General features: G+C 36.9%; 20 protein-coding genes across 37 annotated transcripts; 10 read left to right on the top strand and 10 right to left on the bottom strand.

Moving 5' to 3' along the window:
- The first annotated feature begins 7,680 nt into the window (after window positions 1–7,680).
- On the top strand, window positions 7,681–11,743 carry slc35g2a (solute carrier family 35 member G2a). The gene is made up of 2 exons (XM_052547664.1): window positions 7,681–7,906; window positions 9,330–11,743. Exon 2 carries the CDS (start codon window positions 9,360–9,362, stop codon window positions 10,602–10,604), a length of 1,245 nt encoding a protein of 414 aa, XP_052403624.1. The 5' UTR covers window positions 7,681–7,906; window positions 9,330–9,359; the 3' UTR covers window positions 10,605–11,743.
- A 4,845-nt stretch (window positions 11,744–16,588) lies between these two features.
- nck1a (NCK adaptor protein 1a) lies at window positions 16,589–23,802 on the top strand. Its single transcript, XM_052549722.1, has 3 exons — window positions 16,589–16,696; window positions 21,429–22,138; window positions 22,980–23,802. The coding sequence occupies exons 1-3, from the start codon at window positions 16,663–16,665 to the stop codon at window positions 23,172–23,174; spliced, it is 939 nt and encodes a 312-aa protein (XP_052405682.1). The 5' UTR covers window positions 16,589–16,662; the 3' UTR covers window positions 23,175–23,802.
- Window positions 23,803–25,046: 1,244 nt separating this feature from the next.
- Window positions 25,047–34,889, top strand: hltf (helicase-like transcription factor). Its single transcript, XM_052548220.1, has 25 exons — window positions 25,047–25,219; window positions 25,425–25,558; window positions 25,713–25,867; window positions 26,076–26,242; window positions 26,344–26,477; window positions 26,551–26,633; window positions 27,001–27,072; window positions 27,161–27,352; window positions 27,436–27,510; window positions 27,898–27,940; window positions 28,068–28,172; window positions 28,607–28,654; window positions 28,765–28,860; window positions 28,944–29,035; window positions 29,146–29,289; window positions 30,518–30,656; window positions 30,756–30,891; window positions 30,975–31,154; window positions 31,229–31,341; window positions 31,500–31,681; window positions 31,771–31,890; window positions 32,714–32,826; window positions 32,913–33,093; window positions 33,232–33,312; window positions 34,663–34,889. Exons 2-25 carry the CDS (start codon window positions 25,471–25,473, stop codon window positions 34,807–34,809), a joined length of 2,886 nt encoding a protein of 961 aa, XP_052404180.1. The 5' UTR covers window positions 25,047–25,219; window positions 25,425–25,470; the 3' UTR covers window positions 34,810–34,889.
- Window positions 34,890–35,027: 138 nt separating this feature from the next.
- gyg1a (glycogenin 1a) lies at window positions 35,028–42,486 on the bottom strand. The gene is made up of 7 exons (XM_052548221.1): window positions 42,349–42,486; window positions 40,732–40,867; window positions 40,425–40,599; window positions 40,179–40,341; window positions 37,385–37,511; window positions 36,531–36,750; window positions 35,028–35,922 (listed from the first exon to the last, which is right to left on the bottom strand). Exons 1-7 carry the CDS (start codon window positions 42,353–42,355, stop codon window positions 35,755–35,757), a joined length of 996 nt encoding a protein of 331 aa, XP_052404181.1. The 5' UTR covers window positions 42,356–42,486; the 3' UTR covers window positions 35,028–35,754.
- Window positions 42,487–42,762: 276 nt separating this feature from the next.
- agtr1a (angiotensin II receptor, type 1a) lies at window positions 42,763–47,371 on the bottom strand. Its single transcript, XM_052547723.1, has 2 exons — window positions 47,252–47,371; window positions 42,763–44,790 (listed from the first exon to the last, which is right to left on the bottom strand). The coding sequence occupies exon 2, from the start codon at window positions 44,731–44,733 to the stop codon at window positions 43,660–43,662; it is 1,074 nt and encodes a 357-aa protein (XP_052403683.1). The 5' UTR covers window positions 44,734–44,790; window positions 47,252–47,371; the 3' UTR covers window positions 42,763–43,659.
- Window positions 47,372–54,285: 6,914 nt separating this feature from the next.
- Window positions 54,286–58,733, bottom strand: rab3aa (RAB3A, member RAS oncogene family, a). Of its 3 annotated transcripts, none has more exons than XM_052547383.1 (5): window positions 58,572–58,733; window positions 57,044–57,271; window positions 56,822–56,940; window positions 56,325–56,449; window positions 54,286–56,244 (listed from the first exon to the last, which is right to left on the bottom strand). In XM_052547383.1, exons 2-5 carry the CDS (start codon window positions 57,269–57,271, stop codon window positions 56,054–56,056), a joined length of 663 nt encoding a protein of 220 aa, XP_052403343.1. In that variant the 5' UTR covers window positions 58,572–58,733; the 3' UTR covers window positions 54,286–56,053. The 3 variants fall into 3 exon arrangements, with proteins under 3 accessions (XP_052403343.1, XP_052403345.1, XP_052403344.1); XM_052547385.1 differs by having other exon boundaries at window positions 57,491–58,574; XM_052547384.1 differs by lacking the exon at window positions 58,572–58,733 and adding an exon at window positions 58,458–58,557.
- Window positions 58,734–59,218: 485 nt separating this feature from the next.
- On the bottom strand, window positions 59,219–99,410 carry pde4ca (phosphodiesterase 4C, cAMP-specific a). Of its 6 annotated transcripts, XM_052549224.1 has the most exons (17): window positions 97,371–97,547; window positions 97,051–97,272; window positions 71,028–71,219; window positions 69,350–69,391; window positions 68,698–68,734; window positions 67,607–67,680; window positions 67,476–67,525; window positions 67,252–67,364; window positions 64,535–64,628; window positions 63,913–64,085; window positions 63,709–63,807; window positions 63,455–63,619; window positions 63,270–63,369; window positions 63,027–63,181; window positions 62,790–62,912; window positions 62,497–62,679; window positions 59,219–61,639 (listed from the first exon to the last, which is right to left on the bottom strand). In XM_052549224.1, the coding sequence occupies exons 2-17, from the start codon at window positions 97,251–97,253 to the stop codon at window positions 61,157–61,159; spliced, it is 2,286 nt and encodes a 761-aa protein (XP_052405184.1). In that variant the 5' UTR covers window positions 97,254–97,272; window positions 97,371–97,547; the 3' UTR covers window positions 59,219–61,156. The 6 variants fall into 6 exon arrangements, with proteins under 6 accessions (XP_052405184.1, XP_052405182.1, XP_052405185.1 ...); XM_052549222.1 differs by lacking the exons at window positions 97,051–97,272; window positions 97,371–97,547 and adding an exon at window positions 99,103–99,410; XM_052549225.1 differs by lacking the exon at window positions 69,350–69,391 and having other exon boundaries at window positions 97,371–97,545.
- Window positions 99,411–100,397: 987 nt separating this feature from the next.
- LOC127951176 (mpv17-like protein 2) lies at window positions 100,398–105,262 on the bottom strand. The gene is made up of 5 exons (XM_052548903.1): window positions 104,706–105,262; window positions 104,353–104,514; window positions 103,686–103,762; window positions 103,467–103,593; window positions 100,398–100,995 (listed from the first exon to the last, which is right to left on the bottom strand). Exons 1-5 carry the CDS (start codon window positions 104,893–104,895, stop codon window positions 100,961–100,963), a joined length of 591 nt encoding a protein of 196 aa, XP_052404863.1. The 5' UTR covers window positions 104,896–105,262; the 3' UTR covers window positions 100,398–100,960.
- Window positions 105,263–105,524: 262 nt separating this feature from the next.
- Window positions 105,525–107,569, bottom strand: ifi30a (IFI30 lysosomal thiol reductase a). Its single transcript, XM_052548902.1, has 7 exons — window positions 107,368–107,569; window positions 106,852–107,019; window positions 106,505–106,579; window positions 106,310–106,399; window positions 106,082–106,234; window positions 105,919–105,987; window positions 105,525–105,831 (listed from the first exon to the last, which is right to left on the bottom strand). The coding sequence occupies exons 1-7, from the start codon at window positions 107,500–107,502 to the stop codon at window positions 105,766–105,768; spliced, it is 756 nt and encodes a 251-aa protein (XP_052404862.1). The 5' UTR covers window positions 107,503–107,569; the 3' UTR covers window positions 105,525–105,765.
- Window positions 107,570–112,635: 5,066 nt separating this feature from the next.
- Window positions 112,636–143,283, bottom strand: pik3r2 (phosphoinositide-3-kinase, regulatory subunit 2 (beta)). Of its 2 annotated transcripts, none has more exons than XM_052548085.1 (16): window positions 143,004–143,283; window positions 138,035–138,741; window positions 123,333–123,425; window positions 122,714–122,779; window positions 121,518–121,658; window positions 121,179–121,377; window positions 120,987–121,072; window positions 119,561–119,666; window positions 119,363–119,461; window positions 119,019–119,199; window positions 117,692–117,817; window positions 117,462–117,604; window positions 117,172–117,348; window positions 116,417–116,488; window positions 114,780–114,953; window positions 112,636–113,100 (listed from the first exon to the last, which is right to left on the bottom strand). In XM_052548085.1, the coding sequence occupies exons 2-16, from the start codon at window positions 138,357–138,359 to the stop codon at window positions 112,911–112,913; spliced, it is 2,178 nt and encodes a 725-aa protein (XP_052404045.1). In that variant the 5' UTR covers window positions 138,360–138,741; window positions 143,004–143,283; the 3' UTR covers window positions 112,636–112,910. The 2 variants fall into 2 exon arrangements, with proteins under 2 accessions (XP_052404045.1, XP_052404046.1); XM_052548086.1 differs by lacking the exon at window positions 143,004–143,283 and adding an exon at window positions 139,616–139,939.
- An 855-nt stretch (window positions 143,284–144,138) lies between these two features.
- Window positions 144,139–174,861, bottom strand: mast3a (microtubule associated serine/threonine kinase 3a). 3 transcript variants are annotated; one of them, XM_052548084.1, is made up of 27 exons: window positions 174,717–174,861; window positions 169,888–169,919; window positions 166,967–167,043; window positions 166,642–166,711; window positions 164,823–164,898; window positions 163,437–163,591; window positions 162,579–162,654; window positions 162,184–162,393; window positions 157,079–157,180; window positions 156,164–156,296; window positions 155,976–156,037; window positions 154,955–155,040; window positions 154,379–154,587; window positions 154,106–154,244; window positions 153,882–154,014; window positions 153,088–153,253; window positions 152,714–152,815; window positions 152,351–152,473; window positions 152,158–152,261; window positions 151,886–152,061; window positions 149,758–149,882; window positions 149,445–149,642; window positions 148,940–149,166; window positions 148,353–148,475; window positions 148,128–148,264; window positions 147,861–148,039; window positions 144,139–146,740 (listed from the first exon to the last, which is right to left on the bottom strand). In XM_052548084.1, exons 1-27 carry the CDS (start codon window positions 174,753–174,755, stop codon window positions 146,004–146,006), a joined length of 3,996 nt encoding a protein of 1,331 aa, XP_052404044.1. In that variant the 5' UTR covers window positions 174,756–174,861; the 3' UTR covers window positions 144,139–146,003. The 3 variants fall into 3 exon arrangements, with proteins under 3 accessions (XP_052404044.1, XP_052404042.1, XP_052404043.1); XM_052548082.1 differs by lacking the exons at window positions 169,888–169,919; window positions 174,717–174,861 and adding an exon at window positions 168,554–169,085; XM_052548083.1 differs by lacking the exons at window positions 169,888–169,919; window positions 174,717–174,861 and adding an exon at window positions 168,554–169,057 and having other exon boundaries at window positions 149,445–149,639.
- Window positions 174,862–178,016: 3,155 nt separating this feature from the next.
- LOC127951496 (bone morphogenetic protein 4) lies at window positions 178,017–181,716 on the top strand. The gene is made up of 2 exons (XM_052549387.1): window positions 178,017–178,477; window positions 179,130–181,716. Exons 1-2 carry the CDS (start codon window positions 178,159–178,161, stop codon window positions 179,879–179,881), a joined length of 1,071 nt encoding a protein of 356 aa, XP_052405347.1. The 5' UTR covers window positions 178,017–178,158; the 3' UTR covers window positions 179,882–181,716.
- A 13,687-nt stretch (window positions 181,717–195,403) lies between these two features.
- On the top strand, window positions 195,404–212,904 carry crtc1a (CREB regulated transcription coactivator 1a). Of its 6 annotated transcripts, XM_052549001.1 has the most exons (15): window positions 195,404–195,567; window positions 196,655–196,771; window positions 196,859–196,998; window positions 197,130–197,189; window positions 197,436–197,530; window positions 197,665–197,750; window positions 197,829–197,872; window positions 198,153–198,364; window positions 200,285–200,433; window positions 200,550–200,726; window positions 204,797–204,901; window positions 206,430–206,516; window positions 207,677–207,857; window positions 207,995–208,208; window positions 209,487–212,904. In XM_052549001.1, exons 1-14 carry the CDS (start codon window positions 195,442–195,444, stop codon window positions 208,198–208,200), a joined length of 1,785 nt encoding a protein of 594 aa, XP_052404961.1. In that variant the 5' UTR covers window positions 195,404–195,441; the 3' UTR covers window positions 208,201–208,208; window positions 209,487–212,904. The 6 variants fall into 6 exon arrangements, with proteins under 6 accessions (XP_052404961.1, XP_052404963.1, XP_052404960.1 ...); XM_052549003.1 differs by having other exon boundaries at window positions 208,049–212,904; XM_052549000.1 differs by having other exon boundaries at window positions 207,995–212,904.
- Window positions 212,905–213,525: 621 nt separating this feature from the next.
- Window positions 213,526–219,973, top strand: LOC127951435 (mediator of RNA polymerase II transcription subunit 26). The gene is made up of 3 exons (XM_052549325.1): window positions 213,526–213,892; window positions 217,436–217,510; window positions 217,962–219,973. Exons 1-3 carry the CDS (start codon window positions 213,821–213,823, stop codon window positions 219,588–219,590), a joined length of 1,776 nt encoding a protein of 591 aa, XP_052405285.1. The 5' UTR covers window positions 213,526–213,820; the 3' UTR covers window positions 219,591–219,973.
- Window positions 219,974–224,422: 4,449 nt separating this feature from the next.
- Window positions 224,423–228,831, top strand: LOC127951690 (calponin-2-like). Of its 2 annotated transcripts, XM_052549714.1 has the most exons (7): window positions 224,423–224,629; window positions 225,284–225,405; window positions 225,511–225,577; window positions 225,795–225,932; window positions 226,023–226,139; window positions 226,289–226,435; window positions 227,283–228,831. In XM_052549714.1, exons 1-7 carry the CDS (start codon window positions 224,573–224,575, stop codon window positions 227,550–227,552), a joined length of 918 nt encoding a protein of 305 aa, XP_052405674.1. In that variant the 5' UTR covers window positions 224,423–224,572; the 3' UTR covers window positions 227,553–228,831. The 2 variants fall into 2 exon arrangements, with proteins under 2 accessions (XP_052405674.1, XP_052405673.1); XM_052549713.1 differs by having other exon boundaries at window positions 224,447–224,629; window positions 225,795–226,139.
- Window positions 228,832–231,197: 2,366 nt separating this feature from the next.
- LOC127951402 (angiopoietin-related protein 4-like) lies at window positions 231,198–236,595 on the bottom strand. The gene is made up of 7 exons (XM_052549277.1): window positions 235,992–236,595; window positions 235,244–235,354; window positions 235,060–235,147; window positions 233,233–233,346; window positions 232,959–233,054; window positions 232,405–232,683; window positions 231,198–232,316 (listed from the first exon to the last, which is right to left on the bottom strand). Exons 1-7 carry the CDS (start codon window positions 236,496–236,498, stop codon window positions 232,132–232,134), a joined length of 1,380 nt encoding a protein of 459 aa, XP_052405237.1. The 5' UTR covers window positions 236,499–236,595; the 3' UTR covers window positions 231,198–232,131.
- A 10,144-nt stretch (window positions 236,596–246,739) lies between these two features.
- On the bottom strand, window positions 246,740–248,221 carry LOC127950417 (40S ribosomal protein S28). 2 transcript variants are annotated; one of them, XM_052547458.1, is made up of 4 exons: window positions 248,107–248,221; window positions 247,783–247,830; window positions 247,232–247,354; window positions 246,740–246,863 (listed from the first exon to the last, which is right to left on the bottom strand). In XM_052547458.1, the coding sequence occupies exons 1-3, from the start codon at window positions 248,143–248,145 to the stop codon at window positions 247,232–247,234; spliced, it is 210 nt and encodes a 69-aa protein (XP_052403418.1). In that variant the 5' UTR covers window positions 248,146–248,221; the 3' UTR covers window positions 246,740–246,863. The 2 variants fall into 2 exon arrangements, with proteins under 2 accessions (XP_052403418.1, XP_052403417.1); XM_052547457.1 differs by having other exon boundaries at window positions 246,740–246,860.
- A 1,170-nt stretch (window positions 248,222–249,391) lies between these two features.
- Window positions 249,392–254,010, top strand: LOC127951474 (potassium voltage-gated channel subfamily V member 2-like). The gene is made up of 2 exons (XM_052549353.1): window positions 249,392–250,941; window positions 252,174–254,010. The coding sequence occupies exons 1-2, from the start codon at window positions 249,622–249,624 to the stop codon at window positions 252,510–252,512; spliced, it is 1,659 nt and encodes a 552-aa protein (XP_052405313.1). The 5' UTR covers window positions 249,392–249,621; the 3' UTR covers window positions 252,513–254,010.
- A 1,382-nt stretch (window positions 254,011–255,392) lies between these two features.
- Window positions 255,393–256,449, top strand: LOC127951699 (relaxin-3-like). The gene is made up of 2 exons (XM_052549738.1): window positions 255,393–255,653; window positions 255,737–256,449. Exons 1-2 carry the CDS (start codon window positions 255,404–255,406, stop codon window positions 255,961–255,963), a joined length of 477 nt encoding a protein of 158 aa, XP_052405698.1. The 5' UTR covers window positions 255,393–255,403; the 3' UTR covers window positions 255,964–256,449.
- Window positions 256,450–265,004: 8,555 nt separating this feature from the next.
- LOC127950533 (small conductance calcium-activated potassium channel protein 2) lies at window positions 265,005–287,985 on the top strand. The gene is made up of 4 exons (XM_052547655.1): window positions 265,005–266,192; window positions 273,584–274,033; window positions 281,614–281,709; window positions 282,204–287,985. Exons 1-4 carry the CDS (start codon window positions 265,284–265,286, stop codon window positions 282,852–282,854), a joined length of 2,106 nt encoding a protein of 701 aa, XP_052403615.1. The 5' UTR covers window positions 265,005–265,283; the 3' UTR covers window positions 282,855–287,985.
- Window positions 287,986–288,358: the final 373 nt, after the last annotated feature.

The raw sequence follows: 288,358 nt of genomic DNA, 5'->3' as shown, positions 1-288,358 counted from the left end.
GTGAGCGTAGCAGTTTCTCTCAAGAGCTGTTAAAGGCTGCAGCAGAGTCACAAGCTCTGTGGGGATGGATCCTATCTAAGAGATAAATCCCACAATGCAGACCTCACACTGCAGTGATACCCGATACCGGGCTAAAGCTGCGAACAACCAGCCCACTGTTTGTCGATTTGCTGTTTCACCCTATTTACACTGCAGATGAAAAGGACTACCTGGAGACAAAACAATATTGGACATGATATGAGCTGCAGAACACATCATTTGTGAGATCAGGCCAGCTTATTATTCTCCTCACAAACATGCCAGATCAACGAAAGCACTTTTTACCCATCTACACGTGCGTATTCTTTGCTGTTGCATTTCCTGTTCCCTACCCAACTTTCATCAGATTAGATCCAGTGTCATTTCTGTATACTAGAATCTTCCCCAGCGGTGGCTTTTGTCAGTTTGCTGATGGATTCGAGACACTCTAACCCAATTAGGCGACTCTAGATTTATGAGCAGGACAAAAGAGAATTTACCAGGCCTCATTCTTCTCCCAAGAGAAAAATTATGGAACTGGAAATGGCTGGAAGGAGTGAGTCACTAATGGAAACAGGCCTGGTGGCACACATGGCTTCTGTCACTAAACACACACGTCTGAAAGACCATTACATACAATCTAAAGGTCTTATAATCCATTGTCTATTTCGAATGTGTTTTGCTTACAACACTATATCTATTCAACAAGTCATGGACTAAAAGTCAAAATTCTTATTTTGACGTAAAGTCGTCTTGAAAGATGATATAGTGGCATTTTTTTCTCTCATTGTATGTCATGATTTGAAGCGTAACAAACATTTTACTGCTGTATGTAAATTATTCTAGTGTGCCATGTCATCGTACAGTATTAAATCGCCAATTTTCACAACAAATGAATTATTTCTCAGTCACAATCACATGTCGCAGTAAGTTCAAACAAAGCCATCAGCCACAGTAAATGTTTGCACTGATTGCTGCTCTCCTCTTTGTCTCCATAGCAACTTGACATAAGGGATGTAATTACCCTGGCCCAAAGTACTTGAAGATGGCTTATCCCCTGCTTCCGTTCCTCTGGGACACAATCGGTGGGAGGGAGAAACCGTAGGTGGAAAGGAATATAGCAATTTTACCTGACTCACAGGTCAATGATGAGACATACTGTCATAAGTGAGTCATACTGTCCATGCATATACTCAAATGTAGCACATGCCTATTTAATACTGAAAGAGAACTTTCTGAGACTTCAAATGTTTCTGTATAAATTCTGGGTACATATGGTGTACATACAATATAACATTATATCTTTTTATTAAAAAATATACATATAAAAGTAACAAGTGTCATCATAATTAATTGGTGATTAAAAAGAGATTTCTTATATATATATATATATATATATATATATATATATATATATATATATGTGTGTGTGTGTGTGTGTGTGTGTGTGTGTGTGTGTGTGTGTGTGTGTGTGTGTGTGTGTGTGTGTGTGTGTAACTTTTTACTTTTTTTAATTCCATTTATCATGGAAATTTTAATCACCAATTGGATTCCATACTTTCCTGTACACCTCAGCACAAGCTTTTGTCGTGAGTATCTGCCAGATTGCTCAATCAGTTTTAATGCTTTTTAATGGTTAATCATGGATTGTTTCTGCCATCTCAAGCAGGCAGATCAGGAAATGTTTACTAAGACAGAATGATCAGAAAGCCCTTAACAGAGTGTTTGATAGGTTTTAGATGTCTACAGGTCACATAGCGTTTACTCTGATCAATTTTTAAAGCTTTGTCTCTGAAAAGAGTTGAAGAGCTACAGATTTCTGTCACACCCCTGTGGATGGTTGATTGTGGTTTTTCCCTCTGTATCCATATTTGGTGGTTCCTGTTCTCATTATTAATTAATCATCTCATTGTGCTCACCTGACTGCCCCCCTTATCTATTTTACCTTTCTTAGCTATATGGATTAAAATATATCATGCTTTGCTATGTCTATATAGAACATTCATTTGTACAATTTTCATATATAATGTAGGCCACTGCCTCATAAGTGTTTATCACAAACGATTTATTGCATTAGCTGTCCAGAAATGTACATTTGTGATTACAGTTCAATTTTGCAGGCCCATCATCAAAAAGCTAGAACATGCAAAAACAACACAGCATGACGTTGTCAACAGTGTCTCTCCCTCAGCCTTAATCACATAGGTCCAGCAAATGTCTTTGAAGCAAGGACAGCTAAAAGCAATCATGTCCAGCAGCTTGGCTCTATTTTTACAGCACAGTAACCTTGCTGTGAGCGTTCACAGCAGCTCTTTTATTCCCTCTCATTGATGTCTGCGTTCTGTTGCACCAATAAAAAATGGATGAGATTGATAACACACCATATACACTCACAGTCATGATCGGCCAATCACTGGCTGGTCAAACCGAGCCCACACGCTCCGTCCCTCATCCTTTAGTCTTTCAGAAGCATGTTGTCAAGGAGTACTTCCCATTAATTGCTTGGGAATTGATGCTGGGGATTGCTTGAGACTTATATGACATATTTTCTCGAGAAAGGTGAAAATAGGGCCCTCAGAGACTCGAAGACAGAACCATACTGCGGTAAAATGTGGGACTACAGGGGTTCCTGGAGCTTTTGGTGGAGCTACAATGTTTCCACTTGAGGGCCCCCAAAAATTTGACCAAGGGGGACCAATACAATTTACTATGCAGGCAGCCAAAGTACACACCAATGGTTTCCACACCAGCACAGGATCACATTCTGTTTATTAGAAGCATCTGCTGCATCAATTCAAATGATTAACCCTTCAGGTCCCACTTTATATTAGGTGTCTTTAAATACTGTGCACTTAATTATAATAAACTGTTAGATACAATTTACCTAGTGTGTTCATGTTGAATTGCAAAACACTTTTGTTGGATATGGTTAAGGTTAGGGACGGTGTAATTATAACAACTGCACGATTACACTACAGTGTCATGTAACTACAGAAATTAATTACAGGACAGTATTTTCAAATATAAGTAAAAGATTGATTTAAATGTAAGTAAATAGTAGACAAAAACACTTACTATAAAGGGTAACACTTAATTTTAAGGGGTCCTTGTAACACGTTACATGCTTACAATACTATTATAATAACAATAAAATATGCATAATTATATGCAAGTGACCCTAAGCCAAACCATATAGTAAGTGTGTGTTAGTTAATATTATGTAAATGTATAATTAAACTGTAACAAGGACAACTTGAAATAAAGTGTAACTGTACAGTATACAGTTTATTGATTAAGATAACACTATTTTAATTACCAGAAATGTAATGTTCACTCCATCTGGGTCTGTTTTACAAATGCCAAGCAGTCTGAGACAGCAAGCCCGCTGCTTCTTGAGAGCATCAGGGAAATTCACATGCAAACTGTAGCCTACAGTAAAATCACATGCAAACTACCCAAGCAGTTAGGTAAGTTAGTTTGCACTAAACATGCAGCTGGTTCAGTGGGTTGCAATGTGTTCTTATTTAGGTAAGTACAGGAAGCTTTTGCTCCAGTAAACTTATGGGACTATGGGTTAAGTATGTATAGGGCCTAATGTAATGAAAAAACAATTTGGGCTAATTTCTATTTAAAATGTTTCGATCAACAACAAGGGGTATAAAACACAACCCATTAAACAGGATACATCAATCCATCACTCTGATGTTCTCAGCTCAGAGAAGAGTGAACTGATGTGTTTAATGCTTTCAAAATAACAGGGAGAAGATGCAGTCTATTCATTATAATCAGCTCATGAAGACAGCAGGACTATTAACCAGTGCAAACAAACAGTGAGGGATTGTGAAGCAACACTGGTTATTGCACTTATTGCACTGTCTGTTGTCAAATAGGCCTATTTATAGAACCGATATAACAAATCAATCAAAATGTTGCGAAAGCGTGACTTTTATACAATACATTACGCATTATGTCTTCACTGTAGAAAATATAAAACAACAAATAAAAATGTGGCAACACAAGTCGAGTTTTATGAACATAACACAGTTACTGTTCGTTATTTTTTTTTTATGTTTTAAATCACATTACAATTTATTTGTTCATATATTTAAAGTGTTTTGGTTCACTAATACGATAAAATAAATTCATAAAATTGTTTGGGAATTTCACTTTGTTCATACGGCAAAAAGAGCCGGTTCATGTGAGACGTTTGTTCGGGAATCGGAGCAAACAGGCTTTGTAGGCTATAACTAAAATTCATTCATTTTTGTTTTTCAGTTGTTAACAAGCACCTGTCAGTACTGAAGCCACTTTTTCAGAACTCTTCTTCACACATTCTTCATGCGGGCCAAACTGAATACTTTTTCATTGCTTTCACAAAATGCATTCAATGACCACATTTCTAAAAACTGATAAAAGAACATTCAAATCAGAACGATGGCAAACGGTCAATTTCTGCAAGAATTATACTGAAATATAAAATTCAAATTGAGCAGAATATTTTCTATGAAATTGAAAAATTATTATTTCAAACACAGCTAACTGCAATTTCATCTGAAAGCCAAGCCAAATGTCCTTTTTTTTCCCTCTGTGATCTTTTAATAAACAAAAGTGGCTTTAGAATGATTTTATTTGGAAACATGGATCAAGGAAGACACATTAGTGGGGAAAAAAAGGAGTGGCAGAGAGGGAAGACTAGAACTCAGTACTGTACATTCATCCATCCATCTAATAGCACTATAGGGTTCTTCATGATCTGCGTTAACCAGGTTCAGCTCTGTAGTGCAACAACTCTGGGTTCCAGAGTCCAAGTCCATTTTTTACACAAAGAATGTTCTGAGCAAGGTTCAGTCTGGACTTCATTGCATGTCATATATTATAGGGCCGACCAAATCTGTCTCTGAAATTCTAATGTGATAGATTAATGGCTGGTGCAAAATATATTGAAGCCTCTCACATAAACAATATTATATGTATGACATTTTGTTACATTAAGCCTTAAAATTCTGAGATTTGTTTATTACTAATATTGTGTTTTTGCTTGTTAATACAATTCACCTTTTGATTATTTTGCGTGTGTTGTTAGTAATTATGCTACGTATAAACAAACAAAAGCCCAGCCTGTTGGGACCCATTGCTGGGTTGCTAAAATTACCCATATTGTTTTGATTTTAACCATGCAGCATTTTTTTAGACTACTTCTTTTTATATAATCTTTTTCTCTGATGCCTTGTCCAATCTCTGACTCGCAGAGCTGTTGTCACTTTGAGACTTTGTTATTATGTCTCTTTCTTCATATGCCCACAATTCCAGGGATACGACAAGGATTTATGTTTTTACACTGATGTCAAAACCAAAAATTTGCATAGATAAAGTGAGAACTAACTTATGCCAGAATCTGTAAATGAATAAAAGATATTGAATCATTCATTTCCATCATATATAATCACCCAATATAAGTACTGGGCACAGGCTTCCTATAATTATTATTATATTACATTTTTTACTATAACAGTAATTCCCAAACAGGGATCAACATACCCCAGGAGGCACCTATGAGCAGGTTCCAATATGCTTTAAAAGTTAAATTACTATAGAAAACCTGTTGAAAACTTTACTTTTTATGTGCTATCAAAAAAAGGAAATAATGGTTTTGTTTGTTTTTTAATTGACAGAGTAAAACACTGAGTTTAAAGAAAGGAATACGAAATAATATGTATTAGTGTTATCATTTAATACTGTGTCTTCAAAGGGCACTAAAGTGTGCTGCAGGGAAAACAGCATGTGGAATGAGTTTCATCCATCATTCTCCACAGCAGCACACTGGGGAAAAGAGCTCAGAGGTGTTTCTGGTTTATACACTCACTGAACTCTGACAACATCAGTAAAACAGACACTGACAGACAGAGCATTCAGATATCTCACATTAAATCAGTGTTCTTTATGCACTTTTAATTCATTAGAGGTAGAAGTCGACACTAAGGCAGAGCTGTCCTGGTTCACCCCCATAATCTGTGAAATCAATGGAACCGAACTCTAATGAGTAAAGTGCGTGTGTGATAGCTTCCTGTCTGACTCAAGGAAACCTCATTAACCCGGTGTGAGTGTGAGTCTCCATGAGTATAGTGTTGATAGCATGTAGAAAACTGCCCATCTGTTGTTTATTCAGGGAGTTTCACAGACAGCCTATTAAAAACATGAAAAATAAACACTTTAAGATAAATGGTTGGTCCTTTGAGCTGAACTGCATGTTCTGATGAACTCTCTGGTGTAGTTACTATGGAAACAGGGTCTTGCTATTTTCACACACCCTTGGTTATTATAAATATTAAAGACTATCTGTGAGTAATTACAAATGGATGAGCAAAACAAACTCACTCAAGACATGATAGACAAGATTCATTTTTTTTTTTTTTTCATTTTTTATACCTTCGTCAAAAAGACAAGCAGAAATCCAGCCAGCAAGACAAAGAGATTCTAGAAAAATGATGTTACACAGTGTGTCAGATAATCAGTCAGCATATGGGAGGTCAAAACATGCTGAGATCTCCCCTCATTATAGTAACAGAAGTCACAGGGGTCATATCATATCATGAAATATGAATAATGCAGTTCTTTGCTCCTGATCACATTTAAAGCATCTTTTAAATGTTTGAAAAGACAAGCGTGGTTCTCGTTTTCTAGACGGAACAAGTGCACTCAAAAAAGATTCTATCACCTTTCATGTACTTTCAAACTGTATGTAGGACATACTTTCTTCAGTGGATTTTTTTGTAAGTGAATATTATGAACTGTCAGTCGCAATTAATATTCTGTGAATCTGCTGTTGTCCATTTTCCATATGATCAAAGTAAATGGGGACTGAGGCTTCTCATCATGCATGCTACAGAATTTTTTGCTCTACAAATTTATGTAGCCCACACTCTTAAAAATAAAGGTACTTCACGACGCCATTGAAGTACTTTTTATGTCTAAAGGTTCTATAAAGAACCTTTCTGTAACATCTGATGGACCTTTCTGTTTCAAAAAAGGTTTGTGATGAGAGAAAGTTCTTCAGATTATAAAAAGGTAAGAAAGCGATAGTTCTTTAAAGAACCTTTGACTGAATGGTTCTTTGTGGAACCAAAAATGGTTTTCAGTGGCATCGCTGTGAAGAAACTTTTAAGCACCTTTATTTTTAAGTGTGTATATAGAAAGATTATGTTTCACACAAATTAATTATTTTTTATAAACAGCATTAAGCTATAGCCATATTATTGTTTTGTCATTAATAATACACTTGTAAAAACTCTTCTACAAAGAACATTCATTTAATGCTTGTTGCGTTTTTTAAGAAATCCACTTATATAATTGGCTCATGGCCTGTTTAACATGATATATATGAAGTATAAGAATGTATAAAGCCATAGTTTTCATCCTTATTGATAAATGAACTATTTAGACGAGCCAGTCATGCTGTACTCACCTTGCACTGAAAGAGCTTATGGAACTTTAATACAATATCTCTATTAATTAATTTCTCTTCATGTATAAATTATATTCACGCCATGAAGAGTGACGGAGTGATTCAAATGTTGTTAGGTGAACTTCTACTGCGTCAATGACACGCTCCTCCTGAACGATGACGCACGCGTAGAGCAAATGCTTCTCGTTATAGTGCATGCATGCAGCTCGACTGAGATCTCACAATCCAGAAACAACGTCCCTTCAGTTCAGCATCCTGCGGGGAAAGCCTCTGTGAGACCTGCTATTATTTATTTAGACAAATCCAGAAGCGTTTCCATACAGGAAGAAAGACATGGGAAGACTAAACATATTGGCTCACAATGACAGCTGGATTTGATAGATTCATTCGCGGATCTTCAGTGGCCAGAGGCGTCTGAGAGGACAGGTGAGACTTCTGCGTTTTTGTTGGTCATTGTGCAGGTGGTCTTAGATAGAGATATCCGAGTTAACTTCTAATAAATGGCCATATTGTTTCATATATATGCATATATAGATAGCCTTTTAAAGCTAAATGATCATGTATGTTAGACATTAATCACAGGAGGGGCGTGAGTACATTCAGTGCTGTAGTAGGCTAGTAGACAACAGCGTGCAGGTTCATTCATAAAATGAGTATCTGTGAAATCAGTTCATCTCTGCTAAATGTCACTCATATATGACAGCTTCATCCTCTGCTTTCTGCGTCAAGCAGGCGTCATTACTGACCATGTTCTCAAAATAGCTTGTAGGAGACAGCGGGGCTAGTTGCTTTTTTCCCTTAACATTTTTTTTTTAATTAATTGTATACATTTAAGACACAAGAAACAACTTGCTTCAGCCTGAAATTGATGAAAAATAGCCTCGTCCTTGAAGGGTATGTAATTAACAAAAATATCATAATTAAATATAATTATATATATGAACTAACTTTTCTGCTTTTTTTTCCTTAATGCTTTTATTCAGCAAAGACTTGATTCAGTTTAGTGTTGGCATCACAGGAATAAATTACATTTGAAAATATAAATTATTACAGACTTTATTTATTACATTATTTGAAAATGTAATAATATATCACTATATTACAGTTCTTATACCTGCATGTAAAATTAAAAAGCATTTGTGACCCTGGACCACAAACCCAGTCGCTGGGGTATATTTGTAGCAATAGCCAAAAAAAATAATAAAAATAAAATAAAAAACATTGTATGGGTCAAAATTATCGATTTTTCCTTTATGCCAATAATCATTAGTCAATTAAGTAAAAATCATGTTCCATGAATATATTTTGTAATTTTCCTATCATAAATACATCAAAACTTAATTTTTGATTAGTAATATGCATTGCTAAGAATATGCATTGCTTAATTTGGACAACTTGAACAAAGATTTTTTGCACCCTCAGATTCCAGATTTTCAAATAATATAATATAATATAATAAATAATATCCTAATAAACCATACATCAAAAAAATAAATAAATATATATATATATATAAAATTTATTCAGCTTTCATATGATTTATAGATCAGTTTCGAGAAACTGACCCTTATGGCTGGTTCAGTGGTCCATGGTCACATATAATATAAACAAATTAAATTTTTTGTAAAGAAAGAGTTTGCCTTAGGTTTTATGCTGTTATAAACTCAGAGTAATGGTCATCGATCCAGATCCAAAAATACTTCCAGAACACCAGGATGCTTATATGTCATAGCTTTTGCTTGAGAAGTCTCTCTCTGTAAAATTTCAATGTCATTTTAAAAGCATTGCTTGATTTCATTTTAAGATTGAAGTATTTCATTTGTGAACAATTCTTTCTCTTTACATTCAGGAGCTACTCGACAGCTGGTATTATAAGAAAATGGAGGATTCACCATCAAAGCATCTTCTTGGTTCCAAGAAGAGAGTCAAAATCCACCCGAACACAGTGACAGTCAAATACGCCACTCACTTTCCCCAGCCTGGAGACGAGGGCTATGATGACGCTCCATCTTTTGAAGACTTTGGCTCATTTGTCGAAGAGACCTCAGACAGGAAGCACCTCACTGACAGAAAGTCAGGCAGGACTTTCTTCGGTGCACTTGACAGTCGGTCCAAACTTCCTGGGGACCAAAAGGAGAAAGGGGTCGGAGGTCAGCTGCAGAGCTTCGGGGAGGCCTCTGTGTTCGCCTCACGCATGACATGGGCCGCTCTGTTCGGGGCGGCTCTGGCACACGGCTGTGTGGCTCTCATCACACGCCTGGCTGCTGACTCTAGGGTGCCGTCGCTGGAGCTTCTCTTTATCCGCTCCGTCATCCAAGTGTTGTCCATCGCTGTGGTGTTTTATTACAAGGAGCCTCCCTTCGGGCCTCAAGGCTACAGATTGCGTCTTTTCTTTTATGGCGTGTGCAATGTAATCTCAATCACATGTGCATATACCTCCTTTGCCATCGTCCCACCCAGCAATGGCACCATCATGTGGAGAGCCACCACGACGGTCTTCAGCGCCGTACTGGCGTTTTTACTCATCGATGAGCGACTGGGCATGACAGACGTGGTGACAGTTGTCAGTAGCGTCTTTGGCCTCTGCTTGGTCATGATTCCCAACATCGTAGGCGAGCACCGATCACTTGGTTTCTGGAAGGAGGCCTTTGGCTACACCATGACGGTGATGGCAGGCTTAATGGCGGCCCTGTCCATGATCATATACCGCGCCATCAAAGAGAGGGTGAGCATGTGGACTGCGCTCTTCACCTTTGGCTGGACTGGAACGGTGTGGGGGGTTTCCACCATGTTCATCCTGCAGGAGCCCATCATTCCACTGGACGGAGAGACGTGGGGGTATCTTATCGGCATCTGCGTCTGCTCCACTGTGGCATTCCTGGGGGTCTATTACGCCCTCAACAAGTTCCACCCCGCACTGGTCAGCACCGTTCAGCATATGGAGATTGTTGTGGCTATGCTTCTGCAGCTAATTGTGCTCCACATGGTGCCCTCGGTGTACGACATCATCGGGGGTCTCATCATCATCACCAGTGTTGTCGTGCTGACAGCTGTAAAGCTTTACTGGGTGGGCAAGAGCAAAAGACAGGAGTATGAAGAGATCCTTGACTCGCCAATAAAGTGAACAAAGTTATTGCTTTAGAAATTGTTTTATGAATGGTACCCACACTCTTAAAAACAAAGGATCACTGGCATCTGTGGTTCCATGAAGAACCTTTATCATCCATGGAACCTTTTAATTGCATTAAAGGTTCTTTAGATTTTTAAAATGTTCTTCACAGCAAGAAAAAAAAACAGTTCTTTTAAGAAAGGTTTTTTGGAGAACGAAACATGGTTCTTCTATGACATCTCTGCAAAAATCCCATTTAGAAACTTTATTTTTAAGAGTGTTATTGTGAATGTTTGAGAAAAAGATCTATGTAAAGGTTATGTAAAGTTTATTCATTGATGACGTGCCATTGTGAAGTTGTCACTGACTGTTGTATTATGTGAAGCTCAAAGAGGTAATTGTTACTTATCACACATTATGAAGTAATTATCCATGTTTAGCTGTGTCAAATCATGTTTCATTAGGCAGTACATCCAAATAAATGTCTTTGCAGATGAGCTTCAATGACAACATATGAATATTTGTAGAAATATGCACTATTTTCCAAATTGACATGGTCAAGTGTGCCCCCTGTTGGTATTTAGTGACTATTTAGCCCTGAGAAGCTGTTGGAGCAAGCGTTGTGGCACAGCCTGATTATCCTGAGTGAATCAAATCTGTTTTGGCAACAGTGCTTCAGGCTGGTGTCTTACAGAGCTTTTCTGTTGGTTATATGATTTCATGATTTCCAGTTTATTGAGAAATATTGAGGGCTGTTGGAGTCATATTCACTCCAGAGTTTTACTTGGAAATGAAAGATTTAACAATTGTACTGAAATAATATATTTTGGCAAGGTATTCTAATATTTGAGGTTTTATAGCCAGTGCAGAAAATTCTAATTATTTGACAAAGTATGTAACATTGCATTGTGGCATTGTGTCCGGGTTGAAAACATTCATTTTATGGGAATAGAAAAAAACGCCAATGCATGATACATGCAAACATGGGATTGTTCATATAATATAAGTCACATTTTTTTTCCAGAAACAGGAATGAAGTGACTTCACTTAAGTCTTAGAATGTCCATGTGGTGTCTTTAAAAAAACAACAAATGTGTACTGTTTCAAACTGAAATATTTTCAAAGATTTGTTTTCTCTTTAATAAAAGCATGTATTCATTTGACTGTGCATTTTTATGAGAATTTAACACTTTTTGTTAAGCTAAAAGAAAACAAATTATTCAAGCACAATAGTTTGTCCTTGTTTTGAAAGTTTAGGACTTTTCCACAGTGTCTGCAAGGGATGAACCAAATAGTTAGGTTAAAATGTTATAATAATGTTAATTTTATAATAATATATATATATATATATACATATATATATATATATATATATATATATATATATATATATATACATATATATATATATATATATATATATATATATATATATATATATATATGTATATATATATATATATATATATATATATATATATATATATATATATATATATGTATATATATATATATATATATATATATATATATATATATATATATATATATATATATATATATATATAAATTAAAATATTCAAAAAAAGATTACCAATAAGCTACACTAGTGGCAGTTCAAAGTATATAAAAAATCTTATACATTTCATTTTACATCTGAAATGTATGACTTATCTCGGCGTGAATCCATTTTATTATAAAAAAATAAAAACTCGTTCATGTCAGCATATAGAAATTTGTAGGCTTAGTTCTAATCAATTATGAGTTAAAAAATTATAATTCCAATATAGTGAACAAAGTCATTATCATGAGATATAAAACAAAATTATGACATAGAGTCAAAATTATCAATTAATGAAACGTTATTGTATTAGACTAATTAAAATTACTGAGAGAAAATAAAGTGGAAGCGATATTCATTTATGAGATCAAAAGTAAATATTAAAACACAATTATAAAAAGACATGTCATAATCAGTACTTTTTAGCTCATAATATTAACTTTTTATGTAAACATTTTCGACTTTTTATATAATAATTACCACTTTTTATGTTATACTGTAATTATTACAAAAGCATGGACTTTTTCTTTTGTGGTAAAAAAAAGTGTTTCAAAATATGATATCATCAGCTCGAGCCTGAATTCATCGTAAACATCATTTGCAAGCATTTATTGCCTCTCTTGAGAAATAAACAAGTCTGGATCAAGGACCTGTGACAGTCAGTGTTTTTTGCGCTGCTTCAAAGAATGGCAGTCTGTGCTGGAGTTCAGCTCTCTGACTGTAGAGAAGCCATTGCTCAGAGGCCTCATAAGTTGCAGATGTGGTCTCTTTTTTTTTCTTTGGTGGACTTCTTCTCACAATATCACTCACAGATGGACCTTGAAGTTGCCTGATTCAAAAAATACACATCGCTTGAAAACATTTGATCATCAGAAAAATAGCAACATTCTTAAAGGGTCCTCTGAGGTGTTTGAACGTATAGCACAAGAATGATCATTAGCAATGCATGTACTATCTCACACTGTTCAACAAAAATAATTATATAAAATAAAATAATAAAATAAAAAAAGTAGCTTTGGAAGACAGATATTTATTTTATTTTATTTTATTTTATCAAGGTATGCCAGATGCTTTGTGGGTCTCCTGAAAAAGAATCAGATAATGCAATTTTATGATCCACAGAGAACTGAAGGGGGAACTGAAACAGGATGTGTAAGCCTGAAGTGAGAGGGGTTTTCTGTGAAGTGTCATAAAAAGCAGCATTGCCTTTATAGCTTTGGATATACCCAAGTTCTCATGTTTCTCATTTTGGTCTGTTTTGTCCCGTAAACCCATGTCTCTGTGGATGTCAGCCACTCTCTTCCCGTCCCCACTGTGTGAGACATGTTTAACACTGCTTCTCAAAGCAGAAGTTCAGTGTTGTGAGGAAGGAGGCCTTAGTGTTTGAGTCAGAGCACACATGGTTTAGTTTATACTTGGCCTACCACATCGATCGGATGTTCCAGGGGTTTTTTTTCTTCTTTTTTTCTAGTAGTTTGTAATTTAGAAACTTTACACTCTTAAGATTACTCTGCTTCATCAGTGACAGTGCAGTGGTCCAGCAGTTAAGTGGTGGAGCCTAAAGATATATATCAGACTGTACAGCAGAACTGACTTCATGCACATAATTCATAAATTATGTTCATTTATCATTTCTACACAAATTCCTTCTCATTTCATAAATTCTTTCTGGACAGCTGATAACAGATTGACACTGGAAAGTGTTTTCTTATTTATTTATTTTTTACACTGGTCTATTGCTTATTGCTATATCAGCATTATCATTCTGGTCTGGCAGATCAGTTCTTGGCTAGAATAAGATACAGACTGGACCAGACTTGCATATGCTGATCATCGAAAGTCTGGTTATGTAAGACTAGTTTGCAATTAGGGCTAGATTTATGGTTAAGTTTATGGTTTAAATAGGATCAGGATCAAACATAAAGGTCATGCTTCCTGCGACTTAGCCTGTGTTTTTGGAAATGCAAATGGTAATGCAAATGTCTCTGAATATATATATATATATATATATATATATATATATATATATATATATATATATATATATACACACATATATAGAAACAAATTTCTTGGAATGCTTGGCGGTTTATTTGTTATTCCATTATTTATTTGCCTGAAATCCACCCAAGCCCAGCATGTTGGCCCTTGTTTCCAGTGCAAGGTAGCTGCAGGCGTTTCCTGTAGTAAACAGCTGCCATGCATTTGTAGGTTCTGGATAGGCCACAAACGCTGAAGTCTTTGTGCTTTTATTTGGGGCTCTATTATTCTTCCTTTCAAGCAGCTACATGAAAATAAAGTGTAAGTGAAGCTGATTTTCAGGTGCTGTGATTGTTCAAGGTGTCTCATTGTTGAATAATCAGACCTGACAGGTGAAGTGAATGCTGTCAAAATTAAGAGACACTAAACATAATTATGAGATAAAAGTCAAAATGATAAGAAACTAAACCAATAATAGATAATTTAAAAAAAACTAAATTATGACAAACAGAATCAGATAAAGTCATGATTTTGAGATTAACATTTTAAATTATGAGATACTAAATCATAGTTATGTAATAAAAAGTCAAAATTGACATACTAAGAAAATTATCAGAGAACTGATAAATGATAAAAAACCAGAAGTATGAGATACTCAATTCTAATTATGAAGTAACACAAAATTATGAGATACTAATCAATTATGAGTTAACAAATCATAATTGTGACATAAAAAAATCATAATTCCAATATAGTGAACATAGTCATTATCATGAGATATAAAACAAAATTATGACATAGAGTCAAAATTATCAATTAATGAAACGTTATTGTATTAGACCAATTAAAATTACTGAGAGAAAATAAAGTGGAAGCGATATTCATCAAAAGTAAATATTAAAACATAATTATAAAAAGACATGTCATAATCAGTACTTTTTAGCTCTTAACATTAACTTTTTATGTAAACATTTTCGACTTTTTATATAATAATTACCACTTTTTATGTTATACTTTAATTATTACAAAAGCATGTACTTTTTTTTTTGTGGTAAAAAAAAAGAAAGGGTTTCAAAAGGGATTTAGAGATCTTAATCAGAGTTATCTTGCCTCTTTCTCTCTTCCTTTTTCATATATAGCATGAATGCCTTGCCTCTCCCTCTTCTCAGTCTTTGAACATTCTCACAGCTCTCAGGAAGCAATTCGGCTCCCTTTAACTGTGACCTCATTCCTTTAAATTACAGCTCTGTCCACTGGACCAGGTGCTCCAGAGGTGCATTTGACAGCCTCTCTTTCACAATAGCTCTGCAGGTTTGTAAAAAGATGACAGCTGGGAGAGCTGGGAGAACTTGCTCATGTTCAGTGTAGTTTGCTCACATTACACACAATATTGATCCACTGGGGGACCAACTATTAAATGACCCATGAAATGCCACATTTGATCAATAAAACTGCAGTACACTACATTCTATAGTCCTATAGATTCACTCTCTAATTTCTAGATCAGTGGTACTCATCTGGTTTTGCGTCATGACCCAGACACAACATTAGACCCAACACAATATCACAACTGTTCATTACATAAAATATCAATACAATGTAATAATATTATCATAAGCTGCATAGCTTCATTATAACAAATTCTTAACATGACATAAGTTGAATAGGAAAATGTGAAACTTTGTAAACAGGGAGCTGAATGTTGTTCAAATTCAGGGTTTCGCTGAGACTAGCAGTTCCTCTCAAGGCTTCTTCCTAATCTGTTCAATTTGGATGGATTTTTTTTCTTTTTCTAGTTTCTGTAAGGCTGTTTTGGAATAAAGTGTATTGTTAAAAGTGTTTATTTAACAGTCATTCACGGTTCTCAAATCTGAATGGTTGAGCATCATTACAAATATGCTGATTTAGGACTTCAACTTACATTGTGACCTATTTTTAGGGCCACCAGCTGAGAAGCCCACATTTACCTTTAATATTTATCATTATGAAATATAAGTCCTATAACTCTAACTGCTCCTGCATCTGAACTACCAGCGACACCAAGTTCATTACCTTGACATTCATGTACTGACAGAAAACTATACCTTGAATGCAGAAGTCAATATAAAAATATAGAATATACATTAATGTTCATTGCATTTTTACTGTTTACACACACTTTTATCCAAAGAGCCTTAATTCATCAAAAAGTCAACATTAATATGTTGAATAGAAAGCTAGACTAGAGGTGAAATGCAAAGAAAATAAACTAGAATATGGCTCACCAGAGCATGCACTCTGTCTGTTAACTTCTAATAGTGATATACATAGTTGGCTTGAGTTTCCACAGAAGACCCTGTAGATGATTGAGTCTATAGAAAGAACCCCTTGGCTGCCATTGGCTGAGGACAGTCATGTGTGTGGGGTGGAGAGTTGCTCTGTCAATAACTCTGGACTTTCAGGAAGTTCTCATGGAATAACTGCTGCTCTGTTACAGAGAGAGAAAGAGAGAGTGGTAGTGTGTTAGAGAGGGGGCTGCTCGCAGAGCTGGGAATGGATATGGCCAACCTTTTCAAACACTTCTTTCGTGAGTACATGTTTATCATCTTTTCCACTGACAGATTCAAATAACACGTTTGCTTACAACAGTTGTTGCCTTTACTCTGTGTTCATGTACTTCTGACATACTAACTTAAATCTCTGAAGAAAGAGTTAAGTTATTCTTGTGTTGTGAGCCCATTGTAATGGCTGCTGGGGTTATTTTGCCATCTACAATCAGCTGAAAGTGGGCAGAATAAAGACTCTATGTGCACAATTCCTGTCTTTTTCAGTTTGGTATTATTCAGTATATGTTATATAAAAAGAGTTATTAAGAGTTTAAGTGCATAATGATATGTTTTTGGTGACTTATGTCGTAAACCTGGATGAGTCTCCTATAATCTAATACGCAAACCACGAGTCCAGTGACATACATTTTACAGGGCACTTAGGCAAGGTACTTAAAATACTTTCTTTTTTCTATAAAACTGGCCATAAGGGAGGGAGGAAATAGCTCCAAGCCCTTTAGGGTAGCTTGGACACTCTTAAAAAACAAAAATCAAAGCAGAAACCCATACAGGCCCCCTTCAACGTCCTCCTCTACTGTCAACTGGAGCTGCTCTGTGAAGGCGGCCGGAAGCTCTCTAACTCAACGCAGATTTCTAGCGGAGGAAAACAGAAGGATGTGAGGCAATGAATAATTGAGGCCTTTGACTCAGGGGTTTCTTTCTCTCTCATTACGCTCTTCTTCTTCCCTATTTGTACGCATGCAGCATTTCAAAGTGTTTTATTCCCCATATTACAGTGGACAAGACAGTGGGGTGTCGTGACTTGGCAGAGTGAAGCAGCGGATCTTGGAGGACAAAAGAACAGTAGCAACGGGACAGAACCCTTCAACAAATGAGACTCCTTATTTGAGTTCGCCGGTTTTGTTTGCTCACTTTTGAATAGCCAAACTTGAAAATTCAAGAGAAGAGGGGAAAAATTTTGCTGGCTTGCTCCGATGGCTTCCTGCCAACTCTCCATGTCTGCCTTTCTTTCTCTCTCTGTGCATTAGTATGCCGTGGAAGTTCAGAGAGGCTATTGTATACCAAACGGAGGCGTGACAGATTCCAGCACAAAGGCAAAAAAATGTCTCAAGTTTTTATTTGTGTCTTTTTACATTCGAAAGCACGCTGCAGAAAATTAGCCCCAAAAACAAATATTGTTGGTTGAAATGAGACACAAATTTAAAAAAAGGAAAGAGCAGCGGTGAGGTCAAAAGTGAATAGAAACACATGCTGAGGTTTATTAGGGTTTGTATTCATGTGGCTGTGTGTGTTGCGTCACTCGGAGAATTAACGGCGCTACCTTTGCTGACAGTTCTTGGACGCTACATCTGTTTGTGAAGAGGCTATTTGTCTTATGATGTCATTGGTGGAGTGAGCTCAGCCCGAACTGAAATAAAGGCGGGGTGATTTGGCTGCGTTCGCTCGGTTCCTGTCGTGGATATGAAAATGCAGCTTGCCACGGGTCACATTACATTGATAATCACACTCAGCTTTTTCAAAACCCGGGCTGAGCGAGAGATCTCATTCAATACTGAGGGCAGATGGCAACAAAATTAGGCCGATTCAAAATTTTTGAGATATGTTTCTTTGAAAAAATATCAAAATTGGAAAAAAGCCACATGCAAACTTGGTAAGGCGTATGCAAACTTGGTTAGAAACCTTATTCCTTGCATCTCTGGTCAGCTTTTGAGCTGAAGTACATTCCAAGACTTGATGACCATCCCAATGCAGTCCCCGTCCTCTTTCCGTAAAGAACTTTGTGTTGCCAAGGTTTTTACTTTAGGATGTATTGTGCCTTATCTCTGCTTTTGAATGTTTTCCCGCATGTGGAAAACTGGGAAATTGACTGGAAAGCTGAGCTGCCATTATTCTGGCTGTCAGAGGAAATGAAACAAAAGCAGACAGGACACAGTGCCTCGAGCTTCGTCCTTGAGTCACGTCATGAAGACAGTTAAGATCTGTGTGGATCCTGCTTTCAGGACCGTTGCCTGGAGTTTCCATTCAAATAAAAATTTTGACTTCATTGGCTTTTCCACACGTCCTCATGATGGTTTTACCTCTCGGATTGGTTGCGTCACAGATGACCATGATAGTGATTTATCACTGACAACTTGTTTCCCTCCAGTTTTATGCTTGTGACTTTTATGTTTCCATGGTCTCTTGGAGCACATTGGCTTGTGTGGATGAGTTTGGAAAGTATAATTTTAATGGAGCAGATGAGCTCTGGAATTCCACACGTATGAATGAGTTAACTGGACGACGAGGCTCTTATACATTTCAACACTTTGTCCCACTTTTTGGTGTTTATTTTACAGGAAGCTTCTCTATCACTCTTCTGCTTTTTCTTCCTGTTGATGTTCACAGATGGGCAAAAATTAGATTTCCTTTTCATTTGGATAGGGCGTTTCCTTTTTTTAACATTTCTTGGAAATTCTTATGACTTTACTCTGTTTTATAGACAGTATAAACAACTCTGTTTGAAGGCAGTGATGAATAAGTTGATGAAAAAGGGTTTAGATGCGGTATACCAATAAAGCACTGTGTTATTTACATACACCAACAATACATCAGCAGAAAGAATATTCAAAAGTTTGTAATCACTGTAAGAATTTTTAATAAAAAGTAAAAAAAAAGGAGGGGGTGGGTGCCTACTTTACATGTACAAGCAGTTTATGTCTTTTCAACTATTCAACAAGTTATGACAATATTAAAAGTAATATTTAACAAATAATAATCATGCATCTGTTAACCAAAATGCTATTGATTTAACTGGCCATTTTTTTCACTGTTTGAGTATTATATTTTATAAATTCTTTACATAAATGTCAAAGTTCAGTTTAATTTTTTAAACATAAAATATAATTTAAAATGTATACATGTATAAATTCCTGTATAATGTATAAATGTATTAATTCTATTTTAATTGTGAAAATGATGGCAACACTTAAGTATAGGGACAAATTCTCACTATTAATAGTTGCTAATTATCGTGCATACTAGCATATTGACATATTCTGTACATGATCTGATTTTACATTCTAATCCTACCCAATACCTAAATTTACCAATTACATTACCAACTATTAATAAGCATCACATTTGGAGTTTATTGAGGCAAAACTCATAGTTAATGGTTTATTAACAGTAAGAATTGGACCTTATAAAATAAAGTGCGACCAAAATGATCAAATAGAATTTAAAATGCATACATATTAAATATTAATTTTAAAATACCTAAAAAGTAATATTTTATTATTCTGGTCTGGCACCTTTCTCAAGATTAGCAAAGTTGAAAATGATTGTGCTACGATTAAGTGTGTAAAACATAATTTATTTAGTTGCTTAAGTATTATGTGCACTCACATTTCTGAAAAATAATTCAACATAGGCCAAAAAGAAACGTTTTTGAAGAAACTCATCAGCCTATTGTTCTTCTGAAGACTTTTCCGTGACCTGCTCTCTTGAAAGAACAGAACAAACTGGATCTAACCAGCACAGAGAGAAGTGGACGGCCCTGCTGCACAACAACAAAATGAGGAGTACATCAGGGTCTCTAGTTTGAAAACAGCCCCCTCACTGGTGCGCAGCTGGCTGCTTTGTTGAAAACGACATGTCAAATATCAGTTTCATCAGCAGCAGTGAGGAGAAGACTCTGGGAAGCTGCTGGCCTTTAGGCAGAGTTTCACAAATAAAGTTTAATCTAAAACTTAAATAAGCAAACAAGAAGCTGTCCTGTTGTGGAAACTGTTCGATAATGAGGCCAGTGAGAAATGCCCTTAAAGCCTATGACACCTGTGGGAAGTGCTGCAGAAAGCATGAGATGAAACTTCACCTGAATTTGTTCATTTAATTTGATGCGTCCTTGCCGAACAAATTTTTTCACATTTTTGAATGGGAGTGTACATATTTTTAGAGTACATACAGTATGTATGCAGAGACATTTATGTTGAGGTTTGATAGATACCTAATAGTTGCAAATTATTATAAAACAGCTTCTTCATCTTTACATCTTCATTTTGATCCACTATATTCCTAAAGTAGAATGAGATGTTGACAGGAATGGGTGTATGTTTTATCGTTTGTGTAGACACAGACTCATCCAGTGGATTCAGGCCCAGAAATTATTGTTTTCAACTGATCAGAAATGGTGTTTCATCACCAAATCACTCAATTGGAATTTCAGGGTGTGTTTTTCCTGACTTGATTTAGTAGTCATGTAAAACAATTTATGCAAGAAAGTAAACCCGTCAAACATGGATGGCATGTCAATTTGTCAGTGTTTACTGGAAAGTCTTGAAGACACAGGATGATAGTTGGTCTAAATGATTTGCAGATTTGAGGTCTGTAGCACATAAATGATTAGGGGTTTGGCTGTCTGTCAGCTGGTCTGTGTTTGTGTAACCGAAGCACTGTTATTGAAGCAGTTTACCAAAAGTGAGAGAAAAAGTAAGGATTCTATATATTTGGATGATTTTTCTTTTTTCTTTCAGGAGCTTCGGGATCATTTTCAATGGAAAATATGTCAGGATTTGTCTTGTTTGGAGATTAATTGTGGTATCATATGAATATAAAAGTGTAACAATGACAATTTCACATTATAAAGATAAATTATGTTTGTAATGGTAAAGTAAGAATATGCTAGCTTGTGAGTATTAGTGTTTCTTAATTGCACATTTGCTCTATTAGAAAAATCATTGTCCAAATGCTTATATTACATAACACTTTTTGCAGGGATCGGGAAGGTGAAGCAGAAAAGCTGTATGCGAGATTTGCCCTCCAGCGCAGAGAAATACGACTGCGATGAGCGACTGTATGACCTCAATCTGCCTGCACTGGTGAAGTTTAACTACACCGCAGAGCGGGACGATGAACTGTCTTTGGTGAAGGGCACAAGGGTCCTCGTCATGGAGAAGTGCAGCGACGGTTGGTGGCGAGGAACCTATAATGGTCATTCTGGATGGTTTCCCTCCAATTATGTCACAGAGGATTTGAGTGGGACAATGAGGGCCGACTCCATGAGTTCTCTTACAGATAAACTGGCCTCTGTGGGGCACAATAACAACGGATCTCAGGTTCTGCACACTGTACAGGCACTTTATCATTTTAGCTCCGGCAATGCTGAGGAGCTGAATTTCGACAAGGATGAACTTATGGATGTGTTGGAGAAACCTGAGAACGATCCTGAATGGTGGAAGTGTAGAAAGGAAAATAGGCAAGTGGGTTTAGTGCCCAAGAACTATGTTACAGTTGTGCAGAAAACACACAGAGAACTGGGGATTTCAGGACCACCTACTACAAACTATGACATCAAGCCTTCTGTGGACGGGATGTTTGGGGGAAAACCATGGTACTATGGCAAACTGACACGACATCAGGCTGAGATGGTGTTGAACCAGAGGGGAGTGGATGGTGACTTCCTCATCAGAGATAGCGAGTCTACGGTAATTCAATTTAATTGAAACTAATGAAACACCTTTAAGACTTCCAAAATGTAGATGAGTTTGTTTGTTCATCAGATTTGTGTAAGCATTACATCACATTTTCACCAATAGATTGTCTGTGAATGGGTGCCGTCAGAATAAGTCCAAAAATCTGCTAAAAGCATCATAATAATCCACAACCTAACCCCAGTCTTATCATTTAACGTCTAGTGAAAAGCTGCATGTTTATAACAGACAAAATATCTAAAATTAGTCCTCTGTCCATAATATTTCTTTTAATAATATTTATTTGCTTTCTCCTGTTAATAATTATCTCGTCTGAATAAGGAGAGGAATATGCACAGATCAAGCACCATTTACAAGAGAAAATAGTGCTGTTCTAAACAAATAAGTTTTGATTTTGATGCACGAGGATAAAAGGGTATGGAATTTTTCACCGAAGGAAGCATTCTTAGGGATTATGCACTTTTTTTTTTTTTTTACAGAAATAACATTTTAAAGTTAAAACACATTAATGATGGATTTATTCATTACAAACGTGCAACTTTTCACTTCAAGAGATGCTGTTTGTACTCTCGATTCTGACGGCACCCATTCACAGAGGATCCATTGAGCAAGCGATGTAATGTCAAATGTCTCTAAATCTTTCCCAATGAAGAACCAAACTCATCTACATCTTGGATGGCCTGAGGGTGAATAATTTTCAGTAAACTTTCATTTCTGAGTAAACTATCCCTTTAAGTATTAAGTATTTAAGTACTATTCCTAACTGTGCAGAAAGTCACAAACATTTTCATTTGTGCTATTTGGTGAACACAACTTTTCATTTTTTACTTTCCAGCCAAATGACTTCTCTATCTCTCTGAAGGCGGTGTACAAGAACAAGCATTTCAAGGTGCAGCTAAAAGATGGCCTCTACTGCATTGGTCAGCGCAAGTTCGGCTCAATAGAGGATTTGGTGGACCATTACAAAAAGGCTCCCATATTTACCAGTGAACGTGGAGATAAACTGTACCTGATTAAAGCATTAATCTGAGCCTATTAAGAGCTACAGACTCTGCAACATTTAACCCTATCTGCAACAACCTGAAACTAAGTTGACTGTGCATTGGGATAGTGTGAAAACTCCTTTGATTAAATGTTTAAATATAAATGATAGTGTTTTTACAATTACATACAGTGCTTCAGCGTTGCTCCAATTTAGGATATTCAGCAAAATGCAAACTCTAGTATATATCAGGATGATAAGCTATTTTCTCTAATTGTACAGCTGTTCCAGTACAGCAGTCCAAAACTCACTTTCTTACTAGCCCTTTGCATGTACTTTATGTTCATACTGTAGGCTTATTCTGATTATTCAGTTTTGAAGTGGTAAAAGTGTTAAGAATGCATCATTCTAAATGAAATATCACCACAGTTTTGACCTTTCATGACTTTTCTTGCTATGTTGTTATTTTGTAAGTGCCAAACCGTTACTTATATTTTAGGGAGACTATACTGTCAGAGCTGAAACTTTGTTAATTTTCTTGCTTAACTGCTAATTTCCAATTGTAACAACTTATATACTGTGAATGTTATTTCCTTCCACTATGAACTTAGTTTTCTTTTACTTTAACATTTCTTGATAAATGTAACTTTTAATAATAAATGAAGTATTATACATACTAGTTTGTCTTTTTATTAAATGTGTTTACTGTAGAGATACTCTGTATCACACATTTTTAATGAATATATATCTATAAGATATAATCACAAAACATCTAAAGAAAAAGTTTTATTGTTTCTGGCTGCCTCGTTAATTTTTATTTAAAAAAGTGACGTGACATTCAGCCAAGTATGGTGACCCATACTCAGACTTCATGCTCTGCATTTAACCCATCCAAAGTGTACACACACAGAGCAGTAAACACACACACACACACACACACACACAGAGCAGTGAACACACACACACACACACACACAGAGCAGTGGGCAGCCATTTTTACTGCAGCACCCGGGGAGCAGTTGGGGGTTTGATGGGGGTAAGTCATGGTATTACTGGCCCGAGATTCGAACCCACAACCCTAGGTTTAGGAGTCAAACTCTCTAGCCACTAGGCCACGACTTCCCCCAAGTCAAGATATAAGAGGAATTGAATGGTAGAAAGAAAGAAAATGAAGTACAATTAAAACTATTTAATTCAAGCATTTAATAAGATCTGTAGCCCACTTCCAATTTAGACATAATTCCTTACTGAATCTTTAATGTTTCCAACATCATTGATTTCTTCATTAAAAAGGGTTGTGTTTATGAACCTAGACAAAAGTGGGTACTGCAACACCTCAGCACCCCAATACTTCCTGCACCCTTGACATCAAACAAATCAAAATATTATACATAACCAACCAAAAAAATAAAATGTTACACACATTTTTTAGAAAAAAAAAAAAAGTACAGTTACAGTACCAACACACTATCTGCAGGCCCTAGACCTACATAACCAAAACAATGCATGCTATTCAATATGCATTGCACATAATGTAACACTGGCACCAGGCCTGAGTAGGGAATTATAAATCACACAAGAGGAGTCGTATTTTAGCAGAAAGCAATGCTTTGAAGTAGAAAAAGAAAATGTTTGTAGTAAATGTGTTTACTACAAACACACAACCTTTCAATTCACAAGATGGAGTTATGGATTTTTGGGTGTGACGTTGATTTAATTCGTTGTTGGCTCTGTGTGTTGTTGAGGGAAACGGAGCTGATTTAAAAAATGTAGCTTCAAAATAATTTTCGATAATGTTTGTCATGGATTTTTATAATAATAACCCACTTTTTCATGTGTGTGTGGTAAAGGGTAAAATTCTGGTCCACACTCCAACACAGTAGGTGGCGGTAGTGCAACTTACTGTTGACACCACCCGTCAAAAACTGAGGAGGAAGAAATAAGCCTTGGCCTCAAAACACTCGCGCCATTCACAGACGTTACCGATACTTTGATGTAGTCCGTGATTATCCCATATGGCACTGTACTATTAATCGCTCATGTAGCCTTTGCCGCACACTTTTATCGTAGGCTATATTCAGTCTATTCGGGAGGTGAGTGTGGCCTGCAGCTAAACAGTTTAATTTATCCGCCTTCGCTTGTTATGACCAGAGTTCACTCCAACGTTAGTTGAATTAAGCGTTGTACTGTTAACGCTTAACTTACTGTTTATGTAACAGTTATTTGACATTTTACATAAGTGAACGTCTTTACTCTGTTTTATTATACATTCGAACGGAGTTTTGTTTTTCTGGTTAGGACAAAGGGGCACAGTGCAGTTCGTGTTTGTGGTTTAATCGCAGCCATGCAGTCATCAAACAAATCATCAAACATCAATCCCCGCACCGCTGCTTCTCCTCACGGCCCCTCCACCAGCGCCTCGCCACGATACGGTAAAAACAACAGCTATCAAATTCATTTGTGAAATTAATATAATTATTGACATTCCCTAATAAACGCTGTTACACTCTAGTACTCTACTCCATAATGTGTTGAATTGATGCCACCTCTAAAACGACTTCTAATTCCTGCCGTCATCTTCATCAGCCTTCATAGATTTCCTGGATGTAGGCGGCACAATGACCATATCCCAAGAAATAGCAAATTTAACAGAGGATTCGGTTCAGGACCTGGCTGAGGAGAATGTTCAGATTGGATTAATTCAAGGCACAGTTGTTGGTCTGCGATACTACACTGGAACGGTAGGAGTCACACACACAGATATACAAAAAAACTGAACTGATTTTACTCATCAGAAGAAAATAAGCATTTTCCACACAGTGACCTCTTGGATCAGGTTTGTTAAATGAAAATTGAAAAAATTTACAAGACTGCAGTATTATGTATTGCAGATCAACATGTATATTGTATATATCATACAGAATATTGTTTGACCTTGACGTGTTGTAGGTCAATAGAGGAGAGATGGTGTCCTTGGTGAGGGAGCCGCAGAATCCCTATGACCGAAACGCAGTGATGGTGGCCAATGTGTATGGACGTCAGGTGGGGCACATCAAGAAAGAGCTGGCAGCCCCGATGGCCTACATCATGGACAACAATTTGGCCAGGGTGGAAGGGTACAGTAGTTTCTCAGTCTTTTCTACAGATTTCTTAGGTGTGTTGTTTTTATTCCACATTCACTGCAGCAGCTTACTTTTGTGATTGATCTCCCTAATAGGGTTGTGCCCTATGGACAGACAAATAAATTCTCAATGGCCGTAAACCTCACCTTTTGGGGCAAAGAGGAGAACCGAGACGCTGTGCATAATCAGATGAGACACCATGGTTTTAAACTTGGCACTGAGTTCAAAGGTTCACTCATTTGTTTATTTGCTGCTTAATGTTCCTTGGTGAACACATCCAAATTGATATTTTATTATCTTAGGGTACACAACACACACATCTTTGAGTAGAAGTCTGCTTGGATTGTCTTCAAAAATGTCTGCCATTCCTTTGACTGAAGAAGAGGTACATTTCATGATGTGACCAATATTAGTTATGTCAAGATAAATTATCGTACTTTGTATGGTAAAATCTAGATCAGAGGTTGTCAGCAAAACATTTTTTTTTTGTCTACCCTGGACCCGACATAAACAAGCATGCACATTTTTGTATAATATTTTACATAGTAGTATCATATTTTCTTTTTCCTTGCTTAATTTTTGTTTTATTGGATAACATAATTAGTTGCATTAAGGATTGTTTTTCCTTGCCGTTTATGACCAAACAGAGCTGCAACACACGAGTTGAAGGCACCAGTCTTTGTTTATGAAGCTTTTTGCTTTAATTTTATTGAACTGACTAATAAAACAGAATTTTTGTTACATCAAATCAGCTGAAGAATGCCTTTGACAAGCTTTTTGATGATTTAATGGAGGATAAAACCAGAGAAATGGAGCCAGCAGAGGTCAGAGCACAGAAAGAAGCAGGTTTTTTTTTACCATCAGTCTCATTCATCAGTCAGTTACAGTCTCTGTAAATGTGTGTCCGTACAGGCGGTGTACACTTCCCTGCTTCCACATCAAAAGCAGGCGCTCTCGTGGATGACCTCTCGTGAGAACAGCAACGATCTGCCCCCATTCTGGGAGGAGAAGAGTGGCCTCTACTTTAACGTTCTCACTAACTTTGCTGTAAAGGAGAGGCCAGAGAAAGTGCTTGGTGGGATTTTGGCTGATGACATGGGGCTGGTGAGATGAACTTAGACAGGATGTTGTTCTTTGAGTGCTCTGTAATCCCTACTAGTGCTCAGAACATTTCTGCTGTGTTTCAGGGCAAAACCCTCACCACCATTGCCTTGATAGTCTCAAATTTCCACAATGGGAAACCTCTGCCACTGGAACAAAGTGTAAGATCTAGAAATATTTCTTAAACAAATAAAGCATGAAATTGAAAATGACAAGACATACAGCCAAGTATGGTGACCCATACTCAGAATTTGTGCTCTGCATTTAACCCATCCAAAGTGCACACACACAGCAGTGAACACACACCCAGAGCAGTGGGCAGCCATTTATGCTGCGGCGCCCAGTGCCTTCCTCAAGGGCACCTAAGTCATGGTATTGCCGGACCGAGACTCGAACCCACTATCCTAGGGTTAGGAGTCAAACTCTCTAATCACTAGGCCACAACTTCCCCACAAGAATTCAAGTTTTGTAATAATGGATTATTAGGACCTTGAGTATCCTGAAGCGAGAGTTTAATTATTAAGATATCAAAAATATCTACTTTTCAGGAAGGATCATCTTCCACTTGCAAAATGAAATCGACCACAAAAGGTAAAAAATTTTAATCTATAGAACTATACAGTCCATTCTGAAGTAAAAACATGAAAATATATGTTTTATTTTATTTAATGTTGTAGAACACTAACCCATACAATGGTTCTATTATTAATTTGTGTAGACCATGAAGAATCTAATGAAGCAGTGAGCTCGTCCCATTTAAAAAGACTGCATGCTGATGGTGTCTGTGCTGACACCACTGAGGAAGATGTACCTCTGAAGAAAGGTCTGTTTGAATTTTTGGGCTTGGCAAGATTTGTAAAATATTTTTAGAAGAAGTCTGTTACAAAAAAGCTGCATTCATTTAATCAAAATACAATACAAGTAGTATTGTAAAAAATGATTGCAATTTAAAATAACTAACTATTTTCTTATGTAATGTATTGTATAATGTAATTAATTCATCTGATGGAAAAGCTGAATTTTCAGCAGAAATCATTCTGTTGATTTAGTTCTCAAGAAACAGTTTTTATTATTATCTATGTTGAAAACAGTTGCTCCTTAATTTTATTTATTAATCATGATCATTTTATTCCAGGATCCGTTTTTGAAAAGTAAAAAAAATAAAAAAACTGATCTCAAACTTTTATACAGTATTGTTGCGTTACATAAAAATGCTAAATCTGATGTTTGTATAATGCTTCCTTGTGTCTCTTACAGCAAAAACCACAAAGAAAACTGTTAAAAAGTCTGCCAACACCAAGAAAGGTACCCTTACTTCCTGTCTTTTAACATCTCAGGTAAACTGAAAGGCAGACTTTCCTTACTGTAAGATATACTTTCAGTCACAGCTAACATTCTCGTTCTCTCCTTCCCAGGAGTGGTTTTGCTGGACGATGTGGACTTTGCTGCTGCTCTGGAGTGCAGTTCCTCACAGGTTGGGCCTGCAAAAAAGAGTGCAAAGAAGGGTTCTGGTTGGTGTAACTTTGACCATTTCTTCAGTTTGTTCATTACCGCATGAAAGAGTTTGACAGGAATGTATCTCTGTGGATTGCAGGCACTGGTAAAGTCTCATCTGGAGGCAGTGTGGGCTCAGGGGCCAGAGCCACTTTGATTGTGTGCCCTCTGTCTGTCCTTAGCAACTGGCTGGTGAGTGTACAAAACCTGCTCATAAAACACTTTCTTGAAGCATTAAAAAAAAAAAAAAAAAAAAAAGGCGTAACACGCATTGCTCTCGTTCATACTTTATATCCATCCAGGATCAGTTTGAGCAACATATCCGAGCTGATGTCACATTAAAGGTGTACCTGTACTATGGTGCAGAGCGCAAACGATCTGTCAAACTTCTGTCTGAGCAAGATGTTGTTCTCACAACATACAATGTGCTTTCATCGGATTTTGGGGTGAGTGGATTTAAAACAGTCTTGTGCTGTTTTTGCTGCTAGGGAAAAGGAAGAAGATTTGGATTGGCAAAAAGTTGGATTCGAGCTTGAATCAGTTGTGTTAAATGCCAAATCCACTGTCTGTACTCTTCACAACACTGTCCCAGTTACTGGCTTCATTTCTTAACCTGTTAAATGTCACCCCGGGACGCCTACTTTGACTATACTATATTACAATCAAATCTAATCTAATATTGACAAACTATATATCGTTGGAAAGGTCTAAGACTCCCAAATATATATTTTACCAATATTTTTTGTTAAACATTACGTAGGAAAAGTAATAGATGAATTTATGACAAGAGTGCACCCTCAGAAATCTACATTACAAAAGGAGCTTTGACCTTTGTTTAAAAAAAAGACTTCCTCGTTGCCTTTTTCTCTATCACATTTGAGAAATCATCAGAAGTTATATATCACTTGAAAACATAAAATCTCAAAATTCATCCTTCAAAACCCATTTTAAAATCAGACATTGCATTACCATGTAAATGGTACATCAATATCATGTTACAAAATGTTTTCAGTCACGAATTATAAAAATTGAGGTTTGTATCATGCACATTCATGTCTATCTTCAAAAACGTGAGTGACAGTTAACAGGTTGAGTAATTTTTGGTAAAACTAGACAATGGTTGGTGGAGTTTGTGTAAATAGGTTTCTCCAAAAAGACTCATTTTAATGTCAATAGACACTTTGCTAAAGGGATAATGCACCCCAAAATGAAATTGTCATTAATCACTTACCCCTTGTCGTTCCAAACCCGTAAAAACTTTGTTCGATTCTGGAAAACAATTTAAGATATTGACTGCCAAGTAAATTACACTGTCAATGTTAGAAAAGTATGAAAAGTATCGTCAGAATAATTCAACAGTAACGTTATGAAGTGACGAGAATACTGTTTGCAAATGAATAAAACAAAAATGACAAATTTATTCAACAATTCCTTTGTCAACAGTCTCCTGTGTCTCTCCACATTAATCAAACTGCCTACGGTCTTCTTTGTCAGCCACGCCACAAGGATGCGCTGTTTCTACGTTTATTTATGCTTTGATTTGAAAGAAAACAGTGCATCGTGGCGCAGACACAGAATGACAAATGATGGCAAAATTTTCATTTTGGGGTTGAGTATCCCTTTATAGCTTTGGCTAGATTGTGAAATAAAAAAAGCAACTTTAACCCACTGTAGAACAAAGCCACCAGTCCTCTGCACAAAGTGCACTGGCTGAGAGTAGTGCTGGACGAGGGCCACGTCGTCAGAAACCCTAACGCTCTTCAGAGCAAAGCTGTACTGGAGCTGCAGTCAGAGCGCAGGTGGATCCTGTCTGGTACGTTCACATTAAAGCTTACTTGATTACTGTGACCGTCTTTATCTGAAAACCCATAAAGTTCATCTTGATGCCATTCATGTTCATTTTTACCTCCAGGAACCCCAATTCAGAATTCCCTGAAGGATCTCTACATGCTGCTGTCCTTCTTGAAGCTGAAGCCTTTCGATGTGAAGGAGTGGTGGAGCAGAATCATTCAGAGACCTGTGAACATGGGCGACAGAGTTGGACTCAAGTATGTTAACAACAGCTCTGTCCCAAATCACATCCTTTCAATGCATTCGATTTTCCAACCGTATACTGTAAATGTGTTTTCAGGAACTTGCAGGTGCTGGTAAAGGGCATCACATTGAGGCGCACTAAGAACAGTAAAGTGGCTGGGCGCATGCTGGTGCAGTTACCTGAACGGAGAGTGTTTGTGCAGCATGTGACTCTCTCTGAGGAAGAGAGGGAGGAGTATGAACAGGTCAGGAAGGAGGGCAGGAAGATCGTTGGCAGGTGGGCTCACGTTTGCTTACTTTGAAGAGCATCAGTATTACATAAAGGACCAAAAACAAACAATTTATTTACAGGTATTTCGAAGAGGGAACCATCATGACAAACTACGCTGATGTGCTGGCCATCCTGGTTCGTCTGAGGCAGTACTGCTGTCACCCCGGTCTTGTGGGCAAATACACAGGGGCAGGTGTAAATCAGAGATTAAGCAGTTGCTGATTAAATTAATATAATTCAATTACATGATTAAATACAGATACATTCTGTGCTTTAACCACTGCGGCAGCAGCTCCTCAATCAGTTGTATTGTGTGTCTTTGGGGAAACAAATGTTTTGGATGCATGTTAGATGATCCTGGTACCCCTAGTGAGCTGCGGGAGCGTCTCATCAATAAGATCACACTGGTGCTGAACTCTGGCTCAGACGAGGAATGCGCCATCTGTCTTGACTCCCTTCGTCAGCCCGTCATCACCTACTGCGCTCATGTGTACTGCAGGCCCTGCATCTGTGAGGTCATCCAATCAGAGAAGGTCAGGATTGTTTCAGTATCTCAAGAGTTTGCTTGAAGACTCCTGATATGTATTGTCTTTTCTGGATATTATTTGTTCCTGTCTCACAGGAGCATGCAAGATGTCCCCTGTGTCGTGCTTCGATCAAGACCAAAGAGCTGGTGGAGTATCCTGGAGAAGAAGCGCAGGCTGGAGCAGCCACTGGGGAGAGCTGGCGATCAAGTTCCAAAGTAACTTCAACATTTACAGATATTATGCATGTTTTTTTTCCACCATGTGACTGTTAGGGGTGGGTCATTCTGGGATCGGATAAAACTCAAAGACATTAATATTGCAGAAGATTTCTATTTAAAATAAACGTTCACAAAAAAATTTATCACGTTCTCCACAAAACTATTCATCAGAACAATTGTTTGCAACATTGATAAGAAATGTAGTACTTGAGCACCAAATCAGCATGGTTTCTGAAATTGAATGAAAGTTACTTTTAAAAGTAATGCATGACAATATTGTGTTTCTCCCAAAAAAGGTTACCAATTATGTTACTTTTTATGGAAAGTAATGCATTAGCAGTAATGCAAGTTATTTTATTTTTTTAAATCTGGGCAGGGCTTGCTTGATTTTAATCTAAAAAAAAAAATAACTTAAAAATTATTCTGTTACAAATGTAAAATCCCTTTCACAACCAAAGTGAAATGAATATGCTTAAGGAAATTTAAATTCACTTCTGTACAGTAGAAGGCGCTGTTACTTATTTGAAAAAGTAACTCTGATATTTCCGTATAAATTAAAAAGTAATGCATTACTTCACTAGTTACTTAAAAAAAAGTAATCTGATTATATAACTTGTGTTTCTTTTAATGCATTACCCCCAACACTGTATATAAACAAACAAAACTGGGGGAAATGATTTCAGTGCAATCCAAAAAAAAAAAAAAGGATGACATGGGTGTAAACTGACACTTTTTTTTTTTTGTTTCTTGAGGCTAAAGACATTTTAGTTTTGGTGATTATGGGTAGCTACATTTCAGTAATTTTCTTTTCTTTATGCAGGTGGATGCTTTGATGAGCAACCTGTTGAGGCTCCGCAATGAAGACCCCACTGTGAAGAGTCTTGTGGTTTCTCAGTTTACCAGGTTCATGGATCTTATAGAGGTTCCCTTGAGGTAGATTTCATTACTGAGGCTACTATAAACTACAGACTGAAGTAGGCATTAGTGGTCCAGTGTGCTGACGCTGCTGCTGTCTGCAGGGAATATGGATTCTCTTTCACACGACTGGATGGCACTATGGCTCAGAAGAACAGAGCAAAGGCCATTCAGGATTTTCAAGACTCCTCTCCAGGAAGTCCCACCATCATGTTATTGTCACTCAAAGCTGGAGGGGTTGGGCTTAATCTGACCGCAGCGTCCCGGGTCTTCATGATGGATCCCGTGAGTTAAATTCTCCCAGTTTAGTGTCTGCCACTAGGTGGTGGTAATGTCATTGAATGTGTGTGTGCATTCACCTATAATAGGGAATGAATTGACTCTTTGTAATAGATTTTGTATTTTTGTCTACTATTTGTTCAGGCCTGGAATCCTGCAGCAGAGGATCAGTGTGTTGACAGATGTCATAGACTGGGCCAGAGCAGAGATGTGGTGATCACTAAGGTACAGTATTTGATTTATGCCATGGCAGGCGTGCAGAGGAATGATAGCGGCTGATCCCAGCGGCTATTGTTACACGCTTTGCATTTTTCTCTTTGGTAAAAGACAGCGCCGACAAATGTAGCAGAACATTATATTAATGACTTCTTTATTAATTAATGACTATAACTCTTAACATAACTGAGGACGCGAGATTGACTACAAATATAAAACATTTTGGCAACAGATGAACACCAAACTAGAACAACAGAAAGTCTAGTTGTCAAAAATTGTACAGTTGAGGAAAATTGTTACATCTTTAGAGAGTGTGATGTTTCTGGCACTGGTATACTGGACACTCATGTTGTTCCAAATCTGTGTGACTTTTGTGTTCATACAGGTTTGGAACAACATGTTAGTGAGTAATTGAATACAGTTTTCATATTCGGAGTGAATCTTACCCTTAGGAACTAGTTAAAAAATTGTAGTAAAGGGACCGTTTAGTGGTGGTTTACTTCTGGTTTTGGTAACCATTAACTATACGGTCAAAAGAGACATTTCTCAAAATATCTTTGGTGTTCTGAAGTGATGAAATGAATTTTTTTTTTTTTTTGAGTCAACTATCCATTTAAGCATTTCTCAATTATATACGATTCAAAATGAACCAAGAACCATTAATAACATCTGTGACACCTCAGGTGTAACTGTCATTAAACCAAGAAGTGAATTAAATTCCTTATTGTTTTCATCTAAAGTTGTAAGTTTAACCCGTGTGGAAAATTTGAATGTCAGATAAAAAAAAGTTGTCAGATAAAAAAAGTTGCCAGTAAAGCACTGTTTTCATCCTGTGTTCAAACAAAATCACCACAAGATACTAATAGTTTTAATAAAATATTAGTACAAGGTACATTCACAACACACCTGTTGTAAATAAATGTTATAAAAACTCATTTTGTATATTGAAGCCCAACTAAAATAATTTTAAAACTGCCACTCAGTTTTAGCTTATCATACAGAAATATTCAGTCACTTTATTTTGTCATTCTCGCTATTAACTATAACTTTTGTCTCAAAATCCTAATTTGTTTGAGTTTAGGTATTGGCTGGGATAAGGCATGTAGAATATGTACTTTAAGTACTAATAAACAGCCAATATGTTAACAATAGGCATGCTAATAAGCAATAGTTTTGAGGATTGGTTCATATACTAGTGTTACTCGAATATTCTCACAAAAGAGTGAAATTTACTTTGGCACGTTACAATTTTTAGACTGACAGCATCAAGTGAAGTACTGTATTGTTTGATTATAGCGGTTAGCCTTTCAAGAAAGGAAGTTTGCAATTGATGACTCTTTCCTCTGTGGCTGCATTTAGTTTATTGTGAAAGACTCCGTGGAGGAGAACATGGTGAAGATTCAGAAGAAGAAGCAGGAGCTTGTGGACAAAGCTTTCGGAGTGAAAAAGTCACAGGACCCCAAACAGACTCGGATGGAGGAGATCCGAGCACTCATGGAGATTTAGATTTAAGCCAACTTTACTGCTGTCCGTTCGTTTCAGATTTATTGCTTTATTAAAGAGATCACTTTTTACTTTATTGCAAATTCAGTACTTTTTTTTTCAACTCTTATACACAGTTTCAGTTTAATCTCAAATGGTTGTTCGGATTATTTTATAATAAACACTACATGGTCTGTTTGTTCATGCAATATTAAACTGGTTCCAAAACAGTAAATTAGGACTCGTATTACTAGTTCTTTATTTTAGATGTTGCAGGTGAGGGTAAGGTTACAGAGCGGTTACAAACTAGTTCTGAACAGCTACAGCATTAACAGTACCAGCAGGTGGTGTAACCAGATGTAGCAAAACCCCTGTGGTTTATTTCTGGTACAGCAGGCAAGAGCAGAGGGACCTTGGTACACACACACTAAGAGTGGCTGATGTGTATCAGAGCCAGTATTAACAATGTAAGCAAGTTGGCAGCACACAGTGTCTTGTAAACACAATATCATTGCTAAGGCGGTCATTAGATGATTAATATTGAATGTGGAGTGGTGTACAGTATAGCTGATATTTACAAGGTTTGGTATTGTTTTGTTTGCTGTATGTTTCTCCATTAAATTCAAACATTTCTGATCTTCACAAACACACAAAAGGCAAATAAGGACCAGAACATTTACATTATGGTATTTTAAATATAAATATAACAGTAGTGTTTAGTTTCGTGAGATCAGAAACGATGCCCAATTGGTTTGGTGTCACAACTCCTCTGGAAATGAGGCAAGTGACATATTGTGTCATTCTAATAACTCTTGCAATCACAGTGTGTAAGAGGTTGAGCTGCATAGATGATCTGGACTGGTATAAAAATTAGAGGATGTATTTTTATATTTTTATTTTTTTTTGTGATTTCATGGCCTACAAGTACCCTTGTACAAAACTAGACCCGACGATCTGTTCCTACAAGACTCACTTCAGGAAGGAATCTAGCTTTTTCTCTATGTTCTCAAAAGAGTCCATTCCCATGTAGTCAGCTTGGCCCTGTTCCCACTTCTGTTTACGCTCCTGAGACGACATCGGAGGTGAGGGGGGATGATGGGATATGTGCATCTGAGCCACATCAACGTTGAGATCACTCTAAGGGGAAAAAAAAGGATATAATTTTTACATTTACATTGTTTTAATAGTATAGTACAGTACGTGTCATCCGATAGAAAGTCATTCCATGAGTCTAAAAAGACTTGTACTAAACTCATTTCAAACATTAGTCTCTGTAGGCATAATACACTATCAGCTTGTTTTAAAATGAGAATTAAAAACAGCCAATAATTCAGAAATCAGATTACTTCAATATTTAAGTAAACTTAAAGAATTCAGTGTTAGGCCCATCTAATGCGCATTCTTGGTCTTAATCAAAAAGGTACATTGTTCACCAAATTTCCATGAAAAAAAAAAAAAAAAAAAAGTCCAGTTATTTCAAGAGAAATCAAATTTTGCACACAAATTGTGTTGAAGTCAGGCAGATTCGCTGCGTTGACCAAAACAAAACTGCTTGGTTTGAGCACCAACTTAATACAATGCAATTAATTCCCAAAGGATGAAAATTAACAATAATCTTTCCTATTACTGGTCCAATCTGAGTAATATTGATAAATTCTAACAGCAATACCAGAAACAAAACACTGGCTAAATGATCATTGTGCCACTCTGGGCAGTAGAGCAGAACCAGTGAAACCGTTGCTTACCTCGGTGCATCCGGAATGGAAGGGCTGGTCACCATATTCCTCCTTCATGAGAGCCAACACTGAAGAGGAGAAAATCTCCCACCATTGCAGCAAGTAGTTTGGAAGCATGTCCGATGCATCTTGTGACTGGCCCTTTAATGTTTTGCTTGTGGTGTCATAACTGTAATCCCACGGTTTGAGTTTGCCAAGGAAATGAACTACCTTGGCATCACGGCCGTATCTAAGAGAGAAAGGAATGATCAGACCCCTGCCGCCAAAATAAGGTTTCAGAAAATCCCAAACACTTGCCAACCGGAAGTGCCAAAATGTGACCAGACAACTATACTCTAGTCGTTTACAACACAGTTCAACACACTTTCAACACTGATAAAATCTGCATCCTATGAACGTCTCATTTTATTAAAGCTGAGTTAGAAGTATTCAGGATATTTGTCAGTTTATGGCATACGGATTCAAATGGCACATAAATTAGATCTAATGAGAGCTTGACTAACCAGAGAACTGAGTGTTGCTCATGGAAAGAGATCATGTAACATACTAGTCAAAATGACATTTAGTCTCTGTGTAAAGACCCTAAAATAGCCCCACTATTTTTGGAGGGCAGTATGTATTTGAAGGAAGTTGATGTGCAAGGGCAAGAACAGAAAGGATTTCTGGTGCTGGATTTCTCTCGTTACAATGTTGCAATGTGACTGGGCTTTCACTTGACCTTGGCAACATTCACACAAACTACAAATACATAAAATGCAAGAAAATCTAACATTCATACAAAAACAAAGCGATACCACTTCAAAGCAAGGAACACCAACTTCCAAAATGAAGTTGTGAAATCTAGCGTGTTAATTCTGACTCACTGCTTGAATGCTGGGAGATAGGTGTAGATGGCAATGCTGCTGAGGTTGTAAATAAAAGGAAGGTGTTTTGAAATGTCTGCCGTTGCCCAATCGCTGAAGAAGGTGTTGAGAACGCCCTGATCCCCACCTAAATGAAAACAAGACAAACAAACTGAATGAGAAATAGCACAGTCCTCGAGTCAAGATTAGGTTTCAGGAGCTTCACTGTGATTTGAAAAAGGTTTACAGAAGGTTGTAATATTCCTTAAACAGATGAAGCAATGAGGAGTGAAGCAAACGGAGGCTTTGAAGAGGGGAGTCACACGTGTAAGATTGCTTCAGGAGTCACTTGGTCAGCTGTTTGCTTAACTTTGACCCTTGCTTTCACAAAGAGAACACAAGCAAAGAAAGCTGACCTCAGTCTAGCTGACCTCAGATTATCAGCGAACATTGGAGTCATGTTAAATATGAAAAGCACATGGTGTCCTATACATGACAAGGGATAATTCAATCAAATTGAAGCATTTTTAGCATTAAAATCCAAAATCTATTTGTAATGAAACTTGAGCTTTTAATGAATCCATATTAAATCAGGCAGTTCAATTCCAAGCCATTCTGACACTTTATATGATGAACAGATTTCATTTAGGCTTAACACTGCAGCAGGAATTGCTTGTCAGTTCAGTGCTGAACCAGGTAAGGATCTGTCTCGGCATGTTTAAGAGAAGCCAGACCAAAAGTGCACTAAACTGTGATGGAGCCTCTTCTCAGCAGAAGAAAAAAAACAATCATCAAAAGGCTAGGCTCAGCATGTTGTCTGGAGAGAGGAGCTGGTCCAAAATTCACTTTCGTGATGAGCAGGTTTTGATTTATTTGGGTCAAACTGGGAACATTTTGTTTGGCATCAAACTGGGGAAAGACTGAAGCTCAAGTGCATAAAGTCATCAGTGAAAGGTGGAGAAGGAAGGGTCATGGTTTGGGGGTGGGGTTCTACAGCATCAGTTTGGCCTCTTATACATCTACATGGCAGAGTGTCTATCAGAACCTCCCGCAGAAACATGCAGTTCCTTCCCTGCAAGCTTCTCCAAATCAGCCTGTAATTTTAATTTCAGACAATTTTCCCCATCACACTGCAAAATGGGAAGGTTTGAGAGGGAGAGTAGACTTGCACGATTCGGAACAAATTGAGAAATCACTATTATTCAAGTGTTACATTAATTTGAATGAATTAAATATTTTAAAATACTGGATATGCGTTTGAAATGAATCCTTTTTTTTTTTTTATATTAAATTTTGAAAAAAAGTTGTCTGAATGAATGATTCAATGACTTCCTCATGACCATTTCATTCCTGGATGAATCAGTGTTTTTAAACAAATTTCTTGAATGAATGATTCAATGGTGAAACAATGCAATCTACACAAACGTATTTGAAGAGCCAATTACTTTTGCTCTACCATAGACTTCAATGTTTAGATCCAAACTATAAACAAGATGAACAAATTCCTATGGGTTTGAAACAAGGAGTAAATGACCATTTTCATTTCTGGGTGAACATCTCCCTAGAAGAAGCCAGGTATTATCAGACATTCAGAGATGGGCTATAGGCTGTGTGACATGGTGACTGGGACTAATCAAATCACACTACAAGAACCCTCTGTATGTTGTGCTATATATAAACCGAAAGATAAAACAAGGCGTTTTTTTTTTTTTAAACGGCGCGATACGAAGATGAAAAAGAAATACAACTCCCTCCAAGACCTCCAAAACAAGAGGCCTACTGATAACTTCTGAGGCTCAATCCTTCGTTTAAAGATTAGTTCCCCAACTAAAAATTTGGATGAGACCAAGCACAGGAATACTGCAGTACCAAAAACAATATCACTTAAAACATAAGTCAGTGGTCTCAAACTTAATTCCTGGAGGGCCACAGCTCTGCAGAGTTTAGCTCCAACCAGCTCCAAATCACACCTGCTTGGAAGTTTCTAGTAACCCTGAAGACCTTGATTAGCTGGATCAGGTGTGTTTGATTAGGGTTGGAGAAAAACTGTGCAGAGCTGTGGCCCTCCAGGAATTGAGTTTGAGACCAATGACATAAGTGGTCATAGACAAGGATTGAATTCATATGTATTCAAGTAAAATTAACTTAAATGAGATATCCTGTACAGAAGCGGTCCCCAACCCCTAGGCCGCGGACCGGAACCAGTCTGTGCGTCATTTGGTACCGGGCCAAACAAGAAAGAATAAATAACTTACATTAAAAGTTGCAAAACAAATAACAGGTAGAAGTGCACTCAGCCATAACAATCTTTTATTTTGTTGTATTTATCCATCACACCTTAAAGCCCGGTCTGTGAAAAAATGTTCTGACATTAAACTGGTCCTTAGTGCTAAAAAGGTTGGGGACTGCTGCTGTACAGTACAAGCAAAGCAATTTCACAAGGGTCTAGCAGGAGTCTCTCATTTGAGATGCTATGTTTACTTCATCCCACACAGAGCCCAGGAATAACTCTCAGGTGGCGTGGTGCACACCCCCCCCCCCCCCCCCAAAATAAAAGAGAAAATCACAGAGCCACCTTGTGTTCGGCTTACATGCCTGATAAAGAACTCACTCATGGCAATGTTGAACTCTAGCAAGTTTACACAACTCTCACAACCCAGGGTTAAAATATATTCTAAATGGCTGAAGGACAGGAACCCTTTTTTTATGAATTCCAAAGTATGTTTAAACTTACTTTCCAAACCATTATTCAATGCAGTTATGAAATGCTAAGCAGCTTACAGCTTCCCAAACAAGACTAAAGAGCATCACTTGCCATCAAAGCTGCCACTCTCGGAGCAGGTGGTGAGAAGCTTCTCATAGGTCTCGTTGGAGGGACGGAAGACGAACACACCAGAGTTAAAGCAGTCAGGCCAGCCAGGATCTGGTGCGGCAGAGAGCTCCTCTCGATCAAATAACTCATCTATGTTAGACAAAACCTAGAGGCAAGAGGGAAGAACAATGAAAACCTCTCAAAGACACCATAAAAACATCATGGCTAACATCATAAGACGGCACTCACTAGAGTATCTGCATCCATAAACACACATTTGGAGTATTCTGTAAGAGTCCAGCAGTGGAGTTTGGTGAAGGTGACGCCCAGGTCAGGTCTCTTCATCATGGCCAAGTGTGCAGCATCCCCACTGTCCAGCACATCCACCAGCCTGACGTCATCATAGACCTTACGAAGCACTGCTCTGTAATGTAGTACAAAGAGCACACAGGGAGACTGATTGATCTATAGGTCACACTTCTGCAGTGTGGACAACAACAAATACCCTGTGTGACAGAACACAAAGCATTGCTACAAAACACAGCAAGCACTCTACCTGGAGGGTTCAGAGACATGGGGGCCAATCAGGGCCACAAGTTTCCTTGATGTGTTGTGGTTCCTCAAGGACTTGCCAAGTACCATTGCTCCTTTGGCATAATTATCAGTTGTGGCAAGGGTGACAAAAGCCTGGTCTACATTATAAAAATAAAAAAAACATCACTTACTGTATACATTTAATTTACGTAATATTTTGCATGTGCATTATGACAATTTCCCATCTTAATTTTAAACCTAAGAGTGGGTGTAATTTTTTTTTTTGGAAGTGCCTGACACTAGACACCCCACACATTCATTTATATCAGCTGTACATAAAAAGTTTGTTATCATGCTCGATATTGCAAACTGGTGTTTGTCATTTATTGTCATCATAAATCACAGGCATGCCCGTTTATGTTGTTAACATTTTTGTTGTTAAATGCACTGTTATTTCTTGTTTGATAATTCAGCTATGGAATGAGTAGTATTCGTTCACAGGAAATTCCCTGTATAAATACTCAAATATGACTAGCCAAGCAGCTTTTCAAAAGGACTTCTGGTTAATATAACAGTACTGGGACTTGCATACTACTCCCAGACCATGCTACTGAGAAACCAGAAATCCCAGAGTGGAGACTAGCCGAATTATTTCAGAACGTTTTAGGTGAAGTAGATGAACCACTGGCGCATACAGACCGGGTTTCCATCTGTGTGTTACTTAGCGACACCTATGATGATGCTTCGGCATCTTGGAGAACTTTTTGTTGTTAATGAAGAAATATACAACTGGTCAATTTCTGGAACAAAATTTACTCTTAAAATTGATTTACTTTTAAAATGACAACGAGACAACATTGGAAAAAACGCAATACAAAAATATGAATTATATAACACGAAAACAATGGGTGTGTGTTTTTTTTTTTTTACACTAAACGTGTAAAATAACGTTCATAACTCATTCATTTAACAATGATACACTAGCACATGTTGTAGGAACTGATTACAATCCATCCGTGCTACAGAAAACGCTCTTTAAATACTGCATTGGCTGTAATAGACTGATACCATAGACCAGTAGTTCACAACCCTAGTCCTGGAGGCACACAAACGCTCAACATTTTACACGTTTCCTTTCTCTGACACACCAATTTGAGGTCTTGGAGTCTCTAATGAGCAGATGACACGAATCAGGTGTTTGATTAAGGAGACATGCAAAACGTGCAGCGTTGGGGTGCCTCCAGGAAAAGGTTTGGGAACTAATGCCATAGGCTGATAAAACTCTGCACTGAACTCGAGCGAGATCGACGTGACAAAACTAACGGCTCTTCTCTTCCTGCTTGACAGGCTAGTGAATGTAACCGTTAACACTGCGCACCAAACAACTGCGTATGAGACGCGACTAGGCCCTTTGCGCAATAGACCAAACGCCAAACGGTGTTTATTGTCAAATATTAAAAAGGACAACACAGTATAGACAACGCCGAAATTAAATTTCATCTCTGATATCCAGCGAGATCTGCTACTTCCGACGCAGCGCGTGCTGCAGGCTGTATTCATGCTACTGGCGCAAACACAACTGGCATTCGCTTCATTTTACAAGCACAGGCGATATGTGACGGTTCATAACGTTGCCTACCTGCCATGGCTCATGTAACAGCCAGACCGAACCGGATACAAGGCCTCCGTGAGAAACTCTGGAGAGGAGCAGTGCGTCGTCTGACAGAGGATTTATACTAGTGACATGACTTTCATGGTCACGTGACCCCTGACAACAGACACGCCCCCTCACTCACCGCTATCCACTTTAGAAGATTAGACATTAAAAATATGAGCTGAGATAGAGTCAACTAGTTATCCATACGTTTAAAAATGTAATTCAAAGTCATAAATGTTTTCAGTTCATGTCCAAATGCATTTGGAAATTCCTCTTTTGTCTCATAACAATATGAGTTATATTGATGAGGAATATCAAGTGAATTATGTCATTTACCTTTTCATTGAATGCCATCTTGTAATAATAATGATAAAAATAATTGCATGAGTCATTACGTTGAAGATACTCTAATATATTTATTTTATGTTTTCCTGTTAAAAGATACCACTTAACATTTTCAGACTTGGGTACATTATATAGAACAGCATGTTGCAAAATACAGTTTTACCAACTAACCATTACAAGTGGTGTAAGAAAAATAAAACATTTATCAGATGATAATTCATATCAAGATTAAACAGTGATGAACATGATAGCACAGCATACACAATGTGAAAACTACCATGTCTTGTTAGACTGCGTGCCATAGTCTAATTCAGGGAGCCACAAGTGGAGATTTTTTTTAAATAAATAAAATGACAGAACTTGATACTATTGGTGTTTCATTTTTCCTTCTAAAGACTGATCAGAAATCATGAGACTGTCATAGTGAATCAATAATAAAATAAGAAACCCATTCTGTCAATTATATAAATAACGTGTTTAGAAAAAAAATGCAGTTTATAAAAACTTGTTAATGTTAATGTATAAAAATTGTATATATAAATTATATAGGAGATCATCATATTTGGGGGTATGTGCCATAAAAAAATAAAAAAATGTTTGTAAACTCCTGGTCTGATCAGTGGAGCTATGAGACAATCCATTTCAGATTTAAAACGTGTAGAATTATGAAGATTTCATTCATCACATTGATGGAAAATACAGCATTTAAATTGCACAAATGGAACTTTAACAGCTGAGATGGGTAAAATATAAGAAATATTATACAACACATATTTAGTATTTTCAGCATGATTTTGTCCTTTGGTGAGGAAGGTGAAAAAGTTAACTTTATAATGTTGTTGGATCAAATTTACACATACATACACAATAACCAAGAGTCATCTCCTGAATTGAATCAGTGAGTTTAAAAAGATGATTCCTCTGAGATTCATTCTCTTCCTGTTTTCCTCATGTGGCTTGAGGTATTGAGGACATTTTATTGACGGAGAGGTGTAATGTCTCCGAGGTTTGATATGAGAGAGAGCTCATCTTTGTACTGAGGGAGGGGTGAGACACCACAGAAGTCGAGGAACGCTTCAAGAGCTTCAGCAAGTTCCTGCGAAAGTTCTTCCCGACAAAACCGTACAGGATTGGGTTCATACAGCTGTTGAAAAAGGCAATGCAAATGGTGAACGGCATTACGGTGTCAATGATCTCAATGACATCGCAGTTGGTGATCACTTTCAGCAGACCAAGCATATTCAAGAAGTTGAAGATCTGATGTGGTGTCCAGCAAAGGAAAAACGACAGCACGGCGGCGGCCAGCATGCACAACACCTCGTCCCCGTTCCATCTGGAATTCCTCTGAATGTCCCGTGATTTGAGCAGAGACCGGCCAATCAGGCAGTAGCACGTGAGGATGATGGTGATGGGCAGAAGGAACCCAAGAACACTCTTCATCAGACTGAGGGCTGCCAGCACATTGCCAAGATCTCCATCTAGGATGCCACATACAGTGACATTGTTATACTGGATAAAATGGGTCTCACGGATAACGGCTGTGGGAAGGCTTAAAAGAAAAGCCACAACCCAAACCAAGATGCAGGTCACACGGGCGTACACCACAGTACGGCACCTGCGGGACTTGACAGGATGAACGATGGCCAGATAGCGGTCAATGCTGAGAGCAGTGAGGAGAAAAATACTTGTATATAGACTAAGGAGGGCCATACCAGAAATGGCCTTACATAGGAAGTCTCCAAATACCCATTTGTAGCCTGTTGCAGTGTTTACGGCCCAAATGGGCAGGGTGAGGAGGAAGGTCAAGTCCGACAACGCCAAGTTCAAAACAAATATGTTTGCAACATTCTTTAGCTTTAAACAGAAGTAGATGACAGCGACTACCAGGCTGTTGCCTACTATTCCGATGATAAAGTTGCAGCTGTAGACTATTGGGATGAACGTGAAGATTAAATCATGGTGCCCGGTCATGTTACACCTGAGCTTGACTCCCACATTAGCTTTGGCAGTGATGTTGTCCATTCTGGAGATCTGTCAAACACTCCCTCAGTTTCAGTTTCAGCTGTCGTTAAAGGAGCCCTATAAGAACAGGATACAGATGGTTAATATGGCAAAAAGTTTCATGTAATTTCTAATAAGGTGTTCCTATGGCTCAGTGGTAGCGCATTGCATTAGCAGTGCAAAAGGGTGTGGGTTTGTATCCCAGGGAACACACGTGCTGGTAAAAAAAAAAAAAATTTTATATGGATAAAAGTGTCTGCTAAATGAAATAAGTTTTTGTTTTATTATTATTATTATTTGAAAGATGCATTGCTTACAACAAACACTAGATGTCTCTCTGCTCATATTATCTAGGAGCTGGTTGAGTTTTGATAACAGTAACTGGATTGACTGTAGGCCTACTTCCACAGCTCCTTCCAGTTATATTGAAAATGAGCTAAATCTGGTACAATTCATTAAATGGAACTATTGTGATAAATATTTTACATAGTCTCTAAATAAATAAATAAAATACATTGGAGACATTTTACATTAGGTATCAAAAACTAACAGTGGACCATACTTTCACTGAAATTATTATCTTCTACAGAATTTATCTTAGTTAATGTTAATTTATATTTATCCTATAATTTGTTATAATTGTTAACTCAATAAAGCTTTAACATGAAATGTTAAAATACAAATGCAGAAATCAAATAATAACAGATTTAATAGTTACTGTAAAATAATTTGTATTGTTAGTTTATGATAACTAATGCAAAAAGTAATGTTTATACTTACTATGAATATTACTATAAAATACTATTATTACTATTTATGAGCTGTTTAACACTTCTGTATTTTTTATTCAGTAAAAAGTGCCTAACTATATAAAATCTAGAACATAAATAAACAACAGATAGATAGATAGATAGATAGATATTTCATATTTTTCATATTTTAATATACATATAGATATTTAAATAAACATAAATAATGTGTATTAAACATGATATATGCACTGTGAGAATTAAGTTTGGTCATCCTCTCAAACTCCAAAACTGTACCATAATAGAAACACATCAGGCAGCTTCTCATGGGTGTAAAGGTCAAACAAGGTCAAGCTCCCAGAGAGTTACATATTTCTAGGCAAGAATTTGTTTACACAATGGAAAAGGCTTCAGATTAACTACTTATTGATATACTGAATGTAGTACAGTGTGTCTATATTATATGCTGTATCTAATTTATCATAAATAACTGGTTGAAAAAAGGTAACTGTAGTATTATTTATGGATATCTACGTAACTGTAAACTGTAACTTGGCAAGTAAAACTGAACGCAGATTCTGTATTTATAAATAATTATAATTGCCCTGTTCAAGCTGTTTCTTCACTGGTTTCCTGATAGTAAAATGGGTAATATATTTTAAATACATTTAGTTCATACCAAGTATACTTAAAATCTGTTAACATATTTACTGATATATCACTGGAGACTTACAGACATAAAAATTATAATGAAACTTTATTTGGAGTACTCCTTATAGAAATAGTAGCAGTAATACTGCTACTATTTCTTAATTTATGCCTAAAATGTGTTTTAATGTCACTATTGATGAGGATTGTATGATCTTTGAATAACATCGGTCTTTAAATACAAGATATTTAAAGTGTACCTAAAGTATATTTACAATAGTTCCGCATCAAATGTATATTTTAGTTGGACTACTTCCACACAATTAAAGTCGTTTCAATTTAGCAGACTTTAAATACCAAAAGTACAACTGCAGGGTATTTTTATTAAGCACATAAATATGTAAATGTATTTGTAGTATACTTAAAATGCAATAAATGGATTTTAAACACATTTGAGTATATTTATTTTTCACTAGGGAAGACAAGCACATATTATGTAAGCAGATACAGGCGTGTTGCCAAGGGAGTCAAAAACCAACAACAGACGACATTGCATTCCAAGGTTCACGGCTTTTGTATATCACTCAATCTATTTTAATATGCTTATCAGACATCCGCTATTGCTCAGGAAGTGGTGGCTGATCAGAATAACACAATTTGTCTTTCTGATAAGAGATTTATGTTTTTGTTTGCATTTATTTTTATTTGGGTGGTGTAATAAAATTTATGTACTCCCTGCAATGATGGATGTGACCAGTCCTGAGCAGAGAAAAGTTCATGCATTTAAACTGTGACAGAGTAACAACAGCATAAAATCATCAATGGAGGGTTAAGTAGCTGGAGAGACACTGACAGACAACACACACACACACACACACACACATACTTGTAAATATTAAATGCTGCTTTACGGTTAAAAAAAAAAAAAAAAAAAAACCTTGCATGACACATTAAGTGTGTTTTTTAAGGTTATGTTTCAGTTTGATGAATTTACAAACAAATCATGTTTCATCTGAAACGTGTTCTTTGTTGACTCACAAGCTTACTTATCTCTTTGGGCTATGATTAGGGGTCTAATTTAAGAATAAACAAGTAAATACATTTAAATAATAGAAAATATACATATAAAAATGTATTTTTACCTTTAGTGAAGGTGATATCCAAGCTGCTCCATCAGGTCCAAAACTGGCTTTAAGAGATCCGTCCTGACTCTCGGTCATAACAGAGTGCCTGGTGCTTTTCCTCTACACCCCTCTTATACCTCTCTGCTAGTCCTATAACTGAGACCCACAGTGGGGGCTGCACTGGAGGGGCCGGATATGTCCATGGTCATGGGAGCAAAAAGTGGGGGTAAGAGAAGGGCAGAAAGAGACCCTTGAGGGCAGAGACAGATTTTCCCATCATTTATTTGGTCACCTTTTTCTCTTAAACATGAAAAACATGTTTGGTCCGTCTTTTTCCACATGCTTGTAAACAACATTTCTTCAATGGATTGTTCTGTAAAAAGCCTGCACATTAGCATAAAACACGTTACATGATTATCCCGGCTTCGAGCACATAACAAAAAAAGGAACAGGCTGGTAGTGCGACAGCATGGACATTTCCATGATTTATTCTGACGGCTCTATATTAATGCATATCATCAGGGCGAGCCTGGTTATAAACCTGTGAAACGAAGAGCAAGAGACAAACAAATGACCTTCTGTGAATATTAAAGCAAGCTCACGGTCAATAGTCTAATATTGCATTCAGCCACTTTCCTAAAGCAGCAAGGAAATATATTGGGCATTATGTTGATGTCCATGGTGAAGGATACAAAGCAGGAGAAGAGTGATTTACTGATGTCACGTGCTGCAGACAAAAATAAATTACCTTTCGATGTATTTGTATAGTGCTTTTCATTATACTGTTCCAAAGCACTCATAAAGCCATGCACATTTTTTCAGAAAGTTTCCAAGAGTTTAATTAAATTATTTTTTAAACTAACTGCTATTAGTCTATCCCTCAATTTTTGAGGCTTCTGGGAACAGTAGTCCCTGGTGCCTGTTTAACTTAACAGGTCAAAGACAGTATATTGTTAAGAACATATAATATAGAATTTGATTTTGTCTGCAAAAAGACACTAATATGGTCAGTTTTTCCACAAACGGACTGGCCAGAGACAGAGAGTGTGGCGCATAAGTCTTAAAGTAAACGGATTATGTGTTGCTGCATCAATAGGAAGCTAATTGAATACAACCATGTGCTCAAAAGTTAATGTTGCCTTCAGGGAGCAATGTGGATGCTGATGTCTGCAGTCCCCCTGCCCTTATTAATGGTATTTGTTCCACCTGTTTGTTTGGGTAAATGTTAAAGAGCACATACATATTTTAAGTCAAAATTCTATTAATATCAAATATTGGACTAAATGTACAATTATCTTGCTTATTACACAACACCTCCCCAAATAAATTGGCAAGAAACATTGAATCTTATATATTTTCCTAACGTTTCAGCTAAGAAAACATTACAAAAAAGTACAAAACACAAAGTCATAATTCAAATGATGACTGAGATGCACACAACCTGATTGCATCACAGAAAATTGAACCCAGTGTGTTTCTTGTTTTGTAAATCGTAATAAACAGAAATACAGGGGGGAAGATATCCAAGATATGAAAGTATTCATGTAGCCTACCATAATGTAGCTTTCCAGAGCCGAGTAATAATGCCAAACAGGCTTGATTTGGTAATTTTGCATGAAGTATTTAAAGTACTGTAAGTGTTAAGTAAGCTAAGAATGAATGCAAGAGAACACGGTGGTTTTGAGTTTTTCATTATGATGTACAATAGTCCTGATCTCACAGCTCTGGTTCCCATGCAGCTGTATTCCAGAGAGTGCTATAATTTGCCCACACCTAATTCAACATGGCCATCTTAATGCCAAGCAAAAACCAAACACCAGAAAACCCCTCAGGGACTTTTAAAATTTGTGTGCATAGATATTTGAGATTTCCCTTTTGTCTCCCAAAACACATTTGTCCTCCTGATGGTGCCAATAAACAAATATGTACAATATTTTACATGGTACATACTGTATGTATGTTACATTTTGAAGCTAAACTCCTGTAAGGCAGTGGAATGACAATTAGATGTCAATCCAACCAGAGGCAAAAATTGTTTAGTTTTAATTAAATTAAAATGCTTCATTTATTTTTTCTTCTATTTAAAATATAGAAACTACTTAAGTTTACCTCATTGCCGGAAAAATCTATGTGGGTATTACATGCCCTGGACATTTATAACATGAGTCAGTCTGGGAGTCCTAACCTTTGCCCTCCGCTGAAACTACTGATGTGAGTCACATACATGAGAAAAACATCTTATAATACCACAGTGTAGAATTCACATCATTTTAGAACTGTCACTGTGGAACAGGGACAATGTGGTTCTCAAGGGTGCACAATATAAAAGTCTAATGCTTGACTTGCCTACACTGCATTATCTAGGCCTGCTTATTGTTTTGACATGTATTCCCATCATGCAGTCTCACAATCCTATCTCCTGCAATCACTCACTGAGGGCATGAGAGAATATTACACACACATATAGTCTTAAATACATCATATAGTCATGATGATACTTGCAAACACATAAATATCCACCACTAATGGTTTTAGGTGTCTTAATAGAACGTATCACTGAAACGTTGCTCTTTTATAGTTTGTGGATGAAGGTCTGTTGTATAATTATGTTTCACTTAATATCATCTTAATAAATACATTAATGTACAGAACACTGAAAAGCAGATGCTAACAGGATTAGCTTTTTTTCATGTATTCTTTGTAACATTATCCTTTGGTGTTTATATTTTGCTATTTTCCAGTCACTACTTTCTTGTCCAAACAACATCTATGTGAAAACACAAAGAAGGGAATCACCAAGAAAGTCTATTTTTATAAGTCTCATGAGGCCCAATGATTGTGAATGATCTTAGAGCTCATTCTGAGAAAATGAGAAAAACCCCAGAGCCAGGGAGGCCTTCATGCTGATTTATTTTTGGGGGTGAGAGCACAACGAGCTGACCAGTGTTGAACCAAATGAGACGTGCAGAATGTTTGATGCTCTATTTATTTTTTGTTGCCCAAGACCGGTTATGCTGAACAGAAGACCACATGAATTTACTAGACGGAAGAGTTGTTTGTTTATTTAGTTATTTTAAGTCAGGTTTATAATATCTCCCACTGAGCAGCTGGCTATCACTTCAGGCAAGTCAAAATCTACTGTACTACAACCGATATGATGTTGATCAGATGTTATGATTTACACTCCTGCCAGACCTGCCAGTCCTCTTGACCACGTAGACTCATCAGTCATCATGGAGAAACCGCAGCAGCCCTTCATGATACTGTTACTGTAACCAAATCAAGCTCACTATAATGGGGAAGAGGGCCTGAGGCTTCAAACAGTGCTTCATTTACTTCTGCACAGGTTACTTACAGCTTTTGATCATTATCACGGCTGTCAGGTTTGTCACCGCACAGACGCACTTTTGGCAGCAGACTACGTAATTGTTCAAATTTACATTGTTACAATGTTATAATGTACATAATGATACATGGGCTGCTTTTCAAAAGAATAATAATAATAAAAATATACTTTTTTACCATTTCCAAACTGTTATTGCACCTAAAGTTTTTTCTTTAAGCACTATAAAATTACTTTTAATTCATAATTTGATAATTATCACTGATGATATTAAAAAAGGGCAAAATGCCTCTAGTGACATATTCATTACCTGTGATCATCTCTACTTCAGCTAGGATTGATGAATGTCTCACCTCTGCCTCCGTGTGGCTCCCTGTATGTCCACAGGTTTACTTCTCAAGATCCTAACAAACTTTTCCCTAACTTTTTAACGATAGCCTAATATAGTGAGGCACTCTGCATTTATGATGTACAGGACAGGGTGTAATTTTAGGGGCTATTTTAATCAAGATACACTCAAGGGAAAACACCACTCGATCAAGTATGAGAAGGACATATGAATATTATTAGAGCATCTGAAGGCTGGAAATGAGAGACGCAGGTATTGCTGACAGCTGCACATTAAGATGACAGGTAGCTGTGATAGTTTGGTCCAGTGGGAGAAGCCTTCAGATGAGAATCACTGGGGATCACTCGGAAAAATAATCTTCATTATGTTGATATACTCCTTCTATAGCAGCTGCACTTAAGGTGCCCTTTATGAATACAGTCCGTTTAAACTAAACGTGTGAAATCACACTAAATTAAAATAAAATACATATTTAATTTAATATTTGATATTATTGAACCCTGATACTTACTGGAAAACTTCACAAAATCTATTTAAAGAGATAAATGAATAAAGGTGACTTGGCTTGAATTCTTGTATTTTCCCGCACAGGAAATTAATTGAAATTTAAAGGGATAGTTCACCCAATAATTAAAATGCTGTTATTATTTCCTTACCCTCAAGATCTGAATAATTGTATTTATTTATTTTTCTCCGCTTAACACACAGTCCATACAGTTGCTGGTAGCCATATAGCGCACATAGTATTTTTAATTAATTAATTATTTTTTCTACAATGTAATTCAGCGGGAACTATAAACTATTTGGTTACCCACGTTCATCAAAATATCTTCTGTGAACAGAAAAAAAAAGAAAGTCATAGAGGTTTGAAACAATTTGAGGGTGAGTAAATGATGATGGAATTTTCTTTTTTGGGTGAACTATCCATTTCAATTCAGTTTCAGTCAAATGTAAAGTCTATAGTCATTATTTATTTATTAGTGGCCTAACTTTAACCCTCGGATGGATTAGCTGTGATTAGCGCCAGTCTGCTCAGTCTGTTCTAATGAATGCAATTACTGTTCAGAGACATCAGATCAGTGTGTGGAGGATTTATTCTGTCTAGAGGAAGAGAACACAAAGTTTTTTCCAGAATCATCCAGAAGAGGGCACATTAACATTTCAAAATCTACAACTTCCCCTTTGCTGTGCCATTAACAATGCTCTTAAGTTTGTTGCTGATTAAAACAAATGTTCTGAATGAAACTGAAATGTGCAGTGTTTAATGTTTTATTACACTTCAGTCGATCACTTTACAAGGGAACAACAAAACTGAGATGATTTTGTATTAAAACATTCTTAGTGTTTAGAGTTTAAGCTACATTTATAACATTTATATACTTAATGTCTATATGTGTCTGTATATTACATCATGCTGTAACTCTCTGACATACAATTTACAATATCTACTAACATACAAATAGCTTTTAGTCATCAAAAATGACATGTATTGATATATTATTTATCCTCCACAGACCAGAAATGGAAAACTTATCAAATAGTGTTTACTTGGATTTATTTTAAATAATGTTATTAATATACTGCTGTGTAATGAATTACTCCTCCATAGTTTTTCTTGTGTAAATTATTAAATTATACACCTGTTATAATTATGTATCAGAGTTGTGGAGCTCCTTTCTCACATGTTGATTCTTCTGATTTAATTTCTAACCAGAATGAACATGAAAAATAGGCTAACTGCTAAATTTTACACTAGAGCACATCTTAAAATATCATTTGAAAAAGGCTTAGATCTTTATAGCTGCTGTCATAATTGTAATTCTGAGTAGGCTCCGTGACTGGCAGGTGGACCTGCATTGATGAAGAAGAGAGATAGAACTTAATTTACATGAAGTATATCATTCACTTATTAAATCACAAAGTGCATTAAGAAAAGTAGATTTCGTAATGAATAGGAAATGTAAAAGCACTTAAAAATTTGTAAAGTATAGAATGCAGGTCTGTATATTACTATTTGAGCTGTTTATTTAAATTCAAATTTACCTTTGCATGTTTTCTGAGGGAGCTGGCGTGAGAATATGATTTATTGCAGTGCATGCAAATATATTGCTTCTCGGGTGCGTGGACACGTATGTGCTTTTGTTTATCACTGCTGTTTGCAAAACGCCTTTCACAGGCCTGGAAAGGGCATCTGAAAGGTTTCTCACCTGTAACAACAACAACAAAAAAAAGAAAAGAAAATTAAACCTAATCCCTTCATGCAACATTAACAAAAAGAAAAAAACAATTGAAGTGTTACCTGTATGTGTCCTTTCATGAATTTTCAGGTTTTCTGCCCGTGCAAATGCTCTTCCACACCCAAAGGAGCACTGAAAGGGCTTTTCTCCCGTGTGCACTCTTAGGTGATTGATCAGTTTGTACTTGGCCTTGAATGGATTCCTTTGACGAGAACAGTCTTCCCACAAACAAACGTAGCTGGATTGTCCTGACAGATTAACATGCTCCACTGTCAGATGAGAGATGAGCTCCTTCATTGTGCAGAAGGTTTTCTTACAGCACTGTGGAGCACCTGCGGATCGCTCCAGCCACTGGCAGGTAAACTGCGACCGGTTTGTGTTCAGACTGGATCTATCCATGTCCGAACTGTTGAACATAAACCTTTCTCCTTGTATTTGTTCATTCTGTGCGCTGTGAAACTCTTCTGTTGGACTCAAGTGTGTATAACCATTCACATTCCAAACTTCCTGCTGTTGTCGATCTACGACAGAAGAATACCCCTCTGTACAGACTGAAGAGTCATTCTGTCCACAAGAAACTTCAACCAAACTCCTGTTAAACTGCAAAAAATCCATAGTCGAGGAAACCATGACCCCTCCATCACAAATGCCATAGACATCAGCAGGATTATCCAGAAACATCTGAAAGCAAGAGCCAAACGCAGACATATTTTATAAATTACAGTTGTAAAGTAATTTCTGTAGGTCTGTAGTTGGAATTTCTGTAGGTCTTCACTGCATCGTCCATCCATAAATCTGTGCGGATCTTGATTTCCTTGAGAAAATGTTTAAAGAAGGTAATTTATGCAGTACGTTTAACATGTGGATGCTCTCAATTCCCCAGACTCTCTTTATTTAGCATCTGTACTTGTCAATTAGCCGCCATCAAATAATTAATAAATAATCTGAAGATGCAGAGTGTGCATCAAACTCTTCATTGTTTCTTACCACACAATAAACCTTCAATATAAACTAGCAAACCAAGCATTACATCCAGTTTTGCAGCTCATTATAGGCCTTTTTGGGCCCCTCTTTATCAAAACAATGTAAAAGGTCAACAATGACCGTAATAAGTCACAAAAGATTTCAAACATAGCTTTTTATTGAACTCAGTAAGTGGAATAAACAAGTGGTCACTTGATTCTCATAAAACTCTTGACAGTAAGTGTCCTGCATATATCACTTGCTAACAGTGGTTTATTCTTACCATTATCTCCCAGAGTGAAACACAGTATAATGCATATAAACTAAAAACTGATTTGGAATTTGGAACTGAGGGACTACTGTCTTTCTAAACAAAAAAAAAAAAAAAAGAAAAACTCAAAATGCCAACTAATGCACAAAAAAAAAGTATCAAAACCAAACCTCTGTTTTATGGCTTCTACTTTAAAAGTGATTACTCTGCATATAAAGCAAACAAATGTGTTCTCTGTATGAATAAGAAGATCCCAGTGGTTTGACATTTGTTGGACTGTAAAAAAAGGTTTTAAATGAAGGAAAAAAATCTTAATTTGCCTTACAGACAATATCCCTGCATATCCAGTGACTATTTGGTATAAAAAAGCTTCTGAATTGCATAGGGGGAAATCAACACATATTTCTACAAACATGATTGTGTTTAAAACTGATTTATAAAATGTGATTTATAAAAGCGAGACATTTCAGATGTCCAAGCCTGTCATAAGTATAGCAGTAGCCCTCTTAATCTAATGCAGAATACATACATCAACAAAAACGCATGTACATAAATAAGCAATAAATGATGCAGTAAATCAACATACTTAATTACAACTAAATCAACATTATTGTGTGCATTAACATATGTTAATTCTCTAGTGATCAATCAGTGGTGCATAAAGCATCTGTTTTCTAATGCCTAAATGGGAACTTCAAGCGAATCACAATGCATTTTGTTTTAATGTAAGTCTTTTCAAAATACAGTCTTATTAGCTGCTATTCTTTGATTTAGGTTCTCTTCTCATTAAAGCTTTTATTGTGTTTTCAGCCCATGGATCTATGCTTGGAAACATCTAGAAAATACTAGGATGACATACTAACATGCACACACACTCACACACTTCCTTTATGGTAAAACGAGGAGTTTGAGACCACCTGTATGTAGGAACCAGAGTAAAAGCAGAACATGTAACTGAAAATACACTTAACTTCATTAATTCCTTCATATTACAAAACTAGAAGCAATTAAGCACATCATAATTATTTTTTTCCTAATTACATCTATTATTACACATATACCGTTTTTGCTTATATAATATATGTTTTACAAAACACACCTGCAGTTATTTAAAAAAAAAATAAATAGGGAGCAAATTAATTAGTGCGCATTTCGTTTTCACTCTATCATTTTAAAATGAAGAGCGAAACGGTGCTGAATTCAAGCTTAGGATTCCTTCAAACGTTCTATCTTGGGATGAGCCTTTATGCTGGTCCCAAATGTATATTTTTCTGTTTAGGAAATAATCTCCTGGCGATGTATTGAGGATATTTGTGTTGATCATTTGAACTTGATGAATCCAAAAACTTACCTAGGAAATGCTCATGAACAGTGTAACAAAACAAAATGTGATTCACCGTAATGTCACGTTGGAATTAATTTGACCCTGAAGTCAAAAAGATATGAAATTATTCAAATTCTTAGGGGTTTGAGGAGCATTGGTTAACGATATCAATATAAGAGAAACAAAAATGCACTGATGTCAATCTGACAAAAGGGACAGAGAGTGGACAGGTTCTCAGCGGCATCCCATCAGCTCTTCTCGTACCAAAGCCTTCTTTCCTAGAGCGTCCATTGTTCAGTCTGCTGGGAACGGTGGAGAGGCTGTGAGCGACCCTCAGCAGGCACAGTCTGTGTGAGAGCGCTGCGGCTGCTCACTGAGCTGAGGGCCCTGCCGGTTTCCTGTAGTGGACGGGTCCGCCGACTCCGGATTCTCGGCCATCCTCTCACAGATTATGTCCACCAGTCGATCAAAGGCCTGCTTCACGTTAATGTTGTCCTTGGCACTGGCCTCAAAGAACTCAAAGCCTGCGACAGTCAAAAGAAGTAAAATGCACTATTATATTCAAATAGAGAATACATGATGGAAATTCCAGTGGAAAACCCACCCAGCTGTTCAGACAGCTGTCTTCCTCTCTCGGAAGCAACCACTCTCTCGTCTTCCATGTCACACTTATTTCCCGCCAGCAGCACTTGAGCATTGTCCCACGAATACGTCTTAATCTGTGTGGACCTGAGAGCAGTAAACAAGTCATGAAGAAAAAGCATGTGAACTGCCTGAATGCTAGTGCAATTAAAATTGCATAATATATATACCAGACATGTTAACTAAGTCCCTAACTTGGAGTCTGAGTCGAGTCTTGAGTCAATTAATGGCTCGCTAAAAAAATTCCATTCCGAATTCATGTATTGAAGTCTTTCTACTTTAATTTAGTGCCGACTTTTGACCGATGTGAGTCATGTTATGTAGCAATTTCATGTTTATAGTGGATAAATCACTTGTTACTGGAATCATATCACACCTGGTTGTTGGAGAATATAGCGCATGTTCTCAGGACTGTGTGTGTTTACACAGAAACTAGGACAAAAACAAGCTCTATCGTACCAGTCCTGAACGGCATTGAAGGAATCCTCGTTGGTGATGTCATACATCAGAATGAAGCCCATCGCTCCACGATAGTATGCTGTGGTGATGGTCCTGTACCTCTCCTGCCCAGCAGTGTCCTGAAATACACAGAAGTTAAAGTGAAAATGTCTTGCTGGTCCTTTCAGTAAAACACTCCTTTCTCGAACCCTAAACTCAAGACTCTAGCAGAGAACTCCTCACCCATATTTGGAGCTTTATCCTCTTGTCGTTCCGGTAGATGGTCTTCACTTTGAAGTCAATGCCGACAGTGCTGACGAAAGCAGGGGTGAACGAGTCATCAGCATAGCGGAACAGGAAACTGGTTTTGCCGACACTGCTGTTACCAATGATCAGGATCTTAAACATGTAGTCAAAGTTCTGATCCGCAGACTCTTTTTGTCCATATCGAGCATCATTTGCTGAGGCCATCTGTAACAATAAAACAAAGAAGGTGATTTATAGAATTGTGAAATATCTTTTCTTCCATATTGTGATGTACATTTAAGTGTAATGGATGGATAACAACATGGGAGATTTACATAATTGTATTCAGACTCATATTCATACAGTTCTACAGTAGAACATACTTTTTTAACAGTGGTGAAGCAATTGTCAAACTCAAGCTTTGGTTTAATTACAGTGGCTTACTTTGGGATGATTATCTCTGGTATCGCAGGACTAGTAGATATTTGGGCAAAAGCCTTAGTTATTCATGTGGATAGAGAAATGAGCATATGTAGGCTAACAAACAATTAATAAAAATAGATTTTAGACAGCTGCTATATATAAATAAAATAAAATAAAATAAAAAAAATGGTGGTTTTGAAATGCCAGATAATTTAATAAAATAAGTAATTTTAGTGAACAGAGAGACCAATAACAGCATATAACAATAACATTATTACCCCTTCTCGTTGAAATTGCTACCTGATTGACTAATCCTAACACCTCCCCCACACCTAACCCTAAACCTACCAATACTAGGGGGGAAGTAATCAGTCACAACACTGGCTAAACCCTGTGCCCAGCTCAGGACCTTAGCACACCATCAATATCAGGGGAAGATTAGTCTAATATTCCCATTTTATCATGGAAGACCAGTGTGGTTCTTTGTTTCCCGTATGGAGACAAACCAAATGCCTGAATGTTTATTCCTGCTCTGTTTAGTCTCTTATTTGTCAGGCCACCTGAGCAGCCAGGCACACATCGAGGCTGAACTCAAACATATTGCTCAGGCTTGGCGAACATGATTAGAGCAAGAAACCTTCGCGTATGAGAAATGCAGCTACGTTTGAGTTAACTGTCCAATCGAGACGTTTAAAATAAATGTCCGCCTGTGAGAGCTGACAGCGGTTAAGTCCGTTGAGCTCCGGTTAGCATCTATCCGCTTAACACACACGAACTGATTTCCTTTTTTTATTCGGGTCAGTGAGTGACTAACATCCCATCGACCAAACACACAGTAACAAATCCGTCGTAACTGCCTGCGACAATGTGCGGAGTGTCAAAAGCCAGTTGGCATTTTAGTTTGTAGCATACAGCGATGGATTACACAGCAGAGGCTGTCTGTTTATGATCCATCCCTGTTAGCGATGTCAAATGAAGGTTAACCTACGCTGTTTTTAAATCTAAACCATTTATTTCCTGACGTTTCTATGCGCCTTCTTTTTCATTTCGAAATAAATGCAAGGCGGGGAGGCAAGATGTTGCCAGAGAAAGCTCAGCTTACCTTAGAAGGAGGTTTATCTAGTGTGGTTTGGATGCAGTTCCCAGCCTGTGCACCTGCGCTCTCCTGCTTGCGTCACTCGACGGGAGGCAGCTGGGGGCGGGGTAAACAATGACTGACATGTGGATTAGCCAATTACACGTCCGCTCTGTCACCTTTGCGATTTAGCGGTCTGATGCTTGAAGCATGAGCATTTGCTAGTTTTTGAAATGCTTTAAATTTATAATGTGGATTCCCATTTCAATATTTTCAAGTCAATTCCAATGAAATCATAACAGTCAATTACAAAAAAATTACTAGGCATAATAATTATTACATATTACACAAAACGTATATCAAAATAATGACATACTAATTTATGATTATGACAAAATCAAAATAATGACAATCCAAATAAAATATGAAATAGAAATGTCATAACTTCGTAACTTTTGTCTTAAATATCAAATGTCATTTTTGTTTACTTTTAATGTTTTAATTATTATTTTTGTCATAGTTTTGGCTTTTTGTGCCATCATTTGTCATTATTTGTATATGATCAATTCAACTTTGTCATAATTATAATATAATGTCATTACTTTTTGCCCAATTGCAATCTTATAATTTACCAAAGCATTTATTGTTTTAATATTAACACAAATGAGTCAAGCTTACTAATAGTTCTTCATTTATTGGCATTATTTGGGAACAGGAAAACGATCACAGCAATATTAGTAACAGCATTGTAGTGGTCAACAGTACTGTTGGGATTGTCAGATCTGTGGAAGAATAAAAAAAAAGACCGAACAGAGGTGTGCTGTATGGATACAGTCAGTTGAACTTTGCATGGCCGCTCAGCATCTCTTTCACCACATGAAACATTGCTAAAGAGCACAGACTGACATTAAGGTGAACATAAAGCCAATAATTAAAAGCCCCGCTTACTGTAATCCACTTACATACAAAGATTCACTGTATCCAATATTAAAATTCATACCATGGTATAAAAAGGACACAAATAATCTGACTTAACAATGAGCACACTGCGTCAGAAAGACTTATAAATCATGAAAACTCTTAAATAAAAATTCAGCTTGACAAATCGACAGTTTTGAATAACAAAAGAAAAGAAAAGTAAATGCTCAAATCAGTATGTTGCTGACAGTAGTTGATGTCATTGATGGAAAATAGCCAGTGGCAACATGGAAATTACAGTACAGCATATGGATCATGCGTGCTTGGCACTTGTACTGTGATTGGCTATGTCCCTGCGAAGAGCAGAGCACTGATCAATCACCAAAAACCAAAGAACACAAAAGGTCTGGCCCAGAAAACCAACTTTGGCTTAATGTGTTATCTTGTAGCGCACCGCTCTCATTTTAGAACATTTGTTTAGACATCATACATTTGTAAAGATGTTAAGATACCTCATATTTTTAAGTGTGACCAGCACAGAAATAGAGAGAAAGTACACATGTGATTTGAGGACACCGATCACTTCCTTTACAGCTAATGTGGGTTTCCAAGCTAGCCCAGCCTTCCAGAGACCAACTTACATACAGGGTGCGTACACAAGCTGGTTACCCTGCAGATCACCGCAAATCCTAGTCTTCTGTACGTTAAGAATGACTCCAGATATCTTCTAAAGTGCTACCTAGAATATCAGAAGCAAGCCGTTTTAAAACTGTGACGTAGAGTGTAATAATTCTTACGCTCATGCTTTGGATGAAGCGGAATAGAAAAATAAATCAGAAGCATATGTAAACCATGTGAATGCCTTAAATTAAAGCACCCTATCTACAGATAAAGGTTTGAAGGGGTTTTAAGTTAAAACGGTCAGATCATGAGTATAATCTGTGCAAAGGAATAACAATACAGAGCCACTGTGTTCGGCTGGAGTGGGAAATCCTATAAACGTGGCTCCAGTTCCACTATTAAGCACTAGGTGGCGTCACATACTAATAGAAAAGATCACAATCATGGCTCGACTTCAGCCTAGAGATTTGATAGTGATCCAAGGAAGACGGCGGTCACTTTGTGGGTACCCTCAAGCTGTTTGCTACATGAAAGCAATCGTTTCTTTGAATCCTGAGATGTTCTGTTGTGTAAATGTTAGGTTGTTCTGTTCAGCTATTAATAAACCAGCTTTAAGTCAACAGTGTGTCTTTTTAAAAACATTTTAGTGCACATACGTCTCACATAAAAAGTGTCCTGTTTATGGATCAATATGTTCGGACGGCTCCACTTGTTGGTTAACCTTAAAGCTGGGATGTCTCAGGAAGACACTTGAGGACGTTTCCTCTCAGTCCATCACACACAGGCAGTTTCACGCTTGACGGTGAGGCCGAATGGCATCCTGAAGTCACGAGACCGAGAACGTTTTAAGAAAGCTTCACGCTTGGACAGTCCGTAGAGTTGGAGCTTTCTCCAGTGCAAGGTGACTACAGTATAAAAACGTCCTGTGGAAGCTTTCCTACCTCTCCTTTGCTCTCCTGCACTGCATCGCCTCCACCGGAGGAAGCTAAGAATGGGACGGAGAGGGATAGGGAGGTGGTGAGGAAGAGGTACGAAAGAAGAAAAAAGAATGCAATGTAAAAAGTGCACTAGTGTTATGTTCCCAGGCGCAGGCAAGACACGCTTTTCCCTTCTTGGTCAAGTTCTCTCTCCTCATCTTCACTGTCTGGCGGCTCGCCCATCTTAAAAGACATTGTCCTGCAGCCAGGGGAGCGAGGGGTCAGGTGTGTGCGGGGAGCTGAAGACGGATGTTTGTCTTCTGGATCTGTCTTGGAGGAATCTTGTGTGGTGGAAGTGAAATCTTCGTCCACAGGACTCTCGATGTCAGACTCCCCTTCTTCCTCTAAGGTCAGTTCAAACTGGAATTTCTCCCCCGCTGAGGCGGTGCCTCCACCTATCGCTCCCATCTCGACCACAATGCCCTTGTCCTCAGGGGTGGAAGTGGGACTGTGGGGGATCATGCTCTGGTACCACTCTCGATTGTCCTCCAGCGTGTCGAGAATATCCTGGGCATCAGGATGAACCAGGTCCGCCCAGGTCTCCCAGAGCGGGTGCACGATGTAGTCAATAAAGCCCACCTGATGGATGGGGAACGAGCAGGTAATATGAGTTTGTATGGTCATTATACAAAAGTGGATTTAAACAAAACTGTGCACAAGTGTTACTTATGTAAGCCTGTTAATATAGTTCAAATAATTACAAAGTCTGTGTACATAGATGACTTAAAATTATAACATAATTATTAATTATTATTATTGTTGTTGTATTTGATAATAATAATAATTATAATAATAATATAATTATTGTATTTGTATAATACAAATTTTACATTATTATATAATAATCAATATCTATCATGTTTATTTCATTTTATCTGTATAATGGTTATTATTAGAAATGATTAGAAATAGAAATGATTAATATATGTAGGTATATACAGAATTTACATATTCACATACAATTTTGTAAAATGTTTTATCACTATATAATATTCGTCTATTTGTGTTGTTATTTTATTATTAATTATATACTGTTATATGTATTATCGTTTAGAATTATCTTTTTAGTTTTAGTTTTAGATGTAGGAATTTTGTTATGCTTTTGTCATTTTATTTTATTTTTTTACATTTGCTTGAATGTATTGTTATTTCAGTTTTAATTTTAAATAATATATATTATATAGAATATATAATTTCAATCACTTTAAAATAACTTTTAACTTCAAACTGATTTAGTTAGTTGCCAGCTTTTGTAATTGATGTTTAGATTTTTTACTTAAATTGTTTTAATCTAATATGATTTAATATCATCTAATTTTATTTAAGCTTTAATTTAATGATGTTTTTATTTTATTTTATTTTATTTTTGATGGAATGAGGCCCAAAGTCCTCAAGGCCAGTTTGTGGTATATTATTTGGTATTTTCCCTCACTCACCTGTGTTTTCTCAATGGAAGCATTGTGTTTGTCACACATGGGGCTGATCTCCATTCCCTTATCTCTCTCTCGGTCGCCCTGAGTGAAAAACTCCACCATGATGCGATCCGTCCACTGACGGTACAGCTCCAGAGGCTTTGTTGGGTTGCTCAGGTCAGCACAATGCACCATGTTCTGAAGAACCTACACATTTGATAAACCACACATTTTAACTATAAACTTTCTACTTAAGAAGCAAAAAAGATTTTCTGACAATATAAAACGGCTTTGCTCCACAGAAGCTCAAACAATACCTGAATGCGATCAGAGTAGTTGTCTAACAGCAGCACGCCCAGACTTGTCACCTTCTTGGTCTCTACCATGGTCTTGAGATCCGCTAACAGGTTCATATGCTTTGACATGTCAGTGGCTAGAACCTGCAAAGAGTCAAATACACAGTAAATAAATAAAACCACGTGCTGGTTGTAGTTCTCAGACTTGGATCTCTTCATCATTGGCCCACAGATTTGTCTCTGCCTCCATTTCCTCACCATGTCAATGACCATTTTGCGCAGCGACTGCCTCTGTTTCTTGGTCAGGTTCTGGAAAATGTCACAGTTTTCTTCCTGCAGCAGTTTGAAGCCAACAGCCAGGTGGTGGTTCTCCAGAACAGAGGAATCGTTGTACATGAGAGCCAACTCCGAGTCTGGAGAAAAGTATTACGTTCTTATTAGTCAACAACACAGCGTGCAACCGCAATGACAAGCTTCTGCTGCTCTGCCGCGGCCACTCACTTGTGTTGATGAGGAACTGGTTGGACACTCCAGGGTGGTCCACGTCATGTATTGCACTGGCAAACATTGCGGCCAAGATCTCAAGGTCGGTGAATACAGCCTTGCAAAACAGAATAGCAAATATGAAACATTTTGCTTTAGAGACTAATGAGCAGATGATGAAAAGGAAGCTGGTTGAGACGAACCTCCAGGGCAGGGGTGGACAGCAGGACATTGGTGGACTGGACCACGTCAGCGGCGTGGATGCTGTTATGGTACGCTACATCCGAGTGGTAGTTCTCCTCCAGTGCCATCATGTAGGTAATAAATGTGTCTACAGGGATTTTGAAGGATTTCAACAGGTCTCTTTCCTGTGGAATAGAGGTTCAAGACATTTGTTGTTGTACTGCTTTAACCGAAACTACATGAGAAAAGTTTTTTTTAATTCCACATTTTATACCTGAAAGATTGTGTACATCGCTACCGTTAGGGGTCGCTTGCCAGAATACTCCGATATCTTGAAAATATCCACGCCCCATTTGTCAAAGTCCTCTAACTCCTGCAAAAGGGAGTTGGATGCAGTTTAAAACTGCAGTTAAAGTCCATGTTTACCATGGTGATTTTAGTTTGCTGATAGTGTGTTTTACTGGCCGTGAGAGCTCACCTTGGCCAGCAGATCTTCCTGGTCAGTGCTGATGCCAAAGCGTGGGATGCTGGAAGCTGCGACACTGGAGCTGTGTGAGGGTTTCTTCACTCCACTGATCTGAGACATGGGCCGCTTTTTCTTCTCCTTCTCCTTGGTTGGGGGGGACATAATCTCCATATCATGTTGCTTCTCTGCAACACAAGTTCATTTTTATATCTACAAGCAATGACAGACGGCTCATTAGATGCACTTTGAAAGAGTGGCAGGAAATGAAATAAAATACAAATACACAATTATTCGGGAAACTTAAAAAAAATGTGAGCAATTAGCAACTAACTGAAATAAACTGAAGTACTAAAATAACTAAAACTAAAATCAATTAATGCTGAGTAGTTCACAAAAAACAATTTCATTAAATATAAAAAAATACCACAAATGACTAAAGCCCTGAAACTGAAAATATAAAAATGCAAGCTGATTCAATATATTAATAAATACTATAATAATATATAAATAATACTAAAATAACACTAATAATATATATTTTTTTTCATAAATAATATTTTGTACTTCTCATAATCTAATCTGAAATGAAAACATTTGCATTAAATTTGAGAAAGAACAAAATAGTTGGTTTTACCTAAGAAGGTGCTGGAGATGAACTCTGAGACCTGGTTTCCTGACTTGCTCGTCTCTGACAGCTGGGTTAGTTCTCGATTCAGCATCCTTTTGAACTGCAGAACAGGACACAAGAACCAAACACATGCGCTTTGAGAATCAACATCTCCAATCCACTGCATTTCCTTTTAATTAGAGCCTTCCCATACAACACCTAACTAAGCTTTTTAAAATCAAAAAATGTAATTCTACAAATGTGTGCTGCAAAACATCACATGACATACTCATATCAGAATATAACTGCTTCAAAGAGTGGTAGCAGGCCTTCATTCAGCTGCCACAGTCACCCAAGATGAGGGGCTGGACCAAGCAGGGGGAGTGCCTTTCATCTGTGTAGTGTTATTATGTAATCATACACGAGGTTTCAGAATGAAACACTTCAGACTGAGGCAGTAATATGTACAGTAGTACTGTAGAAGCCACACACACACTGACATCAGAAACACCCCAACACACCCAAACTGACATCCACACGGCAACTCACTGCACCATCTGTGATTTATAGTGTCAACGAGAGCATCCCTCTCAACTTCAGATAAAAACAATGCAACAGCTTCTCCCAAGAGCAGAATCACAGCGCGAGTCTTACCTGAACATACATCCACGACACAGAGAGCAGGTAACTGATGTCTGGCATCTCAGCACCAAATGAAGACTTAACAAAACAGAAGCACCGTCTGGTCGGTGCACATGCTATAGACACGTTCCAGATCGCCTGCTTCAACAGCAGTCTAGTGGTCCAAACCGAATGTGGTGGCACTGCAGAGCTCAGCCCAGCACCAGGAGCTCCAGCTGCCATGGGCTGCACCTGTGGCAGGCTGAGAGCGTGTGCAGCTGGCTGGAGCGAGTCTGCATCGCTGCCGCATGCTCTGCTCTCCTACTCTGCCCGATTCATGTGTAAACAGAGAGATCAGGCTCCTCCCAGCAGCCCCCTCTCTCTCTGGCAGGTAGCTCCCCACTCGCTGCCGCATGCTGGCCAATCGGATGGGTTTTGTCACAGAGGCTGGGTCAGGGGGAGGTGTGCGATTGGCTCACGGCTCTAGGGCACATGCAGGGGCTGGATGGGGTGGATACAGGGGGCCGGGGCTGTACCATGTGCACTTGGTTTGAAGCTGAAAGCTTCAGGAGCCGCTTCATGTTTTGCGCGCATGTGTGTGGATGTGTTTTCCATTGTAATGAGCGAGGGAAATAAATAGATGCTCACTCTGACACAGAGCAGGGAAACCAAGCAAGTGTGAGGTGTTTTTATTAATTCTGAATGTTTATATCACACTAATGCATCATCGATATCAATTTTTTTTAGATTTAGTTTTTGATTTGTAGGTTAAAAAAACATTGCTGTAGTATCATGTTTTTGTGTTAAACTGCAGGAGTGTTTTCAACATTGTTAACAATAAGAAATGTTTCTTGATCACCAAATCAAGCTGTTCATTAGAATGATTTCTGAAGGATCATGTGACACTGAAGACTGGAGTAATGGCTGCTGAAAATTCATTCTATTTTAAAATATATTAAAATAGAAAACAGTTACTTTAAATTGTAATAATATTTCATGATTTTACCTTTATGTACTGTATTTTTAATCAAACAAATACAGCCTGGTTAGCATAAGAGACATCTTTTAAAAACATTAGGAAATCTATTTTACAGCAAATGTTTGAAAGGAAGTACATTTCGATTGTCCTAATTATTTATTATAACATTAACTTATCAGGACAAAATGTACATAGAAAAATGTATTATTTTACATTAATAAAAAAAAATGGCTCAAGTGGTAGAGCATTGCGTTAGCAGCGCAAGGTTGTGGGTTCGATTCCCAGGGAACGAATGTTAGGTAAAAAACAATTTTTTCAGTGAAAGCACTGTGAGTAGCTTTGGATAAAAGCATCTGCTAAATGCATAAATTTAATATATATATATGTGACATAATTAGCATAAATCTTTTTCTTTCCCCTGTTTAAAATGTTTCCATTTATTTTCATTTAATAATGTTCTGGATGATGCAAAAGTTGTCTCTAATTATGTAGCTATTAACTTGTTTCAAGAACTGTCCCATCTTACCCTTACTCGTATGAAAATATGGCACTGTAAATTTGACAATGTCAAGAAAATTCAGTGCTTTTATTTTAACGGCAATACTCTAAAATGTTTTGCATGCTCACTTTTTATATTTTCTTCACCTCGACCAGTGCAGGGTGATTCCTGAACGTACTGCAGATACATCAGTGATGTTAACCAGAATGAAAACACTCAAACATGTGTTCATATGTGCGCATGTGTGTGAGAGTATGTATCCGTGATGCACGAGGTCGCTGTGTGGGTGGGCTAATCACGCGTCACACAGTCTATGAAATCCCCAGCTGGAATGAGGGGAGATAGACGAGGTTGGGGAAGCAGATTCATCCATGACTCCACTCTCTCTTTCCCATTTTTCAGCACACGATGTGGACGGGGGTTGGGAGCGATTCAGAGCATGCATGAATCCTATTCCCATCTAAAATAGACATCTGACGCATGTGTAATTCATAGAGAGGCATGTTGAGTATTTGGGTGCTGTTATCAGCAAGCGTTGATGTATTGTGTTAGATGGTTATTAGCACTAAGGGCAAGTCCCTGGGTGACAGTCGAGATATTTGATCCCTGTCAGTAATGAATCATCTTTTATTTTGGTAGATCTACCTTGTTAGATGCCATCTCACTGACTGAGTGACGTGTCTTGAGAGTCTCGAGCTGTTCGAGACACCAGTCCAGCTCATCCAGAGTCTCCACTGCCAACTTGTGAAACGGCTCCTCTGCAAAATACAGCAAAGCATGTTATATCCATGACTATAGTGTTCATCATCATGTGTATTAAAAATAAACTTTGTACTGTTATCCTTTTCTACAAGAGGTTGTTGTCTAACCTGGAAGGCTTGTCTTGCACATGGATGGTGGGTTGCTTCCAGTGGACCTCCTGTGGAGATTTGTGTCAGTGGAGATCAAGCATGACTTTAAAAGCATTTGAACAGACATTACACTGTTTACTGGGCCTTACTTGGTCGGGACACGGTCTTGCTGATGGGTCAAAACAGCAAAGTTGCTCCGCACAGTCCTCAAGCTGGCAAGGACCTAAGAGAAGAACAATAATGTAGGTCTGTGCCAAGAACACATACTTAGTCCTTTCTTTCTTTTTGAAGCAACTTCAACTCACTTTCTGTATTCAGAAATCAGTGTTTCTGATTGTATTATTATTGTCCAGGAAAATATCAAAAAAATATTAAGTTAAAGCAAAACTGTATAAGATATTTTCAGAGTACTTTTTTAAAGTATGTTGTCTTTTTTGCATTTTTATTGTATTATAGAATTAAATATAGAATATTTAGTAAATAATTTATAATATATATATATATACACTGTATATATACACACACATATAAAATCTTCTGAATAGAAACCTAAAGTTCACACAGTTATGTCTTACAGTAAACTTAAAATCAAGAAACAATTTGAAATTCTTAACATATTATCCCATTTTGCTTCTCAATTTCATTCATGTTATTTTTTTTTCAATGTTTAGGTATTATTACTTGAAAACACGATGAAACACAGGGTTATTAAAATGATTTTTGCAGTGAGCGAGAGAGAATAATTGTTACATAGAGAGGTGACCTACAAAAAGAAAGATTTGCGTAAAACGTCTGGCTTGTCTGAAATTGTGCAGCTCTTTTGGAGTTTCAAAAGGACATGAAGGGTATCTGATTTCCAAAGCCATGCAGATTTCTCATCTGTCAGCATCCATATCGACAAACCCGGTATTGGATTCCTAGCCTGTTTTGTAAACCGAGTACAGTGGTGACGCAAATCCCACGTAAAGCAAGCTGCATAAGAGCGGAAGGGCTGTTCCCGCCAATGCCAAAGGCAGCACACTCCACTTACACACAAAAAAGGCACTTCTAAATATCAGGAGATATATCTCTATTTAAAATATAGAGAGAATATTTAAAGGGAGAGCTATTTAAAGGGAGAGCAAAGTCAAACTACCATGTTCCTCAACAGAGAAACCACATGATGCAAAGGCCATGAATGCCCATTAATGTCAGATCAACTACGTAAGCTTTCATTTTCAAGGCCTACTCTAATACTAACCTGTGCAAACGGTGTAACTATCATGTCTTCTCCATGTCTGTAAGAGAAAAACACATTAACAAATCACAAATCAAACACAAAAATTACATATTGGAAAAGACAGCTCTTTAATCTCCCAATAATAAAAGGAGCCACATAAAATTACTTAAGGATCAGTGGACAGGAATGACTAAGAGTTTAAGTGTGGAGCCTTAAGGATGTGGTCGGCTTCAGGTTACAGAGCACCATCATTCAAAAGAGCAAGCGGCCGGTAATACGCTTTTGATTAACATGCAGTCTGGATGGAAATAACAAAATACAGCTCAGCATAAGGAAGGTACCTCAGATTCTCTAATGGGATATTAGATATCCAACATTAAAAGCTTATGGAAACACGTAATAAGAACACAGATGGGCTCGGATAGGGTGTGTCATGCACGTGTATTTTAGGAGCAGTGAGAGAGAAGCTGAACTATAGGGAACATGCTTGGAATTGCGTCTTTATTCATATATTCCAAAGCCTCTTTGGTGGCATTAGTAATGCTTATGGTGGCAAGGAGTAAACAGGGGAAGCTCTGAGGTTAGACTGGTCTAGGAGAGAGAACCGGCATGGATTGTGTAATGGGGGACAGCCCTTTTAAGGGCAGGTTAATATTGTTCTATATCTTCTCACCGATTTAGCCAGTTGACCTCCCAGTGCTTCAAACTCTCTTCCCTTTGAAAAGACAAGCAAGAGCTGGTGACCTACGATTAAGCACACTAGTTCATGTAAACGCAACAAACAGCAGTTGTAGGTGGTTGCATTCACCCTGCTGATGTTGTTTATTGGGGTGGTGTAAACCAGCCTTAAAGGGGTCATCGGATGCCAATTTTCCACAAGTTGATATGATTCTTTAGGGTCTTAATGAAAAGTCGGTAACATAGTTTGGTTAACATTTCTCAATGGTAGTGTAAAAAAAACATTTTTTTTTACCCTGACAAAAACAGCTCTTCTCAGAGCAAGCCGTTTTGTATCATTTTTCTTTAAATGTTAATGAGCTCTGGTGACCCCGCCCCTCTCTTCTGAGCCACTCTCAGAAAAACTCTCGCATCATCGAGAAACTTGCTAATTAGCACATTATTAGGAAAGGCGATTTGAAAATATTAATTAAAAAACACAGACAGGCATCTAAGATCGGCTCGATTTGAGAAAGGGGAAATTATTTAAAGAGATTTAAAAAAAAAAAAAACACTGGGTGGATTTTTATCATTGTATGGTGGTTGTGTACACAGACTGCCAAAACACATTCAGTTCAAACAACTTGTAAAAGTGCATGTAGCATCCGATTACCCCTTTAAGGTGTTTCGATTTGAACGACTTAGCTTTGACGCAGGCTGGAAAAATAAACTGCAGGAAAAAAAAAAACCAAGAATGTGGTGCCCTTTTTTTCAGACTCAAAATCCTGGCAAACCAGAGCTGACATGCAAGCGTGCTCAGATGGAAAGAACAGCTGGAAGTGGTAACAATAAGGAGTTTTTAACCAGCGCCTTGGATTTTCCAAAATGACTGAGCATTATGATTTGATGTTATATACTATTAAAAAAGTGTGTCTTGGGAGAACCGTGTTTCAGACATAGTCAACCAGCTGGAGTAAACCACATCTGTTATGAGGCAAACGCTTACAGTCCTAATTAACAGAACTCTTCCAGCCACAAAAACACTGTAGCTCAAGAACACATTTGTGCAGCTTGTAACACGTGAAGCTTGCAGTGAATCAAACAACATGCACATAATTATTTTTTTTTCCTGCTGACCATTCAAAAATTTGGGGTCGGTAGGATGTTGCTTTTTTTATTTATTATTTTTTTGGCCTCTTCATGCTCAGCCAGTCTGCGTTTGTTTGATCAAAAAAACAGTAAAAACTATTATAATGTGAAATATTATTTCACATTAATTTTAAAAATGTAATTTATTCCTGTGATGGCAAAGCTGAATTTTCAGCAGCCATTACTCCACTCTTCAGTGTCACATGATCTTTCAGAAATCGTTCTAATATAATAATAAAAAATTAAAATCTGAATACTTTGATGAAGTTCAAAAGAACACCATTTATTTTAAATGTTATCATTTTTTATTATTATTTTGTAACATTATAAATGGCTTTACTGGCACTTTTTATCAATGTAATGCATCCTTGTTGAATAAAAGCATATAAAAATCTATTTTAAAAAATCATACAACAACAAAACAACAAAAAATAACTTTCAAGTTATTTAGAAAGTGAAATTTGTTAAAAGCCATCATAAATACATTTAGTATTGTAGACATTCCTGAGCTATATTAGGGGATAAATGAGACAAGTGATACTCACAGCTCACTGGCCGTGGATGAGTTTCGGGACATGGCCTTGGGTGAAAGGTCAAAGTCAGAATCGGAGCGATACAGGAAGGACTCCCGCCGCTGACTGTGAGGGAAATTGGCCTGCAGCACGAGGCCAGAGCCTGGACTGGCCTGGGACTCCAGAGGACTGCGGCCCACCGACGGCCCATTCTCAACATCAAAACTGAGGAAAGAAAAACAGAAAGAAAGGGTTCACACGATTCACCCAGGAGACTTTATTATGGATGTTTTGCCGCATTAGGATAATTTTCCACCCCTGTGAGATAAACTGTCTCTATACTCTTAGTACACAGCCTGTGTCAATGACCTGACCTGAACTAGTGCAGAAGGTCACTGAGACCTTGATGAAAACGGTTTCACACAAATGTGCAGCAAGACACTCTCTTCCTGCGTCAATCTAGATGTAAGCACTAGCCTTGTGGGTTTATATGACACAGCTAGACATGCATTATATCACATCTCCATCACTCTAAACTCAGGATACATTTCAGTGCCTCACTAATACCAAACCAGCAGCTCTGACACTACATCACTCAAGAAACAGAGACACATTTACATACAGTGGGGTCCAAAAGTATGAGACTACTAGTGAACAAAACCTATTTTGTAAATATATATTACACTACATTCTAATATACCAGCATAACAAGTTAAGTGCACTCAAACTGCATGAACTCAACAAATTTGTACAAAACCTGACGCTCATGTTATCCAAGAGGAATATATCAGTCTAAAAATGTTGGATTATACTGATAAACTAAAATAAACTCACATTATAGCCGATAACCAATAAATAGCCAGTGTTGAAAAACACAACTACCTTGTATAAAAAAAAAAATAAAAAAAAAAAATACAATACAACACAAAAATGTATGAAGTCAAAAATATTTTAGAGAGTTAGTTAACCCCCAAATTAAAAGTCATTAATTACTCACCGTTATGTCGTTCCAAACCCATAAGGCTGATGATACACGGTGCAACTTTTTGAGCAATGTTCCTGGGCAACCAGGAGAGACACGGGGCCCACGATCGATCTAAAGTATCCAAATATAATTTTGTTTCCCATTCTCAGGGGGAAAGTGTCCAAGCAGCATTTCTTAAAAAAAGCTGCCCGGCAAAGTTGCTCAAAAAGTTGCCCTTTTTATCATAAGCATGAGATCTTTATTCATCTTTGAAAAACAAATTAAGATATTTTTGATGAAATCCGAGAGCTCTCAGACCCTCCATAGACAGCAACACAACTGAAATGTTCACAGGTCCAGAAACATAGCAAGGACATTGGTAAAACAGTCATCCATGTGACATCGGGGGTTCAACTGTAATTATACGAAGCTACGATAATACTTTTTGTGCACAAAGAAAACAAAAATAATGACTATTCAAAAATGGGAAAATATCCTAATTTGTGTTCTGAAGATGAACGAAGGTTTTATGTGTTTGGTACGACATATGGATGAGTAAATAATGACAGGTTTTTTTGCACTCTTAAAAACTGCTCTTGAAGAGGTGTTCAGTTGTTGTTTTAATATATCACTATCCCTTTAAATGAACACTCATTGATGATATAAACCCTAAAAACATCTGACCATTTGTGTTAAAAGTCATAAATATATTTATTGAGTATATGGACCTAGAAATCAAGCAGAATATTAATTATTCTTAGTTATTTCACTTCACTTTTCAATTTTTTTTCAAAAATGTATTTTTTATATATTTTATTTTAAAATAAAAACACACATTTTTGTTTTTTTAATTCAATGTGTTTAATCCAATATTCTGGATGAATGCAAATTCTCTCATCATTTATTCACTCTCATATCATTCCAAACCGCTATATGACGGATTCTCCTGTGATACAAAAGATAAATATTTTAAAGAATGTTGGTAATATTGGTAGTACTCTTTTTATTTATTTACCATACAATGGAAGTCAATGGGGACCAAAACTGTTTGGTTACCAGAATTCTTCAAATATCTTCTTTTGTGTTCCGCAGAACAAAGGGTGAGTATATAATAACAGAATTGAACATTTTAGGTGGAGTAACCCTTTAAAGGCCAGGGTATACAGCAACACTGGCATGTGACCTCATTCCACACACACAGATCTAGTAAGTCTGTCATGGTGACAGAGAACGAAAGAAATGCATTTGAGATTTCTTCCTCCTCTAAGCCAGTCTGAGTGCGGTCAGCCTGTCTATCTCAGTGACAGATTCAGGTTTTGTGGAGAGGCCGGGTAAGACCTCCTGAGACACAGAGGCAGCAAAGCTCTGAATGAGCCGTGTTCTTCAAGGTCAATGTGATTCAGGAATGCAAAGCTAAAAATAGCCCCCATTCATTGACGTGGAAGCATGTGAAAGGCCTAAAAATAACCTCCTCAGGTAAAGTCTACTCCCAATCAAACTGGCACAGAATTGAAACCCACCATATATGGTGATTTCATTAATCAATGGTCCTGCCTGTGATGTGTCGTCTGTTTGATAATGATCCACTGCTAATGTATTCATCTACAGTGTGTTATTAGATTAATGTGAAGGAGTGGAACAACACTGCAAGCCAATAACCTATTTTTTTTTCTATATTTGGGAGATTAGGAAATGCATTGCATTAATGAATAACAATAACACCATAAAGGAAACAACACTATTAATAGCCTCTGTTTTCCAGTTCAACATGTAAAACTGCGTTTATGCTGCTCAAGTTCAATAATCAGCTTTTACAACAAAAAAGAAAAGTGTTATGTATTGTGCTTTATTAACCTAGATCGTCACAACTGGGCATATTAAATATTTCTAAAAGGTGCTTTGAACATATTATTTGGTCATCTAGAAAATGGATTTAATACATATTGAAATAATATAATAAATAGAAAATATATTAAAATTATAATATAATTAATATATAGTGATATAATAGTATATATTCATAATTATAATAATAATCATTAAAAATAAATACTATATGTTTACCATTTATTAGTGTCTATTAAAATATAACATGAATTACAATTATAATAAATGTATATATTTGCCAAATTTAATATATATATATATAAATACATTTCACCCCGCACACATGTGTACTTGTTATTTTTCATAATTAAAAAAAATACAATGTTTATCAGAATTATAATTTAATATAATTAATATATTGTAATATAATAGTATATAACAATAATAATTATTATTATTAAAAACGAAATACTATATATTTATAATTGCAATAATTTATTTTCAGTAACAACAATGTTATTTAAAATTATTTTAAAATGTAATAATAATATTAATTATTAATAATAACATTTATTTTTACACTATGTTTTTTCTCTGATCTAAAACACGAGTTAAAAAGGTATAGTGCTCGTCCATCTCTATCGCATGTCCTCATTCGCATCTTTCACTGATGTTGCATGAGGACAAGACGGATGTCTCTAACACGGTCTTACATAAACAACCCAGTGCACCCTATTCATGTGACCACATACAGGAGCGAGAGACATGTACACAGAGAGAGAGAGAGAGAGAGAGAGAGAGAGAGAGCAGCATTCTTCTGAATGGATGAAAACACACATACACAACAGCGCATCTATTTAAGTCACACTACTGTATGTTCTGGCATGAGGGGACACCGTATCCATCTCTAAAAATACCTGTGCTTGGGGCAGAGGCTGTCGCTTCCACTTGGTTTCTGCTTCCGTCCCTCATCTTTAATGCTGTGTCTCCTATGGGTCCCTGTGCACACTCAGAGCGAGGTGCTTCTGCAGAGCTGCTGCTATAAATAGCCCGTCTCTGTTCGAGGGATCCGAGCAGAAGCGCTATATTTAGACCTGCAGGTAGCCTCAGATTCTTCCCCCCATTCATGAATATTTATGGAGATTTCTGCTGTGCTATTTTTAGCCCACGCATCTATCCACCCACACATTTCCATGTTGCCATTTTAAGACATCCTCCGTCAAAAGGGAATCTGGGAATTTCATCACTCAGTGGAGCTGTGTTTTTGATGCTGTTTTTGTACTGCATGTGGAAACTACGTCTACTAGTGCATATAGGAGTATCAGCCAATTTATTTCTAAGTTTATATATCTCCAAATTTCAAATGTTTGAATTCTCTTATTATTTTTGAGTTAATATCGTGCTTATGCATTGAGCATTACTGAAATGATGCACAACGCATTGGAAATTGAAATGATAAATCAGTATTACCCTCACATCTAAATTTAGGTACATCAATTATAATTAGCATCACAGTATTGTCTGTATTTAAAAATAATATAATAATTATAATATTATAATGATAAAATAATAATTTCTTGGAGAACAGTCATGTTCACATGCCATTTGCATTGTTTCTAGTTCTGTTGGTTTCAATATGCGAATCTGATGTGAAACATACAGATACTTCTCTGCACAATAATAAAAAAGAAAAGCTTATTATATAAATCTGAAAGTATAGGGTTACATTTTTATTTTCAACTATTCCTTTGACAGTCTTTACACTATTATGACAACTGTATGCATCACTGAATAGCGGTCAGTCGCACCAATGAGATGAACCGGTCGGTGTGAGCAGTCTTTGTGTTTGTAGTGCTCTGGAGAAAAAGGGGCTCTTTTTCTGGGAATAGGGTGCCTCCTGTGGCTCATGATAGAATACGCTTGTGTGAAGCCAGCCTTTTTCAGTCAAAGCATGACAGTATACAGTTACAGAGTACAAAGAGCATGTTGTAACTCATCTTCATAAAATATATATAAAATAAAAATAAATAAATAACATGGTGACTTTAGCCAAATCAACTTGATGATGATAAAACAAATAAATAAATAAATAAATAACATGGTGACTTTAGCCAACTCATCTTGATGATGATAAAATAAATAAATAAATAACATAGTGACTTAAGCCAAATCAACTTGATGATGATGAAATATATAAATACCAAGGTGACTAAACCAACTCAACTTGAGGATGATAATAATAATAGTAATAAAAATCAATCAATCAAACAAACAAACAAACATACAAATACATAAAACCAGAGTTGGTTATAGGTACACTTTTCCTTAAGTATTTTATTTGTACTCTGTTCTTTTGCAATGGAATAATAATAATTGTTATTATAATTATTATTGAGTGGTTTATAAAAAAAATAACCAAATCAAACAAACATTAAATAAATAAATAATTTAAAAAGATATGAAAAAATGCTGTACAAGTGAACAGCCTGTAAACACAAATACTGAAGTGACAAATGACTATAAAATGCATTGCTGCTGAATTGAAGTGCAAGAAATTTTGTAAATTTTTGGGTTTCAGGATGAGTTTTTCAAACAAAACATTGAGGATCAAACTGGATTTGCACAGTTTGAGCTTTAGCTCTACTATAATCGATTTCATAAGCTACGAAAAACATTTTTCTTTTGACTTTCATAATAAGTACCATGGGAACTTTTCTTTTCTTCAACTTAAGTCTGAAACAGTATCCGCACAGTAACTCAAATGTCATTTTACACCCCTGACTTCAGCTCAGCTTATCCTTGCCTTCAGGAACAGGTTGGAATTCATTCCAAGTGGAGACCAACTGGCTACAAAGGCTTCGAGCAGAAACATCTCAAGAACACCTCCAGCGTGAGGAGCAAAAGAGCTGACACTAAATCCCCTGCAGCCTGTCGACTGTCAGTATCTTAACACTTGACACCTAGCATGCGTCACGAGACACTGGTGCTACGTCAGTCCTAACCCGGGCACATTACAGCACTGCACCAGCCAGGCCGGTCCCACCCGGGTCCACGCTATAGCCTAACCTACACTTAGGAAAAGGCCGAGCGCCGGCCCCACATTCAGGCATATTTGTTTATGCAGCATTTCATGTAAAGAAAAAAACAGAGGCGGAGCCACAAGTTCATATGAATCTCACGTAGTCATTTAGTCTCACAGTTGAATAACCAGTCCACTGGGACGCAGCCCGAAGGCTGTTCATCCTGTTCCTCTCTCCATTGTTTCTAATCAACAAGAAAAAAATGACATTTAAGAGAGACACGACGACACATGACGTCAATGAACACCCAGAGGCCCGGACATACATGAACATACCACTGGAGATTTGGAAGACAGCTGTTGCCTTACAAATGCTTATTGTGTTGCACCACAGCAAAACTTGGCCGAAGGGGTTTTAAAGCACAGTTAACCACAAGTGAACATGCATTTGAGTTTTAAAAAGACCCTTTTTGGTGCTTCATGTTGAGATTGATGTCTCACAGATGCACAGCGGGAGACGTCACCGGTCTGATGAGGCTGCTAATTACAGGGTCATCCAGCAGACCACATACTCATGCGTAGACACTGCGGGCAGAGGATGTGTCCTCGATTGTTTAATCACCGTTTCTGTGCATGCTGCCTCTTCTTAATTGTGCACATAAAATGTGGAGCACATCCATACCGGTAAGAGCTGCAGAGATTGTGTAAAGGTTTCAGAGGCACAATAGGGTGCACAGAGAAAGAGAAAGGGAAAGAGAGGAGGAAAGGAAGGGGGGCAGTGCTGTGATCTCAGCTTTCCACTGAACATTTATGGTCAAGATTAAAAATAAGCTCGGTTTGTCTCTGATTTAGGCTGACATTCTAAAGCATGAGTGGGGGTTAGCCAGAATTAAGTCATAGACGTTTGAAGGCGCATTACACTGATATTTCCACATACATTTTCTTGCTAAACAGCAACCTGGTGGTGACTTTAATGTATGCTTAGATTACAGAGAAGAGCACTTCCCATCATCTATTTTTGCAGTCGCATTTACAGGAATGAATGGCCATTTCATTTTGAACTAAGACACACAGTGTACTTTTGAAAACTACCCTTATTACAGTCGATGTAAACAAACGTCATGTGGGCACATTCAGCCCTGTTCATTACTTGTTACTGCAATAGAATTAGCTGTTTGTACTGTAAAAGTATATTTATTGTGATTAAAACCTTATTATTTACTTTAATCTGTAAATTTATGCTCACCAAGGCAAAAATACAGTAAAATCAGTTTTATTTTGAAATACCATTAAAAAGTAATTAACTGTTTTATATTGTACTCTATTTTACATGATCCTTCAGAAACCATTCTAACATGCTTTGAAGAAACAGTTTCTATCATTATCAATGTTGAAAACAGTCCTGCTCAACATTGATATATAACTTTTTTAAGGATACTTTCCCAAATAGAAAGCTCTAAAAAATAGCAGTTAGTTTCAATATTTATTTTCCCACATGAGGCACAATTTTGTGTGTACCACTTTGCATTAAAAATAAACACTACATCTGTAAATGAACACTATTGAAATTAAACTCATGTACCAAAATGTGGCTTAATTTATTTTATTTTCTGTACTTCTGTATATATACTGTATCTATATATAAAAATAAATAATATATATTAAATAAATTATATATATATATATATATATATATATATATATATATATATATATATATATATATATAAATAAATATATATATATAATTAAAAATTTAAATTAAATTTATGCATTTAGCAGACGCTTTTATGAAAAGCGACTTACAGTGAATATATATAATAAGGACTGGGAATTTTTATATGAGATCTTAAAATATCCTTAAAATAAAAAACACAGAGGCAAATATACATGTCGGCTCATGCATCGTGCCAGACCATCGCTGCAAACAGAGTTAACGAAGTGCATCAGATTTTCCACGCAGTGTCTGTGACTGAGCACTTCTGTGAACACAGCAGAGGGTCTCTCAGGGGACACGGACAGAGCTCAGTCGGCTATCCTGCCATCATTTTGGGACCATACAACGAATCAGCAAAACAAACATTAGGAAAGTAAACTAAAGTGATGGGAAAGCTAACCAAAATTAGTCATGCTATGAAGAAAAGAGATCTGACAGCTTTGGAGATGGACTCAGAGATATCTGCAGGTATTGTGAACTACATACAAACACTAAGAGCTAAGAGCCCATGCGTTTTAGGCAACACTCGCATCATTTTAGAATAGGGCAAATAAAACTGAAAATAGCTGTAGCTCTTGGGGGTAAAAGTAATCCCATGTGACACATTTCCCTTTGAAAAAAGAAGAAGAATGAGCTACAGATGTTAAGACGATTGTAATCTTACACTGCCAAGACATTGGCCAAGAGCGAGACAAATGGATATTCTCAAGGAATTCTTTCGAATAAACCTCTCGACTAAAGATTAAGAAAACACTAACACCGTTCAACATATTTATCACAGAACAATATTCTGTCAGGTCACACAATTTAGCAGCACAAGGCCAAGTGCTTAGATAATAACCTTAAGTTGCTCCAAACAGACCGTTTTTTGTTTAGAAGTGTTGCCTTAACCTTGCCGCTTACATTTAACAGCAGAAGACGTGGCACGTCCCATAAATCATTTTTCTGGACATGAGGCTCTAGAAAATATGTTGAGCAGTTGACAAATGGTTTAAAGATCCCGACAATCTCACAAGAAGATGTCTTTACATGCTTATTCTCATGACTTAGTTGAACTATGATATTTTAATGATTCTAATGATTAGTTATACAAACTAATGTATGTAATGTCATGAAAAGGCAAAACTGATGTCCAGTGTGTTTCATAAGGCTTGACATGTTTAGTACTATGTTCATTCAAAATCTTGTACATATAAAAGCTTGGTAAAAAAAAAAAAAAAAAGTATTTGTGAGATTGTTTTAAATAATAAAGTAACAATTGTGCAATATGAAGATGCACATTTTTTTAAAAAAATTAAAGTCTCACTTTGGAAAAGTTTCACTCAGTTGTGAAATTTTAAGTCACATTATGGGACATAAATTATAATTATATAATTAATTATAATTATACATAAATTATATATATATATATATATATATATATATACATTATATATCGTTATATATAATAAAGTCACATTGCGAGATCAAGTATAATTGATATAAAAGTTGCAATTGTGACACAAAGTTGAATTCATAAAAATTCTTTTTAGGTAAACATGGTTCGTGGATCAAAATGACTCCTCATTGCCTTGGCAAGTTATTGCATGAAGGAAAACAACAAAAGGCAAAGCATGATATCCACTGTTCTCTTCAGCTCTCACCTCCTCTGTGACACTTCTGTGTGTGAACAGAGATGTGAGCTTGAGTGATGGGCCTCGTCCAAACCCATGCTTCACTCTGCAAGCATATGTGCAACTTTAAGAGATGCTCCAGCAACATTTACACATGGATCTTCTGCTCCAGTCGAACTCCAGTCGAACTTCTCATCTAAGATGATCCTGTGAGGGAAGGTACCTCAGGCTTGAATTCATAAAAAATCTGTCAGACTTATGAAAAACAGTTGTGAAACTGGGAGATATAAAACATATTTGGTATATATAAAAATCGCAAACGTGAGATTTAGACACTGTGCAATATAAAGTCACACCTGTGCAACATAAAGCCAAAGTATTTTGTAATTGAATAGCTGCAGACTGAGCAAGCTTGTGTTCCCTAAAACCTGACAACACTAGCTACAACACTAGCCTATGCATGCTTCAATATACAGCACCACAGTAATATTCTCCCTAAAGTTTTCATTAAAATAATCGTTTGTAATAAAAGTTTATTTTTTTTTCCAAGTGTCTTAATCCCAAATGTCCTGTAATTTATTCCATAAAGCAAGATACGGACTAAGAAAATAGATGGTGGAAAGAAATGGAAACACATGTTTTTTTTTATCTGTAATCCCGCTGTCAATGCTGACATTGATGGCTATTCGAGTGGGAAACACATGTGTGTGTGTCCAAAAGGAGTGTACGGTCTCTAGCCTTGCTGATTTTGTGGGAGGACAGAGGCTTCATGGTTCTCTTTAAATCAAAAACCACTCTGACTAAAGCAGATTTCCTCTGTATTTAATAAATCCCATACTTGCCTATAAAATAACTACTCTACTAAGACACGGCACATTGGGTTTCATAAGAAAATGAAATGAAAGATTTTTCTATAGATGGCCATAAAAGCAAACAAACAATGGTTAGCCTTCTAAGAAAATGCTCCTGACAAACATTCACAGCAACCTTTATTTCTTCACTTTGGGCTTTATCTAAAAAAAATAAGTTTTATGTGAATAACAAAAACTGGTGTGCAATTGAGCAAACCTACATGCAAGCACCACTCACTGTCACCGCTTTAAAGTTAAAGTGTGCCATTTTAATTTATGTTCAAATCTTTTCCTGGGACAATATGAAAAAGCAATTTATAAAGTAAGCCGTTTCCATGAAAAGTGTCCACACTCTCTGCTACCAAAACATTGATCTATTTGTTTGGGCATCTCTTCACAGTAACATTGGCTTATACAATGGTGTGCGTTCAGGGATGTTTAGTTTGTCTGATCAATGGCAAACAAGGCAGCGTTCAGGAAACCTGTGTGAAAACAGTCCTTATTTTTTCAAATCCCTTTAGGTACCGCTAATGCTGTAGGTAACATGCTTCAGCTTCATTTTCTGTAACAACAGAAATGTACAGTCCTGGGCCGATACTTTTACAGATTAAAAAAATAAATAAAAATGTAATTTCTTTGTTTTTTTTTCTTCCACTTATTTACAAGGTAGGCAAGTAATTTTTTTTATCATTGCATATTTACTTTTGTATTTCTTAATGCTATTGGTTTTTAAATAATATACGTAAAAACATTTTTAACATGCCATCCTCATGATTTCAGGTTTTCAGTGAAACAGTAAGCAGGGTAGTTTGGTATTTGGTGGAACAGTTACAGATGAACTGGTTTCCAGACTATGATACAATAAATGCAAAAGCAGAAAATACTCATGATCACTGATTGCACACAGAGAGTAACGCAAAACCCTGGCGGAATAACTGCTCGTTTATCATAGTGCTTTACTGCCATTAGACAGCAGAGAACCACTAGATCTTGTCAGAGGCTGTCTGAAAAGAGTTTCCATGGGTCAGAGCATATCAACAGGTTATTCCATGGACATAGTGGAAGATTTATACAGCCAAACCACATAACAATCTGTCTCTGTCTGTACACCAGGTGTAAAGAAACAACAACAACATCCAGTTATCAATACAACAGCCTTAGATTGAAGTGAAATACATAGTGAGGTCTAAAAGTCCCCATTAAACTTCTGGCATTCAAAATTGAATTAAAATTTCGAAATACAGAAATGTTGTATTTTATTAAATCAATAAAAAAAATGCAAACACTATGAAATATTTAAATATTATAGCTATTTATTAAAATAAAATAAGACTTAAAAAATATTTTAATCATATAAGTCACTTGTGTCATTAATAATGTAACTCTGTACAGACAGTAAGCTGATCTACTTTCACTGAAGCTAAAGATGCTCTTTGGATCTATGGAAAAAAAAAAAAAATTCATGCAGCTCGACTACCGTTAAAAGCAAAAGAGAGACATTTTAAAGTGAAATCTTGAAATTCATCTTTTACTCAAATAGTTATGTCGCTGAAATAGCATAAAAGGAAACAAGTTAAATTTATATGAGCCTTTCCACAAATTGTCTGAGACTTTTGGTTCATGATATATTCGTCAGTACCACTGCCCAGCAGAATAAATCATCAAAGCTTATTACCGCCTGCGTTTCTGCACAATGTCGATGGGTCTGTTGACGGCACATGGAGATCCATATAAATTCCAGTTGCGTGGCTTCAGTGCCCGATCAGCTGAGAAAGAGAATCCACAGTTTGCTGGCACACTCATCTTGCCGGCACACTCATCCGGTGATGTCTCTCGTGGAATTCCTTCACACAGATCACGCAAAAACACTTCTTTTCACTCTTTTTAGGTAAACATGGTTCGTGGATCAAAATGACTCCTCATTGCCTTGGTAAGTTATTGCATGAAGGAAAACAACAAAAGGCAAAGCATGATATCCACTGTTCTCTTCAGCTCTCACCTCCTCTGTGACACTTCTGTGTGTGAACAGAGATGTGAGCTTGAGTGATGGGCCTCGTCCAAACCCATGCTTCACTTTGCAAGCATATGTGCAACTTTAAGAGATGCTCCAGCAACATTTACACATGGATCTTCTGCTCCAGTCGAACTCCAGTCGAACTTCTCATCTAAGATGATCCTGTGAGGGAAGGTACCTCAGGCTTCTGTCTTACTCTGCTTCTGTGTGGTAGCTGGACTCATGTAGGAGTCTGTGCCATATTTTAGCTAGACTCTTTGGCCCACCGCAGCCAGATGGCTGGAGCTCGCCTTACTGTGAGATCACGCTCAAGAAAGAGGGTGGGACCAAAGAAAGCACAGTTCCTGCCTCCTTGAGCCGTAACCCTTTCCTGCTCGGTCTGCAGCTGGTTAAAGCTGAGTGCTGAGTAAAATATAAAAGGTAACACTTAGGGACCAATTCTTTCTATTAACTAGTTGCCTATTATTAACACATTGGCTGTTTATTAGTACTGTAGTTATAAAACACTCTGCATGACCATATTCCACATCCCTAATCCAAACGCAATACCTACACTTAACAACTACCTAAATATTAATAAGCAGTAAATTAGGAGTTTAGTGAGGCAAAAGTCATAGTTAATGTTTTGGTAATTGTGAGAATTTTACCTTAAAATTTAAAAATATTAAAAAAAAAACTATTTAAAATTTTAAAAGATTCAATACAATTTCATTGCAAAGATACAGTCTCTTATTTGTGACCCTGGACAAAAAAAAACTGTTTTAAGCGTCAATTTTTCACAATTGGAATTTATACAGCTGAGAATTGAATAAATAAGCTTTCCATAGATGTCTGGTTTATTAGGATCTGACAATATTTGGTAAAGATACAACTATTTGAAAATCTGGAATCTAAGGGTGCAAAGAAATCTAAATATTGAGAAAATCGCCTTTAAAATTGTCCAAATTAATTATTAGCAATGCATATTACTAATCAAAAATCACGTCTTGATATATTTACGGTAGGAAATTTACAAAATATCTTAAAGGAACATGATCTTTACTTAATATCCTAATGTTTTTTGGCATAAAAGGAAAATCGATAATTTTAACTATTTGACTGTTTTTTTGTTTGTTTGTTTTTGGCCATTGCTAAAAATATACCCCAGCACCTTAAGATTGGTTTTGTTGTCCAGGGTCACATCTGAAAGCTTTATTCAGCACCTTGTCTATTTTAATTGCAGACGCAGCAAAAAAGTTCATATCTAAACACTGGTGCACACTTGAAAACAAAGGTTCCAATGGGTGTTTTCACAGTGATGTCATCGAAGAATCATTTTCGGTTCCACAAAGAACCTTTCAGTAATCAGTTCTTCAAAGAACACATTCTTTTCTTGAGGCTGAAATACTTTACGCAATTTTTGCCCTGATTTACAGTCTGAACATGTAAAGTGAATGTAAATAACCTTTTGTGGAATGGAAAAGTAGAGAGTATCTGCTCAGCACTGAGATAATACAAACAAAACAGAAACATCACACAGCTGTTAATCTGAATATGAGAGGGACTTTTATAAACTTTCTTATGCCTAGACACAAATGTGAACCAAAAACTTTGTGACAAGGAAAAAAGTCAGATCTATTCCTTCCCCTCAAGAGAGGATCTACTGTAAACCAAAGATAACAACAGAAAATCTGCTGGTACTGCCAAGAATCGAAAGAGACACACATATAACTTCCTGACCTGATCTTTAAGTCCTTAATCTTCATATTCACTCTTGATGAATTACAAGTTTAGTTTGAGATCTCAGGGAACTTTAAGGGGATCAACTTACTTGAGACCAGCATTTGAGAACTGAATTGTTGCTATGATTGCTACCTCAAACAAAGTGGTTTAGCTGGTTTCTCTGAGGTGAACACGGCATAAACAAGTGGTACAGAAATCATATTCATGGTCTCTTACAGCCCTTTTCCCAGAAACACTAATTCTCTCATAATAATAATAATAATAAAAAGTTTGCAATGTTTTCATTAGACAATGCATTTATTATTAAATGTATAAGTTATAGTTTCAAATTCAAATGGTGGTTCTTTCTCTCTTGAATTATCTAAACATTATTTGGGAACAAATGTTCAATAAAACAAAAAATCCACCAAATCCCTTGCTTCAGGTAAAAGTGCCAGGATGTAGCTGTTTCTGTGTGTTAATGGTTTGGACATCATGAGGGCTTGATAAAGATCTATGGCTAAAGCAAAAACCTTGTTTGGACTGTCTACATGTTTCAGTCATAACAGCTTTTTAGGATGTCGTAATCATGATCCAAAAGATAATGATAAGCAATTCTTGGAAAGATTTGAATATTCATGCAAACTGGAGCATGCGTGTTTTACCACTCAAATACTGAAAATAACACAAGGCCATAGATCTTCCACAGAACTGGTAATCTTGGGTCATTTTGTTAGAAAGTGCAGCCAGTGGACAGGTTTGTACTGATTTAATATAACGTTTTAACAAAGAGGTTTTTACGGAGCCCCGCACATGACATGCAAGAAAAAATAAATAAATTGTGTGCACAATTTACTAATTCCTTCCCTCAATTTACTAAAACGTGCACATGATTACTACAGCGTTCCCTCGATTTACTATTGCGTTCACTTGATTTGCTAAATCGTGCGCATGATTTAGCAAACCGAGCGAACGCAATAGTAAATTGAGGCAATGAATTAGTAAATCGTGCACATGATTTAGCCTTATATTTTTTGCTGCGTGTCATGTGCGGGGCTCCGTAGTTTTTCAAGAGGTTTTGAATCTGCTTTTAATTTTCTTAAAAGCTCAAAACTATCCAGTTTAATAAACCTGACAAAGAGATGCATGACATTGATACTTTAGTTCTTTAAATTAAATGTTAAAACTCAAACAAAACTGAATGATCAGGTGCTGTATGTTGATAATGTCAGTATGACAACCTACTGTATGTAGTTATGATTTTCCAGGAATTAATAATAAAATAAATTCCACAGTGCAATGAATAACCAATTACTGTGACGGATTAGAACCCAGCGTAAAAATGAAATTTTCTTAACAGATTACTGTATGAGGAATGAAAGTCCCGAGGTCAAGATGATGATTATTATTCTTGGCTCTGCAGCATACTGAAAAATTCTCTTTTGCTCATCTCAGTGCTCATTTTTTATTATTATTCAATGTCCTGGAAATCTATCAGCTCCAGATAGCAAACAGACTTCAGTGTTTATACCTGGCAAATGTCTCTGTGCATACTGGTACAGACTCTCAGCCCAGTCTTTTCTCTTCATATGCATAGGAAAAAATATATATATATATATATATATATATTCAAAATTTTGGCATTAGTGAGATTTTTTTTTTAAAGAAATTAATTTATACAGCAACGATGCAATGAATTGATCAAAAAGTAATAATACATTTTAAATTGGCAAACGTTTTCATTAATTCAAATAAATCCTGTTCTTTTGAACTTTCTATTCAAATAATGCTTAAAAACAAAATGTTTTATGATTTCAACTGTTTCTTGAGCACTTCTGTAAGATCATGTGACACGGAAGTCTGGAGTAATTGCTGCTGAAAATGCCACCACATAAATAAATAAAAATTGTAAATGTATTAAAATGGAAAACAATTGTTTTAAAATGTAATACTATTTTGCAATATTACTGTTTTAGTTTGTCATTGTCTGCACACCTGAAATGACTGAATAACTGAGCTCATCTGCCAGTTTAACAGCACTATCCGTGGGCAAGCAAATGGCTTTTGTCAGAACTGACACTCAAAGGATGCATGAATCTCCAGCCAGACGCCACAGCATGCATAAAGCATCACTGTGCTGATGTCACAGGCTTGTCACACTGTGATGCTTGGCTGGCTAGCAGCTGACACCAACTTCCCGTGATAAATTTTGCTAGGAATCAGGGAAAGCATTGGATAAAAGTGAATACTCCACAAAATGCAATACAATGCTAAGCAGGACTCATAGTTGATGAAGATGACTCATAGTTGATGAAGATGCCTTTTGCAACAAAGAAGCACATGTTTAACTGGTCTTGTGCTAAGAAATTAATAAACTGCAAAGTAGATTTGCTATTAGTACTACAACTTACAACAAGTTGTAAACGATTTGGTAACAGGTAGATGTGTAAATTGATCTTCATTCATTTATAATGTGATGCATTTATATTAAACCATTGCATCACCTGCTGGTGAGACATGTACTACAAATACCCATCTTGAAGATCACAGAAACTAAACCCCGAATACCCAATCACGAGCTCAGCCCAACTTCCCCTTCTCTTAAATGGGTTACAGTACTGCCATGTGGTTGTGCCAAATGGCAATACCATTATGTTCACAAGCAAATTAATATTTCAATTAATCTATATAATTTTGCAGCAACATAATTTCACCAGTAGATGTCACCAACCTATAATCTAAGAGCACAGAAAACGGAACAGCCGGGTAAAAAAAACCCTGCAATGACAGCTTCTATTAGATAGCTGGTTTCTAATGGAGAAAGGGCAGATGGGTTGGCAGTGAAAGAGACTGACAGATCAATGAGCGGTGGGAGTCATTGGGGAAAGCAGCCATGCTTAAAATATGGAGCAAAACAGTGACGCACAGCGACTCCAGTCCCAGCATCAGCGCTTATCGACTGTTCTGAGCGCTGAGGTTTTATTTTTGGGTCTGCTGGTTACTGACACTGTTGTCCTGTGATTGGTTCACCTCACTTGACTTTCTCCATCTTTCTTTATAGTTTCATTTATGGGCTTTTTATGCCTTTATTGGGAGAGCTGACAGGAAAGCATTGGGTGAAGAGAGAGGAGTGGGATCAGCGAAGGACAAGTACTGCTCACTGCAGAACCAAATGGCCCCCAGCTCCTGCTCTCCGGTAAGGGGTAGTGTTAGGGTATGGTTAAGTGTCCATCTCCACCCATTACCTCCAGCTCCTCTGCAACGAACACCCTCTTGCAAAGGACCTCAGGTCGCCATGAGCGCAGTTGCACTATATGTCGACGCACAAACCACAATGCTATGGGTGCCGACTTGATTTTCTCTTTTGACATCTCAGGGTCTAAGATGCAATGCAAAACAGACCCAATATTACATCATTCTGAGGTTTAGCTCAGTTTAGCATTCTCAGACATTTCTTGCTGCTTTTCTAATGCTTTTTCATTCTGGCTACATGACATTCTAAAAACTTCAAAGAAGTTTAACTTAAAACAAACAAACAAAGCGTGTCACTAAACCTTGCATTTTTTCACCTAAAACAGTTTTTAAACATAGAAATATGTGTAAATAGTACTTGTACCAAGTTCACGCTGCATGATTTTCAAAGTCATCGGATCGCCATTGTTTTTACACTACACGACTATCTGGGGTACCACTTAGTTGCTGTATCGGTGACAGTGGGTTACATACTGCAAGACTTTACAATATGAAGAATCGCTGACAAATCAGTCTGGTCGCAAGACGCAATAACTCAAGTTATTATAATGGTAGCCCACAAGAAGTTCCCAATGCAAATGGCCAAGGATTTTAATGCAGATTTTAAGTCCCATTTGCATCACCGCACGATCGTTGGTTTGATATTTATGACTCTTGATCCGGCTGCCTCTGACGTGATACCCGTGTCACTTACCGGATCTGGATGTTGTGTGCTTCTATAGATTAAACTTGGCAAAAAAAGAAAAAAACAGTAGTCATCAACAATATTCTTTTTGTACTTTGTTTTTCAGAATGCACACCGGGAGAGCCAAGCTGAGAATGTTGATTGTCCTCTATTTATTTTTGCACATTCAAAGGATTATACAGCTAAAAATCAGTCAACACTGTTTTTTACAATTAATGTTTACGATGACAATACAGAGATTTGGGGCCTAAAAACTAACTTTTGAAAAAAAGGTTTCAGTGCCAGTTTTTTAAAACTATACCATTATTGTCTCCATGTAAACTACAGAAACCTTACATTTAAAAAAAAAAGTGACATCCTGTGCATGCTTATTACATTTTTCATACAGATTCATGTAAACTGAGATTGTTTGTGCAAGAAACTTTTCAAAAAAGCAAAACCTTTTCCATTTTTAGTACAATCCTTGTCGTGAAAATGTACCCTAAGTCTTGTAGCAGCAAGGCTCAGGTACAGTCGACCCTTAAACAAAAATATCTTACAATTAGTCACAGTGAGAAATTGTGGTACAAACAACGTTCATGAGTGAATAAGTGTTTTGCATAATCATTTGGAAGAATGATTCAATAACTCACTCAAACTACTGGCATAACATAACAAAAGCTGTAGAAAGGGTCACTGTAAAGTTAACTTAACTGGAACAAATTGATGTATGAGAGCAAATAATTGAATGCAACGCAAATGACCAGATGGATGTATCTAGCTCTCAGCTGGGGGGAAGCTCTGAATCACTTGAACCAATTTACTCCGCAAAATTTGACACTGCACCAAACTAGTGACATCTATTGGTCACGGTGTAAATGCTACTACACAGACCATTAAATACAATTAATTATAGAGTGTCTGTATAATTTGTGTAGTTTTATTAATTTGTAGTGCTAGTTTTATGTATTTTTATGACCTAATAGAAATAATTACGTCTCACTCTCCTATCTAAATTTACACACATTTATTAAAATTCATTACATTTATTAAAAATGTATTTCGCATTGATTACCAATATTATAATCACAGTTTTACTACAAATACCATGTTTAAACTATGGTATACAGCAAAGCCATGGTTAATTACAACTATAGCACCCATGGTTTTTTTGGTTTCATTTGTAGTAAGACCAAGGTTATTTTTCATAAGGGAAGTTTCGCAACAGTATGATGTAACAAAGCTGAGTTTCCTGAAACGACATGACTTGACAATTCTGATACATTCTCTACACGGCAGACCACTAATCTGAAACAAAACATTGACGAGGAAGCCTCATGAAGCAATGTTTTGAAAGCGCTCATCACTAGATGGCGCTCTACACGTGATCCAAATGTGATAAATGATGAGGTCGATTTTAATGCTGATACTCTACAACACTGCTTGCTCTGCTTTAAATGGCTATTGTGGAGATATGCTTCTAGGAAACAAGTCACAGCTTTGTCTGAGTCATGTGGAGAGTAATGAAAAGCCTCTCTTGTAAACAGTGTAACTCTGTGATAAGCTGTGCAGAGTTGTGACAGGTCCTTTAGAGAGCAATAGATTGAAGAGTGGCAGCGTTTCAAAGAGGCTCAAACCAATCTACTCTACAAGAGAGAAAACATCACTGTTATCTTCAACTAAATGACATCTGATATCGGTATCAGTCGATAAATAGGACTTTTTAATGTTATCACCATCAGTCTGATTAGTAAAATAAGCAAATAACATTAAAGCCTGTAGATTATTTTTCTTAAGCATTTTCTACTGTGCATGTGTGTTTGAATGTGATCATTTTAAACAGCATGCTCCCCACAAAGGTACAAGAGCGTAACTCACTCATAATTTAGGTGGGGTAATTCCAGTCATGCTGGATAGTACAGAGTTACTGTGAGTGTAAAGTCACAGTGTGTCCGGCTACAGGCGAACATCAACAGACACTGGCTGAACCATCGATTCTCTACCTCTACAAGCCTCAGGCTCTCCAGGCCACAGATAGCAGCTACACAACACATCACATAATAGCTGGCGCTGCTCTCTGCCTGCTTAAACACTGTCATACTATGCAAAACAGTGTTTGCAGAGCAAGAGGGAGGTTTTAACAACTCCAGAGCAGCTCTCTCCACTAGAAAGTGCACCTATCATTTCAGAGCTTATGTTAGTGATGTCAGAAATCCAGTCGACTGGTTTGCTTCAAGACTTTGTTATACAAGAAACACCTGCCAGGACTGAGCACTTGACTCACACAGAGTGTAAATCTCATTCTGTAGTTATTTCCAATTGTCCAAGTGCTCATCAACACAGCAAAAATTACATTTATTACATGGGATAATGACATGGTGCAACACACACACTGTTTTTTTTCTGAAAACCTGGCAAAGATCCACCAAGGTCATTATACAATCAGTAAAAAAAATTTTTTTTTGAAGCTTTAAAACACATTTTAGCGATGAGCAATTAAATTTAAGGCGAACACCCGTAAATGTTGCTTATACATACCCTATGCACGAGTGTCGGCGTGTTGAAAAGCTCATCTGCATTGTCTTCCTGGGGAATCGAAGGTCTTTACTCATTGCGACAGAGGATTACGTGAACTTTTGAATACTATAGTTCAAATTCGGAAAGTGTGTCAGATTTTGGACAGCAAGAACTGAAGACAGAAGTACAAGCAACACCACAGAAGATTTCTTGTCTTGATCTCATGTCCGTTATACACCCAGTGTTTCCATCCACTGAAAAACACAATGCTGAGACAATCTTGAGGAACAAAAATCTAAGTGAGCAAAAATAATAGTAACACTGATGGCAGTTCATCGGAGCACTCAAACCTGATATCAACTTAAAAAATCCACTATATCACCAGCACAAAGGGCCACCATAGCCTCTACATTGCAGCAAGTCCTCTTAAGTTTGCCTCAATCCCACAACATCCTTAAATGAACAGCATAACGGGGAAAAAATTAGCCTAACAAGAAAGTATGCTCCCATCAAAAGTATTTGCTGATATTTTATTAGTTGCATAAAAGTCTGAGAAGCGGGGGAAAGCTCCAAAAGGGAGTTGAGAGGCTCATAATCCCATCAGATGCTCCACAGAGTGTGCCGTCCCATCCAGCCTCCCGATGCCATTCTCTGAATCCAAAGCCCTGAAACTAAACTCTGGCCTGAAACAACCAGCCTTTGATAGAGAGAGAGAGAGAGAGAAAGAGAGAGAGAGAGAGAGAGAGAGAGAGAGACAGGCAGACAGAAAGATAGATGGTGGAGGGAAGGGGAGAGAGGGACACAGAGAGAGATACTCTGTTGCACTGTTGCATGTGTATATAAGGTATTTTTCAGGGGCTGGTTGTGTGTTCTGAGATGAGGCTCGACATCTGCAGCTTGCTACTTTACCGTCTTTAAGTGCTCTAAAAGTAATAACCTGAGTCCTGCACATCACTGGCCTGTTTCCAAAGGCAACACTAACTGGACCTTCCCTGCAGCTAAATAATGACACTGTGTGTGGCTAAATCCAATACATAAAGCAAGGTAGTGAGCACACACAGCAGTTCAATATCCTAAACTCAACTTTTTGTACTTTGCAAAAAAAAAAAAAAAAAAAAAATTATATATATATGTTTATTGTGTGTGTGTGTGTGTTTGTGTGTTAAGAATTATGACAGGAAAAATGTTTCCAGCATAAATGATGTAGAATATAAAACGTTGTTTGTAGTCTTTACATTAACTGTGATAACAGTGGTTTGGATGGTCTATATTAAAAGAAAACAAATGATATTAGAAAATATTGTGCAAAGTCATAAGTACAAAATGACAAAAATGTCATGTGAGGGGAAAGATCAGGAAGCCTCTCGGCTTTACCCTATAGTGGACACAAAATATATTTTACCACATACAGTACAAAAGAAGCTCCTACTGAGCCGTTAACTTGACATTTTACTGCCACTTTGCTTTTATTTATTTTTATTTTTATCTTATATATTGTCCATAAACATATTTTAGTTTTTTAGCAATTCAGGTGAATATGGAAACAGTACTGCAGTCTGACCATCCTCATTGTCGACTGTAAATACATATTAGCCTAAAAAATATAAATTAAAAATCTATACTGTGCTATACTATTTTCTTTAAATTATACATTTCTCTTGTATTTTGTCCATAAACTGAATTTATCTATTTTTAGTAATTTAGATGAATGTGGAAATAGTCCTGCAGAAAACTATCCTTATTATGAACTGCAAATACATTTTACCCGAGAATATAAATTCAGAATCTATACTATACTATTTCCATTGTTTATTTATCCAATCTTGCATGCCTCCACATGGAATCATAATAGAATAAGAAAAATTGAATAAGAATCATTAGCATTCATTAAAAAAGCTGACCTAAAATGCCTGCAGTATGACATACTTTTTATTCTCTAAAACAGTTTTAAGTGGCATTTTCTATAAAATAACATTAAGTTTAATATACTGTAATAATGGCCTAACATGCTGGGATAAGCTCCACCACCCCATTATCCTACACAGGACAAGCAGTTTGGATACTCAGGGGTTCAAGCACGTAGTGCTGAAACCTTATTGTAATTGTTAGAAAGGCCAAGGATCAGCAATCTCTATGGTAAAACTGTTTGGGCACTGTATAAACTGTATGATGTAGAGACTCGAAACTAGGAGGGATGATAGTACTCTCACCACCTACAACATCACCAAAACTCACCCCAATCAGCCTGATGGGGCGCTACTGCGATTAAAAGTACAAGTGTCTTATGTCGTTGGAATCCTTGACTCACACTGAACAAAATGCATGCCTCGGATCTGTGTGTCAGCTTGGTGAAATTTTCATGTATTTAAATGTTTTGAAAAACCTACTTTTGCGAACTAGTTCGAGGTTTTTCCCCCGATTGGAACCCAACCAGTCAAGATTCTCTGGAGAGTGAATATCAATAATTATCCAAAAAACGCAAAGGGATGCCAGAATGTTTGAAAGGGACAGGGCTGCCTTTACTAAAATGGCTAGCCTTTGAACGGAATGAGATATCTTCGCCAAACTCACAACATGTACGTAAGGCCTGATTCTGAGGTCACATGAAAAAAAGTTGTGGAGCTAGGCCACTTTTGTTGGCCTAGCTCCACAAAAAAAAAAAAAAAAACAGAAAATCGGCCATAACTAAGAGTGCACGGTCTTGGTCCAAAGTGCCACAAGAGGCTACAAGGACATTTGCGTTTCTCAAAAAAGATAGCCACCATTGGCCGATGAATTTTGAGCACCTATTAGATAAGGTAAACAGAGGTGGATTGAAATTAATATCAGTCGACCTGTTTGACTCTCTGCCCTAAAAATCTGTTGAGAAATTTTCAAGAATTCAGCTTCTGGTGGGCGATATCAAATTTACAAGTGTATGAACAATTGCATTGTGCGGTTTTTCCACATATACACACTATATTCATATCATAAGACAGAACTCCTCATTACGAACAACTTCGCCTCTAGAATGGCGCTGCCAATCAAAACGTTATGACTTTTGCGAACTAGTCCTAGGTTTTTTGCTCTAACTGGAAAAAAAACACTTTAGTAAAATTCACTGAAGTCTCTAGATCAATAATTATCTAAATTTATCATGGCAAGCTTTAACAGGGTTGTTTACAAATGGGGCCTGTCCTAGTATACTCAAAAGCCTATAAAGCCTAAACGAAAACTCAAGACTTGACGAAACCTGCTAAGGACAAGTGACAGGTGATTCTAAACACAAGCATGCAAAGTTTTAGGTAGACTGGACTACAGCTGATACTATAACAGTTATAAATGTAAAAAAACATATATTTCTGTGGTACATTACCTGGATTTGCTAACAATGTTTTTATAAATCATTGATTTAGGTGGTTACAGGCTTAATAAGTAATATGTAATGTCTTTTTTTATATGTGCTTTAATGCCTTTTAAAGCACTTAAACCCAAGTAATTGCTGTTTGCAGCTATATTTTTTTTGCATTACATTTTATCCCAAAAACGCAAAGTTGTTATTTGTTGACTACACTATAACAAAAGAACCTCGTCTTTATATGTTTGCAGAAATACATGCAGATGATTTGGCAGCCTGTAAGTGACAAGAGGAGAGAGGAGACAAAGTTTTAGTTGATCTGTTTATGGGTGAGGCGAGGATGAGGGAGGTGAAGGCTGCTGCAGGCGCTTGAACTCAGATTGTTGATATTAGCCAAATATTCTTGAGAGGCAGATCAGCACATGACAGCATAATGCTTAAGAAGAACGTCAAGAGCAGCGTGAGCCTTACAAACAAGTTCTGAATGCAAAACATATCTAGCAGCAAAAGACACACCCTTTGAATTCTGGTTGTCAAAAACCTTTAGTAAATAAACAAGGTGCAGAGAATCCGGAGACGTTACATTTCCCACAGTTCAGATTATTTTACTTCATTGAACTCACATGCTTTTTAAGTGCAGCGTAGCACAGAATCAGCTTACTAAATATTGAGGGATTTATGGGTCAAAATATTTGCCACGGTGAGATGCGTTAATCTCTATAGCGGATTCTTGAAATAAGAACCAGAAAAGCTTCTGGAGACACATTGTCATTCTGTGGAAGGACTTCTTGGAGCAAACAGATCTCTTGTTATTGTAACCCTGTAACATTCTGTTAAAAACACTTTAAAGTTCCTGACACTAATGTTAAATAAAGTCGATTTGCTTCATCTCTTGCGGACAGTGTTCTTGACAGAGATATGGCTTGTTTAATCGTTCCAGTTCCTTCACCATCCTGCCATAATTCTCCAACAGCCTGTTTCTTTCTTTCTCCCAAAACCTTGACATACACAAGAAAGATCTTTTCAGCTTTAAACGTCACATTTGACCTGTGTGGACTTCCACTGTTCACCGAGCCAAGAGCGTCCATTAGACAGATGACGGATTGACTCTTTCCACTTACATCACACAAACCAGCTGACATGAACACGGTGACCTGTGTTAAAACATTTCAGCCCAAACGGTTCTCTTGCTGAATTATTCTCTGCTAAACAACTTCTGAGTTCACTGGTCACCTCTCGGCGAAATACTTGATAACCGTAATCAGTTAATAAATATTTGAAGTAATGTCTATTTCACAGTTTTCAAGTATAACACCTCCACTGAGCTCTGGTAATGATTTCTCAACATTTACTGCATGTGCGTGTATGGCTGGGGACATTTACAGCGCTGCGGGCTCTGACTTCCTCAAATCTTAGAGGTTTAACAGACACAGAAACAGCTCAAAACAGAGGCTGTAACATGTCAAAAGCACAGGCGTTAAAGATGAGTTTTGGCACTGGATTCAAAAGGGCCAGTTTTAAGGTTTTTAACTGGTTTTGTTGATGGCGATCTTCAAAACCCAGCCATTATATAACATTCACATTGTTTGGATCATGTGATTCTCCAATTTAAGGATGTTTTGAAGGTCAAAGAACGAAAGAGAGAAAGAAAGATCTTCTTTGCTGGAAACATTTTTATATATTAAAATAGAAAGCACTTATTTGAATTTGTAATAATACAAAAAAGTCTTATTTTTACCAAATAAATCCAAATAAATTCTTGAAACTTGAAACTTCTTTTGCTCACCAAACATTTGACATCTAAACATTTGACATCTAACTCACCTTAAAGGTTTGAACGATAGAGTCAAAAAGAAAGAAAGAAACTGTCAGACCTGAAAGGCAACAAATTACAGAACTTGCAAACCACAGTGACAACCTAACAAGAGTTATCTGAAATGCTGACTCGGGTCTATCAATGTCCAATAACTGCAAGGTAAATATCTTTTGGCAGACAACTGAAAATATAACATTCAACAAAATAACATAACATTAAAAAAATTATTTCACTATAAAATGATGATCACTATTTTTGCCTCCAGCAGTGCAGTCTAAGGGAATGTATACATGCACTTATATCCATATATCCAAAAAAGCAAGAAATACACATAATGCAGAACAAAGCCTGCTCTCTCTGGAAGTTAAGAGCTAAATTTACTACCAGATTGGACTTTACCTGGCTAAAGAGAACGAACCAGTACAACAACTTTCAAAAAAACAGTTCATTTGATCACTGTTGAGATAGGCTGACAATAACTACCTCAGGTCAAGACATCCTCCCAAACAAAGACATCTTTTTATGCTTCCACACAGCAGACAAACCATCTCCTTGATTATTATAGTGATTATTGTTGTAGCTAGAAGTGTTAGCATCAATACAAATTCTGGACGAGGGGGGCGAATGTCTGAAGCGGCCACAAAATTCGCCTTGTGATGTGCTGTTACGTAGACGCCTGTGCCACAAGACTCCTGTGTGTGTTTTTGAAGCCAAGCCTCCCGGTAAGAGGCTAAATGAACGATTCAGAGCGATTCGTATCCTACCTGGGAGTGTGAGCCAACGTGAAGCGTCTCTGCAAAGCAATACTGCGGTTCATCATCAGCCTGCGGAAGAGTAGAGGCGAGTTGCGGGGCGAACTCCGAGGAGACATTCTGGGGGAGCCGGTGGGAGAGTTCCCCTTCAGCTTGAGATGCGAGGACCTCTGAGGTCTCTCCTCTGCTGAGCTCTCTGACAGCATGTCGCTCATGACAGCAGAGTTCCTGTGTCTTCACAAATGGCAAAACAAGTGTCTACTTGTGGCATGGGTGGGTCGCTCGCTCTCACAGCTTTCTCAACACAAAAAACCACAGTCTACATCTCTTACCCTTCAGTAGAGCTGAGAAATCCAGTCTTGCTTCAGAGAACACAGGCGCATTAATGGAGCCAGCCATCATAGCGATGGAATATCTCCCCTCGTGAACTCACTTTGTTTACATAACTTGGAAGACTTCCCTCCAACAGACTAAATATGGTAGTGTGATTTACAATGAGTTGACTCCTAGATAGAGCTCACTAAGTGGCCCCACCTCCACATTATGACTATTAGTGAGCGAGGACCAGTGTTTTCTGGTCTGTAATGACTTCCTGTTCCAGTCACCCTAGTACACAGAAAAGCCAACGGAGCAGCAGCGCAACATAGAGCGGATCACAGTGTTTAGATTTCCTCCGAGAAATGCCTATGCCTTTCACATGCTCTAGATTTAGCAGGAGAAGGTACATGAAAGCTCTGACTATAAAAAGCAAAGTCAGATAAAGTCAGACAGAGAGCATGCCTCATGTCACGATGGCCCTCTATCACGGGCCCCGTGGGCTTTGATTATCAGAGGGGAAAAGGTTCCCTGTGATCCTTTGACTGCTGGATGAGTTGTGTACGCAAAAACAATATGCATGCGGTGGCCCCAGAAAAGGTTTTTTGAATACTTTAGAGACACTTACTTAATTATTTCTGTTGCAGTATCAAAACATAACATTAAACGCTTTAATTATTTGCAATAAAAATTACAACTCTTAATTTTAATTTTGTTCAGGTTTCCATTTTGTAAAACAATATAGCCTACACTTTATTTGTGGTCAATGAAAAAATAATTTTCTAAATGAGAAATTAATGCTTCTAGTGAGGATGGATTAAATTGATCAAAAAACATTTGTAATGTTACAAAGGTTTAAATTTCAAAAACATTTTTTACTTTTTTTTTTTTTTTTTTTTGAATCCTGAATCCTGAAAAACATTGTGAAACTAAATAAATTGCTGATTTTTTTTATTTTAATATTTCACAATATTACTGTTTTCTAACCTTGGTGAGCATTAGAGACTTATTTATAAAAAAAATTAAAAATAAATAAATAAAAACACTTAACCACATTTAACTGTGTCATGACATTCAAACATTTTATGTGTGACATTTTAAATACTTTTGAGAGCCACTGTGGGGAAAATGCATCAAGTTTAACCCTTAGTATTCTTTAAGGTTTTATGGCAGTAGAAACAAAACTGAATTTTTATTTATTTATTAAATAACAAATCATGAACAGAAATTAATCTGGTGAATAACGAATGTGCTGACTATCCTTTTCACTATCCTAGTTCATAATAACTGCAAATATACTAATTCTGTTCATGACTTCTAGTCCGTTTTCTTGTCAGAAGCATTTTTCTGGTCTTTAGAGAACAATGGCTCCCTCTTCTGTCTCCATGCAAAACAATTTTCTGTCTCTGGACACGAAATCCATTATTGAAAAACTGAATTATATATAGGCATGTAAGAACAATTATTAAAGTTAATGATGTAGCTCACTTCACATTTAGTGAAAAAAGAAATGTTATACCTTATAGCCTATTAGAAACAACACATGCAATAGTAAGGGTTCCCGCTCTGTCTAAAATTGCTGACGTGAATTAAGCCACTATTTTGAAAACAGGTACATGACGAATTTTCCGTATTCATCGGAAACTGTGCAAAGCACGACGTCACTACCCACAATTAAAACCTTTTAAAAAATCACTGGTTAAAATTAAGTCATACAACGTGGCGTTAGAAGACAAATGAGCAGCTTACCATGACCTTTGACAAGAGTCGGCCTCGAGGCAGAAAGTGGCCCTGCGGGAGTTGTTCTCTGCCTCTCCCTGAGCCGAGAGCCGCCGGGACAGACGGGGAAGCTGGAGGACCCCTGAAAATGTCCTCTTGACTGTACGGTGACTGGGCACGGGTTTGGATCCGGGCAGGCCCTGCTGGTTCAATGTGTCCCATTCCCTCTGAATTAAAAAGAGAAGGTAGCCTAAATAATCTGCACCAAGACATAATCTCTGTCTAGAACAGCACAGAGGACAAGTGAATGCTAATACTAACATAATTACTATTAAAGAAACATACATCAATAATAATATATGATGTTAAATAGCCAAATAGAGATATTTCCTTTTAAAAATATCTTATTATATCCAAATGATGAGGTGCACTTTGATGAAAAATTGGTTATTTGCATAGTAACAGTGACTCTATTGAGAATCCAGCCAGACAGGATGACTGTGAGCACTGATGAACTGATATAACCCACCTCTGATGTCCAGAAAGACTTCAAAGAAGAGCTTCTCCTCATATTGTTGAAATCGGAGGCAACTCTAAAAATACAGTTCACGATAAACAATACAACCATTCAAAAACTAGAAACACTTTCTACAGGATTATAAAGTTAAACGACAAAGACAAGAAACACTAAGCTCCTGAAATCAATGAATAGGCCAATGAATAATGCTCAAAACAACTAGTTTAATAATGAACAGTTAAAATGCTCTGGTGATAACACTTACCACTAAAACAGAGAAGATCTGGCAAGATGTATTGAAGTCATTTCAGAAATATATAATTTTAACCACATCTTCAATCCAAGAGAGCTGCACATTTTGGTCTCTTCCAAAAAAACAAAACAAAAAAAACAGAAAAGAAAAAGAAAAGTTTGTTTTCCTAACTTGTGGCAAGTAACCTTTGTAGCTCAAAAGCAAATGGTTTGTGAGAAAATCCTGGCAGAACACCTGTTTTAATCAGTTTGGGAGCCCGTATGAAGGCGAGCAGTGTCCTGTCCCTCTCACTCAGCAGGTTTGTCAGTGCTGACTGCATAGCAGCTCACGTGCCATCAATAACTCAGAGTCATACACCACTGAGAGATGGACGCCTTGATAGATGAACAAAAGTGCACTTATGTATTTGGATTCAACCTCACAATTCAAGTTCTAATGTATAAAAAGTTCTAATTTACGGTAATATTCAACACATCCACAAATAATTTTATTTTCTTCCATTAAATAATCATAAATTCAAGCGGTTTCACATAATGACGAAGCAGAGATCAGAAGTTCTATCCAACACATACAATTTATAATCTCACACACACACAAAAAAATTAATAAGGCAAACATTTACATGTAAAGGCCATTTATGAACTTAATAGTAAGAATCAATAGTGACGTTACTGCCTATGCAGCATCTGTTACAGTATTTCTCCAATGTATATGAAACTATTATTAGCACACTATTGTTATTATAAACATGTTTGACCAAACTTAAAATATTACTTCTTACAGTAAAGCAACCCTAAAAACTGTATACCATTATAAGAATATAATGTAAACCGTGTGATTTTACAAACTGCCCTTCACATGTCAAAAATACACCGATTTTGGAAAAATACAATACATTTGTTTACAGTGACTTAATTTTTCAATAATATTTAAATTATTCAAAAACAATAAAAACAAAACTCCAGTGGCAAAATGTGCAATGTACCTGACATTACTGGAGATAATTCTATTATGTGATTGAAAACAGAAGTCTTTAAAAAAAGATTTTATTCTTTTTTTTTTCATGATTGAAGCTGTGGCTTTAAATCTTCCTTTTCCCTTAGACATCTTCAGGCAGCTCACTCAGCTTCTGTTGTGGCCTCTACTTTGTCTCCTGGAAAAACACAAACGTCATTCATCACATGTTACAAGTAGGGATGTCAACGATTAATCGATGATCGATTAATTGTCGATAAGAGATGCAATCGATTAAGGCTGTCGATGGTCGGTTAACCCATTCAATGTTGGGCTGCGTGCGGCTCGTGCGCACTCAACACGTGCGAGCGGCTGTGAGTGACGGTGACGATATATAAAAGCATCATCATTCATTCACAATGTACAAATTAAGCTTTTAATGTGATTTAAACTTTAAAGTACATTAAAATAGAAACAACATAAAAGTTCTTCAACATTAAAAGCAATAGAAATGTAGTTACTAATCATTTCATCAGATAACTGTTTTATATCGTGCGCTTTGCAGGGCTGCGGGACAGTGACAGGACAGGTAGTCTATTCATTCCTACAACTTGTTAATTCATTCCTACGAATTATTAATGTGGCAATTGTCCATGTTTCATTAATTTTGTTCCCTAAATAACCCATGATTTAAGTGAAATAAGGGAACAAATTAATAAATCGAACGAATTCTTAATTCATGAGATCTTTAATTTCCCTTCCCATGTTTACCACAGTAAGAGATGCGAAAACAGTTATTAAAAGCGAAAGATAATAAAATAAACCTGGGAAATTAGAGGGTTAGACTATGAAGATTTAGGAAAATAACAATGCCTAAATATAGCTACTGAATTTGTGGAAATTCGTGACCAACCGGCAAACCAGAACAAAGCCGCGTAAATGAAGACTATGGGGTCCAAAAGCATGGTTGCGATCTAACATTTTCCAGTTAACCTATTATTCCTCTAATAAACAAAGCTTTTATACCACACTTGTCATAATCAGATCTTATCATTTCTAAATAAATAATTGCTGGATTCAAAACAGCGATTAATAGGCGCTGTGACCGACACATTCCTGGAGCATTCACTGCTGTCACTAAACGGTGACGCCGAGTTTCTGCATGGACCTGACTAGGGCACAGGTTCTAAGCCCTGGGACAAAATGGGATGCTTTAAGGAAAATTTATAGCCTACTAAGTAATAGGCCCAACATAAAAATAGCAATTTGTTTTCATGTTTTTTTTTTTTTTTGTTTTTTTTTAAATAGGCTATGCGAAATATATCCGACTTAAATAATTAAGATTAACGGATTTAAAACAGAAGTGTGGGCGCTCCATAAGTTCACAAAAAAAAAAAAAAAAAAAAAAAAGGATGACAACGCATTCTGTTTGTTTGCTTTATTTTACAGGAGCACAAATCTTCTGTTTTTATTGTGAGTGTGCACAAATGAAAGTAAACACTTTTGCGGAAAATATATATTTTTTTTAATGTCTCAGCTGTTTCAATCGCGCCGGAGCCTGCTGCACACGTATATTCTAGCGATTCAAACTTACATCGCAGTCTGTTCATTATCAAAATAAAATAGTCAACTAAACATTAAAAGGTTACATTGGTCAGTTTAAATAGACCGTGGTATACCGGTCCACTCTGCTGTTATGCCAAGGACGTTTTTGCTCATATGAAGAGGATAATCCTTTCCTTCTATATGCGAATGCGTGTTAAGTACAAGCCTAGTTTACATTATAAATAATAGTTTAACATTCAAATACATTGCGAATATGGAAACATTTCGATTTGTGCCGAATGAGACATGAGCAATAACCTCCAAATAAATCTAGCCAAAGCCGCGCTCGCTCATCCTCGTCTGCACGCATGCACTGTCACGATCTAATGCGCTGTATGCCGGATTTTTAAAAATCTGACATTTTCTAGGACAGAATCCAGCAGGATCAAATTAATGTGAGCAACTGTGTTTTGGTGCAGCAGCGCCGATGTAGTTCACTTAATGTGCAGCGCAGTCACACGCGCTCCACATTTCGGATAATTTTATTTTAAATACAATAATGTCAGTTGAAAACATTGCAATTGTGCTTTAAAATACAACAACGAGAACCACAAAACCGTTTAAAGAGGCGCGTTCAGCGTTCTCCGTGCGGGATTGGAAACTGTCAATAAAGTAAAATGACCTCAAAAGTATGGCGCGCTCTCTTCATTTTATCAAATGATCATAATCGCATCTATTCATTTTATAATCCTGCTACTAGCATTTTATTCAGACTAAAACCTCTTTAATTCAAGTGAGAAAGCGTTTTGTGTGTGTGTGTGGCTTTTGCACATCCTGTCATACCGCTGACTGCGTGCCTGCAATAGACGCATTTTGCAGTATTATGGTTAACGATTAATCGATTAATTGATCGTTAATTTAAACGACGATCGATCATGGAAATAATCGAAATTTGACATCCCTAGTTACAAGGATGCTTACACCTCGGCGAAGAGACTGTCACATTATTTTTGATCTTGTCAGGAGTTAAATAAACCTTTACCACTAAGACTGTATTATTAATTGCAAATCCTTCTTAAGTCATTCTCAAAAATGTATTATTTTGCCATGTGCAAACTTTCTTACTGTGTTTGAGGTAGGAGAGATAAGTGTCCCATCCCAGGGTGATCATATTGACATAAAGGACACGAAACTTGGGTGGCAAGAAGTAGAAGTTTATCATCTGAGCTGCAGGCCAAACACACCAATCTGCCTAAAAAGAAGCAGGTTACGAAACTGTGTCAGCAGAGAACTTCTGGTTAACCAGGGTTGAACTAAGGACAGATGCTTATCATTGCAACATACCTTGTAAAACTCCCAGAATTTTCCTCTGAATTCTGCTTGTGCCTCAGAAAAAGTGTGACCCTCCATCATACCCATACCTTCATAAATAAATAAATAAATAAATAAATAAGCAAGCAAGTTTGGGTGTAGACTTCTTTTTTTATTATTTACATTATTAAACTTTAATATAATTTTGCCTCACTACTGTAAAATCCACACTAAAGAAATAATTCAGATTTTGATGTTTTCAAGAAATTCTCACCCAGTTCTGTTCAACCTTATATATATATATATTTTTTTTTTTATTAAAGATACAGTAAAAAATTATATTATAGCAATTTAAAACAACTGTTTTCAATGTTAAGATATTTGAAAATTTAATTTATTCCTGTGATGGCAAAGCTGAATTTTCAGCAGCCATTGCTCTAGTTTTCAGTGTCACATTGATCCGTAAAAAAGTATCAGCATGCTAACATTTTAAAATATATTCAAGAGAAATTAGTTTTTAAAGTGAAATATTCACACAATAATATCTGTTCATTGATCAAATAAGTGTAGCCATTTACTGCATGGACTTATATGGACAAAAAAATATTACAAACAAAAATCTTAATTATTGCAAACTTTGACAGGTAGTGTAGTAGGTAGACTCTGAACATCTAAATGGAAATCAGCAGCAAGAGCTCACCTAGAAAGTACCAGGCCCCCAGCGCTGGCGATGCGACCAGCTGATCAGTAAGCACTTTCTTGCAGACAATATTAATGCCATTGCCAACAAAGTATCTGTCGAGCCACTGGTACCAATAATGCATGAAAGGACCCATAGAGCATCCGACCGCAAACATACAAGCTGTAGGGGGCACAATACCGCGAGAGTTAAGAAATCTCGCGTTACTTCTTATGACAGGATATTCACACGATACCATTAAAAAAATAAGTTTTATGTAATCACCCAACAGCACATATATTAAAAAGATTAGCTCATTTAAGCAAGCCAGACTTTATTTGGTAAGACGATGTGCTCGTGTGTTTAGTTGTCACCTGTACGCGTCCAGTCACGTGTTCGGCCGGGTGTCCTCCGCGTCTCGCGCGTCTGCTGGATGAAATCTCCCGTGGCTAACATCCCTCCGGAGCTCACAGTGTTCGTCACGATCAGAAACCGGCCTCTGAACAACGGCTTCCAGTAACCGGCGATCCGTATGAGGAAATCCTTACTCTGACGAGAGATCATGTTCAGGCCGCTTTAACTCCAGCTCCTCTCAAGATTCCGATCGATCAGCGCCTGACGACTTCATTCGCAACTTCTGTAACGTTACGTTTACTCCAGGATAAATGGCATAAGATACGCAAAAGTGTTGACTAGACTTAACGTGGAAAGGAAAGCATGTTCCTTAATGCTCTCAAATAGATAAATCCTATAGTTGTTCCGATATCGCCAAATTTTAATTTAGCTGAACTTCAGCTTCAATTATTTCTCCAACATCTTTAGTTTTCGTCCACACAACGGAACAGCCTGCACGAGTCGGTGACGAGTCACATGCGTAATGGCGTTGCGCTCAAGAACATCAATATTGCATCAACGTGCGCAGAACGCCGCCGCACCAGTTTGACCCCATCGATACTTTTATCTCGTTTAAAAACAGATTACTGCTCATTTCTTTATATATGAGCGTTTACTATTTATTATTAATTTAGCTGTTACATTTGAAAACTCAAAGTATTTTAACAATGTAGGTCAAAATAATGTAGGACTCGGGTTAATGATAAGCAAAAACGCTGAAACCACTGAGGAAGCATTCCTCTCGACTAAAGTCCACTTTAGCAATGACTTTTCTTAAAAATCATTAACACAACAAGCTATTAAAATGTAATGGAACTTTGCTTTATTTTGTTTACGTATACAAAATGGTTTAAAATGTGACCGTATAAAAATATGGTTGTTAGCAGTTTGCAGCAGAAACCAATATTCAAAAGTGGGCTTTCATGTACATACAAACAAGAACAACAAAAAATTATTATAAAACAACTTTGCAGCATGTATGCAATTGTGTTTCATTGTCTCCGTTCCTGACATGATTAGTGTGGTTATCACAGTGATTGATTAGTTCATGCAGTAACTGTTGGTTCTCTTCTTCAACCCTTGACCACACGCAGCTGGCTTTTCACCCTGTATGAACAAAGAATGAAGACGGCATGTAATGGACGAGATAAGACACTGAAGTGATCATAAACACAAATAGGTTTGCAAACAAACCTTGTACAAGCTGCACACAAGATTGAAGAGAGAATTCGTAGCTTTATCCTGAAGATCGTCTCTGTGTTCCTGCAAGAGCAACATTGTGCCATTTAATCACCAGGAAACACTGATCAAAAAAAAAAAAAAAAAAAAAATTGTTATTGTAAATAACGGTCCTTACGCCATTAATAGTTATCCAAGGCACGTATTCATGAGGGGGTTTCAAAGCATTTGTTTTCAGTGCATTTTGATGCATTAATTTGTTGCCCTCATCTCCAGTCACACACTTCATGACTGAATCCCACGTTGTATCAGGAAAATAGACTCCAAGACACTGTGATAAAAAGTACAGATTAGCATAGCCATTGCACCAGGGTTTACAATAAATAAATAATAGATGTCCACTTACAGGCTGGGCAGCTTTCAGTACATCTGCTCCTGACTCCATGCAGAAAATGACTGGAATGGCCTTTGGTCCTAATGCCTTCAACAGGCAGGTCTGATAGAAAAGATCACGATTATAACCCCTCCATTTCAGCTCTAAACAAGATGCCTTCAGTCGTCTTTAAATGCTTAAGGGGTGAAATAAATGGCAAAACCTCACCTCAATCATGTTACCTCGACATTCATCCTCTCCGTGCTGACAAATGAAGGTATAGTTCCCTTGATCCTCTTTCTCCTATTATTATGAACAACATTTTAACATTGATTATTATTATTATTATTATTATTATTATTCTTACTTTTACTAGTATGTTAAAGCGAAATTGGTTGCGGTTTAGACTGTTCAAATTGTGGTAAAACTTGTTCCTAACAAAAGTAAATATCATCTCAATTACATCTGATTAAGTGTAAACAGTGATAGATGGGAGTCATATAATGTGAATAGAAGTAATATGATGTCTGTACAGAGGTAAATTGTTGGAGCAACAGTTGGGAGTGTCAATATACCTGTGCATTTCCATATGGAACCAGCTCAATATTCATAATGTCACTCAGCATAATGAAGGTTGGCACGAGCTGCGAGACAAGGAACTCCCTGCATCCAGGACACAGAGACTCATAGTAGAGGCTCACAGTGACTGGGGAAGCGTTGAACTTCATGCACTGTTCCAGCACCTAAGACAGAAGAGGAGAATAAAGGGAAGAGCTCAGTTTCTTTTGTTCGGCGTCTGCCTTCTTCATGGCCAAAAATCTAAAAACAACAACAACAAAAAAAAACAAAAAAAAAAACACTAGGGTTTTCTCAGATAGTGGAAAGTAAAAAACGAGAAGTGAAAAATATTACGTCATGACGATTTGCATATTAAGTGAAGCCTGTCTAATGCAACTTCAGATGCAGTTTTACGATTTCTTGCTCGTGAAATTGTTTATTAAAAAGAAAGAAAATAAAAAGACGTGATCATTTCATGCTATGACATTGAAGGACGAAGTCGTCAATTTTGTTTTGATGCACGAGTCACTTACCCCACACTGGGCTGCAATGTCTCGAGAGTCACACCATTGTGAAGGTGGATATTTACAGGAGTTCACAAACATGCAGCTGCATGCGCTCAGTGAACACACAGCGAAGAGCAGCACAGAGAGTTTAAAGCCGAACATGATTACCGTCTCACTGCTCGTCTTGATCTCTGAATGGAAATGAGTGAGTGTCCTACATTTTAAACTTTTTCCAATCCTTATACACCGGCGCTGCATTTTGATTGGTGAAGTTTCGTGACGTCATTAAAATCCGGCAAAAATTTTCTTTAACATTATTGCCGTCACGAGGAAGACCGCACTGAAATCATAAACTGACTAGTCTGTCCTAAAAGTCGCCAATTGCAAAGTTTCGCTTATTATTATTATTTATTATTATTAAATGACAAGTGGCAAATGCCAAGAGTTAACCCTAGCTGGCAACATTTGTTACCAATTACTTTGAGTTTTTCAAATGAGTTGCATTTCATATAATCGTCACCCATAAATGAAAATGCACCGTCTCGTTTATGTGAACTTTAAACATGTAAACAGTCACATAAACAGAGCTGTTTAACGTTTTATTTTCTGAAAAAAATGTCGTGTCAAACAGCTTAATAAAAGAAAACAATTATATATGCATTTTACAATACAAGTAAAATAGTCACTAGACACAGACCCTGATTGCTCAACATAATAAAAGATTTAAAGTCATTACAAACTCAGAATTGACCATTATAATTTTTTATGAAACATTGAATTGGTTGATCTCTGCATATTTTATTTTTTATTTTTCATTTGACCTCAATCTATAGCTAAAAGATTGTATACAGGTGCTTGACAGTAAAAAATATTTCTTATTAACCAAGTGAGCACATTTTCACTTAGTAATTCCCCACTAGCTTCCCTGTACTAACTTGTTTTGGTCATGTTAGTGGTTTCATTTGACTACAATATGTGAAAATTTCCCTTCACTGGGGAAATTGTAGGGATTAAATAGGTTAACAGATGAACAGACTAAACAAGGAACAATCACTTTATTTGCTTAAAACACCAGATATTCTTTGGAAGAGCAATATAAAAGCACTGGCAGCATATTTCAAGATTTAAAAGCATCCTGATCCAGCTGCTAGTCCAGATTTTTCCAACCCCAGGTAAATGTAAGTAAGGACACATGCCAAAGTGTTTGTCAAAAGACACCTGACACAAGCTTCTGGGTCACGGTAGTTTCTGCAGCCTCAGCATGACATTCGCTGTCAAAGCAACAGTTGTTTGGATCACATCACACATCACAAGATCAAACTGATGACAAGAGACAACAAGGTGCAATAGACTCAATATCTTTTTATTGTCTTAAAAATAATTCCATCTACCTATTAAAGAGCCATATCTCTGTAATGCTTGTGTACCTGTTTGAAAGACAAACAACACTGATGCAAACTGTACACTGAAAAATCTGCACCCAAAAACAGATTGGAGAGAACAGAAGAAGTAAAAGGAAATAAAAGTATGTACATATAGTTTGTGCACACACACATCCAGTAGAAACGTACTGGGTAACAAACAGTGCTCCCCGTCCTCCAGCTCTAATGGCACTTTGGTGTGCATCATCTTCAACAGACCACTTCACACACTCAGGAGAAACAAGACAGGAAGGTATCATTTAGTTTAATGAGGTAAAGGTTAATTAGTGGTTATGTATGAAAGCTTTTTCCACTGTGGGGATTTTTTAAAAAAAAGTTTTTATCTCAATTCTTTTTTTTAATTCTGAGAAAAATAAGTGTCTGACTAGACAAACTAATAACTAACTAATATATATATATCTCAAGTTTATATCTCACAATTCTAAAGGGGAAATCAATTCAATCAGTTTTTTATTTCCAAGTATATATGTCTGACTTTATATCTCACATTTCTGTGAGAATTGTGAGATAAACTAAGCTTTCATATTTACATCATAACCACTATGCATGAAAAATGTATTTCATACACTAAGTTATAATAGAACACAAACAGAAGTCTATTAAACATTTGGCCCTGCTGTATCTTACTTTTCAGTGTACATCTTGTCGTAGAAAGACGGAAGAGGAAAAAAGAACAGCTAATTTTAGTTCTTGCTCTGACTGAGACTATAGAAGGAAGTTAGTTACATATAAGTCAAGTGTAACTTGAAACTTGAAACAGAAATATGTCTACTACCGCAAAAAAAAAAAAAAACATTTAAATGAAGAATGCTGGCAAACCTGCTCTGCAACCTAAAAGACCATTAAACTTCCTTTTTATTCAGAAGAAAATACGATGTGAGGTGAGGGAGCACTGTTTAAAGAGAACAAAGAATGAAAACAAAATCTTCAAGTTTAAAACAGAGGCAAAAAAAGACAAGAAACCCCGTCTAACAGACTCCTTTCAGGACCAGACAGAGCATGTCTGAAAACACATCTTCTATTTGGTTAATTAGATACTGTAAACATTTGTAACTGTACTGAATGGAAGAGAGATATTCAAGCTAGCTTATCTTTGAATCTGTAAGGTCATTACTTACAATGAGAGAAAAAAAAACAAAAAACACAATGACATACAATTAGTCTCTCTTTAGAAGGATTTAAAGAAAGAAAAAACAAAACAAAGAACAGACCCACACACTGACGCTACAGGCCTGTAACTAAAATGTGTACCTAAACCTATTTCGGTTGCTCATAAAGGCTGTCAAGCTTCATTAATTGTCATTCATAATCACCTCAAAATGTGCTTCTATAGTGCATTTAGAGGCTTTTACTCCACTGTTTTAACTCACACAAACTCGTCACATCTGGCTCATTCTCTGTGCTCTCAATAAAACAAAGGCCGGTCAGTCAGAACATTCAAGGAATCATAACCGGTGTCTCTGTTCTCGCTCCACTCCACACCATCATAGCAAAACTTCATCCTATCGATATGACAAAACAAACCGTATACCTTATACCGACAAACAAGCTTACGAAACCAAAGCCTGCCTCATTTTAATGTCTGTGGCAGATTTATAAGTGTAAATGAATCGATCTAAAAGAAGGATGTCAAAAGCAAAGGATTCAGGCTAGTTCAAAGTTTCTAGTTCTGACGGAGTTTTAATTCCAACTTGCCTTTTAGATTGACTAACTTTCTAGAAAAACGGATGCAGGTTTTTCTTCTTTCTTTTTTTGAATGAAGCTTTAATAAAAAAATAAAGCCTGTTTATACCAAGATGAATTCCAGGACTGGAACAAAAATGCAGTTCTATTTAAACCAATGAGTGCTAAATGAAAATGCTATTTCTCTCTATGACAGTAGGTGGCGTATATGGAAAAGCAAGAAAAATCCCTGCTTGCTACAGATGCTGTATTGTCTGCAAGTGTAGCCAAATCAGTTTCATGTAACCGCAGTGGCTCTGGGCATGTGAATAAAAAGCCTGATTCTTATTGGTTGGCCAGCTTTATTCGCAGTGCGATAGATAAGAGATATGAATAAAATAATGTATGAATAAAAATGCCATGGAAGTCAACGGCTACCAGCAGATGTTTGGTTACAAACATTTTTTCGAAATATATTGTTTTGTGTTCAACAAAAAGAAATTCATACATGTTTGGAAAAAAACATGAGAGTGGGTAAATAGTTAATTTTTTATCACTTAAGAACACCTATACGTAAAAAACAGCATGCAAATGTTTGTCAGCGGTTTAATCAAGGTCAAATGTTTATCTCACTGAATGCCGTTCTTGGTATAAACAGGCCTAAACACACAACCTTGTAAAATGAATGTTGTTAAAAAGGTACCTCAAAAGAAATGACATTCAAGAAAGTGCATACTGGTTAAGACCAAACCTAATTAAAAGCTTAAAAGCTAATATTAAACTACAAATAAGAGGTCCTTTCATTTATCATCGTCTTCTTGATCTTGATACTCACAATGGACATGTAACAAAATGTGTTTAATTAAAAAAAAAATTGCGTTGTTGTGCTTTCAAAGCATTTGATATAGTTTAGCATTTGCTTAACTTTGTTGTAGGGCTCAAGGAGTATATATGGAAGTGAAGCATTCTGTACTGCCCCAATCACAGGAAAGCTCCTCCAGGACACATGGGCAGAAGGCACTTTAAACCACTTCCTCTCCAAGTATGTCTCATTTAAGTACAGTTTCTTAGTCAGCAAACATAAAATTGCTATCTGGTTCTTGCTTGATAAAAAGCATTTGATCACTCACTAAAAATATATGTTTTTCATCCAGCTGACTGTATGATGTACATGTACAACAGTGTATCATCTGATTATATGAGTCACAGCAAAGCTGAAGTCACAGGATGGTGTACAGTTACAAACACCCAACAAACATTAGGACTCATTTCCTATTACAAACATAACATATTCCAACTGATAATCTCCTCGAAAATCTATAATCATGTCCCGGTTTATATCACAAATGGGTTTTCCATTCCGTTTTTGTGCCTGTTGAATAACCTGCTTTGCCTTTTTAAACCTTTCGAAGCGAGTGGAAGCTCCTGGGAGCTTTGTTGCTTTGGGATCACCTTTGTTCTGCTCTGGATCTTAACAGTTCGCTACAGCTATGCATCATTCTCACGTTACAAGTCGAAAATAAAGCACCAGGAAGCACCAATACCAGCCCACAGAAACCATTAAGACGCCAGACTTCCAACTCTGTGGTGGACCATCTCAAAGAAAAGCACACGATTGTTGATGGCTATTTATTCTGACCATGACGACTAGCTTTAAAGAGGCAGAACAGAAGCTAAAAGGACTTCAGTGTCCCTTGACCACATCTGATATATATATATATATATATATATATATATATATATATATATATATATATATATATATATATATATATATATATATATATATGATATATATATATATATATATATATATATATATATATATATGATATATATATATATATATATATATATATATATATATATATATATATATATGATATATATATATATATATATATATATATATATATATATATATATATATATATGATATATATATATATATATATATATATATATATATATATATATATATATATATATATATATATATATATAAAAGGTTTGTTTCACATCTTCTATAGGACAGCTCACATAAAGAGGAATCTATATGGTTGGCAGAAGCGAGCTACCAAACAAATGCACAGTGACATAACAGCTAAAAGATTGATTATCAACAGCTGCAACTTTCGGCTAATTCCTCATCTCGTGTCCTCAACGAAAATATCCAGGACTACACCACCAATCACGTGACACTTTCCTCTCTTTAATTTCCTCTCTTGTGTTAGGACAACAAATACAAAGTAGCTGTGATCTCACTGTAATTACTGCAGCTGACTATGATTGATACGGAACGCTATGGGCTTACGAAAAAAGCCGTACGTTTACTTACGATAATATACTGTGCTTATCTGTTTCTCTACGATAAACATAAAAGTTCGCTGTTAGTATAGTTTGCTCCGTATAATGCGTTTAATCATGCTTTATATGTGTGTCCTGGGTGGTCTCGTGTGGTGGTGCTCATCTAGGCTGCTGTGCGAGGACCGGGTAGGCCAGGGTTACATTCAGTGAGTCGTTGTGCTGGACCAGAGAGGTGTGTTTGTAGTGCAGGACCAAGTCTTTCAAGGAACCGTAAAGGTTGTAGGGCTCAGCAAATCCAAAACCAGTGGCCGTCTTGTAAACCACACAATGTTTGATCTCTCCATCCACACTGTTGAAAAAAAAGAAAAGCGACAGTGAGATACTCAGGAAGTGCAGGCCACAGCTTGAGAAGAAAACTTTGAAGGATTTGACTATTCTAGTTTCAGTTCCTCTTAGCACTTCTGGTTCCTTAATGACTAATCAGTCTTTCAGTATTTCTAATTCTATTTCAATAAATCAAAATTAATACTTTCCAAACCTGCACAGATAAAATAATTACTGTATGTCTGTATAAAACAAACCAATACAATCACAAATTGGTTTGTAAAAATCAGTTTGCAATAATATATTAATATACATTAGAGGTTGATCAATATTGAATTTTGTTGATAAGGTGTTTAAAGTATAAAAAGGAAATTAAAAACTAGTAACTGAAACTAGTGAATGTGTTAAATCCTATTTTTTGTCTTTGCCTCCTTCCAGATGCCAGATAGAGTTTACTGTGTAACCAAAAATATCCTGACAAAAGATTTGAAGCTTTGAATCATAAACAACCCCAAAATGCAATGGGACTCTTATTTTGGAATGTATATTTACTGCTTATGACGATTTACTAGCCGGTCATTTAAAAAGATGAGGGAAATAAAATATGTGCTCCTTCAACCATCTACAATATACTATAATATAAACATTATGAAGTAAACATTGTAACAAATCATCGGGATAAGACATCGCTTGGCGTAAATGAGTGGTATTAAGTAATTGTGAACCGTTTTGTGAATCGTGCACATTCTGACTTTGAATTCAATAAGTGTGAGAGCAACACATTTCTAAGTTTTTTGAAGTTGAATGATCAAATAAAGACAGTGATTCCTGTTTTTCCATCCCCATATTTAGCCTCTTAAAACAAGTTATTTTACCATGTAAGGTATTTTGTACGTTTTATGGCCTTCAATTTGATCAAACTTACTTTTTTAAAGGAGACAGGGCGGAACCGTGAAATACATTTAAAGTGCATTTAATCCAATAACATTAAACAACACAAAGAAATCACAAACTGGTCCACTAGTCTTTTTTTGGGAGTAAGATGTCATGGCCACGGACCGTTGGCTAAATGTCTGATGCATATGGGGCACAAAAGTGGGAACACTTCAGGAGTGTCCAAGTCGTCATCGGATTGGTTGAATTCTACAGGATTTCCGCAAGATGCGTGTATCGCGTTATTTAACGTTCCACTTGGAAACAAAGATACTGTGGTGCCAAACCCTCTCATGAAAGACAGACAAGGTTTACAACTGTGATGATGAGCGCTTATCAGGTTCAACTAAATGCTGGATTTTCTAAAGTATGTGAAATATTTAAAGTTCGCGGTATAGAATCTTTCAAATATATCCAAGAGTTTTACACACAGGTCTGTTATTATGGCGACATTTCCACGCCCATGTCGATTGGTTGTTTGACATGTTGGTCAAACGGCCTAATGGGCGGGCCTTGGCTGCCATGAATTCCAGACCTTTAGACGTCAGTCTGAAAGTCTGGCTACATGAGACTAGACTACTGGATACTGGATGTATGGTTTCTGAATCACTAAAAGGAACCGATTAATGTTCTGTGCTCTAGATTCGGTGTTGCTATTTAATTATCAATGCCATTAAATTACATTATTTTTTAAAAGTAACTGGTTTTGAATAAGCAGCAAACTAGAGCTGCAGCAAATGTGGTGAATAGGGAAGTGCTTCAGTAACTCACACTACAGAGCAGGCGAAGGAGCCCTTCTGGGTCTGGCTCTCTCTGATGAGGAAGGTGCCGTCTCGTTTGCCTCTCAGGAGATCCTCCGCATGAGTGCGCTTGATGTCCCCAACGTACCAGGTGCCCTCGTCGTGATGTGCTTGATCATCATCATCATCCAACAGAGAATAGAAGCTGAAAGTTCAGAAATGGAATGAGAACTTTGTCTATATTTGATGTCAATAATATCATGATTTTGTTTCATTAATGCAATTCATGTGCATTGTGCAATAAGATGTATTGATGTATTAGTATATTTTTGTTTTAAAAACATCCACTATATATCTATAATAAAGCAATAAGCCCCAAGAAGCGGTGGTTTACACAATCAATTGCAACATTGTTTTGTGGTAAAACCTTGTAACAACAGAAAAAAACAACAGTTTAAGAGCGTTTGGAATAAAACTTGTGATTTTGTTCAAAATGTAATGTTGAGTAAAGTTCATGATGAAGTTTGTGTTAGGATATTGACAAATGTCCAGATAGTTCAGAGGGTATCCCAAAATTAGAAATCTACCGATATATAATTTTACTGATATTTTCCCAGATATTTAAGCACTTTACCATAATCGGGTATCAGTTTTGTAATTACAAGTTCACAGATAAATGCCGCCATCTGCTGGGTGTTTTGAGAATTGTGCGCTGGATTGCCATTGCAGCGAGTCTGAGGGGAGACGAGACAACAACAACGGCGTGCAAGTACTTGATTTGCTGTCGTTAGTAAACTTTCTTTAACATAACAGCCAGTTATGCACAAATTAGATGCATTACATTAATGCCTGATATGTAATTTATGCAGCTTGATTCCGTGAGTTGGTCCCTTATTTCTTAAAGCCATATTAAATAATCCATCAAGTGCTTTGAAACATCCTAAATTGTATTAACATTTAATAAATAACCGTTATTTTGCAAATAAAAATATATATAAATACAACTTTCTGGAAGTTACTTGTTATCATGAGTGATTGCATTAGATAAACCGCGCTGTCAGCAAGCATTTCATATTCTAGACAAAAACATTATTAATAATTTTGATATAACATTCTAGTTAAGAAATGCAATAAAATACAATGTTTTGTTTGCTTTATTCCAGATAATATTATTCAGTGAGTTAACATTATCCAGTGAATTATTCTTGACTCTATTAAACAGCTTATTAATCCACTCAAACGGTAGTTTAAAATGAAGTTAAGACTCCTGTCCTTTATTTTCTCCATTTGAAAACATTAGACATTCTACATTTATTTTTGCTTATTGTAAATATTAGTGTTGTTTCTGTTGATGCTTTTTATAAATAAAAAGTTTTTTATTAGTGTAATATAAAGATTAAATTTGACATGAAGGACTAATTTTCAACACTCAAAAAAAAAAAAGAAAGAAAAGAAGACGACTGAAAAGAGGAAAAACCAAAGTGAAGTATGTTCTTACTTCACTCAGTCATTTATTTACTTTATAACAGTAAATAAATATCGGTTCCACATATCGGTTATCAGGGAATCGGTTATAAAAAAAAATCATGTCGATCACTACCCAAAAGGCTTCAACTAATTCATGAAGTATTTGCTTATGGTATCTCAAACAGGATGAAGAGAACTTACTCCTCTGATTCGTTCTTTATACCCAGCCAGTCGTTGATCTTCCTTTGTTTGGTGCCTTTCTGAGTCAGCCATCTGCAAAGACAATATCAGTGCTGTTAACATCAGCAGTGGTAACCTGTGAATAAATAACCAGAGTGCGGAGTTTCCTGCTGAATCTACAGTATCACAACAAAAGTAATTCTATTGTGAACTTGCAGTAATGCCTGTATACTGCAAAACAATGTCTTGACAATATGTTCTTATAGAGATTTGTCTTTAGTGGCTTCACTTAACAGTGAGAAAATTTGACTAGCATAGTCCAATTCACAAACAAGTAACTCGTACGAGCCAGGTCTTTTAATTAATCATTCAAACAAACGTACAAACAAACAAGTTATAATCAGTCTGATGAATCTATACTACAAATTTTTAGTCATCAAGGATGCATTAAATGCATCAAATGTCACATAAATGTTTTCTAAAATTATAAATGCCTTTCTTGAACTTTTTCAAATAAATGTTGTTCTCATTCATCAAAAAATCCTTAAAAATGCATCATGGTTTCTACAAAAATATTAAGCAGCACAACTGTTTTCAATGTTGATAATAATAAATGTTTCTTGTGCACCAAATTGCCATATTAGAATGATTTCTAAAGGATCAAGTGACACTGAAGACTGGATTAATGGCCACTACAGGAATAAATGACATTGTAAAATACATATAAAATTTTTTATATATATATATATATATATATATATGGGAGGTGTTCTTACACAAGGTATTGGTCCCGTAGCTTCCTCAACTGTATGAGGTCTGGTTTCAAGCTGTTCATCCTCTTGTCTATCTCTCGATTGTCTGTAGCTTGTCCCTTCAATTCCAGCTCCAGCTTCCTCTTGCTGTCATGAATCTCTGCCACTCTGGATTTCAGCTTCTCAGAATTGCTCTGAATTCTGAATAGACAGTAAAAAAAGTTTCCCACTTATATATAAGCCAAAACAGGACTCAAATTCAAATTAACACCAAGCATCTATATCATTACAGGACTCTGATTTGTAATGAGTACCTCTCAATCTCCTTGTCGTTGCCTTCTCTGCGAAACTTCTCAATGCTTTCTCTGCTGAAGCGCTCCTGGGTCTCGCACTGCTCCTCAAAGATCTTGATGGTCTCATTAAAGGCCTCTATGGCTGTTCGCTTCATCTGGAGCTCCTGAGAGAGATCATACAGAACATCTCTGTTAGGGACTCTGTTAATTAGATCCCATTGCAATTGAAGAAGAGACGAAAAGCAGCCTACCTGTGACGTGCGCGTGTATTCTTCATACAGTACATCATATTCACGACTCTTCTCCTGATACTGCTCGTGATAAACCTTCAGCTGCTCTCCTACCGCCTCGATGCTGTCTTCTTTCACCACCTGATCCTGCAGACCACAAAAAGGGGTGTTCACAAGCATTATCACCTCAAAATTATTATTATTATTTTTTAAGTTGTTTTGAGATGAGCAAAACTGTATATATGTTAACTGATTATTGATATGCACATGCCTGGCGAAGTCAAGTTGAAGTTGTTATTTTTTTGGGGGTTTTTGCATGCAAAAATTATCCTCTAAGCTTTATAATATCATGGTTAAACAACTGATGTCACATGGACTATTTTAACAATGTCTTTACTACCTTTCTGAGCATTGAAAGTGTCAGTTGTGTTGCTGTCTATACCGGGTCAGAAAGCCCTCGGATTTCATCAAAACATATCTTAATCGGTTTGGAACGACATGAGGGTGAGTATTTAAAGATACAATGAATGTGTCTTTAAGACATTTTTTTTTAAGTTTGTGCATTTACTGTGCTTTTTGGACATTCAAAGTCGATAGGTATTTGTTGATGTTTACTCTGATTTACTCGGTTCACTAAAAAGAGCCGGTTCTAAAGAAAGAGTTGTTTGGGAAGGCAATTGAATTACCGGGTCAGAAAGCCCTCGGATTTCATCAAAACATATCTTAATCGGTTTGGAACGACATGAGGGTGAGTATTTAAAGATACAATGAATGTGTCTTTAAGACATTTTTTTTTAAGTTTGTGCATTTACTGTGCTTTTTGGACATTCAAAGTCGATAGGTATTTGTTGATGTTTACTCTGATTTACTCGGTTCACTAAAAAGAGCCGGTTCTAAAGAAAGAGTTGTTTGGGAAGGCAATTGAATTACACGTAATTATGCTGTAATGTTTAGTTTCTTACACAGAGCAACCATTTCACTTCGTAAGACCGCAATACGTATATCATCAGGAGCCACAAGTAATAATCTGAAATGGTTTTTTAACTTAACCCTGAATTAAAATTTACTTTATATATAAAAAAAAAAAAAAAAAATATATATCCCTTTAAGGGGAACTTACATTAGAGACATCACTGGGTTCAAAAATAGCTATGTAAAGGTAAAGATAATTTGAAAAAGAGACATTTTAGTGACTTTTTTGTTTGTTTGTTTGTTTTTTGGACATAAAAAGCTCATGAGGGTGAGTAAATAAAGCAGTATTTCTTTTTTTTTTTTTTTATTTATGAACTACCATTTCAGGGAAAAGACGCCATCAGTTTGAGCATTGTGAAGAGTGGAGACATCGCACCTGCTGATATTTAGACACGGGTACGAGCAGGCGAGTGTCCAGCTTGGCGTTGTACTGGGCCAGTGACTCATGCCGGTAGTGGTTGATGAGCTCCACCACAGAGAGAAAAGTGAGAGGCTCAGAGAAGCCATACTTCCCCCCACGGTGAAAAACCTTGATCAGTTTGTTATTGCCTCCTTTCCTGGAATAAACATCACAAGGCTTTGATCGTGTCTTATCTCTGTTAGAAACTCCTCTTGGTAATGGTGCATATCAAGCGAATGATACACCAGCACACCTACAGAAAGTGTTCATCTCATATTAGACATGGCAAGAACCAGTGTTTGGTCTGAGGCGGCGCTCACCTGAGGGTCAAGGTATACTCTCCCTGCACTTTGCTTGATGCGTCCCGCAACAGGAACGTACCATCAGGAGTGTCTCTCATCTTCTCATTCACCTCCTCTCTAAAACCACGGCCATCAAACAGAGATTCATCATATAAAGAAACGTGTGATTATCTTGATTACAGCCGTATAGGTTATTATTATGCGTCAGTGATTTACCTTGAAATGTCGCCCCAGTACCATTCAGCTTCACTCAGTAAGCTGCAGTTTCCATTGGTCACAGATGAGGCCATGGCTTTGGCTTTGGGCGGTTTAGGAGGGAGAGCTGGATAAACAAGGCAAATAAGATACAAATATTTACGATTAAAATAAATACATTTTTATTTATTCCCACATGACTGGGGCCAACATTTGCCTGAACCACATTTTGAAACATCGTCCACATGGAAACGTGCAAGGTTATATTACAGGCACAGTCTCTGGGGCCGCCTGTCTTGCTCAAGGGCGTAATGGTGATCGCTGGGGGATCAGCCCTGCAACCTTTCGTTGCTAGCCTAGATATTAAATAACGACATGACTTTAAGTCTACACTACAGGGAAGATTTCATTTTTTAATGCAATTGTTTAAGGGATCAAAAAGATTGCGTTACAGAAATACAACTTTAATGCTCAACAAGGCTGTGTTTATCATATTTATTAACAGTAACAGTGTGATATACTATTTACTTACAGTTTTAAAATGTGTTTAATGCATTTTCAGCATCATTACTCGAGTGTCCGATAATCCTTCAGAAATCATTTGAAATTGCTGATTTGTTTCTCAAGAAACATTTAACATTTCTGCGCAGGTATTTTATGTTTAGGATTTTTTGAAGCATTCTATATGTTTTGTAATATTATAAATGTTTTGATCACTTGATTAACTTAGTGAAGCATCGTAGCTGAATACAAGTATTCAGTACTTAAAGTCTTACAAACCCCACAGTTTTCACTGAGAGTATACACACATCAACATAAAACTGTAGAGCTGAATGTTCTGGGTTTTTCCATCTTATGTCTATATGCTGAATCTTCAGCATTATCACTATAATTTAATACATTCCTTACAGGTAACAAATAGGCATGTTTACTGTAAATACACTGATAATGAAAGCAGGACGTACTGCAAAATCAATAAATGTTTAAAATAGGCAGTTACATAAAGTAGGAAAGATGGAAAAGTTTTCTGAAGTGCAACCAAAGCTGTTTCCTGACCACAGTTGCCTTTAACTTCGACAAACAATATTTACTCTGAAAAATATTATAAAAATTTATTTAACTGAAAATGTGTCTCTTTAGGATTACAGACGATACTAAAAGTGAGAGGGGAAAAAAGATACATTGTCAGCATAGTAAATAATGATAATACATTAACCATTAGCTTCGAATTTGCAGCCAATTATTTAACTCTGGAAATACTTTATAGATGAAAACAGGGCACTGCATTTCTATTTTAAGACAGGAGTCTCTCACAAGGGTATCAGATCATGTTTGACACCAAAAGGTTTAAAAACACATCATAAATCCTCCCTGACAACAGTTTAATCTGTGAATAAAAAAAGCATAGCTATTATACACAATGGCAAAATTGACACAGGTGGCTCACCGGGAGGAGTCGGCTCTTGTTCCCAAATTCTCTCCAAAAGAAGTCTCTCAACTGCAACCGCAGGAAACCCCTCATCTTCCTCTGACCTGTAAATCAAACACACAGAAATGAAGATGGTTTATATTTCCGCAACGGATCTCCAGAATTTGTCTCCAGCCAACAGAAATACAAGAAAAGAAAGCTCCCGCTCACCCGCTCACAGGGCCCCTGATCAGCAGAGGGCCAAAGATTTGGCAGAGGGTGTGAATGTCGAGGCCGTTCTGCTCGCCACGCTGGCAGACCTTCTCCAGATGTCTGAGCAAATAATGCAGCGTCAGGAGGTTCTGCAGTGGAACTTCAGGCTTCTCCAGCACCTGCAGCAGCTGCTCTCGTCTCCTCGCGGACGGGACGTCTATTCAAGAGTTACATCGGTGTGAACGCATGGGTCATCAGGCTTGGCAGACACTCGGAGCTGTTTGTTCACTGAGTTCTGTTACTTTCTTTACACGGTGCTCTTTCGGCCTGCACGGATGAGTGAAAAGTGGCACATACCCGATTCTAGCTGCACTGCTGCCTGAAGGTCTGTATAAACAGAGGGAGGGATGATGGGGGCAGGAAGTTCCTGCAGGTACCGAATGACTGCCTCCGAGAGGGCATGAATGTCCCACTGTCCCACGTCCAACTCCTGCAGCTCTGCACAGGGACAAATGACCGGGCTCATCACGATGCACGCTTTATAAATGACCAGCCACAGCAAGATACACATTAGATCTAATTCGATGCATCCCATTCACACAGAGTTACAGAAATATGTTGGAACTTATGGTAACCAAATTGCAAAACCAGTAAACATTATCAGTTTACTTTGTACCACTCCTAGTTATCACAATGCTTTTTTTTAAAAATGTATATACAGTGGAAACCAAAAGTCTGAGACTTTGAGAATCTAATTTAAACCTGGAAGGAATGCTTTAAAATATTGTGTATATGTGTGTGTGTGTGTGTAAATGATTCCAAAAATTTGATGTAAAATGAACTATGTATGATTAGATTTTGTATTATGAAAAAAAAAAACTAACAATAAAATATATACCTTTTAAAAACAGATATAGAAAACATTTACTATTTAGGATTATTAAAATGAAATATATTTTAAATGTATTTTCTTTACAGACAGACAGACAAACAATGTACACATGCTGATATCTAATCCGATATCTAAAATGTCATAAGGGTCCATTTTTTTTTAAATGAAATGTATACATTATCTGAAAGTGAATAAGCTTTCCATTGATGTACAGTTTGGCAAAGATACAACAATTTTAATATCTGGAATCAAAATATCATGAAAAATCACCTTTAATGTTGTCCAAATGAAGTTCTTAGCAATGTATATTACCAATCAAAAATGAAGTTTTTATATATTTACAGTAGGAACTTTACAAATTATCTTCATGGTACAAGATCTTTACATAATATCCTAATGATTTTTGGCATAAAAGAAAAATAGACCCATATAGTGTATTGTTGGCTATTGCTACAAATATACCCATGCTAATCATGATTGGTTTTGTGGTCCAGGGTCACAAATGAGCAGAACAGAAATAATTATAGCTACCAAGAACGAGACATAACATTAAAAGCAATCAAAATCCTTAAGCCTCGAAACTGAATAACTCTGACCTTCTTCTCCTGCACAGGAAGTGAGTACCTATGTGGCAAAGGATGAGAACTGCGATTAAACTCACCAGCGAGGCTCTGTCTGTCAGAAGCTGAAGCAGTGGATGTCCTGTATAGTGCCCCAGAGTCCAGACCTAGCAGAAAATCGAGGCGTTAGCTCATCTCTCAAAAATAGATCTTCTATGCCAGCTTGGATTAAAGGAGCAGTTACATCTAAACATTAAATGTAAAAGCCCGGAGGTATAAATATATCCAGTCACGCTATCGGGAGAACTGGGAAAACAGCCCAGCTGAATCCCTGAGCTCTGCTTTAGTCTGTGAAGAAGTGAGAAGACGGCTTCAGTCAAGCCAGACGGTCCGAGCGCCGCTCAGTCTCTCGCTCAGGGGAGAAAGAGAGGGACGGCTCACAGTCAAAGAGGAAATCTGGATGTTAATAACAGCCATATGGTGTAATAAGAAACATTCACACATTTCATTTATTATTTTCAATGTGGAAATATATATGAAAAAATAAATATCTATTAGAAGTAGCAGAAATCCAATGTGTTTTTATTGGAGTTCTTTCTTGTGGCTGGAGGCGCTCTGAAGGGAGTCCTGCTAACTCTGTATCATGTGTCAGGATCTCTAACGAACAAACCACAAACAATAAAGCCCTTTACATGACATTCAATGACACAAGAGTATTACCTGTCCGCTCAATTGCTTCGACCAGCTTAATAAGATTAGGAGGAGCAGTTTCCGCCTGTGTGAACTGTTTGGTCAAGTCCAGGACTGCAGCAACTGAAACGGCAGAGAAACAAAAGACTATTTCCCTCAAACTTCTGCTTATAACGACTACAAAATATATCATCCTCTGAACATTTCATGTATATTAAAGAGTATCCAAGATAAAGGAAGGAAAAGCTTTTTAAACCAAGAGCAAATATCTTTTTTTTTTTCTTTTTTTTAACAAAACTTAAATTAAATTACTTAAATATCATGAGGTGTAAACATGAAGTAAAAAGTGATAACCTTGAACGTGAATTTACATACAATAATAACTTAAATTAAAATGTATGCTTTATTTTTATTTTTTGGCTGCACATGGCTTTGAATTGGCAGATAAACATTCAAATATTAATAAATAGCTAAGCAGCTTTTTTCTAGAAATAATACAAGATTATGCCAAACTATTTAATATGTTTTTTTTTTCATAAGGGTTTCTCCTCAATATGACAACAGGACAGTTAAATATTTTCATTTTTGTAATTCTCAAAATTAATTTTGATTTACAAATTAAAAGCATTCTTTATATAAGAGGTGTAATAAATCCACTGTATGAATTAATTGCATATTTAAAATGTTATTAATATTAGTTATAACAATAATGGATCTAGACCAAAAAGAAAAAAGAAGAAAAGAGCATCATGTAATTAGGATACTATAGAATTACATATATTTTCTAAATAAAATGAGTGCCTTATATAATGCAAAATCCAAATCCTAAAGTAAAATGTTTCTTAACACCAGCATTTACTCTGGCACTCTTCATTCTCATTTCTGAATTGTGGTTTGCAAGATTGCAGCCTTCTCTACCTACTGTTGTGACTCACTGTCCCGAGGCCAATGTTTTAAATTTGACTTTGACTTGCCTGTTACCTTTTTTAAATATAGCGCTAAATGTGCAGTCCTTCGTGGAATACAAAAGCTGCCAAAAGCAGCAACTGTCTAGCGGAGAAGGCTGTTGACGTGATATAATGAGAAGGCTCTTCTATAAAATCAGGGTATTTCTGCACCTCAGAGCCAGCACTGAACTCAATGCAGGCCACGTCTCCCACTTCACTTCTGTCTTAGAAGAGTGATGGCTTCGGGATGTATAATTGCATATGGTTTTTCATGACAGTTTTTATATTTTGCTTCCTTCCCTGCTTGCTTGTTCTATTGGTTAAATCCCCTTGAAGACTCCTTGCATTCACAAAACAATTAAACTCAAAAGCTAACCCAAATAAATTAGCAGATGTTAGAAGGCATTACAAAATCACACAGTAAAAGATAACGAAACTTAATAGACGAAATTTAATAGACAGAAATTTAATAGACGGAGCCACACAAAGAAAAAAAATGTCCATCATACAAAAGGTTTTTACTGGTGAAAAAACAACGTTTCCTCCAGTCTTATTCCACCCCTTCTGGAGCAAGAGCTGCCTTGGTCCTTTGCGTGAGTGGAGCACAATAAACGATTTAATCAAAAATCCTGAACAAGCAAAACCCCACTGGCAGTGTGCCAGACCCTCCTTTTCAGGCCCACCACAAAGAGGCCAGAGCTTGGCTGCCTTCGCCTCCTGGCAGTGCAAGGCTAAACCACATCTGATTATTAATTTTGGAGTTCAGACGATGTGCCATGTCAGCACATTCCACTTTTCCACTGCAAGTTAAACATGGAACTTAGCTCGCTTTTCCCTCTTACAGACATGAAGCCTGCCTCTTCCGCCCTCAATCTTTCCTCATCTCACACATTTACCACGACATCAGAGGTCAAGTTAACTGAAAATTTTCCGTCATTGACAGATTTTTTTTAATTTTTTTTTTAGCAGTGATGGAAAAATCTGAAGGCCGTCCGTCACTTTGACAGATCACACTGAGGGTGATCTATTGTAATTCATAACTGTAATTCCCTGCCCTGTCCTGTTGGTGGTGATTGTGCTCCAGTTTGGCAGCAGAGCGTGGGTTCATCCACTCCAAAACGAAAATAAAAGTCACGTTTGATTCAGTGTTAATTTTGACACAAAATTTTAATTTAGTTTTAGTCTTAGTCTTTTGACTATAATTCTTTTTAGTTTTAGTCAAGTTTTAGTCATCTGATTTGTTTTAATTTTAGTCTTATTTTAGTCGACTAAAATTGCTTGGTATTTTAGTCGACTAAAATAAGACTAAAATCAATAACAGATTTACTAGACAATTTTTTACAGCTGGTATAGGAAACAAACTTAACCAAAATATATAAAACACAAATTCAACTTTATTTCAACACAACTGTGTCTTTATTTTGATTCAAAAGCTTTTATGCAGCAACAAACACTGTCATGATAATGTAAACAATAACTAGCTGCCAATTGACCATCAATAAAAGAAAAATAACGTTAGGCCCAGGACCTTAAAGCTTACAGCTGAGCTGAACAATAAGTGCATACATTTAAAGTAAATATTTAATAAGTTGGGTGGATAAAAAAAGTAACAAGATTTTCTAAGGTATTCATTTGTCTAGCAATATTGTATGTTTTAAATACTACAATATTGCTAGATTTGTATGTATAATGATAGGATGTGAACATTCATGTTTCACATGACTAATATAGAAATATTTGTGATATTGTCAACAAGTAGAACATTATAAAATATACTAAACATTAGTATTAATCAAATGTATTTATCATGATATTACGTATTAGTATTGTGCTCGCATCTAATCTGAAGAAGGGGCTATTTTACAGTACTTTTCAGTTCGTAATATTTAATGCTACAACATCTACGCACTGCACTATTCCAATTTTGCTTAGCTCAATAAACAAAAGAACATCGTTGTGAAATTACATTTGAGAAAATGTCCGGGTGGCTCGTCTGTAAATGTCTTTTCAAATTGGTTGTGTTCTTGCCACGAATGAGCGCTCTGCGTGCTTTACACTTTGTTTTGTTTTGTTCGTCGTCAAACGTGAAGTGAGCTGTGGACATTTTGTCGCTCTTTTAGACAGTAGGGACTTTAAGCAACAGCTGCGAATGGAACGGCTACAGCGACCGGAAGTTTGCCGTCACACCGCTGTAGCCAAGAACGTAAAAGTCACTAAGCAACGGTAAAACAGAACAGCGCAACGCAGCATTAATTCATTTATTGAGATCCAAAAAAATATATAATTTAAAAAAGCAAGAGAAGGATTGCTTTTGGCGTTAAATGACAATCTTTTGTCAGAAGAGGAGTTTTTAATATTGTATGATGTAAATAAGTCTAAAAACATAACATTTATTTACCTAACCTCTCACGTTGTAGCGACTCCGGCAAATCAGCTGTTCTCCCGTAGTAGACCGTTAAATTCGTCACAAAGTAGCAAGAACGTCACAAAGTAGCAGTTAAATTCGCGCAGGCGCAATACAACGCCAGAATGGCGTTGCCGTTCCACCAGAGGCTGTTGCTTAAAGTCCCTATCACCTCTTCGAATGCCGACTTCCCGGGAGCTCATAAAAACTGAAAACCTTCGCTTCACGTCTCAATAAGTCAGGCTCTGATTGGTTCTCTTCTCTCATGCAGTCTGTTCTGTTTTGCCGGTTCTTTTGCTCATTCCTCGCATCTCTCCCGTCTGCTGATTTGATTTTCGTCACAGTCTATTTTCGTCTCGTCCTTTATTCGTTGACGATAATGTCAATCAATTTAGTCATAGTTTTAGTCTCCATCAGTGCCTTCTATTTTAGTTTTCGTTTCGTTTTCGTCGGCAAAAATATATTCGTGACGAAAATAATGACGAAAATATTTAGTCAACGAAATTAACACTGGTTTGATTACGCACAGGCGTAGGGAAGAATTTTCAATGAAATTTTCAAAAGGAATTGCAAATTGTATTTTCAATTACATTTTCCACATGTGGACGCATTAAATCGTGGCAATCCAAATGCAATTGCTAATATTGCATTACTGTTTACATTTTCACTTTGTTAAGCCGCAAAAGTTGTTTGAAATATGAATCCGTGTTCTGCGTGTCTCTGTGTGAATTAATGAATGGCAGAGACGTGCGGGTTTGTTTACTACATAGACTGAAGTGCATGACGCTTGCATTAATTTCAGCATCTGAGCTTCAGAGTTCTCTCTTCATCAAGAGATCTGAACTATTCAGTTCATCTCAATGGACGCACAGCGCACGTGTAGCTATTTGATGCTCTGTAAACTCTTTGTGAAGGCGCACGACTCACCGTCGCTTTACTGATAGCGCTGTTTCTCACACATCACGAGAGTCTTACCACGCTGAATCAACACGCTATATGTAAACTATTCTTTGTTGTCTTCTCCTGTCAAAATATTGGAGTTCATTTAGAATTATTTTCGAACAAGCAGAAGACATACTCTCCGGTAGTGGGCGGAGCTAATTCGCAAATGGCAATTTCATTGGCTGGCGCTGATCTAGTATCATCCCTGTTTTGATTTCAGCAAATCAGTTTGACCGAATGCAGACAATGTGATTAATATTCATTAACCCAGCAGCTCATCAATTCATAGTGCATTGTATATACATTAGTATGATAGTACAGTTAGTAGTAGTATTATCTTTTAATAATAATTAATATGATCTATGTTTTTTTACAGAAACCCTCAATGACCAAAAATATCTTAAGCATCACCACCAGTCTTAAGTTCAGTTAAAATGACAAATATGCATTCATTAGGCTTAAAAGTTTATTTTTACATAAAGGCATTGTGCTAGAAATATTACTATTATTTAGTAAAATGTATGTGATACTGCTACTACTGTTGAAAAAAACTTTATTTTTGAAAGAAATAAATCACAATATTTCTTCCATGTTTTAATTTTAATAGCAAATCCCCTTTATTTACCAGGCGAGTTATTAATGACAATTTTAATATTTGGCTGAACTAACACTTTAAGTTTCCTTTTCTTTGTAGTGGAGTGGACACTCCTGTTGGTCATAAACAAATGGCTGCTTGCTTTACAGGGTGGTCATTAATAAAAAAATATTAAAACCAACTTAAATATGTTCTTTTATTAATAAACAAACTCAACTGTAGCTGCAAACTGGCACTCGCTCACACGCAGCAGGGGTTTTTTGTGCAAAATACAGCTTTTAGGAAAAACAGCTGTGGCCCTGCAGTCATTGTTGGTTTTTGGAGAGAGAACCAACTAATCATTACCCAATTATAGTCGTCTTGCTAGTCTGCATTTTGGCTGGCCTGCAACTGAACGTGCCCTGGGAAAAAAACATCTGCAACAACTAATGATATGATAAAAGCAACAGCTTACTTTATTCGGCTGTCACTTCTTCATTGCTGCACTGTCAAGGCAATATCTGTGTTTGTATGATAGACTATCGTATAATTTTTTTTTTGTCCGACCTGTGCTCTGATGTGTTCATTAACTTTGATTCTGCCATGCTCTACTAACAGAAAATGATGTCTTTGTACACGGTGAATATGATTATGTAAGACAACTTTCACCCACATCCCTTTGTGCAGTTCAGTAATCTGGGCACCTCATTCATGGCTAACCGAAGACCTAGCCCATTTCCTTTCACTGGAGCTCTAAACCTCTAGACATGTTTTAATCTTAATGCAGTGAAAACGGTATTAGGAAACAGAACGCACAAAAACTGCAACTACAAGAGAGTCTTATATAGCTCAAGTTTCTTTTTGTTGAGCATAATCGGCTTCAGGCCTGACAGGCTTTCTGCACTGGACGGAGTGCAACAGAAAAGGAAGAAAGAAGAAAATTTTGATAGACTAAAATAAAAATACATCTCATGTATACTACTGTTCAAAAGTAAGTTTGGGGTCGGTAAGATTCAGTTTTGAAGGAGCTTATAGTGAACCTGTAAACCATTAATAATTAGGGATGCATCGATCCGATACTGAGGATCGGTATCTGCTTCGATCCTAGCATTTTCTGCGGATCGGGTATCGGTCAGACGAGACCAATCCAAATCCGATGCTGTACGTGTACTATTCTGTGTTTTTGTTGAGCTCCACGAAAGGCACAAACACATTACCAAGTGCCAAAACATTTTCAAGAACATATTTCAAGTGTTTCTGAAGCTGTTCCATAGTTCAATGTGAGGTACAGATTAATACTGAAGTCATTAAATTCAAGTTCATATAAACTCTTCTATCACTGCGGATGTCTGTCATCCTCCATTCAGTGGTCAAACTGTGTGTCACGTTTAGTTACAGTCAAAAACTCTCTTCAAGAGCGAAGAGTAACTGAGGTTTATAGCTGTTCAAAGAAAAGGCTCTTTAAACTAATGCACATATTTAATAGACTACGTATCAATATATCTTCCGTTTGTACTAGTGATGTCTGGTTGAACTCCAATAAGCATTAATCCACAATTTATTAACTTTAACATGGTCAACACTCCCTCTTGAGTCTGAATAAACCAATATCAAGGGGTTAATTCATTTACTTAAACAGTACACTGACTGAACTGCTGTGAAGAGAGAACTGAAGATGAACTCAAGCAGAGCAGCTTTCTCTGTGGACTCGGGAGGGCTGTGCAGCTGCGCACTGTGAATCCGTGTTGTTTCAAGCTCATCATTCTGCACACAGGATGCGCATAAGAGCGCTGTGGCACTCTATATTGTCACCTTCAGTATTATAATATTTTATGTGAAATCAAACATTATTAATAGTCTTATCTATGATATGTTGCCACTTTATTACTGTGCCATTGATTTAAAAGAAACGTCTTTTAGATTTCTAGATTTCTAGACTTGTTTTTTCAATAATGTATTTTAAAACAATACAAAAAGCAATGTGTAACATTTTACCATATTTGAGACTCATTCACTTTTATTTGTAAATAAAATATTTCAATATGTTTTATAAAATGATTGTGCACCTATGATTTTTCTAGAATCTAGAGTATCTTTTGCTGCTGAATTATCTACCAACCTAGTTTATAATAATATTTTTGTAATCGTTTATGGTTATATATTTTTTCATTTGTTATTTTTCACTAAAATGAAGTTGTGTATATGTAGTAGATTGTAAAAACTGCACTGGTATCAGATTAGATCGGTATCGGCAGATACTCAGAATTTTCGGTATCAGATCTGAAAAAAATTGTATCGTTGCATTCCTATAAATAATTTAATAACACTATTAAATGTTTAGCAAATCTCAAAATTAATATACATTTTTTATTTAGATTTTTTTATGTTGTAATGCCTAAATTCATGTATAGCAATACAACTATTAATTTTACTTTTTAATTATCAAAGAAGCTCATAAAAAAAAAAAAAAAGTCAAAGTGCTACATTTACCTCAGAAAAGTAATTAAACATTACATAACATAACAAAGTGTGGAAAGTGTGTATAAACAAGATGCTTATTTGGTATTTAATAGGCCAAACTGGCTTTTGGCTATTGAAAACAATAACCATAACCATCTGAAATTAACGGCAGTAACTGAACAGTAAGCAGACTACATTCAATATAAACATAGATGCTACAGACATCAGCATTTAGCTTTTGTTTTTGAATTGGGAAGAAACTACATAGAACTGGCCTTAAATTAAAAGATTAACAGTAACCATGTGAAATTGAAGGCAATAAATGCATAGTTATACAATCCAAACACCACAATCAACACACATTCAATAAGAGGTTTTTAAATCAGCATTCAGTATTTTAGTTTTTAAATTTGGTTTTAAATTAGAAAAAAAAAAGTCTTTACCAGTAAGACTAAATAAAAGTATGCTATATAAATACATTATTCCAAAATGTTCAAATCAAATAATGTTGGTGCGAATAAAACAAAGATGCAAAGTGTTTCATTCATTCAATAAAAAAAAATTTTGGGAAATTATTCACATATTTTTTTCTTGAGCCAATGAAAAATAACTAACTATAGTCTCAAGTTAAAAAATATAGATGTTAATCATTACCCTACATATTTTTACTTGGATGTATGAAACACTTTTTTTCATTGTGCTACAGCATGTGATTTTTAAATCAAATTAAGTCTATGTAATTTTAAGGTAAAATAAAAATAATCATCCTATACAAAACTGACGTTTACTTCTGGCTTTTCAAACGTATATGCAAGTGCAACTTTACAAAAAAATATTTAAAAAAATGCATTTTAAAATCTGTAACACTTTACAATAATGTTCTATTTATTAAACTATTTAACAACATTACTTAACATTTACTATTACTAAACTGCACTTCTACAACATTGTTAATTTCAACATTTAGGCTATAGCCTTCATTGTTGAAATCAAAAGTTGTACAGTATTTGTTAACATAGTTAAAGCTGCGGTAGGAAACTTTTGACGCTCTAGCGGTTAATAAACAGAACTGCTTGCATCATGCGGAAGAATGTCGTAGCCGGAACTACTTCTCACTGTTTATGTCTATGAAGAATCACAAAGGTACTGGGTTACTCCGCCGCGGTACCCCCGAAGCAATCTAAAATAGTCCGAATATAAACATTTATTATAGGTGCACCCTAGTGATTCAGGACAAGCAAAAACACGGTTTGGAAAATGGATTCATGGTGTACTCGCTTATTATATAAATTTTTCTACATTTTGAACACAAACAAAGTTACGGACCGCAGCTCTGATTGGTTGTTTCTTACCGGGAGCGGTCCGTAACTGCAAATGGCAATAGGACCACTGGGAGGAGCCAGAGGAGCTTGATTTGTTCACAGATTATCTGTCTCATATTCTACTGTCAGGACATAATGACAGGTTTAACAAATATTTAAAAAATATATTTTTACAAAAGTTACCTACTGCAGCTTTAATGCACTGTGAAGTTACATTACCAAACAATGAACAGCTGTGTTTTTATAAACTGAGATAAACTAAGATTAATAAATATAGTACCAAAAGTATTGCTTGTGTTAAGTTCATGTTAGTTAATATGTTAACAATTCAAACCATATCCTAAAGTTACAAACAAACATTTACTCTAATTTAAAATTACACCCTGATGTTTAAATAATTAAAAATGAGAATGTAAGTGTGCTCACCCCATTTTTGTTTGTAAGAAAATTTGATTAGATTTCATATCGCAATATATAAATCGCAGAAAAATAAAATATCGCAATGTCATTTTTTCCAATATCGTGAAGCCCTCATATACACACACGTGTATTAGGGCTGTGCAATATGGGGAAAATATCGAATTGCGATTTTTTTTTTTTTTTTTACAGATATTGCGATTGCGATTTGATTTGTGATTTTTTTAATTTGCAAAGTCAAGCTTCAGCTTAATATTGTCAATAATGTGTTGCACAGTATGATTACACAGTATGATTATCATTACCCTGCTGAAAAAAAAAATCTTAGTTTCCATGAAACCACTACAAATTGTTTTTTTTTTTCAGCAGACAAGATTATAATGGTATAATGGTATAATGGTATAACTAATTTTATAGAATTAACTTAGTTACTGAATTTCACTGGAAATATTTTTTTAATATAAATAAAGAACTGTATTTCTTTAGTCAATCATTAAAGTATTACATGTTACACTGTATTTGGGATTTTAAGAACAAGTGAAAAATGTGCTGAATGTTTCATTTCATCCAAGTGAAATTAGCAAGCAGTTTGATTGAATTTACATTCGTTTTACATTCGTTTTTAATTCATACTGCCAGATGCGCTCGTGGAGATTTGCGGTTCAGGGTCGCGCGAGAATATAACCGAGCATTACGAAACTGACTGCGTGAGTGCGGCAAGTGTGAACGGCTCATCCATGACGCGGGATTCGTGCCGCGTGGGGAAGAGAGGGGTGAGTATGAGAAGCATTCAGAGACACAAGCTGTGTGTGCGTTCTTCTGAACTGGGAATAGCGAACATGCAATAAGAGATGCTATTGATATGCATTATGACCCAGCTCTTGTAAATTTTATTTTTTGTTCGTTGACTGTCTTTTCAAAGCTTAAGTTAACGAACGTTTTTTTTTTTGTTTTAATTTGCCAACTATTGGCCTGACCCTGTAGACGCCATAATCCCACTCTGTCTCGCCCCTTCTTTCCGTGTTTTTTTTTTTTTTCGTTTTTTTTATGGTGGGCGTTTACACAGCTGGTTGGGGAGAATGGAGGTGCGCTCACTCTATTGGTTAGTAAGACTTTCACTGAAGGCTGACAGTCATGCATATACTCTGGAACAGAGTAATATCGCGTCCACATCGCTGGCTTTTGCGATTAGCAAATCGCAAAGCCCTAACGTATATACATACATACGCACATATATACATACATATGCACATATATAAACATACATATATATGCACATATATACATACATACACACACACACAAAATATTTTAGTGAGATCACTAAAAAAAAAAAAAATCATTAGTACACCAAGTGATTTGAGTTGTCATTTCTGTAGCAAAAATACTACTGAACAAGAAAGACAGATTTTTTATATTATTGATATCAGCCAGAATTGTTATATCCCTTCATCCCTAGTGGCATCATTCCCAAATTTCTACTCCCAGTTGCACAATTAATCAAAATACAATTGATAACAACATGAGCTATAGCTTTTATTAAACCTCATATTTTTCTTGAAATTTGTCACAATAAAATGCATGTTCTGATAAATCCTGCTGTACAGTCCAAGTAACAATATGCCAGGCCAAAGCATCATGGGAAAGATTTAGACTTTAATACAGCCTCAGTTCGGAGACCTTGACTAGCCCTCGACTAATTCTTTGAAAGGAAGTTCAGGGTAAGGAGCTGGGGGAAAATTCAAGGGGCCTTCTCTTTCTGAGAATTGTAGTGAGTGGATAGTTTATAGCTGCCTGGAGACAGTATCAGAAGAGTCTGTGAAACAGAGGAGGAGGAACAGGCGGAGACTGTTGAAATGTCAAGCCATGGTTCACTTCAGCAAGCAGTAAAACTGAAGCCAGGAAAAAAAAAAAAGGGAGGGAGAACTTCTGCCACAGGCTGCAAAACACAACCAAGTTCAACTCTGTGCACCATTTCTGAGGATAGTGTTTGGTGGATTTCGATTAAATCACATGAAATCTCACTGAATGAGAGCACTTGAATATGGGAAAACACCACATAAATAGAGTAACAGCTCTGTTCGTAATTATATGGGCTGATATTTACAAAGCTGCGATCATATTTACATTTTCTTTACAAATGCTTTTCTGCCATATTAACATATTAGCTAACACAACGAGTGTGCTGTTAATTACTCCAGCTGGAGGACAACCAATCAAAAAATAAAAAATAATCAAGTGCTAGATCCAAGTCATGAGCTTTCAGTATGCTGTTGTCTGGTATTAGTAGACGTCTATAGTCACCTAACAGAACTAAGCATGACTTTTATTTTTTATTTTGCTCAACCAGTTTAATGAATGTACATTTTTGGAAGTGTGTGTCTTAAAGACGTGCATTTGTGGTAAAAAGTGCATACACACACACACATACACACGTACATATACTGGGCCGTCGTAAGTGGGGTGCAAGGCCCTTTGCAAAGTTGACGTGCGAGACCATTTGCAATTTTTTGTGCATGTGTGGGGGGGTTGCTATAGTAATGAACGCAACTTTAACAAGCATCTTAACGATTGTGATGCCATGCTCCCTGACATGCTTGTGCACGAATCACAGTCACGCACACACTCATAACAATTGAAAGATCTACTACATAATAATAATAATAATAATAAAGCAGTTAAATAGTTTAAGGATTAGAAGGGCTTTAAGGGAACAAGTAAATAAGAATGCTAAAACAAGATCTATGTTTGTAGTTATATATTAAATTCCCCCTGTGGTGAAAATCAAGTTTTTTTTATGTTGTTTATTTGTCTATGTGGTGTTTTTAATATGCTTTTAGACAAACCATGTGCCAATCCGATTATCAACACCATTGCTGAGTATTTTCTCCTTAAAACTTTATTTTCCCCGAAGGCAGTCACAGAAACGCGGTTTGAAACAGCCTTTTTTTTTTTGCTACGTCACAATTCAATAACGTGTCAAGGGATCCTATCCTTTACATATCATTATTATGCTTACGCAGAGGATCTAGTGAGAATGCAGCCAGGTTTATCCAGTAACAGTTACATTTTTTCTGTAGATGTTTTGCTAACCGTTAATATTCTTTTTTAAAGAGAGAGAGAAAAAAAAACATAAGTCTCATACAAGTCGCATTTTATTATTTCATTCAGAAATCGGTCTAATGCCGAAGCACAAAATGTTTACAAACATTATATTAAACACTGGAAACATAGCTAGACTATTTTAGTTCCCCTCACTCCACAACAGTCCTTTCAATGAACAGTTTTTACAAAAAAAAACAAGAATTAAAAAATTTAAGAAGCTATAGCAACATAAACGACAAGCCAAAACAAATTCATTTACGCCAAAAAAAAAAAAAAAAACTGAAACCAGTGTTAATTTCGTTAACGAAGACAGAAAGTATTTGTTGACAAACATTTCTTCTGTGATGAAGACGAGAAGTTGACGAACTAAAGCTAATATCTGATAATAAAAACAATGAAAAAATATATGCTGCATCTTCGTTTTGGTTCCAAAAATGGTTCTGGTGCGACACGTTACCAAACGCTTTGAGCAGCCTTCCACCAGTGTTCTGATGATTCCACGTTTCCCGTAAAGGATGTCACAAAACAAATAACAGAAAGCTGCCCTGCCTCTTTAAATACTGAGTACATTGATTACAATGACGCTCATACACATACATGCTGAACCAAACACATTGTTTCCCTCGACTGTATGCACATTCTCGCATTTGATAACGGTGTACGTCGTTTTGTCTGACTTGTACATATGTGAAAAAAAAGCCATTTTATCATACAAGATACATTTGAAAATTCTGTTATAAATGACGCACAACATATTAAAGCTAAAAGCAACTTACTTTTTGGCAGAAGGCACTAAAGCAACACTGATGAGCAATTATTTTACCTGTTCATGTTTCTAGGCCTAGCCGGAATCGGTGCCTGCAAAACTCCTGATTTCCACAGAAAGGGAATACCTATTATTCACAGTTCTACACATTTCTTGCCTCTTGTATTTCAAAATACACAACAGTATTCCATAGATTTTCCTTGGCCTGGATAGAACAAAACAGTCCAGTCACGGTTATATCCACGGGCGCGTCGGATAATCCACAGGTCAGGTAATAAAAAAAAGCATTCTGATTATTTGTGGGTGGATAAAAATCAATCAAATGATGCATATATTAACTAATTTTTTTTTAAGAATTTTTATTTTTGTGTGTGTGTGTGTTTGTTCGTTCGCCTGATCGAGAAGTTGCAATGACAGAAACTGTGACATTCCAGACGAGGTTTTGTTCCATCCTCCATGCCGTGAAAACTAACTAAAAACTATTTTTAACAAAGCAGTGTGAGAGCCTCTTCAGAAACTTTCTGCGGCTGGCTGGTAAACACAAGCACTGACTAGAGCGACCGCGATCAGCTCCGCTAGCCGTGAAGCCGCAATAATGCAGACATGTTAAAACTTGAACCATCCATCCATCATAGCATCATGCCAAACATACACGACAAATTAATTTTTCATTGTTTCTCGAAACATCATAGCGTTTCCACCGGCGATGACATGACTTCGTCATGCGTTGACGTCATCAAATTCCGATCAGTTCGTGCAATCAAGCAAGTGTAGTGAGTACCGATCAAGTCTTAAAATTTGATTATCGGCCGATACCGATCTATGGCCAATCGATCGGAGCATCCCTATCACAGATTGAATACGACAACTCCTTTTTAGTGTGCACTGCATTGCTGAAGACTTTTAACTGTCCAAAAAAAGGGACACAAAGGAGACATTGAAGCAAAGAAATCACCTGATGGAGTGGGAATGTGCAGATGAAGCTAAAAGCCCTACCTGATACATATAACTCTTCAGATTGGCCTGGTGAACTGCCAGGCCTCCAAAACATACTATAATTTACTGAGGAGAAAAAGCTTGGGGTAAGTGCCAGAGAAACACCGGATTCAAAGACGTTTTGGAAAAGGAGACACTAGACGACTCCTCTAAGTAGATGATCATGCTACACTTGTAAAACTGAAGGTTCCAGAAAGGTTTACACAGCAATGCCATAGAAAATTAATTTTAGATTCCCTAAAGAACATTTAAGTGAACAGTTCTTAAAAGATATTTTTTTTTAGTTTAAAGAACATGAATAACCTATAAATCTATTTTTTTATTATAAAGAACCTTTTGTGCAACAAAAAAATGTGGCGTTCTGTCCGTGCTGAAACAGTTCTAAGTGCGGAGAAGGGGTGTCGGACTGATGCTGGAAAAACTGTCAAGGAGCAGAGTTATCTTGTTAATTGGGTAGATTACTGATTGTGCTACATTCATGTTAATTAGGTTAATTACCTGAACATGTTCCTCCTGAACTTTGTCAATAAAACATCATTAATGGCGCTAAAAAAAAAGCCATCTTACATTAGCAAAATCTCTGCTGATTCAATGCTGAATTGCATTGCAGTAGGCTGCTGTCAAAAGCAAAATCCTTCTTTTCCTTCAAGAAAATTCACAGCTGTTTATTACGAGAGATCAGAGGCCTGGTTCAACAAGCTAGCAGTCAGTTCCCCTCAAAAAACAGGTTATGACAGCTCTTTAGCACAGATTAAGCAGGTTAGTCATTGGTCAAAACAGTAAAAGCAGCCAGTCTTACCCTGCGAGGAGGCTGTTGGCTCCGGTCTGGGAACAGCAGGAAGCGGTCTCTGAGAACGAGGCTGGCAAGACGGCACTGACATTTTCACAGGTCCCACATACTGCACGTACGTCCCTGGAAAGTCTCCCCTCTGTTTGGTTCGCTCGTTAAAGCCCAAGATCCAGCCAATGCATTCCGGGTGCTCCTCCTCACCCTCTTTGATGCCCAGTGACAGCAGAGACACTTTGTCGACCGTCAGGACATCACCAGGCTCAAGGTCAATGTCATCCTCCCAGTCGCTAGAGTAGGAGTACAGAGATCTGTACTGGAAGCCATCGGCAGCCATTTTCAGAGTATGAACTGACAATCAACCCAGGCAGAAGAGCGTCGGATTGAGGATGAAACTTTCCAAGGGTGCAAATGGTGTCGTACCGTGGGACGTTTGGTTAAAAGCTAAGCACTTCTGACCGGAGCTCATAAACGGGCATGCGTGGTAGCAACGGCTTAGACCTGACCGGTGTTGGCCGAGCAGGCCACTTTTCTCAACTTGAACCCGCGGTTCAACCAAATGATGGAACAGAGGGAATGCAGCATGCTCATTCAGGCTCGGGAAAAGAAAAAGAATGAAGTCCTTCACAGATTTATTTGCCAAATCAGCTGGTGTCGTCTTAGAGCAGGTTGCTCAACATTCCCTCTCAAGATGTGATCCTCCCAGAGTAACGTGATGACTGTATGGAGGATAAAAAAAAGAAGTATATTAAGAGTGTAACACTAAAAGTCTTTCTAAAAGAATAACAATAAAATAATCACAAATTTACAGTCGAGCTTCAGCGAGGCTTTGCATAGTTCAGTTACAGCCTTCATCTCGGTCGAAGTACACGACAGAATGCGTAATAAAATATTCAAAGCATTAAATAAACGTTGTGCCTCACCTCTGTCTTTCAGAGACAATGTACAACGCCGAGGCCAGCTGTAGTCTGATTAAACATACTGGACAAAGACTAGGTCTGTTAATCCAACTTCACAAAAACCTATTTTAATTTTAGAATTTTAGTCGGACTGAAGTGTTTACATTTAAAAAATACAATTCTTTTTATAATCTGACAATCAAAATGTTATTAATGCACTAAACATGATGCACCTCATACATGCGTCATATGATAGACATTTGTAAGACCGGGTGAATGTTTAAACACCATAGTCTTAAAGCAAACAAAACCCAAAAAACAACCTTACTTACCTTGAAACAATTAAAGCCAGAAATGTCAACGCTGTTAATGTCGTAGTTATTAACCTAAAATTTCAACTTCAGCTAATAATCAAAAAGATAACTGCCAAAAAAATTTTCACAATTGTTTTTGGGAATAGCATTCCTTAATGTAGTCCATATTTTTCCAATTATTACAGTACGCAGTTGATATTAAGCATATTTGCAACATGCATCACTTATGACGAAACGACTAAACATATAATTTCTTTCATACGCATGCGCACCTTCGAACCAGGGGCTTATGCTCATATACCAATAAAGTTGCATTTTAAAGGATTGCAATCTAATAAACAACGTCAGAGTGTTCGCAGGCATTACAGGGCAACACTCACCCTACTTTGACTAGGCGCACTAGGGTCTCAATCCGACATCCTCTGTGTGGAGAAGAGAGGTGCAAGCGCAGACACGTGGCACTGACATACCCAACCACAGCCCGCAATCCTCACACCACCGAAACACCCCCTCCGAAACACGTCATCCCCCTTTCCGCCTTTTCATCATTAGAACTAAAGTATTTAATGTAATACTACTGAACTGTACGACGGAGTTCATTCAGGAAAAAAGAAAAAGTCCATTCTGAAAGCTAAAACAAAAAGTTCTGCTGAGAGAAATCCTCATCTTTACAGTCAAGCAGACGGCTTAGACTGGAGGACGGCGGCTGACGGAGTCGTACACATCCTTTTCTCCCCTTTATTCAGTCTGAGCAGAGCTGTTTGCAAAACACTGTGACCAAGGCAGAGCACAAAATAATTAATGAATCGAGGCAGGAAACTCACTGTTGCTACAGAAGGGAAAAGGTAATCCTGTATTCCTATTGGGCAGCATATGGCCATGTGCTCAAGAATCACCAGAGAAGCTGGGGCAAATCAAGCAAATGTTCTAATATTAGAAAATGTTTCTAGGCAGTGATCAAACCCTAAACCTTTAAACTATGCTGCTTTTCTGCAGTGGATAACTTTTTTTGCTCATTATAGGAATATGTTTATGCATGTATGACATGTTTTAAGTATTCTGAATAAGAATCAAGCAAAGCAAAATCTAAATGTTTGTTGGATGAGGCTTGTCTAATCAGAACTATTGGCACTTTATCAGGATCATTCAAACACAGGGAAAAGGACTGGATTCTGCTTGGGCTTCTACTGATAAAACCTGATCAGGATTCTCGGTCATATTGAGCATGTCTTCAGCCTCAGGCTACCGAGGTAGGGGTTTTAATTCATCCACGAGACCTGTCTTAGTTTTAAGAAATTAGGACAGTCACAGCATTTGTTGAGAAAGAAATTGATGACTGTCTAAATACGGAAAGCTTATGCATTATTTTTTCCTCTCTCATTTAATTGGCTGAAGTACCTTGACTAATGCCCATGAGTCTGCTGACAGACAGTGTTCTCCAAACAATATGTCCTTTTAAAGCCTAGAGTGTGCAGGACTGAAGGAACGGCATACAGAACATGGTTCAGATAAGGACAATGTTGCTAATTAAACTTTAAGTGGGTCTTTTTATTTTAAAATACTTTCTCAAGTTAATGTGAGGCCAACAATAAGTAAGCCATTGCAGTTCATTCTCAAGAAAAAAAAAATGTAAACACTGTAGTGCTTTGAAAACATTGCTCTGTTTGTTTAAGCATCCTGACAAGCCCAACACATCAACACTGGCTCAACCAATGGCGTAACTGGGGGCGGGACTACTCACTTGGCAGATGAGAGAAAAATTATTGCTATCTTACATCTCTTAACTATTGTTACATTGACAAGTTGTTTGAACCTATAATTTTGATTTGCACTGAACAGTGCAAAGTTTTTTTTACAATGTTATTTTACAAAATATTTAGGAGTGTAATCGAAAGTCAAGATGAAACAAAAATAGCAACAGATCTTTCATATTGTGAGATACATCTGAGTGTAACAAAATATTGAAAAAGAAGAGGACTTGTTCTATCAATTGATTGGATTGTGATAAAAAAAAAAAAAAAAAAATTATGGATAAATAATTTAAGGTGCGGTCACAAACATTAGGCAAAATGTCGCAGGTAAAGAAGGTCCATTGTCCGTTATCAATAAAGCCCCTTTCACACTGCACGTCGGACCCGGCATATTGCCGGAACATTGCCGGGTCGCCTTCTCTGTGAAAGCAAACACGTCCCGGGATTGATTCTGGCATTGAACCCGGGTCTGGGACCTAGTAACATGCGATGTGTGAACAAAAGCCAGATCTAATGCCGTGTCGAAGTGATGACGCGCGTTATCACACGACTCTTTTACAGGCTGTTTTGAAGGAAGATCAACGTTCGCGACAAAAAAATGTGCGCAAACTGTAATGAAGTAGAGATCAGTTAGTTCCTCACTTTCCGCACTGATGCTGAGAGCGTTTGCTTGCTTGAGTGAAAGTATAACGTGCCTAATGTTTTCGACTTGTACATTACGCGTCATGCCCTGATGTCAGGTGTCGTTACGGGACCTTTACGGGTTGTGTGGGAAAGCACGCACATATCCCGGGTAATCACTGGCAGTGTGAAAGTGCAAAATCTAGCGACCTGGGAACAACTGCCAGAACACTTTACCCGTGTATTTGCCGGAATGGCAGTGTGAAAGGGGCTTCTGTGGCAATGTATTACTTCTAACCTAATCAGCTTTATTAGCGGTAATTCGCATGTTTAAGATTTTACAAACTTGAATCAAATGCAAAATATTTCCCCTCGAAATTGCAGATTGGGCATATTCCTTTTCAGATGACTACATTTTTCCGTACTAAGGTAGATAAGGCTGCTGCTTAATATCTATAACTTGTAATCAAAAAATAGCTAGGGTTAATTTTCATTTTATGCTGATTTTGAACAGAAATATATCAGTTAGTATATTACTTCACTTAGCTAAAGCAATCTTAAAGAATTGACGCACAGACTAATAAGGCCCTGTTTACACTTGGTATTAAGATGTGTTTGGTCGATAGGATCATAAAAGGACAACGCTAAACACAGGTGTAAACTGGGTGTGAAACGTTTTGAGCTGGTCCACTTTCAACCACTTCCAGAGGTAACGTTAACGTAAATCGAAAACGCATTCGACCGGATTAAAGACAGTGGAACGGAGCGACAGAGATTTACCCTCCGGCTCCGGATCCACTCCGTGTTTTACATTCCCCACTCCAGGAAAAATCCTAAGAGAAAACTCGCTCTGAAACAAACAGTGAATAAACACTTGTGCTGTTATACTAAATTAATCAACATTATAACCACAGCTAAACCAATCTAGAACTAACTGCTGTATAAGTCGTCGAATATAAGCACTGGCAAATGGTCATTTCAAATTCAGAAGGGTCTAAATCGGATTTAAAAAGTTGAGCTTGTGGCATAAATAAACACTTAAGTACGTGATCGAGTCATTGTCACGCGCTGAAGTTCTTGCAGGCTGTTAACTGTGTATCTGCAGCCTTGACCAGGCAATATGCATCTGCATCATGCAGACCAAACGCTTAATGTTATCGGTCTGCACATTTCTGTCGCTTACTATAACGTTACCCGCGATTTTAGCAAACGGCTCCTTCGAAAATTTGCAAAGAAATAAACCGTTGGCTTATCGTTAGAAGCAAACAAGTCCAAATATGTCGTAGCAGCACACTTCGCGTCTTTTCCACCATTTTCCCACATTTGGAGGCTGCTAGCTAGCCATCCTGTTTAGTAGAGTACAGTAACGCAATGTGCAAAACTTGGGAAAACTTACCCGTGGCAAGTCGTTGCAAAAGCGTTGACGGTTTTCTTTCGAATAAATGTGCGATCCTAACTTTCGGCCGGACTCAGATTTTTAACTCCCATCTACTCCCTCAGTAGAGTACAAGATTGATTTCTTTTTCCTTTTCATTCCGCACGAATCTTTTCAACTGGCCGAACTGCCATTTTCCAGCGGAGCAGGACAGGACTGCGTGAGAACTAGAGAAAGCGGGACGGAGAATAGCGGAATGAGCCGAAAACGTCCGAAAGAGTAAATCTCGGATAACGCACGAAACGTTCATCACCCCTGCCCTCGCTCTTGCGCCATCCCGCTGTTGTTAGGCGAGGTATGGTATAAAACCCGTTCAGAAAAAAATGTAGACCTACAAGTGATACAATAAAAAAAATAAAGAACCATCTCAAATTACGCAATTCTTTCAATTGCCTATTAGGCTTATTTTATCATTTATCAGAGTACTGGGACATTTAAGTAACTTAGCCATTTCAAAAAGTATTATTTTATTCAGCAAACCAATGTAATTAAAATATATGTGATATACAGTATGTAACTCTCTATATAAAATATATAAAATGTAAAAGTTTGGGGCCAGATATGTTATTTTAAATAAATCAATGGTTTTATTCCTTGATGAATTAAACTGATTAAAAGTGACAGACTTTTGTATTCTTACAATAAAATTATATTTCAGAGAATACCATTCTTTTGAACTTTCTATTCATCAAAGAATCTTGAAAAAAGTCCACAAAAATATTGCACAGCACAACTGTTTTAAACATTGATAATACGAAATATTTCTTGAGAATTTAATTTAGTATATTACAATAATTTCTGAAGGATCATGTGACACTGGTGTAATGAGGCTGAAAATATAGCTTTGTAATTACAGGAATAAATTATATTTTAATAAAATATAGCTATTTTAAATTTAAATAATATTTCACAATATTACAGTTTTTAACCTATTTTTGATCACAAATAAATGGTATAAACTTAATATGATTTATAAAAAAATCATAGACCCCAAAGTTTTAATTCTAATGGTAGTGTAATAATTTCTGGAGGTAGTTAATATACCAGAGTCTAAGTATGAAAAACATTCATGATCAAAGCACTGAAACAACTGAAATATGTTTATCAGCAATTATGTACACATTTAATCATGGTTAAATCCAAATTTTACAAATACATTGAGCGTGAGTGGATTTAGTTTAGAGTCTAGGATCTTTTTGAGTCCATGGCTGTGGAAAGAACTGGATCAATTGTACAAATTCAACTTTAAACAAAACACTACAGTACCATACAAAAGTAAATGAAGGTAGTATGTGAACTCAAGGAAATAGTGCCACACAAATCTGAAGTACAGAAGAAGAGAAATACAAGTCAGACTGGGAGTGCAAGTATCTAAACTTCGTCTTCTGTCTCTTTAATTTTGATTAGTGAATGAGGAAGCAATCCAGTTTTAGCAAACCATTACATAGAAAGCTCATGTTACTCGTAACTGAATCATTTCTTTGTAACCAAACAAGCAGATGTCAACACTTCAGAAGGCTATAGTGCAGATTTAAACTGCAGCATTAATTTAGGGTACTCACAAAAACATGCCATACAGCTGTTGTGTGAATTCAAGAGAACAGACATTTCCATAAGTCATACTACAACACACTGAAAGACAGAGAGCCACCATTTGTTAAAGATTACATATGTCAAATGATTTCAGTTGTACAACACTGCTAGAATACATATCGAAACCAAAACATTATGAATAAAAAGTTGTCACCAAATTAGTATTCATAATCTATTTTGTTCTTTCTAAGTAATGAGAACAACTACGCTCAGGTAAACATGAAACTCTACAAATGCCAACACTGGCAAAATGGCTTTTTTTTCATACAAGTCATTGTTTAGGTGCTGGAAAAATATTGAGTGTGACTGAATGAACACAAAACTGAATCCAAATTTGCAAAATGGCAAAAATAATATTAGTCAACTTATAACTACGTTTTGTTGACCCCTCAGACATTACATGACATTTTATGATATTACAGATATTTAAGATATATGAGAATGAAAAACAACAGTAATTGAACCTCAGCAGGACCACATATGTGCAAAGAAAGCGATCCTACTGTATGACCTTTCTATTCCCGTCTTGTATTACACAAAAGTAATAAATAAAATCTTCAAAATCTACAAAAGTTCATTGTACCACCTGGTAAAACAAATTCTTAAAGGTATAAATCTACCCAAAAATTTTAATTCTGTCCTCATTTACTGACGCCATTCCAAACCAGTAACACTCTCTTTGGTGGAACACAAATGCCAGCAATATTTTAAAAGAATAGTTCACCCAAAAACTTCATTTCTTGTCCCTATATTGTTCCCCACCTGTAGGAGTTAATTTCTTATGTTGAACACACAAGAAGATATTTTGAAATATTTTGAAGAACCAAACAGATGTTGGTTTCCTTTGATTCCTCTGTATGGAAAGCAATACTATGGAAGACTATGGAGACCATCAACTGTTTGATTACCAGGATTCTTCAAAATATCTTCTTTTATGTCCAACATAAGAAAAACTCATATAGGTATGGAACGCATGAGTAAATGAAAACATTTTGAGGTGAACTGTCCCTTTAAGATGGCTTTTGTCCATACAACGAAAGTCAATGGGGTCCAAAACAACACAGGCATTTTTATGTTCTACACATGAAAGTATGTTTACAACAATATGAGGTTGAAAAAATGATGACAGAATTTTCCTTTATAGAAAACTATCAATCTAAAAGACAGTTTGGCAGGTGAATGACTTCTAACTTATGAAAATGACACTAAACAAATACTTCCTAGTCCTGTCTTTTCTCTGATTATGATTTTAATGATAATGGAAGCACCCGTACATCGGAGTCGCACAGTTTTTTGGACTTATCTAAGGCTAACAGCCATCCTCTGGTTTATTCTCTTTTAGCTGGGATCCAAGCTTGTCGGTTTTCCTCAGAGCTTCCCTCCGCCTGTGTTGTGTTGATCCGTGCTGATCCATGGCGCTTTGAAACGTGGATGAGATGGCAGTGGTGTAGATGTTGTGACTTCCTTGTCATCAGACTCATCAAAGCTGACCTCCTGAACAGCTTCCTGTTTCTTAAATGAATCTCGTCTCTCAGACAAGTTTAGCTTCCTCATAACCACACCGCTGGAGTCCCTTGCTCGTTGGCCAGCCACGTACAACCCTTGTCTAGCATGGTCACCGACACACACAAAACCTGAGGCAATGTCACAAGTTTGTGACTCGAGTCCCTCAGCTTCTCTCTGGGGAACTTCCACAGTGTGTCTTCGCGTGGAGAAGCCCTTTTTGTCTCCATGTTGTGCGCTGGAGGGCCTCTCAGATGAATGAACCCTGTTCAGCAACGGCGAACGGGGTGATTCTGCACTGCGGGGACACACCGTCTGTCTCACGATGGTCGGCGGGGACATCATCTTATTATGAAAGGAGTGGAGGCTTTTAGGAACTCCGGCGAGGGAAGATGGAGAACACTGTGGAGACAGAGGCTGTGAGGAAGGATTGCAGGCGAGGGGAGACGGGGGAATACTGTTGGTGGACTTGCAGCGGCCTGCTTTGCCATAGCGGAGGCCAATCTTGGATCCCAAAACGTGAAGGGAACTTGGTCGACTTTGAGGGATGGGTGAATTTGGAGAACTTGAGCAGGGTGAAGAACTCTGTGGAGAGTTTGAATCTGTGGAGAGAGTACAAACAGTGCTAATCAATGACATACTACTTAAAGGGGGAGTTCGCCCAAAAATAAAATTCTGCCATTACTCTCCCTCATGTCGTTCCAAACCTGTTAGACCTTCGTTCATCTTCAGAACACAAATTAAGATATTTTTGATCAAATCTGAGAGCTCTATGGCCTTCTGTAGACAGCAATGCAACTGAAATGTTGCCAGGTCCAGAAACGTAGCAAGGACATCGGTAAAATAGTCCATGTGACTTCGGTTGTTCAGCTACAAGAATACTTTTTGTGTGCAAAGAAAACAATAAGAATATAATTTATTCAATAATTCAGTAACTATCTTTTGCCATTTTGGAGAGTACCCCAGAATGTTATCAGTGTTGTTTACGTTTAGCTTGCGCGCGCTGTCTACTGAATGTAAACAACGCAGATTACGTTGATTATGTTCAGGGGTACTCTCCAAAATGGCGGAAGACGGTAACTCGGGGAGAAGAATTGTTGAATAAATTATATTACTGTTTTCTTTGCGCACAAAAAGTATTCTTGTAGCTTCATAAAATTACAGTTGAACTACTGTGTACGGAGGATCAGAGAGGTTTAGTAATTAATGACAGAATCTTTGGGTGAACTAAACCTTTAACAAAAATAAAATAAACATTTAAATACATTTGATAAAAAAACTATTTATGGTTCAGTGCTCTAATGCTCCTCCACAGTGTTTACAAATTATATACGGTACGTTTTATATATTCACTACTGTTCCAAAGTTTAGGATTGTTAAATTTGTTTTTCTATTGTTAATGTCATGAATTAATAGTTATTAATTCATAAATACATAACAAACCATGCCTTGTCATAATAAAGGTCAAATTATATGTTTTAAAGACACTTATTGATGTTCACACACAATCATGAACGTCTGCAGGGATCCTCATACGATATCATTCAGTGAAAATAAGTCTTTCAAATTTTAATAAGCTATGGAACATTGTTTTGTTGAGAAATAAAACTACCATTCAATAATTATTTTCTATTCAAGAATTTGATTCCTTGAAGGGGTGATTCTTTATATTCTATTCTATTTAATTCTGGATCTGACAGTGAGAGAGAGTCTAAGTCATACCACATGACAGGTCTGGAGCTGGGCTTCTGCACGGGGTGTTGGGCCCCGGAGACAAGCTCGGCGTTGGAGAGTCAGACAAGCTGTCGTTAGGTGAGTGCTGAAACCCCGCTGAGAAACTGCGACTGTTCTGAATCCCCGGGTTGTGTTTTGGCAGCTTCTTTAACAGGTTTCGCCGTTTGCTTGAGAAATCAGGCTTAAATTAGATTTTGGGTTTCAATGATTTTTAACTAGTTTAAGATATTCCAGAAGACACTACATCTTTCCAACCTGTCTTGACCCTCTTTCCTTTTGCTCTTTTTACTGCGTCGTGCCATCTTCCCCTTTGAGCTGGTCTTTCTCGCAGGCCCGATTTTAATGGACGTATTCTCAAGAGGAGTGGTCTGCAGGGTCACTTTACTGCCACTCTGCAATTGGAAAAATCAAGAAATCAAGCATCTATACAAGTCCTTAATAAAAAAGCACATGAACTCTGGATATATTTGAGAATCTCACCTTTAGAAGAAGCTCCACCACATCGGTGTGCACCAGACCCTGGATACACTCTCCATTCACGTGAGTGATGAGGTCACCAGCCCTCAGCCCGGCCTCGTGAGCAGGACTCCCGTCTTCAACGCTCTAGATCAACGCCGACACATAAAAGAGCATTTAAATGGGTCAAACCAATAAAATGTTAGTACACTGGGTTCGGAGTTTGGTTAACCATAGTGGTAAACCATAATGAAATTATGTATTGAAACTGAAATTAAATTTTTCATTTAGCCAAAAACATTTATGGCTTTCCTTGGGTAAGTGATGATTTGTGACATTGTTTATACTGTATCTTTTTACAGTCAAAACACTGATTGAGCAATTACATGAAACATTTCACTAAGTCGTACTGTTTCTTTTAGTATACATTCTAATGTTCATTTTTGTTTATTTCATGCTATAACTAGTAAGGAAAAAGAAGAGATGTTCAGTTCACATGCTGCTTGAAATGAGGAAATGAGTTTCAGTCAACGATTTTGGCCAAAACTGAAAAATATTTTTGATGCATCACTAGTTAACCATGTGATTCACTTTGCATCGATAATACCTACCCAGACCATGTGGTGCACCGTGTAGACATCAGTGTCGCCCATGTAGACCCGAATGGCACGGAGCGCAAAGCCGTACTTCCTCCCAGAGCTGTGGATGACCACAGGAGGACGAACACTGCTTGCGCCGAGAGAGAGGTCTCGGTTGGGGGAAGAATCCCGAGATGAAGGGTTGGATGAGAGAGAGTGTGAAGACATGGGGCTTGTCTGGAGCCCACCAGGGATGTCATCTACAGATATAATACATGATCATATACAAGATAAATGCCTCATAACAGCTGCAATATCCAAACATTGGTATTAAATATCTAACACAAAGTTTGTCAAGTCATGTTTCGCTTTCATCTACGTCAATAAGCTCTCTGTTCCTCTCAACTGTTCATTGTTCTCTTGAAACCACCTGCTTCACTTGTTTATTGTGGTAGTCACATGAATTTCAGTTGCCTTCAGTGTGATGGTATCACATGATGGTACAACGTCTGCATGAACACATCTGAGCTAACTTTACCTGCTGTGACGATGAGGGAAAGGCCAGACACGGACGCAGACTTAGGGACTTTGCATATAAATGGTGAGCGTAGCTTCTCTGGGGTCTCCTGCTGGAGTCCGAGGCGACGTGGACCCTTGTGGTCCCTGCGATTAGCAGGTCTTGTTCCAGTGGAGTTACTGCGCAGACGAATTCGCTGGAGGTTTGAGACAAGACCTTCTGAGAAAAAACAAATACATAAGACAACTCAAACTGAGAATGAGCATTTACAGACTGACCAAGTCACCCTTTAATTTGATCAAATATTAGATTAAAATATGCATAAAACTGTTACCCTCATCCTCAGGAAAAGCAAAGTGCGGCATAGCATCAAGGCTCTGAGTGCTGTTCAGAATCAGAGGACTAGTGCCCCTCTCAGGCTGAGAGGAACTGGATGATGCTCTCGGCCTCGGACTTGGACTGATTGAAAAAAGATATACAACAAATTTTGACTTCAGGCAAATAAGCAACACTTTGAAGAAATGAGAAAAATAAATAAAAAAAATACTTAGAATCATAAAAAAATTATGACTGACTGAATATAACCCTTTGGACACATTTGTATTACTTGGTAAAAAAAAAAAAAAAACAGCACTATATCATTTTTTTTAAAAGTGGTATACCACGTGACTGTCACTAGTGTTATGGTCCCACTTTATATAAGGTGGCATCAACTACTATGTACTTAATTATCATTTGGTACAGTGTACTTATTGTGTACACATATTTTTAGATGTACAAGTACATATATATTTTTTTAAAACACCTATCTGTAATTACACTGTTGACCCATTCCTTACACCCACCCTTAAACCGGTGCCTAACCTCACCCGTATCCCACCTAAATAGCAGCAAAAGTGTTTTGCAAAACACTATTAACACAATAACTACACAACTGTACTTATTTTTTTTTTTATGTAAGTACAATGTAGTTAAAGCCACCTAATATAAAGTGTGACCGGTGTTATTTTAGAATTATTCACATACACTTTTGGACTTTGGGCCGGTACTCGATGCATTTTCACTGCGGGAACCAGAATCTAAATAAAGTTCCAGGCAAAAACCTGCCCCTCAGAGAGTCCCTGTTCACGTGGTAATAAAGGTTTAAAGGTCTGGAACTTTTTGGGGTGGGACTTGGGCACTGAACATGCTGATTGGTTGAGTACATGCAGCAATGTATTTCAACCACCATTTATTCACATCATTTTTAAACAATTTTAGTTTTACGGTGTCATAAAATGTAGTTTTAAAAGTATTTCAGGCGAGAATCTGCAGTTTTGTTTATAAAGACAGCGCCTATTTGAAAACGTACATCACTGATTTCGGAGACATGAAGCCCACACGATCACTGGGCGTTCAGTGCTCATGTATCCCGACAACAGAAGCCTCACCTCAGCTAGTCCTAGAAATGTAGCCATTGCAACTGATTTGCAACAGGTAATTTTTGGTCTTTATTCTATAAATATGTTAAAATAAAAAAGGCAATGCTGTTTGCTATAAATAATGCATGTACACTTCCTGAACTACATTTCTGTGGCTATTAATATGTTTAAATTAAAACAAAAAGAGGCAGTGGAGTCTGATAACATATTTTGTCTAAATACAGTGAGGAAAATTGCAGTAGCCAAGTCGACATGACCGATGTTTTCATGTACGCTGCTGTTCGCAGAAGTCTAACATTTTTTATGTACTTGGTATTGAGAAACACAGGCAGACCTACGTCACCAAACTATTTAGCCTAATATTTACAGTGCCTTAGACGGTGATGGAAACGCAGACAGCAACAGATCTGTGAGGAAAAAAGTTCCTGGAACAAATTGTAAAACTTTTGAATTGGAAGTCTCCTAAACCTCCATCGCATATTCACTGGATTAGGGATGTTCTTTACTTCGCCAAACTGGAAAAAAATAGAATTTTTTTATGGGACTCCCAGGCAAAAAAATTTAAGACGTGGGACCCCTTTTTTGAATATGTTGGGAAGTTGACCTTTCCAGATAATCCTCAGTAAACTTAGTGTCCCGAATTTTTGCTGCAAATTAATGAGCAGAAGCCCTTTGGACCGTTACTCACAGCTAATAGTTAATTAATGTTTTTTTTTTTTTTGTTTTTTTTTTATTGTTATTTTTTTTTTTATATAATTATGTTGCCCGTCATTGTTTATTTTTGTTGATTCTTGGTGTCTTATTCTTTGTATTTTTCCCTTTTTTTATATATGTGAAGGGGAGTTTTGTTTGTTCCTATTTCATGTTAAAATTTAATAAAGAGATTGATGGAAAAAATTTATAAAAAAACAGTTTTAAAAGTCACGTACTGTATTCCAGCCTTTAGCATTACAGCATTCCTTGCAAGCTTATCCAGGTATATACTCTAGAAATATTATGTAGTGTGTTAGTTTGCGCTTCTATTCATAGCCTAGTGCTCACCTGCCCCTGTGTGAATCCTGCTTCCTGTCGTAACTTGGGAGCTGTCTAGGGTTTTCTACTGGAGAGAGCATTGAATGAGCGTCCCACCGGTCCTCCTTCTCCTCACTGCAGCTCCGCTCAGAGGAGGACAGGCTCAAGTTAGAGGGAGAAGCCAGCTGCTCGGTGCTACTGTACACCTGATTCACAAGACAAAAACAAGTCATGATCTGCTCCCTACAGTGTTAAAAGCCTCAGCCTGAATGACTGACATCGTGCACATTCAGCTATTTCACCTTGCTGAAACGATGAGAGCAGGAAGAAAACTTGATCTCCTGGTAAGATTCATCATCGTTGGTCTCATCATCCTCCTCAGAGTGATGGTAACGGTCAGTACGTGCTGGGAGGCAGATGCACAGAAGGTTCAGTTGTATCTACATTATATTTATGATTCAGAAAAAGTCATAAAAGAGCAAGGGAGCCACCTACTGTCAAAGTAGCTTGTGTCTTCTTCCGTTTCAAGCTGTGGAATGAACTCTGCTTTCTGTCTTAACAAGCCACTCCAGTCCAGACCTCGGAAGAAGATGTGATATTTGACCTCTGCTGCCCCTCCTGTAGGTCATACCACACATGATCCAATGCTGGTGATCCAATGTATATATTAAAAAGAATTACTAAAACCTAAACATTAAAATGGAACCCATACAAAATATAAAATTAAAAGTTAATTCAAAATATCAATAATTACTAGAATAATCACATACATAATATTCACACTGAATATTCAACAATAATCACAAAATAAATCTGATAAATGGGCATTCATTAGGACTAAACTGGCAAAACACCCACCAGCTCCCAAGCGTTCTTTGGGACTCTGTATCAGCAGTTTTGTGATGAGGTCTTGAGACTCAAGAGGCAATGCATCATCACCCTCTGGCCACTCAATTTCATCTATGAAGTGAGAGGGATGCAGAATTATGCACACAACATTAATAGTATAAAGAAGAATTTTACATTGTTGGTAAAGCACTAAAAGCATTTCAAAATATGAGCCCATATCAAAAAAAGAGACCACTTCCAAGTACATGATATTCTGATGCTTAGATACAGCTTAGATTCATTCTGCAATCTAGCGCAAGGGGATCTTTACACTTGTTTAGCAGAAATAATTTCAATCATGACTGAATTCTCAGGGTTAGGGGTTAAAATTCCTTGATTCTTACCACTGACCACCTGGCCAAAGAGCTCTTCTGGAGTGTCTCCAAAGAAAGGCACACAGCCCACCAGGAACTCATACAGGATAATGCCCATGGCCCACCAATCAACAGGTTTTCCATAACCTTGCCTAAGGATCACCTCTGGTGCAATGTACTCTGGAGTGCCACAAACCTACAAAACCACAGAGAAAAAGTTCGCCCAAAATGGAAAATGCTGTCATGATTTACTAACCCTAATATTCTTCCACCCCTGTTTTCTTTCTTCAGTTAAACAAAATGTTAGATCAACCAAGCTGTGGTCATTTTTAATGGTACCTATCAGTAAAAGAAGTAAAAAAAAATACAAGTTAGAATTTTTCTGAAGCGATAGTACAGCCCATGTGAAAAAAAAAATCATTACTAATTTAACTCCTTATTTGTTCAATATTACAATATTGCGGAATAATGACAAAAATGCACGTTATTAAGGAAATTTAAGAAAGAAATCTAAGAAAGAGTAGCCATTTTGTCCTTTCTTCAGGAACTTTGCAGTAATAAAATGAAAAAATAAAATAATATACCTAACTGAAATCATTATTTGCTCAAAGCCTTCCATTTCATTTACTTCTCAAATCTGATTTTAAATCACAGTTTTTTTCCTTGAAGTAAAGCTAAATGTATGCTACTCGGACAAGTTGGCGAAAAAAATAAAATAAATATGTGGTAGAAATAATGTGAATAAATTAAGAGAAAACAAGTCCTTTAAATGTGAACACTTTAAACTAGTAGAGTATTTGTGCTGAAAGTACAGGCAGACTGACCTGTTTATCAATGAACTCTCTTGTGTCTTTCTCCATGTGTTCTTCATACAGGTTTGTGGTCATGTTCATTAAACCGATTTTAGACAGACCGAAGTCAGTCAGTTTAATGTGCCCCATTGATGTAATGAGCAAGCTGAAGACAGGAAACAAACAAAGTGAATACAATGTTTGCAGGATGTGGAGTCATGCATAACTGCAGGATTACATCATCGAGCAGCTCTTACTTGTCAGGTTTGAGATCCCTGTGCACGATACCATAATTATGAAGATATTCTAGTGCCAGAACAGTCTCTGCAAAGTACATTCTGGCCATGTCCACCGGCAAGGGACCCATATTCTTCAGCAAATTAGCACAATCTCCACCTGCAAAGACAATTTCATATTAAAACATTACAGCTGCGGACTCACGACTGTATACACGAGGAATGACGCATGTGTGTGTCATATGATTCGATCAAGGAACATATTTGCAACAACACATCACTCTTCTGACTCACCCTCCACATACTCCATGACCATGCAGAGGTGCCGTCGTGTCTCAAAGGAGCAGAACATGCTGACCACAAAAGGGTTCTCTGCAAACGTCAGGATGTCTCGCTCCACAAACACCTGCTGGATCTGGTTCCTCAGGATCAAGTTCTGCCGGTTGATCTTTTTCATGGCAAATCGCTGCCGTGTCCCACGATGCCTTACCAGGTACACAGCCCTGCAAGTCAACACTCGAATCAGGATCAAAGAGGATTAAGATCTTTAAGGCTGGAATACACAACAAAGCGTTTCAAATCTCAACAGTTTTAAAATCAGACACTTGTTGCCTTTGTAAATGGTGAGAGAAAGAATCATAGCCCATGTCATTTTTATTAAATGTCATCTCTGACTGTCCAAAATTTGGAGACTTGATCTGACTTTCCACAACTAGAGTAGACCTCTCCCAAATTCAAACTGAGAAAAAAAACTCTAGACAAAAGTTGTATAGTGTATTCCAGCCTTTCATCAACTGGAGATCTAAATTCATGTGATCCTAAAACAGTTTATTCCTTCTATAAAGAAAAAAGTAGTAACTGTAAGCTCACCCATAAGCCCCATTACTGATGAGCTTTATAGTCTCAAAGTCTCTTTCCAGAGGTTTTCTTCGAGGCGTTGTGGTTCCAGGCCGATTCTAGGACACAAAATATGACACCGAAAACCCTCAAGAACAGAACAATACAACATCTATTTGACAGAAATTCAGAAGTCACAAGCTAAAAAGATCATGAACTGCTCAAGATCATAAACGTTTTTTTTTCTCCCCAACAGTTAGGTCAACTTGACATATAAATGCATGTACACTACAATTCAAATGTTTAAGGTCAGTGAGATTTGTATTTTTCCATTTTAATACAACCTTGCCTAAAAAAAGGACATGTTACTAATGATTTCTGTTGAATACTGTTCTGTTGAATAAAAAATGCATCACAATTTCCATCAAAATATTAAGCACCAAAAAGGTTTTCAATATAAGAAATGTTTCTTGAGCAACAAATCAGCATATCAGAATGACCTATAAAGCACCATGAGACAATGAAGACTTTAGTAATGGAATAATAGAGTAAAATAGAAAAAGAAAAAATTATTGTAAAAACTATTTAAAAATATTGCTATTTTTACTGCATTTTTAATTAAATAGATGCAGCCTTGAAGATCTTTCAAAAACATCTTTTGACCCAATGGTAGCACATTCAGATTTTACAACTGCTTTTAATGTGATCCATCCAGTCTCAATTACAATGTACTGCTGTTCTGAGAATGACAGACTTGAGCAAAGTAAGTAAAATGATAGAAAGTTAAAAGTTAATTTTAAATAAAAAGTTAAGCTTTTACTACATGCATATTGGTTGAATTTGCAAAAATATTACTGCAATGCATATTTGCTATTTCATTTTACAGCTATGCAATTATACTTTTGAAACACAGACTTCTGAAATAGTTTGCTCTTTGGATGAGAAAGAAATTCTAAGCTTGAACCACTTGGAAAGAAAAGTATGAGACCTCCAGCATTGCTGAGAAACAGTGAGCCATTCTAAGATTTTGTCAAGCTTTGATTTATTTTCTTACCTCTGCAGTGTCACCCAGTTCTCTGCTTGGGCTGCCTGAGTTGTGCTCAAGCTGTACCATGTCTGAACCCAGAGACAAGAGAAAACTCAATCACTTGTTTGCCTAAGGCTAACATTAAATTACCCTTTACAACATAGACAAAAAAAGTATAATTTAAGGGTGAGGTGCTAGATAAATCATAATTATACCCTCCAGGGGATCTCGGGTGAGACCCAATTGGCTGATGATGTATCGGGGGATATCAGTCTTGATGCCCTGGCCAATTTTCGCATGGTCTTCTGCAACTTCAAGTCGCTGATAAAACTCCTCAGGATCAAACTCCTGATGGTTAAAAGAAACATGGTGTGTCAGCATTATATTAATAGCATTAGACTGAGTCCCAGTCTTCACGATGTAATTAATAAAAAAATGTTAATTAATATGCCACAGGTGGTTTTCAAAATGCTATGGAACCCTCAACATTCTGCTTAGGATTTACAAATATTTTATGTCTGGAATAACATGAAGAAACAGAACAAACTGAGACAGACTAAATCCAGGAGAACTGTGGCAATGTCTCCAAGACGCTTCAAGAAACCTACCTGCAAAGCTGCCTGAAAAACAATGAGCAAGTGCACCTATATCAAAGAAAGCTACTTTAAACGCAAAGCATGCTCACGCCAAATGTTGATTTAATGTAGTTAAATGAAATTAATTTATTACAAAAAAAATCTATATTACATTATTTTGACAGCATCCTTAGTTTAAAGCATTATTACACAGTGCCTTAAACTTTTAACAGTGCTGTAGCTTTGCAGGTATATACATACACACTAGAACTTACCTACATACACATGTATGTACATGTAGAATTATTTAGAATTATAAATAATTATAGAATTATTTATATTTATATATGTATATAAATTTAGATTTCTCATCAAATCTAAATTTGTCTAGTTGGTATCCAGTAATCAGACATCGTTAAAGCTAGATCTCTCTATATGTACTTTTCAAAACCATAAATTAAAATTGGTATTGGACCCAAAAGAGAAAATATGGTTTCCATGTGATAAATATAAATTCCTCCTAGTACAGAATCACAGTGTTAATCATCTTTTTACCAGACATTCCAGTAGTCTTGCTGGTCTGGAAATAATGATTAGAATCTTCTTCACGAGTTTGGCAATTACAGTCACTTCCTCACTCTCAGATCGCTCATATGCCTGTGGGTAGAAAAAACACACACACACTCAGGGCCAATGCAAATAAACTTTGAGCACAAAACAAAACAACCTACATTTTTGCATACAATTTGGTAGACATAACCAAGAGTCAGATCTCAAACTGTAGAAGTTACAGAAATGAGTGACCCAATTTACTGTGAAAGGACAGAGAGAAGTAAATCATAGAACAAGACCATAAAACCCCCTCAAGCTCACAATGACATTTCAGACAAACAAGTCATTTAAAGGAATAGCTCACCAAAAAATTACATATTTGTCATTTACAATTCACCTTCATTTCACTTTAAAACTTATGACAGCATTTTTTGTGCAGAACACAAAATAAAACTATGAAGAATGTTGCAGCTCTTTTCCAATGTCATTCATTCAAAATTATATATATAAACCTGCCATAAGCAAGCCACTTGGAAAGGTAAATGGAATTTGTTGCACCACGGCCTGTTTCCTCTAGCTTAATTTAATCAGCTTCTTCCCTTCATTTGCTATTCATGACTTCAGAACCATGAAGCAAAAGCTCCTTAGAGAGACAAAACAGTCTCTCACTTGCCCTAATTAACCATCCTTCCCTCCAGCTTCGACATGACTGCCTGGGCACACAAACACTGCAGATGACTAGTGTGCAATACTGCTGCTCTCTCTTCAACCTCTTTCCTGAAAAACTGCACATGACAACAGCAGCTTGCTATGTGGAATGAAAGCTTCCAGTTTATTTTAAAACAAACAAATGGTAACATGTGCCTGCATAGATACAACATTTTCCATCAAACGAAGATACTGCAGTGCTTCAGAGGAGCAGTTTGCTGAATGTCATTTTCAGATCGAATATGACAGGAACAGTGGTTATTAAAATAATCACTCAGGACTTCAGGGGTCTTATGTCTGGAGCAATAAGGCTCTCAGTCAGTAATCAGTCAGTAAAAATGCTTTTATAAAGAAGGCAGTATTAGTGATGCAGCCGATATGGCTAGGAACGATACCCTCAATCCGGCGTAACTTTTCTGCTGTAACATGGTTGCACCAGGCGCAATGATATTACGCAGCGCCCGAAAATAAACTTCCAATGGAAGGCACACTCCTTGTCCAAGCAGGTGGTCACATTGGTTATGTTGGCAGAAGATAGCCTATTGTCAAGGGCTGTGTATTGCCAAGAATCTGGCGATATGATACGCATCACGATACATGGGTTCTGATACAATATGTTACGATACATTGCGGTACTGTCAGCAAGACGATATATTGGGATATTTCTTATTTTAGGAATAGGATATATTTTTAGGAAAGCCGTCATTAAGAACACAATTCAATTCAAGTTTATTTGTATAGCGCTTAATAGAAATTGTTGGAAAGCAACTTTACAGAAACTTAAGTTTCTACAATATTTAGTAGTCATGGCAGAAATGTACGGAAAAATCAATTAAAGACATAATCAAACAGACAACGAACACTATTAACAGCAATTATTATATAACTAATGATTTTTTTGGTAATCAAGTAATCTGATTATTTTGACAACTGAGTAATCTAATACTTTTTAGTAACACAAGCTGACCTAAGTGAAAACCAGGCTTTAGTATGACTATTTATATATATAAACTAACAATGAGGCAATAATAATTGGTTCAAATAAAATATAAAAACCAAAAAATTACATGATTGTATTGAACAAAACTGTTAAAATGCATAATGTTATATGCCTCTACATATTATGAACATAACCAACTTAAGTAATTTATGCATTAAAATCAATACCTGCAGAGGGCCCCAACGGCCTGGTGACATTTCAATTTACAGCGTGATTAAACAATGTTTAAAGAGTAACTAAACACTAAACGAACTTTTTTTAGTTAATGATCTGTAAGAATGGGGTTTTAGTAGTGCTTAATTGATTCAAGTATCTTTTTTGACATTTGAGTATAAAGTGTTTTAATTCTACAATATATGGTGTAAAAACTGGAGTGCGGCCCTCTTCAGGTTGAACGGTGGTTACTACAGTTGATTTTTCCTATTGGATGTTTGCGGTGGCAGGTGATGCAAGCAGTTTCCAGCTCACCACGCCCTTGGCAGTATAAAACTATCTTGTTCCGTCAAAATCACTGTAGTGAGTCAAGAGTTGGATTTGAGAGTATAGAAAACGACCAGGATAGAGTATTATATAGCATCTATTTAGCATACCATTTAAATAGTTATTTAGATTATTTCGTGTAACCTATGTATTTCATTAGCATAGTTGTTAGTATTGTTAGAAGCATAGTTAGTAGCATAGTATTGCATCAGTTAAGATAGCTTCAAGTTAGCATAGATTTATTTACAGTGGTCAGGATGGTACGTAGGTGTAGTATTGCTGGTTGCAACAGCACTGCTGGGCTGCATAGTTTTCCAGCAGACTTGAAAATTAGGCGCCAGTGGTTGCGCGAGTTCCCGCCTAGAGCTGGAGTGTGCAAACTGCATTTTACGCGGGATTGCTTCTCCAATGCAATGGAGGTAGAAATGGGCTTCTCCACACAACTCGCGCTGAAAAGCAACGCAGTGCCTTACTCAGAGATGGGCCCCATCCTCTTCTTCAAAAGTCCTCTTCTTCAGAGGAACGCTCAGTAGCAAAGCTACTTGCATCACTACAGTCACTCTCCATTTTAGAGACTGACAGCAGCTGTCAATTAATCCGTCACTGCGGGTCTCAGGTTCACGCCCCACCCGCTCATCCCTGCCCTAGGTTCGTCCACTGTATCCCTGCTGTGCTCTGCCCACTTTTTAGCATTTTTCAAATATTGCCAGTGGGTGTAGTCAGGCTCTGACCAGGGGTTTAGTTACCCTTTAAATCCATTACATTTTAATATTTGTCCAAGGGCAGAAATTTTCATTTTGAAATCGAGATGTACATGGCATATTTAGACATAGGTTGGTGTCCTCCTGTATTGGCAATTCACATTAAATATACAGCGTATACAGAGGAAGAGTTTAGTCCCTTTCAGACATACAGTACTGGTAATTTACCGATAAGTTACCATTAATAGATCATGAGGGAACAGGACCTTTTCAAAAATCCAGGTGAATTTGTTGTGCCAATCATATGGTTCTTATAGAAATGACATGATCACTCTGAGCGGTTTACAAAGCTCAGTGGATTTATAATTAGCTTTTCTAAGTTAATATGCCCTAGATGAACATCTTTAACCCCACTGCTCCTTGCAGCTTTTTGCCGGGCTTCTCCATTCATCAGGACTCTGACTCTGCAATTGGATACTATAGACATGCCAACCTTGCAATTTTTTTTCAGTACCATGAGCATGGCGTTTAAACGGTTTACAGTTTTTTTTTTACTGTTTACGGTTAACATTGCAATAAAAAAAAAAAAAAAATTAAATAAAAGTTTAAGTTACTAAACTAAAAATGAAGGTGGTAACTTTACAGTTAGTGCTATCATACAAATACACTTACTTATAATTAAAAGTAACTCAAAACTGATATCAGTCAACATTTTTTTAAGTAGGATAATTTTTTTCCGCAGCCAAACGCTGCATGCCAGAAATCCGGCATGGTGCCACAAAACTTTAAGCCCTGTCAACTGTTTAACTCTAGGGGAGTTGGAAAATGAGGCTATTTTCAAAAATAGTGAAGTGTTCCTTTAAAGGCAGTCTAAAACACATGCCGTGGCGTTTTACATAGCTAATATAACTGAAACAACAGAAAAATAAAACTTTTCATTGCTTTGGCTTAAAGCTGCGGTAGGGAACTTTTGACGCTCTAGCGGTTAATAAACAGAACTGCTTGCGTCTTGCGGAAGAACATCGTAGCCGGAACTACTTCTCTCTGTTTATGTCTATGAAGAATCACAAAGGTACTGGGTTACTCCGCCGCGGTACCCCCGAAGCAATCTAAAATAGTCTGAATATAAACACTTATTATAAGTGCACCCTAGTGATTCAGGACAAGCTAAAAACACGGTTTGGAAAATGGATTCATGGTGTACTCCCTTATTATATATATTTTTCTACATTTTGAACACAAACAAAGTTACGGACCGCAACTCTGATTGGTTATTTTTTACCGGGAGCGATGGAGTTTCTGCAAATGGCAAGAGGATCACTGGGAGGAGCCAGAGGAGCCTGATTTTTTTCACAGATTATCGGTCTCATATTCTACTGTCAGGACATAATGACAGGTTTAATAAATATGTAAAAAATATTTTTTTTTACAAAAGTTCCCTACAGCACCTTTAAGTAGCTCTGATAAACTCTAGTAAACAGTCAACTCTGTAAAATCAAATGTTGACAATTTACACAAGTCAAAGTCTGACAGCATCAAATTGATTTTTATATCATGATTTTACTGTTATGATTTAAGTTTTTACTGCTATTAAATATTATAAATACCAAGTCCCAAATACCCTGGGTATGGTTTACTTAATCTGGATATTTTTCTATTTTCTTTTACTTATTTATTATTTTAGAGATATTGGTTCTGATGATTTTAACCATTTTTTTGTTGACGCATTTCTTGAATTTCTTGTTTAGCCTCCTTCATTTAGCCGACATACACTACTGTTCGAAAGTCTGGGGTCAGTATGATTGTATTTGCTGCTCAAGAAACATTTCTTATTATTTGTGCTGCTTTATAATTTTTGTAAAAACAGCAATTATGTTAAATATATTTGTAACATTCTAAATGGCTTTAAAGTGTAGTTTTTGTAGAAATATTAATTTCTTAAAATAAATTAATATATAAATATAATCATCTGCAAAGATTTGAACAGAGGTGTACAGTACTATTTTAATATTAATAATTTTCATTAGTACTTAGCCTAAATTATTCAAGAATTATTATCATTTATTTTTGGGTGAAATACCAGTATGGAGTAATAAAATTCTGGTCTTTTTGTGACATTGCGATCTAGATCTATGTAAATAAACCTTTTTTAACAGATGCACAGATGCAAATGTAAACATACTTCATTACTTCATTACAGGCATGGAATATGTTTCTACCTCATGTAGGAAATTCTCTAATTTTGCCTGAAGTTCCACAAAGTAGCAGGATGTGATGAGCCCCTTTCTGGACTTCTCCAGACAGTCTCGGACGAGCTCAACCAGCTGGTGTTGAATGAAGCCCAACACTCCATCAGCAAGAGGAGGAGCTCTATCTGGGGAGTAGTCTGCCATCACTGCCAGCAAACGCCCCTCCATCTGAGCCGTAGCCTGCCAGAGTGAGAAAACACTGTGAGACTGCGTAGGGGACAATTGTGGTTTTGTTTTGTTTGGACCAACCAGGCCATCAATTTCCCCGCAGCCACAATTTAACCAAAATAAACAATGTGTGATGACATGACATGGCGTCCACCATCCATGATGAAAAAAAAATGTAAATATCAGAGCTCAATTACCTTTGGAAACCGTTCTTTGTAGACGTGATTCATCATCACAATCTCGTTATCAAAAGAGCCACATGTCCGCCCAGGGCTACAAAAAAAAAACAATACTTCAGTTACATCAAATTGATCAGATCTACTCTTATAATTTTACACAAACAAATAACATTAAAGAAATAGTTTACCTCTCAATAAAATTCTTTACTCACCCTCATTTCATAACATACATTATTCTAAATATTAATAAATACAATAATAGTAAATAAAAATATACTAAAATAACAATGTTGTGCAGTATATTTGAAGTCTCCAGAGATCTTATGATAACTTTGTGTGAGGAATATGACCAAAATGTAGAACACTTTTGCCTCCTCTCTCAAGCTTCAAACCTCATTCATTGGAATTACATGAAAAAAATCTTCCAAAATCTTGTCCTATAAATTTACTAGTAAAGTGAAAGGTGTAAAGGTTATAAAATGAAAGATAAATATCTGCTAAAGTAAACTTACTAAAGTAGTTTAATATTATTGGGTCATATTTTTGAATTTCTTTCCAGTTTGTCAGAGAAATTAATCATTGCTTGAAACATTAAATCTGTATAGATTAGCCATGCCAAATGTGTCAAGCATTAGCTAATTAAAATACGGTGTTAGCAAACTTTTTCCCCTGACTGTATAAGAGCAAGTCAAGCCAAACTAATCTTTCATCCTTATTCACTTGGTATCATGAAATTCAAAAGTTAGAAATAAGATTTCACACTAGTGCACCAGTTTATTTTCTTCACCAGTAAAGTGAATTGTAAGAAAATGCAGCATTTCACATTCAGCTGATTTTCTCTAAATCGTGTTTTTTTTTTCTACAACAAACAGAGACCTAAGGCTCCGTGAGCGAGCACGGAAAGGCGAGGGCTGTCCATCCTCATCTGCCACACTCTCTGAGCTCCTGAAATGCTTGAAGAGGCGATGGAGGTCATCTGGGGTGGGCTGGGAGGGCAGCTGGTGCAGGAGCTCCTGTGAGGAGGAGGAAGACTAATGCAGAAGAAAGAGCGAGAGAGACAGAAACACAGCCAGATTCAGACAACAAGTCACATTCACGTGTGCCTGTTGCGTCAACCTAACATTATGGATGTGTAAAAATATAACAACAGTTGTTTAGCAATGAATATACAAAATTCTGCATAGCAAGGCGGGGCACGTATGCTCAGCTTGCATGAAACACAAGTGGTGAGCATCTGACAGTCTAAAGCTTATGATTAGAGCAAGACATCTTATACAAGAGAACTACAGGACGGGACGCTTTCCATTCTGGTCTGTAGCTGTCTGTGGTATAGGTGGTAATTTAAGACTGAAAATCTCGGGAAAAGAGAATAAGCAGAAGAGCACATGACAGGACCAGTGCTGGAAGGAGGAAACCAGAGAAGCTTCACAGCTTCCCTCTGAATAAAGTCTTCACTCACACTAGCTCAATAGGACATTGTTAAACAAAACTGACCTCATCGCATGAGCCATGAAAGGCGATATATCATTTCAAAACAGAGAAAGGGGCTTTTTTGTACGATTTCCTTGACATTAAATCAATGAAATTAATAAATTTCCACTGCTGAGAATTACAAAGGTCAACCCTGTAGTTAAATTACTACAGGTTAAATAACAAATGACACTGACCAATGGAATTCTATGAATTCCAATGCTATTTGCATGGCAAGGACAGGGTATAATCAGTTTGATTACTATTATGATTTTAGCATAATAGTAAACGTTTGCGTTAATTGATGCATTTCAGAAAGGTGGGGCATAAAGGAGAAACAATGTACAGTATGTGGAAAATAATGTGTTTTTTTAACCTTAAACCACATAAACACAGTTCATTACACCAAATACGAAAATTTATGTTCTTTTTAGCAACATCATATGACCCCTATAAAAAATTTTTTATTTCCATTATACTTTTTCAGGAATATGAATCTCCAGACTGACTACATTAACACCATAAAGTGCATCAATATTAATAAAAAAATCTAGCATGCTGTGTACTTTTACTCTCTTTTTCAACTAGCTGCACTACACTAGTGAAGTGCACTCCAAAAGCAAAATCAAACAATCTACAGATAACACATTTAATATACGTTGGTTTAAACACATCTGCTCTGTGCATAGTTTGAATACATAAAGAAAAACACTGCAGATGAACTGGAATGATGGCTCAAGAAAAGGAAAACAAAGAGGGTCTTTTCAGGAGAGTTGAGAGAGGCCCACTCACTGAAACAGCAGAACTGGGAGGATTGGTTCCATACCCAGAGGAGACAGACGCCACAGACCACCTTCGTGTGTCTGGTCTAAAAAGGGATAGAGACACAAGAAAACATGACGTTAAGGAATCTCCATTGAGATAACTGAACAACATCAACAACTTCAATCACCCATATTAAATTAATATGCACTACCATATGCACTAAAATTGTTCATATACATAAAAAGTGTGGGGTCACCGGATATATATATATATATATATATATATTATATATATATATATATATTATATATATATATATATATATATATATATATATATATATATATATATATATATATATATATATATATATATATATATATATATATTTTTTTTTTTTTTTTTTTTTTTTTTTAAAGAAGTCTCTTATGCTCACACAGGTAGCATTCATTTCATCAAAAAACAAACATATGAAAGATAGTTATACAGTGAAATGTTACTACAGTTTAAAATAACTGGTCTCTATTCTAACTAGGGTTGGGAATCGTAAGAAATTTTCCATTTCCGGTTCCACCTAATGGTTCCGGTTCAGATTCCGGTTCCATTAAAATCATTAAACTATTAAAAAAAAAAATAGTGTTAAGCAAAAATGCACAATACTCAACTACTCAATGCTCAATACTGTTTATGACTTACTGTCAACTTAATTTAAAGGTTGGCAATATCAAAATTAAACATATATTACAGTATACAAATTTTCAGGTTCTGATTCCAGAACAATGTGCTCAGTATTTAAAGAGGCATGGTGGCATTTCTGTTATTCGCTTGGTCACGTGTTGCACCAGAACCGTTTTCAGAACTGAAAATTAGAAATTACTCACGGTTCCAGAAATCCTTCTGAATAATAACCGGTTCTCGGTTCCCAACCCTAATTCTAACAGATTTTAAATTGTAATTTTTTTTCCCTGTAATATCAAAGCTGTTATTTCAGCAGCCATTAATCCAGTCTTCAGTGTCACATGATCAGTGTCACATGAAATCAGTCTAATATGCTGATTTGCTGCTCAAGACACATTTCTTGTCTTATCATCAATGTTATCAGTTGTGCTGCTTAATATTTTTTATAAAAAAGGCATTTATTTTAAATGAAAATCTTTTATTACATTATGTCGTTACTGTTACCAAATTAATGCATTCTTGCTAAATAAAAGTGTTAATTCTTAAAAAAAAAAAACTCTTACTAACCCCTACATTTTTTATGTGGTTTGTAATTTTACATATTTTATTATTCATGTAAAAAAAAAAGATAGCTATTTTAATTAAAAAAAAATAGACTTAGAGCCTAAATAATAGAAAATTGTAATAAAATATAAAAACTTTAACACATTTCACTTCTTTCAAGAACTTACATGACCTCTACCCAGTTGTATAATTTATCCACAGATAAATGCATGCTTTTGAGGCACATTTAAAACACAACCATAAACAACTCATTCAATCTTCATTGAGCTCTACAAGGAGGCTGACAGGGTCCCAACATTTCAAACAAGCATTAATAAAAGTGGATGGAGCCTCAGTACATAATCATGGCAGCGTAAAGTAATGAGGCTACATGCTGACTGCCCTATAATTGCTGTGACAAATGCCAAACTTCCCATCTACGTTACAGCCTTGAGGGCAGCTGCAGCGAAAGCAGAATCTTATTGGCCAGCTAAAACCTTTCCACTCATTCCTTGCTTTTATACTGGCATTACGAAAGGGCAGATATAAGATAAAACAAAAACGACTAATGTGAATACATTTGGAAATGTTTGTAGTACGCAGTCTCATTCTGCTCAGCTCTTACCTACGTATGAATGGAAAATTGACCGAAGGACTGCTGGAGACATTTCTGGGACTGTCCAACGGACTGCTGCCTGTAGGAAACAAACCTTCTATGGTCACCATGCATATCATGGTTGTTTTACTGAGTTAATGGATGCTCAAGTGGTTCTGTATTGCCTGGCACTCATTTGCCCGGCTTAGTTGACAGTTACTGGCATTGGCATATTCTAACAGTGGGCTGGATGTGCAAGCATGTTATGCTACCCTGTATTTATCATCAAGCACAGTGTAAATCAAACGTCATTATCATAATTGAGAGAGAAGCTAAAATAAGTAATTATAGCTACCAGTTGGCAAAGGAAGGGGTGAGAGCGGTCTTGATAGAGTAGGTGAGGGAGCCAAACTCTTCCTCTTGTTCCGGTTACTGTGGAAAGAAAACGTTTGTTCTTGTTAGAGGCAAAAATTCTCAGTTTTCACAACACTCAATATTATGAAACCCATCTATAATGATGGTCTGTTATTGTCCCTAGTACTGGAACACAACCTAACAATTTGACCTACCTAACAAAAACATTTAGTTAGACCTGGTGTAACTGAATCCACATTGAATGTCTTTGGCTTTTTCGAACAGGCAATTGGCATTAAAGACTTTGAATTCAAAGGTAAACTCAGTAAGGTTTTGTTTAGCTGGCTCTTATTTATTCCAACAGTGAAAGAGTATCAATGGTTTTGGGCTTTATATAGACACCTTTTAGCCTGGATACATTATTTCATCTTCAGAACACAAATAAAGATATTTTCGATGAAATCTGAGCGCTTTAATAGACACCAACAACCTTTTTTTTTTTTTTTTTTTTACTTTAATGATGTCTTGACTATCATTCTGAGGCCTTGAACTTGGTAGTTTTCAAAATATCTTCATTTGTGTTCTGAGGATGAACAAAGGTCTTACAGGTTTAGAACGACATGAGGGTGAGTAATTAATGACAGAGTTTTCATTTTTATTCATTTTGTTACATTTTATTTCTTAAATGGTTTTCGATGGCAGTATGTTGAATAAAGGCAATTTGACCGCGCACTCACAAGGTTTATTCTTGGTCAGCGTATGGGAGCTGCAGGTCGTCATTGATGGTTTTAGGCAGTAAACATGCTATTAGTATAAATAGTTACCCACTCACACACATAACAAAGTCTGGTCATGTGACATCAACATGGCAGCACCCATGAAGAGGCGTCCCTCTCTATGCAGCATAAACCAGCCTTTTCTTCATTCATCGATTTAATTAGATACATACACGTATTAAAGCACTGTTTATTTCTTAATATGTAAACAATTTTAAATAAGCAAATATTTGCACCGTTCAACATGTACATGCTTTTAAATACACTTTTTCTTTAAAATCATTTAGTTCAGCTTATATTACAAATAAGTAACAAAAAAAGCTAATTTGACCTCAACGCCCTTATAACTTTTCATTATAAAATTAGCCTACTATTGAGTACACTAACTATATTTTGTTGACAATGATTTTAAAATGAAAGATAATAATGACACAGTCATAACAGACCCTCCATACACACGGTTAAACTGTATATAAACATTACGTTACGACTAGATGACAGAATATGACCATCCATCCACCGCCAACAGGACAATGAGCCGTGCATGGGCCACGGTCACTATCGGAAACAAAAACGGGCAGGGTGGAAAAACAGCGTGTATGCGGTTCACACCGAGAACGAGAATGTTAAACGAACAAGCAGGTATTTCCATCCATCATAGTAGTTATGTGGGATTTCAAAAGTCCGAGCTAGTCTATCAAGCACATTTCTCGCGGATGCGCCTGTGGGATTTTCCAAGTTAGAGCAAGTTTGGCGGACCAATAATCAATCACAACTAAAACATACAGTAACATGCTTAAACTCGTCGTTACCTCTTGGGCCGTTTGACTAAACCTCCAGAAACGAACTGGCTTTTATAACTCGGACACACCGTCCAGTAATTCCGATCAGACATGATGTCGGTGTGCTCTGCTGGTCTTCGTTGTCCCCTGCGGTTAACAAATCCTCATCGATGATACACCGCAGCATTGCGACGAATTAAAGCAGTGAAGTCTAATGTAATTCCCAGGCGAACTCCATATCGACACGGACTCCATTGCATGCAGAAACGTTACGACACGACAGGGAGTAGACAGAAAGCGCCTTAAGTACAGCAGCTCGATGCCATCATCGCGTTATTTTCTCACAAGTGACACATTGCCTCATTGGTTTGGAAAATACCATCGTCTGGTTATACTCTAGCCCTGACAGCGCTAAGCGGATGCTGCTCCCAGGTTTAAAGGTATATACACACCACTGTAACGATTGTAAGTTTAGTCCAACAGTAAAAGAAAAGCGGGTGCGCGGGGTGGAGGAAGTTGTCATAGAGTCTGACCGAAAGAAGGGGTCATTGTGGGGTTTGAACGTCACCATGCCTGGCGACTAAACCCGCCTCCTTTAACTTAGCATGCATAGAGTGTCCCATACTGGTTAGCGTGTGTAATAGATAAGTGTTGAGGATCATTTCAAAACATAAAAAAATAAAAACATTTCAGAATCCCTCCTCTGACGTGGCTTTAAGACTAATTTTCATATGAGAGCCCCTGTGACATAAATTAATTAATGCCCCAATGCCAGTGAATAATGTATGGATGTAAATATTAATATTCAACATCTTAAAACATTGTTAAATAATCAAAGAAATACCGATATATTTAAACATTTAATATTACAAAAAAACAAACAGTAGGCCTAGATATTAGACAGATATTAGATTATTACATATCTACACCATCAGTAGCCTAGATATTGCAGACAGATAAATAATTAACTCATGTATTGTTATAGTTTTCTTTCTTCTGACAAATTATTTATTATAATGCTTAAAACTTAAAAATATTTCATGTATTTTGAATATGTATATTAATAAAATATGAATTTAAATATAAATATTAAAACTGTCAAGTGTTTTTGATATAGCATATTTTTTAAATTATGATATCTATTAGTTAGGAAAACATGAATTTTATTTGCTTTGCATGCATACTTTTTAAATGAATTTAAATTGTTCAATGCAGACTTTTAGATTTTTTGTTAATATTAATACAACAAATATTAAAATTGTCAAAAGTGAATTAAAATGAATGCATGAAAGTATAATGAAAAGTAGATGGAAGCTAAAAATGACAGTTACAAAAAATTATATTAGAGTAAGAAGCCTACTCACATATTTCCTCGGCGTGGAAGGCTCAGTTCCTTCTGGAAAGTAATAAAGACTGAGTTAATTAAAATAACTGAAGTCATGCGTATCAAAGTGTGTTTTAATGGAACCACAAATTTTACATTTAATATTGCATGAAAATAAAAAGCATGAGTAAGAGGGGTCTTTGATTTCAAGAGAATCAAATAAGCTGGGGAAATTAGGCCATGATCATACTCACACAACAATATAAGAATATTTGGATGGACATCAGAAAAAATCATCAGGAAATATGAGGCCAAATTAATACTTCATTAGTTGCAGAGCTGGAGTGTATTTCCTTAAAACTCCTAAAAGATTCCCATATAAGCTTAGTAGAAAAGTTTAAGTGCTTATGTGGAGACACACATATGTCATCCCCTTGCTATCTTCTTTAGCTCCATTACAAATAATGCTCAAGCCAAAAGCAAAACCATTTCAATAAAATCATTTGGTATGGAGGAATATATATTACATTAATCAATACATGACTAAGATCCAATGCTCAGCCTTATGGACACTGCTTATACCTTTTGGCTTTTAGATATATATGCCAGCCCTCAGAAGCTGGAGATGTTTGTGCCAGCTAATTTTATTTTAACAGGGCCAGCTTTGGCTTTTACTATGCTGTCGTGTTCCAAGGGCACTGTCAATGTAGTGTACTTTGTCACTTTGAATCAATGTCTTGTAGATGACCAATTACAAAGGTTGTCTTGTTTAGTCTCCACCCGTTCTGCGCCTAACCTTTCCTCAAGGATGCTCTTTATTAAGAAAGAAGCTACTCTTTCTGAAAGATGTGCTTTTAAAAAAGCAACTGTATTTCTTTATATATTTCACAGTACTTGATTTCTGCCAAAGTAAAGCTCAGAAGAGCACTGGCTTTTATATATATATATATATATATATATATATATATATATATATATATATATATATATATATATATATATATATAGTAATGCAAAGTTTAAAGTAATAAAGTTTAAAGTAATACATTTAGGTAAATGGGTGCAGAGCCATGGTTTTGTAGGCAAACATCGATGCCTTGAATTTTATGCGAGCAGCTATTGGTAGCCAGTGCAAATTGATAAACAGAGGTGTGAAGTGTATTCTTTTTGGACCACGTTCTGAATTAATTGTAAAGGTTTGATAGAACTGGCTGGAAGACCTGCCCAGAGAGCATTGCAATAGAAGAGCCTGAACAGAACAAGAGCTTGAACGAGGAGTTGTGCAGCATGCTCTGAAAGAAAGGGCCCGATTTTCTTGATGTTGAATAAAGCAAATCTGCAGGACCAGACAGTTTTAGCAATGTTGTCTGAGAAATTCAGCTGATCATCAATCATAATTGCAAGGTTTCTGGCTGTTTTTGAAGCAGTTATGGTTGATGTGCCTAACTTGATGGTGAAATTGTGATGAAACGATGGGTTTGCTGGAACCACATGCAGTTCTGTCTTGGCAAGGTTGAGTTGAAGGTGATGGTCCTTCATCCAGCAAGAAATGTCTGTTAGACAAGCTGAGATGCGAGTAGGTACATTTATTATGTATATAAATACACACACATGCATTTACATAGTCTATATTTTATATTCATATAATTTATACTATAAATAAATGCACTGAACAAAATTATAAACGCAACACTTTTGTTTTTGCCACCATCTTTCATGAGCTGAGCATAAAGATCTAAGACATTTTCTATGTAACACAAAAGGCCTATTTCTCTCAAATATTGTTCACAGTCTGTCTAAATCTGTGTTAGTAAGCACTTCTCCTTTGCCGAGATAATCCATCCTCCTCACAGGTGTGCCATATCAAGATGCTGATTAGACAGCATGATTATTGCACAGGTGTGCCTTAGGCTGGCCACAATAAAAGGCCACTCTAAAATGTGCAGTTTTATCACACAGCATAATGCCACAGATGTCAAAAGCTTTGAGGAAGTGTGCAATTGGCATGGTCACTGCAGGAATGTCCCGCAGAGCTGTTGGCCATGAATTGAATGTTCATTTCTCTACCATAAGTTACCTCTAAAGATGTTTTAGAGAATTTGGCAGTAAATCCAACCTTTCTCACAACTGCAGATCATGTGTATCCACACCAGCCCAGGACCTCCACATCCAGCATCTTCACCTGCAAGATTGTCTGAGACCAGCCACCCGGACAGCTGCTGCAACAATTGGTTTGCATAACCAAAGAATTTCTGCACAAACGGTCAGAAACCATCTCAGGGAAGCTCATCTGCATGCTCGTCATCCTCATCAGGGTCTTGACCTGACTGCAGATCGCGGCGTAATCGACTTGAGAGAGTATATGCTCACATTCGATGGCATCTGGCACTTTGGAGAGGTGTTTTCTTCATGGATGAATCCCGGTTTTCATTGTACAGGGCAGATGGCAGACAGTGTGTATGGCGTCGTGTGGGTGAGCGGTTTGTTGATCTCAATGCTGTTGATCACGTGGCCAATGGTGGCGGTGGGGTTATGGTATGGGCAGGTGTTTGTTATGGACAGCTAACACAGGTGCATTTTATTGATGGCATTTTGAATGCACAGAGATACCGTGACGAGATCCTGAGGCCCATTGTTATGACATTCATCCACGACCATCACCTCAGGTTGCAGCATGATGATGCACGGTCCCATGTTGCAAGGATCTGTACACAATTCCTGGAAGCTGAAAGAATCCCAGTTCTTGCATGGCCAGCATACTCACTGGACATATCACCCATTGAGCATGTTTGGGATGCTCTGGATTGGCGTATACGAAAGCGTGTTCCAGTTCCTCCAAATATCCAGCAACTCCGCAGAGCCATTGAAGAGGAGTGGACCAACATTCCACAGGCCACAATCAGCAACATGATCAACTCTATGTGAAGGAGATGTGTTGCACTGCGTGAGGCAAATGGTGTTCACACCAGATACTGACTGGTTTTCAGACCCCCCAATACAGTAAAACTTCAAATTTTAGAGTGGCCTTTTTTTGTGGCCAGCCTAAGGCACACCTGTCCAATAATCATGCTGTCTAATTAGCATCTTGATATGCCACACCTGTGAAGAGGATGGATTATCTCGGCAAAGGAGAAGTGCTCACTAACACAGATTTAGACAGATTGTGAACAATATTTGAGAGAAATAGGTCTTTTGTGTACATAGAAAGAGTTGTTTAAAAACAAAAGTGTTGCATTTATAATTTTGTTCAGTGTATATTTAATATATTAACATAACATATTTTTCTGAAATATACATGCATGTGTGTATATATACATAATAAATATTCACAGCATACATACATATATTATTTAAATTAAACCTTTTATATTTGGATGCAATTAATCGCGATTAATCATTTGACAGCACTAGTCAAAACCCATAACCTTTGTGTCAATATGTTCTGTTTCATGTTCACACACTTACATACATGCAGTTGTGGATGATGAAGTAGCAAGAGTCAGATATTCAGGTTTACCTCTGTGTAACAGGTTAGACCTGACGTGTGGACAGCCCGTTCACAACAAGAATTAACTACAATCACACATGACCAACATCCATCCATTTGTAACATCCTCCTGATAGTAGATTCTGTGTTACAGTGTAATTTATTTATACTGTATATGAGGAAAGAACGTATACTTCCATGTCTGGCTTCTAATGCAATCTTCATTCATTAGTGATAATAAATGTAATTTTCATTAATTCATGGTAATGAATATACAATTCTGACCAGACCGCAAAGTTTGCAAATACATCCATAAAAACAAGCAAAAAATAGACCCAGATTTGTGACACACACACACACACACACACACACACACACACACACACACACACACACAAATATACTTAGCTATGATGGGGACATTGAAGAGACTTCTTGTTTTTATATTAAGCTAGTTTAAATACTTTAACCTAACCCACATAATCTTAAAACCAAGCAATCTTTCTACACTTTCTGCAAAATAACTATTTATTTTATACAGTTTTCACAAATGAGGACTTCCTTAAAATGATGATGGGAGATTTTGTCAAGTTTAGCTCAAAATATGGTTCAGTAATGTTAGATAAGTTACACACACAAGTACAGACATATACAATTTTGTATTATATTTACCACTTGACATAAATTTACACAGTTAAGGGGTGAACTAAAGAGTTCTGAATTGTTCATTTGTAACAGGCAAATGTCTAAATTTTAGACGAATAGCTTAAAAAACAGAATTAAATTCTTTAAATATGTTTTGATTCATTCACTCTCCCGCTTTCTCTACATTTTTACTGTCACTCTGTTTTTTTCAGACACAATAACACAAAACTCCTTTAGAGGAATAAATCCATTTAGACAGATTAAAAAAAGTATTTCATCGGGAGGGTAACGTTAATGCAAAAATAATCAAAGCCGAGTCTTTCCATCATAAACAGATCAGAGCATAACAAATGCCGTTATTACCATGGCAACTGCTGGTGAAACGTGTCGACTTCACTGAAACGCACATAAAATCAACAGCTGTTGTTTTTTGTAATGTCGTCTATATAAAAACCTATTCAGTTAATGTTATATTGGATAATTACAAAGTATTTAACCAAAAACCCTTTATTTCCAACACTCCCCACGTCAAGACAACACATTTATACGATTCAGTGTTTACAAACAAACGGATGCGACAAGAAGGTTTAAAAAAATGCAACGATCGCTTTACAAAAATATAATAAAACATGCTGATTCTGATGAAAAATGTAATTTATGTTGCTAAATTAATAGAGATATATTTTATTTATTCCAAATAAAAAATACTGCTGTCTTTGTCACTCATGCAAACTTACCTGCAGACCACGCCGCCTCAGTATGTTTGGCTCATCCATTATGAATATAATTTGTAGCCTTGCTACGGTTAATTTAACCCATACCGAAGAGATGAATGTCTTTCACTCAAGAGATCTCTAACCCTGTTTAGTGACCCAATCCAATCCAATCCAACCCCGAAACAGCGAGCACACTGTCACCTGACCGTCTGCGAGGAACCAATCAGAACACGAATCTCTACAGTTCAGGCGGTGGTGAGTTGTGAATCGGGTTGTTGTGCTGAGGAGCTTCTAGAAGTGATGTCTTTCATATTAATGTAGGGTATGTAGTCGGTGTAGGTCTTAAAATAAAAACTTAAAACAAATGTAGACATGGCCTATGTAGCAATTTGACTGAGTAGGTTGTAAAAAATATGAAATGTTGTCCCTTTTAGTGTCATTGGTGCTACAGCTTCATATTTGTTGCATTTTATCTTTTGATAAATGGAAAAGTTATGCTAATGAAACATTCCTATTTTCAGAATGCTGGAATAATTTGGGCAGTTAGCCTGGCACCGTCAGTCATGGGATAATGTCTGTCACCAAGTGGCACCACAGCTTTGATGTTACAATGCAACATTGATCGAAACAAAATCACAACACAGCATAAGCTGCTCTTTGTCCCCTTTCTCTTTGACCAATACAATGTGAATTCTTGTTTTTTTTTTTTTTAATACCCAAATGATTCTGAGTGCACATTTTTTATTTCATGTTAAAGTTGTATTTTAATGAGCCAAATAGTTTTTGCACATTATTTATTTATTTTCTGTGGAGTTATTTGTTGTGGTAAATCAAGGGGAGTGTGGTCTTTTGCAGTCCACTGCTTATTGTCCTTTCCATTTACTGTGTGTGTCTGATGCACTGTGTTCCTGGGACAAACACAGGATCGTTTGTGCTTGTTAGAGTTATTTGAAAATGGCAATTATTGTATTTTATCCGACTTTTGAGGCTGAGCTTTTTCATGCTTCCTACCCAATTCATAATCAAAGAAATGTATCAATGTTATGAAGTTGTTTATAACAAGGTCTAGAAAATGTATTATTTTTTAAATATTTTAGAACATTTATATAAAGATTTTTGTGCCAGACTCTCTGCAGTGATTAAGGGGGGTTTTGGAATTTTGCATGATTTATTAATTACCTTATGTATTCCTGTACCTAAAAAAGTAACATATTTTAATATTTTGACACTTTCATAGGACCTGTAGCTTTTTTTCCTGTTCAGTTGTTCTATGTTCCACAGTAACCAGCAGAGGGACTCGTTTATCTACATCTTAATAAAGGCCAACGTCTGACACCAAAAACTAGGTGTCAGACAAATGGAGATGCTCTTTCTTTGTCACCCCATCGTAACGTTGCTAACATTAACTATTAACCCTTAGGGTGAACACAGAACTGCTTTATAAGTGGAAATGAATGGGAGCCTGAGGCAAAAATGCCCTCCAAATTCAACATAACAATGCAAAACAATTAAGCCAAAATGATTATGGCTGTCATGATTAGTGAAATGAGAAAAGGAACAAAACTTGTTGATTGCAGCTTTACGTTTGGATATGCACTAGTTTTTTTTTTTTTTTACAATTTCCTTTTATCGTTTTTACTGTTTTTTTTTTGCAGCGTTGAGCGCTATGACCACTCAAAAACTTATTTGTTGAGCACATGAATGCAACCGCCAATCAGAGACGGTTTGATTAGCAGTTTTGTTTTTCAATCTATCCAAAATTATGTTATGTCTTACATTTTCTAAAAACAAAAACAAAAAAACAATGAACTAATTTGATTCTTGCCCTTTTTTGTAAGTTGAATTATTCAGTTTTGTCACAATTAACCAATTGCTGTCTATTATGTTAATCGACATTATAATAATTATTACAATATTAATGGCAATAATCGACCATGAGGTTTTTTTTATCATAATACTGCAACCCTACCGAAGCATTACATTTATCCCACCTTTAAGCAGCATTTCATAGTCTGTGTAATGTCTGATGTCATGTCAGGCTTTAGTTGGCCTATACCACTTTGGCAGTGTAAAGATGACTTTTGTTGATAATGATCAAATTTTAGTGGAAACAGAATACAGTATTCTGATTGATTCGTTGAATTAATTAATTGATTAAATCTAAATAGCCTATTTGACATAAAAACATAGGCCTAAATTAATAAACATTACCCTTTGGGTAATGCCACAGTGAAATCATAAATTACAGAGAAGGCTATAGTTCATCTGTGATCTAAATGTGCCGAGGGCTCCTAGTTTACAGAATTAAGGAATTCTGTGTCAGTGTGTATTTTTGTAATTTAGTTGTAAATTAACTGGAGAAGCTTGATAGCGGGGCATGTTCTAAACACTCAGACATGCCCTTTAACCTGTTGCTGAGGGGGGTGATTAAAAATGATATATTTACACAATATATATACATAATTTGTCTGATGTAACAGATGGTGTGTTGTTACAAAAAAGTTTATTGTGGGTGTGTATTGAGTGCATGTGACAACCTTCCCCTCATGTTTGAAATAGAGCCGTCTTTTTGTTTGGCCTCAAACGACCAATTACTCAATGCAGCACTCTTGGCTTTCTGACAGCATGAATGCCGCAGTATTTGTTTGAAACGTACCTAAAAACCTTTCACACACTTTTTACCTCAGAAGAGTCATCTGAGCATGTGATACGTAACACGTGACGCGTAAGCTTTGGCACTTATTCAAATTATCCAACCTTTTTTTTTTTAGTTCAGTTTTGTTTAGATATGTCTTGCTTTATTTTACTACTGCATGTGGCTCTGGTTTTACTGCCGTCTGTCGCTCAATATCTAAACAGATATGTTGTGTCCTACATGAAAACAGAAAGGAATTTTTGAAAAGTAACATAGAAATGTCATTTATTAGATAACGATGCAAGTTTAGGCAAGACCACACACCATGGTGGTCCCATAATTACAGATTATTCTTTATCTTAAAATAATTAGGAATATACAGATCATTCAGATCTTCTGAAATGTGGTATGATGAAATATAGAAGCGTAATGCAGTAATACTCTGTTTAAATGCTTATCTTTCTTGATCTGAATATCTTGTTGTTACATCATGGTTATGTATTTCTGTATTTTCCAGTGTTGTTTGAAAATGTCATAGTAAATAATATTGATGCCAAACGAAGGCATTCTGCGTTCATGCGTGTGTTTGTGTGTATACAGCTCCAAAGTCCCAAGTCCAAGACAAATTTCATTATTCTTCTAAAAGTCATATTGACATGGTGTCATTGTGCAGTGAATGGTTAAATGTACGTGAAGTTTCAGTGTGGGTGTAGATGAGCAATCGTCTCCAGTGGGGCGTGGCCTGTACCTGTATAAATGAAAGCATGTCTGGAATGTCATTCATTGCACTGACCAACACAAAGACAGCACAAACAAAACGAACTTGCCATGCAGAACTCAATAGCACAGTGCTTTCTCCTTTCTGTATGGGCTGTTATTTTTAGCTCTTGTCTGAGAGAGAGTGCAGCTCAACAGGGGCATGAGGAAACGTACAAGGGCCTGCAGCTTGAGGCTCTGAAGAGCATTATTCTGGAGTACCTCGGGATGGATGCGCCACCCGGGCCTGGAGGAAGAGCTTCTCATCAGGACCTGGTCAGGATGTACCGTCAGTATAGGAGAATGGGACACTTGCTTAAGGGCAACTCCAGTGAGGAACAGGAGCTTCAGCCTGCAAGAAGAGCCTCTACGGTGCTCTTTCCCAAAACAGGTAAGCTATAAATACAGTTGTCATATAAAGTAAAGTGTAATTGTGTAGACTTAACTTTTATGTGCGGATTAAAACAATTTGTGTATTATATTTAATTTTATTCATATTCACTGGACTCAAGTAGTCTAAAAATTAAATATATACATGTTTTATGTATCCAATTTCAATGTTTAATTTTCTTTATTTTTAACCCAATTTTAATGTTACTGTGGGTGGATAGAAATACACATATATTGATAAACAAAGATAGAAATGCCCACACATTGATAGATAGATATTTATATATAATAAAAATATTTCATTTACTTTCATTCACATGTAATTTATTTACGTCAATGTATAATATTTATTTGCATATATATGTAGTATATATTTGGTTTGCATTGTTGAATTTCAGTTTTTCTTTATTTTTAACTTAATTTTAATGTTTTTTTTCACTGGGATGAATTTTGTAAAGTGTATATATATGTGTGTGTGTGTGTGTGTATGTATGTGTATTATATATTATTATTTTGTAATAATATTATATAATATATAATGTTATATAATTATATTATGTAATATATTATATGATATACAAATTTTCACATATATATGTTACTTATCTGGTTAACGCTGTCTAATTAAAGTTTTTATTATTATTTATTAACAGTACAGCTCCTGAATTCTTCCGTGGATTCCCAGAAGCAGTGGTTCAGAGCTGTCTTCTACAAAAACTCACGCATTAAAACTGGAGTCAACCTCAAACATGCAAGGCTGCAAATTAAGAGACCACACACAGACAAAATCACACCAGGCCAGCCGTGGCTCTCAAAAGACATTGTGGTTAGAATGCATAAACCTCCTGGTTTTCATACAGAGACTGTATTTCACGCGGGGGACCTGAGCTCTCGGGATGTTACGTTGGATTTGACATTTGCGGTTAAGAAGTGGCTTAAGGACAGCAGTGCTGAGCTTTTAGTTATTGAAATTTGCCTCCTTAAAAAACAAGAAGTGAGTACACAATCCACGCCTCAGCTTGTTTTACAACTTGACCAAGCAGTGAGGAGACGAAACAAGAGAGCTCTGTCTACTAGAGAGGAAAGCGTTGATGATGAAAGTCACTGCAGGCGAAAGTCTTTAAATGTTTCTTTCAAAGACATCGGCTGGTCAGACTGGGTTATTGCTCCCTCGGGCTACACAATGCACTACTGTGATGGTTCCTGCCCACACAATTATAAACCTGCTAGTATGCATACGCAGGTAAAGTCTCGTCTGCATCTCTTGTCTAAGGGAACAACACCCGGGCCTTGCTGTGTACCAGCTGCATATGAGCCAATGGTTCTCATGCACTATGACAGCCGTGGAAAGTTGAAGCTCACGCCTTTCAACGATTTGATAGTTAGTAAATGCCACTGCGCTTGAACAGCACTGGCACTGGTTATCCACTGAACACTGTATTCTCAAAAGAGAAGATGAAAAGGAAGCAAAATATCTAGCTGATAAAATGCAAATCAATTTTATCACCCCCATGTGGTTACATTACTTAGGTTTGGCTTCTTAAGGAAACCAGATGCGTGCTTTTCTGCATAACACTGAAATGGGTACTGTATTTCCATGTGATTGACTTGCTGGAATATCAAGTTATTTATTGTAATTTATTTGAAATGTTTTTGTACTCGTTTGTTGCTTTGTTGTGAATGAATCAAGAAACCTTTTGTATTTTTGAAAGAATGTTAATAAAGTTTATTGCTTTAAGGAGATGAATGGCTGAATCATTGGTCACATTTCAATGCAACACTTTTGAATATAAGATGAAAATCCTCACATACAGTAATTTATAAAACCCAATCAAAGGTTGAGCTGCTATAAAATCTCCGGATGTTGTAAAAAGCTTTAAATCTATGTTTAAATACTATGAAATTGTGGAGAAGAGGCCATCGGAATGAATCATATGTCTGACTCACTCTGATCATATAACAATGAGCTATAAAATGAGATCACACTTACGTTTTACATACGTACGTTTAAATTACAGTCTTTTACAATAATAATTTACAATTTCCACCCCCGGTTCTAGATAATATTTCAAGGTGGGTCATTCCATAAATACCCATAAAAGGTATTTATCCGTGTCAATCAATATCCATATTTATCCTGTCTATAAAGATAGGTCAGATCTAACAACTGTAGCCTTGAAAACACACATAGGTGTCGCTGGCCTTGACCAGAGAGTGAATGTCCTCTGAAGCAACCACAGCAGAGACCTGAGTTCATCTGTGACTCAGTTTTTATATAATACTAGTCTCATTGTAGTCCATAAATATTTGTTGTCTGTTGACCCTGCAAGATTTTGCTGACTATAAATATTTCTGAGATGCATTATTTGATGTATTGTTTTGACGTAATGTTATAATTCACTTGGTAATGATAACAATAATATCTGCAATCATCACACACCGAGGCATAAAGCAATAAACCATTCCTTGTACTTCTGATGTCATTTTACTCACTTCAAAGACGAAGTTATGGTTCATATATCAATAAAATAAAAAATGTAATAGGTTTAAATATTATGAATCATGTTTAATATAAAAAAAGTTGTGATATAAACAAGCATTTGCTATCTACTTCTTACGCATGAGGGTATAGTAGAATTACAGTAAGGAAATATAATAAAGTAGGCTGTCAATAGCCTGCTAACACATAAAAGATTAAATAAGTGTCTGTCTCAAACTACTGAAAGGCCCTAGAAAGTCGCTAAATAAACATTCTTCAGCCAGGACTGTGGTACTTATTTTGAGAATGTGAAATATAATATTTAATATCTAAATTTTAATCATACATTCCACATTTATTATTTAATATTATAAAAAATTGGTGACGGTGATAGCAGCATGCCGATATCAATCTTTTCCTTCTTTTTTTTTTTTTGACACAGACATTTTTCACTAATATCTTAGGCCTACAGAAAACACCAAGACAGTTATATGTCATAACCATTTTACTGAAAAATGATGGCATACATCACATTAATGATTAGCTTGTGCTTTCAAGGCTGCACTTTCTAAAGATACACTCTCAGAAAAACTCACTAATATGTACACTTCAGGTAGGCTACTATATACTTAACGTACTACATGCTTTAACTAATATGTACTTTTAAAGTACTAATATGTACCTTCAAGGTACTAATATGTACCAGTTACAGGTAAATAAGACACAAAGAAAAAAAAAATTCTGAGAGTGTACCAGGACCATCACAAGTCATTCTCACTTCGTCTATGTCAACAAATTGCATGATCTTATCTGGCTGACAACTTGAAAAAGTCGACAAGCAGAATTCACAAACCAACTGTTTGCAAAAATAAAATGCATGTAAACTTTAAAAAATACATATATACAGTGCATAGTTAGACACAGCGCAAGTGCCTCATGCTTAAGCTTTTGAGCCTTTATGAAGGCAGTAGCCTCATGCCATCCGAAGAAAGTTAATGGGACTGCGTCAATGTAATGTTTAAATTTCTTATAAATGGACTTAAACTGACTTTAACTGAGGTGAAATGAAAGCATATTTAAATCAGCAGCAATCTCATGTAAGATCTGCAGTTGAGAAATGTAACTGACAAAGTCATTTGTCAACAGGATATGCAGCAATTTTAAGAAAACCACGTATTTTATACATTTCCAGAGTGATGTGTATGATTAACACCTAGACAAATGGGCAAACAAAGACTGAATTGTATGCCTGAGACATTTCTGGCAGTTTCACAGTGCCATATCCAACCCCCTGCTTGTCTAATGTTCCACTTGTTTCGTTTAGTTGTGGAAGTGGAAAAGACATTCTCAGCTAATTTGTAGCTAATCGCTGAGAGAGGAGATCTTTCGGTAAAGGTTTCAGTGAGTCACAGTGACAAAAAGATCATAAGACACAGTCAAGATAGATAATTATTACCACCGTCTAATTAATATGGAAGCTTGAAGAACAAGCTTTGCATGTGAAAACATGAGCATAATCCTTATGAAATGAGGGTGTGTGACATTAACTGCACATAAGCTACTGTTCAGAAGTTTGTGGTTGGAAAGATTTTTGTAATGTCTTCTGAAAATCTGTTCACCAAGCCTGCATTTATTTGATCAAAATACAATAAAACAGCAATATTATAAAACATAATTCAACTGAATGTTTTTTTCAATTTCAATATATTTTAAAATACAACTAATAATATGTACAACTAAGCCTTCAGTGTCACATGATTCTTCAGAAATCAGTCTAATGTGCTAATTTGCTGCTTAAGAAATATTTCTTATTAATATCAATGTTGTGCAAACAGGCTTAATAATTTTGTGGAAACTATGATTTTTAATTTATTAATTTTTTTTTGCAAAAGAACAGCATTTATTTAAAATAGAAATCATGTGTAACATTATAAATGTCTTTACTATCACTTTTGATTCATTTAGTGTGCCCTTGCTAAATAAAAGTAATGATTAATATACTGTGTATATATATATATATATATATATATATATATATATATATATAACTTTACTGACCACAAACGTTCATGAACAGATGTTGACCAAATTCATTAATTCAGGAAGCAAATATTTTTATTTTACATTAAAATGTGTGAATGCCCCCCCCCCCCCCCCATCCTTGCTGAGAAGTCCAGCACATGCCCCAGCATCTCAACAAGAACTTAGTTAGTGGTCTACCCAACCAGTACAAACCAGTCTGTACAGCATGGAACGTTCACGCTGGTCTAAACTGGACTTTTCCACGGGGATTATTTACAATCGGCAGAAACACCTGTTAAACTGTGATCAATGAGGTCATGACTATGTTATGCTGCCTCACAGTGAGTTCAGCCAAAAAACGACATGTAATGTTTGTGAGGGCCAATGAATCGCTATTTCTCGGGCAAATTGTTTTGTCCTTGATTTCACCCTTTAAAAATAAAGACTGTAAAGACTATCATGCCAGTACAAATGATTGAACTACTGAACATTTTGGGCATTAATACTGGACAGCAAAACATTTCAGGCTTTCAAGCATCTGGCATGATGTAAACATCCTCAGAGATTTCAGCCCCGTCTGGATTGAAGAGGGCAGGATCATTGCTGTAGATTGCATCATGTGGATCACACTGCACGTATGCTTGATGGTCTCTAAATGGGGGGCAAAAGTGAAATTCAGTTCTTGGAAACTCAGATCCTTATAAAAAGTTGAACTGCTAAATTTTCACCAATAACCCAATAAATATTGCTGCAAAATAAAAACTCCTTTAATGTAACTCTCTCTGACCGTTATTACCACACATTCAGTGTGTCATTGTGATCTTGCAAAACAGATCTTCGCAGGAAATTCCATTTCTATTGTAAAGACTTATCTTAACCTGCTCATGACCTAGTTTCTTATGATCTACATTAGTGCAGTGAGATTTGAATTTTGTACTTTACCTGTGTGTGTCCTCACTCTGTACAGCACTCTGAAATTTGTGCAGATCAGACTGTCCACCTTGAAAGTTCTCATAGATTGGGCTCTGGGGTGCTGGCTGATGTCCTCCGGTGTATCCACTGTATGGAGACTCCCTTGAATGCACATCGTGGCTCTTATCTTGGCTCTTAAGTTTGTTCGATAACTCAATATCCACTGATTTTCTGTGTCGAAACCAGAGAAACACTGCTATCCCCACCAGCAGCAAAGCCACAAAGAATATAGGCAAACCAACAAGAAGTCCAAGTGAAGATTTGACAGGAGGACTCGTGGGAGAATAACTGAATGTTGTAATTGTGCTATATGTGCTATTTGAAACCATGGTCTAAAAAGACAGAAAAAATATATATTATTATATCTATACTAAAAACATTCACATCTATGTATTTCAGAAGAGAAAGTGATACATTTTTAGTACTGTTATATACACTGAAATTCAGAGGCGGACATTACTGAAGTATTTTTGCCGTAAAATAACTTTTCAGGTGTCTGTACTTTATTAGAGTGTTTTTCTTTACTTCACAATATTCCAAAGCATAATATTATATTTATTACTGCACTTCTTTTCATATTAAATATAATTTAATATTTAATTACATTTGAAATCTATTTCTTTCTTACTTTTACTGAAGTAAAAGTCATTCAAAGATTTAGAGTACAATAAAGAAGTACATTTTCTTAAGTATTTAAGGTAAAACAAACAACAACTTTTATTTATGAAATGAAGTGCAGTAAAAAATTATGACATTATGCTTTGAAAAGTAGTGAAGTAAAATTTTCCAAAGAAAAACACTTTTTAAATTTAAGGTAAAAATACTTCACTACAGTCCGCCTCTGCTAAAAATTCATCAAATGAACATTGAAATAATTATTTGCACTTATGTAACTCAAATAAAACTTTCATAATGGGAATAAACTTACAATATCGTGTAGGCGAAACCGTATCACCTGTGTCTGTATCTCGGTAGCGGACTGAAATGGTCAAGCTGCTGTTTGCCGTTTCTTTTTGCAGAAAGAGCCTGAAAGTTCCTCTTTCACTGAAGTAGTCATGCAACCTGGAAATTCACACCCCCAGAAATCATTCTTCCTGTTGACTTCCTACAAACAGTTATACATCTGCTCTGAAAATTAGATTTGTGGGTTCATGATAATAGGAGCTTGATATGCAAATCATTGCTGATCATAACTTCTCAAACTTTACCAGTAATCCATAAATGATGGCACATATTTTAGCCTATTGTCATCCACCACTGATCACAAAGCCTTCCAAAATAAAAAGCTGAAATCATTTTAAAAGCAAATACATGAACAATGCATGCTATACTGTGACATAAGTGTATCACTAACAGAAACCCGCTAAATGTGACCATTTCGAATCTACAGAATTGAAAGCAGATTTACAAGACCAAGACTTCAAAGTGAAGCTCAAAAGTAGAAAAATTAAAGAAAGAAAAAAAAGAGAAAGTAGCTTAGATGTTGTGGGTTATGCTGACAGACATGTGAACATCCTCTATGAAAAGGAGGAACTTAGTTTATGCTAACATTGCAAGACAAGCAAAATAAGGCTGGCTTTTCTCACTGGTTTTTGCTGGGACTAATATGCATTGTATATACACTGTGGCTTCAAAAAGAGGGCGATACTGTCAGAATAAAGTTCAGGTTGTGGTCAATGTCCTTATCTTTTGAGCTTATAACACCCCCTGGTGTTAAAAAAAGTGCATTTGTCCTAAAACTCGCATATGTTTGTACGATTCTTCATTTTTGTTAGTGGACAAACGGTGAGAATGAAATAGGGTCAGTATGTTTGGAAATAACTACATCATTCTTGAGAGAAAAACAACTCAACTGTTACTTGGTGTGCCACTCTGAGGCCCGTTCTCATTCTTGATAATGTTGACTAGCATCAACAGCTGGAAAACCCCTAACTCCAATCCAATTTACATCCATGATCTGGGGAAAATAATTCCTGGTTCATTGGAAATAGCTTTTTCAAGATGCCGTGTTAGTAGGTCAAACAAAACAGACAGCTTTGTTTGACTACTTTGCCTAAACTAGTAGACAAAACTTTGAAAACAGGATTTTCCAGTGTTAGCTTTGCTCTAGACAGATAAACAGAGGCTAAATGGGTTCTTTAACTGTTGCCTATTAGTCTGAGAAAACAAATGCTCCATCTTCAGGTAGCAAAGATTTCACTTCTATGTATCTGTTTTCAATTTCAGGACTGTGATGCATAAAGATTGCTTATAAAAAAATATTTAATCAAGGATCGTGAATGATAGAGTGTCTGAAGTGAAACACTGCATACTGAAGTAAATTGATAGATGCAAATAATGCTACATGACACTAACATCCACTGCATTGCACAACATTTCAGTTATGTCTTGGTGAGGTGTTATCTCAACTATACACAACTTCTCTTTCTCTATTAAAAATTCCCCAGCTGCTGTAAAACACTTCCTTTTTACATGCAACATGCCTGCAGTGGTTCTGTTTAACAGCATTTTTTATTCAAATATTTTTGTCGATTTTCATTACTATACAACAATCTCAGCCACATGAACATATATATAACATTCTTTTTAAATCACATATTTCACACCAAAACACATACAAACAACAAACACATAAGCACCCCTTAAAAATGGAGGAGGGGTCCCATAAGGATTCAACATAAGATAAAAAAGGGCTGCCAGACACTTTACAGAGGAGCCTTGGATAGTTTTCTTAAGGTGCTCAAGTTTAAGATAAGACCTCCTCTTCCCAGTGTTTGTGAGATTGTGGCCCTTTGCCTTTTTCCAACTAAAGAATCAGGCGCCTAGCCAGTAATGAGGAAAAGGCAAGTGACAGATGCACTTCTTACAGCATACAGTCAAGGGATTAGGGTCTATGTCTTTGTCATATATAGATTAAAAAGTTCTGAAGATGTCTATCCAAAAACTTTTTTATTTTGGGGCATCCCCAAAATATATGACTCGGGACTGCTGGATCCAACCCACATCTGGGGCAAGATGACTTTGACCCTGGATACATCTTAGCCAGCTTGCTCCTAGACAGATGAAGCCTATGAAGCACTTTGAATCGTAAAAGGAGAATGGTGAATGAATTGGAGTTATTTCGATACTGGCCAATATTACTGGATCGGATATCGTAGGAGTTGGGGAAGTATAATCTGATCTGATACGAGCATATAACTAATCTTAAACTGTCACAAAAATGCTTAACAGCACCTCAGCGACATGCTGTGAAGTTCTAGATACTGTGGAGTTTATACAATGCAAGCATTTCGAGAAGTGGCAGCAGTGCTGAAAGATTCAATACAATGAAATTGATTAAACTAGAGTGGAAATATTTTAGTTTTCCAAAAAGAGGACAGTGGGTGCAGGCCGGGCCGAGGGATGTGAATTGTGGTTGGTGGTTAAAGTAATGTTGAAAGCGCCCAAAGTAGTGCAATCTCAAATATCAAAACTCTAAATATGTCATTTCCATAGTACCTAAAATACATACACAGGGCTTGACGTTAACTTGACATTAACTTGATGTGGCTAGTGGTTTTCCAAATTGACAAACCACACAGCATTTTTACTAGCCACATTTTTGTTGTTGTGAAATTACCTGATAAATGTTGACTGTTAGCGTGCTAATATTTACTTGAACTAGATTTTCAACCCTTTTAAATGTAAAACCACTGTACACACCCAAATCAAGACTACATAAATGTATAACAATACAGGTCATTATCATTAGCTCTAATAAGGTTGTATGTAGAGCTCCTTTTTAAAATAAATCCATGTATTAAGATAAAGACATAAAAAAGTAGCTTCTTGTTACATAATAAAAGTGGTGCATGGATGTAGAAGATTAATAAAAAAGATTAAAAAAACTAAACTGAAAAAAAAAAAAAAAACTTTAGCATGCACTTTCTGTTTAAATATCAGACTCAGAATTAATTGACTGAACCACACAGGGAAATTCTTTGTTACAAGTTGCAATGGAAAGTAGGTCAGTCGAAATATGCATGCCATGGTTCGGACAAAGTTGCTTTTATCTTCATTAAAATTTGAAGTGAACCTTCCTCTAATCATAATGAACACATTTCAGTTTGTGTCATTTTTGTGCTCAGTCCCTAATTTTGACTACTGGTTAGGTTGCAACCCTCTACAGACACCTTGGCAATTGAATCGCCATTGGCTAGTAAATATTTTAGTTTACACAACAGACTGATATATATATATATATATATATATATATATATATATATATATATATAGTTGTTTTGAAAAAACAACTGGTCCAACTGGTGGTTTATCATAGCAAAGGCAACGTATCATACGCATTCCGTGAGCACCAGCGTTAATGCGGTTAGAAGGAATTTCTAGCATTAATTCTGATCATGGCTTGTCTTGAAAAAGAAGCAGAACTGTGCACCAAATCATCTGACTGACATAATTTCATCTGAGGTAAAATTTGATCGCAACGTCCATTAATTAGCTGTCGGTAAACATGTCAAACCAGCAATCAAAGACTACAGGTATTAGCTTAGAATTTTATCTTTTAGGATTTTCAAAATTTGTCTCAGATGACTAAATTTGCCAAAATCACAGTGTGAGCTAAGCTTCAAGACAGTCAGGTCCCCTCAGAGATACATACTTTGCACATCGTGAACAGTGAGCTTGCTCCGCCTGCTAATGTATTTTCTCCTCTTTGTGTCTCTAGCCTCTAACGCCGTAAAAAAAAAACCCACAGATCTGTGCATCTCTGCTCTAATTCAAGTACTAAACCACTTTTATTTTGGTGGTTTGCCAGAAAATAAATAAGAGTGAAGTGATGCGTGTCATTGCCTGCACTCGAACACATTGAAAACTGCCTTTGCGATATGACTATGACATTAAGCCATTATGCAATATCGATTATATGAAAAAAAGAAATGACTTGACAACCATGCAATCAACACGAGCTGCAGGAGTCAGATTTGACTGATCAGAGGTCAAGAGGAGAGATGGCTGACAGACATGCTGAAGGATTTGCTGCTCAACAGATCCTGAGCTCATTGACAAAGATCTGACCTTCCTTTAAATGCACACTAAGGGCAACTGTAGAAAGCAAAAGTAGAGGCAAAAGAGGACTTATAGTCACCCTGGATTAAACACTTGCAGAAGCATCATAGAAAGGAGTATGATGAATTTACAAAGGCTTCGAGTGCCAAGAAGAAAAGTGTGCCGCAACAGCAAACACTGTGGGAAACAATACAGAAGTTCAAGAAACTCCCCTCAGACAGCAACAAATCAAAGCTAAGTGTTAAAGCATGCTATTAATGCAGTTTAACAGGAAGTTACTGTAACTCAGGCATGCAGTGTCCAGTCTGCCTGAATCGTAAAATGTTTGATGAGAGTCCTGGCATGATGAACACATCTACATGCCAAGTTTCAGTTATAGTGCACAGGTTTCCAGCAAGATGGCATGTTGAGCAGTAACTCACTTTAAGGACAGTAACATATTTGTCCCAAAATCTCAGTTGTGCACTCTTAGAAATCAGATCATAGAAATCAGATCAAACCAGCAAGATTGAAATTGAAAGAAGGTGAGAGTGTAAAACACAGGCTGCGATGAAAACTGAGGTGAAAGAGTTTGATTTGCCGACCACGGTTATGCCATGGAGGTGACCATATTAAAGAAATGAAAAGATACCACACCAACAACTCCAAGCAAGATTCCAGGCAAGAAGAAGAGCAAACCTGCATCAATGGAAGGTGAGATCTCAAACCTAACCATATTGAAAGCCATTCAAAGCATGGAAAAGAGCTTTAATGAACAGTTGTTGGAACTTCCAGAGCAATCTATACAGAGCAGCTACATGTTCGCTAGCTAAGCCAAAGCTTTAGCCAACAGTTTAACTTTGTAAGGGAAAAATCAGCGAGCTAGAATAGTGCAAGGAACGTTTGTGTACAAAAAACAAAGAGCTTATATAGAGTTTATTAAAGAGATTATAGTACGTCATACAACTCTTTATTAAGATTGCCCCTGACATGGAAGAGCAACAACTTGAAGTAGCAACTGACATTGTACACAGAGTTAGCCGAAAGGATGACAACAGGAAGAGACACACATTTGTTTTATTTGTTAGGAGACATGTGAACGAGGAGATATGGCAACGCTGCAGGGATTCTCCGGTGTGCAGGGAGAAGGGCATTTGCCTCACTGAGACATTAAGGTTAGACAGAGAGCCAAGAAAGCAACTGTGGCCGCAGATTGAGCAAGCCTGTCTAGAAGGGAAACAAGCTCACTACCACGGACCGCACGGGTACATAGAGGGTCGACAGATGGGTTAAACCGCAGAAAGAAGGTTGTGATCTGTTTGCACTAGATGTTGTGGTGGCTTCTGTCGCTGCTGTGAAGAATCATTCTCAGAGTCTTGGGGTTTTGATTCCAGATTTTAGATTTTATTATCAAGAGACAATAAAACCGAGAGAGCTCTGCAGAACAGTCTATCGAGTCTGTGTCTGTTCAGTCTTTTATACATTTCTTCCTCTAGGTGTGTACTATACATTTCATACATATGGCTATTGTTTATCAACTCTTTAACCTCTTTTGGCTGTCTCCAGCAGACAGGATGCCCCAATTTATATGTTCCATGACTAAAGAAGTCCCATCATATATTTTGTCCAAATAGGATGTGCAGCTTCACCATATACTACAGTTTTGTAATGTCTGCACATTCCATTCTCATGCAGGCCTCTACACACAGGAAAATACAAATACACAATGATTATAATAGAAAAATAAATTGATACATAAATGGTTAGATTCATATTGATTATACTTGATTAATTCATATTTTGAAGGATAAAAATCTACATTGTAAAAGGAGTGGGTTGAGAACTGTTGGGACTATTCGTGTTATCAAGAAAGCGCATAAAAGCTTTGACATAAGTTCTTTATTGTTCTTTCTGTTTTATATATAGCTTTTACACTTTCTTGAGAAATGTTTAATTGTTCAATTTCACTTGCTTCGTTAAATGTGAGGGGTCTAATGGATTTGGTCAAAAGAAAGGCTTTGTTTTTATTTAGTAAAGGGTGAAAACTATTGTCTTATGTTGCAAGAGAAGATGGCAGATGCTCAATTCTGGGCTAATCAATGTGGTGATCGAATATTATTTAGTCGGCCAATAAATCTGCTGGTGTTGCAATTTGTTTTTATAGGTTTCCAGGTGACATAATTACACACAGTGCAGATGATAAAGGTCATTGATTAATGGTTTTAAAAGTTATTTTTATCTTAACAAGTGTGTATGGACATAAAACTAATACCCAAAATAAACAAATGCTTTAAGATACGCTTCACATCACGCTATCAGAGCTCAAAGCATTGTACCCATACAGATTTAATTTGAATGGGAGCTAACTGGAATATGTCACCAGATGGTAAGACATTGGCAATGTCATAAGACAATGGAAAAGGCCCATTAAATTTGACAGCAGCCACTTCAATTACACAATTGGAAAATTCACTACTAGAAATGATCTGGTAGATATATGGAGAAGGGTAAATGCAGGAGTAAAACAACACTCCTGGCATAAACCTAATAAGACCTGCAAATCTAGGATTGTCTTCTGGCTGGTTGTTGATGCACTTGCTGAATTTATCTCAGATCTTTTGATTTCTTAAGCCCCATTAACATATCACTGTATAATAGACATGAAAAAAAAAAAAACATTATATGAAGCAACTTTATTCAATAATTCCTTTTTCGCTATTCTTATATTTTTTGCTTACAAAAAGTGTTCCCGTTACTCCATATAACCCACGTCTGATGGCAGATGCATTATTCTGACTATGACTTTTCATACCTTTTATGGACCTTGACACTGTTATTTACTTGGCAGTCATTGGGACAGTCTCAAGCCTCCAGGTTTTCATCCAAAATATTTTCAATTGTGTTCCGAAAAAAAACGGAGCTTATATGGATTTGGAACGACATGGGGGTAAGCGATTAATGACAACATTTTCATTTTAGGGTTGAGTATCCCTAAAATACTATTGATTCACACATTTTGTGAATCCTGGCCTGAACACATCTAAAGGCATATATTCAGTTATAATCATAGCGCCACCTACTGACAACAGGAAATGGCTTGTTTTACAATTAAATATGCAACATCCCATCTGCACCTAACTTCACACATTTTATAAGTGTCCTGGTCTGAACACATCTTAAGGCCAATATTCCGTTATAATTGACTTTTTTTTTTTTTTTTTTACAATAACTAAAGCATTAAATGTCCAACTATCTTGTCTGATACGAGTCCTGGCCTGAAGACATCAAAAAGCCAGTATTAAAATATATTCATATTGCCACCTGTTAGCAACAGGATATTTAATGCTTTACACTAACTTAAAAAGGCAATGTTCAATCTGCCCCAAACTTCACGTTTGATACGAATCCTGGCCTGAAGAGATTTACTACAGTATATGCAAAAATTCATTTATAATGATAGTGCCACCTGTTGGCAACATGATATGCCATGCTTTACTCTAACTCACATACCATGTTCGATCTGCACCCGACTTCACATGTTTGATGAAAGTCCTGGACTGAAGACATCTACGTGTCATAGTGCCACCAGCTGGTAGCAGGAAGTTTGGCACATATAAATGATTTTGAAATATTCCTCCTATATTTACCACTTTAAATGCACATTCGCTGTTTTCCTAAAGCCATCGGGGGGCGTGGAGCCTGGGTGAAGGCGCCCTTTCATCACTGCTTGAAGCTTAAATTGTGTTTTACAATAATAAAAAATAAATACAAATGCCAAAAAGCCAGGTCAATTAGGTACTTTATTTTTTATTAGCCCACATGATGGATTAACTGAATGCATTAATAAATGATAACCAACGTTGAACATGAATAAATATAGAATAAAACACAAAATAGAAGACCTAGTTCTATAGTGGAATATCTTCACAATCCTCTACAAAGCCTTTAATTTCATAATTTTGTGTATATTTTGATGTAACTGAGTGGCTGTTTCTTGCTGCAGATGATGAGATTGTGGGATATGATAGAAATACAGCATAGAGTTACAGTGTGTCTCTTTCTTTATTTTAGTTCTTTCTTTTTAGTGAAAATCCTGTTATCATTTAATCACCCTCAAGTTGTTTCAACCCTGCATAAGTTTATTTCTTCTGTTGTACAAAAAATAAGATGTTTGAACCAACTGTTTGATTACCCATATTCTTCAAAATATCTTCTTCTGAGTTCAAAAAGAAACTCAGAAGAAGGTTTGGAATAACATGAGATGATGACAGTAAATGATGACAGAATTTTCACTTTTGGGTGACACCCCTTTAAGGCCAGAAATAGTATGTAACCCATTTACTAGGTTAAAAAGAAAATGTGAAAAAAGAAAAAAAAAAAGTTCTTACACACACACACACACAAACATAAAACATTTTAGCATAAAACAGTACTTCAGGATGATATGGTTCTAAACAGAACTGGTAGAATGTGTTAACTGTAGTATATAATTAAAAATAAATATGGGAAGTGAGGGATTTTGTTCAATTAAAAATAAATATGGGAAGTGAGGGATTTTGTTCAATTGAAAATAAATATGGGAAGCAACAGATTTTCTAATGACCTTTCTTTATTAACACTATTGTATCTAAGTTAATTCTTTTATAGTTTTTCTTAGTTGCAAACAGGCATTGTTCAGTACTGAAGCTCGTCATACAGTCTAGTCTGCATTACTAACATGAATCTTGGCCAAACAGTTCATTCCCCTCCAAAATTCACTTAGACCAACAAAACACTTCATATATGCCTCAAAATAAGACTGGCAACAATTCACATTCAGAAAACCATTCATAACACTGATCTAAAAAACACTAAAAACAGGAAGCATTACATGAACTTTTATCTTTAAAGTTTTTCATTATAGGTTAATAATAGCATCATTTAATTTTACTGACTGAATAAAAAAATAATGAATGAGAAAAGCAGTAATTTCCCCCCTATATCTTTACATAAAAATATAAGAAAAAAAGCAAGATTACTAAAGCAATAATTACAAGAAACAAAAAAAAAAAAAAAAAAAAAAATCAACATAAAAATAATAAATTGAAAAAAAAGAAAATAATTACAGTAATAAAAAGCTGAAAAAACAACAACATTCCTAAAGCAATAATTTAAAATATATTGGAGTCCCAGGTGCACCAGTAGGCCCTTCTTTGTGTTTGTTCTCTCCGTGTTGACGTTGGTTTCCTCTGGGTTTCTCCCACAATCCAAAGACAGGTAAACTACAGACTGTAAGTGAGTGTGAATATGAATGTTTGTATGTTTGTCATCCCTGGAATGGACTGGCCACCTGTCCAGGGTGTTTTCCTGTTTATGACCCAAGAAAGGCCCCAGTCTCCCCATGACCCTATTAGATGCATGGATTAATGCTACTCCTTTTTTCCCCACTAATGTGTCTTCCTTGATCCATGTTTCCAAATAAAATCATTCTAAAGCCACCCATCGCAGTTGTTTATTAAAAGATCACAGAGAAAAAAAATAGGACATTTGTCTTGGCTTTCAGATGAAATTGCAGTTAGCTGTGTTTGAAATAATAATTTTTCAATTTCATAGAAAATATTCTGCTCAATTTGAATTTTATATTTCAGTATAATTCTTTCAGAAATGGACCGTTTGCCATCGTTCTGATTTGAATGTTCTTTTATCAGTTTTTAGAAATGTGGTCATTGAATGCATTTTGTGAAAGCAATGAAAAAGTATTCAGTTTGGCCCGCATGAAGAATGTGTGAAGAAGAGTTCTGAAAAAGTGGCTTCAGTACTGACAGGTGCTTGTTAACAACTGAAAAACAAAAAATATAATGAATAATGAATTTTAGTTATAGCCTACAAAGCCTGTTTGCTCCGATTCCCGAACAAACGACTCACATGAACCGGCTCTTTTTGCCGTATAAACAAAGTGAAATTCCCAAACGAACTAATTTATATAATCGTATTAGTGAACCAAACAACTTTAAATCTATGAACAAATAAATTGTAATCTCTTTTAAAACATAAAAATAAAAATAATGAACAGTAACTGAGTTATGTTAATAAAACTCGACTTTAAAAAAATATGTTGCCACGTTTTTATTTGTTGTTTTATATTTTCTACAGTGAAGACATAATGCCTGATGTATTGTATAAAAGTCACGCTTTTGCAACATTTTGATTGATTTGTTATATCGGTTCTATAAATAGGCCTATTTGACAACAGACAGTGCAATAACTGCACTTTCTTTTACATTGCTTCCTCAATTTTCCAAAATGTTGAATCGAAAGAATCATAATCGCTAATTCCTTGTCATTTCTAATCTTCATTCGATCTCATAATCCTCGCGCGCGCCCCAGATGTGCGTGTTCACTACACCCACGTGCACGGAAGCGCGCACGCACCAGCGTCTCATTGAAGGAGCGGAGCCCAAGAGGAGCGAAACATGGCGACCTCGAATAATCCGCGAAAATTCAGTGAAAAGATCGCGTTACACAACCAGAAGCAAGCGGAAGAGACAGCTGCGTTCGAGGAGGTGATGAAAGACCTGAGCATTACTCGCGCGGCGCGTGTAAGTCTGACTGTTTTCTCTCTTCTGACAGCGTTGATCAGCAGAGCTGCGGGGAAGGATTTGTGTTGATACGACACGCACCGAAGCCGCCTCTCTGGACGTAAACAATAACAAACGCCCCTCTCCAGTGCGCCTTTATCTTTAGCGTTGATTTATAAATCGCCTTCCAATAGACGCCATTGAGATATTTGATGATAAACAGACGGTCACGACGAGGCCTTATAAAAGTTGCCGTGCTCACAGCTGCAGTGGAGGAGTGTGAATGGATTGAGCATGTGTGTTTGACAGCCACATTATAGCTGACTGCAATTAAGGTCGTGTCCAGTGCATCTAAATATTAATTTCACGTGTCATTCGTTCCACGAGGCTTAAATATGAATGTTACAAGCACCCAGTGAATGATTAAACCATACACAACAATGTGTTTGCTCAGTTCAGCATTATTGCTCAGTGCATGTATGCCCAAAATAAGGACTCCAGCAAACTGATGACAGTGTTGTGATTATATAGGTAGTGCTCTACTAACATCCCAATCAACATCCAGGCTGAATACTGCTTATTTCAGAGCTCAGCTCACCAAGAAAACTTTTGTTTTCTGTTTAATTTTCAGTGTGTTTTTTTACAATGTTGTAAACTTGGTATCATGTTGGGAACTTGGTATCAATCGTCATTTTAAAGTCCCATTGGATAAGTGTTTGAAAAATTAATACATTCTTTTTCAGTGAATTGCACTTCTTATAGCTGTAACTTTCCATGATAATTTTATCTCTTTTTTCAGTGTTTGAATCTTCCATTCCAACCATTATATAAAATCTGTGGGATATTCATGTTAACATATGCCTGCATAATCTAAATTTTTTTTCCAGCTGTTGAACAAGATTGACAGCCAATAAGATTCCACATGAGTTTGAGCATTTAAAGCATAAGCTGGTATAACTGAATATTATCATGCTTTGGTGTGGATGCTAATATAGTTATCGTTACAATATTTTCCTTCTTGTGTTCTTACTTAATGTCACAATGGCCCCTTTGGGTAATTTTACTTCTATATTGTCTCACATTTTTTTGGTTGTTTTCTTTCTTGCAGTTACAATTACAGAAGACTCAGTATTTACAGCTCGGTCAGAACCGAGGACAGTACTACGGCGGCTCTTTGCCAAATGTCAACCAGATTGGAAACACCACCATTGACCTCCCCTTTCAGGTGAGGAGCACACTGACAGGTGAAATTAAGAATGCATATGTGGAATGCAAGTTGGGTACTGACTTCAAGTTTGTTTGTTTTCATCAGACTCCTTTTCAGAATTCGGGATTGGACACAAGCAGAACAACTCGTCACCATGGGCTGGTGGACAGGGTCTACCGGGACAGGACTCGCATAACATCGCCTCACCGCAGACCTCTCTCTGTGGACAAACATGGCCGTCAAATATCCTTGATGAGTCTACTCCTGAATGCAGACAGATGTTTTGGTCTGTGTGGCCCACGAAGGCATATTTGTTTCATATGTCTGCGATTCACTTATTCTGACATTATGAAGTCCTTAATGTTGAATCTCACATTGATAGCTGTCCGTATGCCTCTGTGTATCTGTCACCCCCACCTGATACCAGCTGGAGGAGGTGAGAGTTTATACTCACACAATCAGTCATAAAGGCATATGTGCAGAATGTAAAAATGGCATGTCAGTAATCATGCTTCATAGCTTCATAATGTTTTCGAAGATGTCTTGCTAAGTTGTAGTTTGCCTATTTAATCTAAAATTCATTATATCAATCTGCCACTCTACTGTCCTTTTGTGGTACAATATAAACTTGAAGTTTAGTTAGGCCTTTGCCTTCTTTAATTTCTTTGTGCTCGTTTTGTAGGACCAACTCAGACTCTGCCCTGCATCAGAGCACTTTGAACCCAAACCCACAAGATGCATTTGCAGGAGGGTCCCAAGATTTGCAGCCAAAACAAGGTTAATAAAATGTTCATTTTATTTACGATATTATCAATTTATGATCTATGACATGTTCTCATCAATAAGGTTAAATGTGTCAGTGGACTGTCCAGGTGTTTCAGTGTATGACTTCTTCCCTCTCTATGTACTAGTTCTTCTTCTCACTATGCCTGGAACAGGGGAACCTGAAAGTGACATGGACAAAGAAGGTCAAAAGCAGATATGGCATCACAAAAAGGTACATTTAGAAATGGATTCTTTTCATATGAACTTCGTGGAATCTTTTATCAATGACGTATTTATCGTTTTTTCATAGACTACTTCAACAAGGCCCAAGTCAAACAAAATACCTGGAATCAAGTAAGTATGGTTTCATTGGATTTTCTTACTGTCACTGATAGTGTGAAGTAGAGGGTAGGTGAATGGAAGTAATATGTGGCACTTATCACTTGAAAATTGAGTCAAGGTCATTTGAGCAAACAATTATCAATTTATTATCCCAACCCTATATCCATGTAGTCATATCTACTCCTTTATACCAGCCTTGTTTTATCACATCGTAATCGGTCCAGTGGCCTCTTTATGTTGACATATCTATTTATCCCAGTTCCTTCTAACGTCCCTCTTGTCATTTCCCCAGCATATTTCCATCTCCAGATCAGGAGATTATTGCATCTCTAATCCCAGCGGCACACAACACGGGCGGATCTCTGCCAGACCTGACCAACATCCAGATTCCCCCTCCTCTCACCACACCCCTGGACCCTGATGACTCCTCTTCCTCTCTCAGTGCCTCCAACAGCACTGGCAACCTGGCCAACAGTCACATGGGCCTCACGTCTGCCAGCCAAGGTGATTCTCACAAGCATATGCATTGGGGTAATGGGTCTCAATCCTTTTGACTCCAAGGCCCCCATGTTGATTAATAAATTTCCACTGGGACATCTGCTGTGGTGACAAGTTTTGAAAACTAGATAAATAATTATAATTTTAATTTAAGATAATTATAATTTATATGATTCAGAATTCCATTTATATATATTCAGGTTTTTCTAGACTGTGGAAATTGTTTCTTCAAAGAAAAAAATACACTTATCGGGAGGGTGAATTGATCTGGATTAATCTCAAATATCTTGTTGCTTTAGCTTAATTTAATGCTTAGTGCGTTTGTGTTAATTAAAATTATTTACATTTATCTTGAGGCCCCTTTTGAAATTTGCTGAGACCTGGTTTGAGAACCACTGTTTTGAGTTATGCATTTGTGTGTAAAGATGTCCTGTGCTGTTACTGTCATAACACTAAAGGCTAACTTTTTTACACTTGTGGGTAAAATAAGCCCAGATATTGCATTATATATGTATTAGATGCCACTTTATTCTCTCTCTGGTTAAAACAATCTAATAACTCTTGTCTGCTAGACCCTAACATTTAATCAAATTTGATATCATCTTATCTAAATGCATTTTCACACTCATTGAAAATCATTAGTAGCTATTTTATTCAACTTGGAAGGATTGCCCCAGCCTTTCATAAATTCAATCCACACTAGAGGCTTAGTACAGGGTTCCCACGTGTCCTTGAAATCCTTAAAAGTTTGTGAATCTGAAATATTTTTTCAAGGCCTGGAAAGTTTTTGAAAATAAACCTACATTGAAGCAGGTCCTTAAAAGTTCTTGAATTTATTTTGTGCAAAAAGTTTTCTGGAAAAAATTAAATTTTATTCCCTCTGGTCCGCTAGTGTGTTATTTCGCCAGCTTGCTTGATTTACATTAGTTTCGCGTTATGTTAAGTGTTTCACGCATAAGGTCCTTCTTGTTGTACATTGCCTTGACTTCAGAGTGAACATATTTCCTCTTTTTCCCTGGACATGTTCTCTTTTTGGACCAAAAATCTGGTTGGATTTCTGAATCTTACATGAAATTACATATTTTCACTTTTTTGATATTTGGGATATGGTCATTGCATTATTTTGGGCACTATTTTAACCACCAACCAACCAACCACACCCCAGCCCCATGCATGCCGACACCTATTGTTATCTTTTGGAAACTAAAATATAGTCACCCTACTTGACGTTCATGCATGCACAAAACTACTAGGATGGTATCTCTCTGTTTCACAGACACAACTGGAAATTAATGTTGAATTGCTTTGCTTGTTAATATAATTTAAACCCATTAGGCAAAAAAAAACTTCTTTTCAATAAAATCCAAGCAAAAGTTTTTTTAGATTTTAGAATACAGTACAGGACGTACCGAATATTCTTCAGTTTTATGCAAAACAGAAATACAACAAATAGAATATCAGATCTCTGTCATGTGACCAAAAAAATTATAAAAAAAAAAGCCTTTTTGCATAGTTGTGTTTGACACATGAAAACTGTAACAATGTATCTTATGATAACACAATGTAACCTCGCTCTCACTTGAAATGTGTCCCCACATTAGTCCTTAAATTTGATGGTATTGGACCTGGAAGGTCCTTGAATTTGAAGTTAATCAAGGTGTGGGAACCCTGTTAGTAACTACAGCTGGATGGTAACTAACTGTACTGAATTCTGTTGTTAGTAGGTTGTACATTTTTTATGGTTGATTTTATTTGACATGAACAATATGGACCCAAGCACACATAGACATCCTGTTTAGCTCGGGCTTGTGTTGTAGAGCATAATCATTTAATAACATAATATTCTTTCTATTAAATTGTAAATGAGTGAATGTCAACATGATCATGTATGTCTAAAGGATTGAGGTCTGTCATTACTCTCATCAGGTGTGACATCAGCCCAGCCCACAGCGACAGTGAGTGTTCAGCGCCGCCATGAGAATGTAGTTCCTCTGATCCTCAACACAGATTCCCAGCAGCACCCGAGTCTTCATCAGCTGTCGCCCACACTCTCTCCTCCGCTCTCTCTCGCACAGGTAACACTGCGCTCATTACTCCAAGTGTTGAGCTGGTGTTACAGAAGGAACAGTAGATGCTAATCTAATCGCTCCGATGCTGATAGAGCGTCTCAATCTGGATCTGTGTTGAATAGGCGGTGGCAATAGATGCCATGACGCTGGAGCAGCAGTTGGCTCAGTATGCGTTCTTCAGTCAGCCGTCCACACAGACACAGGGGGCCGGTGGGCTTCCCCAGCTCCAGCAGAACACCCAGCTGCCATCTGTCTCCGGAAGTCAGACACAAACCTCTGTGGGCAATGATATTAACACGGTAAGATCACATCTTAACACTTACCTCCATGTACGGAGGTGTGATAAAATAACTTTATCACAACATTATTCAAAATGAAATGTTTTTGTTTGTTCTTGCCATTACGTAATTTTTAATGATAGGTAAAGAAATATGTGATATAAAGATGCAGTTGTGAGATGTAACTTTAATATTTTCTGGTCCATCTTCAACCTTTTAAAAAGAAAAGAAAAATAACAGTACCTTTCAGAAGTTTGGGGTCAGTAATAAGAAATTAATTTATTCAGCAAGAATGCATTAAATTGATCAAAAGTAACTTAGGACATTTATAATGTTCAATTCAAAATGAAGTTCCTTTAAACTAGGGATGCTCACTTCAGTTAATGTTACTTACCGACAACCGTTTCTCATTATCTGAACATTTAACAGTTAACTGATAAAATTAGAATAATAAATTAGCAAAAATTCCATTAGTTTGCTGTTTGCAAATTCTCTCTTAAAACAAAGAAAGTACAGACATGATGTAAATAAAAGATTAGCTGTGATGTGTAAAGCTTCTTTGAATATTTTTTTACATTTTGTGAGATTGCATTGATGAATGTATAATTTATGACATCTTTCCAGTGATTATAAGGAGTACGCCCATTGCGCACTATAATCCATTCAGAATTTACATACATGTGCATCTCAATAAATTTGAATGTCGTGGAAAAGTTCATTTATTTCAGTAATTCAACTCAAATTGTGAAACTCGTGTATTAAATAAATTCAGTGCACACAGACTGAAGTAGTTTTAGTCTTTGGTTCTTTTAATTGTGATGATTTTGGCTCACATTTAACAAAAACCCACCAATTCACTCTCAAAAAATTAGAATATGGTGACTTGCCAATCAGCTAATCAACTCAAAACAACAAAACAAGTTGTGGGTTCGATTCCCAGAGAACATGTTAGGTAAAAACTGTTAGCCTGAATGCACTGTAAGTCGCTTTGGATAAAAGCATCTGCTAAATGCATAAATTTAATTTAATTTAAGAACTGGACTGTTGCCCAGTGGTCCAAAATCCTCTTTTCAGATGAGAGCAAGTTTTGTATTACATTTGGAAACCAAGGTCCTAGAGTCTGGAGGAAGGGCGGAGAAGCTCATAGCCCAAGTTGCTTGAAGTCCAGTGTTACGTTTCCACAGTCTGTGATGATTTGGTGTGTAAGGTCATCTGCTGGTGTTGGTCCATTGTGTTTTTTGAAAACCAAAGTCACTGCACCCATTTATCAAGGAACTTTGGAGAACTTCATGCTTCCTTCTGCTGACCAGCTTTTTAAAGATGCTTATTTAATTTTCCATCAGTATTTGGCACCTGCCGACACTGCCAAAAGCACCAAAAGTTGTTTAAATTATCATGGTGTTGGTGTGCTTGACTGGCCAGCAAACTCACCAATCCTGAAACCCCATAGAGAATCTATAAATAATAAATAAATTAACTTTTCCACATCTTTCTAATTTAGATGCACCTGTACATTCACTCACAAATTAACTCTCTAATAACCATGTTTCCAATATTGCCACTTGCCATTGTGTTGCGTATACTACATCAGTTAGCAACCCTCTACATTGCCAGTAAATCATCACTCTGGCCGGAGAATGTCTAATATGGCGAGAAGTTTCACTCTCACTACACTTCCGGTTTCTAAACTGGTTGCAGTTCCACTCTGATTCCATATGAGGTCGCTCACAGGACGAGTGCAGAATGAATGAGGGTCAATGGTGGTATACCCTTCAAAATCCATTTTTCTCAGTATATCATTTTTTGTCTAGTAATTTGAATGTTGTATTCGAAAGGAGATGCAAAGACGTCATACACAGCTTTACGACAATCCTTCAGTCACTTTGGTGCTTTCCATAGACAGTAAAAGAAAAAAGGTGCTTTCAGAGAATGTCTATGGTGCTTTCCAGAGCTGTTGAAAAATTAATTATTTAACGGCTCTGGTGTTTTCGTGCTCTGTACTTTCTTTTCTATCGAGGAATCGACAACACAGCTGACACAGGTAAATACACGTGCTAGAAGAGTTTTTGTTTTGTTGTTTTGAAAGACCACGCCAAAAATATACACAATGGCTTTGACAATTAACACAGTCCTCATGGGTTACCTTTTTTCGTCCTTGGGAAATGAGAAATAGGACAACCCTTGCCCACTATTAGAACATTTTATCATTGCACACCTGCAAGGCATTTTTTTCCTTTTTCAATTTTTATTGATATTTAGTAGGGGTGCACCGATCGAGATTGGTCGATCGTTAATGCACATCTGGTCCGTAAAGCCGGTTCTCTAATCAGCAGTAAACCGGTTTTACTGACGAGATGCACATAACGATCGGGGCACCCCTAATATTTAGCACTATTGAGCGTGACATTTGTTTGTGTTTTTTAAGGTGGCAATACTATACCATATGTATCCGGTATTTCTTAACACAAGAATAACACAACAAGTACTCGAATTCAATTTATTTTCCGTGTAAATTTCACAGTACATACATAACAATAGGCAGATAAAAGTGCCAGCAACCCCCAAAAAAGTCGAAAAAGTCCACCTTAACATTCTGATCCTGATTCTGATTCGGATGCCATCAAGCTGTATCTCTGGTCGTAATCAGTCCTTCACTGGCCAAACATAAGTACTCGTTCATTCAACTTTCGACCTATAACCCATGTTGAACTTGCAAAACCTACAATCAGATCTCAGATTTCTCAACGGCAATCGGGTGAAGGGGACAAATTCAGCCGTCTAGCTCTATAGACCCCATAGTGGAACTCTGGTGGAACTGCAACCAAAATTCGGTACAATAGGACTTAATAAGGAGTGAGAAGGCTCTCCGTAGATGGGCCCTGCTCTGGCGACTAAATTATGTATTAATATTAGCCAATGGATAATAAATTATCTGATTTTACTCGCCAGTGTGTTAGTTGGAGGCTAAGTATAAGTTTAACACATGCTTTTTTTCACTTGATTTCAATGGTTGCGCACCGCATCCTGTATTTGATGTACCGTTAACTCTAGTGTAAAGGCGCACAATTTCTGTGTGAATTGACACACTACATTTAAACAATATTAGTTGTTGTATCTTCCCGTAAAATATTGTTGATCCTATGGAAGACTTCAGCTTTTAAGAACAGCCTGGTTTTCCGGGAGTGGGAGGAGTTAATGCGCAATCGGCAATCTCTGGCGCTCACCTATTATCATCCCTGTTTTGATTTCAGCAAATCAGTTAGAGCGAACGCACAAAACCTGATTAATATTCATGAATCCAGCAGCTCATTAATCCTTAGTAGTCCTTATTAGTAGAATTCGTATTATCCTATCAGTATTTTTGTAGTTTTTTCCTGATTTTTTTTTCTCTTACAGAAACACTTAATCACCAAAAAGCACCACCACCAGTCCAATTAAAATGTTCAGTTAAAATGACTAATATGCTTTCAAACATGGTTATCATTCAAGTTTACTTCTTATTACTAAGTTTTGTTCTTAAATAATACTTGATTATTATAAAGCTTGACTGACTGATGTGTGTGTGTGTGTGTGTGTGTCTATATATATATATATATATATATATATATATATATATATATATATATATATATATATATATATATATATATATATATATATATATATATATCAGTCTGGCAAGAAAACTAAAATATTTACTAGCCAATGGCCAAGGTGTCCGTAGAGGGTTGACTAACTAGGCTAAGTGAAGGTGAAGCAGGTAGGGCTGTGCAATTAATCACATGCGATTCTCGTCAGTAAAGCTGTTCCGTGATTAGTCGTAAACCATCATCACATGCTTTCAGATTGAGCGGCATTCACTACACAGAGCCATATTCCTAAATCTGAATAGCACACTACCAAATAAAGACGTAAACAAATATATATATATGTATATTTCCATTTATTCCATTTCCTAGAAAGAATTTCTTTGCTACAGAGTTTACATGACAAGAGAGATTGTAAATTGTTGAGAGCCACAGGCCACTTACCCTGAGTCGGAGGTCCCCTACAGGGGCTCTGTTGGTCTAACTTGGTGTTGTCCCATATAGGCTGCTTCCCTCCAGCAGTACCGCTGTAGGGTGGGGTCTTCGGCCAATCAGTCTCCAACCTCTCCGGTCTCCAATCAAGGCTTCTCTCCGGGGGGCTCGCCTCAAGTAAGGGCGAATCCAGCAGCCGCTGCTTCCTCCTGTAGTTTGTTTTGTTTGGAGCCGATCTGGAGCCTGTCCCTTTAGCCGCTCTGTGTGTCCAGTCGTGTCTCCCAGTCTCTCTGGTCCCGGCTGCTTTGCTGTGTGTCTGAGCACCACTTACACGTTCTGTGTATCATGCTGACTAGCAATATAGGCCAATTTTAATGTACGCCATTCTCAAAGTGCCATTTCTGCTATGCATCCTTTCACCGGATCATGTGCATTTTGAGCTAAATTGATGGTTACTTCAGTATGAAAAAAATTATTGTCTTGAAAACGTTTCATTATTGTATTGTAAAAGTTTTGAACCATGAAATAATTACAGATTTGAGGAGTAATATTTTAAAATTAGACTTCTGTGTAGAAAAACAAACAAACAAATATTCATTACGATCTACCAGCCAGTCCAGGAGCCAAGGCCAAGAAAGAAACTTTCACAAAAATAATGAGGGCTTCATTCTGGAAAAAAAAAGTATTTTCTTATAATTGTTTTGGAGCAGGAGCAGGAAAAAAAAAAAAAAAAAAAAAGCTTCATCAGCCAAAAGCCTTTCTAACGATTCATAGAAGAGACCTTTTTCAGTATGCAGATCTCTTCTTGTGTTTGTGAAAAAAAGAAAATTGAAAATGTAGAAGTAAATTACTTTATAGATCAATAATGGCTCTGCAATCTAAACAAAATATATTTTAAAAATGTATATTGTTCTTTATGCATGTAGTTACATAGCATACTAAAATGCAACATAGTTTTATACAGTATGTATCAGAGGATATCTGCTCTGTCTTTATCCAATAATGGAACTGAAAAAGTTTAGATATCCTAGTTGATATTATCAGACAGAATTATTGTCTTATTTTTTTTTTCAGTCACTTTACCTTTAGCCAGGAGTGTCCAATCCTTCTTGTGGAAGATCATTGTCCAGCAGAGTTAATTTAGCTGATTCAGATGTGTTTTATTAGGTTTGGAGCTAAATTTTACAGGACAGTGGCCCTCCAGGAACCGGTTCAGACACCCCTGTCTTTGGGCAGAGTTCACTGACTGCTGCAATGGATGCAACAAGCTATGTGTGTCATTTTCTTTTAACATAAAAAATCACAGATTTTTGCTTTGTAAGCATTCTATTAGAATCCAGGTGGAAAGTTTTAGAGTGGGAATAATGGTGTGCAACGCCTTTCTCTTGGTCTCTAAAAGCCATGTGATTTAAACATTTTTTTTGTGATTTTTGTTCATCTGTTGCTTAAACAAGGTGTTTATTTTCTGTAAAGTAAACTTGCAACATATTTTTGTTTGAAATGAGCCAAAATGTCTTCATGTCAATCATTGTGATGCAGAATTAGTGTTGTCATCTTGCATCATGAATTGTGACGCAGAATTTTTTGTGGATTTAGATGCTCTCCTGGGCTAAATGTGGTGTTTCAGGGCCTTGGTGAGTGATTTGTAGTGATAATCTTGAGCCTCTTTGTGGATGGTTAATGATGTAATATGTTCTCGTTTTAGCACTCATCCATTCTCGGAAGTGTCTTTGCTGATGCCTTTTACGACCAACAGCTGTCCCCTCTGCAAACCAACGCTTTGTCTCAGCAGGTGAGCTCGTTATGACTGTTATATAAATGAATAGAATTGTACCTTAACTGCTTTTAGTCCATCTGGAAGATTTCAAGTCGCTGGTTACATTAATATAAAATTTGAGTGGATTGTATCTGTTCATTTATATATGTATATATAAAAATGAACCCGTCTATAAACAATTCATTCCTTGCTCCTTACATGTACAAAACACTAGAGGGCAGCTGAAAGCTTTGAGATGACAGGCCAAGTGTTTTCTGTCAATAGTGTCACAGTGGGAAAAGCACATGCTTACAACACAAAAGAGCCTCACAGGGGCATAGATTTGGATCTACCTTGCGTCATGTTCCCAGTCCCAAATCCCCCACTTTCACCCGTCATGTTTCTGTCAGCTCTTCTGTGTAATACAACAAAGAAATGCTTTACCTGCCATTAGGTTTTTAAATGTTAACACTATTTTCATTTTATTTAAATTATGACATATGACAGGTTCTGGTAAGATAATTGTGTATTAAACGTATTCGTAGCAAGGTGTGTGTGTGTATATACACTATCATTCAAAACGCTGGGGTGGGTGTGATTTATTTATTTATTTGAATGTTTTTGAAAGTGTTTTTTTTATGCTCAGACATATTTAATAAAATATTATTACAATGTAAAGATGAATATCTTTTGTATGTTTTTAATATGTTTAAACTGTTCTATTAGAATATCTTGTTAATTGATTTATTCCTGTGATGGCAAAACTGGTGATATATCCAGTCTTTAGTGTCATATGATCCTTCAGAAATCATTATAATCTGCTGATTTGCTGCTCAAGAAACATTTATTATTAGAATTGTCAACGTTGTGCTGCTTAGTATTTTTTGGGAAACTGTAATAATTTTTTGAGGATACTTTAATGAGTCGAATGTTCAAAAGAACAGCATTTATTTGAAATAGAAATCTAATTTAACTTCATAAATGTCACTTTTGATGAATTTAATGCGTCCTTGCAAAATAAAAGAATTAATTTCTTTAAATAAAATACAAGTAAATTCTACTAAGTCTGATTGTATCCAAATGGGTTTACAATGACACGATCTGTATTTAAATTTTTAACTTAAAAAAAATTCTTCCATTTGATTGCCTCCGTCAACCTTTGCTTTATAGTCATCGAATTTGTTTTGATTCTGTAGCTGGAGCAGTTTAACATGATTGAGAATCCCATCAGCTCAAACAGTCTGTACACTGAGGGATCCACTCTAAACTACTCTCAAGCTGCGATGCTAAACCTCAGCGGGAGCCACGGCAGCCTGCAGGACTCGCAGCAGCTAGGCTACAGCAGCCATGGGAACATCCCCAACATCATTCTCACAGGTATTGCATCTGCCCGGTTACATATTGCATAATATTGCATGTACCTGTGCTGCACGTGTGCTGACAATGCTGCCGTGAAGCCAGGCATCAAAGAGCTCCATCTAAAAGTTTAGCATATTATACTACCCATCTTTTAGTTGCAGGAGAGTCTCCCCTGAGCCTATACAAAGAGTTGTGCAACTCTCTGACAGGTGACGTGAGCTTTGACGCAGATTCCCAGTTCCCTCTGGATGATCTGAAAATCGATCCGCTGACACTGGACGGCCTGCACATGCTCAACGATCCAGACATGGTTCTGGCCGACCCAGCAACAGAAGATGCTTTCCGGATGGACAGACTGTAAATCTTTAGGTATGCCATGTTCATTTGTCCTTCTTTGAGATGGGTGTTTAAATGGGAGGGAAGCAGCATGTTTCGGGGACACTTTCCCCCTTTTTCTCGAAGCCCATCCTCTGGGAAGAGATTGCTGAGAATGCTGCCGCAGCATACTAGGGGAGAATGGGAAAGCAGTGCTGCCACATGTAACGAATCAAGCTTTTGAGAAAGCAGCCCATCGTTTCTTAGGATTATACACTCGCACCTCAGCAATTGTGGTTCCTTTAGCTCTATAGAGAGAATGTGACACTACATAAATTCCCTCTTAAAATTCAAACATGCGTTCTTCCATTTCATTTCTTCCTCCTGATGCCTGCCATAAATGCCTGTTACTTTCCTTTTTCTTTAAGTACAAATGTTTAGTTATGCACTTTTATACATGCATATGCCACCAAAAACATAGTTTATGATCCGTTTTGAATTTATTTTCCTATACAAATGTTTCTTGCTTGAAAAAACATGAATGGTTCAAAAGGAGTGTTAATCCTCCCCATTTTAAGGGCAGCTTTCATGCACCTGCAACACGTCAACAACACTAATGTACTTCAGTGCAGTCTGAACATATGATTGTAATGTTTTATAGATGTCTAGCTTTGTCACGTCGTTTTAGATAGTGGTACAGTGCTATTGTGTGCTCAAGATGATCAAATTCATCTGGCTGAAAAGTGTGCAACTGGGAATCTTAATATCAAAAGACACATTTACACGTTTAATGGGATAAGTTCTGTCATCATTTGCTCACCCTTGTATGCCTTTTATTTGTGGAGGAAAATATTTTTGTCCATACATTAAAAGACTTTCATTGTTTTGTCACACACACAAAAAAGAAACTCGTACAGGTTTGGAATGAAGAGAGAGAGTAAATGATGACATTACTTTTCATTTTTGAGTGAACTGTCCCTTTAAGATGTGCAGTATATGCACATAAACAATGTAAAAGGAAGTGGCTAGTGAACAATTTGTTATGAATTTAGGAAACCTTTTCATGCCAGTAATATGGTGTTTTAAATCAACAGACTTATATAATAAATGTACAGTATGTAGTGTTACAGTTCGGCCTAAAATCTCGGCCATGGTAAAGGGTACAGTCAAAATGATGCTACAAACTTTACTCTGAAAGAAACATTATCTGACAGTATGCGATCATGATGATCGTTTGCATATACGTATGTATGTATCAGAACTATTCACTGTGATAACCAGATTCTGCCTTACACTGAAGATGCAGTTTTTTGTCCGTTTTGTTCTCCGTAGCTGAAGGTGTTTTCTGGTACTGTAACTCACGAGGTTGTCCTGGCACACAGTTCTCTTTCATCTACTGGTGGCTTTGTGATATCATATGCCCAAATGGAGAGGTTTACTGCTCTTTTTAAATCCTGTCACTTTCATCTTTTTCTCATGTTTCTCAGACTTTTATACTCTTACCACATTTGTAAGTGTGAGAATTTTGTTTACAATTTGAAAACATTAATATGATCTTAATGTTTAAATTATTGAAATGCTATATAAGTTTATGTAAAATTTCTCTACCTACAAGGGGATAATCTGATTTGGATTAATATCTATGCAAAGCATAATCACATACTAAATCACAAAAATACTAAAGAAAAGGCTCAAACAGACATACAGCTTTTAAAGCATCTGTGGGTTCTGAGTCTGTGCAGCTGAAATTTACTTGTTACATGGATTGCTTTGTCTGTTGTCCGCATAAAGGAAAAAAAAACGAAGCAGTTAATGCATGAAAACCATTTTTATTCTCCGTAAGGGATTGTTCTTGAAAGGGATCTGATTACACCGTGTAAATTTCCTGTATAAAAAAAGCATGATCTACATGTGCTTTGTCTCTGACAATGAGGATCATGATTCATGTGTTCAAAATGTAAAATAATTGACGGGAAGGATGTGTCAGGTAATCAGTTACTGTTATATTCTTTTACTTGACTGCTTCATTGAAAAGAACAGCATTGCTGAAACCAGAATGTATTTCATCATTTTTATGTTGGACCAAACATATTACTGAAACTAGCATTATTTTTGTTACTGTGGCATTTGTGTACCTTTCCACATGTTTAATAGTTGCCCTCTGCTTTGTTGTGGCATCTCCATTTCATTTGCAAGAGGCTACTTTGTACAGAAACTCATAGCTATTGAACTGTGAGCGTTTTTTATTTTCGTTTTATTTTGCATGTCTGACCATCACAAGTATTGGTGATTGACAAGCTGTGCACTTTTATTTCTTTGATATTTTATTTTACATCTCTATATATGTGTTGTGCATTTGTAAACTTACTACATGAAATCACTTCCTACATTCACTTGGCACTTTAATCAATACCCAATCCATTTTTTTTTGTTCACCCCTCTGAGTGACTGTTAAGTGCACTGGGTCTATTTCCCCCTCTGTTTGGCCGACTTTGCCTTCTAATCTAAGACAAGTATTTTTGAAGAGGAAAAAGTATCTGTTGTCTATTTATGATTTTATACTTGGTCAACGCAAAAAAAAACATTTTTATGTAGTATTAGGAAAAGTTTGAAAGTTCCCCAATATTAACAAAATGCATTTAAGAAGGCAGGTTACCTTTCTGCATCTCAGTTCAACATAGTAGACCATTGTACCTTTTATGAAGTTTCATCTGTGGATCATAGTGTATCGTTTCAGTGAACCTAACCAATCCAGAACATTTCTGGTCCAGAAAGGAGAGCATGCAGACAAGACAAAGTCATCAGTGTAACCCATAACCTGTTCAGTATCTAATGTATGCACCGTCAACATGTATATAAATGCAACACTTACACATTTCTATATTTTAAAAAGTAAGAGTAGATCATAAAATATCAGGAGTATGTAAAAAAAAAAAAAAAAAAAAAAAAAAAAAAAAAATATATATATATATATATATATATATATATATATATTAAATGAACAATATGGAACTGTATGTTTTTACATTTTAAAATGCTTTAAGTGGACACTATACTGTCCCTCGTTCAGGTTTTTTTTCATACTTTCCTCAAACTCATGGTTTAAACACACAGATCTGTGTTCATTACCAAGTGTGCTCACACTTCTAGCCAAGTCATAAAAGAATCCCTGTTTCAAATGTACATGCAGTTTTGCTTTTCAGCCTCTGTACACTGAACCTTGTTGAAGCTTTGTGAAAAAATATCCTCTTATGTCTTTTTGTAGTATTCGCAGTAGAACTATTCGTTTCTAGATTATATTCTTTTATTTTGTGTTTTGTGTTTGATGTTTAAGTACTGTAAAAGTTGTCTTCACATGCTCAAGGTCTGTTTGCGGCAGTGTGTTGTAGTTTTGTGGTTTCTTTGCAGTGGTTGCTTCATCCAATCAGTTCCTAGATTTCCAAATATCTGACTTGGCCAGTTTTCTTTGCATTCAAAAATATTTTACTTATTTTTAAGTGTGCCAGTAGGTTTTTAAGCATCTTTAACCTATTTAAAAAAGTGTTTTTTTGGGGGGGGGGTTTTTTAAGATGAGCCCTACTCATAATTAGTTTGTATCATTCATTTGCCAAAATGCCCAGTTCATAGGGCCAGAAAAAGGAATAGTGCAGAAAGTTTGTTTGTATACTATACATGCATACTTTCTCTATAATTGACAAGCCATTGAAAAAAGCCAAAGTTTGTTGTTTGTATTTTTTTAAATTGAAGTTATGCTTGGTCTGCTACTGTTATGTCTTCAATATAAAGATGCTCTTGTTAAATTGTTAGTTTGCCACAGAGACTACCTAGTGTCTTTGTTGACCAACGGTAAGAATTTTCTTTGGTATTTTAGGACAAGCATATTTATAAATGAAGCAGTTATGTACCTTGATGTATAATCTCTCCCAGGGCCAACCATTTACATGAGACTCTATATGTCTTCAGCCTTTAACACTGAAAACCCTTATTTATAATGGGTGAACTTTTTCTGCATGGTACTGAATATTAAAATACCCACAAGTCTCAATGTGATGTCCTGCTTTTTTGCAGTTATCAAGCTTAGAGTATATCTGAACTCTCTGCTAGTGCATTACTAAAACTTTTGCAACTGGAAATATAATTTTTGCTGAAGTGGTTTTGTATAATTTTTTTCCTTTATGTAAAAAAAAAAAATTGTTAGTGCTAAAGAGACAACTTGATAATGCAACCTAGTGGAACTAAAATTAATACATATTTTAAAACTTTCAAATACTCTACAGTATGTGCATTTAATGATTGTGAACTGTCTTGGTGGTTCATATCTATACAAAGGCAGCTAATTTCTATTTTTTCAATGTATGATAATTCAGATGTTGCACATACATTTGACTGAAAAGTCCAGACATTAGTCCAATTTTTTGGAACAAGACAACTCTACTCACCAAATATGCAAACCTTGCTTTCAGGAACATAGCTCTGCAGCTTTGTGGTTTGGTTTATCTGACCCTTTAAAACAAAAGGAAAATATGTTCCTATTACTATGTTTTCTATGAAAAATAGAAAACAAAATGATTTAAAAAAAAAAAAGAATATAAAACATTGTGGGCTTTATAAGTGTGCTACTTATTTAAAACAAAGTGTTATCAAGCTTAAATGACATTGTCCTTACTGTATTTTTCTGTGTGGAAGCTTAAGTCTTTGTACCTTTGCATTAATATTTGTTTATTGAATTGAATAAAAATGATAAAAAGCATATTTGTTTGTATGATTTTCCTATGAGCTCAGACATTTAAATAGATAAGTTAGGTATTTGCTTATAGTAATATTGAAAATAACTGTTGTAGAAAATAGATTTATAAAGATTTATTTTATTTTTTTATAGCCGTAGGATACAAAAACATTTATTATTTATTTATTATTAGGGAAAGTTTCGTATACATAAAATAAATGGTTTGTCATTGCATAGTTTTTTATTTTAGAATTTTTTTTATTTTTATTTTAGAATTGACACAGCAATACACATGTTTCCAAGATATTAAAATGCTATTAGAAAATTGATATTCTTAAATATGTTGATGAGTTAGTGAAGTGCCATCTTTTTCCTCTTTTCTTTTTGATTTTTATATTTTGGGTTTTTGTCTAGAACCTAAAATTTGTATGTACGGTTTGTATAATTTGTAACATGTTCATTGTGTATTATGGATATTTATCATAGTGCTGTTTATATCATGTGCAAATATTTAATATATACAACTTTCAAAATTCTGAAAAACAACAGAAGTTGCTGTGTTGATTGTCATGTTCTAATAGCCGTATGTGTTCTGCATCTTTATTGTTTGTCTGCTGAGTTGATTTGAACCAGCGTGATGGCGTCACGCGGCGTCGCGCTCTCCCATAATGCAGCGGGCCCGAGGTTTTGATCCAGTGGAGTTCATGAGATCGGTGAGAGCGCTCGACGAAATGAGGCGGAGAGACACGACAACCGTCGAACCTTAATCTCCCAACTGAACACGCACACACAGACAATTTCTCAAGCCAACAATCACATCAGAAACATGTGGTTCCGCCACTTCTCAGTCCTCCAGAGAGGCCTGTGAGTTCCTGCAGTCCATTAAGCCCTTGAATCCGGAGGATTTTTCCCCCGTCGGCCGATTCGCACAGAGCAGGCAATGACAACGGCCTCCGCAACCCCGCAGCAGATGAGAGACCGGCTGCTGCAGGCCATCGATAGCCAGAGCAATGTGAGTAACCCGCTCGCTCTCCTGCCGACCAAAGCTGACTTTTCCCAGACACGACACAGTTAGAGCCTTATTTCGCGCCGCGTCGAGCGTCTGAGTGTGCGGCAGAACAGATGTGGAACTCCCGTTAGCAGTCCGCTAACTGACGGAGACACATTTACCCCGCGCTACGCTAACAGAACACCCGACAGCCGCGAGATAACCCTGTTTTTTTTAAACATTATCATACACTAAGGGCATTTTTAGATGCATCCACCTAGATTTAAGGTACATGTTGCGATCAGACACCGATGACATGTTGTGGGAAGCTCGCTAGCTGCTTCATGTCAAGCTATCAGCTATTGAGCTTTGGAGCAGATTTATATAATTATCGGCTTGTTTTGTAAGTTTAGCAGCATATCCAATGCCGCCAGTGAACATTGTCTGTTGTTTCCTGCTTATTAACGGCATATCTTGGGTAATATGAGCTCGGTGTTTGTGGTTAGCTGACAACAGTGGCATTAGCAAAGCGCTAGCATTTGATTCCATGCTGGGAGTAGTGAGTTAGCTTGATTTTGAATCACCAAGAGAGATTAAAGCTCTGTCTATGCCTTCAAACAGTCATGTATTTGTGGTTTTGGCTGTCGTGTGTGTGTGTGTGACAGAAGTAACCTGAGCACACAGCTGGTAGCTGTTCCGGCTACGTTGCTGTGCTAACTGGGCACGCAGACCTGACTAGAGCTAACCTGCTGGCTGCCTGGAAAATGTGACAGCCACATTGAATGTTTTACTAGACTAACAACTCGCCATATAAACGAGGAGCTTGAGGGAAATAATCAATCAGTGTAATTGCAGTTACAATAAATATTCCCAACTTTAGGGTTTTAGTGAGTTTGCATTCACTGGAGATTTTATGGTAAATAAACACTGGTCGGCGCACAAGATGTTTGATTGCATTTACTTCACATTTTGATTATATATGTATTCTCTTGGGAGTTGTTTGACTAGTAAAAAAATTAAAATAATCGAAATCCATAGTTTCTTGGGGTTAAATTAGTAGGTTAAGGATTAAAAGTTGTTCAGACTTCTTCAAAACTCACTCTAAAAGAAAGGTGCTGTGTATGTCGCACCAAATTGTTACTGATAAGCTATAGTACATCTGTTCTGTCTTAATATTTTATGTCTGACAGAAGAGTGTGGAAACATAATTTTGTTTGGCAAGTGTCAGTGTGTTTTTTTATTTCATTTCTTTATATTGGAGACACTGAGCATCTTCAAGTGATAATCTTTATAGCTAAAGTCTGGAATACACTACACTTTTTTTTTTTTTTTTTTACAAAATTACTACAGATTTTTTTAAACCCTAGGTATCATACATGTGCTGACTTCGTAAATGTTTACATAAAAAATTGGGTGTATTTGCACTCCAGTTCTTTTTCGATTTGTTGACTGTCTGATTTTTTTTTTGACTATTAGCTTGCATCTTTTAAAAGTGACCCATATCAGAGATCTGCTTTTACATTAAACTATTGGCAAAACATCCCAGGGTAGATGTACTGATAGGTTGCAAGGTATGCAAGACAAAACCAGCCCAGTAGACCCTTCGCAAAGAGCTTGATTGACAGGTGATCTGACCAATCATAACGCCAAATCCACCATTTCCAACAGACAAAACTCGACTGATGTTATGAAGTGAGTTTGGAATAAAAACATGTTATTAAATATATTATTTTCATGTGCTTTCAGATGGAACAGCATTTACTAAATGGCTACAGTTCACTGTTCAAAAAGCTTTCATAATCGCGCGATTAAATAGGTCTGTGATTATGAATGCAGTTTTGGATAGCTTGTCAGTGAACTACATCTCTGTAGTAAATGCTGCTCTGTCTGAAAGCATGTGATGGAGATTTACTACTGATCACAGAACTAGCTTTACTGACAAGATGCACATAATTGCATTTGATCAATTGTGCAGCCCTAGTATTGACGCCATTCTGCGGTTGAAATAAAATAAGTTCTGATATGCATTTATGTTTATTTCACGCTTTAAGTAAATATGAAAAGACGATCCGTCCACGTGCTGCTTGAACTGAGGCAATACAGTGATCTGTCATGACATATTAATGGGCCACAAAAATTTATTTGTGTGAAGTTCTTACAAAATGACAATTTTACAAACATATGAATGAGGCCTGAAACCAGTCTGAGAATATTGGAATCCTTGTGCTTTTTTCCTGCTTATGGACCAAATCCCACAACCTGTGCCACATGGGAGGAAAAATCGGAATTCGGGGACATGAACCATAAAGCCTAATGTAAATACGGTCTAAACGACTGTGCGTCTTTCTGAAATTCATGCAGAAACATGCACCTCATTGCTAGGAGACGCTAGGTGACAAATAAAATGTGTTCTAAAATCTTAAAATATAAATCATTTGATATAGCCTGACTGGAAGGAGTCATTGTCTGGTGCTAAAAAAGACCGCGCTCATCGGCATTTTCTGTGAAATGTAAAAATCTGGAGGCTGACTTTCAGCAACTAGCTTTGACTTTGCCATTACATTAGAGAAAAGGTCTAGCAAAGTTTATGAAGTGTAATCCAGTCTTGAGTTTGAACACTCCTGCTAGGGTTGGACTATATAGTAAAAAAGTATCAATGATATGTTTCATATCGTTCGGTATCAAAAATTTAAATTTTTTAATTCAAAAAGCAATAGATTTTTTTTATTTAGCCACTGTATTTTTATTATAACACAATTTGAGACAAACAACAAATAGTTTTTGTTTTAACAGTCCAACACAAAATAAATTAAACATGTAATTTCTAATGTTTTATGTTTTCTATCTTTATACGTCTAATTGTCTCCCGAGGCCACTGTAGGGCACAATGAGCAAAATAATGCAGCACATTTAAAGAATACTCCTCCCCAAAATGAAAATTTTGGCACTAATCACTTACCCCCATGTTGTTCAAAACCCGTAAAAGCTTAATTCTCAAATCTCAAAACTCAATTTACGATATTTTGGATGAAAACTGGGAGGTTTGTGACTGTCCCATTGACTTGCGCTACGATGATGTGGAGAGAAACAGAGAAGAGGAATTATTAAAAACAGATGGCAGATGGACTATTCTGATGACGTCTTTCATACTTTTTTGGTCCTTGACAGTTTAACTTACTTAGCAGTATATGGGACAGTCACAAGCCTCCCGGTTTTTGTCCAAAATATCGTAAATTGATTTCTGAAAACGAATGAAGCTTTTACGGGTTTGGAACGACATGGGGGTAAGTCATTAATGACAAAATGTTCATTTTGGGGTGGAGTATTCTTTAAACGTGCTTCATTATTTTGCTCATTGCACCCTCCAGTGGCCTCGGGAGACAATTAGGCGCATCTCATGGGCTTTATATCAATATCCAAGAAGGTCAATGAATATCGCTACAGTTTCATCGCCTGGGCCTACTGCCTTTAGAACATGATTCCAAGATTCTTCTGTACCTTATCTTACACAACATTTTGTTTTGTCATATCTGATTTATATGATAAATTGTCTGTCTTCCTGAACAGATCTGTAACATGGTTGCAGTTCTTGATGTTATTACCAATTTGGAGAAATATCCTATCACCAAAGAAGCACTTGAGGTTGGTAAAAATGTGCACTGATCACCAATGATATATTAGTCTGCTTAAGATATGACCTATCAAATACTCTTTTCGGGTCCAAGTCGCTACTATATTTCAAGAGTGTTTACTGTCCTTTTAAGGACATGGTGTACACTGTTTATAGCTCACTTTTTTTCCAAACAACAATATTTTAACAATTCAGAAAAGATAAATCCCTGGCTTACTAAGATTTTATGGAAATAAAGGTTAGAATAATGATTTGTTTGGTAGTATAAAGAACACTATGATTATGTATTAGCACCATTTATTGTTTTGTTGTTGGGATCTAGCGTTTGGACCTGAAAATGTCATATTTAAGAGCCAGATAATATCTCATCCTTCATTACTCTTTGTTAACACTGCATGGTATTAGTTTGCAGAAAAATGTTTTTTATGAAGACTTTTATCTGATGTATCCTTTCCAATGCAGGAAACCCGCTTGGGAAAGCTGATTAATGATGTGAGAAAGAAAACAAAGGATGAGGACCTTGCCAAACGTGCCAAGAAACTCCTCCGGAACTGGCAGAAGCTGATCGAGCCCGGCCAAAGTGACACTCCGGCAAGAGGAGCCTCAAATGTCCCGGGTTCTGCCAATGGCGGTTCTCACCCCTGCCGGACAGACACGCCTCCTGCGGTCCCCCCTCCAAGCAAAGTCGCTCCTGAGCTCAAAACCAGAAATGACATCCATAACACTTACTCCCCAAAGGCAGAGAAATCCACCAGCCGAAAACGGCGGGGGGAGCAAAGGGATAGTCCGCATCTGCCAGCCAAAATAACAAAGACGTCCCTTTACGAGCCAATATATTCCTCTTCCCCACCTATAAATGGAATTAGGGGGAGCCCAGAGACTCTCCCGGATAAAGATGACGATGTACCGTCTGACAGAATCCGCATGGAGCACCTTGAGAATGACAGGCACAACAAAATCCCTGTCAACGCTGTGAAGCCTCATCCGAGCTCTCCGGGGCTTACCAAACTACCTAGCACTTCCTCCTTACTCAAAACGTCAGTGTTACAGCAGCACGCGAGAATGGATGGAGGCGGGCAGCTTCAGCCCAAAAGCCCTCGGTACTCCTCGAGTCCGCGCAGTGTGATGCATGAAACGATGGCCAAGAGAGCTTCAACATATGCACCAAAAGGGACTCTCTCGAGCCCGGCTCAGAATTCAGCCCAAGTGCCCTCTCCTTTGCCCACGCTGCAGCCTTTAACGTCGCCGGCCCAGGTGTGCATCAGCGACGGTCCATCATCTGTGGGGCTGGAAGGCACGATGCACTTGTACAGATCGACAGGTAGACTCTCCCAGCCCCCACACAGCACTGCAACACTGGAGCCGCTTTCCAACTCCCCGATCACCACACACAGCTTGGAGTGCACAGAGACCAAGAGTGAGCGGGAGGGAGCGACCTCCAACTCAGAAGGCAAAAAGCGGAAGAAATACAGACCCAGAGACTACACAGTAAATCTTCAGGGGCAGTCCTCGGAGGACAGGACCAAACCTGTGCGTTTAAAAGAGCGTAGGTTGACGTTCGACCCGGTGACCGGACAGATTAAGCCCCTCACTCCGAAAGAATCCCACCATGATGTAGAGTGCCAAGGCCCGCCAATCGCAGAGCCTTCGGTGAGGACTGAGATGCCACAGCAAAACACCCCTACGTCAGTTCCCAACCCCTTTCAACAGACGAACTGGAAAGAGCTGTCCAGAAATGAAATCATTCAGTCATACCTTAACCTTCAGAGCAACGTTCTCACATCCTCTGGAGCACAGACGCATGGGGCACACTTTTTCATGAATGAATATTTGAAGCGAGAGGAACACGACGTCAAAGAGTTACGGGAAACGCACGCTTTAGTACCGAGCAGCTCCACAATGGAACTACCCGGGATGACTCGGGACGTAACGAACGAGGACCTTCTAAGAATACACAACGAACACTGGCCAGGCGTGAACGGTTGTTATGACACCAAGGGAGCCTGGTTTGATTGGACAGAGTGTATATCGTTGGATCCTCACGGCGATGAGAGTAAATTGAACATCCTGCCATATGTTTGCCTAGACTGAGAGAACAGGGCTTGGAAAAGTTTTCAATGTTCCCACTGTGAGTCGAAGGAGATCGAAGCGACTCTCCTCGTCACTCTGTACTAGGTTCATCTTACAGGTGTAAAGAACGAACCAACAGCGGTTGTTCCGAGATCAGTTTTCCACAAGAAGGAGCTGAAGTGGCGTCCTGTTTGTAATGTGCTGCTACCAACGAGAATTTGCAAACAAAGGTTGTATATAACGGCTCGCAGGGATTTCACTGGGCCAGTTCTTGCACAATGTGTGAATAGGAGGGTCTGAGCAAGCATTGAGCAGTACAGATGTGTTTAAAAGCAAGTCGAGAACGTTTTTTGGCAGTTACAAAAAGCTTTATGTGACACAGAATAAATTATAAAAGTTTCTTATCATGTATTCATCTATTTATTTGACCATTTTTGGTTTCCATTTTTTTTTTTTCTAGCTGAAGCTTATCCACTAAGATGTGCAGATATGTTTGAGGCTTTTCTGTTCGCATCACACATTTGTCCCCTTATTTGTGATGTACATGAGGCATATATAAATACATTTGTTTCCCACATCGGCTCTCACGTACGCGTGCTAATTGCAGTAGATACCGACATTCCATTCCTTCATTTCTCGCTTAACATTACTTTTTCGGTTTATTTAAATGTGATTTTCATATGAGAGAAAAGCAATCTATTTTTAGATCTGTTAAATAAAACAATATTTTAAACAAATCTGTTTGCCTAGATAATTGTAAAAAGAAAAACATGGATAAATATGTCGATAAAGAGAAAGTATTCATGTGCTAGAAGAAAACGCAGCGAATGGCCAGAGAGGGTGCTACTTTTCATCTTCATACTGTGAGGACAGGAAAGCAAGAAAATGTTAATATGCTGGAAATATACTTGTTACCATTCCTTTTAGATATTGTTTGCCTTACTGAAACCATTCAACAATGACTTTCTTATCTGAAGAGCCTTAGTGAATGTATGGCATTTAGATTTGTTTAGGAGGTACAGAAGGAAACACCTCTTGGCATCTGCCATGTGGTCTTTTTTTTTTCTCATATGGACGCATTGTGCTATAAATGTGTCAATAAATATGCACGTTATCCTGCTTGTCTGTACATAGTTCTTGCAATCCATGTAAAACCTTTCTAAGTAGTCTTTTTTTTTTTTTTTTTTTTTTAAGTGTGAATGTAATTAATTTGGGAGGAAGCGAAGCATTCTGAATGGAAGTCCCAATCATTTGTGTTGCTGTTCGCTGGCATCTATAGACCTAGATTTATAGGTTGTGGTGCTATTATTCATTCAGTGTTTTCAGTTTGACATCATTGATCATAGTTTTTCTTTTTTTTTCTTTTTTTTTTCTATTCAATATTATTTTTAATGCCTTGCCATTGTTTTGAAGACGAGAGTCTTGTGAAGGGGTGAAACCAATTTGCTGCCGACTTGCAAACACTGTGTGCTCTGCTACCTTCGTCCTACCAATGTGCCTTTGATGGAAAAAGTTTGGAAAGGCTTCCTCTAGCTTCACTTGGTTTCAAAAGTACAGCATATGTTTTCTTAAAACCATGTCAGATATTCCAGGGATATGCATTGTTTTTTGAAGCAAAGGACATCTAAGAGCTCAACACTTGGTTAGGGTATTGCAAATATAATTTGCAATTTAAAACTAGAGGAGAGACTTCTTTGATCATTTATGATCGGTATATTTGTTCAGTGTTTAACATCACTCGTTTGTTCGAAAAAATAAAATGATCAAAACTCTTTGCATCATGGTACCCTTTCTTCCATCAAGGTTACTTGTCCCAAACGTACATGACTTGACATGTTCATGAGAGGGAAATATGTAATTTAATGGTATTGTTTCATTTTCAGGAAATTATTTGTAGTGCTAAATCAATCAATTGTTAAACAAACTGTTGCGTTCCCTATGCAAGTTGCTATTTGAGTCTTATCATTTGCTTGAATGGTGTGTCATGGAAACCCCCTTTTTAATGAAGCTAACCATGAGGTGTTGCATATACACACATACCTAACCTTGTTTTAAAGGGATAGTTCACCCAAAATGAAAATTCTTTCGTTTACCCTCATGTCATTCCAAACCTGACTGGTTTACTTTCTTCTGCTGAACCCAACAGAAATTTTGTGTTCACACAGAACATATGTTTGCTGTGAAAAACAGACACGTTTGTCTGTTAAACTTGTGCATCTTGCAGCATTTTGTGCATGATGTGACATTGTAAAAAGGCATTGTTTGAGTGGCCTCTTACACACCAAAATTTATACCAAAGATCACTAATTATCATTCTAATGTTAGAATAAGGAATTTAGCACCACAGCTTTAACAATAATGTCAATATCATGGTATTCACTTTCAGAAAGATTTTTTTCCCAGTTGATTGAATCAGAATCCACTGAAATTTGAAGAGCTTCAGCATTTAAAATGGCAGATGACGTCAATTGTAGCTTGCTTATAACAAAAATATAAATGTTATGGAGCCTCGGAATGGACACCATGTGTAATTATGATTAGTTAACTTTCTGTGAACAGGCCTTTAGGCAACATGTAAAATAATATTTCACATTCAGAGGATTTAAGATGTATGAGTATGTTTCTTCATTGCAACAGGTACATTTCTGCTGAAAATGAGGAATGTACAACTCCAATTCCAGAGACGTTTTGTAAAAATCCAATAAAATCAAGAATCTTTGATTTGTTCATTCTCTTTAACTTTTGTTAACTGACAAAAGTACAAAGAAACATTTCCAAAGTTTTCACTGACCAACAAATGTATTTTTGTAAATATGAAAAATTTTGATTTTGGTGGCTTAAGATGCTCAGCAGTCTGATTGTCGTTATCTGATTCTCCTTTTCATGACTGGTCATACATTTTCAATAGGAGTCAGATCTGGACTGCAGACAGGTCAGTTTAGCAAATACACTTTGTTGTAGCACATGCAGAATGAGAGCTGGCATTGTCTTGATCTAATAGCCATGGACTTCCCATGAAAGACATAATCTTGACAACAGGATATTTATCTGTACAGCTATCATATGATGTTTCCATGTCAATGCTAACATATGCAAGTCACCCAAGCCATTTGCACTGATGCACTCATATACCATTACAGACGTTTGCTTCTGTCACTGATGAAAGTCTGGATGGTCCCTTTGGTCTTTGGGACTGAGAACTCAAAATCCATTTTCCCAGAAACAAGCTGAAATGTGGTTTAATTTGAGTACAGCACACCTTTCCACTGTTTTTTGACTATCTGATATGAGCTGTGGCCCAGAGAACCCAGCAGCGTTGAACTGATGTATAGCTTTCTCCTAGACCGAGAGTAACAGAGTTTCAAGTGACAGCAGTTTTCTGATGTACTCCTGAGCCCATTTGGCTATATTTAACGCTGCAGCACAACGGTTTCTGATGCAGTGAGGGCTCAAAGGTCAAGCACATTTGCCTAAGGTTTCCTGCCTTGCCAAACATGTACTGTGATTTCTCAGGATTCCCTGAATCTTTTCACAATATTACATGTGGTAGTTGGTGAAAGACCAAAATGTTGCATTGCGAAATGTGATTTTTGATTTGTTTGACACTGAAATTTGGCACAAAGTGATGAGCCATGATCCAGCTTTGCTTGTAAAGACTGAGATGCTCCTTTTATAGCAAACATAATACCTTGACCCATTACCAAATTCACCTGTGCTTACTGTGAACCATTTAAAACTAGTTTTAAGTGGATATTCTGTAACCTGTTAACTTTTATTTTGCCTCTGTCCCAACTTTTTTGGAATGTGTTGCGGCCGTCAATATCAAAATTTGTTCATATTTACAAAATACAATTATGTTGGTCAGTGAAAACTTAGGAAATGTTTTCTTTGTACGTTTGTCAGTTAAATAAAAGGGTTTGTAGTAGAGAATAAACAAATCACAGATTCTTGATTTTATTGTATTTTTGTCCAAAATGTCCAAATTCCTCTGGAACTGGGGTTGTAGCATTACATCCCTTACTCACCAATGCACATACTCAGCAATGAAGCGTCACAATAATCCACAAGTAATCAGTTAAATTTCTGTCTTGTGAAGTGAAAAGCTGTGTGTTTGTAATAGACAACTCCATCAAGACGTGTTTAACCAGTTGCTTCCAGTCCTCCAATCCTAATTGTCCTTTCTGCTTTGAAAAGGTTGTATTTTCTGAATTGGGAGAGAAATTTGCACAGATTAAGCAACATTTACAAGCAGAAACAGTCCAGTACAGTTCTAAACAAATATGTCGGTTAGAGTTTGATGAGATGGCCCACAATGGATGGACTTTTCCACTTGGGGAAGTCTTATTAAGGTAAATGGACTGTTGCTTTGGCCAGAAGTGATGGTTTAAAGTTACAATTATTTAATGGAGTATTTGTATTTATACAAACAGTTTTCACTTCACAGAACATTTACTGATGGATTGACCTGAGTTGTGAATTATTGTGATTTTTTTCAGCTGTTTGCACTCTCACTCAGATGATTCACTGTTGAGCAAGTGATGTAATGCTGAATTTCTGTTTTGATGAAGAAACAAACTCATCTACATCTTGGATGGCCAAGTTCCTTATTCAAGTCTTGCATTGCTTCCTCAGCATTTCAGAAAAATATTTTCTGAATGCTAGTGACATCATTCAGTAGCCTGCCTTATTCACAGACTTGACTCATTCCTCAGCTCCCGCGAGTTTGGAATACCAGGATGGACACAGGGATACTCCCATTTGTAAAGGAATTTGGTACTTTAGTGCCATATATGGTGTTTTTCAATCAAGGCCAAGAAGGAAAAAGGGGGCGGAGTCTGCACTGAGCGCGCGTTCTCATTGGTGGCGAGATAACCGAAGGGAAGTTCTGGATCTACTTGAGCTAAAAAAAGTAAAGCAGACAAAACTATCAGACTTCATCCGAAGTCCTCTTTCGGTTCACGAAAATCTGTTTTGCAACTTTGGCTGTTCTTGTAGATTACACAATGTCGCAGTTCAACAGAGGTCCAGCATACGGGTTTTCAGCGGAAGTGAAAAGCAAGGTACGTGGGATAATTAACGAACTAGTTTAAAAAACATTCGTTAAAACACAGCACTAGAAATCGCTCCGTCTTATTGTGATATTTCTAAAGCGTATCAACAAATGTTTCTTAAACGGCATGTAGTGTTAACGTAACACACGTGTTGCGATACAAGGTTAAATATCAATCATGCTTCTAATGCATATTTCACTATATTATTTGATGGCAACTGGCTGTCAAGTTAAAGCAAGTAAAACGCAAAAGAAGTTGCGGAAACCGCAAAGAAAGTTGTAAGAACTCTTGGGGCGTTGCCTCCAGTGCTCAAATATGTCATTGTGATCTGGCCTGTAAAACACAGCTTGTGCTCTCAATGAAGCTGCTGCTGGATTACAGTCCTCTTCCTGTGGTGGTTGATGTGATTTTAGCACCCTAGTATGAGTTCGCAGTCTATACGTAAGCTAGATAGACAGATTTATGGTGTTAGGCCTTAAATCTCCTTATTTTGGTGTTTGACTATATTAAGTCATAAATGTAATCTCATTCACCTACATGTTACTTTATATATCATGGGGTAATTTCTTATTGAAATGAGCATAGAGCTGTATTATAGTCTGATTGTAGTGTGTGTTTTTTTTTTTTTTTTTATTAATCAATGCCATATTTTTTCCCCATTAGATTGCACAGAAATATGACCCGCAGAGAGAGGAAGAGTTACGAATTTGGATCGAGGATGTTACTGGGCGCTCAATTGGAGATGACTTTCAGAAAGGGTTAAAAAACGGTGTCATACTCTGCGAGTAAGTTTGTGTCTTAGGGTTTTCCGCGTGGCCTACCATGTCTTTTCAAAGGTAATTTCACAACATAACCTTGCGTAACCTTGAGGTCTTGATGTTTCCTTAAAGGCTCATAAACAAACTTCGGCCAGGGTCAGTGAAAAAGATCAACCAATCCTCACAAAACTGGCATCAGGTGAGCTGACCATTTCCACTTCTCTAAAATGTTTATTCCTGAACGCTTTAGTAAAGTCATACAGTCATTGAACTTTTGATGTTGTGACATTGAACTTTTTTTTTTTCTTTACGTAGTTGTTTCTTGTGTTTTTCTAAATCTCTGATAGGATTGTTTGTCTCTTGTAGAAGGTTATCTATTTTGTCCATTTGCATTCAGCTATTTTATTCTGTTGCAGCTGGAGAACCTGACCAACTTCATTAAAGCGATCACCACATACGGGCTCAAGCCTCACGATATCTTTGAAGCCAATGATCTGTTTGAGAATGGAAACATGACACAGGTTCAGACCACCCTCCTGGCTCTTGCTGGCATGGTAAGCCCTGTCGAATCCTATAATTTCACAGGAGAACAGCCTAACGCTGATATTTCGGTCTATAATAAGAGATTCTCCCTGTGTTTACAGGCTAAAACCAAGGGCATCCACTCGAGTGTAGACATTGGAGTGAAGTATGCAGAGAGACAGGAGAGGGCATTTGATGAGGAGAAAATGAAAGCCGGACAATGTGTCATTGGATTACAGGTATGAGTAAACTTTACATGACCAAGTTTGATCATAAAAGCCCATCTGAATATGAGTCACAATTATTTGCCGTTCAAAACGCAAAACTGATCCGGCTAAACCTGGAAAGTACCATGATGTTTGTAGTTCACTTGCATATCTTTTAATAGATGGGAACAAATAAATGTGCAAGTCAAGCTGGAATGAATGCCTATGGTACCAGAAGACACCTGTATGATCCCAAATCACACATTTTACCACCAATGGACCATTCAACCATCAGTCTGCAGATGGGCACCAACAAGGGTGCTAGCCAAGTAAGTACTACCCTCCCTGTGTCCCATGATATTGCTTAATCATTCTGATCAGTGGTGTCATTGTTAACTGATTAAAACAATTGAAATTATGCAGAAATATAAATATTAACTGACGTACAGTTGTTTTTAGCTTTAGTATTAGTACTTCAAACATAATTACATCTCAATGAAAATTAATATTTTATTATAATATTAATTTGTTTTTTCTTCTAAAAAGCGTAACAAATTAAGGAAATTAGACCAGTAACTGATGTAAAATATATGTTTGAAGTACCAAAAATACTAAAGCTAAAAAAATTACGTCTAAATGAGAAGTTGTGTGGATTTTTATTTATTTATTTTTTTTATTCAGAAGAGCATAAATAAATAAATTGGTCAAATTAGGCCACTAACTGGTGTAAAATGTTTGAAGAACCAAAATTACAAAAGTATATTATATACTTTATAAATAAAAGTATATATATATAAATAAAAAATAACTTGATTGGACATTAGCCTGAAATGAAATTAACTAGATTAAAAAGTTAAACTGAAACAAATGTAAAAAAAAAAAAAAAACACACACAAAACAACTGTTTTGGAATGGTTACTAAACTTAAAATGCAATATATTTAAGATGAAGTGCTAAAAGCTAATTGAAATATTATATGTCAAACACAAAACGTATTGCTCTTTCTGCCCATCTCATTTGTATTCCGTGTTTTCATTAACTGAAATGAAGCTGAAACTAATAAATTAGATGAGTGTTGTACAACATTGGAAATTATGAAATGGATCGATAAGCTATTTCGAAATGTCACTAAATGCAAGAATAATAATATAATCCCAATCTGTTATATCTGTATAGTCTGGTATGACTGCTCCAGGAACCCGTCGTGCCATCTACGACCAGAAATTAGGCACTGACAAGTGTGACAACTCCACAATGTCTCTACAAATGGGCTTTGCTCAAGGCGCCAACCAGAGCGGGCAGAATTTTGGGCTTGGCCGTCAGATCTATGATGCCAAATACTGCCCCAAAGGTGCACCCAGCGCAAGCGGAGAAGCTGACGCTGGCTATGTGGATTACCAAGACGAGGGCTACCAGGGTTACCAGGATGATGGTCAAGATTACTGAATCAACCAATTGCAGGCAATGAGTCTCAAGAAGCTAATGGGAAGCTGATGCTTTCTTGCTACCAAAAGACCCAAAGCATTCCATTACACCACAGTGAGCATGCCAAATGTTGGAGAGTGGTGAAATTGACCAATATGAAACGTATCACTTATGTTTTAAATGTACATTTTTTTTTTTTTTTATTTAAGGTGAGCGCCCTACACAACATATCAGTTAAGTCTTATGTGTATTGATACTTGTATTTTACATGGTTCAAGTGACCGTCATTTAATTGCACGGCCACTATAATATGTAGTATTTGCTTACTGTCATTTTTATTTTATACTTTTTTAATGTTTGGTAAAAATGCTGATCTCTATTGTTAAACGCAAGTATGACGGGGGTTATTTTCACAATCCCAATTTTTTTTATTTTCTTTTACTCTGTTTTAATCAAGCTGTTGTGAAGAAATCTGATTAAGTATGTATGAGGAATATTGTTACGTGAGCCTGATTCATTATTTGAACATGTTCAGGGGTTTAAAATTACTTTTTCTTGTCAGTTGAGTTGTTGGTTTTTTTTTTTTTGTTTTTTTTTTTTTTGAATCTTTGTTGCAGTTCAAAGTTAAAATGGTGAGGGTTTATAGGAGACAAACCTTTACTGTAGTTACATGGTCCTTTTGTTTTAACTTAATAACTTTTTTTTTATTTTTTTTAGGCTAGAAAGTGAGCGCACATTCTTGACATGCACAAAAAGGTTAATCTTTTCAGCACTTTTTTTTTTTTTTTTTTTTTTTGGAGTACTTTCTGCTTTTAACACTTATAAATATTATACTTCCTCACTTAATTAGAGGAGATGAATGTGGTTTGTTCTATATTACACTCTGTCACGCACGCTATCTGTAATGTGTTTTAAAGAGTTCATCTTTGTATTAGTGTTTCATATTCTCATCAGATGTTTTACAGTTCTACTAGCCAGAACAACTGGAGCTTGTCTTGTTTTCTTTGGATTTATAGTATTGTGAAAGGAAATTGAAGTATTATGTTGTGAGCCTGAACATTTTAGGAACTGGATTCACTAATTTTTTTTTTTTTTTTTTTTTCCTCTCCCCCACCGTATTTATTCTCATTCCAAATGACTCTTTGTACTAGACATTGGAAATTTTAGGTCTGCTTAGATAAGTCTCACAAATGCATCGCTCCGTGTATGCTTTACACTTGTTTTTAACTTTTCTTATGGAATAAGATTGTTAGATGGATGTATTAAAAACTGGGTTCATAATAAAAGATGATGAACAGCACTTACTGTCGTCAGGATTCATTCATTTTACAGACATTTGCTCTCCGAAAACATGAAAATGAAACCAAGCAAGTATGTAATCTTCAGACCTGTGCAAGAGGAACACTTACAATCTTTTAAACCAAAGTCTTATTTTGCAATCCTGGATCAATGATCAAGTCAATCAAATAATCAATCAGTGCTGAGTCAGCTTAAAATGTATGTTTTAGTATATACTCTGATACTGGAGAAGGTACTGCTAATATCTCTAATGGTGTAGCATGATCTTTGGATTTGAGAAAGAGAGCTCGTCTCACAAATGGTCTAAAATTGTACAAAAAATACATAATACTGCCATCATCTGGTAATGAGAGAGAATGACACCATGAGCTACACCATATCAAGTTACAATTATAGGCTATTATAAAGCAGCTAATTATTGTTTTATAAAAAATATTATATGCTTCAATATTTCAACTCTTTGCTGTTGTTTTCTCTTTAACAAATGGTCTGTGAAAGGTGTACAAAAACAGGATGCAGAAGTAGCCTAAATTAAACCCACTCAATAAGGGTTACCTTGTTATAGAGGGCTTGTAAAATAGTTGAACAATTCTAAATATTAGAGTTTTTATAAATATATTTAACTGCAAACTACTCTGTCAATATACTTTGTTTTGGTCGCTTGCGCCAGATGGCGCTGCAGTTCGCTCCAGTTTTTGCTGCCTGAGGTTGCAATTTGTTTTTACAACTTCTCTTTGTCTTCACATGTGGAGATTTGTGCTTTTAGTTCCTTACTTGTGCCTCTCCTCAAACAGGTCTGCTGTGCGCTTGTCAAAATGAATGTCTTCCTGCTAATGAAATGCTACATTTCACGTTGACACGCCGCTAACCTCCTCAAACTCCAGATTGATTTATCTTCATGACTCCTGTTGAAGCAGGTAGACTGAAGCTCCACCTGCCATACATAAAATATTATACAAATATTACTTTTCTTTTTTTTTCTTTTTTTTAATGCAAAATAAGTATTTTGAAGAATAAGAGCCAAACAGTTTTGGTGACCATTGGCATCCATTGTGTTTCAAAATTCTCTCCCATTTATCAAAATATGATTTGTGTTCCTAAGCCCTATGTCTTTTTCGCCTTAATTATTTGAATTTATTATTATTTTTTATGTTGATGGATGGATTGATTTGTATTTATATAATTTTCATCTTAAATGCTGCTCCATCAGATGTTGGTAGCAAATTGTATGATGGCTTTTAGTGAAATGCAAAACAGATTTAAAATAAAATAAAAATACAAACCAGCAAAGGGTGAATACTGAGTAGTCATCAGGATTAATGATAATCGAAGTTGTCATTCAACTGAATAATATCTGTCAGTTTTCTTGGTAATGTTCGGCTCCAGTGGTTCTTAATACAGTAACAATACATTAATGGTATTAACGGTCAGGATGACTCTTGAATGAAGCTTTAAGAACCATAATGGCTAAACATAATGGCTGTTATATAATGAAACATGTCTTTATGTTTGTGCAGTGGCCTAGTTTTCAGTTGGCTAGAATGCACTTAATAACTTGAAGCAACTATATACAGTGACCTTGTTTCACATTGTCAGTTCTACTTGACATATGGTCTTTGTCAATATAAAGTACATTATCTTGTTGCCTTTAAGTCTGTGAAGGTCAAAAGCATCTGTCATTATTATTAAGCAAGATTTTGCATGTAGACCCGGAACACATTTTGTGCTTGTCAGAAAACTCTGTTTGTTTCTGTTTGTCTACACAATATCTTATCACACATGAAATGATAACTCTTAATCCATAAAAGCATTTGACTGTTAAATACACTAAACTCATCTGGAGTAAGTAACTGAAAGCACATTAGTGACGATTGGGGACGTTAAGAATTTCTCAGGTGTGAAAGATTGAATGTGACACTTGGAAGCCAATGCAAATAGTTACTTAAAGTCAAGTCAAAAGAATAAGCTGATTTCCTCTAAGTAAGGTTCACGTGTGATTAAGACCATATGGCATCACTCCTGTGGGAACATTCAAGGACATAGTAATTTTTACTTTAATTCAGAATAAATAAATAAAAAGTTGACTCAATAATGGAAGTAACAGCAGTTCAACAGTATGCATGACTTTTAAGTATATTTGCAGCCATCTGCTGAATTTTATTAGTTGCCATGTTTCTTGTCTCTAGGGCACTGAGCAAGCTTGAGCAGCGTCAGGACATTCCAGCATCACCTGCCGTCTCAGGAGCGTGTAGATGCATTTAACCCTCAGGTCTGAAAGGAGCTGCGTATGTTTACTTGATCTAAACAAGCTCATTCACTTTGCATTACGTTTGTGGTTTAATGCAAGAACTTCACTGAAACTGACAGTTTTTAAAATAAAGTCTTTATTGGTCTCTTCAAGACCAAACATCTTTTATAAAAAACAATAGCAAAATGCTTTACTTTTTGGAAAACATAAATTATAGGCTGAAAGATAAAGAAATACATAATGATTGCTTGTACAACATTTAAATAATATGAAAACCAGAACATGACCTTTAAAAGTTGGCAAAAATACAGAGGAAACGCTACAAAGAAAATGTGTATTTCTCTTATTTACATGGAAGTGACAGCTATAGACATATAAAGGCAGTCAATGTGACTGAGAAAATTAATCTCCACAGGAACTCCTCATTTGATTTCAAAACAGGAAAATTCACAAGTAGTCTCAGATCATTTAAGCTTTTGGAAAACAGTTTGTGCGTACTAGAAAATAGCTTCCACCTTTAGATACTTGAAATTAATTCACAGGCAATGAACTTTCAATGTTCTCCAGATCTACTAATGCATGTCTGTGGATAATGCCTTAAGATAAACAGTGCCTTTACATTAAGCATTCTCAAAAGTACTGGCTCAAGCTTATATAGCTTATTTGGTCCATATTTTAGTGGCAAGGTTAAGTTCTTCCACAAGCTTTTTAGCTTTGGAAAGTGCTTGCAATGGTGCTTAAACATAAGGTCTTTTGACGTCACCCTGCCAGATTTGTCTAAACATGTAGCAGATCCTTACAGTGGCCTGCACCATATAAAACATGCTGCTGCTTGCAGAGCTCCAGGCACATTTAGTTCTAATTAAAAGAGCCTATTTTTGTGCAGACTGGGTTTTGAGTGTCCACCACATTCATAATTCAGACTGCGTCTGTTCTAACAAAGACACTCATAACAGAGCTTTAGACTTTTACAGCACCAACATGTTATTTTGACAGGTTACGAATGGTGGTTTCTCCACCCATATCATTGGTTAGGGTCTCAGCAGAGGTCCTCTATGACTTGTTCTCGATCTCGGCGGGTGCAATCATCATGGTGGTGGTTTTCAGTGGGTGGTAGCGGCCGCGCCAGGTCTTCCAGAACACCCCTTGCTTTCTTTGGTGCCTTTGCTTTGGTGCAGGTGTAATAAAATATCTGCCGTTCAGGTTTGAGCGACCGCAATTGCTAAACCACCAACCACCTGGAAAGCCAAAAATAGAAACCAATTAGAACAACAACGTCTACCACATAGAAATACCTTTTTATGGCCCATGGCATCATGATGTTACCTGATAGCTGTTTGGCACAGTTGAGGTCATTCTTTTGGTCGTTGTCTTTGTCGCGGGTGGAGAAGGGCACTCCAGACGTTTCGGTGGACAGAGAGCTCTCCAGGTTCCCGGTGGGACTCCCCAGAATGCGCAAGGAATAGTTGCTCTCCTTGCCGTTCAGACGGATAGGGTAGTTAATGGTCTGAGCTTCACCCTGCCAGTCAGAGAACTGCACCTTGAGGATGTAGTTGCCACCCTTGGACACAGAATGGATCTTCTCCAGGCCAAGCCAAAACTCGCCTGAAAGCGACATTTAAGAGAGATATTTAAGAGACTCAGTGGACTCTGGTCTAGGAATAGGTCAGGAGATTTAGTCACTATGCAATTAAATCATTTAAAGACATTAGGGATACAAGATTCCTCTCTAGCCAGGATTGATCTTATCCTCTATCCTTAATCTGCCACTCTACAAGCCAATCTCTATGCTTTAATCAATGAGTACTGACAGATGTGGCTATTTGCTCAGCGCCTGTTGGTCATATGCAAAATGAAGTCAGTTCACTTTAGATTCTTACCATTTAGGCTCCCAAAGCCAGTCTGGTATGCCTGCCAAAGTTGATCGAAGTCTACCGATCCATCTCGGCGTCTCTGGATGACTGTCCATCCTCCTTCTGTGAATACACGCACAAAACAAGAGGATTACAAGCTGTTCTGAGTGATGCTTTGGGGGATGGGGAGGCGATATCCAATGGGGTTTATGAACAAAGAAGCCATAGATGCTCTTTCAAGAGATATGTGAGATAAATGGACAAATAAAAGCGGCAGAAATTTTGTTTTTCGCCCACTCACCAGTTGTCATTTCACAGAAGACCTCAAAAGGCTCAGAGTCAGTTGGCTGGATTGTGTACAGCCCGCTTGTGGTCTCACCCCTCAGGAACAACTCATGACAGTCAGAAGCCATAGCTGAAACACACCAAAACAACACAAAAATGTTCAGATGTCTGCAAATGACCTTCACCCAAGCCTGTATCCAAACAGGGATTTTAAAATTGGCACTAAATGGAAATTGTTCACACGTCTAGGGTAAAAGGTGATCACATTGTTAATGGTGAACTAGACTTTATCTAGAACAAAGAACTTTGAACATGCCACCCAAGAACCCAAAAGCCAACAGGGAGTTTGTTTTGAACCCCAGGGGCAATAGTCCAAGTCATCTGGTGTGTTGTTATTAAACAAATCTCACACTGGTCCAAAAGAGCATTCTGTGTACACACTGACATATATTTCTCAAACAAGTGTGGCAAACATCTGCCTAAAAAAGGCAGTTTCACATGTGAATTCTGACCTGGCTGCAACACAGAGGGTGTAAACATGACCTTTCCCCCAGTTCCCAAGCAGAGACATCCCTCAGTAGAGCTACAATATTTTCCTTCCCCCTGCCCCATTTAGTCCAACCCTCCACGCCTGCTTCACGTGCACAGCACTCCACTGATGACATCACAACGCATGGGCAGCGAGTGATCGGGGAATGCCGAAGCTGCTGCTGCTGCTATTTGAGGAGCAATTGCATAGGACCTCAAGGGACTTTGTGAGATGCGAGAAAGAGACGGATCAAAACATATGGTTTTAAGTGAAGTGGTCTTCTTTAGTCTGACACACTTCTCATTGACTACAATAAAAGGGGTGATCTGTGTGGGCGAGTAGAGGTGTGTGTGTGGGGGGGGGGGGGGGGTTTAAGTGGGATAGTCTGGCTCTGACAGATCTAGGGTAAAGGTTACACATTTTCTGGGTGATCTCAGAATGGAGGGATCACCACACAACTGGGAAAATCTGTATAAAGTTCATGGTCCAAAAATATGCACTCTGTACATGATTTTCAGTGGATTACTGCCAGGAAATCTAATCTAAGGTACATGATATACTATATCTGAAAAAAAATAATCCCTCCCTTTGCTTTTGGCCAGATTTGAAACAAATCTCTGAATGCTTGTGACCCTGAGTTAACACAGCCCAAGACTGATGAACTCTCACACAATTGGAAGGCATCCAGGGAAACTGTTTTTTCAAGCATTCTTTGGATCCCTCTGATGTCAGAACTCGCCATGAGAGGCTTTATTGCGATCATTTGGATGACTGTTCACGCCCATGTGGTTCTGCTAGGTTCAACTTTCACCTACTTAGAAGCAGTCATTGCTTTGAAATGGAGATTCCATTTCCAACCCTCACACACAGTGTTAAAATATTCTAAAAATATCATACTTAAATTTTTGAAATGTTGAGACTTATTTCCATAAGACATTTCCCATATGTTTTCCAGATCTTTTCCCTAACTTGACATATTCCATCAACATTACAAAACTAAAAGGAGCAAAACAAGTGGCACAAGTGTCAGCATGTTTTTGATAAAGAGCAAAACCTCCTCTTGTATGTTTTTTGGATCCAGTTATATTATTGTGTGTATTTGAATGATCAGAGACTGTGTAATAAGGCAGATTCATCATGTGAATGGAACAATTAATTACTTCTTTTTGCCAGCATATAGATTTTGTGTGTCTTAGTAAGTTTTGTGTATTTTCTCCACTATATATATATATATATATATATATATATATATATATATATATATATATATATATATTATTTATGGTGTAAAAGCATAATAATGAATTGACTTACCAACAGGTGAATCTCGCTGTTCAGAGCTCTCGTTCAGATGGACGTCATCCTCCTTCCGTTTGAGAGAAGACCGCTCGCTGTAATGAATCTACATGAATATTATGGGTTAGTTTGCAGTCATATTAATATATCGACATCACACTACTTCATAGTTACGTTATATTTTATTTTGTAGTATTCTTACCTGGTTTTGGAGGGTCCGAATGCGAACATTTTGTTTATCCAGTTTTTCTTGCTGTTGCTTGATGCGCTCGACCAGATCATCAATGCGCTTATTTTGCGCCTCCAACATCCACTGAAATCAGAAATAGTTTCGCGGTCCGTCTTTATTCACACTCAATACATGACATTTTCCTAACCTCAGTAGACCGTAACGACAATCATAGAGTTGTTGACAATTAAGTTCCTATTTTCCAGTATAACCGGTTTTATACACAGCTTTTTTTTTTTTTTCTTTTTTTTTTTTGTTACAGTAACATGAACTCGCGAAGCTGCAGACATTGAGAAACTATACGCGTGTGCATGCGTATGAAACACTTAAGTTTCCGTTAAGCTTGTTTCTTGCTGAGACATATATCAAGGGCGAAGGTTAACACACTTCAAACTTTCCTTAGGGTCAGAAGGCTATGACACTTTGTTTGTTTGAACAGCTGCTACCTTGCACGTACTACACGGCTCTTGGGTTCACTGCATGAGTGCCTTTTGTGCTCTTTTGGAAATGCAGTTTTTATTTAAATCCACATAAACCTAACCAAATAATTATTGATAAGTTAACTGAAGTATTTAGAATATGATTTTAAGAAATATATGCAAATGCACAACCAAACACTACAATGCATATCAGGCAGATATGTTGTTAGCCTAAGGTAAAAATCCTAGACAATATGCTTCACATTCTTTTAACCCTGAAATGAGTTTTTTTTTTCACCTACCTGAATGGTTCGAGCATCGCTGTAATTGCCTTGGGCAGCTTCTAACCCCTCTCCTTGCATCAAGCCATCTACTTTTTCTTCCAGCTTGTTCATCCTCTCATGGTCCTTCTTCCTGTCTTTGAGCAGCTCTTCTGTCTTCTGCCGCAGATCCATGGACACGTTTAGGAGCAGGTTCTCACGTTCTTCCAGACTCTGGGCTTTTGCTTTCAGCGCCTCGCTGTCTTCTTGAAGACGTTGTGTCAGCTTACCAAGCTCGGATATGGTGACGTTGAAGACCTTCATCTTGATGGTGATGTCTTTCACCTGGCCTTTGGTCTTGTCCACATGCTCTTTAAGACCCTGACCTAGCTGCAGCAACCCATGTGCTAGCACATTAACATCATCCCATGCTGCATACTGAACTCTCTTCTCTTTTCCAGTAGCGGCTCCTCTCCTTTCCAGCGGGAAGCTCGTCCCGGAGCTCGCCAAGACTGTGATGCATAGCAGATTTGCAAGTGCTACCTTCATTTTGCTTGTTTTGTGTCTGTGGTTGTCTGGTTATTCTGACTTGTAGTAGAGACTAGTTTGCTGTCCCAGTATTCTTAAGAGCACAGGCTCATGTGGTTGAAAGGCTAACTTGTTTTTATACCCTTTCTGAGCCGTCTAGCCTGTTCTGATTGGTTGGCCATCTGGAGGGGAGTGTGTGAGTCTGCTCAGGTTTCAACCTCCTCCCCTTTAACCATATTTGCTTCGAATGTGGACCATGATGTAAGAATGGACTCGGTTGCAACCAGAATGATTGTAAAAAAAAAAATAAAGATTTTATTAATATTGAGCAATTTATGTTTTTAAGTGGACTTATATTGATGTTTAGTCGGTGGTTTCATTGATTAATTATATTTATATTAACATTTTCATTACATTAATTCCAACAAACATTCCTACTGAGACTATTAAATTGTAAAAGACATATTAAATCTCACAAATCAAATGTGAATTATTTTTAGTTTGGTGCATCCTGTCCTTTTAAATGTCCAAATAGTGGGCATTTATAAAATATACATTACATAGAAAACTATATATATATGTGTTATGTAGCTTAGAGAGAGAATATAGTGGAATTGGTGTGAATGGACACCGGGGTTTTCCCAGTGTGAAGTCATTATTGCGGCTGAGGCTTTGTGCGGAGAGACGAGGTGAACGTGCCGCGGCTGAGCGCTGGGGTCTGTGTTGGTCTGTTCCACTGTGAGCACAGAGCACTGTGAGAATTAGGGGAAAGTTCACACTCGCAGAAAGACAGCATTCTCTGTGGTTCCTGAAGACTACGCTCAGATACCTCTTTAGGTGATGCCTGAGAGTTTGTCACTCCCATAGAAAAGCAATACTCCGGTGTTTTTAGCTGTTTTGTCTTGTGATACAAAGGACTTAGTGTTTATTCCAGGGGGTGATATCAAAGTACAAGTGTTACAGAGTTTACCTTTCAGCTTTCGAGAGCTTTTCAGGTTTTCAGAGAGATATTTGTTTGTTTTTACGGTGTACTTTACAGACATGGTCAAAACAGGATTTGAAAGGCTATTTACAAATGGAGCTGAAGCCAGGACTTGTTCAAGTCACGTTAGTCACGTCTGGAATTATATGTTTAATGGAGCTGATGTATATGAATGACTTTGTACACGATTCCTTCAAATGTTTGGGATCAGTAAGATGTTTTCTAAAAGTAATTAATACTTTTAATCAGTAAAGTTCCGTTAAATTGATCAAATGTGACAGTAAAGTCAGTAAAGACGTTGTTACAAAAATCTTTTTGAAAAAATGCTGTTCTCTTGAATTTTCTTACTGATCAAAGAATTCTTAAAAATATAATATAAAAAAAATATTAAGCAGCACAGCTGTTTACAACATTAAGATAATATTTTCATAAATCAGCATATTAGAAATAGAAAATATTAGATAGCTGAAGGATCATCTGCCACTGAAGACTGGAGAAATGATTGCTGAACTTTGGTATTAAAAGAATACATTACATCTAAAAATATATTGAAATAGAAATCAGCCATTTTAAAGTGTAATAATATTTTGCAATATTACTATTTTCACTGTTGTTTGATCAGATAAATACAGCCTTAGTGAACATAAGAGACTGCTTTGAAAAAACATTTAAAACTTTTACTGACCACAAACTTTTGAACTCGAAACTGTGCAGAAAATGTCATCATAATAATTAAACGCCTTTAAATGCTTGTATAATCTGTAATGTGATGCAGCTAGAAAAACACTTCACTTGAATTTCAAGCCTAAAGGGTGTTTCATGATTAATGCTGGATTGACAAATCATTTTCTCTTTCCAGTCGTTGTAAACCTACTCTCAGGGTGTGTTTGCTTCTTAAAGCCGGTGACGTGCAGCAAACAAAAAACAAACACTTCTTCAGTTGTTTCAGCTGGTCCCATAATAGCATGAACGCCTTTTGGTGGATCACTTTAATTGAATCACAAAACCAGTCCTTGTTTTGACACTGATATTTTGGCTGCATGTTCAGTTAGTACTTGCAGAGCTTCTTATCAAAAAGACAGACAATGATATCTTAAAACAGTAGTTACTAATGAACGAATGACTTACAGCTCTAGCAGGTCAAGAACATTATGCATGGGATTTTAATGTAAGCTTCATCTGTGAAGCACAGTGCACATATGCATCTCTCCTACAGCCGAAGTCTTTTCAGATGCACTGTAGAACTGAGTGACAGGGATATTCAGAATTTGCCCTGTCTACCAGTTTCCCAGAAACACTGATGACTGCAGTTAGTCATCCGCCCGAATCATGCTGCCGGAACCAAAGAACAGCTGCATTTTTTGACTCTAATAGGGCGCCACTCCCAGCGGGATGACCTTTTACCCACATTCTAAATGCACAACATCTGCATCACAGGAGATTTATGCGAAAGAGGCGCTATAGGTGTGTAAGCTATAGATGTCTGAGGAAACTGTTAACTGAGTCACTGTCAAAATCAAAGAAGTTATAATACAATTATTTTTTGTAACCAGTGTTTTACAAAAGCATTACTGAGGTTACGTGTTAAGAGTTATTCGCCTTCATTTTCATTCATCCGTATATCAGAAACCTTTTGATTTCACATAATTGATGCTGGACTGTGAAGTACAGTATTTTTACATCTACATTCCAGCTGCAGTTAGATGATATCTGTGGGTGATTGCATCATAAAAGTGGCTGCCCATTTATGAACTGTATCTGTGACTCAGGTTAACACAACCTGTTTTGCTTTTTTTATTCAGAGGACTGTATTACAGGAAATCCTTCTGTGTTATTCACAGCTTATATTCACAATGAACACTGGCATGTGGGCACGTTGCTTATGCTCACCAAGGCCGCAATTGTTTAAACAAAAATATTATGAAGATATTTAGAATAACTGAATATACTTTAAAATGTAATCTATTCCTGTGATGGAAAAGCTGAATTTTCAGCACCATTACTCCAGCCTTCTGTCATACGATCCTTCAGAAATCATTCTAATATGCTGATTTGCTGCACAAGAAACATTTCTCAATATTATCAGTAAACAGCTGCTTAATATATTTCTGGTAACCATGACCTGATTTTCTTTCAGGATTTTTTATGTATAGGATGTTTAACAGGGCAGTGGTGTCTACTGGAACCATAGTGTTGCATGATGAATGGGACTTTAATTTATATATCCTAAGCATGACTTCAGTCATAGTGTGGTTATCCCATTCTGCATATAGGGTTTGTGATGTTTATATGAATGTGTAATGTGGAAGACTATGTGAAACAATGTTCAACTTGTAACTACACCTCTTAGAGTGGCCCTATTAATGTATTTACATGCGTGATAAATGAATGATTAGGAAACTATGAAAAGATAAACCGAAATATACTGAAAATAAAACTTCTTTGCTCAGAGCAGAACTCAAGTACTACTGAACAGTTTGTTCTGGGTGGACACACCACATCTGGGCATGTATTCAGCATTGTACGTGCTTGAAAGGAGAGCATTTAGGGACTGACCAGAGAACGTTCTTCCGCCTCCTTGTGGTCAAATATAGAGGTTAATGTCCCTCTGCCCAAATCCTGCAGATTGACACATGGCCTCATCACTGCCTCATTGAGACAGTTGAGAACCACTGGAAGTAACATTTCCTGTCTGGTTAGAACACCTATGGGGTTCAAATGACCTGCAGTGAATATTTTCTCTGACGTGCTTTCTGTACATATCTCTTTATGGAGCTAATGTGTTGTTTCCTCCTAATTTTACTTATATTACAGAGTCAGATAAACAGTCGGATATACAGGTGCATCTAAAAAAAAATAGAATATAATGAAAAAGTTTTTTTTTTAATGTAATTAAAAAAAGCTAACTTTCTTATATAGTCAAATATTTTGAGAGTTTTTAGTTTTTTTGGTGATTACAACTTTCAGAAAGTCTACTGACTTCTGACTTGTAGTAGAGTTGTCCAGAAGATAATCATCAACACCCTCCACAAGGAGGGTAAGCCACGAAAGGTCACTGCTGAAAGGGCTGGCTGTTCACAGAGTGCTGTATCAAAATATGTTCATAGAAAGTTGACTGGAAGGAAAAAGTGTGGGAGGGAAAGGTGCAAAAGCAACAGGGATGACCACAGCCTTGGGAAGATTGTCAGGAAAAGCTGATTCAAGAACTTGGGAGAGCTTCACAAGGAGTGGACTGAAGCCGGAGTGCATCAAGAGTCACCCCGCTCTGACGACTTCAGGAAAAGCGCTACAGCTGTCACATTCTGAGAACCAAGAATTTTGCTCAGTGTTCCACAGTCCTCTTTTCAGATGAAAGTAAATTTTGCTTTTTATTTGGAAATCAAGATTTGAGTGGAGAGGCACAGAATCCAAGCTGCTCTCCAGTGTGAAGTTTCTGAAGTCAGAGATGATTTGGGTGCTGTGACATCTGCTGGTGTTGCTCCATTGTTTTATCAAGTCCAAAGTCAATGCAGCATCTACAGGAGATTTTGGAGCAATTTATGCTCCCATCTGCAGACAAGCTTTATGGATGATTTTCTTTTCCAGCAGGACTTTAGCACCTGCCCACAGTGCCAAAACCACTTCCAAGTGGTTTGCTGACCATGGTATTACTGTACTTGATTGGCCATCCAACTCACCTGACCTGAACCTCAGAGAATCTATGTGGTATTGTGAAGAGGAAGATAAGTAACATCTGACAAGCAATACAGAGGAGCTGAAGGCTGCTATCAAAGCAACCTGGGCTTCAGTAACCCTTCAGCAGTGACACAGGCTGATCGCCTCCATGCCACACCGCATTGAAACAGTAATTCATGCAAAAGGAACCCAAACCAAGGATTAAGGGCGTAAGTAAACCTGCATTGGAGATCTTGAACATTTCTGTTTTGTAAATCTTTTTTTGATTGATCTTTGAGGAAATATTCAAATTTTTTGAGATACTGATTTTTTAATTTTCCTAAGCTATAAGTTGTAACCATCAGAATAAATACCAAAAAAAAAAAAAGTTTGTGTGCAATTAATCTAGAATATAAGAAAGTTTGCTTTTTAAAATTAAATTACAAAAAATAAAGAACTTTTCCATGATATTCAAACTTTTTGAGATGCACCTGCATTTCTTATTCATTTAAACATTTCTAGAATGTCATATATATTTATTAATTCATTAATAACATTTATTTGCTATTTTCAATTTTTTTTGGGACTCCATTGTATATATAGTGCTATATAATAGTTCTTTAGAGTATTAATTTCTAGGCGCATAAATTAATATTTATCCAAAGGCATTTTGCAGGCAAAAAAAAGAAAAGAACAACAAATGTGTAAAACTCTTTCACAACACAACTGTGCATAAATATAATCATCCAGAAGTCATTATCATGAAAATAAAGTTATATAATTCTCTAGATTACATAAGAAATATAATGTAATTTATTCCCATGAAATGTTTAATATCATCAGTTCACATTAGATTAAATAAAAAATTCAATTCTGATCATAAGTTTACATACCTCTATAGATCATCTAAACCTTTTAACAGGTCTGTTATGTCTGATAGCTTGGAGCGACTGTGTAATGTTGTGTCTCAATCAACGGCTACAGATTAATCAGCAGTGGACAGCAACTTGGCACCATCGGGTTAGTTTAATATGACACTCTGATATGCCAAGATGCAGCAGCTGTCGCTTATCCACGAATATTATCCATGAACTCTTGCTGACATCTGATATTCCCTGTGCCCTTTCAGTTATGCTGTTTTTTTGTTAAGCATTCATTCAGATCCTGCAAATATGAGAGACAGATTTAAACAGATTTAAATTGCAGTCTTGTATTCTCATTCACACTGAAGCATGCATGGTGCATCGCTGAATCTGTTAAACTCTTATTTTTTCCTTTTTTTTTTTTTTTTTATCAAATTTGTATTTTTTATATTAACAAAACAACATCCAGCCAAACCAACATACAAACAGGGAAGCGGGAGCAACCGACATATTATCAATAAGTTACAATTTGAAAGTGTAAAAAAAGGAGAACATTTGTTTTTTACATGGTCATTCCTTCACATATTCCAAAATGTCAGAAGAAAAACATTGCCATGCACCGATAGTCCCAGGTTTAGCTCCGTTAATTTGTGCCGTTGTACATTCACAGGCCACTATCTCAAGGAGGCTATGAATCCTAAATGTTTTGGCACACGTTCGGAGTAAACCAGTTTTGTATTGAATCTGTTCAATTCTTTTGGGTATACACATACTTTTCAGATGCATATGTACACTGTGTACACTGAATACTGATCCATACAAGTTTAGGCACAGGACCATATTATTGATTTTAGAAAATAAACACTTATTTTTTTGAATTTATACATATTTTGAATTTATATTGAACAACAATATACTTGCACTGTGGGGAAAATTTTCATATGCTGACTGCCAAAATTGAAAATGAATCATAAGATGCATTTAAATTTTTGTTTTACTGTTAAATGTGATGCACAGTTGGGTTTTATTGTAGCTGACATTCATTCGCTTGCTCCAGACATTTAGTCTATACATATGCAAGATGCTTTTTATACACAAGTCTCACTTCTCTCTCTCTCTCTTTAAAATAATAAACCATAGGCCTTTTTAATTTCCTGCGACACATACAAGATTTCCTTTTAAGGAGTTGGCTGTGCATAGTCATTCTAGAGAAATGACTAGTGCAACACTTAATGCTTCTGAGTAAAGCGACTCATAAATAAAGATTTTCTCACATAAATCGCTTGCTTTTCAATCAGCAATGAGCCAATGTTTAGCAGTCATGTTGAACTTGCCAGATTAATGAATACATGCTTTGTGTATCTGTAAACAATGTCGTTTTTCTTGTATATTCACCCCTGGATGCCCTGTCAGCTCTAGAATCAGGTTGCAGCTCATTGTGTAACATTCCTGTCAGTGAAGTTTGATTGGAGTTCGACATGTTAGAAAACACTTTCTAGTTGGGACCTATTTAACTTGCAGAACATCTGCTATAGTCAACCCCCTGTGGCTTTTAAAAATAAGCAACATTAAGAATTGTTGACCTTTAATCCCTTAAGGAGTCCTATACAACGGAAAACTGGGGGCGTGCAGACAGTGAATCTTTCCATGATCTGCAAAGATGATATGCCACATGTCTATACATATTCCAGAAGTGGAAAGATGTTTAACTCTGTGGGAACTGGATGGGATTTACAGAAAATCTACCTCACACGTTGGTGCCTTTTTCAGAGAATCCATTTGTGACATCTAATGTCTGCTGGTTCTTCATTTAAAGATACTGTTTCTATGTCTAGATTTCCTTTATAGCATGTATTTATCTTCTTTTGCACCACCAACCAAAACAGTTCCATACAAATCCGAAGCAGAATAATAAACCGGCATGTCTCGGAGTAGTAGAGTTTTGTTAATTAATAAATCATTGAATCAGTTAATGATTCTTACAAAAAAAGAGCGAGAAGCTGAATAGCCAAGCCAAGACTGAATACATCACAGTGTTGCAACAAAGAATGTCCCATTTCCAAGACTCATACAAACTGTAAACTTGCTCATAAACTTCAGCTGTCGTATACTTACTAGGCGTCAAGAGCCTATTAAGTACACAACCTTACATAAGAAATCAACCTTACATAAGAAAGATGGTCCCATTTAAACAACACTCAGTTCAACCTTCACAGGGGCTATGGATGCAGCCCTTAAAATAGAGACACAGCTACAGTTGCAGTATTGTGTTTTGAAACGAATGTGTTGAATGAAAGATTCCATGACTTTTGCCACCTACTGGTGTAACAAACCTGCAAAGAGTCGCTGTTAATCTCTGCAAATGCATTAGGTCAGAAACACAAATACAGACAAGTGGAGTGATACACAGAATATGGCAACTAACTGTTGTCTAAAACATAATATAAAGTATATGGTATGGTATGGATATTCACTAATGTACATTCCGGCAATTGATCCATTACTGAAAGCAAAAACGTTTCCTTTCAAAATCATGTTTATTGATGCCATTTTCAAGAAACTCAATGCTGAAAAAATTCAAATAAATAGGCCAAGAGCGACTTCATGCATGACTTCATGTTGCTTCATGCATGAGTTCGTGCTGTCTGCTTTGTCTAATGTGACAGCCAGTTATTGAAATGCTGTGGTCTTTGTTTTCAGTCATCTTCCTTTTGGTGTCTAGTAACCTGTTCTTCAAAACAAAACAAAGACTGAGTACATGAAAGCTCATGTGTCACATAACACAAAATTGACACAAAGATATATGGCATCCCATTATACATGTACAGACACTGTTACATAACTGCAAGACTTAATTATTTTTACATGATCAGTCATATTTGTAATGCATATAGGATAGAGTTGTGCCTAAGGTTATAAACTCTGAGTGACCCAAAGCAATAACAGTAAAATCTAGATAGCAGACTTGTTTTCCACAGATAAAACCAGCATTGTTGGTTATGCTTTTTTTTTTCTGAGGTCATGTATTGTCTAATCAGGCTTGTTTGTGATTCGTAGTTCTCAACCTTACAAGCTCACCAGAACATCAGAACATAACATCAAGTGCCCTTGAACCTTGCCTTGTTTCACTTCTGTTGGCTTAGCTTGGTGAAAAACACACTGCCGTCGTCTTGAGACAAAACAAGATCTACAACTTAAGAACAGCGTGTTTTGTTCCTTGTTATAGCGAAAAAAACATTACAATAATAAGATACTGAAAAAAACATTTGAAATATTTTGATGAAGATGTGCACTAGTGTTGACAGATTTGCAGTTTCTACGATTTTTTCCCCTTGTTTTTGAATACATCTCTCAATGATGCTTCATTTATCTGATCAAAAATAAAGTAAGAAAAGTACTAATTTGAAATATAATAATAAAATATAGCAATATTGTCAAATACGAAAATATTTTGAATAACTGTTTTCTGTTTTAATATATTTTAAAATGTAATTTATTCTTATGACGCAAAGCTGAATTGTCAGCATTATTTCTCCAGTCCTCAGTATCACATCAACTTTCAGAAATCTTATATCCTGATTAGGTGCTCAAGAAACATTTCTGATTATCATCAATGTTGAAAAAAGTTGTGCTGCTTAATATTTTTTTGGACAGTTGGGGCCCGTGTACTTTGATTAGATTTAATTAAATGATACAAAGTTTAGGGATTTATGTTTGTTTGCACTTTTGCTGAGGTCAAATTATCCTTGTCCTGCAGTAACCTCTGTGCTCTGTGAAAATGATTAAAACTGTCCTTGAGGCCTTCGCTACTCAAAATGAACATCATAAACAAGGGTTAGTCACAGAGCCGTAATGTTGGGTAATGTTGAATGTCAGGGCTGGTTTAAACAGGGTTTCTACAGACATGAAAAAGCTAGATTTAAGAATTTTAAGACCCTTTTAATACCACCTTATATGAAATTTAAGACCTAAACCTGGAAACTGGAAATATGCATTATTACATATTTATTGTGTTTAACGTAAAAAGAAAACAAATTATCACTGCTAATATATATCAATATTACTAAGATATACATTGAACTTTTCATATCGGCAGACAATATTCCATGCAAAATATCCACACAAAAGCCCTGCATCACCGAGATTTTTGGTGGTGTAAAAAATTTATTCTGAAATACACTATCCATTATCAATCGCTGTTTACATTGAATGTACAGTATGCTGATAAAATAAGAATCATCCTCACTTTTGTCACTTACATTTTAATCAGGCTATTGGTCCGGTGGGGCAAGTAATAAAAAAAAAAAAAAAAAACCTAGAAGCTAGCTAGAAGGCTGATCAGCTGTAGCTTGAGCTATATTATTATTGAGAACATTAAGGAGGTAGCTCGACCTGTATTCTGCTACGGTGATTCTCTCTGATGATGCATTAACTACCGCAGGGGAGATTTTTTTGTCTATCCAATGATTGTAAACCATCATTAGGTCTGTCAGACTGGAGATATTTTAGCGGTAATGTGACCAAATATGTTTAAGACCCATCAAATCTGAATTTTAGACTTTTTTAGTTCCCGACACACAAAGTTTGGCACACAAATCACTTCACATCTAAATTCTGGAGTACACAAAATTGAACTGCTTACATCTGGTTTGGATCTGACTGAATCTCACATTAAACCGGGGAAACATGCTATTAGTACTTCATTGCAATTGTAAAACTCAAGGTAACCTTAAACATTATTCATAATAAAAACAGAGAACAACTTATTCACAACGACATTTTATTTCAAACTGCGCACAAATGACATTGTTCTGCCAACTGTAGAGCTGATGTTGATGCTCTCCACGAGTCCTGCTTTGACCACTGCAGGTCTTCACATGTGCACTGCTGGGAGAAAGAGAGAAATTATAAAGTACAATCAAGCACATCTATATCCATCCACAATACAGACTGGAAAAGGGTCTGTGGCAATTTATTATGACTGATTGATGTTGGAATATGATTAGAGTCTAGCACATAACAGACGGTCAATAAGCATAAATTTGAAAACTGGGAGAGAGAACTTTAAAGAGACCTTTCAGTCAGATTTACTGAGTATTAAAAAATGAAAATTGCTTCTTATGTATAAAAGACCTTTTTACATTAAAACCTGTTGTTTTATTTCTAAGCATTCTTAATCCCATCTAAAACACATTACAGGAGAATCTGCGGTGATCGATATATAACAGGCCAGCTGTTGAGTGATGTTTACTGACCTAGCGAAGCCTCCTGGCCTCTCTTTCAGACTCCAGAAGTGTCAGGACATCTCCTTCTCTTACTGGGCCCTTCACGTTTCTGATAATGGATCGGTTGCTGTCATCCATGAACTCAACGCGCACCTATGAAAGGACAATATATTTAGTCTTAAGAAAAGAATCAAACTAATACTTTAAAATCAATTCAACTGCACATCAAATTTGACCGCAACAAATCACATTTTTAAAGTCCAACTACAATATGCAATATCTACAGATTGCCATCAGTATTATGAGGGAAAATACGTTTTAAAAACAGCGATTTTCTGTCATACTGAACATAAACATTTACAATATTGAATACATTTATAGATTCTAACGTGCAGTAGATCTGGGTTGCAAGCTAGGACATTAGTCTCCTATAAAATCGTCACATTTATAAAGTGACTTATAGACAACACAACCTAATTAACTTTCAGGACATAAAATGGTGTTTTTCCTAATCAAATAATCCGCAAAAGAACCGTCCCTGTTCGTGTTACACATGACACGGAGCATGAGTCCGAGCTTACCTGGGTACACTGCCCCTGGGAGCCGGTTCTTCCCAGCACTTTAGTAACCTGTAACAAAAAACACGATTAAAACCAATAAAACGTATATTATTTAACGTCATGTGTGGTGAAAACAGTTGTTCGCGATCAAATCTGCCGGATAGAAATATGCTAATGCTAACTAAAGGCCTACTGAGACACACACCGCTATACTCTTGAGCGTACTGTGGGATGATTTTGAGTTTCTTTAGGACGAATAAGACTTGAAATTAAATATATTTCATTTTATGCGTATTATATCACACGATTGAACCGTAAATATTCATGGAATTTATTTTTTCTTACTCTAGCGAGTTTGATGGGCTGCACGCGGCTGGCATCCATGATTTCAGCTTAGTTCGGAAAGGAAGTCACGTGGTCTCGACGGCTTTTATATATCCGCAGTTAAAAGCACATTTTTAATTGATCAGGTTTTATTTGCAGTTATATGTTGGTATAGTTTAAAAAAAATTAAATAGTATAAAAAAAGACTTTGTGTTAATAAAAATATAGTTTTACAGCAACAACAAACCTGTTTCCGTTTCCGGGATCACGGGGGAACTTACTGATCCAGGAGCAGCTGCACGAACAACTGTACAAATGCCATATCTGAACTCTCCTGAAGATGGAGTTTTTTTTTGATTATGTCAGTATGATTATTTTTAAACATAGATTCGACCATACAATATTGTAGACTACAGTATTAATAGTAATGCAGGTCTATGAGATTCTGTAAAGTAATGGGGTAAACGTGTTAAATGTGCTAAAAAAAGAACAAGTAAAAGATTACATGTTTCTTTGAACCTTTGATATGTGGTAATTAAATTAATAAATAAAGTCAAAATGATCTGTAGTATGGTTTAAATGAAGAAGAAGAACAAAATCTGCACACACCCTAAAACCAGAAGAGACATCTATGACCAAAGAACTGGTCAAGAACTTGTATTACATTTACTTGAGTTACACAAAACTATTGTAGTTTTTTCAGAACATATTTTGCAACTGATATAGATTTTTCCATCAGTTTATGAGAAGGCAATTTGATGGGTTTCAATGTATCTAAGTTTTTCTGCAAGCTATTTATTCATATAGTCTTAACTATGACCGTAGATATATATTTAGTTTATGTTAATTTAGGTTTTGTCTAATCAAATTGATGGTAAAATGTGCACAAGTGGAGAGGATATGAAAGAGGAAAGAATACAGAACAAGATACGGAAATTATGGGATTAAAGAATTTTAATTTTAATTTCACTTACTCACTTATTCACTTCACTTACTTATTAATATTGGATTCGCGCTGAATTGTTTAAATATCAGTCTGAGCACAACTATGGACTCATGTGTACTTAAAATAAACAGAAATTTGTTGTGAGCTTTTAATGACCTTACAGTATCCCTGTAACTGCTATTCATCCTTTTCCTTTCCTCCTCCAAGGGCTCAATCCTTAAATCACAACACTGATCCTCATGACTTTATTTTTAACTCTGCTGAGGACAGAAAGAGCAGCAAGTGGATTATGGCATCAGTCAAGTGGGACAAATCCCAACTCTTGATCTTCAGTTGAGCTGAAACAAATACAGTTGCTTTTGCTTTCTCTCTTTTTAGCTATATTGCTAACTCTAAAAAGCTGCAAGCAGTGGAATATGTTTTCTCAATCTGGCTGGAAATTTCCTTGAAGCTGCAAACCGATACGCATTTTAAAGGGAAGTGGGACTTGTGTACAAGAAATGTAAAATCTGAATATTTTTCTGCTTTCATTAGTAACAAGAAATTAGTCTCTTTTCAGTGCTTTACCCATTCCTCAAGCAACCATAATAATGGATCATCCAAGAAGGCATCTGAATAGGCTAAAAAAGAGACGTTCAAGTCTTTTTGCGAGTGTCAAACTTAATGCCAGCTTTTCACGGAGTATAGAAGAAGAAGAGAGTGCCTTTCCGTTTTCACAAGACAGCTCTGTGAAACCTTGGACATCGATGGACAACCTCGATACTCCATCACCTCAGGCAAGTGACAAAAGAGATCAAGAAAAGAGGAAAGGCAGTGAGACCGAAGCAGCAAAGATGCCACACCGTCATTCAGCTGTGATCAATGTTAACGTAGGTGGAAAACTCTTTACCATTCCCAAGCACTTGGCTATCAGATACCCTAAAACCAGAATAGGCAGCTTAGCCCTGTGCAAAGATCCTGTCAAGCAGCTAACGCTCTGTGATGACTATTGTGTGCTCACTAATGAGTTTTTTTTTGACCGGGATCCCACTTTCTTCCACTACATCTTCCACTTCTATTGTAGCAATGTGTTATGGGTAATGGAGAGTCTTTGCCCTGTCAATTTTGAGGAGGAGATGACGTTTTGGGGCCTGCGTTTGAGGGAAACTCCTCGCTGCTGTCGCATTCTCTACGAGGAGAAACTAGACGAGATAAGAGACCAGCTGAAAGTGAACCGGGAGCTTATGGCGGAAATCGAGCCCCAGCATAATGAGGAGGGTTTCAAAACAATGATCTTTGGAGGTATTCGTAAGATGCTGTGGGACCTGATGGAGAATCCATACTCCTCGATGGCTGCTAAGGCCTTTGCTGTGTTCTCCAGCCTCTTTGTGCTTATCTCCATTGTAGCGATGACTCTAAACACTGTGAGCGAGCTGAAAGATTATAAAATCTATGGAAGAACCTACATGGAGTGTGTGGAGATCACTTCAATTCTCTTCTTCACCTTTGAGTACTTCCTTCGCTTGCTGACAACTTGCGACGTCAAGCATTTTCTGAAGAGCGCACTTAATTTCGTAGACTTAGTGGCTGTCATGCCCTACTTTATCCAGCTGATATTTGAGGCTTTTGCCGACCAGGAAGATCTCAGCGTTCAAGATGATCTGAAAACGATGGCGAGGGTTAGCAAAGTTAGCAAAGTGCTCAAAGTCGTCAAACTCATGAGAATCTTTCGCATTTTGAAACTGGCGAGGCACTCAACTGGCATGCGGGCATTTGGCTTCACTCTTCGCCAGTGTTTTGAACAGGTCTGCTGCCTGTTTCTGTTCATTATCATGGGGATCTTCACCTTCTCCGCCCTAATGCACTCAGTGGAGCAGGATGTTGTAGGAACACCGTTTAGCAGTATACCAGATGCCTGGTGGTGGGCAGCGGTGAGTACGTCTCAAAACATCTCAAATCAGTCATCACATCTGCAGTATAATTCATACATACATACACATGGCCAGATCTATGTGTGCTACTGCTAATTTAGCAAATAGATTTAAAACCATGGCTATTATTAGGGCTTTGCTGCTATATCAGCCTCCTCTATTCTGGGAAGGCTTTCAGCTCTGTGTCAGTGCATGGCTGTGGGGATTTGCTTCCATTCAGAGTTGAAAGCATCAGTGAGGTCAGACACTGATGTGGGACGATGGAGTGGTCTCACAGGGGACCAATGGTGATCAGGTTTGGGCTGTGTAAAGATCACCCTAGTCTTCCACACTAGAGTGTTGTTATCGAATAGCAATCGAATTAAAATACAAAAAGGTGCGATAAAATATAAATACTTGATTTATGAATATATATTTCAAAATATGAATAAATACTACAATAGTATTGAAATAATCATTCAGTAAACAGTTTTACTTGGTTCAGAAGCTCTTTGCCGTTCTACTTTTTAATAAAAATGTTTCTCTATGGATACTGTATAGCTCTGATCTTAATTTCCACTTATTGCCAGATATAGTTTATGTAGCAAAACCTTTTCTTTTGAATGGGGTGTCCACATTTGGGTTTGAATATATATAAGCTTTCACTTGAATCATATAAAAAAGAACAAATAAAACAATTGGGAATCATTATGTGCATTTTTTAATTGCATCACTTGCATTCATTATCATCTTTTGCTGTGGCTGTTGTATCCTCCTATCCTCTTTAAATGGTTAGTCTTTATCTTCTGGCAGCTGTGTTTAATCTTATATAATATCTAATGCCGCTCAATTGGAGGCACCCATGCTGATTGGAAAAGTTAGATTAGTTTAGAACTTCCTGGGGCTTACTAAGTCTGACTAAGTTGACTTGCATGCCAAATTCTAAGCTGATAAACTCATATCTCTCTCTTTCCTTTCGGCCTGCTCCCTTTATCAGGGGTCGCCACAGCAGAGTGGACTGTTTTGGCATGTTTTACGCCAGATGCCCTTCCTTCCGCAAACCAGTACTGAGAGTGCACTCGTGCAACCCCAGTGCTCGGACACACTCACTCCTTCACACACACACACACACACACACACACACACACACACACACACACACACACACACACACACACTCACTATGGCCAATTTGTCCAGTTCATCTAAGCTGATAAACTCATGTGGAGTGTTTTTTTTTTACACTGTTACAGGTGAGCATCTCTACTGTGGGATATGGAGATGTGGTGCCCATTTCTTACTCCGGTCGAGTGGTGGCTTTTGGGTGTATATCTTTTGGTATTATTCTAAACGGGATGCCAATCTCCATCCTGTTTAACAAATTTTCTGACTATTATGCCAAGTTGAAGGCCCAGGAGTACACTAACACAAAAGTCCAGCGGGGTTTGAACCTCAAGAAAAGACTGCAAAGAAAATTAGAGAACTGCTTCGAGCCTCCAATTGAGGACTCTGATGAGGACAATAGGCATCACATTGACCAGTGTCATCAGCGAACAACGTCCTTGTCACCTCGACTGCCTCGCTGCCCTTGAACAGTGAGCTCAGGTTCCCGGCCTCGAATTAAATCAGGATTTAAAGGATGGGTGAACGCCAGGTTAAAGAAAATTAAGCCTTTAGCTTTAAGATGACTTACAAATGGCATGTCGCTGAGGATCTTCGGTGAGCTTGTGCTGATTTTCAGCAGTCCCTGTTCATTTGTCTGGCAAAAAGATGGATTCATATCAAAGGGATTTACATCACAGACTGAACACTATTATTTGCATTATTTGTATTATAAGGTCAACACAAACTATTAGAATGATTTGATCCATCATGGCTTCTCTGTAAGGTGGTGGAATTGCACTTTACCGATAAAAACATACATTAATCCTGAGATTCTGAAAATATTTTTTCCTCTATTAAAACCAAAAGGATTTCCGTGGATCAAGTGAGACTTATGTGGCCTTTTGGTGTATTTGGAGTGTTGCTTTCATATAGTTTCTAGGTGAAGTGCATTTAGATACTATGGCTTTCATATACTGATAAAACTGAGAAATAATAATAATAATAATGAACATTGTATTTGCATAGTCTTTAGTAAGCACTTTATCACCCTTTCAGATTAGCACTACACATATTTTGACTGTTTTTGAAGGTCAGAAGGGGGATTTCCTCAACTGTTTATTATTTATAAGACTCTGTCCGCAGTAAGCCAGAGCCATACTATAATTTAAAAAAATCTTGTTAATATCTGTTCCCCTTTCTTTCTACCCCATGCATTATAATCCTATATCCTTCCTTTAATACATAATATGATCATCATATCATCAAACTTTTAGATAACAAAGTCCCTTTTGCTCTGTTACATAACAACATATTTCTGCAACTTGCATATACTGGAAAACTAGTAAAAGATAAGACAATTGTTTCTGCTCATAAAAAAGAACTAGTTCAGCATATATATGTTGCTACATACATAATTCACTATATAACCAGTAATAAAAAAGCTGTAGGCTCCATGAAACTACATGCAAATGAAACCAGTAACATCTTCTGTATTTAGCCCATGCACAATGTGAATCTCAGAGGGGTTGCTTTCCTTTGGCTTGGTGTAAAAGGCTTTGTTTGTATTGTTTTCCCATGAACATATTCATTTTTTTTGTCTTCTCTGAAAACAATCTAAGTGCTAATTGAGCACGTAAGCTACTGTAAGTGAGAAGTCAAGCGATCTGACTTAATGTCTAATAGGATTACAGGATCAAGAGGACCCATGATGCCAGTGTTTTGAGTGAAATGTTCAACTTCAATTAAGAAAATGTAAAGACAAGAGCCCTTGACAGCTGCATGTTAGTGGCCTTTGTTGAACAGCAAAGGTCATCCTCTGCCACTGTCAGCAAGGATTTACTGCATAACGGTCAATTATGGGATCATCTAGTGAATTCAGACGACACTGGAATAACTAATGTATCTGTTTGATATTTATTATATATTCCTTCTCTGTTGTTTAACCCACCCCAACAGCGAACACAAATAAATCATCAGCATATCAAATTCAAATGAATAGCTAAAGGTCATTCAAGAAGGTGCCCTGCACCCATATTGTTTAGGATGATCGTTTCCAGGATCTTGATGTGTAAAAGTGAGAAGATAAGGTAAGATGCCCACAGTGTACATTTCCTGTTAAATGAAAACATTTAAAGATGACAAAAAATTACAGAAGATGCATACTGTATATCATAACATTACATAAATAACATAAATTATAAATGATTCCATTCAGCTGGCCTAAAGTTTATAATGAATATCAAGATGTTTGAAATGTCTAATTCACAAAATTATTAAATAACATTAGGAATGTAGAAATGTATTACCCTACTTATAATGTAATAAGTAGTATAACTATTTCAATGAATTTATTAATGTAATGTAACTTTGCATTTGCATAAGTTGGCTACAATACTGTTTTTGAAATCAAATCTTTGCATAGCTATGACACTGACAATCTAACATCTAACAATGCCTTATTTTTTAAGTTATTCTTAAAAAATAAAGCATATACATAAACAGTTGTCAAATGAACACGTGTCTTAAATTACTGAAACACTGATGTCTCATATTTAAAGAAATCAATCAAATCTGTATGAGCGTGAAAATATTCAGATGTTACACTCCTTTGTAATCATTTTCATAAGTAACTAATTTAGTTACACATTAACTGTAACATATTACAGTTACATTTATTTTGTAATTAAATTACGTGACCATTTTACATGTAACTCAACCCTGATAATAAAAAATACATTCATAATAATAATAATCCAAATACATAATAAGAAAAACACTAGCAACAATAGTCCACTATAGGGGACTTCTGTCCCATTTCCTTTTCACTTAAAAATAAAATATTTCCTCTAGCAATCCAAATGAATGAATGTGTCCACTAATACATACCATTAACAAATAGACATTAAATACAATCAATATTCAACAATAAATTCACAAATTATTGTTATCTAAAGAATTGGAACGGTTTAAATCTCACAAATGTTGATTTTCAGATAAAAGGTGCATATTAATATGATCATAACCATTAAGTAAATGTATTGGAGATTTAGTGATATATGGAAGCAACTCTATTAAAAGTATTTCATTGACGCATTTCTGTAAACTCATAAAAGAGATAATAGAAGTAAATACGAAAAATGTGACCAGCTATCACTATTTTTCCTTGAACTTTCCTTGAGGCAATACAATATATCACAGCTGACATGTTTTATCTGAAATACGTTCCAGCTTGAAGGCCTCAAAGATCAGAACATGATTTTCTTCATCCAAGGCCAGATAGATGCTTGTAGAACCATGCATGCCACAGATCTGATGAGGTGGTATAAAAACCCCCAAATTGGTTTAGTAAGTAGCCTGCAGCACCTGAACACACTTGAATATGGTGCATTCAAATATGATCACCCCAAGAAACACCATGAGTATGAAGTGGTTTGCATCTTTATCTGTTTTAATTCTTCTCCAGGCTTCCAAGACTGAGAGTCAAGATGTACGAGTGAAGCTTTGTGGTCGTGAGTTCATTCGGATGGTGGTCACATCATGTGGAAGCTCTCGACTCAAACGGAACGCGCCTGATTCGGACCTTCACTTTGCAAACCCTCATAGTAGATTTGCCTTCTTCAGACATTCGTGTAGTTATTGATTCATAAACCTTTTATTTACTTTATTCTCTGTGTTGAAACTTCTCATGTTGATACACCATATCCTTTTTCAGGGAATTTACAAAACAGAGATCTCGTTGCGCACCAGAAAGGGACCCTGACTGCTGAGGACGAGCGTCCAGCCCCCCATCAGCACACAAGCCCACCAGCAGAGCTTCTGGAACACTCCACCACTGTGCAGGACCTCAGCATGTCCTCCAGGACCCGCCGTGATGTGGGGCCAGCGGGAGTCTGCTGCACTTCAGGATGTACCATGAGTGAACTGATTCAATACTGCTGAGGACGGATATAGAGCTCAGATGTCTTCTGCCCTCAAGTCCTTCTGAAGCTGCATGTGGTACTTTAAACTATGCTTCATTAAACACTGTATCTAAGTTACCATTATGGTAACATGGCTTCATTTGTGAACATTAGGTACCTAACATGAACTAAAAATTAGAATACTTCCAAAGCATTTATTTAGTTAATTTTAAGTTAAAAGTGAATTTTAGCATTCACTTATACACTGTAATAATAATTAAAAAAAAAAGTTGTAACTGTTGATAAAGCCTATGATTCAACAGACCTGAGCTAACATGAACTAAAAATGATTATTTTTTATTAATAAATACTGTAACAAATGTATTTCTCATTGTTAGTTGATGCACAAGTGAGATTTACTGTGAAATGTTACCATCATTATTATTGTTGGTGGAAGATATTTGTATAAAATTGAGTGAATATAGTGTTATTTCATACTTTATACTAAAGCTTGTTATATATTATAGTTGGCTGATTCCATATATATATATATATATATATATATATATATATATATATATATGTATATATATATACACACACACACACACACACACACACACACACACACATACACACACAGGAATAATAGACTGGTAGACTGGTGATATTTGACTGGTGAATTATTTTTGTAGGACAGATGACATTGACAGGGACTTTTGTGCAATAAATTAAAAGAGTCAAAGAAAGTGTCCAGTATAATCTTTGAAAAATTGCATTTTTGTGAACTTGCAGGCAATGACCAATGTATTGATCAATCCTCAGTAACAGCAAAATAAACTCTCAGAATTCAAATAGTAAATGGTGCACTATATTTTTGACATAGAAAACAACATCTAATTATTTGATGACTGTAGAATAAAAATAATTTTTGCATGTGTAATTTGTCTGAAAACGAATGTAGTAGCTCAACGTGACACATTACAAACTCACCGCTAGAGGGGGCACCACTAGTAGTAAAAACATTAGCCTACTTCAAAATCACTTTCTACATTTAAACTTGACAAAAACGCATCCAAATAACGTTTTGCTGTTTACAGTGAACTAAATCATTCAACACATTTGAATCAAAGTAATTTGCTTAAAATACGGCAACATGAATCGTAAGCAAAACAACAATCCATGGACACTGTTTAAAAATGCCACAAAGACTCAAATATGAAATAGTTTCATAAATAATCAATGCTAACACGTTTGCACGCACACAAGCAGTGACCTTCTTCTGGCACCTAATAGGAGTAGATGTGTATTCAGGCCACATACACATTGTCAGACCAGCTGCTGTGCCACAGCTGCTCTTGATAGCATGTCTTCATCTTCCTCCTCTGGGCGTCTGTCATTTATTCAAGAGTCCAGGACAAATGAAGATAAGGAACTTATGATGCACCTTAGAGGGATATATCTGTATAAATTAATAGCAGATGCGGTGCATTATTGTTTTCTGAAATCATCAGGTAAGTTCCGCCATGATTAATGTATAATTATAAAAATCCAGTTTCACTGTGAAACACACAAGTATCATCAGAGCGCTTTGTGTCAGGTAAGGTTAGGCCGATTATGATTATGACTATTGTGATAGTCACTATTATGACTATAAAATCCTTCAGCAGTGCCCAGACTGTAAATGGTCATATTTGCGACTAGAATTTGTCATGTACTATTGATCTACTGTAGTCACGCTACTGCAACCATGTTGTTTTGGCCGAAATGTGGTATTCATGTTGAATGATAATATTAATATAGTCATGTATTTTGTTTTAAATATATTACAGGAGTCGTGGTATTTACAGTAATTTGTTTAAGCTATGTCAGTTTTTTTTGCAGTTATATTTTTTTCCCTAAAAATAGTTAGTTAAAAGCAGCAACTTTTTTTCTTTTCTTTTTTTTTTACAATAGTAGTGTCCATGCTTGGTTTTACCTGTGGAAGGTAAAATACAAAGCAGAATCAGTCTTGTACAGTCTCTACTCCCATGTGTAAAACATTTACATTTTTTTTTATGTTTTTACATTCGTAATACGTAAAATTGCAAGCAGCCCAGCTCAAACTCAGTGCTTTCCTGTCAAAAATACATTTCCATGAGAGAAATATTATTAGTAACTGCTCTTTTTTTAATGAAATACAATAGTAATATAGTGATTATTATTAGCTTGTTTTCTCCCCCCGGTGCTACCATATCGGGTTCTGGTGCAATTTTGTTGCCACCGATTCTACTGCTCTCATATCAGTATGGAGCCCTGTTTAGCCTCAATTATTAAAGAAAGAAGACATCTTATGAAAATCTGATTACTGTATTTGAAAGAGCTTATCAGCATATACAGTCTCTGTTTTTTTAAGTCTTACATCCCATCGGCAGCGCAAACAGACTTCACCCACTCCCACTCTACACTCCTCTTATCTGCTTTCACTTCCCCTGTGAGTGAGTGGGTGTTCTCACTACAGCTGCCATGCATAATTAAGGCTTCAGTGGAGGTGTACTGCAGTGGTGCTGAGCTGCAATGCCATTACAGGCCGCTGCAACATTCATGCCTCACAAGTGACCGTGTTAAACACCAGAGCAACAGAGATCCCTGTTTCACACATGTATTCCCTCTGTAGCTGATCGGTGAGCAAGCAGTATGCCTATTCTGAGCCCAGTTTAGATGGTTGCTATTTAATGCAGAAAATGCAGCTCAATGAATTCAACAAAGATTCTGATTGTATACACAAACTGGCTCACTGGCTGACATACATGCAGTGATATAGTGCACACATTGTGAGGGATGTCCTCACAGGAGATCTCTTAATAGGCTCTGCTTCACCACTGAGATTTGATCACCACGTGTGGTCCCTCTCAGCAATCAAGAGAACACAATCCATTAATAATAAAAGGATGCTGTCTTGCATGCATATGTTATAGATTAGTGCAGTATGCTATTGCTGTACAGTGCTGAATATTATTTCATCAGCTATAACCTATGACTCGTCCAAATGCTGCCAGCGATACATGTTTTTCAACATTAATTTAACATGGCTTTTTTAGTTCACGAGTCATTAGGTCTGTATAGAGACTGCTATGGAGGATTTTCTATTGATACATCAGGTGCCAATCCTTGGAATTGAGAGGTTTATACAATATGTACATTGAAAGTGAAAAGTCTCTGAAAAAAGCCTGAGATTTGAACGTGACTAGTGGAGGATCTGGTTTCCATGTAGAACCCACCAAATAAATTTATTTACTGTTAAAATTTACCTTGATTTTAAAATTGGTAAAATGCACTTTTACAGGCCCTGGAATTGCAATAATTGATTTATGTTTTAACAATTTGCAGGTTTTACAAGTATTTACCCATCAAATTATTTATTTTTTAAAGAACTGTTTTACTCCTAAAGTCAAGTTGTTCCAAACTGGTATAACTTTATTTCCGTTTTTTTTCTTCTTCACTGTTTTGGTATAATGAAGATTCAGTGACTTCCAAAATGTTGTTTTGGACATCACTGACTTGTGTTTCATGGAAGAAAGAAAGTCCTAAAGGTTGTGAATAACATGAGGGATAGTAAATTATGACAGAACTTTTATGGTTTGTTGAACTATCCTTTTTAACTATCTTGGTTATATCTAGAAAAAAGTCTACAATAGTAAATCAGGATGTCTGTCAATAGTTCATGAAAAGACATTGAATGATAACAGATATGTTCTAGAATGGCTTTCAATGCAGTGAGGTGAATTTTAAGATGACTGACTCTCATTTTCCTTCATGTGTGCAGCTGTGAAAGTCATGGAGAGGGCTTAATTAGGACATCATACATTCCTGCAGAGTACACATAATCTTGTGTGAAAGCAGATTTCACTCCAAAAATGAGAGTATTACTGATGCTCAGGCTTTATGTGAGGAGTATTACTCTAACAAAAAAAGAACACCAACCATGGAACTGAAAAGAACCTGACCAAATCTGTGTCAAAGTCATGCATAAGGTCTTTCTTTGTCTCACATAAGCATTGCAGATAATAAAGGCTAGACATATAACTCCCTGCGTTCGTACCATGGTATGTCTTCAGTTAAAGGAGACTGCAACTGTGGGACAGTGAAATTAGATGGGTTTAATCAAGTATGGCACTGTAATCAAATAAAAAATCAGAACATTCGGTTCACTCTCTTTCACTCCTGCCTATCTGCTGATGCAATCATGTTAACGACTGACTCCAGTTTGATTCTCAGCCTCATCAGACTGTGACACCCTGCTGTTTTCCCTTCAAAATATTTCCACCCTCTTTTGGTAATAAAGTCACTTTGAGGTTGTTTAACACAAACAATTGAATCCCATTCAGTTCTGCTTTAAGTGACAGGCTGCTCGTATGTCAAATAATGGCCCCTGGGCAAACCTCATGCACAAACGTTCCTAATTCTCTTAAAGATAATTGAAAAAAAGAGCAATGCTTTACTTTTGACTCTGATGCACCATAACTGTATAGGTTACGGTTGTGTTGTGTAATATGGGACTGAAATGCATTCTAAACCTACAAATTCAAATGACACGAGCATAAATTGTTGGTAGATACACTGCAGACAAAATATTGGGATGACTGGGCCTGTACTTGACTTGACAATTTCCAGTAAAACAGTTCACATGCCACTGAGCTGATGTTCGCATACTAAAGTAGTCTTCCAGATTAAATATACTGTCAGGCTGCAAACAAATGCAAAATGTCCGTCACTCTGAGACATAGGCTACAACACACACTCCTGCACTGCGCATATGCACCAGTACACAATACAGACTCCAGCAGCAGCAATGTGTATAAATCCACACAGGATGTGATGTATCAGCAAAGATTCACATTATAATGACTCCTAATGATACTCCAAAAATGGGACAGAAATTTAAAAATTATAAGCATTTTATGCACAATAAAAAATAACAACATATGGTAATCCAGAACTGAATACAAACATCGTTGCTTTGTAAAAAGCAATCAAACATGCTGAAACAAATGCTACAAAAATGTATGTTTTATAGCTTACAATTAGCTCCATGCATTTATAAAAGCCATAAGAGATGTAAAGGCAACAACACTCCTTATCAGAGAACAGCAAAATGGTGTCTCCATCAATGGTGCGTCCATATGTAAAATCCTTTTATTCCGAAAGCTCCTTGAGCATCATTCTATGATCAGTTTTGCTGCGGTTCGTGCGTGCACGGGAACCCCCGAGCCCCCACCCTATTCATCCACCCCCGCCAGTCTCTCAACAACCAAGATCTAAAAATAGAACAGGGATCCCCCCATCAATTTACAACACGTCACAAGGTCATTTAACCCTCCTCTCACGATCCTCGATCAATACTACGCCGTGACAGTCCAGTGTGGATCTCGCGACCAATATACTGTAGCCTACTAGTTGCTGCACGTGAAACACACGATCGTATCGATTTTTACTTTTTTCTCAATTAGTCACGACGTGTACAGCCCAATTAACTGCAGGGGAAGTGTTTTCTATTATACTCCGGTTTGAGATACGATACCTTTCAAGAGCCAAACGTTCAATTTCTGGAGATGAAATTGAAGAGGAAACGCGGAGAGTGCTCGCGCCATCGGTCGCATGCATATTCACGCGCTGGAGGGCATGCCCGTCACTAGACCGAGAATCTGTCCACACAGGACAACGAGGAATTGTGTCGGCGTGGACTACCCTTTTTATTCTGGAAAACTACGTCTGCTTATTATTTTGAACCGGTTTATATGTATTTATTTCATATTATCTTATTTGTTGTGCTGATGTCATCGTCAAAGAGCGTTCAGAAGGATGTGAATGAAAATGTGTAAAGTGTAAAGGTAAGGAAGTGGAGATTCTGTAACTTACTGGACATTTAAGTTTTAATGCCACAGCTCACCGCCTCACATTTAGTATTTCATGTGGTTCCCTCTGTTTGTATTAGCCTTAAAATGGCAGACCAGAGGTGATGAAAGAAGGTTTCTCAAGGCCTTTGAAGCATTTCTTTGTGATGATTTATTCTGACCTATCTTAATGTTGCCCTTTCATTTATACAGACAACTGTTGTCAGGGAAGATGGAAAATATCTCCATACCTCCAAGTGCCTTTAGGTACATGTTTGTTTTTTAATCACATTTAGTGAGGGTTTCCCCCCATACTTTATTTGTTATGTTTGTTTTTTTATTTGTGTTTTTATCTCCTTTTAAGTTATGGCCTTATTTAGTTTTGAAATTATAGTGGCATTAATAACTAAATCAATCAATTTCACATAGCAAGCTGGCCGGTATCAAAATTTGCTTTCCTCATCGTTCTTGACAACTGCAACATTAATAAAGCAGCAAAAAGCTAAATTAATGTGTAAATGAATATAATAAAACAAATATAATTTCTTAACCAGTGCAGGCGATGGAACTGAAAGGGTCTTGATTAAAAGCTACAATGAAAATACACCAAGGCTGTCTGTTTTTTAACAAACAAATCTTTCAACTTTAAATTTACTGCTTTTTTGTATACTGCCATAAAATGTAACATTTTAATATGCAATATTTAATATTTTAGAATGTAATTTCTGTTTTGAAAAGCAAATGTGTCTGGCGTATTGAGTCTGGTCCTCGTCCTCTCCCACTAGGCATGTATAATAATCTTTGTAGATCACGACTTCTGTCAGCTCGGTTCAGCTCCTTCATTTCCCCTTAAAATATCCTTGTATGTGAAAGAGCTGATTTGTCGTATCATTCTCATTACATTCCATAGATTGTATTGCCCTGTGATGCGTGTTTCAGAGGTAATGTCTCTCAGTCAATCAGACACGAGGGACTGTATGCTTCATATTGAATTGTGCATGCCATCCAGTGCAAACTCTGACAGCAGTGTCTGCCTGATTCTTATTCAAATTAGAGGCATTTGAAGCAGTACATATGTGTGTGTGTTTGTCTGTGTGTGTGTGTGTGTGTGTTTGTGTGTGTAAGAGAGAGATTCAGTTTTCGTTTTTATGCAAGCAGGCTGTCGTACTTCATTTTGGGATGCACTACAGTAAATTGACCTTCGCTGATAAATTATTCTCTATCCATATTTGAAAAAAAAAAAAAAATACAAAACATCACAGCTGCTTTTTACTGATAATTTTGATAACTGCATGTAGCACTGCATGTTATATAACAATGAAGTGTGAATCTATCAAAAATATAGACAGGATTGTAAAATGCCTTGACATTATATGCCATCTAACATACTCTGTGACTAAACCTCGACCAATATGAAATAATGGGATTTGAATATTTCGTTTTTACTCAAAATCTTTAAATATTATACATATTAGGGTATATTATGTATCAAAATATTACAACAGTTAAAATTTTCAATTACAATTTCTTATTTTAGAGTTTGGTGATAATATCAATATTGATTTTTCTATTGCATTATTCTATTAATAAATGGGCAGACTTTATGACTTTGCTAGTAAGAACCTAGGAGCATATCATTTTCAAATAACTACATGCCAGAAATGAGTTTCTGAAATGCTCTGTTATCATATATCTGTTATCATATATTATTATATTATCATTATATAATAATAATTATTTTTATAGGCATGTCTGTCTAAAATAACAATCTTTACATCTTTTTTTTGTACTGTTGGGGCTTTCGATGACATCGGTTTTCTTTTTTACTGCAAATTCTGTTCCATTAACCTAAATGCCACAATAATCTTTCTGTATTTATAGAATTTAATTTAAAGTTATTTCTTCTGTTGATTTATTAAGCTGTTTTTTTTTTTTCACGTGGTGAAAAGTCCTAACAATGTAAGCAATGCCTGATCCACAGCTCTCGTGGTTGTGGTTATTTCAGGACCAAAGAGAGCATCTTTATCCTCATTCTTTCCAACACTCATCGCCATTCTCATTATCATCCAGCATAATAGGATGTCCTCAGTAAACTATCATTGATATTAATGAGGAAAGTTATTTATATCTGTGCGTTCACAAATGCGTGAAGTCTTTCATCTCTAACATAGATGTTATCACAAGGAAATTGAATGATGAATTGGCATTCTGTGATTGCAGATTGAAAATTGGCCTCATTGCACAAGCTGGAGTGAGCGTAGGTGGAGAATTTTTTCAAAAATACAAAATATTTTTTTTCTTTATTTTGAGAACAGTTTGTCTGCACTTGTTGAGATATTTAACAATTGCATGTGCATAAATTATTCTGTCTGAAACATTTTTTGTGGTTTATGACAGCAGTGAATCAGATCATAAATCAAAACTTTTTTTTTCCAGTGTCCAACTCTTTAATGTATTTTTGGTATTGGAATATGCATTATCTTATGTTTTATGCAAAACTAACTACTTAGGGACAGCATAATAAATTGATTAGTGTTTCTGATGAGTGTGTGTCTGTCAAGGACGGAGCACCCTGTGCTTAAATGGAAGATCCATTCTTCATTAGTCGTCCTTGTATTTTTCAAGTGTGATTTATTCCACACTATACAACAGTCAGTTCCGGTTGCAAAGTTTATTGATTTGGAATAAAGCACTGTATCAATCTTCTTTTCTGTTTTCATGGCATTCTAGACATGAGCAGTGTGGAGTAGTGAGCAGCACTTTTTTTAAGCAGTGTTGTCATTTGAAGTAGAATTTCTGTCTATAAAGTAATCTTTAGAATTAGGCTATAAGTTCCTGCAGTCATGGAAAACCTGGAAATATCAGTGAATGCAGGGATAGTGAAACTTCATGTAAATTAATAAGATCTTACAAGAAATGAATAGCCTACATAGCCTATACATGTCTGTAATGAATAGATTCTAATATTAAAAACGTGATTATTTGAACACTTAGCTATAAATGCGATATCATTAATGTCTATTAATATGCTCGTGTGATATATTGCTTAGCTATCGCCTTCCACTCAACACTCGGTTACCATTTTTACGCGCAGGTTTGGACGTATACATCATAGTAATATCATAAAGCAATTAATCAAAGAGGTGCACCTGTCCCCTGAAGTGTTTGATGCTCGTTCTTTTTAATATCGTCATTCAGTGCCACAGGCATGAAAAAGTAAATCCCGCCAAGACATCCATCTTTCGCGCGTGCATGACCTTGCTAATATCCAATTCGCATCTCAGGTTTAATCTTATCAACTGTAAACATAAAGCGGTTTTCACACGAGGGCGGTGTTCATCTCGGCGATAACGTCACGAGGCAGGTCTTGCTCGAGCCCACCAATGAGACGAGGCAGCTCGGTTCTTTTGGGGCACATCGCAATGAATGGGTGTCGGTGCTTTACAAGGCAAAGGAGCGACCACAACAAGACGCGGATATTGAGGGGATGCGGCATCGGCACGCGGGAGCTGTCCACCAGCAGCACAGCAACGACACGGACGCTCGTGACAGTCAAAAGGAAGGATCTCGTCCAGTCGCCCCGCTCTTTAGTCTGCCGCCCCCACCGCCATCGATAAAGGAGCGATCCACCTCCTTACATCACAGCCGACATGCACAGCCCTGTCCGGACCGCGGCGTCGGGAACGGCGAGTGTCTGCCTTTGACCGGTCACGGAGATCCGTTTCCAGGGGCCTCATCTGCCTCTCAGTGCCATCTGGAGTGGCTCTCACGGAGCAGTCATTCTCCCCAGCACAGATCTTCCGTTTCCCCGCAGCCCTCCCCATCCGATCTGCCGCCGCCGCCTCTGCCTTCGCGCATTTCTAATACGCGGGATACGCGCCAAAAGAGTGCTAATTACAAACAAGACATCATCGGAGAGGGGGGGCGTCGAGACCAAAACCAGTTGCTGCAGCAACCCTGTAATAATCAACAAAGAGACCCCTCCTTTGAGCCACTCTTGCCAAACTCTGGTCAAGGACAGATAAATGAACACGAGGAAGCTGAGAAGGAGAGGCAATTAATTGAGCCTCAAGCTCAGTTACTGTTGGGCAGCAGCTTGCTCGTCAACTACTGCATCGGCGCATCGGGGCAAGTGAGCAGAAACAAGCAGGTGCCGCTGTCGCAGCATCAGCATCAGCATCAGCGGAGTGACAGAGACAGCAGCAGCGGCGGCAGCAGCAGATACCGGGAGGGAGAAACCGCACTCTGGCAGCCGTATCGATGCAAGCGAGCGCTAGAGAGGAACTCGTCGGTCTCGAGTAGTGAAAACAGCAGTCCCCCGTACGGCTCCAGCAGTCAACTGTGGCCAGAGCCCCACGACAAGGAGGACAGGAAAAATCGCGCAGGCAAACACAAGGTGGGTTATGTATGTATGGCCACCAGCACAGCTTTCAATATACCTCTCATATAGAATTTACCCGGATGCGTTATATGCGGCCACGCCTGTCGTATGTTGTTTTTCTGTGAAATGAATTATCGACATTTTAAGCTAATTTGATTTGCTTAAACATGTATTCGAAAGCAGCCTATCAACACGATGACATCAAGCACACTGCATCTCATGCATACACTCACGCGGACATAAAAACCCACCGTGTCTATCTCTCTCTCTCTCTTTCCCTCTCACACGCACACACAGACCCACAAACACAGACATTTAATTTGACATAGTAGGCCATATAAAACTTGATGCTGTCTTCTTATGAAGGGTCTTATTGCATTGCCCAAATGTGTATTAAAATAGTTAAAATAGGAAACAAAATGCAACTATGAAAATGTAATTGACCATCATTATTGCCGCTTGAAAATTCAACAATTTCATATGTCTTAAATTAAATTCTTAAAATGTAATTTCTACTCATCTTTACAGCCATACAAAGGCAAAGAAATGCAGTAAGTAATCCAGTACTGATTTTGAGAAAAAGTCTCAAAAGTTTTTGATATCAATTCTCACTCTTCCTTTCCTCAGAGCAGCTGTCTGTCACAGGACAGAACATAGTGTAAAATGAGATCTAGTTTCGCTTGTAACTAAGTTATGATATCATACTCAGTTACTTCATTTTTGCATTTGTATGAAAAAATAAAAACACACTTGAATCTCTTTTTACGTGAAACTATGCTGAAACAAATGTGATGTAGAAACAATATTCACTCAGAAATTGCTAGCAAATTTCAAAGTTAATTGAAGAAACAGTACGTAACACATTCAAATTAACATTCAATTTTGAAGTAGAAAGACATTTTCTCATAAAAAGTATTCAAGTAATCTTTAACTTCAAAACATCATTTTTACAGTGTACTGCAAATAACTGTGTTGCATGACTCTGTGCCACTTTTAGAGTGTGCCCAAACGATGCCCTCATTATTTGTTGCGCCAGTGCCTTCATCTGCAGATCATTCAAAAGACTCGAACAGCTCCCAGGGCTCCGTTTATTTTTCTGACCCTGTTATCTGATGCCACTTACTGAGGCTCAATTCATTTCTCCATTGTCTTGCTCTCTCTCAGGTCCTGAAATACCTTTATTAGGTCGATCACAGTGGCTTATCTCCTTGGGGGGTAGTAGCCAAGTCCCAGAGTAATGCTTTATAGAATATATAGCCAAATAATGTGGTGATTAAAATGCGGATAAGATCCAAATCAGCACAAATCCATTTCCTGCAGTAGACTTTATCATTGTTCTTTATCAGGAAACAATGTCCCTTCAGTAAAACACACTGTATCACAGATATCTCTAATGCAAATCACCTCTCCTTGTTTAGATTCTCGGCTTTCTGCATCGTGGTCAATAATTGACCTTAAAGAGTGTAATTTGTGCACCAGTGTCACCATACGGATTTGTAAAATATAAAAATAATACAGAAAAGCACATGAAAAGAAAAGTCAAAATGAGTTTCCTCAACAATTTACACACTGCACCTTTCACTAAAATGTTTTAGTATGGTTCACCGATCTCTCCAAGCACACTGTTTTTTTAGCTGTTTCCAGAGTTTCAAGGTTGGATTTAACCCAAGTGCAGCACTGGTACGACAGGAAGAAAGCTAACAAAGGAAGAAAAATAAACTGACCTTTTAAAAGAAAAAAACCCTCTTGATATCTGATGCTAGATAGTTGAAAGGGAGGATACTAATGAGAGTATAGAGTCAAAGGAAGTTGATTAAGATTGTCTTATCAGTTGGGCAGAATATAGCGGGAAGGGTGGAGTCAGAGACCTTTAGTACTTCTGAATACTACTCTATTGTGTAAAAGCATTGTTAATGGAAGACTTGTTGCTCCGGTAACGCAAACAGTAGGACTTTTGGAATACATAAACTGTCCATTATTTTTCATCTGAGGAACTGCAACAAATAACCTTCAATATCTGTCCCACACGTCCGTTTATTTACGCTCCATTTCATTTAATTGTATCATTAAATGAAGCTTTGATCCTTAGATCATGATTGCTCCATTTAAGATGTGTCCAGCTGTACTCTGCAGACACACTGGCACTGGCACTGTTTTCCTAACAGAAAAGAGGGAAGACATCATGTAAAGTTCATTTTATTCAGTCAGACATTTAATAACATGTTTTGTGTGCTTGTTAAATTACATGCATTTAAAAGCTATTCTTTTCCTCATACATAACTAAGTGCATAGCATTTTGACTGCTGTCCTGTGGTGCTTTTTATAAAAAAGCTGTTTACTCGTGTGGGCTGATATCCTTACCAATGCGTTTGTAACATTTTGTTCAACCACTCTGTTCTGGCTAATGGCTTAAACAAAAACTATTTTGGCTGAGAGGGACCGATCAGTTACAATATCCTGTGACAAAAAAATTTAATAGTAGTTTGCTATTGTGGCCTGTGTGATCCACAGTTCCACAAGCCCAGACATTGTGCTTCAAAAGGCTTAACATATACTTCCATGCTTTACTTGTAAATACTTGCCGGTGTACAGAGTTTCCTTTTGGCTGGCCTTTCTTTGCTTGCTCAGTGATCCTCGCTCTGGTGTTGAAGTAATGTCATGCGAAACATCTGATAAACCTCTCTAATATAATTAATTAATAGATTATATGCTGAAAAATTAAAGACCTGAAAGAAAACAATCAGCAATTTAGTGTCATATCAGCCCTATCTCCATATTAACGCAATGTTACTGATATCAAACTGAAGTCTAGAAGCCGTGTTTCATATGATTAAGCACCAATTTCTAAACCTGTATTACGGCCGTGGCTTCTCTTTGTCAAAAGAAAATAGATGTGCAGTTCTCTGCATTATTTGTGACATTTTTGGGTATGTAAAAAAAAAAAGAGAGAGAGTGTGTGAGATATCGGAACAAAATTTTAACAAATAATCTCAGTATAGCAACATGTGTCTTTGGTATATTAGAGAGCCACAGCATTGCTCACAGAGGTTCTCCTGTTTATCTCCTGTTTCTTAAGAGTCATACCACCCTAACATAACAACCTTAATGCTGTTGTTAAAAAAAACAAACCTGCTTCAGGAAGACATTTATAAGAAGGAAGAAGAGGAAAGGGCTATTGTTAACCCTTTAAAGGTCCCAACTTTATCTTCCAAGCCACCTCATTTCCTCCCAGACTAAAAGGTCCATTTAAATGGGATCAGTTTGCTCTAAAGGTTTAATGAAGGACATTCAGTAACAACACTCCATCATACAGAAAATAATCACAAAAGCATTCCGTGGATTTTGCCAAGAGCCACATTCTCCATGTTTTGTTTCTTTGTGTGATATAATGTCCAGCATCACAGAATCATGTCAGGAAATGTGTATAGTTTTATCTCAGCCGAACCCACAGGCGATTGCATAAAACATATGAATGAGCCTGATGAACACGGAATTATTACATTTCTTTCTGATACCTAATAGTCAAAATGCCATTGTGAAAATGACTAAGGAATATTCAATTCAATTCAAGTTTATTTGTATAGCGCTTTTTATGATAAAAATCATTGCAAAGCAATTTTACAGAAAATTATGTTTCTACAATATTTAGTAGTAGCTTATCAGTGGTGACTGTCAGTTTATGTGCACATGACAGGAATTTTCAGAAAAATGAATACAAGACTTAGTCAACCAGACAATGAACACTATTAACAGCAATTATTATATGATGCAATCACACTTGTAGCAATATTTGTTAGTTCTGTATGTTGTTTCAGGGTTAGCATCATCTGAGGTCCTCTGAGGGGTCAGTATCATCTCTTCTCAGGTGTTCTGGATCCAGAATGGAGCTTGTGTAAATCCTAGTCCGTGGCAAAACAGAGAAACAAACAGAGACATAATTAGCATAGCTTCTGTTCCAACGAAGTAAAATAAATTAGTTTAACTCAAGCTAAAGAACAGTAATGCGCATTTGATCAGATGCAACTGCACTCACAAATTATGAGATGCATTTTTTGAATGCTTGGTGGAAGAGATGTGTTTTTAATCTAGATTTAAACAGAGAGAGTGTGTCTGAACCCGAAATGTTATCAGGAAGGCTATTCCAGAGTTTGGGAGCCAAATGCGAAAAAGCTCTACCCCTTTTTAGTTGACTTTGCTATCCTAGAAACTACCAAAAGTCCAGCGTTTTGTGACCTTTGGGAGCATGATGGATTGTAGCATGGTATAAGGCTAGTTAGGTATCCATTAAGGGCCTTATAGGCAAGTAATAATAATTTGAACTGACACGGAACTTAATAATAATGCTATATTATGCATGCCAGGCCAGTAGGTGGCGATGTCACTTTGTAGCGAAACACTACACACCTGCACATACACACATATGCCTAAACACGTAATCTGCATGCCGTCACTGTTTTTACAAGTTTGCGTTCTTGTAGTTTACACTGTTAACTGTATTATTTTCAAAACCTTGTAAAGTTTGAACTTTGAAACTTGTTTTTAAAGATAATGCTTTTTTATACCCCCAAATCCCCCATGACATTGTTGTGTAAAGGAACAGCCAAAACAGACAAAAAGTTTTCAGATTTTAGTTGAAAATGGTGTTGGGTAAACAAATATCAAGTTATGGAGATGTCTTGAAAAATACATAGAGAAGTGTTTAAACCTGAAATCAATATGTTACAAATTATTATTATTTTTAAACAATAAATACTTTTTGAATGTGATCATGCCAGGTCATTCCTAGTTGCTTTAGAAGAAAACACTGAAAGGTTGCGTAATGCATCTAAGCACAGAGATTGGTGTGAATTTGTATAATGTTCTGCAAGTAGTACCCTCTCCTCATCCTCCGATACAAAATGTATCCTTTTTGAAGACGTGCCTACTAGTGATGTGTTTTTGCATTAAAGCTTTCATACAAAGGTAGATGATACTGTTGGCATATTCTCCTGTCACCAACGCTGCAGCGGTTGCAGTGATTTTAATACCATCAATTTCAAAGTGGCCTCTTCTGTGTTCAGAGCCTACTATTAATAGTACTGACATTAAAAATTTGACACACTCAAACTTACATTAGCTGATGGGCTGTTTGGAATGTGTTAAGTTCAGAACATTTAGGAAAGAAGTGATATGAAATGGCTGTTGTATGTAAGACCATGTTGTTAAACTCGAAAGCCACTGTGTCTAGCCACTGTAACTGTGTTTTTCTGTGATGTTACATTCTGCATTCTTCATCAGTCTAGTTGGTTGTAATCAAAGTATGTGCAAAGGGCATACTTATACATTCTGTTTATTTGATCAGAATTACATAACACAATGTTTTCAGTGTGGATTGAGTTTTGAATTTGCAGCATTTCCCCATAAAGCCATAAAACCAATAGAATCATTAAACCAATGGAAAATTTGTGCTAATAAATAGCTTCTGTTGAAATATTGTTTACCCCATGCAAACTGACAGCTAACACACATTTGTCATAGTCAATAATTTGTAATTAAACTTCTGCTAAAGGTAGATTTAGCACTTTTACACTTTTAATGCAGAATGCATGCACGTCCAAAACAATACAATAAAAGGATTATAATACTATGTTCTGTAATGCCTAATATCTGTGATAATTACCTGTCACTGATATTCAGTACATGAGCTTTGAAAATTGAATGCATTATTATACTATAATTAATTACCAGTATTAACCAATATAGTATATTTAATTGTTAGGGGTGTAACGATTCACTCGTTTTCTCGATGCATCGATTACAAACCCTGTGGATTCATATGCATCGATCTTGAAACATTTTTTTTTGAATCGTGAACGGCCGATCTTGGACAGTAATCGATTCAAAATGCTAAGAATCGAATGAATCGCGATTTCTATATTAAATTGCCCCCTGACTAAGCATTTAAAGAATTTAGTAGAAACATTTAAATAATCCCGTGAATGCACTTAAAGAATGCAGAATCTAATTGTTATAATCGAATCGAATTTAATTGTGAATCGAAACAAATTGAATCGTTCTAAATTTGCAAAAATCGTTCTTGAATCGAATCGAAAACCTATGAATCGTAATCGAATCGAATCGCTGCCTTGCCAAAGATTCACAGCCCTATTAATTGTACATACTCAATTCCTCTATTTTTAGGTTTATATGACATTTGCCATCATCTAAAACTGATGTTATTCTTTAAAAATGAAATGTGATCTTAAGCAATCCATAATATCCCTTTACTTGCTGTAAATTAAGATTTTTTTAAATGTCAAAAATCATTTATAGTATTTCAGATTTTTTTTTTTTGTAATATTTTTATTTATTTATGAGAAATAGTCCATAATTTTAATAGGCCTATCAGCCTTATATAATTTATCTGTCATAATATTCAAATATTTAAAAGTATAAATAGTCAGAGTTGTATATCAGTGCAGCCTTGATATTGCTTCTATATAAAAAAGAAGTTGGCCTTTTGTAATTTTTTATTAATTAGCTGCACAATTATTGTAGATTGTGATTATTTTTCAGGGAAATGGAAGCATCTAAGGGAATGTAATAATTTTAATATAGCCAAACATTTTATGTCCTTACAGTTTTTAATGACATGTTGTCACTGGGCGAGGAGATTGGTTGTTTATTTTATTTTGTGAAAAAAAAACATAGCTGTAAAATATTAGATTGATATTATATTACACACAGTTTTGCTTGGCTACAGTTTGAATATAAAGAGAAACATTTTAGTTCCACTCAGGGTTTTCTGCTTTCTGCTACTTGTTCTCCTGTGAGAGACACCCTGATTGAGGAGTGTGAGAGAACACCAGTAGCACGACTTTCAGAAAGCCCACTCTTCACTCCAGGCAAACAGTGAAACATCCAAACGTCATTATACCTCCCCATATCGGAAATTTAGGCTGCAAACCATCAAGATTGCTGCACATACTGTATGTTTTGTGTTGCTAATTTCTGCCATCGCATTCTTTCAGAGTAAGGAACTAAAAAAGGAATACTTATGCACTGAGTTATGCACTGAGTAATATTAATTAACTACATGTACTTACTATATGGTTAGGGTTAGGATCAGGGTTTGGCTTAGGGTTACTTGACTGTTTAGCAGACCTCAGTTTGCTCATTACAAAAGTAGAGGATTAATATAATACTATTTGTATAAATTTAGGCTTTATTCATGAATTGTTTGTTTACTGTAATTTGGATATAGTCATTTTCTAAACTGTGGCGTGAAGATGCCTCAGTAGGTTTTCTGATGAAATGTGCCTTGGGTTACTCTGGTCATGGAGCAGGGCCAACAGAGTAGATTAATGCTGGGTTCCAGTGTATATGCTGCTGACACCTATATGTCTGTATGTGATTTTTGCTGACAGGCACATGGTGAGCGAACAAAGCTGAGCCATGCTGGATCCAAGCCCTCCCTCTCCGAGAGCAGACACTCACTCCCTCAGATAGCCATGAACAGCTGCAAGTACAATGGAGGAGTGGTAAGACCACTGGGCAGCCTGGCGGCGTCACGACGCAACCTAGAAGAGCATGACTCTGAGACCCAGCCACTCCAGACTCTTCACAGCTCCGGCCTGGAAGTGGTCGTCTCCAAGGGCAGCGGCGAGGACCCCAGCAAGGCGTCCAATGAGAGCCTGGTCCGAGAGAGTGGCAATGCACCACAGAAAAAAAATAAAGATATAGGCTACAAGTTGGGCCACAGGAGGGCACTTTTTGAGAAGCGCAAGCGGCTTAGTGACTATGCCCTCATATTCGGAATGTTTGGGATCGTTGTCATGGTAACAGAGACTGAACTGTCCTGGGGGGTTTACACTAAGGTAGGTGCTTCCTTTTTTGCATTTTTCATATAAATACACAAAAAAGGCTCAAGACAAGCAGTGAGATCCAAAACAGTGAAACTGTCAGATTAAAATCTTGGTTATACTTTATTTGGTAACACTTTATTTTACAGTGTCCTTGTTAAACACACTACATCTGATTACTGTAGTAAATTATGCATAATTACATGCAATAACCCTAAACCAGTGGTTTTCAACCTGTGGTCCGCGGCCGCAGTGGTATTGCAGGTGGGCCGCCAATTATTTTCTGTTCATTTCCAGTCCATTCTAGGGCTGTGCGATTAAAAGAAAACGTCCTAAAATCACGATTTGAGCGTGCGCATATGCCTAACTACAGGTTCACACACTGTCTGTGATGCACCTTTTTTCTGAGCCAATGTTGACGGATCAGAGCGTTCTCACTGCGGTAAAAGGCTAGAAATAAAAACGTGCGAAAATAATTCATGTCTAACACATGAGCATAGAGTGAATTTGTTAGTGAACAGGATGCAGTTTAAGTGAGAGGAGACACGTTTTAAGTGTGCACACTCTCTCCTCGCAAAGCAGCGTGTATCTGAGCAAGCACGACCGGTTTTGTGACAGAGCAAAGGAAATCTGCTGCGAACAGAGAGATTCGCACTCGTGCATTATTTTAATGTGCTTTCGCGTTATATTTATGCGCTCTCACTGCTGACCGCATACACATACTGTATACACACTGCAAACACCTGAGGCACCACTACAATTAATGAGCTCTATGAACAATGCATGGCAAAAAAGAAAAAAAAGTCCCTGTATACAGGATTTTCTTTTTTATTTTTATTTTTTGCCACAAGTCTATACATTTTTTTACATCTTCACTATAGTGATAATTTTGACTTATGTCTGTTCTAGAGATGTTAAAACTTTTTGATAAAGCTCTGATTGGTTTTCTTTTGGAAATATGTTTCAAATTAATCGTGAATGCATTTATGACTGTAAAAGCACAATTGCAAAATTGATAAAAAAAATCGCGATAGTTTTTTTTTTTTTTTTGTCCATATCGCACAGCCCTAGTTTATTCAATAAATATAGTTTAAAATCTAGCTTCTGAGTACTAAGTTATAAACCCAACAAAAGCGGGGTCAGTTAATTTTTTTGAAGTGGGCCGCGCAAACATATGTGTTTGGTTGTGTGGGCCGCGAGTTGAAAAAGGTTGGGAACCACTGGCCCTAAACCAAGCCATATTCTTAACACTACATGTTTTTAAATAATATTAATCAGTATTTCAATGCTGTTTACAGCTTCACTGTAACAAGGACAGTGTACAATAATGTGTAACTTTTATTTTATAAATATAGTGTAACTATAAAGTTAAGTATTTAAAAATATTAATTATACCATGGTCTGTCTGAATACTGGATTCTGAGTGGCTGGCTGGTGTGCAGTGAAATTTATTGCACAGGTACTTTCAAGTCAGTATGTACTGTATATTAATTTGCTGCTTTATTTGCTACACAAACCCATACACGTCACTCACACACACACACACACACAGAGAGAGGGAGAGGTCGGAGATGGTCACACACACAAACATGTTGTCAACACTGCCCCATGACCTTTATTAATAAAATGGCCTAGATACTAGATCAGAACATTATATTCCTCAGCAACGAGGTGAAAAAAAATCTCTGTATTTGAAGTACAGCTTGTTTAGAAATACGCGCAAATGCAGGTAGGCTCATCTCTCTCTCTCTCTCGCTCAATAGATCGATAAATAATTTATTCAAATAAATACTATAATTCATTCAATTAGATCTTATCGCACTATTTCATCTCTGTGTCTGATTTGAAGCGGGCAGAATGGTAGCGCTAACGAGTCATAGTTTACAAAATAACCACAACCAATAACCTGACGAAACATCATTTACAGCTTTAACTTTTAAATCCTGGCATATGACTAGAATAAGCATGATAATTCATGGCTAGCTGTGCATTAAACAATTTTAATTGGTGCATTAAATTTGTTTAATGCAAAGCTAGCCATGCATTATCCCCTCATTAAAATTAAATATATATTAAATATTAGGTTTAGTGGTTATCATGTGTAATCAGAGCTGGGTTGATAATTTACAGATTTGTAATCCATTAACTGATTCCAAATTACATGACAAAAAATGGTAGTTAATAGCATAATCCATTATATTACACTATTTAGGTAATACAATCAGACTACTTTTAGATTACTATTGAAAAAACTTGTTTATCACATTGATTTAAATAGGATAATCTTATACCATTTTAGCATAAAAATACAGAGAGTAAGAAAATATATTCCATTTGTTGTAATTAACAACAAGAAGTGCATTAAACATTAAATTACATTAAGGTTTCCCAAACTGGGGTTTGTCAAGGAACTGCTTTGGGGGTAATGCTAATAATTAAAGCTGCAGTAGGTAACTTTTGTAAAAATATATTTTTTACATATTTGTTAAACCTGTCATTATGTCCTGACAGTAGAATATGAGACAGATAATCTGTGAAAAAAATCAAGCTCCTCTGGCTCCTCCCAGTGGTCCTATTGCCATTTGCAGTTACTGACCGCTCCCGTTAAGAAACAACCAATCAGAGCTGCGGTCCGTAACTTTGTTTGTGTTCAAAATGTAGAAAAATGTATATAATAAGCGAGTACACCATAAATCCATTTTCCAAACCGTGTTTTTAGCTTGTCCTGAATCACCAGGGTGCACCTATAATAAGTGTTACATACACCGCGGCGGTTCTTCCGCAAGACGCAAGCAGTTCTGTTTATTAACCGTTAGAGCGTCAAAAGTTACCTACCGCAGCTTTAATTAAATAAAAAATGTTAAATTAAAATAAACAATATTATGTTTGCTTACCTGCGTGTCATGTGACCATAACCTATGTCATAGAGCCAATGAACATGCATATGTGAACCTTAATTATTCAAATGTGCAAATGAGCAAATGCGAACCTTAATTATTAAAAAAAATTATTTTCAAATCTCAGGTGTACTTCAAGTAAATATATTAGGTGGAAGAGAATCTGATGACAAAAATTGTGTGCAAAATCTAATTGAAATTAAAAAAGAAATATCTATAATATAAGGAAATGTCATAAAAATATAGATATGTAAAGAAATGTTATTCCAATTGTCTGTAATTTCTATTACATTTGTAAATAAATAAATAAATAAAAAAAATGGCAGCATAAATGCAGCTGTCAATAAAGCAAAAGGGACAAACAGAAAAACGGAAATTCATGATTATTTTTCAATGTAAATTTCCACTCAAATTTTAATACTGATAATACAATTTGTAATAAAGAAATCTTAATATTAAAATGTAAAATAGTAGCATTTCACTAGTCTTTTGGTTTAATTAATAGCACATACAGGCATCACATTAATATTTGTCCTCTTAACTGCCTTGATCTACTTTGGGATGTACCTCTTCTCATTTCTTTACTGTTTTGTAGTCATTTTCACAAGCAGTACAGGTGGTCCTAGAGAGTTTAAATACTTTAAACTTTGAGGTAGGCCTGTGTTACAGACAACTCCCAAAGCAATTCTTAATGCAGGGTCCACACAATGAGGTATTTGTTTCTCTGACCACTCAGATCCCTTGAGATGTGGATTTTGTGATGGTTGTGCTATTTCTAGCCCTGTGGGAGAGAACTGCTACACTGCTACTGTGACATTCATCTGAATTAACTGAATTATCACATGGCGTGATCTTACATGAAAAATAGAGAAAGAAAAGCAAGGAACAATGGCATGTGAATGTCAGCAGGAAAGAAAGGCACTCCAGATGTGTTTGTTAGGAATCTGACCTTTAAAAAAAAATCCTGCCGGTGACCAACAGGTATATTAATTAGTTTACTCTGTAATTTGTCACATGGGAAATTTATAACAATTTCAGACCTAGTTTTTTCGTAGCGGGACCATTGGGACCTGGGGTTAAATTAGAAGGGGTAAGGGAGAAGGGCGTCTAATTTCACTGTTAAAATTAAATCTTTTAATTGCTTTTCTGTGGTTATATAAATTATGCACGCTTTGCTCAGTTTCTCATACTGGCAGAACATGAAATTTTGATTTGGGAATCTTTGCACAGGGATTTTTTCTTCCAGAAAGTCACTTCAATCACACTTTTAGTATATTTAGAATATAATTACTTTGATATGACAGATGTTTTACAGAAAAATAGACAGTTTTGGTGCATACAATGACAAAAAAGTAAGAATAAAAAATAAAAATAAAGTAAGGCTAAATTTTTAGTGTAGTATCATAAAATGCGGTGTCACTGACTATTGACTGATGGCTTATGAAATGGGCATTTAATGCCCCGAACTACAATTACTTTATCGTTTATTACCTCTCCCTCCAGTCTGTATGAAACATGCTTATCTGTAATCTTCATTCTGCTGTACTGCACTAACATTTCAACCAACAAGTCCCTCACTAACACCAACACATTTAAACTGAGATGACAGGACAGTGCCGAAAAACATTCAAGTATTCGCATCATCAAATACACCCACATAGCGTGATTGTGCATGTATGTCATAGGGAGTTTGTACAGAGAGTAAACCTTATATCAAACATTATCAGATGTTTGGTTCCCCAGTATGTGAGGTTCATTTGTTGCCATGGGGAATATTATGAAAAGGTAATTTTTTGTTTTTTCTGACACAGTGGGGATTAACTCCTCTATGGAATTACATTTGGTTCAATAATAATGAATGAAACTTTATAAAACTGAATGTAACGTTTTCAGAAATGAAAATATGCCATTACAAAAGAAGAAAAACACAATGAAAATGAAAAAAAAATTAACTCAGTCGCACAAATTGAACAGGCTCTTCAAATATGCTTCATTCTTTGTTCATGTTTTTCAAAAGATTAGTTTTTGCTAATCATGGATTCTGCATGCATTGCCACCACTGTTGGGAACGTTACTTTAAAAAAGTAATTAGTTATAGTTACTCACTACTTGTTCCAAAAAGTAACTGAGTTAGTAACTGAATTACTCTATAATAAAAGTAACTCGTTACCAGGGAAAGTAACTGTTTGCGTTACTGTAAAAAAAAACAAAAAAAAAAACCAAGTTGCTACATGTCAGAGAATTTGTACATTGTTTTTTTTGTTTTTTTTGCAGTCAAAAAAGTATTTTTGCAAGTCAGTTGAAATGAGTAGAACAGACAGGTACATAACTTTCAATATTTATTGCACGTCAACAGACAGCAAGAGTTTTATCCTGCACTTCAAGTATTATCTTTGTAAGAAAAGTGTTTTTGGCCACTAGCTTTGTAGATGCGTGTGTCACACATTACATGTACACATTACACGCACGTTCTTGCCTTTGACCACAATGAATTTGAAGTAGTGCTTTTATCTTCACCTTGAAAATGCCAACTTTTCATCGGATTGCCCCTGACTCGCCATCTCTGCTGCGAATCTCTGTGTAGCTGTTGCTTGTGTTTGTGTGTGTGTGTCTGGCGCCGCTGGCGCAGCCGCGTGTGCTGGCATGTGTGTAAAAACACTGGCTCTGATTGGCTACCATGAAACACATGACTCTGCCTTAGCCAATCATAATCGCTTATCTCGTTTTTAACCCACCTGCTCACTCGCTGTGTGAGCCAGGGGTGCGTCCGGATTGCATAGTTTATTAAATCAATGCATAGTAACGCACCGCATTTAACGTTCAGTAACGTTAACGGCGTTGTAACGACGGGAAAAGTAATTAGTTAGATTACCGCGTTACTGAAAAAATAACGTTGTTACTTAACGCCGTTCTTTTAAACGCCGTTATTCCAAACACTGATTGTCACAGATTACGCTTATGCTTCACAGTTTTTCGTTTGGTGTTTTGACACAAACCTCTCATGGGGGCGGGCTTAACAGTGATCTACTCTGATTGGTTTGTGAGCTTTTGATGGACAGGTGCTCTCTGACCGGGAAGTACAGACGCCACTCAGTGGCGCACATATTGGAAAGCTCTCCGGGTGATTTGTATTACTAAATATGTAAATAATATTTGACCTTTGATCATCTAAGTCTGTAAAGATGAGCTCTTGTCCTTCAAGGCAGCTTGAAGTAAGCTTGTGTTACTGAATGACAATAATAACCCGCAACAAACTGTTGCACACTGTAACATGAATAAAACTTGTATCGATGTTATTGGTTACTTCAGTAACACAAGCTTACTTCAAGCTGCCATGAAGGAAAAGCGGAGGAGGAAGATGACGCCACTCCGTGTCTCCTGAGAGCTCATCTTTACAGACTGAGACGATCGAAGGTCAAATATTATTTACATATTTAGTAACACAAGGCATGACGTATTGCATACAAATCACCACGAGAGCTTTTTTTTCTTATTATATTTTTATTAATGCAGAGAAAAAAATATACAAAGGTATAAACATACATCGCATAATATTAAACACAAAAAACAAAAAAACAAACAAAAAAAAAACAATAAAGAATAAAATAGAACTAAAGAAAAGAGGGCACAAAATTACTCAAGGAGATCAAAGGCAGAGCAAATTCTAATAGTCCTTAAAGCTTTCTTATTAGTAGATACTGAGATTACATTCAAATAGTTTTCCATTTCTTTTAGGAAAACAGAGAAGACACGTTTACAGTTGGAGAATTTGCATTTGTGAATGTGAAATTTGTGAAACAAAACTGTTATTTTCGTTTGTGGGGTCAGAGTCATAATACCCAAATATAATGTTTTTCATATGTACTGAGTAGCCTGGCAAAATCTTACACTTGACAAACACACCAATATCATCCCAAAGTTTCTGAGTGTAGTGACATGACCAAAATAAGTGTACAGTTTCTTCAGAACTCGAACAAAAAGAGCATGTAAGATCAATGTCAGATTTAAATCTTTGCATAAACGTCTTTACATTGTAGAACCTGTGTATGAGCTTAAAATAAATGTCTTTCACTCTGTCTGTGAAAAAGATTTTTTTGCCGTAGAGACTAGATTTAATCACCCCGAGAGCTTTCCAATATGCGCGCCACTGGGTGGCATCTGTACTTCCCAGTCAGAGAGCACCTGTCCATCAAAAGCTCACAATCCAATCAGAGTAGATCACTGTTAAGCCCACCCCCGTGAGAGGTTGGTGTCAAAACACCAAACGTAAAACTGCAAAGCATAAGCGAAATCTGAGGCAATGCATTCAGAATCAACGATTAGCGAAAACGAATCTTTGAAATACATGAACACAGAATGAAGCATATTTGAAGAGCCTGATAAATTTGTGAGAATTAATGTTCATTTTTTTTCATTTTCATTGTGTTTTTCTTCTTTTGTAATGGCATATTTTTGATAGTTTCTGAAAAAGTTACGTTCAGTTTTCTAAAGTTTCGTTCATTATTTTTGAACCAAATGTAATTCCATACTCCTCTAGGGTAAAGCACTGCAGTGTATTGTGACGCAGATGGTTTAGACAGTGTCTATTCATACAAAAATATTTCATTTAGTAAGCATGATCTTCTAACTTTAGCCGAAGCTGCCAGACTGTGTGGTGTGTTTGTTCATACTAATGGTGTTTCGTTTCTCTTGTTGCAGGAATCTTCATATTCATTTGCACTGAAATGCCTTATCAGCCTTTCCACTGTTATTTTGCTTGGTCTTATAATAATGTACCACGCTCGGGAAATACAGGTTAGTTCTTGAGCATCAAGAGTAAAAAATCTGATTGTTTGAATGATCTATTAATGCTAATTTCAAGGTGAAAATTGTAACTTATAGTTCATAAATATCAATGAACAGAAACCATTTTTGGTTTTCTAAGTACTCCCACACCATCAGTTTCATATTGATTAGCATTGCTGATTAAGGGTTTGCCCATTCCCACCATACATTGTCTCGGCAAATATAAAAAATCTAATACGTTTTTTTCATATTTTACTTTATTTCAGTTAAGATTTATTTTATTTCAAGTAATGACGTGTTTTACAGTGTTTTACACTTTTAAGAGAATTAACCTGCTCTTATAGTTTTCTCTACATACTAAGTTAAATACAACAAAAATGACATACTTCACCTTTAAGGCATCACCTGACATTACTTCAACTTTTTCATGTTTTCCAGAGGAGCTCTGAGTTCCTCTTAACTGCTCTATTTAATACACCCTGTTGTTCATCTGCTCCCCACAGCTGTTCATGGTGGACAATGGGGCAGATGACTGGAGGATTGCCATGACGTATGAGCGCATCTTCTTCATTGTCCTGGAGCTGCTGGTGTGTGCCATTCACCCAATCCCAGGCCAGTACGTGTTCACATGGACGGCCCGTTTGGCTTTTACATACGTGCCCTCCGTGGCCGACGCCGATGTGGACATCATCCTTTCTATCCCCATGTTCCTCCGCCTCTACCTGATTGGCCGGGTCATGCTCCTTCACAGCAAGCTCTTCACTGATGCATCCTCACGCAGTATAGGTGCCCTCAACAAGATCAACTTCAACACGCGCTTCGTCATGAAGACCCTCATGACCATCTGTCCGGGTACCGTGCTTCTGGTCTTCAGCATCTCCTCCTGGATCATCGCGGCCTGGACCGTTCGGGTCTGTGAGAGGTATGGCACCACAGCGACTGTGACCCCGAGCTACACAGCTATACCCCTCCCCTCCCCTCCACTCCTTCTCTCTCTCGCGCTCTTCTTCTGTCTTTTTCTGTCCTTCTCTCTGCATCTCCCACTCACTCATTCCCTCCAGGAGCATCTCCAACAGCCTCACGCTGCCTGTATGAAGAGCTTTTCTCCCATCAGCTCTGCGATTGCACCACAAATCCCAGTCCATGTTTTGTAAGCTGTATTAGCAGTTGTTAAATAATTCATGACTGCTTAATTGTTTGTTTGCGTAATGGTTTGTTTTGGTAATCTTGAGGAGCCCCGAGGATTCCCACTTCAAAAACTGCACCATCGTGATCTCATCTCGTGAGGCAGAGTAGATTTCGACATAGTAAGGCACATTAGGAAATGGACATACACAGCCTTATTGGGCTAAAGCGGCACTGTGATGAATGGGTTAGATTCAAAAGACAGTGATTGTTAACTGATTTATCTGTGCGCTGTGTTTGCCATTCATGCCTGCATTACCTGCTTCTCCTTACCTTTACCTCTCCAACACATGCCTTATACCAGAATCAATTTAACCACAGTTAAACATATATGTATAAACAGGGCTGTGCAGAAAGCCCCATTCACGCTGTCAGCTACTCGCAATGACAAACCAACCACAAGTTACTCGTTTTCAGTGAGAGTTGTTAATCACCAGTGATACAGCCACGTTAATCTATGCAAACACGATATGTGATGCAGTGCGGCAACAACTAGCCTGACAGGAGAACAGCAGAGTTTCACTTGATTCATCTCCTGTGAGATAGTGTAGGCAAGATGTTAATGTTACCATGAGCATTTTGATTCATACACTGATAATTGTTTGTCTTGTTCATTGCATGATGCATTTATGAACTGCTGCAGTTCCCAACATTTCCCTCTGCAGAATGTTAATTTTTAGCAGAAAGAAGACGGACATTTTTACTGGATATACATTCATTTGTGGTGAGATTTAAAAAAAACTATACCCAGTTATGCAGCCCACCAATGATATGACACAGCGAATATTAGCTGCAAACTATTGCCTAAATGCTGTCAGTGTGAATGGGGGACTAGAAATTTAGGATGAATAAATAATAGGGCTCAGTGAAAAGTAGATATTTTCAGACTACTTCTGATCCTCATTTTAGCAAATTTTTACAAATTCTTTCTAGATCTAAGCTACAACGAAGGAAGTCATATTTTAAAGGGGTCATATGATGTGATTTAAAATTTTCCTTTCTCTTTGGAGTGTTACTTACTGTTCGTGAATAGATAAGATCTGTAAAGTTGCAAAGACCGAAGTCTCAAATCCAAAGAGATATTCTTTATTAAAGTTACCTACAATGGCTCATTTTAACACACCCCTACATGTCTATGTCACGATGTGGGAAGATTTGCATAACGGCGGCCAAATGTTCACACAAAGAAAGAAGGCGTAACATTTATTCTCTCTGTTGCCGCCAGCACCATGTCATGGAGACTGTATTCCTGTGTGAGAGTGAAACTGCTTTATTTGGTCTTTCAAAAGAGGACACGACTAGAAGTCAGTGGTTAAGTTATATTTACAACAGAACAGTTCAACACAAGAATTCAGATATATGCAGTGCATTTGACAAAGGACTGTTTCCTGATCCCTAGAGAGTAGACTACAATGTCGGCTGTTCTGACTAAGTCTGTAAGTACGTTTACATATGTAAAAAATGCATAAAAAGAAAGTATAAGTCAGCGGTTCTCACTTCCAGTCCTCACGCCCCCCTGCTCTGCACATTTTGTATGTATATCTTATCGCTCCAGCAGATTTCCCCTGCTCAGAGTCAGGAAGTGGGAAGCAATGAACACTATGTACCAACTTGAGTCTACATGTAAACCTTGTGTGTCTTGACAGTATTAGCACAAAAGATAACTTGGTTCAATAATCAGGTGCTGTTTGACAGGTTTTAGCGCACGCTTGGCATGTATGCGGCACTCAGAAAAAGCACAGGCCAGACCAGCGCATGAATGAAACATTTAAAAGCACATGCAAAAAATGAGAGAGTAACTCTACTGCAGAGATAACACTGCTGTGAATGTATGTGGGGTTTTACAGTATATGACGAGGGCACCAGAAGTGCAGCTGATAGAATGTACATGCAAAATGCAAAATATGCAGAGCTGGGGGGTGTGAGGTCTGGAATTGAGAACCGCTGGTATTGTCATTATAATCCGTAATTGTGTCCCCACTGGATGCAACAAATGTCTAATGTGTTTTAATATTTTTGTGTTGGCGCTCCGGGACACACAGCATCACAGTATAGGAAGGGGCGTGACATTTCTGTCAGACGCTTGAGGTATTCAGCCAATCACAACACACTGGATAGGTAGCCAATCAGAGCACACCTCGCTTTTCAGAACGATGAGCATTATAAAAATCCACACATTTCAGAAAGATCGCTCATAGGGGAGCAACAATACAGTATGTGGAAAATAATATTTTAAAAACTTAAACCCATTTCATTACACCAAATACACAAAATAATGTTTTTTTTAGCAACATCATATGACCTCTTTAAAGGAGACTCTGAAACATTAAAAATGTGTGTATCATGAATTGAACTGCAACAATCTACAGCACAAATAGTGTAGTCCGATTCACAGACTATTTTTTTTAGTTAATCAAAAACATTATAAGCAGTATAATCTGATTTATGAACAAATGTTTTCATACTCTTAGCTTACAGATAAATATAATTTATATTATAAATATATAGATATATTGAACAGAATGAAAAAGTAAAAAATAAAATCTAAAATCTAAATCTAATTGGGAAATATGTATTAACACCCAGCCCTAAAATATAACAGTTGTCTCTTTCCATCTAAACTCTTAAAAATAAAGGTCCCAAAAGGTTTTTTTTTTAAATGATGCCATAGTGGAACAATTTGGGGAACATTTCTATGAACAGTTCTTTAAAAAAATCTTTTTTTTATTTGTGTTAAGAATATTTTACTAATCTGAAGACCATGTTCCACTGGCAATGGAAAGGTCCCATGAATGTTAAATGTTCTAGATAAGGCAGTCATTTCAAGTAAACAACCTTTGTTTTTAAGAGTGTAAGGCAAACAAAAGAAATGCTTTGCCAAAGAAAAGATATGACAAGAAGAGGTGTTAGTAACTTTCATCTCTGTGGCAGAAAGACGGTTCACTTCTTAAAGGTTGTTCACAAAAGCAGCAGTCTCTGGCAATATTTCATGTTTATAAGAGACTGAACAGGCACTAATGAAGAGTTTGGAGTTGTAAACGCGGTGAAGGTTTTGTTGTTACACCATACCACTTCCCAGCACTCTGCACCCCAGTCTCATCGGCTGCAATGCACGACACGATGCTGCCCACACTCTGGTTTTTTCTTGCGTGAGTAATTTACGTTGCATATGCGTGCCTGTATCAACGCATGGGAGGAGGTTTCGATTGCGTGTGTGTTATAATTCACTGTTGTACTTTCTATTTCCCCTCTATGCTGCTCCATAGGGATGCCATGTGAGTCCTCGTTCTCTAGCCGTGGAAAACCTATCATTGTTCATTGAGCTGGTGCCACTGCTGCTCTAAGAAGGGGGAGGGGCGGGATTTGGCAGCTCTGAGCAAAAAAAATAAAAACTCCAATAGATAAATATATTGATAAAAACAAGGGAAAAAACCATGTGTGAATGTGGCACCATCCGCAAAAGAGAAGTTTGTTGATAGCAAATGCACTAATGGTTTCGAAAGCTATGATTTGTGCAGCGCTGTGAATCAAGCGTCTCTTTCTAAAGTGCTCAGGAGTAGGAGGGAGGTGGAGGAGGAGGGAGTTTGTGTTAAAATGGAGCAGCTCCTTCAAATCACCTTTACAAACAGGCCTGGGGGCAACTCTCTTGTTCCCCGATTATTCCTTTAGCAGCTGTTATTGAACTGTAATATGCCCCCCCCCCCCCAACACAAAATAACTACAGGAGTACCTGTGAAACAAACCTTTATATTTTACCTGATACAGTGATTTCTTTGCATCTTAGTAGTATTCAAATGTAGACTGGCGTAACGGCCATGGTCATGTGTTTGTTCGCATGTTTATTTAATTTAAACCTTGTCGGTTACCTCTGGGAAAAATGTGTGTAAGCAGCTGAACAACACTTGGCCCCTTCTAGATGACAATTTGACCACAAAAAGGTGGAATGTTGCTGTCTATTCTAGCACAGTCTCCTCCGACACGAGAGAAAGCAAGGGTTTGGGATGCTAGATTACTGGGTGCCCACTTCTGGTAAACTATGAAACAGCATGGTAGTCTTCATGTTTACTGCTTTGTCGTCATTCAAAAGAGGCGCTCGTTTCTCCAAAGTGCTGCTAAATTGGGCCTTTTACTGCATTATTTTCTTTTCTCTAAGCACACTGGCCAGCCCAAAAGGCAGAACGGTGTGAGACTGGACGAGCACGGAGTCCGTCTGGAATGGGAGGGACGGGGAAAATGAAGGAAGGGCTGGGACATTGGAGGAACATTGCTGCTATTTGCACCGTTGGCTTATCATTCACACTTTTAATTTATGTACCTCCTGTTCATCGCTTCACATCTCTTGTTCTTGCCCCCTCCCTGCCCACTTTTCCTTTAATATTTTGCATGACTCAGGCAGTTTCCTTCTCTTAGGCCCTTTCCCCAAATGTACGTATTATTTCATGCATCATTCCATCTTCATGTCCTTCTCAAACACTTTTTCATGTAGCTGAAAGTCTGATAACAGAAAAGCAAGATATGATTCGCTAGGAATAGAGCATTCGCAGGCTATCGAGAAGGTACAGTATAGTACAATACCTTCCATTTTGTCAAGATACTTTACTGTATCTCCATGTATGTTGTCTACACAGTTACTGGAGTGTTGTTTTAAGGATGGAAATCAGAAGATGAATAAACACCAGCTCGTAACAGCATATGCTCAATTAAAGACCTGCTAGAAGGACTGTTTTTACAAAACATGTCCTGATGACTGAGTTTTACTTGTGCCCAAAGCATGTTACCTTCCTCCAGAGAACTGGAATATTGTGTCTGAACCTTGTCTGGTTTTGTTGTCACACTGAAGCCTCTAACATGCAGTGTGAGCTGAAAATAAAGTCAACTATATAAGGGAATGGGGAGATAAAATATGGGAATATATGTGGTGGCACTGCCACTGTGCAACACTTTTAGTTAACATTAGGGATGCACAATATATCACTACAATATCGGCTATCAACCAATGTTAGTACTTTTTAAAATGTATTTGTATCAGGCTATACTTATATGTATTTGTGCATACTTCCCTTTTTTATATGTTTAGATTGTGCAATATATATATCGGTAACATAAAGTTTATTAACCGAATATATATATATATATATATATATATATATATATATATATATATATATATATATTATTTAATTTATTGGTATAAAAACTTTTAATTGTGCATATTTACTTCCCATATTTGTAATTTTGCACAATACATCAGTACCATATTGGTTATTAACTGATATTAGTGTTTTATTATTAATTTGTGTAAGGCTACATTGAATAATTAATTTTGCATATTTACTTACATTTGTATTTTTAGAATTTACACATTATATCGGTACCAAATGGGTTATTAACCAATATTAGTGTTTTTTTATTTGTTTGTATCAGGCTATGTTGAATATTTAAATGTGAATTCTCATTTCCCCTATTTGTATTT

Source organism: Carassius gibelio, chromosome B2, assembly GCF_023724105.1.
Source record: "Carassius gibelio isolate Cgi1373 ecotype wild population from Czech Republic chromosome B2, carGib1.2-hapl.c, whole genome shotgun sequence".
Taxonomy (NCBI): Eukaryota; Metazoa; Chordata; class Actinopteri; order Cypriniformes; family Cyprinidae; genus Carassius; species Carassius gibelio.
The sequence above is the reverse complement of the archived record's forward strand: the minus strand, read 5'-3'. Positions and strand labels throughout refer to the sequence as shown.

Coding starts and splice junctions, on each gene's coding strand:
- slc35g2a (XM_052547664.1), top strand. CDS start 9,360: ATGGAGGATTCACCATCAAAGCATCTTCTTGGTTCCAAGAAGAGAGTC.
- nck1a (XM_052549722.1), top strand. CDS start 16,663: ATGGATATGGCCAACCTTTTCAAACACTTCTTTC. Junction 16,697..21,428: donor CCTTTTCAAACACTTCTTTC/GTGAGTACATGT, acceptor CACTTTTTGCAG/GGATCGGGAAGGTGAAGCAG. Junction 22,139..22,979: donor TCAGAGATAGCGAGTCTACG/GTAATTCAATTT, acceptor TTTACTTTCCAG/CCAAATGACTTCTCTATCTC.
- hltf (XM_052548220.1), top strand. CDS start 25,471: ATGCAGTCATCAAACAAATCATCAAACATCAATCCCCGCACCGCTGCT. Junction 27,511..27,897: donor CTCTGCCACTGGAACAAAGT/GTAAGATCTAGA, acceptor TCTACTTTTCAG/GAAGGATCATCTTCCACTTG. Junction 33,094..33,231: donor GGGTCTTCATGATGGATCCC/GTGAGTTAAATT, acceptor CTATTTGTTCAG/GCCTGGAATCCTGCAGCAGA.
- gyg1a (XM_052548221.1), bottom strand. Junction 40,342..40,424: donor TTATGGATGCAGATACTCTA/GTGAGTGCCGTC, acceptor TCTTGCCTCTAG/GTTTTGTCTAACATAGATGA. Junction 36,751..37,384: donor TATCTCCCAGCATTCAAGCA/GTGAGTCAGAAT, acceptor TTTCTCTCTTAG/ATACGGCCGTGATGCCAAGG.
- agtr1a (XM_052547723.1), bottom strand. CDS start 44,733: ATGGACAACATCACTGCCAAAGCTAATGTGGGAGTCAAGCTCAGGTGT.
- rab3aa (XM_052547383.1), bottom strand. CDS start 57,271: ATGGCCTCAGCAAATGATGCTCGATATGGACAAAAAGAGTCTGCGGAT. Junction 56,941..57,043: donor GGATAAAGCTCCAAATATGG/GTGAGGAGTTCT, acceptor TGTGTATTTCAG/GACACTGCTGGGCAGGAGAG. Junction 56,245..56,324: donor ACAGCTGTCTGAACAGCTGG/GTGGGTTTTCCA, acceptor TGACTGTCGCAG/GCTTTGAGTTCTTTGAGGCC.
- pde4ca (XM_052549222.1), bottom strand. CDS start 99,395: ATGTTAGTATTAGCATTCACTTGTCCTCTGTGCTGTTCTAGACAGAGA. Junction 71,220..99,102: donor GACTCTTGTCAAAGGTCATG/GTAAGCTGCTCA, acceptor TTCTTTCCTCAG/TTTTGATGTTGAGAATGGGC. Junction 62,680..62,789: donor ACTACTCTGATCGCATTCAG/GTATTGTTTGAG, acceptor TCAAATGTGTAG/GTTCTTCAGAACATGGTGCA.
- LOC127951176 (XM_052548903.1), bottom strand. CDS start 104,895: ATGATCTCTCGTCAGAGTAAGGATTTCCTCATACGGATCGCCGGTTAC. Junction 104,515..104,705: donor ACGTGACTGGACGCGTACAG/GTGACAACTAAA, acceptor TGCCCCCTACAG/CTTGTATGTTTGCGGTCGGA. Junction 100,996..103,466: donor TCTCTCCTACCTCAAACACA/GTAAGAAAGTTT, acceptor GTGTTTTTCCAG/GAGACAAAGTAGAGGCCACA.
- ifi30a (XM_052548902.1), bottom strand. CDS start 107,502: ATGTTCGGCTTTAAACTCTCTGTGCTGCTCTTCGCTGTGTGTTCACTG. Junction 107,020..107,367: donor ACATTGCAGCCCAGTGTGGG/GTAAGTGACTCG, acceptor CTTCTGTCTTAG/GTGCTGGAACAGTGCATGAA. Junction 105,988..106,081: donor CTTGGATAACTATTAATGGC/GTAAGGACCGTT, acceptor TTGCTCTTGCAG/GAACACAGAGACGATCTTCA.
- pik3r2 (XM_052548085.1), bottom strand. CDS start 138,359: ATGGCTGCCGATGGCTTCCAGTACAGATCTCTGTACTCCTACTCTAGC. Junction 123,426..138,034: donor GCCAACAGCCTCCTCGCAGG/GTAAGACTGGCT, acceptor CTGCCGTTTCAG/TTGCTGCAGTCCTGGACTTG. Junction 116,489..117,171: donor CTACGGGACCAATACCTTGT/GTAAGAACACCT, acceptor TTGTCTTTGCAG/ATGGCTGACTCAGAAAGGCA.
- mast3a (XM_052548082.1), bottom strand. CDS start 168,636: ATGTCTGATCGGAATTACTGGACGGTGTGTCCGAGTTATAAAAGCCAG. Junction 155,041..155,975: donor AACTGGGTGACACTGCAGAG/GTAAGAAAATAA, acceptor TTTGTGTCCTAG/AATCGGCCTGGAACCACAAC. Junction 149,883..151,885: donor CAGGATTCACACAGGGGCAG/GTGAGCACTAGG, acceptor TTTTTCAATCAG/TCCAAGTCCGAGGCCGAGAG.
- LOC127951496 (XM_052549387.1), top strand. CDS start 178,159: ATGCAGAACTCAATAGCACAGTGCTTTCTCCTTTCTGTATGGGCTGTT. Junction 178,478..179,129: donor GGTGCTCTTTCCCAAAACAG/GTAAGCTATAAA, acceptor ATTTATTAACAG/TACAGCTCCTGAATTCTTCC.
- crtc1a (XM_052549001.1), top strand. CDS start 195,442: ATGGCGACCTCGAATAATCCGCGAAAATTCAGTGAAAAGATCGCGTTA. Junction 195,568..196,654: donor GCATTACTCGCGCGGCGCGT/GTAAGTCTGACT, acceptor TCTTTCTTGCAG/TTACAATTACAGAAGACTCA. Junction 200,727..204,796: donor TGGGCAATGATATTAACACG/GTAAGATCACAT, acceptor TGTCCCATATAG/GCTGCTTCCCTCCAGCAGTA.
- LOC127951435 (XM_052549325.1), top strand. CDS start 213,821: ATGACAACGGCCTCCGCAACCCCGCAGCAGATGAGAGACCGGCTGCTG. Junction 213,893..217,435: donor CCATCGATAGCCAGAGCAAT/GTGAGTAACCCG, acceptor CTTCCTGAACAG/ATCTGTAACATGGTTGCAGT. Junction 217,511..217,961: donor TCACCAAAGAAGCACTTGAG/GTTGGTAAAAAT, acceptor TTTCCAATGCAG/GAAACCCGCTTGGGAAAGCT.
- LOC127951690 (XM_052549713.1), top strand. CDS start 224,573: ATGTCGCAGTTCAACAGAGGTCCAGCATACGGGTTTTCAGCGGAAGTG. Junction 225,578..225,794: donor CCTCACAAAACTGGCATCAG/GTGAGCTGACCA, acceptor ATTCTGTTGCAG/CTGGAGAACCTGACCAACTT. Junction 226,140..226,288: donor AATGTGTCATTGGATTACAG/GTATGAGTAAAC, acceptor ATCTTTTAATAG/ATGGGAACAAATAAATGTGC.
- LOC127951402 (XM_052549277.1), bottom strand. CDS start 236,498: ATGAAGGTAGCACTTGCAAATCTGCTATGCATCACAGTCTTGGCGAGC. Junction 233,347..235,059: donor ACAGCGAGATTCACCTGTTG/GTAAGTCAATTC, acceptor GGTGTGTTTCAG/CTATGGCTTCTGACTGTCAT. Junction 233,055..233,232: donor CTTCTGTGAAATGACAACTG/GTGAGTGGGCGA, acceptor GTGTATTCACAG/AAGGAGGATGGACAGTCATC.
- LOC127950417 (XM_052547458.1), bottom strand. CDS start 248,145: ATGGATGCCAGCCGCGTGCAGCCCATCAAACTCGCTAGA. Junction 247,831..248,106: donor AGCCCATCAAACTCGCTAGA/GTAAGAAAAAAT, acceptor TTTTTGTTACAG/GTTACTAAAGTGCTGGGAAG. Junction 247,355..247,782: donor CCCAGGGGCAGTGTACCCAG/GTAAGCTCGGAC, acceptor GTCCTTTCATAG/GTGCGCGTTGAGTTCATGGA.
- LOC127951474 (XM_052549353.1), top strand. CDS start 249,622: ATGGATCATCCAAGAAGGCATCTGAATAGGCTAAAAAAGAGACGTTCA. Junction 250,942..252,173: donor ATGCCTGGTGGTGGGCAGCG/GTGAGTACGTCT, acceptor ACACTGTTACAG/GTGAGCATCTCTACTGTGGG.
- LOC127951699 (XM_052549738.1), top strand. CDS start 255,404: ATGGTGCATTCAAATATGATCACCCCAAGAAACACCATGAGTATGAAG. Junction 255,654..255,736: donor TGCCTTCTTCAGACATTCGT/GTAGTTATTGAT, acceptor ATCCTTTTTCAG/GGAATTTACAAAACAGAGAT.
- LOC127950533 (XM_052547655.1), top strand. CDS start 265,284: ATGCGGCATCGGCACGCGGGAGCTGTCCACCAGCAGCACAGCAACGAC. Junction 266,193..273,583: donor ATCGCGCAGGCAAACACAAG/GTGGGTTATGTA, acceptor TTTTGCTGACAG/GCACATGGTGAGCGAACAAA. Junction 281,710..282,203: donor ACCACGCTCGGGAAATACAG/GTTAGTTCTTGA, acceptor TGCTCCCCACAG/CTGTTCATGGTGGACAATGG.